This window comes from Sinohyriopsis cumingii, chromosome 9, assembly GCF_028554795.1.
Source record: "Sinohyriopsis cumingii isolate HCF-2022 chromosome 9, ASM2855479v2, whole genome shotgun sequence".
Taxonomy (NCBI): domain Eukaryota; kingdom Metazoa; phylum Mollusca; class Bivalvia; order Unionida; family Unionidae; genus Sinohyriopsis; species Sinohyriopsis cumingii.
This window is the reverse complement of record NC_142969.1, coordinates 59,017,598-59,305,955: the sequence shown is the minus strand read 5'-3', so window position 1 is coordinate 59,305,955 and position 288,358 is coordinate 59,017,598. Positions and strand designations below refer to the sequence as shown.

At 37.9% G+C, this 288,358-nt stretch overlaps 2 protein-coding genes and 1 long non-coding RNA gene across 6 annotated transcripts; 2 read left to right on the top strand and 1 right to left on the bottom strand.

Moving 5' to 3' along the window:
* Positions 1–62,608: 62,608 nt before the first annotated feature.
* Positions 62,609–93,759, bottom strand: LOC149791895 (myeloid differentiation primary response protein MyD88-like). The gene is made up of 6 exons (XM_089970408.1): positions 93,252–93,759; positions 89,096–89,167; positions 82,784–82,849; positions 79,684–79,873; positions 73,866–73,957; positions 62,609–70,262 (listed from the first exon to the last, which is right to left on the bottom strand). Exons 1-6 carry the CDS (start codon positions 93,607–93,609, stop codon positions 69,613–69,615), a joined length of 1,428 nt encoding a protein of 475 aa, XP_089826534.1. The 5' UTR covers positions 93,610–93,759; the 3' UTR covers positions 62,609–69,612.
* Positions 93,760–94,799: 1,040 nt separating this feature from the next.
* Positions 94,800–199,530, top strand: LOC149791894 (uridine phosphorylase 1-like). 4 transcript variants are annotated; one of them, XM_089970404.1, is made up of 8 exons: positions 94,819–94,996; positions 163,830–163,947; positions 165,589–165,753; positions 166,834–166,948; positions 167,321–167,391; positions 195,438–195,576; positions 196,544–196,690; positions 197,872–199,530. In XM_089970404.1, exons 1-8 carry the CDS (start codon positions 94,947–94,949, stop codon positions 198,021–198,023), a joined length of 957 nt encoding a protein of 318 aa, XP_089826530.1. In that variant the 5' UTR covers positions 94,819–94,946; the 3' UTR covers positions 198,024–199,530. The 4 variants fall into 4 exon arrangements, with proteins under 4 accessions (XP_089826532.1, XP_089826530.1, XP_089826533.1 ...); XM_089970405.1 differs by lacking the exon at positions 94,819–94,996 and adding an exon at positions 158,560–158,826; XM_089970406.1 differs by lacking the exon at positions 163,830–163,947 and having other exon boundaries at positions 94,800–94,996.
* A 36,793-nt stretch (positions 199,531–236,323) lies between these two features.
* On the top strand, positions 236,324–261,525 carry LOC149791893 (uncharacterized). The gene is made up of 3 exons (XR_016423433.1): positions 236,324–236,404; positions 259,870–260,057; positions 261,188–261,525. It is a non-coding gene; the product is annotated as an uncharacterized LOC149791893 (long non-coding RNA).
* Positions 261,526–288,358: the final 26,833 nt, after the last annotated feature.

Below are 288,358 nucleotides of genomic sequence, written 5' to 3'. Positions count from 1 at the left end.
AATTAGGTAAATCCTTTATAGAGATTAAAGTTGACTTGGATGTTGTTTATAGATCGATTGCAATAGTTAAATCTGGTATCAGTAGATGGATTAAACGTTTTAATGATAATATGGACAAGCCGAGCAATGCGATAATTATATTTGATAATAATAATATTTTAGTCAGTAATTTAGACCATCGGTTCAAACTTAGAAATGCAGCACAAGTAAAAAGAATGCGCGCCATGGTGTATAGAAGCTAAATGTGGTGTTCAACACGAATATACATACATACTGTCTTATAATCAGTGTATAACACTATAAAGATGATAATACATCTAAGTATATCATTCATCATTCGTTGAGATGTCGAAAATTGCATAAGACGAGAAACCAAATTGATTTACTAAGAAAGATTTCTTATAATTAATATATTACTATGTCTCGTGAGGGATGAAATCTTTCTATAGATGGATAGAGATATTAAAATTCATTAAAACAGTTCCTTTTTAAACAGTTATAAGCTGGACAAACACAAACAAAACTGACTTCATCTTCAAAATAGTGATAAAAATTGTTTTTCGTCTCCGACATCTAGATTTATCCAGACATACACAAAACCTACCTGTAATAATGTATTTAACTTTGGAACCCCAGGTGGCATGGCTGGTTTCAGCTAATATATTCAGCATTCAATAACATTGGTGTGGGTAGCGAGTGGAAGGCATTCTTACAATATTCAGCCAGTATTTAATACATGGTAAAAATACGAAGTACAAAGTGGGTATTTCCTGCACTCCTCTAACACACTCACATTATCGGTGGTTTTAGTAACTACCTAAATACTGTTGGGAAACGCTGTATTGCACAATTACAATATCTCTACTAAATTAATATACTCAAATTTCTGACCCATTGGCTTTATTGCAGAGTCAAAGATTTTAAAAGCATCCACTACACTACAACAACCAAATCGGTTTTAATAATTCAGATTCCTTGAAGTTGCTTTCTTTCCCTGAGCCGCGAGTATCTGCTTAGATTATGTTCATTCCAACTTTGGAGTGAAAAATAGACCCATATACACACAGAATATGTCTTTCCTTGAAAACAATAAACACCCTCTTGCTTGAGATATCCCCCATTTCTGAAAACAGTGATCAAATTATTAAGAAAAAGGGTAATTATGACAAGGCTCAAAACACAACCTTGCCTGATAATCCTATTTGATCCCAAAAATAGTTAAAGAGAAAAGCAAAAATAAAACCGATAAAAGAATACTTCCCACTGATTTAATATTTGATTCATGAATTCGGAATTATCAGAGTACTGTAAGCACTATTCTCAAATGGATTAGCTCCAGTTCGACAAGCCATTCTCAAAGCGTGTAGAAAAATATATAAGTTTTAAAGTACAAATAAAATATATATACAATACAATTTGCTTCTCTTGCGGGCTGATTTAGCTGAAACATCATTCACAGAATGTTAGATTAATAGGAATTGCAAATTTGGTACGTCTGGCTTTTGGTACGTTTGGCATTTTACGCGATGAAAATTATTTTCATTAGATGGTTATGAAAGTCCAAATATCCTTAGAGCAGTGGTTGTTTATATTTTTACATTTTGACAATAGACAATAGTCAATAGAGTTAAGCCTGGGATTTTCAGTGTTGCGTAGATTTGGTCTCTATGTTTATTATGTAATATATTGAATTATTGAATATATTATGCAAGAAGAAAAGAACAACTACATAATGCATCATTTTCTTTAGCGCAGGAATTATAGGTTACTAAATTTGTATGGAAAAATATGAACGATTATCTTTCGGATAGATACTGCACGGTACAGTATATCCATCCCACAAGTTTTCCCAAATAAATGCAGTAACTTTAATATTATGTACTCAATGTTCTATTCGACCTAAGGCTTAATTTTATAAACAAATACACTACAAGAGAGAAAGTAATTGAATTTATGCTGTATTTTAAAATAAATACTCAAGACAGATTCATCAGTACGCAACAACATTAATGCGCACATAACTCCGTCCATCAAACGTTGAACTGAAACGCACGCTCAACATCACTTTAAAAAAGAATTGTCCCTTTTTGTCTTGTCAAACTTGAAATGTAGAGTCATATTGTGAATGAATGCGCATTGCAACATCTTTTTCAGATGGTATGGATTGAAGGGACTTTGTTTTGCTTTTGTCGATTCACTCAATTTTGCTGGATTTATTAATTGTTTCAGTTCCACACAAAATACATGTTACTGTGATTTGAGCAGGGAGCCTGGGACAGGTTTCGACTCGGCTGCATGTGTGTGTACGTTCTGTCATAAAATGTTTGCAATCATAATGTGGAAAAATATGAACTGTTTTAATTGTAATTATCAAAAAGACTGGAATTTCACGTTCATTTCATTTCAAGTGCAGTAAGTAGAATTCACTTGGAACGTAGTCGAAATTATAGTACAACTTCGATAAATGATGAGCAAGCTTTAGAACCGTGACATTGCTCATATAAGTTGGATTCGCAGAACAAAGAAAGTACATTTTGAGGAAATTCAAGATGTAAAGATGTAAGTATATTTTTGCCAGTTAAATAAGATATGTTTATGCATGGTTACTTGTATGATGCCCCAGTTATGACCTGTACGCAGTATCATGATGTCTATCGCTAGCCTAAATCCGAAATATTATATCAACATAGTTAACGCCGAAAATTGCAAACCGTCTGGTGTATCACAATAATTCACCCATCGGAAATAAGAATTCTTCGTCGTCTTGGCTTATTGGCTTTGATGCTCTTACTTTTCTAACAAGACCTCCAATTCCTTTCTTCCGCACGAATTTAGTAATTTCAAGTAGAACATATGACAGATGTGCGATGGCCCTTTCCCTCAGTATGTTTTTCTATGCTATATTTTACATACACTTGCGATCACTGGTCATAGTCTTAACAATTCCATTAACGAAATGTTAGGAACATTTCTCGTAAATAACTGTTTAAATGATCAGAATGGTATTTTCAATACTGCGTCTCTCACGTTAAATGATGAGACTGGTATTTTCAATGCTGTGTCTCTCATGTTTGTTGTGGACATTGTAAATATCATATTCATTCGTTTGCTTGCCTTTAAATTTAATTTATGACTCAGTAAACTCGTCCACATCAGCTTATCATCTTTACTTTATAATACACGACACAGCTCTTTTAGTTCATCCACAAACAATTCTAAAAAAACTGAAACTTAGTCTACTACGTGGGTGTACATGGTTTGTTGACAAGTAGTTCCTTTAGGCACAAGTGTCGTGAACAATCGTGCAATATCGTAAAAATTTTCACGATTTTGACAATGTAAAGTTAACGGAGTACAAAAAGGAGTATACAATAATGTACCTGGATATCGTATTAGAGATTTCCATTCAAAGGACTGATGCGTATCACATTTCAATGTTACGATGATATGAGAGCTAGAAAGTCTCACGCTGCTAAAAAAAGAAGGAAAAATAGCATTAATGCAAAATCAAAACTATTCCATTTCATGCAAATATAGATGCAAACTATTATTAAACTGCTTTAGGCTTGAACTGTCAGTGTTTTATAAACAACACAGTGTCTTTGGTGCTAACATATTGCTAGCATAAAGATCAAAAGGGATAGTGTTCCAGGAGTCTATGTACTAATTCAGCTCTATAATTGTAAAATTTCATTAGCATTGCATTTCAAAATATTCATTATCAAGTCTATCATATGTTTTAGTATTTTATATTCAAGTGTCTCTCTAGGCATTACTGTTTATTCGATATGTAAATAAAACATATTTTATCCAAATGTATAATAGTTTCCGGCGTCGATCTCTCACCACGCTCTGACACGTCCTATATTCTTAACTTAATATTAGGTCAAAACATCCTTCCTGGCTCGTTATGTGATAGACACAAGAACCTGCTCGTCTATTAGTGTATTGTTCTTGCAACTTTGTGTTGTTATATTTCTTTTGTAAATTACCCCGAGTTATTCTAACACGTAGAAGTCCGGACCTTTTCGTAGAATCTGTGCTAAGTGTTCGTTATGTAAACTTGTTTGCATGATGAAGAGCTTGTTGAGCATGACAAATTGGGAAACCGACCCACAGGAAGATACTGGAAAGCTTTTTCACATACCCAGGCTAGCCGAGCCCATACTCAAAACCCACGCGGATAGAGGAGAGGTGTATGTGATATGTAAAAGCGAGTGCCTAATAACACTCGGCCACATGGGGCGCCTGTACATTTGAGTACCTAACGTAAATGCATATGTGTAACTATTTTAAAGATGTACTTCTCTGTTTGATGCATATTACTCAGTCAACTCCCTATGACACACACGTGGAAATACCATCAACATATGATGTCTAAATATTTACGACAAAACTTATATTTCTCAGTATAGACTCGTTCTTTATTCAAACTTCAGTGTTGAGAGGAACATATGGGCAGCGGAAGTTTGTTTCTACCTACATGTGCATGAAACATGTTTTAACTATAACTACCGGGAGCAAGTCTGTGCAAAACTACAATTTGGTTGAATACAACATTGGCCGTACATTTTTCAAGCACAATTAGGATTCTGTTTCAAAATACTTGCGTACTAAAATTTGACTTCTTATTCTCAGCCAATCACGACCCTCCTAACTTGTATATACTATCATGGTACATCACTTTTGTTTTAGACTGGTTCTCATTTCCTGTATAATTAGCACTGTTAGTCCTCCAGAGTTGCTCTTGTTTGGTTACTCAGTATACTTATTAAACAAGATCTTTTTCTCCATTTATCTTATTTGTTAGTCAAAATAATGACGATCCGTGAATCGGACGTATTCTCAGGGGCGGTTCTTGTAATAACTAAATGAATTCGCCTTAGAACTCGTTAAAGGACAAATCTTCTACCATTTGAAGGACGGATGCCAAAACCTCTCTCAAAAAGCATAATTAATGTTTTTTCAAAAGGTCGAACAATCAATAAATACACCGACTACTCATATGGGTATCCAATGGCGGTGAAAATAAGAAAATAGGACCACATTTTCCGCTAATGTATTGTGAGTGTAACAGCCTTTTGCAAGATCCGAGCTAACCGATAGTGCGGTTGTCACTGACCTGTTTTCTCCTCTTATGACGTAGACATTTGTGTTATGTATACCATCGACCATAACTAAGATAATGCTTCCAAGAAATTGTACACTGTTTAACTGATATGTCATATACATCGATATTTGTAATGTGCTCTGTCTTATAGTAGTTGAAATGTAACACAGAACATAAATCGAAGGAATATAAAAAGAAATTTGTCCTGACATTTGAAACAGACTCAAGCTCAAACAAATACTACTTTAGTATTGACACATCATTGATTCAGTTCTCTCTCTTTTAGGACCGCCATACGAAGCGCAGGTATTTGTTTTTAAACAGTATGTAAATAAAACATATGCTAACCACGATTAAGCTAAAAGCCAGATGCAACTTTCAATCTAACTTTTCCTAAGTCAGGTCTTAAAATGATATTACATCAATTGAATTATGTCTCTATTCTTCAGATACAAATTGGAGAAAGTCCAGACAGTTTTCTTACAGAAATGTAATTTTCGACTATGAATTTTAAAAAATCATAGACCTCCAAACCCGTCTACACTCTATTTAATGTTCAAGCATTTCAGACGTGGTTTCCATTATTCCTTTTAATTAGTGCATTCGGTCCCATACGATTTAACTAGAAAAACTTTGGATTGTAGTAGAATGCATCAACAAACAATTTTCATATGACTACTTGCATAGGATTGTTTACGTGTGTTTGAATTATGTAAACAATAAGTCGGAAATTAAATAGACATTCTTCCAGTGAATATGTAATTTATAACTTATGCACGTTAAGCATAAGCTAATGATCATTCCAAATATCAAGTTTCCCACATGTTCTACATGAAACTGGTGGGGCACAACAGCAATATATTCCATAAGGATCAAAGCTGAAGCTTAACGATTCAAAACATAAATATGAAGTATAAAATTAGTGATCATGTTTACTCTGTAGATGGTAAACAAAGTTAAATTAGACCGCCTAGTGGTTAGAGCGTCCCCGGCCGAGTCATACAAAGACTTCTGATACTAGCAGCTGAGTCGCTTGGCACTCAGCATTGAGGCTAATGTTAGGACTGGTCGGCCTGGCTTCACAATAATGTGACTGGGTAGGACATCATGCTCCATGTCTGCGGCATGATGCCCCAGGGCTAGACATCACTATAAACTGTCACACTACAAACAGCATAGCGATATGACTGAACGATTGGTAAGGCTAAGTTAAAAATTAAGAACACACACACAAAGTTAAATTCATATTTTTGATTGCATGTAAATTAACTAATCAGCAAGACTCTTAACATAACAGAGTAAAATGCACATAGATTCACACGTCCTACCCAAGTCTTTTTCATGGCAAAAGTTATGATGTACGAAAGAGTATTTAATTTCCCCCTGAAAATGCTTCGGAGGTAGAAAAACGACTTTCAGTTTTCTCGCTATGCCGACATAGAACTATACTATTCTTTGTTGTTGTCGTCGTGAGTTTAATGCCTTGTTTCAGTACATGATAGACTACACATGACGAGCAGTATATATGTGGAGAGATCTAACAATGCAAAACCCCGTGAAGAACAAACGACCCGCAGGTATCTACTAGAAGGCTTTGTTACATTCCCAAGCTGCTGCGCCCAGACTTAATCCGACCCGGACAGAGGTGAGATGTCTGTGAACTGTAAAAGCGAGTGCCTAAAACTACTAGGCCACATGAGGCCCTTGTACAGTTGATAAACTAATTGTAAATGCACATGTGGAACCACTGTAAGGATGTATTTACACCCAAAGGACTTATAGTATTAAATCAACTCCTTTATATTATACACCTAATGTCTAAAGTCTAAATAGGTTGTCAGATGTGAAGGGTAGTATTTTTTTGTGGTTTAAGGAATAGTCTATTTTGTGAAATCTCATCTTCTTCGTTTACATTCTAAGCTAACACATACCATTTGGAGTCTATGTGTGTGTTTGTGTGCGTTTGTAAGTGTGTGTGTCTGTGACACAGATTTGTAACGTACCTTTAACAGTTTTTTCATTCATATCGCTACGATGTTTGCATTGTGGCGTGGCAGTTCAAACTAGTTCAGCACTAGGACATTATGCCGCAGACATATAGTATCATTTACTACCTGAAACCAGGCCGGCCAGTCCAAACAGTAGCCTCTTAATGATGAACGCACAGTCAGGCAGCTGATAGTAACATTTTTATTAGTCTTCCAAAACCGAGGCGGACGTTCTAACCACTTATGCCACCACAAAGGTCGACACATGCATACATGCATACATACATACATAAATTGACATATCAAATATTGTCACTAATTGTCTTCAAACAATATTTGTATGGATAAATGTACGGTGTAGATAATACCATCAACTCACATATTTGTATGGATGTCCGTTTTTCTGGATTTGAATTTTGTTTTTGGTGTTTAAAGTGGTAGGTAGTGAAACATAATGTATGGTCATACTAGTTTTACATAAGGAATAATGTTTAGTAGGTATTTTATTTGTACTTAGAAACAAACAAGATAATCATTAAAATTTGCCTGCAACAAATTTTAATATATTGCATGTATGATATGTGGGGGTAGATAGAGAAACTTTACAACAAATGCAATATATTCTAACCAAGTCAAACCGATGTCATACAAATCTTAGCGCTAGTTTAGAGTTTGACGTTATTTTGAAATTGATAACGACACAGGGTAAGTGGAGTCGTATTTTTCTACGTCAGATATGTAGAGGCAGAGCCTAAAGGGCAGATGAGAGTTTTTAAATGATGAAAGATTCTGAAAGTGTATGCCAAATTATATAAATCCTTTACACAGATAAAAGTTGACTATGATGTTGTTTATAGACCCAATGCAATTATTAAATCTGGAATTAGCAGATGGATTAAAAGTTTTAATGATAGTAGGAATATTCGTAGTAATAGGGTAATCCTATTTGATCCCACATATTTAAATACGAATGCAGAACACAGTACAAACCTAAAATAAATACTTCCTACTGAGTGCATATTTTGTTAATGCATTAGGAATTATGATATTCACATAAGCAATATTATCTAATAGCTTAGCCTGAGTCTGGGAAATCATTCTCAAACTATGTATGAAAACATAACAGTTTTAAGACAGGATAAAATATATATAATATTTTTGTGTATCTTCTCATAACGGGCTGGAGCTACCCAAATCAAGATAATTCGATTTATCTCGACCGCAACAATTCCCAGGAGACTGAGTCGGGTTGATCTCAGCATTCCTGTATCATACTTACCTACTGACTGTGGTGTTAACACGGTCTGAACAAGGGTGTTTGCAGCATAACCGCTACCCTATGGATTAGGTGACACCTAATGTGATCAAGTCTAATTTGAAATCAACATGTTTCAGTTTATATAGTAGGTGAATGAGCATCCGAGTTGGGGGGTGGGGTATGCCAAATGTATTTAATATTTGAAAATGTAGCAAGTAAGTCCCTCACTCCACCGAAGCTTCTCACTAAGGGACAAACAAATATGAAAATGCCGTTTCGCGGCATGTAACGAAAAGTACTACAGAAACGAATGTAAAGTACAAATAATCGAACAATCATGGAAGGGCAATAAGCCACGGTGAGTATAAAAGGATTGTAATCATATGTGTAGTGAAGGTAACAAACAATATATACTCATGCACAATACTGTCTCAGCAATAGTAACGTTGCATTATCCAATAATGCATGAATAGAGATATTATCCGTCTTGGAACATATCCACTGTTGGAATCTCTACATTGTCCAGTTGTAGTCATTAGTGCAAATATACGATTGTGAATCTTCGATTGCAAAGGTTGCGCATGACTGCCAATGTGTACAATGAACTGAAAGGATGTCGATGAGACCAATATCCTCATAGCATTCCACAGGAAATTCCGTACAGAGGTAAAATGACGGAAAAAGTGCTGCATTTGTATTTAACTGTGAGATCCAAACAAAGGTAAAACAGCTCCGGAATCCAACGTATTGTATATATTGCTCACTATATTACATTCAGTGACAAGGGTTTATTAATGTATTTCCTTTGATTCACCGAAGAACGCCGCTGAAGAATGTTTGTAGCTTGCATTTTGTTACTGGATTTAAGTTAAATATAGCAAACCAGACTCCCAGACAAGTACAGCTTTGATGAGACCTATTGCAATCACAGTGAAACATGGCAGTTATGTAAAGAAATAGATGAATGCATCTGTATAAACAGAAGGCAATGCAGTATTCAGATGCCTGATGACACCCATATATAATAAGACAATTTAAAATACATATACTCTTGTTTGGTAGGCAGTCATGGTGACAGGGTACAATGATGGTGCCCACCGATAGTCGACATGTGTCCTTATAAAACAGTGCCAGGAGCGTAAACAATCAAGAAATTAGTCTCTCGAATATGTCGGGCTGTATAACAAATTTTAATGTAGCAGCACATCGATTCAGAACGCAAGCAAATTACCTGCTACCTGGAAATTTGCTAAGGAAAATTTTAAAGTATATGAATATCGTATTGTCATAGTTGATAATATTTATTTTAAACTTTGTCCATCTTGGCCCCACGCCACTGTGGTCCGTTTCACCAACGTGCGTAAGCTGTGCTTAACGTACTGCCTAACAAAAGTTATGTAAACGAATTTGTGAAAACGTAACGAAAACTACGCTTTAACGTAAATAATATTGCAACTGTAATGCAGACACCCACCTGGCGCATGTTTTTACTAAACAATGCAGATTTTGCTTTTTTCCACGCATTTTCAAAATACTAATTTGCCACAACGATGCATACAGATGTATCATAAGTAACAAGGTAATAAATAGCAACTTGAAAAGTACTGAAAGCTTATACCAAAGGAAACTGACGTTTTAATAATAAAACAAGACTCAGATTTGAAAGAGCTGGAAATAACCTTACATGTCCTATGCAAATAGTATGGATAAGGTTAATCCGTGTTGTCACATTTTACTGTAGATAAATATAATTGGTGCTGTCACAAAATGTAATCGTTGTTTATTGATACAACGTCAGACTCCTGGGGTAATACTAGATTATTAACCGACAACAAAGCGTCCATGTAATGCTTTCTGGTTTACCAGAATTTAAAAAATACTTAATAAAATGATTCAATATAAAACTTAATAAGTTCATTTTTACCTGTCTTTAACTCTATTATAGGCTCAGTTAGGGGAGAGTATAATCATGTGGCTCTCATATTTATTATCCTTTATACCATTTTAATTATATTATTTTAGCCATGTTTTTTCATTATGATTATCATATAAGTGGCTTCTGTGAACAACAACATTTAATGTTAATAATTTACACTATATGTTTTTTTTTGTTGCGATTTCCTGAACAATTTCAGTTCTTTTAAAATATAAATATTGTTGTGCCGTGTAGTGTGCAGCTTATTAGCTGTCATACAATCTTTTTCACAAAGCACTCAACACCAAAACATAAATCTTCTTCGAGCAAGTACTTTAAATAAAAAAGAATAAGTACAAATATGTGTATGCTGAAAAGGAAAAGGAAATATCTAAATAAATGTATATGTCATCAAGGAACTTAATTGACAGCATAAAAAATAACAAATACCGACATGAATACAGTCCGGTAGAAATACTGATAACCATATCAATTTCTTTTTGGAGAGTCCGGATGTGAGGATGGAATGGTGAGAGGGTGTCGTTCTTAAATAAGGTACAAGGTAGATAACTGCAAAAAACAGTAATATACGTAATAGAAAAAATAACCTCATTACTGTTCTTCAACATTTAATAAAATTAAGATACATATTAAATAACGATATATTTTTCAAACCTAAATCTAAAACAAGTTACATTTCTATTATACCCCAACTGTAATGTATACATAGAGGCGACTAAATATCACTCTCCCTTTCTATCGCTCGGTGTACATACATACATACATACACACACACGTACGTACGTACATACATACGTACGTACATACATACATACATACACACACACGTACGTACATAGATACATACATACATACATACATACGTACATACATACATACACTTAGGACTTGTCGCTTAATGTAGCTTCTTGATACAGTATTTAGGACATATTGTGTTTGATATCTGTTTTGCACGAATTATAATTTATGTTAAAGTGTGCGAACAGGAATGATATGGATCATTTAAAAAAATTAGATTTGAAGCACTTTGCATAGAAAAATTATTGTGTGTGTGTGTGTGTTGTCTTTGTTTGTCCTTATAAAATTCCCTTGTCCCAATAACATTCATTTCACCTGTCTACACGGATAGCGTAGTGGTGTGATGGTTAAAACTTACATACATGCATACAGACAGACATACATACATACCGACATAAGCAATACATTCATACATACTACATACAAAACAACATCTTTTAGCTATTCTAAAAACAATATAAATATGTGAAATGGCAAATAAATCAGACAAATAAGTAAAAGCGATGCAATATTGATTTCATTCATTTGCAATGTATTAATTATTAAAATACAATTAATATAAAGAAAATAAGGAATTGACCATTTAATTTACAAATTATCCTTATGTCTATCATATAATGTAAGATTAAGCTGCACTGACACAATTGTGTCCGTTTATTTAATATTGCCTTAGCTAAAAAATTAAGACCTATCAAGTCTGCAGTAGCAAGAAATAATTTGCTTCCTTACATATCTTCATAAAGATCGATGGTGATGTAAAAATGCATACTGTAAAATAAACACCACAGTCAATAATTTATAATTTTGCAGGACATAATTGAATCATTGAGGTTGCTGGCGTAGCTGCCCTGGTTGTGTTTTCGTATCACATATTGTTGGAATATGCGTTTTGTTTTACGCAACAATCCAATATTGCAATACATGAATAAAAATTGTACCTGAATATATTTTCAGTATAGTTATTGATACAATTATTCTTAGGAAATGGTGGTTGTACATTATAGCATTTCATCATTTAACCAAATTATATTCAGATAAAAGATTACATACTTTCAATTATTTATGCATCCTTTAGGGGCATGGTAATACTGAGATCAACAGTGTTTTTTTTTTTCTTCTTCAAGTTTTATTGTGTTAAGTACATATTTCGTATCCACATCACTAAGCCGGCTAAATGAAGTTTGTTTATATAATTTGCGCTTGAGTTCGTAGATGTGTATATTCACTTGGAGGAAAGACCTAAACCTTACTGCGGCAATGTGGATCTCATTCTTAAGGTTAGCATACGTGCAAAGCTGCCATGTTAAAGTTATCATATGTACAAAGCTACCGTGTTAAAGTTATCATACGTACAAAGCTACCATGTTAAAGTCATCATACGTACAAAGCTACCATGTTTAAGTCATCATACGTACAAAGCTACCATGTTTAAGTCATCATACGTACAAAGCTACCATGTTTAAGTCATCATACGTACAAAGCTACCATGTTAAAGTCATCATACGTACAAAGCTACCATGTTTAAGTTATCATACGTACAAAGCTACCATGTTTAAGTCATCATACGTACAAAGCTACCATGTTTAAGTCATCATACGTACAAAGCTACCATGTTTAAGTCATCATACGTACAAAGCTACCATGTTTAAGTCATCTTACGTAGAAAGCTACCATGTTTAAGTCATCATACGTACAAAGCTACCATGTTAAAGTCATCATACGTAGAAAGCTACCATGTTTAAGTCATCATACGTACAAAGCTACCATGTTTAAGTCATCATACGTACAAAGCTACCATGTTAAAGTCATCATACGTACAAAGCTACCATGTTAAAGTCATCATACGTACAAAGCTACCATGTTTAAGTCATCATACGTACAAAGCTACCATGTTTAAGTCATCATACGTACAAAGCTACCATGTTTAAGTCATCATACGTACAAAACGAAAAAGAAGACAATAACACAAAACATGCATATGTCTTTTTTTGAAATAACAATGTGCATAAGGGTAAGATAAAAACATACATTTCCTATAAAGGACAAAATTTCGTAGTGGTTTTTGAACTAGAACAAAATACTTTTAGAAAGAGTATGGGGGGATTTTGATGGGACATCTACATTTTCATTTTATGTTACTTTAATCACCATACATTGTTGCTCTTTAAGGTGCAAACAATGAAGAAGCTATATATAATATAAGCGAACATATATAGTATATTGACTTCAATAAGCAGGTACTTAATTAAGGACAATTAGATCAATTGATTCATATCCAGCTACCCCAGGGGTCATAAGCTTAGGTATCGTAATGAATTAGGTGCTGGATATGAATTAACATGTACAACCCTATCTGGATTCAACATATCTCTTCAAATTGGAACATATCCATCCGAGCAGTAATACAGCGGCATGCAGTTAGTTGGATTGAACTATTATGCCAGTGTGAATTTGCATCCTCTGTTATTAGATTTGTGGTTTCACATACGGGTATTTGATGTTTTAGTTCTTGAAACTAAGGAGTACTTCATACTGGATTCTTACTTCATACTGGATTCTTATTTCATACAAGAAAAGTTTATCATAATAGGAGAATGGTGTAACTGGTACCCTCAACTTAAATAGAATAATGTGTCTGAGGACACTCTGCGTAAGCTGATTAAGAGTAAAGTTAATGAGAAAGGTTTACCATGCATGCACAATAAAAAAGGACATTGCATCGAAGAAGCATATATCTGGAATCGATTATATCATGTTTCTTTTGTGGTTGCATTGATTTATAATTATGGAAGAGAGTACGGGTGTTGGCTTGTATAACATGGATAAGGACAAATGTTTTCAAAAGAGTAAATCTGAGATTATATTTGCTTTACCCTAATAAATAAATATAAATAATATATTCGACTATTCTTTTCATTATATTTACAATGCGTTCGACAGCTATGTACAAAAATTCATCCACCCAGCATTGTATTGTGCTGACACGAATGACTGAAACATAATACCGACTTATCGAGAACCCGTTAGCTCAGCACTACAAACCCATATATACATACATATATGACGTTTTTCCAGTGAACGATGAAAAGCATTTTAACTTAACAAATACAGTCCATGCATGTATTCAAAATGATATCTAAATATAAAGTTAGAAACTATCATCCAGGAACAGGAAAGTACGGAACGACTGCTAATAAAAAGGCAATTGAAACTTGGGATGCCCGAATTATATCCCACTTTTAATTCATAATTTGTAGGATATGATACACTTTATCATCAACACGCCTACGAAGAGGAAAAATTCATATTTAACAACGGTCATATATTGTTCGTTCACTAAGGGGTTCAAAGTTGATGTGTTTATATAGGATGGTAAGGAAATACATGTAAAAAGGATGGTAAGGAAATACTTGTAAAAAGGATGGTAATGTTTCTTGATAGCTATCACTTAATATAAAAGTTTGAAAATATTCAACTGATGAATTCTTGACAGAAACACTGAAATGTTTTGGTGACATGATGTTCTCGTGTGCTAACACACATGACAAGGCTTGAAACATAAGTGCATTGAGATCTTATTCCTGTAAAAATATGTCTACACGAACTAATATATCGAGAGAATATAATGCGACATATATAAAATCAACAAAAATATTATATTCATGTTTGAGTAATTCAAACATTTCCGATGATACTGAAAACCTATGCAGGATGTCATGGTCCTCAGTGAATGTCACGATTTGTATCATGAATTAATGTTGGAATTTATGAAGTCTGTATAAGAAATTGCCATTTTACTATTTCACGTCCATCAATCTTAGATTTCTAAAACTTTACACCGAAGCAAGAGAGGTGACCGTTGTAAATGGAAAGTGCCGACTGCATTTCAGATTAATTCAATGCATAACCTTGAAGGTCTGTTTCATGTTTTTATCGACTTTATTATACTTGATCGAGACGGTGCCTTTATGTATGCTTCCTTTCCTCGTGGAAATCTGGGGTATGGTTTGGGATGTAGATAATAAAATACAGTGAATGAAGGCTAAAATTACAATGGCTTTGAAACAAATATTGCCAAACATTTTAACTCAACAAATGCATTTCACGAATTTGTGCAAAATGATATTTGTATATAAAGATGGAAACTATGATTAAGTAGCCGGCAGGTTCAGTAGTACTGCTCATAACAAATGGAATTTGAATTTGGAATGCCAGAATCAGTTCCCTTTGTTAAGTCATTCTTTACAGTATGTGACACTCTTTAAAAAAATGTTATATACACGAATAGGTAAAATACATTTTTAACAACAATGATTTTGTTCCATTCAGCTATGAGTTGAGAGTTGGTGGCTTTCATAGAGGATGGATGCAGTAAGATTTCTTAAAGGCTATCAGATAATGAAGATTCCATGGAAAAAAGCTGGAAAAGACCTTGAACATTTGGAAGAATAACTGTATATATATATATATATATATATATATATATATATATATATATATATATATATAATTAAGATTACAAAATAATAAAGGCTAACATTAATCATAATGTACCTGGTATCAGCAATGTATATGAATGGGCCAGGAGTCAATATATGCTGGTAAATAACTTTTGGGGAAGGAAACAACTGATTAGATAATAGAAGAATCTCTGCTCGAATTACTTGTTACTAGTGATACTGGTTACATATTGCAAGTTGATGTGGAGCTATCAATTCATGTATGCGACATTTTCAAGAACCACCCATCTATGTATCTGGTTTCCATCTTTTGAAACGCTGTTGTGTGCAACAACTGTGTATTGAAAGGACAACGATGTATATTTTCGAAACATCTTTATTGGAATAAACTGTTCCCCAGGCTCCGAGCAGTAACCGATTCATCACGTCATTTTCGTTTCGTAGCTGCTTGCTTTTATCTTTTATTCATAAGACAACCATAATCTGTAAACTAGATATATGTTATTTTGGATGTCATATGGAAATAACTCTTCCTTGTGAAACATGCTAATAATATTAACTTTCTCTCCCTTGAAATCTTGAAGTGTGTGAAGTCTCGGATCACTAAAAGGTCCTCAACACAGTTCGGAATGTACCCCCTTTGCAAATATTGTTTTATATTTTAAAAAGCTGTTTAGCCAATTATTAATTATCAATATAATAATTTTAAATGTATCAGTTATCAAAAAAGTTAATATAGTTATTCACACAACTGGAATAATTTTCTCCAATTTGTGACCCCTGCTGTTATATCCATAAATTACCTATGATAAAACGTCAACATATTTTCTGGTTCCATTCTGAGTGACATACATCCATGTTCCAGTCTTCAAACGTCTGGTGAACCTTTCCACTTCAGATGGTTTTTATTTATTATTTTTTTTTAATTTTTTTTTTGTTGTTGTCTGTGTAAGCACAGTTTCATTTTTAAACACAATTTTAAATTTCCGGTTGTAAAGTGTTTCCCTCGTCAAAATGTATCTCTTCAGGTTTTCAATTTTAAATAGTGCTCTGAAAATAACGTATATGTCATCCCCATTTTTCACTTTTAATATCCTCAGTTGAGACATATTTAAAGAAAACATCCTCTTGCCTCTAGGTATTATTAACAAGGCAGCAGGACATCCATCTAAAACAGGAATTTCAGTTTTCCATTTCAACATATAAACGATTTCAGATTCATCTTCATTTTACCGTTGCTGGTTCAACAAACGCTTATTGATATAACGATTTATAATATATAGTTTACATGCAAGATTTATTTTCCCTAAATTATAACTGTTTTATGAACCATGGTAGATTGACATTGTAACGTCTACCAGATGTTGGACTTTTGCTGACAATTTAAATCGCATAAAGCATTTATGCCTCACCCGGTAAATGTGTTACTTTCTAAACGACACCCTACTTAAGCGCCCACTTTAAAAGTCAATGCCGGAATAAACCCAGAGTTCCTTATTTCTAAATTTAGATAAAGATGGAGGATAGAAAATGCAGCTTGATAAGCGAGGTATAATAGCAACTCATTTCTGGCGATCAGCCTCGAGCTATCAGCCTTAGGTCTCACTGGATAGTTTCGTATTTTGACACCCCCCTAATTTTTAAGGTAGAAGGCATGAGCCTAATTATCACTATCCTAGTATTTATAAATTCACACGGAAGCTAAATCTGCAATGTGGTTTAGATTTAGTTTGAGTTAGGCTTGAAAATGGGTTGGCTTATTGGTGACTGCCTGTCACATTATGCCGAGCATTGGAGATCAAATGCGTAACTTGGGCTGCAAATGAGCAGCCGACTTGGCTTACGTATTTACATGTGTCTGCTACAGAGGTAAATATCTAAAAATCTAGATGGTTGAGGGGTGATGAAAGTATGCTAATTTGTTATAGTACTAGTGAACTTTATTCATGTATAAGGCATATACTGATTCTTTTAGCTGCCTTGTCACAGTAAAATATTAAAAATAGCTATTTTCTGTCAAAATTGAAAGTAAAAAAAAGAGGGGTTGGTGGTAGTGTTGGTTCAGTATAAAAGCCACCAGTTGCATAAGGAATTAACCTTAATACCTCAATCAGAATCTTAGAAGCATACTTTTAACAAAAATCATTAGTTAGATTTTATTTGTATTTTTAATGTAATATTATTGTCATTTTTCTGCAATAGGTCATTGTCGGATGAAAATATGCCAAAAAAAACTGTCCAGTGAGACCATAAGAACCCATGTCATTTTTTCAGTCTTGTCAAATGTGATTGGTTGTGCCATAAATCATTTCCTTATTACCTCCATGTCTTGAAACTACCATAGTAAGGTATTCCAAACATACACTTCCTATAGATATGATAGTAGTAAATCATAGCAGAAAAAGGGAGCTAACTTAGCACTGTCAGAGTTAACAGGTATTGTTTCTCATCCATTCTTTTAATGAACAACAAAGACCTTATACATTTCATACAAGGTGGTTTAATTGAAGTATTTCACTTACTTATTCAGTTTATTAATATTTACAAGACATACTTTCCATATTTTTCTAATTTAATGCTAATTGCTTTAATCATATGCATTTGCATTCCTATATGCTCATGATATAATGTTTCAATACATAGATTTCATCTTTTTTACAGACATTTTCAGTTATAATGGCCTATATATACACTACCCATTTAACACCTGCTGAAAAGCAGGGATTCCATGAGATTATAAGTAAAAAAAACTGCAAAATTGGACACATGTACAATTTGGCTTGGACCAAAAACATCAGCTGGGTATGGAATGATCCGTACACATTTCAGAGGGAAGAGAATAAAACTTTTAGCACATCGTTTGCTGTTTTTCTTGCACCATCCTAATATGTCTATGCCAAAAAATCTACATGTGTCACATTTATGTCACAATAAAGCATGCATAGAAATTTCACATTTATCTTTGGAAACTGCATCAATTAATAATAAACGACAAATCTGTCGCAACATGGGTGAGTGCACAGGACATTATGGCTTTCCAAAGTGCATATTGTAAGGTAATAATTACAAATTATTTGCAGTTTTTCCATTTTACAGTTTGTTCTCTTCATGATATTGGATTTAAGCTGTACTCATGTTCATCAGCAATCTCCTGAAGTCCTTCAGCAAAAACAGAGTTTTTACATATTGGCTGATTGTTCTACTTCTTGCGAAGAAAGTACCTGTTTCTTTTGTAGTGAAAAGTCATTTGCCTCTTACTGTCATATTTTGCCTTCATGTCAATTTTTGTTAATTGCTTATAAAATTGATCATGTGGTTTAATTGTAATTCTTATGTATTTTGCCAAATCAATGGTAGACTGGCCAGACCCCAATGAAGATGAATGAGCAGCTGAATTACACAGACCAGAAAAATTTCGACTCCAAACAGTATTTTTTGGAGCATAAGTGAAAACACGGTGATGTAGGCTCTCAGCTTTGTTAGTGGTTGACAGTTTTGACATTTGCTTTAAATTTTCTTGGCTGCAAAGATTATCTATTTTAGCCTGTAACTTGTTCATATCTGACATACTGAGTTGAAGATGTTTCCCATAGGGAAGAAATTTAGTACTGTAAGATGCAGGGTGTGCAGAACAGACCATTGATCTAGATCGACACATTGTATGCTGACCCTGGAAGCAATATAATATATTGTCAATAGCAGTTTTGGAATATTGAACAAATGCATCATCAGTTGTACACCGAGATCGCTGTCGGACAAGCTCTAACCGAATCCTGGCCCGAATACATGAAGCTAATTTTTGACAATAAAACCTTTTATCATATGCTTTAGGGCAACTAGTTAATTTAATGTTTTTGATTTGCTTGTATATTGTTCGCAATCAAAACATCTGTAGTGTACAATAGGGTGATTTTGTGAAGTCGAATATTGGCGTAAGGCTTTTGCTATCTGAGAGCTTGTATCACTTGTGACTGACCGCACCCTTAATATTTTACGAGACTGGATGTTTTCTAAATTTCTCCTTAGAAATTTTGATTCAGTTGAGGCAATTGATTCTTCACTTTTCAGATTTTTTTTGCATTTGTTGTTCTTGTGATTACACTTAAGTTTTCTGCAGAGTTTGTTGCCAACTTGCAAGGAAATTACTAATTTCTTCCGGGTGTTTCTTCAATTAATGGTGCAAAACTCTGTGTGGAAGCCTCACACCCAGCCTGTGGTCTATTTGTATAGGATACATCATATTCTGTATCCACTGCATTATCATCAGTCCTCCCAGCAATGAGATTAATGCGGTGTACATACTGCTGTTTTTTTTTCCATTTGTCCTTCATTTAGATCCACCATTTTATCACATAGAATATTAAATTTTCTCTGTAATCCATGTGCATCTGGAATCTTAATGTTCATACATGAGAGAACTAAAAGTATATCTGCTATACCAACTTTAGATTTTAAAACTGGTAAAACCAGGGCTTCATTAAGTACACCAGCAGAAGGTCCACGTGACTTTTTAACAGTTTCATACAGTTCCACACCCTTAGATTTGAAACTGCAGTTTGTACAAGTGACTGCAGCTGTAATACATAATCCCATTCGTTTCTCAATGATAACTTTTGGTTTTGGAGCATCACACAAATGGGGTATAAAAGCTTCAAACAAACGTGTTAATGTTTTTAAATTAATAATTACATTTTCATCTGATTCTTCTGATGTCTGACAGCATTCTTCTTGAATTTCAGGGTTTTCTTGTCTTCTAGGCCTTAACGTGTATGGTAGCACAGTTGCTAAAGAGGAATTGCTAGCCTGGATGACATCAAAAGTTTCATCGGGAGTCAGCCGCATCAATTGTTGTGGGGCTTTTGCAGGAACAGGTGTATCGGCATCAACTTCGCTGGAGTTTTGGTGAGTTACAAGAAATGGATGTCCCTTTTTAAACTGTGTTTTTCTCCTCCCCTGATTTCTTTTGCATGATTTTCTATTAACTTTAGATTTTAGTGTAGGCATGTTACAATCACTAGGAAAATAAACTTGACTGAAAAGTAGCAGCTTCAGCAACAATATGAGCTGACCAGTGGGAAAGTGACCCAAAGGTGACCTTCTTAAGGGTGTTAAAATACATTTTCCATACATATCAGCAGATGTGCTGAGTCTGGGTATAGAATTGCAGTGTTGAAGTTCCCTTAATGAATTGGTTCTGTTTACACAAATTGGTCAGTAGATTTGGGGTTACCTGATTAGTTGCCTCCCTTATACTGTATCTCAGATTTCTCTGTTGTAACATAAATTTGACTTTCTTTATTAAGTCAGTGAGAGAAAACTGGTCATTTTATATATGCTGTGCATCGTTATTTTTCTTTCAAGTACTTAGCATGCACATTCTGCAGTTATTTTACAAGAGATTCAGCTTGGCTTCTTTTACAGCTTTTATTCAGTACAATTTCAGATTTCATGAAGAGTTGTATTATTTCTGCTGTCAGATATCTCTGATATCACCAGGCACTAACACTACATGGTGTATTAGCTATGAAAAATGATGAAACTGACATATTGTAAGCAAATTGTATGTTTCAGTGGGGGAAAGTAATCATGAGGTATGAAGCTGTCTCATAGCTGTTGGTCTGTTTGATGGCTTTTGGTCATTGATAAATGCAATCAATCATAGGAAACAAACAATTCTGAATTTCACACATCTTAAGGTTGCGTTTTATTTAGAATTGCCCAAAGTTTTGAAAATAAGAAAATTTTTCCTTAATCAGACTGCTATTTTAATTCTTAAGGTCTCACTGGATAGTTTCGTATTTTGACACCCCCCTAATTTTTAAGGTAGAAGGCATGAGCCTAATTATCACTATCCTAGTATTTATAAATTCACACAGAAGCTAAATCTGCAATGTGGTTTAGATTTAGTTTGAGTTAGGCTTGAAAATGGGTTGGCTTGTTGGTGACAGCCTGTCACATTATGCCGAGCATTGGAGATCAAATGCGTAACTTGGGCTGCAAATGAGCAGCCGACTTGGCTTACGTATTTACATGTGTCTGCTACAGAGGTAAATATCTAAAAATCTAGATGGTTGAGGGGTGATGAAAGTATGCTAATTTGTTATAGTACTAGTGAACTTTATTCATGTATAAGGCATATACTGATTCTTTTAGCTGCCTTGTCACAGTAAAATATTAAAAATAGCTATTTTCTGTCAAAATTGAAAGTAAAAAAAAGAGGGGTTGGTGGTAGTGTTGGTTCAGTATAAAAGCCACCAGTTGCATAAGGAATTAACCTTAATACCTCAATCAGAATCTTAGAAGCATACTTTTAACAAAAATCATTAGTTAGATTTTATTTGTATTTTTAATGTAATATTATTATCATTTTTCTGCAATAGGTCATTGTCGGATGAAAATATGCCAAAAAACTGTCCAGTGAGACCTTAGCTAGATTTGTCTCGCGAGTTCTCGTATTGGCTGAGGGACCGATCATTCTAGCTTAGTAATCTGCATAGATAAGAAGCTTTTTTTGAGGTAACTAATATGCATAATGCACCGGCGAACGTACTAAGGAAACGGAAGAATAAGAAGAAGAAGAATGCATTTGTAACAATGAGTAAACAATTATTTACAACTATCCAAACATGATACAACAAGAAACATATATTGAATTACCACTTAACATTACTTTTTTTTGTAACCTTACATCAGTATCAGTATGTATCATGATATCACTTTCTTTAAATTTAATTAGTAAACTAAAATAATTAAATGACATTAATAATTAATATGCTGACATATATCAAGAATGCTGACTTTAAATAAGCTATATTCAAAAATCAAATTTAAAATTATTTACAATGAACTTGAAATTAAATATTTACATTCATTTAGACATGCACAGTTTTAATAATTTTAAATTGTAGACTGAAATAAAATAAGTTGACTTACTGGTTTGCAATTTGTCTCACAAGATAACATTCAATGATAACAAAAGAGTAAGTATTAACACTGCATTACTCATTAACAAGTCCTTAAACAATATTTATCATTTTGTACATGATGAGGTAACTGTAATTGAAAGGTTGCATGAAGAAACAACATGGGAACTTCATAAGGTGCAAACATGTAACATGTCTAATTAAGGTGAGTGAAGACATTTGTATAATCTTTATTATCACATGTTTATAAATCAGATTATCATGCTTTAAACATGAAACAATTTTTCCTCTTTTTAATCCACTTTAATTGAATTTGTCTGCTTTGATGTCATGACAAGTAGGATCAATTAGGAAAGGAATAATTAAAATCACTTGTTATGATTAAATACCCTTAATATATCTGTAGTATAAATTACATATTTTTTAATGAAATTATGTTATTATTATTATTATTATTATTATTATTATTAATTAATTAATTAATTAATTAATTAATTAATTAATTAAAACATGAGATTAGTTAGGATTGGATTAATTAAATGTGGAATGAATTGCCCACTGAACTTAGACACAAAGGCACAGTGATCACATTCAAGAGGGCTCTCAAAACTCACTTATAATGTTTCCTACCTTAAATAATCTCAGCATGTTTTTTTAATGTTTCTTATTTCATGGTGTTTGTTTTTGTGATCATATCATTATATGTTTTTTATCTTATAGTTATTGTCTAATGTTGTAACATTGCTTAGAGCTTCTAAAGATTAGGCGCTATATAAAGTCCTCATTATTATTATTATTATTATTATTATTATTGAATATAATCACTTGGGATAATGGAGAAATTCTGCCAGTCATTAAATATTCATTTATGCAAATGGCTTTGGTTGAAGCTTTTGATTTCATTGGACATTGTGGTTTTTAAAAAATAACGTTGACATTGAGACTTGTGCTGCTAGAAATTTAGTATTATGTTATCAGACCGGTAGTGTATATACTTTAACCGTTACTAATAATTCCATTCTACTTTTCATTTCAGCGCTGGTAATTACATTTTATTTTGTTTACTGTTAGTGTTACAATTTTTAAAGTACTATTTGAATTAGACCGCCATTGGTGGCGTTATCAATTTTCGTGGATTGGTTGACTTGCAAGGTTATTTCGCTAGTAGTTTTATTATTATTATTATTATTATTATTATAACCGTATCTATGAATTCTTTGTATGTTCATATTTTTTTAATAGACACGTTTTTAAATTAGAATTGAAATTAAACGATACATTATACGCCTCATACCCATTTATGACCGTTATCAGTTTTCGTGGTTTAGTAATAAGATCTCATTATTTTATCTGCACGGCAGTACTCGTAGTAGTATCTATACTGACATCGTTACTAAGAAATAAGTTACATTTTATTTGGGTACTGGCAATTACATTTCTTTCCGATTAATCCACTTTAAGTTTATTAACGTTATTAGTTTTCGAGGACTGATAAAAATAAAATCATTGAAAAACCCGCAGGGGCTCGTATCATTACTTACATACATGTGCTATATAGTAGTTATTATATAGTACATTAGTCCGAGTTTCCTCTAACCATTGCCACCCTATTTTTGATATTTGGACAGTTATAATGTTATATTGGGGTGTAGGGTCCCTACACCACAACATAAATATCCAAATATCAAAAATGGGGTGACAAGGGTCAGAGGAAATTCTGACTAATAGTACATGTATGGTGTGGCCAAGCTTCCGACGATATTGATTCTATGGTATCTCGATATTTGAACTTTTCGGTAGGTATTTATTTCATGTATTGCACCACATATCGTGTACTTATATATACTACATGACTGTAGGTTACTAGTTCTGCATCACCAGTTTATTTTGGGAAAATGTCGGGATTGCTGACGAGTACACTATTTTATAAATAAAAATATGAATATTATTTTTTTCTAAATAATATCCTTAACCTATGTTTCTAAATAGAATCAAAATCTTCTTAAAATTGCTATCACTGTAACAAATTGTTTAGCCAGTTTGTTGTCTGATAATGTCCAATGATGTTATCCAAGATACTGTGATGGTCAAGGATGGTCAAGGTGGCTTTTGCAGTTAACAGGTGTTGGCTTGAAAGCTGCATTGTACACGATTTATTACTTTTCATTGGAACACCGGTTGTTGTTCAAACAGTCTTAGGTTGATATGTACTTTCATGCTCATGTTGATTGTTCGTTCTCAGCAACAATCCCAGAGCAACTCCAATCATCATGGTTATTTACAAATGCATTTCTTTAATTCTTTCTTAAAAGTTTATGTTGCTGTATGGAACAGGTGGCATAATGAGTGCCATAGAATTAGCATCCATTTTCAAGTTGATTACACTTTGTGTAACACATACATTAAATTTCCAACATTAAGACAAGTATATGCCATTATCAGATTATTTTTTGTTGATGGTCTTACTGCGATATCTTAGTAACTCTCCTTTCATAACTAGGACTGTATATAACATCTGTTTATTGTTTGTTTCCCACAGTCATCTGATTTATAGTGGAAAATAAATTCATTTTAATACAAACAACAACAAACAGACTTAAATTATATCTTGAGGGTCATTGTTTTTATTAACTTATTTGCTGATTGCAGACTTCATGACCTGAAATATCATAGCACTTATGTATAGTAGAGAACAGAAAATGAAAACAAAAGGAAAGAAATAATTCAAATTTTTAATCGTTTTAAATAAAAAACTGAATCGACTGATTCTCATAAATTCTGTCACATAACTACACCAGTTTTAAGACCCTTTTTGGTCTGCTTAAATGATAAATATACATTATACAACTACATCACTCATCTGTGTGATATCGAATTAGTTGTAAAGACTTTGCAGGGTCTATATACTGCTCCAAATCTGCCCATATCCTCTATGTACCAAAATCCATCCAAAAATTTTCTAAAACAAACATTTTACAACCTTGATGGTAATCGTATTGATATTTTACAGTCGGCTGATCATTAACATCAGAAGTCTGTTCAGCGGATGCATTAAGTTGAATGATAACTTTGTCAGTGCTCATCCATATCTGGTAACAGTAACAATCAATACTGTTCGAGTTTTACGAATAACATGTCCACATAAATGTACATTTGCCTGTATATTATAGTATGTGTTTTAGATTTTTAACATAGCTTTAAATTTTTTTAAGTCATATCGCTATTATGTCTGCAGTGGCAGTTTAAAGTGATGTCTAGCACTGGTGCATCATTCCCCAGACATGTAGCATCATCTCCCACCAAGTTACATTATCCTGACACCAGGCTGACCAGTCCTAACACTAACCTCTTGATGTTGAGCGCCAAGCGAGGCTGCTGTTAGTACCATTTTTTGGAGTCTTTGGTATGACTCAGTCGGGGTTTGAACCCACGACCTTCCACATCCGAGGCGGACGCTCTAACCACTAGGCCACCGGAGTGGTCACCTGTATATTATATTGTTGTTGTTGTTGTAGGGTTTAACGCCATTTTTCAGCACACGATAGGCTATACATGGCGGCCAGTATTAATGGTGGAGGAAGAACCTGGGAAAACCCCTGAAAGAACCACCGACCCATGTGAAGCTACTGGCAAGCTTTCTCACATACCCACTTTAGCCGAATCCGAGACTCGAACCCATGCAGACAGAGGTGAGATGGCAGTGATCCGTAACAGTGAGCGCTTTAGACCACATCAAGTACTAGCCTTGCTTGGTGGTGTTCACACCAGTTACACGTATGCAAAGTTTTAGTTTTATAAAATTTCAATTAATCTGCAGTTGATAATTCCTATTGAAAAATATGTAACATACAGTTAATGACCATTAAATGTTGTCTTCTGCTAAAATCTTCAACACTCCCAGGACTCAGGAATACGATGTTGTCAAGAAAATTACTGTATCAGTTACTTTCATGCGGCAAGAAAAGTGACCGGGGTTTATAAGACGGTGGGGGGGGGGGCGCAGTCGCCAATGAAGGGTACGAATACAGGTTGGATGATAGTCATTTTCTGAACGTACGTGCTTGCAGTGTTTGTCTATGCACCTTATCACTTGGAAGGCGTGAACTGGTGTTTACCTGGGTCATACGGATAAAGAAAAAAACAAAACCAATGTGCACATACACTAGAACTAACAGGACACATCATAGAGTACACAGACGCTAAAAATGTAGATAACAGAAGAGCAGAGAGAGACAGTGTGAGATACAGAGCGAGCGAGAGACCATATATGTGTGAGAGAGACGGCACGAGAGAGAGCGAGAGACAGAGCGAAAGAAAGCTTGAGACAGAGCAAGAGAGCGAGTGCAAGACAGCGCGCGTGAGACAGGTGCAGAGAACGAGCGAGCGAGACGCAGAGCACGAGAGACAGAAAGTGAGAAAACGAGAGCGTGAGAGCGAGCGAGACAGAACGAGAGAAAGGCAGAGAAAGCATGAGACAAATTGATACAGGGAGAAGACGGACAGAAAGAGCAAGTGGGACAGAGCAAGAGGGAGAGAGGGATTGAACAAGAGAGACAGAGCAAGAGATAATGAGCAAAATAGGCAGATATAGAGAGAGCACGAGACATACATATGGAGAGTGAGAAAAAGACATGTAGAATCTATGTTGGGGTTTGGACCGAGACAAGGAAATCTCAGTCAAGGGGTTACATTATTTGTCTCCCCAAGAGGCTTGCCGAAGGGGAGACAACATAATGTAACCCCTTGATTGGGATGTCCTTGTCTCGGTCCATAACCCAACGTAGATTCTTTTTCTCACCCAATAATTTCCTATAAAGTAAAGGTGAAATTCTCACTTTTGCAATATAGTTTACGCGCAAATATTTACATGCAGTGCATTAATACAAACATGTTTATGAGGACTGTGGCGTGACCGTGTCATCCGAAGTACACAGTAGTTATGCGTGAGCCCCCAAAAAATAATAACAACATAAAACGTTGCATAGTATTGAGGTATTATTACATTTAACATATGGATGCTATATGAAATTAACAAGAAATAGCTAATATTTATTACAAGAGAATGTTTCATTTTCATCAGATCCGATTTAGAAAATTACGTTGTAAATAATGGAACGATAATGGGCCCACACCTCTGTTGTAGAAGTAGAGGTTATTATTATAACGAAAAGTTACATGTAGCATGTGTTCATGCTTGGGTTATTGACGGGTAATTAGTGATCTCTGTCACTATGATGTATAACTCTTCTTTTCTTTGGAGGAGATGAAACTGTTTGTGACATACTTGTGTTGTCCTTAATATTGATTGTAAAATTACCCCCGTGTATAAAACACCCTCCAAATACGGACCCAAGCGGATAACCATATGCTAAACTTTCAAGTTCACTGATTCTTTGAAAATTTATTTTTCTGTCTTGGAAATATAGCAAGTGCTATAGTGAAATTTGCTTATGGATGTGTTGACGGATAAATGATTCCTTCTGACGGGTAAGTTCAATATTTGTCATTAAATATTGCAAATTTAGTTTTGATTCAACTGGGGCACAACGGATATGCTTAACAAAATGAGAATAAAGTATGTTTGACACAACACATTTCTGGCTGTTACTAAGTTTTCCGTAGTTGTTAAGAGAGTTGGGAGGCTATGAAGTGTATAGGTCTATAGTCTGTGTGCAAAGATCAATGTTTTCTGTCATAGTTCATTTCACACAGCATTGAGAATTTTGTCCTATCTGTAGCACAGTAAATTTTCAGGTCAGCGTCATTAATTGTTGCAAACAGTATATTGTTTCAGACGAAGTATCTAAAACTAGTTAGGTAGCTTTAGCTATATTCAATGACGCTGACCTGAAAATGTACCGAGCAATGCCTGCATATAGGATAAAATTTACTATGCCGTGTGGAACAGACGCATAATATCAAAAAGCTCGACATCATATGCATGTGTATCTCTGTCTCTCTCAAAATGTTTTTGTATGGTGTGTTCTCAAAGATGGATTGACATAAGTTACTATGTTTTTTGTTATATATTTGTTGTTGTTTGATTTTAAAACAACTACGTCAGGCACAGCAGAAGACAACAAGGGTTTCTTTTTTTTAAAGTAGTTCTGAGCACGTGGACACCTTGACTGAGACGACTGGTCTGAGATAAGAAAAGTAAGGTTAGCAAATCAGCTATATTTTTCTGTTGCATGGGTGAGAAAAACAAATAATAGCCATTTGAAACTTTTATTATGTATTCCCAACCACAAGAAAAACATAAAAGAATTTATAAAACATTAATAATTTTCAACAATGGTAACATCAATTGAGCGGTTCAAATACAGGTATTGAAAATAAAGTTTTACAAATGTTCATCTCATGAAGACGTTTGATGAGTTTCACTAAAAACCTATACAATAGACGACAGCTGATAACATGAAAAAGAAACAGTGGGTCAATATCTGAAGAGTAAATAGCTCTGATCAAATTCACATGGACATCATATAACAGAGCAAAATCAAGACCCATTTATTGATGGGATTGAAATGTACATGAAAGTTTGGGGTTAACAAAAGAATTACTATATACCATGATGAAAGGAGGGGAAAAAAAACCTAATACTGTGTAGACTACCTGCAGTTTAAGGAGCCGAGCAGTGAGACCAATAATAAAATAAAAGGAAAACAAACTGTCCAATATACGGAAATATTCTGAACTGGAACAGCTATCAAATCTATTACATCAAAGAAATGAAAAGATTTCCGGCTCTCTATTAAGTTTTTTGTTGATTAATACCACAACTGTTGTGTCAGTTAACAATCATGAAAATAAATGAAGAAAAGACATTAAGTGTATATGTTTTAGATTTTTAACGCATCATTAACAATTTTTCAGTCATATCGCTATAATATCTGCAGTGTGACATTTTATACTGATATCAAGCACTGGGGCATGATGTCGCAGATATGTAGCATCATGCCACACCCAGTCACATTATCCTGTCACCAGGCCGATCAGTCCTAACACTAACCTCTTGCTGCTAGTACCATTTTTATAAGTCTTTGATATGATTGGTCAAATGTCATTCATTCTTACCAGCATGTACAATACCAGTGCATTGTCTATTTACTGAAATGTATTGATTATGGCTGAAAGCAGCCACAGGTTTTGCAGATACAAACAATGGAAGCAGACAGTGTTGTTTTACACAAGAACAAATTTCACTGACTGGTCGATAGGCTTTCCCCCAAGAAATCTGCTGTTTTGAACCAGCCAATTGATTCCTTGAAACCATTTTATGTGCGACTATGATAACTTTTCCACAGAATGCATCTGGATGGATTGTTTTCTTATTAAGCCTGTGCAAGATGAAGAAAAGATGAATAAAATGTTATATAAAAAAGGTTTAAAACTAAACCTGACTATAACATGGAATATGATAAATAAAGAAATGGAACTTCAAAGATTCTTGGCTGCAGAAGTTTCTGTGGCACGATGCCAACAAAGATCAAACAACTGCAGCTTGTAATGCATGTAAGAGATGGCCCTGATACCAGCAAAAACCAGTGGATTGTTTGCAGGACCGGTTATCACAAGGAAAGATGCACTGTTTATAAATAAAAAAGTGTAAAGCACAATACATGTCAATTAAAATGTTTTAGTGAAAAAGTCAAATTTGATAAAGATGTTGTGGGTAATTTTTAGATTGAGTGATCAATAAATGCAGTGTGAGCCAAACTGAGTTTTACAAGAATCTGTTTAATTAATTAAAAAATTGCACAACTGAATTAGTAAAGTAGAGTTTACAGTAAAATTAGGAAAATAGTAAAGTACTACAAGTTTTCCTCATTCGAAACTGGTGATGACAGCCAAATATATAATACAATAAATTCTAATGCATTTATGGTGCCCAGAAGAAGCAAATTAATTGGGCTAATTTTGAACAGTTACAGACCTGTTTACCCATACATTTTCTTGTCAATATTTTAAGCAGTGCCTGTCAGTATTTTCATTGTGTTTCTAGCATCTTAGCACATATCACCTATGAAACAGGGCACAAACTGTAGACACTATAAATACACTATAATTACCATTATGTAATATTGCACGACATACTGATGATACACTTTGTTGTTGTTGTTGTTGTTGTAGGGTTTAACGCCATTTTTCATTACACGATAAGCCATACATGGCGGCCAGTATATATGGTGGAGGAAGAACTCGGGAAACCCAGGAAAGAACCACCGACCCACGAGAAGCTACTGGCAAGCTTTTTCACATACACACATTGGCTGAATCCGAGACTGAAATCCACGCAGACACAGGTGAGATGGCCACTCGGCGCCCCATACTATTCTGCAAATAACTCCTAGTTTGTAAAGACACTGATATTCAGGCAAAACTCCTAGTTTGTAAAGACACTGATATTCAGTCAACTCTGTGTTCTAATCAAAATCTGCAGATATTGACCACTGACTTAAACATGTTTATATTACAGTGATAAAAACCCATAAAGGAATACCTCCACACACCCAAATTCATGCTGTTATTTATCTCTGTTACTTTCTCTAGAAAATCTGTTTCTCAGCTTCATACATATCCGAAACATTTAAAATAAAGCCAAATCTCTACATTTTACATGGTTAAGGAAGACTTAATACAACATATTATGACATAAATTGTTACCACCACCCATCTCCTCAGAAAATAATAAGTTCATCTAGATAGGTGAAGGCAGACTTATTTATTTCATAAAATCTGATATTAGCTTTGTTAACATTTACAGTAATGGATTGCTTCTAAAAACCTTGTGCAATTTTGAATCTGGGAACATATTTGTCATTGCTTCTGTTAACTTGTCAGCTGTGTTCAATGACAAATTCATATTTATGATCAACTCACAGAGAATCGCCTCAGCCCGTGTTATTTGCTTTTGAAATATGTGTTGATCACTGACTTCCTTTCCCTTCATCATTGACAAAACATTTCTATTTCCCTTCACTAATGATTCCAATTTTGCAGGATTTTCCGATTCCACATGATATGAACAGTCATTCCATCCACCATGTGCAAAGTCTAAGTTCTCTTTCAGACGATGGTTTAAGGCATGACCACAGAGTATTATAGACTGGTAGAAAATGCTGCTTTCTATTTTTAGACTTTCCATTTTCATGCTAAAACTTTCTTATCATCGACAATTTTCTTTGTTTAAACAACCGGATGCTGAGAATGTTGAAATCAATGATGTGGCACAGACTGCAGACACGGACGCGGATTGAAGAGATGATACAACAAAACAAAACGGAATAAAAACCACTTACAAATTAATTTTAAAAAATTAATAAATAAATGCATCCTCAAATCGTATTTTCAGATCAATGACCATACCGAGGGACTTTATTCTGTACAAATACGGTAAAATATGGACGGGTAAACAGGTCTGCAGTTATTTCAGATTTTGCAATAAATGCTTCAAGAAACATACAAATCATCTCCATTTTCTTTCTATAAGGAACATGTCTTCACAATTAATGGTTCAAAATAAAGTCTTCGTTAGTGAATTTCACAGGACAACCAGTACAGCAGAATACCTACAATGAAAGAACAGTTTCAACAGTTATAATGTTACTGCAAAAGGAAAAGTATGTACATGTTACTCATGCTGCATTAAAAAAAATATAATAGCTTATTATTTATAATAATTCTAGAACAGTGATGGAAAAATTGATCAAATCTAAAAATATCAGATTTTACCTTCACTGGTCAACTCTTACTGTAAAAGCAGTAGTTACAAACATGGTTCCCATGCTTTTCAAAAGATAAATGTTCAGGTCATTTCCAGGATGAAATTACTTTGTTCAAGATTCACATATGACCATTACTGAATGGAATTAAAGAACATTTTGGATTATAAAACATGCATTTTCTAAATCTAAAGCTGTTTATCATTCAAGACTCTCCAAAATAGTCAGAAAAGATGAGCATGTGCAAAACCATGAAATGCATCGCACAAAACATGTTTGACTATACTCATATAAATTGGCATGTAAAGTCATTTCAACGTACATAATACAAATTCTAATTTTACCATGCTGACCTGCACTATGTTGTTATGTGGAAACAACATAATGAACATATGCATGTTATACAATGTAAACATTTCCTATCACAGTAGGAAAATAAAATAAAAGCTAAGTATTAGAATCTTTAAACTGTAAATTTACCTGTGCCAAAAACCCAAACAAAATTTTTTAAACTACCTAACCTCATTAAGATGATCTGGTTTAACATAAATCATTTAAAAACATTTACAAATGGGTTAAATTAAATTTGGACAAAAAAGCCTTCAAAATGATAACTGCTGCATAAACAACAACTGAATTTCTTTAAAATCAAATTGTCTTCTGGTAATTGATAAACCAGTCCCAAACCTGCACTGAAACAGGGGCTCGTTTTGTTTTTGAATATATAATAAAAGGGATGACAATTTCCCATTTCTCCTGTGTTCTATTTAAGATCTGAAACCAATGCTTTAAGCTACATGTCACTGTAATAGTTTCACACCAAAGTTCAGCTAAGCAATTCAACATTTTAGACAACAAAATGTGGCTTAAAATGAATAGCAGTCCGTTTTCTAATCCGGATTTCCTATGAATATACAAATCCTATTTTTTACATTTGGTTTTCTAGGTTCAGGTGTGAGGTCAGAACAATTGCATAAAAAAAATAGGAATTTGCTGCCACTGTGTGGTAGCGGCATATGGTAGTCACTTACCAGTAGGCCTAGCAAATTTAAACTATGTTATATAATCGATAGGAAAATGATTTATTTTCTCAAAAATGGCAAATATGGCAAGTATTATAATCATCATGTCTTTAATCCGCTGACAGACTAGACAAAACTACACCATAGATGAAACATGACCCGGTACTTGCCATTTGTGTTACTAGTCAGATGAATTCAGCCATTTGTGTTACTTGTCAGATGACTTCACAACTCCAACAACGATATCAGAAGTCCAATAATCATCTGATTCAACAACAAACTTCTTTTTAATGTTGTTGTACAAAAATTCAATATTATTAAATGAAAGACAGATACAGAAAGAACATATAATTCTCAACATATTTAATTCAAGAACAATGACAAGAAACCCGTCAGTTTCGCAGCAATCAGGCCAGTCTTAAAAGTGAAAATTTTCATGAATTGCGCAGACAAAATGTCTTACGTTAGTCTTTGCAGTTTCCACTTTAGGAGATGAGTTGTCACCAATGGTAATTTTAACAGCATGAGGAAGCTAAAAAAACATTCATGCATCGAGAGCATGGATCGTATTTGTACAGGAGAATGGTTGGGTTGATGAGAAGATGCTGCAGTGGATAAAAGTGTTTTATCTCAAGAACACACTTTATTACATTTTAAATTTGAGTGCGTTTGCTGACATGTACTTTTTAAATGATTTAAAAGTTGTCCCACAACCTAAAACTCATAAAAACATACAGTTCACCAAAACATTTAAAAATTAATTTAAGCTGTCCCAATGTATACTGTAAATATGGTATATTCAATGTTTTTAAAAAGAATAAGAAAAGGAAATAAAACATTCATTTTAATAAAGTGAGATCCATCAGCATTAAAATAAAATTGTTGTTGATAGGTTTTTCACTAACCTGCCATGATAGAACTTTAAATCCACTTGCAAATTCAGCACAATGGTGGACACTGTCAGCCCAGGAGATATTCTCCCAAAACAAACTGCCAGTGTTCAGCTAAATAAAAACAAATTGTAATACATGAACATCTTGATCATTAATGGAGACAAAAGATACATACATTGTCCATCTTATAGTTAAATCAATGTATGGCCACAATATTGAAGCCATGACTGATATCTTGATAGGTTGACAAAGGAATATAGAACTAATATTGTTATATTATATATATTTATATTTATTCACCAAGGCTATTCAATAGTTCCTTTTTAATTTAATTGGAAAAGACAATTCACGCCTGATTTAGAAAGTCTATTGAACTGGCCACCAAGTATATAATTTACGTAAAGCTATCTGTTTGGATACCACATACCTGAACTGCCAAATATACTAATTGTTGCAAATGATTACCTTTTAAAGCAACACTTTTCCTTATCTGAGAAATCCCTTTTAATAATCATGATATCCAATAGTTATGTTTCTATTTCTAAATGTTTGCACAAAGACATACAGTAATACTGCAGGACACACACTTTGAAGTTTAACAGGAAACATGATTATCCTATCTATAATTAACTTCTGTAAAAAAAAAAAAAAAAAGACATGCATTAAAATGGCCAACTGATTTGATAGAACAGAGACCCCTGGTAAGATAATGCTGTTACACCTTGCTAATGGTAAAAGGCAGGTTTAATAAGTAGTTTTTTTAGCATGATTATTTCAGTAATGTGATTATCCAAATACTAAATGCTCAATTCGGACCTATCTTAGCATTTGCCCACTACATCTGGATTATCATGAAACCGGCTTAATTGTTTAAGCATGTTAGTCTTTCAGGTTTCTGCAGGTCACTGTTGTTAAAACTTGCACAATGTTACAGTCCTTTATCTCCTCCAGAAACAGACATTTTAAAATAGATATTGAGTAAATATAATGGGTAACAAATCCAATCGATGATCTTTTTCTGTTCTTCACTCAAAACAAACAAATCTTTTTACGTTATGTTCAAACTAGTTGGCAAAAAAACTGTATTAGAAGTTTGAAAGTGGATTTCTTACATAATGTCACCTGTTTACTGTTTATTTCCTGCAGTGTTCTGTGTACATCTGCACAGTATCATCGACTGTCTTAACTTTGCAGAAATCCTTGATTTGTGACCCATGTCTCTCGCAACCTCACACATCTGTTTCAAAATCATTATGTCACCAACTGAATCAATACCTTTTTTTAATACTAATAATAAGTGCTGATTAAGAAATATTTGACAAAATAAAATGTAAATATGTACCATGATTACAATAATGGAAAACAAAACAGAAATGTCCAGTTTAACTTATGCCATATTTGCAACAAGTTTGTTGCTCTGGAGCGAGTGTTGGCTGTTTAAGTCAGGGCATATGGTTGTGTTGGTTTTCTTTATCATTTGAGGAAAGCCATGACGGATATTGTTTTGAAGGCAAAGGCAAAGCAAAACTTGGTTACTGTAACATAAACTTTTTATACCGTGTTATAGTATTCTTGCACCATCCCATTTGTTTCTACCACATTTTAATTTTAAAAACAGAAAACATCAAGAATATAAAAAATGCACAGAACGTAGTCATTTCATTCATTGATTTATAATTTTTAATCTGATTGTCACTAGGGGTTCCCAAACAGTCAGACACAGTTTTGGCTGAAATAGACTATTCTAGAAATAAGAAATGGACACCGAGCAGTCTGTTTGTTTACATCAGAAGCTCTTGTTTGCATTGAAATACCAATAATCGGACAGTGTTAGGGACCCCTTGGTGTCAATCAGGTTAGAAATGATAAAACATTGAATGAAATGACAAACTTTTGTGAATTTTTTTTTTATCCTTGATGCTTTTTGTTTTTGAGATTGGCAGAGGTTACAAACAAATGGGTAAAGATGCTAACAGGTACCCAGGTATTCACCCGTTGATAATAACCCAGGTAAAATAATGTACAACCGGGTACCCATTAAAAAAAATAACTTTTCCAAGTTCAAATCGAGACACAGAAAAATGATTTCAGTTTGAAGCTTGAGTGCTCATTTATATTCATCATCAAAGGGGCTCGTATGGTTCCTTACAATTTACTTCTCATACATGTACTATATAACAATACAAGGGAGGACACTTCTCTCCTTTCTCGTGCGACCTATTTAAGAATCAACGCTGATATTTCAGATTGTGTGCCATTTTTCTCACGACCTAAATCACCTGTTTTGAGTTCCAGATGACATCAACTCTTCAATACCTTTCGTCAACAGCAACAGTAAGTACTGATTAAGAAATATTTGATGAAATAAAATTAAAATACGTACTACAATTCAAATTGTTGTTGTTCTTGTGGGGTGTAACACCATTTTTCAGCACAGGACAGGCTATGCATGGCTGCCAGTATTAATGGTGGAGGAAGAACCCGGGAAAACCCTGGAAAGAACCACCGACACACGAGAAGCTACTGGCAAGCTTTCTCACATACCCACATTGGCTGAATCCGAGGCTCGAACCGGCGCAGACAGAGATGAGATGGCAGTGATCCGTAACGGAGAGCGCTTTAGACCACTCAGCCACTCGGGACCCCACAATTCAAATAAAAAGAAAGCACAATAGAAATGCCCAGTTTAACTAAATGCCATTATTGCCTCAAGTTTGTGGCCCTGGAGTGAGTGTTAGCTGTTCAAGTGAGGGACGCTGCTCATATGTTTACTGTACATTTTTTTGTATACCAGGAAACCTAAGTCAGATATTTTTTGTCACGGCAAATGTAACAGAAAAATGTGGTTACCATAACGCACTTCTTATATCATATTAGGAAAATTGAACAAACTATACAGCATGAAATTTTTCACTGAAATGTTTAAAATTAAGGGTCAAAAAATCTGTTATTTTATAACACTGAGAAAAATTTCAAATAAAAATTCACATGTGTAAATGTGTAATTGTTTCGTGATTTTTTTTGTATGAAACAGTTCCAAGAAAACAGACGGGTTTCTCGTATCGAAACAACTTCTCAGATTCATTCTATTTTTATACTGCATACATAGTGAACCAGTCTAAATTGAAAATAAATGGTGCCAGACATTAATAATAATAATAATAATAATAATAATAATAATGAGGACTTTGTATAGCGCCTAATCTTTAGAAGCTCTAAGCGCTTTACAACATTAGACAACACCTATAAGATAAAAAACATATAATAATATTATTACAAAAACAAACACCATGAAATTAGAAAAACATTAAAAAATAAAAAACATGCTGAGAATATTTCAGGTAGGAAACATTATTAGGTCTTTAAGTTTGTTCTTGCAGTCGAAATAAGCGAGTTTTGAGAGCCCTCTTGAATGTGATCACTGTGTCTTTGTGTCTAAGTTCAGTGGGCAATTCATTCCACGTTGCTGGGCCCTGGTATGCAAAAGAATGCTGTCCATATAACTTTGTTTTCATACTTGGAATAATGAGTATACGATTGTCAGAAGAGGAGCGTAAGTATCTTGCTGGTGTGTACACATGGGTGAGATCGGATAGGTTTGTTGAACTAGATTCCGACAGTGAAACGTAGCACAGAGAACAAATTTTGTGTTTGATTCTGGATCGATTGGATAGCCAATGTAGGGTACAGAGCAGCGGGGAGGTGTGCTCTGATCGTGGTACTCTAAGTATGACCCGAGCAGCTGTGTTTTTAACTTTTTGAAGTTTCTGGAGTAGATATTGGGATGAACCAGACAGAATTGAGTTACAATAGTCCAGTCTTGAAAGTACTAATGAACACACAAGTGTTTTAGTGGCAATAAAATAAACCCCCAAACTGGGATGAATAGATGTGACTGATGGATGTGAAACGACTGAAAAATGTTAGGAGAGGGATTTTGTTAAACTTAAAAACATGTTGCACTGGACTGCCGTTGAGGGACGAACCATGGCAGGTCGAGTATAATACGACAATCATCATTTGGACTTTACAAATATTCACGAAAGTTACTGTAGACATGTAGACTAGTCAAATTGAGTGTTACGCATAAATAATCTATCAATTTCTTTTGTCTCTACTATTGTACTACGGTATTTACAGTATGTTTTCAGACAGCAACAAATAATTACCTTTTTTGTCGTCCGAAGACATTAAGTTCTTTAATTAGGTGTCTGAAAACATACAGGGAAGATAAATTTGTGCCCCCCTCCCCATCCATAACGAAATTACCATTAGCTCACATGATGACATGCTGCCATAAAGAAAAATAAGTATTTTGTCCAATACCACAAAAAACAGCCGATTTTTAACGTAGCTTTAAAAAAAATCAGTCATATCGTTACGATGTCTGCAGTGCGACAGTTTATAGCGATGTCTAGCAAAGGGGCATCATGCCGCTGACAGGTAGCATGATGTCCCAACCAGTAACATTATCCTGACACCAGGCCGACCAGTCCTAACACTAACATCTTAATGCTGAGAGCCAAGCGAGGCAGCTGTTGGCATAAGTTGTAGAAAAAATTATAGTGGAGCAAGATCCGAAAATTACAAGGCATATAAATGTTATATTTGCCCTCCCCCCACCCCGAAAAACAAACTGTAAATACAGTGTAACTACTAATCCAAATTTAGATGATTTAAGACGAAACCTTTAACCACTGATCCAGGTAAGTAGCAGACCCGATTATAACATTGTGTCAATTGTAGAGTCCATTTTATTTTACTAGAAAGTACCAAAAATCTGACCCGTATTTGTTGAACATGAAGGAAATCGTGATCAAAGTTGGTAATTGAAACCTGTTGGAATTGTTATTGATCTCTCAATGGTTGGGCATCTTGAATATAAAGGTCATTTTTACATAAAAGCAAACAACTTAATTATTAAAAGCACTTTATTGACAGTTATTACCAACGAGATTTTAAAACGAGTATTCAGCCATTAAACAGGCCAGGTAGCCCTACCCCCCTTAGATCCTTTCAGTGTCAAGCAAGGATGGCATCATTTCATATAGTTATGGAGGTCCCTCGATAAATTACACCCTTGCCTATAGCGCAGTCTGTTTTTGGACCTGTGGTGCACGAGTTATCAAGGGAGTGGTGTATATTGCTCTTTTTATGCTCAGATCATGCTTTTTTGCTGCTTATATTAGTAATAATTATGCTTATACCTTTATAGGGGTTTAGCACATGTGAACCTACAACAAAACAAAACAGTTCAGGTTAACATTTAATACAATTTTCATTTGATCGGGTACCCAGGTAACCGATTGTTAGGACTGACAGGTACCTGGTAGAAATTTCCCAAAATTCTGACATCTCTACATTTGGGAGGATATGCAAATAGTTTAGGAATAATTAATCTAATTGAAAACCATACAGAATGAAATCTTTTATTTAAATATTTTAATCTAAGGAAAAAAATCTCTGTTGTAACATAAAAAAATCTTTAAAAAACTTCATTAAGTATTGTATTGTAAATTTTTCGGGATAATTTTTGTAATTATTACTTATAAGTGTATTATTGCAGATAATATGTGTTTGAAAGAAATAAAATATATTAAAGATGCAAATATTAATAATACAGGGACATAAAAAACAATCCATTTATATACCCTGGACTAAATGTCGCATCTTATGTCATGTGGCATGTATTTGGCAAATGGAGAACTCACCCATGGAGAACTCGCTGAGGGAAAACTAGCCATAGGTTGATTGGTGAATTCGCTCCAGGCTGACTGAAGAGAGAGAGAGTGAGGGAGAGAGAGATAGAGAGAGAGAGAGAGAGAGAGAGAGAGAGATAGAGTTAGAGCGCTTCTCTGGAGAAGTGAGAGAGCTTACTTGTATATTAAGACTGTCAAATATATACCTTAAGTGTTCGCAAAGAAATCAATCAGTTATCATTAATAATATCAATTCTCAAAGCAGATGAAATTGTCAATAAATACTGGCATAGTTATCGCCAATTTGCTTCATGTACCAGTTGCATAAGCTCCAGCAGGTGAAGCTTAAAACGTAGGTAACATTGCATGTAGAAATAAAAAAGCGCTGGATTTTACACCTCAAAAAGCATCTTACATAGTTGATTCATGGGGTTGGGGTGCTGATGCACATCTGTAAAGTTAGTGGACAAACAGATGGAGTGAAGCCTTCAGATACTCATATTTAAGTTATTCTAACCCAGGTTTGTTTCTATAAAAAAGGGTATTTGGTGATATAATTTCGTTATTACTAAAACATATGAGGCAAATATTAAATTCCAATGAAAATAATTGGGATCACGTAAAATAAATAGTTAAATAGACAGTTACAATGTTTGTTGGGATGGAGACAAAGCTTATGAGGTAAATTAGGAAACCTTAAAATAATCAGGTATATGCTGAAATAAATGAGGTTGCACTTAAGTTTTTACTATCTAAGATACCACAAAGATTATTTTATCATCTTGTTTTTGGTAAGTTTCAAACAAACAAGTCTGATATAATGATATAACACCTCACAATGGTGACATTACTATAGTACAAATCACATGGGTCATGTATGCGCATTTACTGACTTTTAATTAAATATAAATTGTTCTTTTAAAATTTAACACTAATTTTATTTAACCAAAGTCTATTCAGTCCTAATTACTGAATGCTCTGCACCTTAACTGTCTCCTTGAATCTTCCAGACAAATATATATCGCTATGGACTTTTACAATGGTGGCCATGTACTGAACTTGGGTCAAAATAAGAGCATGTCCAGTGTAATCATCACAATCGACGGTAGTACGAATTTGTTTATCAATATGTGTAGCTTTCATTGTGACATCACAGTGCGCACCATTCAATCCAGATTGTACTGAATCACACCTTTAGGTTCATTTTGTCAAAATATATACGTACTTTAATATTGATTTTGCCGCTGGGACCTCTCGGGGCATCGAAATAATGACCTTCCAAAGGAATATGGATGTACAAGAATCCAAATGAAGTGAATACTTACTACTCAAAGTTTAAAAAATGACACCCATTTCTGAAATAGTTGGTGCTGAATGCCTACATGTCCTGTGTGACTTGTACTATAAACAAAATCAACAACAGCAAAAAGTTATTCTGCAATGACCGGCAATAATAGTCCAACATACACAGGGCATAAGTAAACACTTGCTATAGAAATGAACAGGTGGGGGGGGTATATCTGAATTTAAGCGTGATTAAGTCCTAAATGATGTATGTATGTGTATGTGATATGTCTGCATGTGGCAGTTTATAGTGATGTCTAGCACTGGAGCATCTAGTTACGATGTCGTAGCCTCAACTTGACTTGTTGTGGTTCACGAGGTACGAGTAAGGGTACTAATATTAGTCCTATGGAGCATCATGCCTCAGACATGTAGCATGATGTATCTCGGTTATTCGGTAACTGAACAATTCAAGAGGCGATCATATAAAGCGGTATCAATCATTGGGCGATACCTCTAAATTAGTATCTATGATATTCAGGGCGACTTTTCCTGACACCTGGAATGATGATTTCTGCATTGGATAGGTTCTCCATGGAGCTAGTCCTACACGTAAGACCATGACGCTGATATTTTTGTTTTGGGCGTCAGGACTAGCACTAAAACAAAACCAACTTGTGCTATGTCTTACACTGTAGGACTATTCATGGGGCGAGTAATCCCAAGGCGAGTTCTCGACTATTCCAGTTTTTCCAGCGGTACGAACCATTTAAAGCTGAAACTCGGGTCAAAGCTAGGATTTGAACTCAGCCTATCAATTATTGCTTCAAAATACAATACGTTCATACAACATGCTCCTGAATATGCGCTCTATTTGGTTAAATTCGAATGTCTTCTCTTGTCGTTGTCTAAGCCCCAGGAGGTAACAATATTTATCTGGTAAGTTACTATCCATCTTATTCGGTAATACATTCAAATTCTACGATTGATGATAGCCGATAGACGCTTACAAAGCATGACATTACAATGACCGGCCCCTAGCTGGAGAACCTGATAATAAATTTGATAAATAGCTTTTACATTTAACTTTAAAAATTATTTTATCATTAATCCTTTTATGTGATTATTTACATCAATTTGTACATACTAGTTGTCGTATTCAATGGATTATTTGAATTTAATTAAGCAAGGCTGATAACCAAGGCTGATCGTCGTTTCCTGAATACTATTATACCTGGATAAGGAGAACACGCATACTACATCTTTTCAAGTAGAGACTGAATGGTATGAGTATCCATGATGATTGTCCCATGTCATTGCAGTGTTTATAAATGGGGGGTTGTTGTTTCCTTTTTAGTTGCTTTTTACTGACCGCTAGTGGTTTGGGTAGGAAGGTCATGACAGATTGTTGGACAGATATACAAAGAATAAATTAGAAATATATAGTGATATTTCTATAATTTTGTCTAAATTGCCCCAGGGCATAGAGTTGTTTTGTTTTGGTTTTTGGTTTTTGGTTTGGGGGGGGGGGGGTAAGGGTCGGGGTCGGGATGTACTGACCAGTAGCGGCTCGGGTGAGCAGGTCATGCCCTAGAGTGTATAGTAAGTATAATGACAGTTCTATAATTTTGCCTTCATTAAGCTGACTCGAGTATGATACATATGTTAATATCTTAACATACATATTTATTAATAATTAGGGGGTTTACCCGACAACCGTGTCCTTCCTCACCTGTTTAGTTGGGTAATATATCATTCATGTACAAACTTATACATAGCTGTACTTGGGAAACTTTGTTGTTGTTGTTGCTATAGGGTTTAATGCCATTTTTCAGAACAAGAACAACCCAACATGGCAGCCAGAATAACTGGTGGAGGAAGAACCCTGGAAAACCCCGGGATGAATCACCGACCCACGAGAAGCTACTGGCAAGCTTTCTCACGTACCAAGGTTAGCCGAGCCTGAGACTCGAACCCACGCAGACAGCGGTGAGATAGCAGTGATCCGGAACGGGGGGACACTTTGTTGTTGTTGTTGTAGGGTTCAAGCCATTTTTCAGCACAAGATAGGCTAAACATGGCGGCCAGTATAAATGGTGGAGGAAAAACCCGGGATAACCCCTGAAAAAAACTACAGACCCACGAGAAGCTACTGGCAAGCTTTCTCACATACCCACATTGGCCGAATACGAGACTCGAACCCACGCAGACAGAGGTGAGATGGATGTGATCCGTAACGGTGAGCGCTTTCGACCACTCGGGGCTCCGAGACACTTTGTGGTTTTGATCTTGTAAGTAATTACTGTGTTGTGCATGTTAAAAGTATCTTCGACGACTGGTCGATTAACTGATCAAAAAATTTATCGATTCATTTCATTCGTTTGTTCGTTCGTTCGTTCGTTCGATCGATCGATCGATCGCTTGCTTGCTTGCTTTCTTAATTCATTGATTGCTTGATTTTTCATTGATTACTGAATAGGTTGATTCATGGAAAGGGCATTTTGGAATGAGAACTCTACAGTGTTAGAAGAAAATGAATGAAAACAGGTAGACTGTAACGAAACTAATGAACGAACTTGCGTAAATTTGTTCCTTAACAAAACATTTATGGACTTTACATGACGAGCAACTGCCTTGGTCCCCCACTACTGCAGACATCCTCCAGGCTCAATGGCAGGAAGGCTTACTTGAGTTTGGATGGTAGTGGCTCAAAATGAATGACACCTTGCGAATGGTTTGTAGTTTGCACTCATTAAAACATTTTTTTATTTCTTCAAAAATGTATACAGCTGTGTCCTGTAACTTGATGTTTTTCTTCCTTTTTTATATTTCTGTGTTTGATAAATACCAGCTTCACTTGAATAAATCTAAGATTCTTGGATCAATATAATTAGTCACGGAACGTAACTGGTGTGATTGAATCAAGTAATCGTGTTTTTAATTTGACATGCATAACGACTTTGTCTTGGAAAACTATACGTCCTGAATTCAAGCTATACATTTCAGAATAGCTCTTACTAACGTTAGAACAGACTCTCACTTTGTAAGAAGTAACCCAGGGCTTTTGCCCTGGAAAAAAAGAATTTTTATTTCAAAATAATTTTAAAAGAAATTAGTCTAAATATAAATATTAATACTTTTCAATTATGCAGACATAAGAGAAATATATCCCTCGCTATTTGTGCGGCAATCAGTCAGTGATGAAGTTTGTGATACATCTACTCCAGACCCAGTTACATAATTAAAACGTATGCAGGGTTAAAAACAACGGACACAATTTATATCTGCCTGCAACGTATGGATTTATAATTGATGCTCGAGATTTAAAAAAATACAAAAGAATGAATTAATTGCTTGATGACATGTTTTACCTATCAGGGTTATAGATCCATGCGCCAGAGGAGAATCCTAAACCTGTATTAATAATAATAATAATAATAATAATAATAATAATAGCTTCCTGTTTATGCAATAGAACATTGGCCTTTGAAACTTCAAAATTCGTTTGTACATATAACACCTCCTTGGCTTCCAAAACAAACGAAATATTTTTTATTCTGCATTATAGAGAAATATCCGACGGCAAGTCATTAATTTTGTATAAGAATTTTTAAGGAACTTTTCTCCACATTTAAGAACAACACAAGGATGTATGCTGATGGCTTCATTAGTGAAAGTCACAATACCGAACTTTGGTTGCCAGATGTTGCTTCAGTATTTTCCACAGAAATAAGTACACTCAACCTTGTCCTGAGATATAGAAAAACTGAAACTAGTTTAAATTCTGACGTCTTCTCCGACTCACCGTCATTCCTTCAGTAACTCCACAATAGGAAGTGGGAAAACCAATTATTGATCAATATTCTCATTAAACAAATGACATTCACTGACTTTAAACGTGGCATCCAAAAATGTCTTATTTAAGCAAAATGGAATGCAGATGAGAATAACAAGCTTCATGTGATCAAACCATGCTTGCACGAATGGCTTACTTCCTACCGAATCATCCGTAAGGATGAGGAAGCCATTGCATGAATCTGAATTGGTCTTACCCACATATCCTACTCCTATATCTTAAATGGTGAGGACAGTGTAACTGCGTTTTTCTTGCAAAGATTCCGTTATTCTGAAACACTTTCTAACAGATTGTGTCTATCGCCAACCTAAACGTGACCGTTACAATAATATTCATCACATGAAATAACTTTTTTATATATCAAATATGTCCATATTTTAAATTCCTTGAAAGAAGTTGAGATTTACTTGAAAACACAGCTGGTACAAAACCTATTTTATTTGAAAATTATGTTTACTGTCAACCATCCTAAATAGTTTTTATTATCTAACTACCTTTTATGCACACCACTTACGTTCACCGTTGATTGGAGACCTTCATATGTTCTCTTCACTATCCCATGGTTTTGTGTTTCATCGCTGGTGGATATTGACTCATTCTTGTCCATACGTCATTTATCTGCAACCATTTCTTGCAGTGCTGTTTAGCTTTACAGTTTTGTTTCTCCGTAAAACTACAATCAATCAAACGCTTAAACGTCCTTAAGCTTTCATGTGAAGACAATGAAAAAAAATATCTTATTTATTTTGTAGGGAAGAGACCTTTCTTTTGATTCTATACCAAACTTGCTCCAGAATCAAAGTTTACAAGATTAAACTCATTCTCGGCCTCAACACATTCACCACTTTTCGTAAATTTACCGTACTTTTAAAAGCTGATCAAAAAATGTATCTATTCTAAGAAAGCGGTACTGAACTATTTGACTCGTAAAGAAACATCCTACTAAAAGCCTAATGATTGATAGACTGAGGTCTTACTAAGAGCATTTCAAAAAGACAATACTAGATAAAATGATCTTTAGAAGAGTATTTCAAACTAGGAAATACTAAATCGATAGACACATCAATAAGAGCATTTCAAACGCCAAATGCTCGATAAAAAGACATCGTATTAAGAGCGCTACAAACACCCAACACAAGATAGAAGAAGCACCTTACTAAAAGCATTTCAAACGCAAAATGCTTGAAAGAAAGACATCTTACTAAGCGCATTTTAAAAACACAATGCTAGATAAAATGACATCTTTAGAAGAGCATTTCAAGCAGGGAATACTAAATCGATAGACATTTTACTAGGAGCATTAAACACATCGAATAATAAATAGAATGTCTTCGTACTACCAGTTTTTCAAACAGACAATAATAGAACGAAATACATCTTACTAAGAGCATTTCAAACACCCAGTACTAAAATGAAGAAGCATGTTACTAAAAGCATTTCAAACGCCAAATGATTGATAGAAAGACATCTTATAGAATGACATTTTTAGAAGGGCATTTCATACAGAGAATACTAAATCAAACGCCAAAATGCCCGATAGAATGAAATCTTACTAAGAGCATTTCAAACACAGAATACTAGATAGAAGACGCACCTTACTAAAACGCATTCCATTCGCACAATTCTTGATAGAAAGTCGTCTTACCAAGAGCATTTCAAACAACCAATACTATACAGAATGACAGCTTAAAAAGAGCATTTTGAACAAGGAAAACTAAATCAATAGAGATATTACTAAAAGCATTTCAAACGCCAAATGCTTGATAGAAAGACATCTTACTAAGAGCATTTCAAAATCCAAATAATAGATAGAAGAAGCATCTTAATAAAAGCATTTCAAACTCAAAATGCTTGATAAAAAGACATCTTACTAAGAGCATTTGAAACACCCAATACTAGATAGAATGACATTTTTAGCATTCTAAATCAATGGACATTTTACTAAGGATATGTAAACTGAAAATGCTTCATAGAAAGACACCTTACTAAGAACATTCCAAACACCCAGTACTAGATATAATGACATATTTAGAAGAGCATTTCACATTGTGAATACTAAGTCGGTAGACAACACACTAAGAGCATTTCAAAAGCCAGGTGCTCGAGAAAAAGACATCTTTCTTAAGAGCAGTTCAAATACACAATACTAAAGAGAAGACGCACCTTACTAAAAGCATTTCAAACGCCAAATGCTGGATAGAAAGACATCTTACTAAGAGCATTTCAAACAACAAATACTAGAAAGAAGAAGCATTTTACTAAAAGCATTTCAAACGCCAAATGCTTGATAGAAAGATGTCTTACTAACAGCATTTCAGACACACAATACAAGAAAGAAGAAGCATCTTGCTAAAAGCATTTCAAACGCCAAATGTCTGATAGAAAGACATCTTACTAAGAGTATTTCGAACAGACAATACTAGATAGAATGACATGTTTAAAAGAGCGTTTCAAACAGGGAATACTAAATCGATCCAGATCTTACTAAGAGCATTTCAAACGCCAAGTTCTGGATAGAAAGACATCTTACTAAGAGCATTTCAAACAACAAATACTAGAGAGAAGAAGCATCTTACTAAAAGCATTTCAAACGCCAAATGCTTGATAGAAAGACATCTTACTAAGATCATTTCAAATACGCAATGATATATGAAAGAAACATCTTACTGAAGCATTTTAAACGCCATATGCTTAATAGAAAGACATCTTATAAAGAGCATTTCAAAAAGCCAATACTAGAGAGAACGCCATAATTAGATGCGTATTTCAAACAGGGAATACTAAATCGATATTCATCTTACTAAAAGAATTTCAAACACCTAATAATTGATAGAAAGACATCTTACTAAGCGCATTTCATGCAACCAATACTAGATAGAATGACATATTTAAAAGAGCATTTTAAGCGGGAAATACTAAATCGATAGACACCTCACTAAGAGCATTTCAAAAGAAAGACATCTTATTAAGAGCATTTCAAACACCAACTTTCTAGATAGAAGAAGCACCTTACTAAAAGAATTTCAAACGAAAAATGACTGCTTGAAAGACATCTTACTTAGAGCATTTCAAACAGTCAATGCTACATAGAATGATCCTTAGAAGAGCATTTCAAAAATGGAATACTAAATCGATAGACACCTTACTATGATCATTTGAAACAACTAATAATAGAAGGTGTAGTACTACGAGTACTTCAAACAGACTGTATTAGAACGAAAGACATCTTCCTAAGAGAATTTCAAACAACCAATACTAGATAGAAGAAGCATCATACTAAAACCATTTCAAACGCCAAATGCTTGATAGAATGACATCTTCCTAAGAGACTTTCAAACAACCAATACTAGATAGAAGAAGCATCATACTAAAACCATTTCAAACGCCAAATGCTTGATAGAATGACATCTTCCTAAGAGAATTTCAAACAACCAATACTAGATAGAAGAAGCATCATACTAAAACCATTTCAAACGCCAAATGCTTGATAGAATGACATCTTCCTAAGAGACTTTCAAACAACCAATACTAGATAGAAGAAGCACCTTATTAAAACCATTTCAAACGCCAAATGCTTGATAGAATGACATCTTACCAAGAGCATTTCAAACACCGAATACTAGATATAAGAAGCACCTTACTAAAAGCATTTCAAACGCCAAATGCTTGACAGAAAGACATCTTACTAAGATCATCTCAAAAAGTCAATGCTAGATAGAATGACATCTTTAGAAGAGCATCTTAAACTGGGAATACTAAATCGATAGTCATATTACTAAAAGTATTTCGAACGCCAAATACTTGATAGAACAACATCTGACTAAGAATATTTCAAAAACGGAATACTAACTAGAAGACGTATCTCACTAAAAGCATTTCAGATGCCAGATGCATGATATAAAAACATATTATTAATAGCTTTTCAAACACCCAATACAAGATAGAGGAAGCACCTTACTAAAGCATTTCAGACGCCAGATGCTTGATAGAAAGCGGTTTTACTGAAAGCATTTCAAACAGCCGATGTTTGATAGAATGATCTTTAGAAGAGCATTTCATACAGGAATACTAAATCGATGGGCATCTTACTAAAAGCATTTCAAACGCCAAATACTGGATATAAAGGAGTCTAGCAAAGAGTATTTCAAACCCAAAATACTAGATAAACAAACATCTTAAACGCATTTCGAACGCCAAATGCTTGAGAAAAAGAAATCTTACTCACAGCACTTTAAACAGCCAATACTAGATAGAATGACATCTTTAGAAGAGCACTTCAGATTGTGAATTCTAAATCGAAATACATCTTACTAAGAAAATTTCAAATACGCAATACTAGATAGAATAAATATCTTACTAAAAGCATTACTAACTATCAATACTAGATAGAATGACATCTATAGAACGGCATTTCAAACAGACATACTAAATCGATAGATAATTGACTAAGAGCATTTCAGACAGCAAATAGTAGACAGAAAGTTTTCTTGCTAAGAACATCTCATACAGTCCCAATAATAGATAGAAGAAGCATTGCATTTCAAACAACCAATACAAGAGAGAATCACATTTAGATGAGCAATTCAACAGGGAATGCTAAGTTGTTAGATACCTCCCTAAGAACATTTCAAACGCCAAACGCTCGATAGAAAGACATGTTATTAAGAGCATTTCAAACACCCAATACTAGATAGAACAAGCACCTAACTAAAAGAATTTCAAACGTCAAATGCATGATAGAAACATATCTTACTAAGTGCATTTCAAACAGCCAATCCTAGATAGCATGACATCATTAGAAGACCATTTAAAACAGGGAATACTAAATCGATGGACATCTTACTAAAAGCATTTGAAACGGCAAATACTTAATAGTAAGATATCTTACTAAGAGCATTTCAAACAGCAATACTATATAGAAGGACTAAGTTAGAAGAGCATTTCAAACAGAGAATAATAAATCGATAAACATCTTACTAAGAGCATTACATACAACCAATACTAGACAGAATGACATATTTGAAAGAGCAATTTAAGCGGGAAATACTAAATCGATAGACACCTCACTAACAACATATCAAACGCCAAAGCTCGAAACAAAGACATCTTATTAAGAGCATTTCAAACACCAACTTTCTAGATAGAAGAAGCACCTTGCTAAGAGCATTTCAAACGACAAATGACTGCTAGAAAGACAACTTACTTAGAGCATTTCAAAGAGCCAATACTATATAGAATGATCTTTAGAAGAGCATTTCAAAATTGGAATACTAAATCGGTAGACACCTTACTAGGAGCATTTAAAACAACTAATAATAGAAAGTTTCGTACTACGAGTACTTCAAACAGACTGTATTAGAACGAAAGACATCTTCCTAAGAGAATTTCAAACAACCAATACTAGATAGAAGAAGCATCATACTAAAACCATTTCAAACGCCAAATGCTTGATAGAATGACATCTTACCAAGAGCATTTCAAATACCGAATACTAGATAGAAGAAGCACCTTACTAAAAGCATTTCAAACGCCAAATGCTTGACAGAAAGACATCTTACTAAGATCATCTCAAAAGGCCAATGCTAGCTAGAATGCCAATTTTAGAAGAGCATCTTAAGCTGGGAATACTAAATCGATAGTCATATTATTAAAAGTATTTCGAACGCCAAATATTTGATAGAAAGACATCTGATTTAGAATATTTCAATGACATCTTACCAAGAGCATTTCAAACGCCAAATTCTCGATATAAAGACATATTATTAAGAGCTTGTCAAATACCCAATACAAGATAGAGGAAACACCTTACTAAAGCATTTCAGATGCCAGATGCTTGATATAAAGACATATTATTAATAGCTTTTCAAACACCCAATACAAGATAGAGGAAGCACCTTACTAAAGCATTTCAGATGCCAGATGCTTGATAGAAAGCGGTTTTACTGAAAGCATTTCAAACAGCCGATGTTTGATAGAATGATCTTTAGAAGAGCATTTCATACAGGAATACTAAATCGATGGGCATCTTACTAAAAGCATTTCAAACGCCAAATACTGGATATAAAGGAGTCTAGCAAAGAGTATTTCAAACCCCAAATACTAGATAAAGAAGCATCTTAATAAAAGCATTTCGAACGCAAAAATGTTTGAGAAAAAGAAATCTTACTCACAGCACTTCAAACAGCCAATACTGGATATAATGACATCTTTAGAAGAGCATTTCAGATTGTGAATTCTAAATCGAAATACATCTTACTAAGAGCTTGATAGAAAGACATCTTACTAAGAAAATTTCAAACACACAATAATAGATATGAGAAATATCTACTAAAAGCATTTCTAACTATCAATACTTGATAGAATGACATCTACAGAAGGGCATTTCAAACAGGGAATACTAAATCGATAGATAATTGACTAAGAGCATTTCAGACAGCAAATAGAAGACAGAAAGCGTTCGTACTAAGAACATTTTATACAGACCCAATAATAGATAGAAGAAGCCTTGCATTTCAAACAAACAATACAAGAGAGAATCACATTTAGATGAGCAATTCAACAGCGAATACTAAGTAGCATTTCAAACGCCAAATTCTTGATAGAAGGACATGTTACAAACAGCTTTTCAAACAGCCAATTCTAGATAGAACGACATCTTTAAGGCGCATTTTAAATAGGGACATCTTACTAAAACAATTCTAACTCCAAATAGTATATATAAAGTCTTCTTACTACGAGCATTTGAAACAGAACATACTGGAAAAGGTCATATTATAAAGAGCATTTAAAACACCCAATACTAGATAAAAGCAGCATTTTAGTAAGAGTATGTCAACGGCAAAATGGTTGATAGAAAGTTATTTTACAAAGAGCATTTCAAACGCAAAATGCTTGATAGAATGGCATCTTGATAGAAAGGCATCTTACTAAGAGCATTTCAAACAGCCAATACTAGTTATAAGGACATCTTTAGAAGAGCGTTTCAAACAGCCAATACTAGATATAAGGACATCTTTAGGAGAGAATTTCAAACAGGGAATACTATATCGATAGACATCTTACTAAGAGCATTTCCAAATGCTTCATAGAAAGACATGTGAATGAGAGCTTTTCAAACATAAAATACTACATAGAAGAAGGATCTTACTAAAAGCATTTCAAATGCGAAATGATTGATAAAAATAGATCTTACTAAGAGCGTTTCAAACAGCCAATACTAGATCGAATGAACTTTAGAAGAGCATATACAAATCGATATACATCTTACTAAAAGCATTTCAAACGCCAAATACCTGATAGTAAGATATCTTACTAAGAGCATTTAGAAACACGTAAAACTAGATAGAAGAAGTACATTCCTAAAAGCATTCTAAACGCCAAATGCTTGAGAGAACGGCATCATACTAAGATCATTTCAAACAAGCAAGACTAGATGGAATGACATCTTTAGAGGAGCATTTCAAACATTTCAAACAAATCGATAGAAATCTTATGAGGAGCATTATAACAGCGAATAATAGATAGCACGTCATCGTACTACGACTATTTCAAGGAGACAATACTAGATCGTTAGAAAAAGCATCTTACTAAAAGCATTTCAAACGCCAAACGCTTGATATAAATACATATTACTAAGTGCATTTCAAACAGCCAATACTAGATATATGGACTTCTTTAGAAGAATATTTTAAACAGGGAGTATTGAATCGATAGAATCTTACTAAAAACACTTCAAACTGCAAATGCTTGATAGAAACACATCTTCCTAAGAGATTTTCAAAAACCCAATAATAAATAGAAGAAGCATTTTAAACAAACATTTCAAAAACGCCAAATGCTTGATAGAAAGACATATAAAGGCATATATAGATATAATGACATATTCCAAAGAGCATTTCAAACAAGGAATTCTAAATCGATAGACATCTACTAAAAGCATTTCAAACGCCAAATGCGTGATAGAAAGAAGTCTTACTAAGAGCAATTACAACACAATATTCTAGATGAAAGAACCATCTCACTAAAAGCATTTCAAACACCAAATGCTTGATAGAAAGATATCTTACTAAGAGCATTTCGAACATCCTATATTTGATTTAAGGATATCTTTAGAGGAGCATTTGAAAAAGGGAATACTTAATCGATACACATCTTACTAAGAGCATCTCAAACAGCGAATAATTGATAGAAAGTCATCTTACTACGAGCATTTCTAACAGACAATACTAGATCGAAAGACATTACTAAGAGCATTTCTTACATCACAACTTGAATGGACGACGCGTCTTAATAAATTCATTACAAGTGCCAAGTGCTTGACAGAAAGACATCTTACTATGAGCATTTCAAACACCCAATACAAAATAGAAGAAACATGTTACTAAAAGCATTTCTAACACCATATACTTGATAGAAAAAGATCTTACTAAGAGCACTTCAAACGGCCAATACCAGTTCGAATAAACTTTAGAAGATCATTTCCAACAGGGAATACTAAATCGATAAACATCTTACCAACAGAAATAAAAGCGCCACATGCTTGACAGAAAGATATCTTACTAAAAGCATTTTAAACACGCAATACTAGATAGAAGAAGTGTCTTACTGAAAGCATTCTAAACTCAAAATACTTCATTGAAAGACATATTACTGAGAGAATTTCAAACACCCAATACTAAAAAGAAAAACATGTTCAGAAGAGCATTTAAGCAGGGAATACTAAAACGATAGAAACCTCACTAAGAGCATTTCAAACGCCAAATGTTCGATAGAAAGACATCTTATTCAGGGTATTTCAAATCACATTACAAGATAGAATAAGCACCTTACTAAAAGCATTTCAAACGACAAATGCTTCCGAGAAAGACATCTTACTAAGATTCTTTCAATCACGCAATACTACAGAGAAGAAACATCTTACTAAAAGCATTTCAAACGCCTAATGCATGATATAAATAGGTCTTACTAAGAGCATTTCAAACAGCCAATACTATATAGAATGACCTTTAGAGGAGCATTTCTAACTTTGAATACTAAACCAATATACATCTTCCTGAAAGCATTTCAAACGCAAAATGCTTGATTGAAAGACATCTTCCTAAGATCATTTCAAACGCCAATTTCTTGGTAGAAAAACGTCTTACTAAGAACATTTCAAACACACAATACTAGACAGAATGACATATTTTGAAAATCATTTCGGTTTGTGAATAAGAAATCGATATAACTCTTATTAGGAGCATTTCAAACAGACAATACTAGGTAAAATGATCTTTAGAAGATCATTTCAAACAGGGAATACTAAATCGATAGACATCTTCCTAAAATCATTTCAAAAGTCAAATGCTTGATATAAAGACGTCTTACTAAGAGCAATTAAAACACCCAATACTAGATACAAGAAGCATCTTACTAAAAGCATTTCAAACGCCAAATGCTTGATAGAAAGACATCGTATTAAGAGTCTTACAAACATTCAATGATAGATAAAAGAAGTACCATACTAAAAGCATTTCAAACGCCAAATACTTGACAGTAAGTGGTCTTTCTAAGAGCAGTTCAAACAGTCCATACTAGTTCGAATGATCTTTAAAAGAGCATTTCAAACAGGGATTAATAAAGCGATAGACATCTGAACAGGAGCATTTGAACTGCCCAATGCTTGATACAAAAATATCTTACTAAAAGCATTTCAAACACCCAATAATAGATAGAAGACGCACCTTACTAAAAACATTTTGAATGCGAAATTCTTTACAGAAAGACATTTTACTAAAAGCATTTCAGAAAACAAATACTATACAGAATGACAGCTTTATAAGAGCATTTTAAACAGGGAATACTAATCGATAGACGTCTTACTAAAATCTTTTCAAATGCTTGATAGAAGACATCCTACTAAGAGCATTTTAAACACCCAATACTAGACATAATGGCATATTTAGAAGAGCATTTCAAACAAGGAATACTAAATAGATAGACATCTTACTAAAAGCATTTCAAACACCCAATGCTAGATAGAAGAAGCACTTTACTAACAGCATTTCAACTGCCGAATGCTTGATAAATGGAGGTATTAAAGAGCATTTCAAACCGCCAATACTAGGTAGAATGATCTTTAGAGGAGCGTTTCTAACAGGGAACAGTAAATCGATAGACATCTTACTAAAAGCGTTTGGAACGCCAAAATGGTTAATAGAAAGACGTAATACAAAGAGCGTTTCAAACACCCAATACCATATAGAAGAAACATCTTACTAAAAGCATATCAAACACCAAATGCTTGTTAGAAAGACATCTTACTAAGAGCATTTTAAACACACAATACCAAAGAGAATGATATATTTAGAAATGCATTTCAGATTGCGAATACTAAATCGATAGACACCACACTAAGAGCATTCCAAACGCTAAATGCTCGAAGGAAAGACATCTTATTAAGAGCATTTCAAACACCCAATAATAGAAAGAAGAGGCAACTACTAAAAGCATTTCAAATCTCAAATGCTTGAAAGCAAGCGATCTTACTAAGAGCATTTCAAGCAGCCAAAGCTATATAGAATGATCTTTAGAAGACCATTTCAAACTGGGAATACTAAAGCGATAGACAACTTGCTAAAAGCATTTCATACGCCAAATTCTTGATAGAAAGAAGTCTTACTAAGCGTATTTCAAACACCCAATGCTAGATAGAAGAAGCATCGTACTAAAAGCATTTCGAACGCAAAATGTTTGATAGAAAGACATCTTACTAAGATCATTCCAATCACGCAACAATAGATAGAAGAAACATCTTAGTAAACGTATTCCATACGTCAAATGCTCGATAGACAGAGAATTTCAAACAACCACTACTAGCTAGTATGATCTTTAGAAGATCATTTCAAACAGGGACAAACAAACAGATAATCTTCTTACTAAAACAATTTCAAATATCAATTGCTTGATAGAAAGACGTCTTAATAAGAGCATTTCAAACACCCAATAGTCGACACAAGAATTATCTTACTAAAAGCATTTCCAACGCCAAACGCTTGATAGAAAGACATCTTACTAAGAGCATTTCAAACACCCAATTCTAGATAGAAGAAGCATCTTACTAAAAGCATTCCAAACGCCAAATGAATAATAGAAAGACATCTTACTTGGAGCATTTCAAACATCCGATATTAGATAGAATGACATCTTTAGAAGAGCTTTTCATAAAGGGAATACTAAATCGATAGACATCATACTAAGAGCATTTCAAACATCGAATAGTAGGTAGAAAGTCGTCTTACTACGAGCATTTCATACAGACATTACTAGATAAAAGACATCTTACTAAGAGCATTTCAAACTCCCAATTCTAGATAGAAGAAGCATCTTGCTAACAGCATTCAAAACGCCAAATGAATAATAGAAAGACATCTTACTTGGAGCATTTCAAACATCCGATATTAGATAGAATGACATCTTTAGAAGAGCATTTCATAAAGGGAATACTAAATCGACAGACCTCTTACTAACAGCATTTTAAACAGACATTACTAGAAAAAAGTCATCTTACTAGGAGCATCTCAAACACCCAATACTAGATACAAGAAGCATCTTACTAAACATTTGAAACGCCAAAATGCGTCATAAAATGATTTCTTACTAATAGCATTTAAAACAGCAAGTACTAGATACAAGGACATCATTAGACGAGCATTTCAAACAGAGTATACTAAATCGATAGACATCTTACTAGGAGCATTTCAGACGCCAAATGCTTGATAGCAAAACATCTTAGTAAGTGCATTACAAACAGAAAATACTAGATAGGAGAAGCATCTTACTAAACACATTTCAAACGCCAAATGCTTGATATAAAGACATATCACCGACAGCATTTCAAACAGCCAATACTAGATAGAATGATCTTAATAATAGCATTTCAAACACGGAATACTAAATCGATAAACATCTTACTAAAACCATTTCTAAAAGCAACTGATACGCCAAATGCTTGATAGAATGATCTCTTACTAAGAGCATTTCAAACACCCAATACTAGATAAAAGAAGCATCTCACTAAAAGTATTCCAAATACAAAATGCTTGATAGAAAGACATCGTACTTTGAGCATTTCAGACATCCAATACTAGATAGAATGACATCTTTAGAAGATGATTTCAAACGGGGAAAACTAAACCGATAGAGATGTTACTAAGACCATTTCAAACAGCGAACAGTAGATAGATAGTCTTCTTACTACGAGTGTTTCAAACAGACAATACTAGAAAAATGTCATCCTACTAAGAGCATTTCAAACACCCATTACTAAATAGAAGAAGCATCTTACTAAACACATGGCAAAATGCTTGATAGAAAGTCATCATAAAAAGAGTATTTAAACCATCCAATACTAGAGAGAAGAAGCATCTTATTAAAAGCACTCCAAACGAGAAATGCTTGATAGAAAGACATCCTACTACGATAATTTCAAACAGAGAATACTGGATAAAACGACATCTTTAGAAGAGCATTTCAAACAGGGAATACTACATCGATATACATCTTACTATGTGCATTTAAAACAGCGAATGCTAGATAGAAAGTCTTCGTGCAACGAGTATTTCAAACAGACAGTACTATAACGAGAGACATCTTACTAAGAGAATTTCTAACAGCCAATAATTTGTAAAAGAAGCTTCTTACTAAAACTCATTTCTAACGCCGAATTCATGGTAGAAAGACATCTTATTAAGAGCATTTCATACAGCAAATGCTAGATAGAAGGTCTTCTTACTGCCAGCATTTGAAGAAGACAATACTAGGTCGAAACACATCTTAATAAGTGCATTGAAACAGGCAATAACAGATAGAAGAAACATCTTACTAAAATCATTTCAAACCCTAAATGTTAGATAGAAAGACATCGTACTAAGAGTATTTCAAACAGCCAATGCTAGATATAATGACTTATTTCTACGAGCATTTCAAACATCCATTACTAAATAGAAAGTCTTCTTACTAAGACCATTTCAAACAAGTAATACAAGATCGAAATCCGTCTTAATAAGCGCCAATACTAGACAGAAGAATCATCTTACTAAAGACATTTCACACGCCAAATTTTTGAAAGAAAGACATTTTACTAAGATCATTTCAAACAGCCAATACTAGATAGAATGGTCTCTGTCTAATAGCATTTCAAACAGTGAATACTAAATCGAAAGACATCTTACTAAAAGCATTTCAAACAGCCAATATTAGATAGTAGAATTATCTTACTAAAAGCATTTCAAACACCAAATGCTTGATAGAAATACATCTTTCTGAGAGCATTTCAAAAAGTCAATGCTAGAAAGAATGGTCTCTTTCTAAGCGCGTTTCAAAATCTAAATCGAAAGACATCTTATTAAGAGCATTTCAAACCGCCAATATTAGATAGAAAGTTTTCTTACTACGAGCATTTGAAAAAGACAATACTAGATCGAAAGACATCTTACTAAGAGAATTTCACAGTCAATACTTGAATGAAGAATCTTCTTACTAAAGGCATTTCACATGCCAAATGCCTGATTTAAAGATATCTTTCTGAGCGCATTTCAAACAACCAATTACTAGATAGAATGACATCTTTATAATAGCATTTCAAACAGGGAATACTATATCGAAAGACATCTTACTAAAAGCATTTCAAACAGCCAATATTAGATAGTAAAAGTATCTTACTAAAAGCATTTCAAACGCCAAATGCTTGATAGAAATACATACATGTTTCTGAGAGGATTGCAAAAAGTCAATACCAGATAGAATGGTCTCTTTCTAAGCGCGTTTCAAACAGGGACTTCTAAATCGAAAGGCATCTTATTAAGAGCATTTCAAACCGCCAATATATAATAGAAAGTTTTCTTACTTCGAGCATTTGAAAAGACAATACTAGATCGAAAGACATCATACTAAGAGAATTTCACACAATACTTGAATGAAGAATCTTCTTATTAAAGGCATTTCACATGCCAAATGCCTGATCTAAAGATACCTTTCAGAGCGCATTTCAAACAACCAATACTAGTTAGAATGACATCTTTCTAAGAGTATTTCAAACAGGGAATACTAAATAGAAAGACATCTTACAAAGAGCATTACATACAGACAATACTGGACAGGAAGTCGTATTACCACGAGCATCTCAAAGAAGTAATTCTAAATCGGAAGACATTTTACTAACATCATTTCAAACAACCAATACTAGATAGAAGAATCATGTTATTAAAATCATTTCAATCGGCAAATGCTTTATAGAATCATATCTTTTGGAGAGCATTTCAGACAGACAAATACAAAACAGAATGACATCTTCATAAGAGCATTTCAAACGGAATTCTAAATCGAAAGACATCTTATTAAGAGCATATCAAACAGCCATTACTAGATAAAAGTCTTCTATCTATGAGTATTTCAAAAAGGCAATACTTTATCGACACACATCTTACTAACATTTAAAATACCTAATACTAGATAGAATAAGCATCTTAAAACATTTCAAACGCAAAATTCTTGATAGAAAGACATCTTGCTAAAACCATTTCAAACAGCCTATAATAGATAGACAGCCTTCTTATTACGAGCATTTTTAAGAGACAATACTATATCGAAAAACAGCTTACTAAGAGCGTTTCAAAAAGCCAGTACTAGACAGAAGAAGCATCTTACTAAACACGTTTCAAACGTCAAATGCATGATAGAAAGACATTGTAATAAGAGCATTTCAAACAGCCAAAACTAGATAGAAGAAGCATCTTACTAAAAGCATTTCAAACGTAATACGCGTGATAGACCGACATCTTACTAAGAGCATTACAAACAGCCATTACTAGATAGAAAGACATCTTACTAAGAACATTTCAAACAGGCAATATTAAATCAAAGACATCTTACTAAAAGCATTTCAAACAGCCATTACTAGACAGAAGGTCTTTTTCCTACGAGTTGTACTAATAGACAATACAAGATCGAAAGACGTATTCCTAAGAACGTTTCAATTAGTCAATAATAGATAGAAGAAGCATCTTACTAAAAGTATTTCAAGCGTCAAATGCCTGATAGAAAGACATCTTACTAAGAGCATTTCAAACAGCCAATACTAGATAGAACAAGCATCTTACTAAAAGCATTTCAAATTCCAAAATGCTTGATAGAAAGACATCTTACTAAGTGCATTAGAAACAGCCAATACTGGAGAGAATGACATCTGGATAAGGGCACTTCAAACAGGGAATGCTAAATCGAAAGACATCTTACTACGAGCATTTCAAACAGCCAATACTAGATAGAATGTCTTTTTACTATGATCATTTCAAACAGACAATACTAGATCGAAGGACATCTTACTCAGAGCATTTCAAACCGCCAATACTAGATAGAAGAAGCATCTTAATAAACGTATTTCAAACGTCAAATGCTTGATAGATATACATCTTACAACGAGCATTTCAAACCGCCAATACTATATAGAAGGTCGTCCTACTACGAGCATTTCCAATAAACAATACTAGATCGAAATATATCTTCCAAAGGTCATTTCAAACAGCCAACACTAGATAGAAGAAGCATCTTACTAAAAGCATTTAAAACCCAAAATGCTTGATAGAATGACATCTTTCTGAGAGCATTTCAATGAGCCAATACTAGATAGAATGGCATCTTTCTAAGAGGATTTGAAACAGGGAATACTAATTAGAAAAAGATCTTACTAAGAGCATTACATACAGACAACACTTGATAGAAAGTCTTCCTACTAAATCAGACAATTCTAGATCGGAAGACATCTTACTAAATAACAGCCAAATCCCCTAGCAGCAACAGCCCTCGTTTTGAAACTCCTTTGTCCTCGAGTGATTCCTCGTAAAGCAGAACCCTCGTATTATGAACCAATTTACTGAACTTTACCCAGTGATAGTTCAATGGATTTTTTTAACAATACTTTGTGTTGTTTGAAGGCCAAATTCCTTTAGACCATCCACGAAGCGTATTGGGAAGTTGCTTTGTCAGAAATCATTGATCCTATGCAAATACAAAAATATCACCAAAAATCAAAATAATTTCGTGGTTTACATCCTGAACGAACAAGTACAAGAACCCTGGGGCAAAAATGATCATCTGGTGTATGAATTCAAAAAGCCATCATCCACTAATCGTAGATTGAACATCTATACCATCAGAATTTCTGTGGAGTATTATTTTAAGACACTGCATGTGGTGGAAACGATGGCTGCAATGTTCGACGAACAGTTTAGCAATGCCCTGGCTAAATATAACAAAAGTGTCAAGACAGAGTACTATAGACTTTCTCCCCGTTTAGACATGTGTTGTTGGATACCAAGACTCTAGCCATTAGTTTTTGTCCTGAATTGTATGTTATTTTGGGTGGAGTCACCGTTAAGGGTACCAAGAAAGCCATCAAAAGTAATGAGGAATTTATCAAGTATTTTAAATACCCTGAAACAAGGAATGAGGATTTGATGTTTTTGTATTCCGATGTTGTGGAGTACAACGTGGTGGGAAACACAACCGCGTTTTTACTGCAAGTCATTCTTTTTAAAGTGGGTTCTGCTATTGCTGTTTACCACGATGGTGGAAACACATATCACGTTCACCATGAATGTGTGCATCCTAATTATTTGCCTGTCAGTAAGTCGTATTTTGAAGGTGTAAGAGGAGAATGTTTCATTCTCGAAAGGAAAAGTCACAGTGAAACCACGTTTTCGAAAACGATTATCTAACAACATGTAAGTTATTTGTCCTGTGTACCGAAGAGTATACGGTAAACTTGAACTTGTACGTAGAATCTGATAACACTCTGGAAATCCACAGCTTGAGAGAAGTGATTCTAGACTATTAGATGCAATGGAAGAATATGAGCCCCCTTTGAAACATGGAGCCTCTTTGAGAATGGGAGATGAGGTTGACTTTGAGGCAGAACAAAAAAAGGAAAGAAAAAGAAATAGATATACAAACACACACTCAAGAAGGGATGGAGGTTTTTGTTTGGGAAAACACACACCAAACATACAAATAAACAACATTTCATCAAGTGATTAATCTCGCTTCTAGAGATCTGGATAGCCCTGAATATGGCTGTTTTTAGTTTGACGATTCTTCATGGAAGTCTCAAATTTCTGCGAGGACGAACTCGTCTCACTGCATGCTTCACCACAAGATAAGACTGCTTCTGTGGAAGAAGGAGAACTCTTCAGCGTACACGCTGCATTCATTCGCTCCATACTGTCTCTTTGCTCTTTCTGTTGTTGCCTCTGATGTTTCTCCAGCCTATATCTTTCCGTCCAATTTTCTTCTTCCTTCTTGAATTCTTCACAGAATTCTTCTTTTCGATATCTTGACGTTATTTATTTATTCGGGCTTCGGAATGAGGTTTTGCCTGATAGGGTGCAAATGCACGTAGGCTTAGTTCAGCTTGACTATCTTGGAAGGCATTTTATATGCTGACAGCTCAACGATGGGTACCAGACTGGCTAGCGCAGCGCTTTATATTCCTCAAGCGCGGTTACGATGGTAATATCTCTGTGGTTTCGGTAACGCGACTGATAAAATAACTCGGAGTGATAGAAAAGGGAAAAAGCATATATACATACAGTGCCAATCAATCAAAAAACAACATACGCCATTTTCAAAATTCAGCATGTTTATTCACAAGAAGAAACTTCTTTAACATAAACATACCAATCATACAAATACAAATCAACAATTCAAATTTTTTCGACAGAAACATGTTTACAAGGTTGACAACGTTGTGGAGTCAAACTCTACTTCCACTGACCGTTACAACAGGTCCTAAGTTATCGCTAACAATCACATAAGCAATGTAATAAAACAGTTTGAACCATTCGTAAAACGAGGCGACCACCAAAAAAAGCAATGTAAACAATAAAAGGTCAGAAGATAATTAGTAATATAGTAAGTAGGAGCAATGTAATATAATAACAAGACCATATTTTATGAAGGTGAGCATTGGTAACAGGGAATGTATATAATAACATGGTCAAAATAATTAGTTGAAATGAAAGTAGTCGGCAATAATTCCTTCTCGTCTGCTGTATTGTCATTCTTGAACTAGAAATGGTTAAAAATAAAAATAAAACTTAAGACAACTGGCCCAACTAGACTCAGCCACGCAAGGTGTCAATAATTGAGATCACATACAATCAAGTAACAAAGTAATGGACACAATTAATTACCCAATAAGTCGGTCAAAGCCCACAACCGTTATGCCCGGCTCTGCAAGGTAGCAATTTTAAATAGAACTGATAGATTGCATATGACCCCAAATTAAGAATTATGAGGTGGTTAAACACCAACCATCAGCACACACACACACACCTCCAGCACAAAGCGGACTAAATAAAAAAGGATAAGAATTATGAAGAATTATACAAGGCATTGATTGGTGAGATTCTAAATAAAATCCTGTCCCAAAAATTATATAATATTATATAATATTAGATAATTATAAGTCCAAAACCATCAGGCCCAGCCGCACATTGTGGCACAAATTGGTAAAAGTAAATCTAAAAATCTAATTTAATAGCCTTGCCAACAGTAAAAAAAAAAATAGGTTAGCTTACCCATTTTCAGATCTCTCTCCTGTTAGCCTATCGTTCTGTAGCATTTACTGCACAGAGAGTCTATGTTCCGAAATTCTACCAAGACAACAACTTCACAAGCCAAGGTTCCGATGTGTTAAACCTATCTGCAAATAGGATCGCTAAAAGCTTTGTCCTAGCGACATCTATTGGATTGCACGAGTTGTATCCGTTATTATATAATAATAGTTAATCAACAGCGTGTAATAGCGGTGTTTTGTACGTCGGCCCAAAATGATGAAGGCAATTGATTTCAAAATGATACTTTGTAAGTTCAGTATTGACAGTATGATTATATGCCAGAGAAAAACCATAACATGTGTATTTGATTAGATGCGAAGATGGCAAAACGACAACATTTTGTCTTTTGGAAAATAGATCATAAAAACCTACCCAAAGATAAGGCGCGACCCCTTTTCATCCCCTTCTCGGCCGGACATGATAACTAAGTAACGAGAGGTTCTCACATCAAAGCGCACGAGAGTGAGGGTCCATTTATCTCTCGTGCGATGAACTAAGGAAATCACGGTGGGGGAAGTCAATCGTAAATCGTCGCACATCCCAACATGGGCGCTAGCGACGTAAATCCAAAGAAGGCGGAAGTCGTACCATTCATCGTCAATCCGACAAGAAGAATCTCCGCTCAACGATGTAAAGTAGAATATAATCGACTAGAGGGATCCAATAGAACGGGACGTGGTCAAGAATTTAAGCTGGAACAGACATAATTTTGGAAGAGAACAGACGCGTGAGTCTGATTAAGATCACTGTGTCCTAAGAAATGAAATGGTGTGGTGAATGAAATTCTAAAGGAAGGCCAATCCGAGTTTTGTGGTGACCTATCTCGTAAAAGGGAATTTGAATTGGAATTAAAAGCTTCGAACGATGCTTCCATGGTGCACGAATGAGGTGGGACAATCGTAGGTGGAAGGGGGAAAGGAAGGAGAAAGTAATTAGAGAGCAAAAAGAAGTGGAAGGCACGAGCGAGAAGACTAACTAGGTCAATTACTATGTCTATTATATAGAGCAGACATTGAAGCCTTTATGTTAAATATATTTACTGATTTTGTGCTTTACATTATTTTAAATAAATCTCGTACCGATTCAATCTTGAGTTGGTATAGGGTGTCAGCTTTGCTGACTGGGATCTCGAAATTGGTCAATGCACATCTGCGACGTATTATCTATAATACCGTATGTGGACTGTGACTCGGCACATTAGTGTTTTCAGTACAGAGTTCTCCATATAATTCTCTATAATATTATTAGATTGCTTCAAATGAAAACATATGAAACATCCTTATGTACTTTTTAAATGAAGCTGAAGTGACTCTGCCTCGTTTATTTTCGAGATGTCATTTTGTGAAATAGTTTAAATTAGTTCTCAGAGATAAAATAACACATTGAGTTAAGAAAAGGTACGATATTATTTGGAATTAGAAACTCAAACGAAGGAGATCATTAATGTATACATAATAAAGATAAAAATGTACATATATACTAGTAGAATTCAAAATTGCATTCCGTATATTCCCGTTTATAATAATATTCTACATGTTTGGTATCCTCGGAAAGGGGAGAAAAAATAAGAGGACGATGGAAAAAGATTGTTGTCCCTCAAGTTAAAAAATATTCACGACGTCGCTTATTGGTTTTGTTTCTGTAAGTATATTAGAGGATGATCAGGTCAATTTGTGTTCAGAATTTAATCCCGCTTAGGCGATTCTCATCATATCGTTTTCTCTCCGTCAGTTCGACATAGACGATCTTCTGTAGTAGTCAATCTTCTGACATCCTGGTTTGGATGCTTGAGATGCCTACCAATATGAGAGATTCAGTGTCTTGCCATCATATTCTCATCAGCTTCTTCAAGCAGCCCGTTTGAAAATGGTTCATATTTATTATTTTTTTTGGCATGGCATATGTACACGTTCACGTCTCTCATACATGCATAAAGTAGGGTTGACCATACGATGGCTTTGAAGCCTTTCAGTTTTGTTTGTAGACTGACGCCTCAGCGTTTCCACACATTTGCGCTTAGTCTGCGAAAAGCAACACTTGCTTTAGCATTTTGGCGCTGGTTCCATCATCTATGAGGGCTATAAGACAAAGTGAGCTGCGTCCACTGCCAGTTAGGTTTGGCCCTTTATTGTGATGGTAGGCCCTAATTAAGGCTTTCCTGGTGCAGGCTGGTACATCACCTCTATCTTCTTGATACTGATTGTGAGACCAAACTTTTCACAAGCTGAAGTAAAATGGTTCATACTCTTTTGCATGTCAGGCTATGATTTGGCATGCAGGATAACAGTCTGCATCATATAAGGGATCACGAAAGGTCAAATTCTGTAACTTCGTCTTTGCATCCAGCATCTTCCGATTGAAGAGCTTGCCATTAGTCCAGTATATGATGTCGATCCCGGTGACATCTTCACAGAAGACATCAAAAAGCATGTTTGGGAACATCATTGTGAAGAGCGATGGGGCTATCACATAGCCCTGCTTGACTCCAATGGTAATAAGAATTTTTCAGATGACTCGCCGTCGTCCTTGACACGAGGAAACATGCCATCGTGGAATTGCCGAGCCATTAAGATGAATTTCTCAGGGTAACCAAAATTGTCCATGATCTTCATAGGTACCCCATTGCTGACTATGTCAAAGACTACTGACAAGTGGATGAATCTTGTTTAGAGGTTGGAGTTCTGTTCATGACGTTTCTCCTGGGGTTGATGAGAAGCAAACACACTGCTTGTGGTCCTTCTACTTTTCCTGAAGCCACACTTACTTCAGGTAGGAGGCCTTCATTGGTAATATGCACAAGGCGATTCAGAAGAATTCTGACAAGCATTTTGTCTGCAACTGACATTAATGAGATGATCATATGTTTGTCGCAATATGATCTGTCGCTTTTCCGCTGGTAAAAGTGGACAGTGGGTGCATCCTTGCATTACTGGGGTCTCTAAGACCTCATTGACTGGAAGATTTTGGACAGTTTAAATGCAATGTGTGAGACTTCTGCTGATAGAGTAGCTTCTCCAGGTGCTTTATCATTTAACAGCAGATCAAATGATTTCTTAATTTCAATCAATATTCAATGATCAGTAAATGATATGTTGATTTTATTTGGGGCAGTCAAGCAGAGTCATGGAAGGATACCCAGTTTCCCCCGACATTATCGAAGTTCAAATCGATTTCTTCACAGTTCTTCAACAAAAACCTGTTTTACATTATCTTGTTTCAATTTAAAGTCATTAAGCATTTTGGGCACATTTTGGCTGTGGATTTCCGCTAGCTGAATCTTGATACTGAGCTTGGTGAATAGGAGCCTGTGGTCAGTCCAGCATTCTGAACTTCTCACAATCATTGTCATTCTCAATGACATCCTAAACATTTTTACTCCTGACAATGATGTAGTCAATATGATGCCGCTGCTTGTACATGGGTGTATCCAAAATGTTTGGGAGGTGAAAGATTGTGTTAGTTATTAGAAGGTCGCGTTCAGCGCTTTTCCTTAGCAGGACAACTCTAGTGTTGTATTTGCCAAAGCCAATTTTGCCAGTGTCATCTAGTCATGTCTATTGATCTATGAATTTGGTACTTCTGTGACAAGAGACTCCAGTTCTTCATGAAATTTACCCTTGATTTCACCTGGGTTGGTCTTAGTGGGTGCATATGCACTGATGATAGTAGCATGTCTTTATCCAGACTGTGGGAGTCTCACTTGCAACAATGTGGGTATGTGAGAAAGCTTGCCAGTACAATCTCGTGGATCTGTGGTTCTTTCTGCGGTTTTCCAGTGTTCCTTCTCCACAATTTATACTGGCCATCATGTATAACCTATCTTGTGCTGAAAAATGCTGTTAAACCCTACAACAACTCAATTGCAATAATATTTCATTCACGTCCTTTGCAAGATTTGTGAGGTTGGTGTGAGGAAGCTGTGATTTGATGACAAACCCAACACGATCTTCACGTTGCTCTTTTTATTCCAGAAGGATGTGTAGCTGCCTCCGACTTCGGTGACTTGTCCACTCTGGGTCAACAGACGTAGTTAGTACTGTCTACTGTTACTTAGGGTAGCAGATGTTACAAGCCTGACATGACACATCGGAAGAAATGAAAGTGGCACTGGTCTGTCTAACCAGAGGTGCAATAATTAGATATATGACAAACAAATATCTGTGTATGCAGGTATATAGGTATATATGTTTGCAACGTGTTAGGGTTAACAATATATATATATATATATATATATATATATATATATATATATATATATATATATATATATATATATATAACTTGACCATATAAAAATATATTTTCCTTACCGTCTTTCATTTTGCACATCATGTTTTTCTTTTCATCCACTGCATTTGGCAGTCATTGCAAGTATAAAAAAATAAACGTATTTTGTTTTTAAACCTCTTTTGAATGAAGAAAACCAGTGTGATTCAAAAATGCAGATATTCATTTGTGTGTTCTTAAATAATAATAATAATAATAATAATAGAGTAATAAACATTTTGCTTCCCTCTTCCTACATTATGTAGTCTAAGTAAAAAATAAGAAAAAGCCATGTTAAGAAAAAAGCAACAATACCAGATAAGACAAAATAAATTAGGCACCAAATAAAGACCACCACTACAAAACATCATGATTAAGTAAAGTAATCATGCAAAATTCAAACAAAGTTTATATATGAAAGTGTTGTCTACTAAAACAATTTGAAAAGGTTATAGCATTTCTTTGGTAAAGGGCTTTATTAAAGGAAATGTCAAAGGTTTCGAACAAATTTCTAAAAACTGAAATTCTAAAAACTTGAGATTTAACAAAGTGTAACAAAAGAAAACAAAAAATGCACACACACACACACATGTACATTAAAATATTCTGGCATATGGGAGTCGTGAATTTTCCTAACATAACAGTAAATTACAGCAATTATGCTCACAACTGATTTTAATAATTGCATGAAAAGATCCCTTGAGATACCAATTGCATCCATGAGAATGATACAGATATGTGTCCCTTTTCATTTTTGTTCCATTGATTGGGCAGCATTTAATAGGATCACGAACACAGTTAATACCTCATTGATTCATAATGTAACTATGGCAACAATTTAATTATCCTCGAAAACAATCATAAAACTGATAGCAGACAAAATGTTTCACATTATAATGAACTCACAAAAAGACACTCAATTATTTTAATTGCGGATGTGTTTACCTATGCATAGAAAATCGAACATGCTCAATCCCAAAGGTTATTTGTTTAGATTTTCAAACCGCATTCAATTTCTTCAAACTTGTTGCATGATTTAGAACCAAACAATTCCAACTGAACCTTTTTATAGACTTGCGGGTAATTAGTGTTGTACATTCAAAAATATTTCATTTTCTCAGTCTTTATGAAGAACAAATAACATGACGGGTTCAAGTATGTCCTTGTTCACCTGCTTAATGTCATTCAAAGCTTCCAACATCTTTTAAGGCAATGCTTCTAAACTTGACTTAGAGTGCTTCCTAGGTCATTAATATATGGACAGCGTTCTTTTGCATACCAGGGCCCAGCAACGTGGAATGAATTGCCCACTGAACTTAGACACACACACAGTCATCACATTCAAGAAGGCTCTCAAAACGCACTTATTTCAACTGCAAGAACAAAGTTAAAGACCTAATAATGTTTCCTACCTGAAAGATTCTCAGCATGTTTTTTATTTTTTAATGTTTTTCTAATTTCATGATATTTGTTTTTGTAATAATATTATTATGTTTCTTATCTTATAGGTGTTGTCTAATGTTGTAAAGCGCTTAGAGCTTCTAAAGATTAGGCGCAATACAAAGTCCTCATTATTATTATTATTATTATTATTATTATTATTAACCCTGTTAACTCCTCTGCGATTAACTGAGTTTTAGTGGAACAACAGAAGGAGTGACGGATAGATTTAACTGAGAAAAGCATGTTGAGAATGCTGCCTTGACAGAGAGTTCTTGTTTACTTCATCCAAACTGTTCAGTCAAACAAAATGGACTTCCTCTGAAGAAGAAATGCTTTCATCAAGGACACTTTGAAAAGCTGTTTCCATGGAAAGACTGGCATATTCCCGACTTATAGATGATGGCTCCGAGTTTTCAATCGCTTGATAATGTGGTTTCTCTAAAGCTCCTGACTGGGTGATGGAATATGCGCAGCCAGTGGGGGCAGAAACAGTAGGAGAAAAAGACTGCGTTGTTGATTGTGTAACAGAATTTGAATTTCGCCTTCGTTGAAGAGAGTCGTAATCCTTGGAAATTCCGAGTTGCATTGCCTGGGATGGACTTTCAGGTTCCATTTCTCTGGAGGTGGGAGGAGACCATGACTGTGTTGATAATTGCCTCACATGGTGGGAATCCTGGTTATGTCGAAATGAGCTATAGATCCCAGATAACTCCAGACTAATGTTTCCAAGGGACTGAATATCAGATTGATCTAATTGACTTTCAGATTCATTTCTCATGGATGCAGAAGTGGGCTGAGGAAGAGGTGCCTTAACTGCAAGGGAAAGTCGCTCCCACACCCAGTCCTCCATGTCTTTCTTGGTGAAGTCACACACTGTTAAGAATTTTAGGATTCGAGGTATCGGACTCTTTTCAATCAAAACAGGAATCAGCCTTTTGCTTCTAGCACCTGTAGATAATAAAACAGTGTAGAAATCACCCTATTATTTGAACCACCTGCAGCAGCGTAAACAGTAATTCAAATATGCCATATTGGTAGTCTCATTCAACCAGACTCTTGCTGGTTCCATGAAATCAGGTTAAACGAAACTACCATGTGCTTTCACTATTGGCCGAGTGCCTTAGATGGGTTGGAAGAAACAGTACAGTGCTGAAACCGAAGGTCATATATCAGAACCCAAACTGCAGAGGAGTGACAATTTTAATCTCGACTGACTTAAATATCAAATTGCAAGAACAACAATACTAATGACAACAACAACTACCCTGAACCTAACCAAGACTATATTCAGTTTAAAGAGTGTTCACTTATGGATCTAACCAAGTCTATACACATTTTTAAAAAGTGTTCACTTATAGATCCAACCAAGACTATATACATTTGTAAAGAGTATTCACTTATGGACCTACAAGACTATATACATTTTTAAAGAGTGCCTACTAACAGATCTAACCAAGACTATATACATTTTATTTAAAGGGTGTTAACTTATGGATCTAACCAAGACTATATACATTTTTAAAGAGTGTTCACTTATGGATCTAATCAAGTCTATATACAGTTTTAAAGAGTGTTCACTTATGGATCTAACCAATACTATATACATTTTTAAAGAGTGTTCACTTATGGATGTAACCAACGCTATAAAAAAATTTAAAGAGTGTTCACTTGTGGATGTAACCAATACTATATACATTTCATTTAAAGAGTGTTGACTTATGGATATAACCAAGACTATATACATTTTTAAAAAGTGTTGACTTATGGATCTAACCAAGTCTATATACATTTGTAAAGAGTATTCACTTATGGATCTAACCAAGTCTATATACATTTCATTTAAAGAGTGTTGACTTATGGATATAACCAATACTATATACATTTTAAAGAGTGTTGACTTATGGATCTAACCAAGTATATACACATTTTTAATGGGTGTTCAATCATGGACCTAACCAAGACTACATACATTTTTAACGAGTGTTCACTCATGGACCTAACCAAGACTACATACAATTTTAAGGAATGTTCACTCATCGATCTAACCAAGACTATATACATTTTTAAAGAGTGTTTACTTATTGACCTTACCAAGACAATATACATTTCATCTAAAGAGTGTTCAGTTATGGATCTAACCAATACTATATACATTTGTAAAGAGTATTCACTTATGGATGTAACCAATACTATACACATTTGTAAAGAGTATTCACATATGGATCTAACCAAGACTATACACATTTTTAAAGAGTGTTCACTTATGGATCTAACCAATACTATATACATTTTTAAAGAGTGTTCACTTTTTGATCTAACCAAGTCTATATACATTTTTAACGAGTGTTCACTTATGGATCTAGCCAATACTATATACATTTCTAAAGAAAGTTCACTAATGGATGTTATATCCATTGTACTATATACATTTTTAAAGAGTGTTGACTTATGGATCTAACCAATGCTATATCATAACATTTCTAAAGAATGTTCACTAATGGATCTAACCAATACTATATACATTTTTTTTAAAGAGTGTTCACTTTTGGACCTAATCAAGACTATATTCATTTTTAAAGACTGTTCACTCATGGATCTAACCAAGAATATATATATTTTACTTAACGAGTCTTCACTTATGGATCTAACCAAGACTATATTCATTTTAGTTAAAGAGTGTTCACTTAAATATAAGTATCCTCTAGTTTAAATCTTTAGGATGCAACCATCAATGAGATTACTCCAGTTGCCATCAATCGAATGGGTAATCCCAAGGTGTTTGTGGCTTTGGACTAATGCGATCGTTGCACCATGATATATCAAATCTGGGACACTAACATTGTTAGGACTAGTATTATGGAATAGTATGCTTTCAACTTAATACCCTACCTGAGGTACTAACATTGTTAGGAGTAGTATTATGGAATAGTATGCTTTCAACTTAATACCATACCTGGGGTACTAACATTGTAGGAGTAGTATTATGGAATAGTATGCTTTTAACTTAATACCATACCTGGGGTACTAATATTGTTAGGAGTAGTATTATGGAATAGTATGCTTTCAACTTAATACCATACCTGGGGTACTAACATTGTAGGAGTAGTATTATGGAATAGTATGCTTTCAACTTAATACCCTACCTGGGGTACTAACATTGTTAGGACTAGTATTATGGAATAGTATGCTTTCAACTTAATACCCTACCTGGGGTACTAACATTGTTAGGACTAGTATTATGGAATAGTATGCTTTCAACTTAATACCCTACCTGAGGTACTAAGATTGTTAGGACTAGTATTATGGAATATTATGCTTTCAACTTAATACCATACCTGGGGTACTAATATTGTTAAGACTAGTATTATGGAATAGTATGCTTTCAAATTAATACCCTACCTGGGGCAAAAACATTGTTAGGAGTAGTATTGTGGAATAGTATGCTTTCAACTTAATACTCTACCTGGGGTACTAACATTGTCAGGAGCAGTATTATGGAATAGTATGCTTTCAACTTAATACCCTACCTGGGGCAAAAACATTGTTAGGAGTAGTATTGTGGAATAGTATGCTTTCAACTTAATACCATACCTGGGGTACTAACATTGTTAGGACTAGTATTATGGAATAGTATGCTTTCAACTTAATACCATACCTGGGGTACTAACACTGTTAGGACTAGTATTATGGAATAGTATGCTTTCAACTTAATACCCTACCTGGTGTACTAACATTGTTAGGAGTAGTATTATGGAATAGTATGCTTTCAACTTAATACCCTACCTGGGGCAAAAACATTGTTAGGAGTAGTATTGTGGAATAGTATGCTTTCAACTTAATACCCTACATGGGGCAAAAACATTGTTAGGAGTAGTATTGTGGAATAGTATGCTTTCAACTTAATACCCTACCTGGGGTACTAACATTGTTAGGACTAGTATTATGGAATAGTATGCTTTCAACTTAATACCCTACCTGGGGTACTAACATTGTTAGGACTAGTATTATGGAATAGTATGCTTTCAACTTAATACTCTACCTGGGGTACTAACATTGTTAGGACTAGTATTATGGAATAGTATGCTTTCAACTTAGTACCATACCTGGGGTACTAACATTGTTAGGACTAGTATTATGGAATAGTATGCTTTCAACTTAATACCCTACATGGGGCAAAAACATTGTTAGGAGTAGTATTGTGGAATAGTATGCTTTCAACTTAATACCATACCTGGGGTACTAATATTGTTAGGAGTAGTATTGTGGAACAATATGCTTTCAACTTAATACTCTACCTGGGGTACTAACATTGTTAGGACTAGTATTATGGAATAGTATGCTTTCAACTTAATACCCTACCTGGGGCAAAAACATTGTTAGGAGTAGTATTGTGGAATAGTATGCTTTCAACTTAATACCCTATCTGGGGTACTAACATTGTTAGGAATAGTATTGTGGAATAGTATGCTTTCAACTTAATACCCTACCTGGGGCACTAACATTGTTAGGAGTAGCATTGTGGAATAGTATGCTTTCAACTTAATACCCTACCTGGGGCAAGAGCCTGTGCAAACTTGACCTGAAAGTCACACATGACACTTTTTCCAAAATTCTCTGAAATGACGATTATAACCCGTCTGCATCTGTAAGGAAATGAAAATAACATTTTAGTGTATGATATAATTTAAATTATTCTCAACATTTCAATTAAATCTTTTACACTATTAGCCATGAAGACCATCAATGAACTATTTTTCTATATGTCTGTTAATCCACTTGTCCGACTGAATGTGCATGTATATTTGTGTATGCATGCTTTTATACCCATCTTCTGTTTTGTTTAAATATCAGTCTTTTTATTGCATACTATATTTCAATATTTTTTTAATGACCTGAACACATATAATTTTACTTTTGGGAGTGACACTTTATCTTTCATCTGGATAACAAGGCATACTTTTATTTGTTTGTCTGGATTTTTACATTACAGCCTTACAATTTTTAGTCATATCACTATGATGTCTGCAGTGTGGCAGTTTATAGTGATGTCTAGCACTGGGGCATCACGCCACAGACACGTAGCATGATATCCCACAAAGTTACATTATCCTGATGCCAGGCCGACCAGTCCTAACACTAACATCTTAATGTTGAGTGCCAAGAGAGGCAGCTGTTAGTACCATTTTTATAAGTCTTTGGTAAGACTCAGCCTAGGATTGAACACGTGACCTCCCACACCCGAGTAGGATGCTGTCCGACTTATCATAATATTACTCAAGACCAGATGCCATTAAGCTTGGTGATATTTGTTGCTGTTGCTTGTTGTTTTTGTTTCTTATCTCTTGCAGAATCGAAACAAAAAGTACACTAGACATAATAATGCTGAGGAATTTTTTCACTAATAGTTTTATGATTATGTCCTGAAAACAGAGGAATGTCATTTAAAAGTCAAAATACGGGTATTTCAACCCTACATTATACGTCTGTGCATAATTTTTTTATTTTTCTTGCCTCATTACATGTGGGGATTCTGGGTCACTTTTGCAGGGGAGGGAGGTCACTCCATTGCAGAAAAAATAGCGTTTTCCATGGATGTATCCAAATGCAGCAAAAAATCAGGGCTTCTGGACCACTTTTAATCCTGGTGTGTCCAAGTGCAGTAAAAAACGGATGGATTGTTCTGGGTCATGTGATGAAAGGTAGGTGGAAAAACATTTTTAGTCAGAAGTGTTTAATGCTTGATGTTTTTATGTCCAAAGGATAATATGGAGATACCATTAGTGCAGTATCTTTTATCATCAAAGTTTCATAATCCTTTTTTATTGATAAGCAATGTGAATATGTGATGTTGATCCGACTTTAATTTTCTCATGGTGCAATAATGGGCAATTCCATCCATGGCCTCTTTGTAATGGTGAGTATCAGCCATACGATAGACGGTGTGTTCGGTGACCTTTTTTGTCTTTTTTCTTGACCATGCCTGTGTTTGCTTCGAAACAGCACAATTTTGATCCTAGTACAATGATTTAAACTATGGGATCGCCATGGGTTTCTTTCTTAAACTTTCCAAGAACTCGTTTTATTATCTGCACAGTAAAATGGACTATCCCAAGGATAATCACTGAGGTCAAAATGTTCCCGGTGATCATACATATCCTGGTAAGTATCCTCTGTCTGAACCTCATAGATGAGTGAATCGGTATACATCATGAGACGATTAGCGCGATCTCCATATATCTCATGATAAATCCATAATGGAAAATAAGCATAAGCATTTTAGAAAGATAGGGTATGGCTGCTCCAATGTAAATGGGTTTATCTAACATAAGCTAGTTTTTGTGGACTCGAGAGTGTCTAACTCCTCGTCAAAGATTTTCATGTGCATGTCATCTTACATTGTTAATGATTTCAATATTTCTGCACCAATGGTCTTTCCAAAAACATTACTGTTCATGAGTTTGAAGAAATACTTGTCAAATTTCGTGTTAGCTTAGGTTCGTTGTAAAGTACTGAAGTCAATATAACTTTTTATCCATGGAGCTTTATTAAACATAAGTGAATGATGAACTTTATCAAGCACCAGTCCGTGTATCAATGCCGGATCTAGTAAAGGGTAGTGCATGATGTACTTAGTCTTGTTCATGGGTGTAAGTTTTTTCACCTTAGTATCACCAAGGCCATACTTGTCTTTTTGTGTCCTCCGTTCTGGAGAGAGCATCTCACTGGAGACCAATAGTTGTTCAGCGCAGAGGGGATAAATGTTGTGGAGATCATGTAAGTGTTGTGGGTAGGTCAAGTCAACTTCACCAAATAGCCTACGTCATTCATCGACATAGCCATCCGAGGGTTCCTGCACAAACTGGTCACCAGATATCCAGTGAAATCCTCATGTGGGAAGTGATCGTGATATAGCCTAACTATAGAAATTGTTTGGTTGAGATAAAAGATATATGTGGCAGGTTTATTGGGATCATAGTGGTGCATGTATTTGTTATTGGCAGTGGCATGTTTTTTGATGCCAATGGAGATTTCCCCACGCACTATGTGCTCTGTAAACATAAACATGTCTGGGTCGGTGAAAAGCTTGAGTTGCATCTGACTTGTTTAAAGAAGAACATCCCATGATAAACCAGATGATGAAAAGTACCATAGATGATCAAGATGATAATGTTGTTAGCAGGTATCTCTGAAATTTTGAAACACATCTGCAAATAACAGCAGTTCAGTTTTCAGGTATACATTGTTGTAATCACCAAGTGTCTGACAGCCAAAGGTTTTCCAGACAACGAGTGCTCTGTTGTATTTGTTGTCAGTGATGTTTTCTAGGTAGAGTAAGGAATAAAATGCACTTTGGGAAGGATGAGAAGTTTCTTCAAACCACGACCAGCTATCGATGTACTCGTAAAGATAGATTCCTTTTTGTTTGAGTATATGTATTTTTTCTAGATCGGTTTTGTCAAGATGAACAAAGATTGGAGAGTTTTTAGTGAGTTCATCTAGCGATGCTCACATAAACTAAAACAAATCAATAAATCAAAAAAGGATCCGACTTGAGAATGAAATGTACTTTGCAAAGTTATGAGAGATTTATGTGATTTTGTTTCCCACCGATTTTAGAAGTTCTTTGATCCACAGATCGTTTAATGCAGCAATGATAAAGTGTCCGTCATATCCTGGTAAATTATGAGCAATGACTTGAATGAAATGGAGGTTGCATTGGAAGTGAGCAGCACCACAATAACGTCCTGTGATGTAGCATTGGTCTCTGTCTTTTTTATCATATGGTTTGAAATAATCATCACAGGCATGACAGCGATCTGTCAACCTGTATTTTTTAAGTTGTTCTGTTGTGAGTGGAATCAGCGGTTGGTAAAAACCTATTTTGTACACAGGCTAAATGTAAAAACTCAACCTAAGCCAGTAAAATGTGAAATGCAGGCCACAGTGAGACTGTTTTGCGTTAAGAGTGTATGTGTTTTGAGTACATATCTTTGATATCAGTTTTAGATTCTTTTCTTGTTCTTGGGCAGAAGCCTGCAAAGCAAACCGTGTACGATCCCTATGAGGTGATCAAGGCAAATGCTTTGTTTGGTTGAGCAATTTCTACTGGGTTAGAAAATCAAAATGTTTGTTCAACATATTTTTGTCTTCCTATTTAGCTCACCTTTACACTGTAGAGGTAAGCTACTGTACTACCCCAAGTTTTGACATTGGCATACACACAGATAAAATCACATGCGTATATAAACCATTACTGAATGTCAACCAGTTTTTTTTCCCTTGTTAAAGGCAATACTTTGGAGCAGGTTTCAATAACTACAACCAGGGGAGGCAGCTGAATTGGTACAAACATGTAATTATTAGTTGTACAGTATTGGTACAAACATGTATATTAGTTGTACAGTCTTGGTACAAATATGTATATTAGTTGTACAGTCTTGGTACAAAACATGTATATTACTTGTACAGTCTAGGTACAAACATGTATATTGTACAGTCTTGGTACAAACATATCTTAGTTTTACAGCCTTGGTACAAACATGTATATTAGTTGTACATTCTTGGTACAAATATATATATTAGTTGTACATTCTTGGTACAAACATATATATTAGTTGTACAGTCTTGGTACAAACATGTATATTAGTTGTACAGTCTTGGTACAAACATGTATATTGTACAGTCTTGGTACAAACATGTATATTAGTTGTACAGTCTTGGTACAAACATGTAGTTAGTTGCACAGTCTTGGTACAAACATGTATATTAGTTGTACAGTCTTGGTACAAAACATGTATATTAGTTGTACAGTCTTGGTACAAAACATGTATATTAGTTGTACAGTCTTGGTACAAACATATATATTAGTTCTACATTCTTGGTACAGACATGTATATTAGCTGTACAGTTTTGGTACAAACATGTATATTAGTTGTACATTCTTGGTACAAACATGTAATTATTAGTTGTACAGTATTGGTACAAACATGTATATTAGTTGTACAGTCTTGGTACAAACATGTATATTAGTTGTACAGCCTTGGTATAAACATGTATATTAGTTGTACAGTCTTGGTACAAAACATGTATATTAGTTGTACAGTCTTGGTACAAACATGTATATTGTACAGTCTTGGTACAAACATATATCTTAGTTGTACATTCTTGGTACAAACATGTATATTAGCTGTACAGTCTTGGAACAAACATGTATATTAGTTGTACCGTCTTGGTACAAAACATGTATATTAGTTGTACAGTCTTGGTACAAACATGTATATTAGTTGTCCATTCTTGGTACAAACATATATATTAGTTGTACATTCTTGGTACAGACATATATATTAGTTGTACATTCTTGGTACAAATATATATATATTAGTTGTACATTCTTGGTACAAACATGTATATTAGTTGTACAGTCTTGGTACAAAACATGTATATTAGTTGTACAGTCTTGGTACAAACATGTATATTGTACAGTCTTGGTACAAACATGTATATTAGTTGTACAGTCTTGGTACAAAACATGTATATTAGTTGTACAGTCTTGGTACAAACATGTAGTTAGTTGCACAGTCTTGGTACAAACATGTATATTAGTTGTACAGTCTTGGTACAAAACATATATATTAGTTGTACAGTCTTGGTACAAAACATATATATTAGTTGTACAGTCTTGGTACAAAACATGTATATTAGTTGTACAGTCTTGGTACAAACATGTATATTAGTTGTACAGTCTTGGTACAAACATGTATATTAGTTGTTCAGTCTTGGTTATGATTTTGCATTTAGCTCACAACCTTGCACACTGTAATTAAATACTGTTATACTGGGAAGCGTAAAACAGTAAGGGATGCATCTTGATGAGTACTACATCATAATCACATATGTAGGTCACTGTTACTTAACTTTCTTTCATTAAATTTTGTCGTTTATTTCTCAGGCTCTGTTCATGACAGAATCATCAAACAACATAACTGTATGTATGTGATGAATGCTGGTAGGCACACACAGGTCAGAGTTCATGGACCAGCGACTTTCTATGCTGAGTGGAAGAGAAATTCACAGAATCTATCGATTGAAACTGTAATGTGATAATGTATAAATAGCATTAACTTTCTGACTAAGTTTATGTCATACATGTAGGATGTGTTGACCTTTACATTTCCATGTGGTCTTGTAAATTTCAATTACTTGCTCTGTTCCATGGAACAATCACTGCCCTTGCAATGCATTAAGATCTCTTGACAGGTTTGACACATGCAAATGCTGAATGTTATTGATGGCTCACTATGTATATATATATATATGTCATGAGGTGTCATTGAGACACTAATTGTGCCATGGTATAATATGACTTTACCTCTTCTCAATCATGGCAGCTGTGACTACGTATTTAGCTGCACCAGGGATATCATCTCTGCCAGGAATAAACAGTTTCAAGTTTTGGTTGCCTTCCAATTCTCGTATCATTTTCCTCACAAACTCCAAGTCCTTAGGTTCCTCGTTGTAACTGACAAAAGCGTCGTATATAGTCTTCGTACCATAACGAACTGAAAATAATTTTCACTGTAGATGTAACAGAAAAATAATATGAAAGCATATACTTTTGTTCATAATCAATATTTGTGCATGTAGCAAAAATGAAATTGTCTTTGAAACTTAGATTTATCAATATGATTAGAAATTACATGTGTGATACTTAGATTTATCAATAAGAATTAGAAATTACATGTGTGATACTTAGATTTATCAATAAGAATTAGAAATTACATGTGTGATACTTAGATTTATCAATATGATTAGAAATTACATGTGTGATACTTAGATTTATCAATAAGAATTAGAAATTACATGTGTGATACTTAGATTTATCAATATGATTAGAAATTACATGTGTGATACTTAGATTTATCAATAAGAATTAGAAATTACATGTGTGATACTTAGATTTATCAATATGATTAGAAATTACATGTGTGATACTTAGATTTATGAATAAGAATTAGAAATTACATGTGTGATACTTAGATTTATCAATAAGAATTAGAAATTACATGTGTGATACTTAGATTTATCAATAAGAATTAGAAATTACATGTGTGATACTTAGATTTATCAATAAGAATTAGAAATTACATGTGTGATACTTAGATTTATCAATATGATTAGAAATTACATGTGTGATACTTAGATTTATCAATAAGAATTAGAAATTACATGTGTAATACTTAGATTTATCAATATGATTAGAAATTACATGTGTGATACTTAGATTTATCAATAAGAATTAGAAATTACATGTGTAATACTTAGATTTATCAATAAGAATTAGAAATTACATGTGTGATACTTAGATTTATCAATATGATTAGAAATTACATGTGTGATACTTAGATTTATCAATAAGAATTAGAAATTACATGTGTGATACTTAGATTTATCAATAAGAATTAGAAATTACATGTGTGATACTTAGATTTATCAATAAGAATTAGAAATTACATGTGTGATACTTAGATTTATCAATAAGAATTAGAAATTACATGTGTGATACTTAGATTTATCAATATGATTAGAAATTACATGTGTGATACTTAGATTTATCAATAAGAATTAGAAATTACATGTGTGATACTTAGATTTATCAATATGATTAGAAATTACATGTGTGATACTTAGATTTATCAATAAGAATTAGAAATTACATGTGTGATACTTAGATTTATCAATAAGAATTAGAAATTACATGTGTGATACTTAGATTTATCAATAAGAATTAGAAATTACATGTGTGATACTTAGATTTATCAATATGATTAGAAATTACATGTGTAATACTTAGATTTATCAATAAGAATTAGAAATTACATGTGTGATACTTAGATTTATCAATAAGAATTAGAAATTACATGTGTGATACTTAGATTTATCAATAAGAATTAGAAATTACATGTGTGATACTTAGATTTATCAATAAGAATTAGAAATTACATATGTGATACTTAGATTTATCAATAAGAATTAGAAATTACATGTGTGATACTTAGATTTATCAATAAGAATTAGAAATTACATGTGTGATACTTAGATTTATCATTAAGAATTAGAAAATACATGTGTGATACTTAGATTTATCAATAAGAATTAGAAATTACATGTGTGATACTTAGATTTATCAATATGATTAGAAATTACATGTGTGATACTTAGATTTATCAATAAGAATTAGAAATTACATGTGTGATACTTAGATTTATCAATAAGAATTAGAAATTACATGTGTGATACTTAGATTTATCAATATGATAAGAAATTACATGTGTGATACTTAGATTTATCAATATAATTAGAAATTACATGTGTGATACTTAGATTTATCAATAAGAATTAGAAATTACATGTGTGATACTTAGATTTATCAATAAGAATTAGAAATTACATGTGTGATACTTAGATTTATCAATAAGAATTAGAAATTACATGTGTGATACTTAGATTTATCAATAAGAATTAGAAATTACATGTGTGATACTTAGATTTATCAATAAGAATTAGAAATAATGTGTGACCTTTAGTATTTAAATTTCCTGAATAGCAACAGCTAAAAGATCCTTAAAAAGTGTAACTGCATTCAAATATTTGAAAGAATAGTATTTGGTTTCATTTTTGCAAGCATTACAGCTGTGAGGCTGCAATAATTGCTAACGATTATTGTTAACAAGAGAATGTATATGTTACACTCATATCACATTTATAAATCCTTGCATTGAATGAAGAAGAAAATAAAAATTTTAAGTAAGTTCAATATGTTATATATTACACATACATACTATCTAGAATTCTTCCTTTGGTCACAGGACCGCTCCAGTGGCCTAAGTGGTTAGAACATCCACTTCAGATAAAGGAGATCACAGGTAGGAACCCTGACTAAGTCATACCAAAGACTTTTAAAAATGGTAGGAGCAGCTGCCTCATTTGGCGCTCAGCATTAAGAGGTCAGTGTTAGGATTGGTTGGCCTGGTGTCAAGATAATGTGATTGGGTGGGACATGATCATGTCTGTGGCATGATACCTCAGTGCTAGACATCACCATAAACTGCCACATTGTAGACATCGTAGCGATATGACTCAAATTGTTAAAGTTATGTTAAAAATCCAAATCACACACACAAAACTCCTTTGATTATATACACTTATCACAGTTTGGCTAATACCAGGCTAAATGAGTGGTGATCAAGTTTTTTCATGACTTCAAACTAGTCATTTCCTTAGTCAATTGAAACAGCAGTTTATTATAGCGCAGAATAATGTGCTTTGAGTCATAAACATTTAGCATAACTAAATATATCCACTTCTGCACCTGCAAAGAATGATAAGAGACACACCATAAGATGATGCTATTGTATTCACAGGCAAATGCATGTGTGTCTCTAAAAGACTGAGGAGAAAGAAAAACTTACTGTCTTCCACGACAGCACCCTCAAGATCGTCTATTTCCATTTCTCTGTCAACTTGAGAATTGGATACTAAAAAGTATAAACAAAAACAAAAATTCATTGTTGAATCGTCACACAATTTTTCTGTATACCTGACCATGTCTAGGAGCAAAAAAGTGAGAAAAAAAATGCAGTGAATAGGAATGAACATTGTGAACATTCATTTAATAAAAGTATCTTTTTGAACCAATTGATATAAGAAGTATGAATGACATGATTAATGGTAACTACACATGTGTCACTGAGTGTCTTAAGATTCTGAGAAAACCAAAATACTAAGAGAAAACTGTGTAAAATCATTGGGGATGGAACATTTTGAGGCTGGCATTTTAACACAAAAATCAAGCCCTGGATTTCAGTCTAGCATCACTCCACTTACCATTTTGGTGTACATCTCAGAAATGCATTGAGTAATTGCTTTGTATGTGCTGACAGAAAGAGGTACTGACTCTGAATGGGAATATCTAGGCAAAAGTTACACAATGTTGAGGACAATGTCATAGCTTTAAAAGCTATACTAAGAATAGTCCTATATTACAATCATATTAGCTTTCAAAGCCATTTAAACCTGTTTCTAATAATGCATCAGAATTAAAATGGTACTAACAGCTGCCTCACTTGGCACTAAGCATTAAGAGGTTAGTGTTAAGACTGGTCAGCCTGGTGACAGGATAATGTGACTGGGTGGGACATCATGCTACATATCTGAGGAATGATGCCCCAGAGCTAGACATCACTACAAACTGCCACACTTCAGACATCGTAGCAATATGACTGAAAAATTGTTAAAACTATATTAATAATTAAAATCACACACACACACACACACTTTCTTGTATTTGGTGAATATCATGGAACCATGTACCATGGACATTTGTTCTGGCGATGCTAGAGCAAAAAGAAATACAGTTTGAGGTTGTAAATTAATAGCAAATGGTGATGTATCAAGGAGGGAACTGTATTATCAATTCTAAGGAATATGAAATTTAGCAATGCATACAAGGACATACATGTTTACACAAATATTCTATACAATCCATGCAAACTAAGGACGCACACTATTTGACAAAATCATGGAGACCAAGGACATTGGTACATTATGACCAACAAGGCCATGTTTGCATATCTAGTCCAGTCTTAACAATCATAGTGACTGCTCAGGTGGCCTAGTGGTTAGAGCATCTACCTCAGATGTGGGAGGTTGTGGGTTCGAACCAAGGCCGAGTCATTGTGAGATTACTTGTTTGATTCTTTGAACTCTGTGCAATGAAATATTCCTTAGCCTTAAACAATTAGCCAATTAGTAGGAGCAAACATCACGGAGTGAAGTGTTAGTGAGTTTTCATAATGCCATGGTTGACTTCTAGTGAATTCAGGTCAAAACCGCACGAGAGTGTCCCTGGAGTAATTAAAACCTAATGGTGTACATTGGTGGTGTGACTGCAGTGGCAGTATTTACAGCAGGAGACCGGTAAATTACGCAAAGGAATAAACAAGAAGGGACTCGACAGATACTGTTTATGTAACCATGGTGGCAAATGTGATGCAGTTGTACTAGCAAAATGTGCCTTGAATCCATGAACTGACTGGCCTAAGGTGGTGCAGTAAAAGTAGTTCCCAGGTCAATGTATTAGGGGATAGTTGTATAGTTTCTACAGCGTGAATGGCTCATGGTATGGAACGTTGATGAAGTGAAACCATGCAGATGTACGGTTGATAGATATCTGGCTAATTTTGAGATCTGTGGTCTTGCACTGATTAGCGAAAAATGTATGTACAGAATGGACATGTCAGGCTTTCTAATTTACAACTGAAGTTGTATAGAAGTCTTTGGAAATTTGGGGTAAACTTATGACTTCTAGCGGAATCGTACCAGGGTTAAATACCGCTCAGCCAAGCAAATACCCCTGGTTTGTAACAATACTATTTGGCTGGATTTGAGCATTTATGGCAGGAAACTCGTCTTATCCGCAATGACTACCGGTATTCACTTTTTGCCAAAAATTAGTAATATCTTCATTGCATAGTGCATGTACAAATCTTCTCTCTCTCTCACACACTCTCTCTCTCCCCCTCTCTCTCAGGCATGTGTAGATGTAATGTTGAAAATAAGAATGAATGTTTGTGTTACCCATATTGGGCATTTCATGGAGACTTCGTATTTTTCAAGTCACTTTGACTGAATAAATCGATGATGCAAACAACATTATTTCTGTTGTAATCTGTATAGTGTTCTATCTCAACCTCAACACAAAGAATAATGATAGACTAAAACATCGATAACAACAACTACAACAACAACAACAACAACAACTTATCTATGTTAACTGAATTGAAACCTCCTAAATAGCTTTACAGTTCAGTAATTGCAGAAGTGAAGAACAGAGTTCTATTAGAGTACATGTATCAGTCAGTGGATGGGGATAAATTTCTAATACCTTTTCACAAACAGTTTATCCTGTTTTATTGTTTTGGAGCCATGAATGAACAAGAACATCCTTTAATGGTACAACACTTTCTTGGTTGACTGTCCAAATCACTTAGCTTATACATTTGCTAAGTCAAGGTTACAAGTAAAGGCATTTTGTATCGCTGATTGGAAGTTTTAAACTTATTTTTTCTTCCGCATTGCCTACTGTATAAAACATACTGGAAAATGACTAAATGAGTAAGAATATTACAGCTTAATGCAGCTCTAAATAAATGTTCCTTTAAGTTATAAATACAAGTTGGTCCAGTAAAACATCCTGAGCAGTTTGGCTATTGTTAAAAACCTCTTTAAATTTGGGAAAGCAATATAGATTGACACTTTGTTTTTACATTTTGTGTGTTGTTTTAATAAGACTTTGTTTACAAGAGAACTATCGATACAAGTATAATTCATGATGTGTTAATCAAAGTCATCAAATTACCAACTAAAGCAAGTATATACATTTAAACAGACACTGAATGCATTCAACAGTTTATGACTGGTTGCATGTGTAGTCGCAGGTCTTAAGAGCGCGACAATAAAAAACATATTGCTGTAATTAAATGTTTCATTTTGGAACTGATCATCTTGATGATAAATGTTTGACCTCTGTATAATATATTTATCTTTCTACATATTTACTGAAGTTCTGTGTATGTAACTTCCAAATTTGGTTAGTGATAATTCGATCTCACCTTAACCGGATTTTTTACTTGATTCACATCTGTTCTCTCCTATTTGAATAATAAGTAGGCAAATGATGAAATGGGGGAGGATATAGCTCATTTAATAACCATAAAATAAATTTTGCATATCAAGGATGTCTTTTCAATATCTTTACGTGTATAATCTCAGATAATTAGGCAATTTCAGTACAACTCTACAATGAATTCATGCATATTTCCAATAGCATTTTGATGTACCTCATTCGTACATGTCATATATTTATTTGCCTGTACTGAACATGTACGGTATGAATGTGTCGTGAGTTTCCCAACACTATTGTCTCACATGCATGAAATATTAATACAAAATACCAGGGACTGATATATACACCAGCTTATCTTCTTATAGTTTAGCTAAGTAGCTGGTATTTGATGCTTGGATCTAAACTTGTAAAGGGAGATAATACGTTTTTGCAATGTGTAATTTGATAGCAGAGATCTCTACGAGTTTTCCACCAGGCAATCAAGGACATGGTTTCAGGCATGTGTATCACCAGGTTTGGAAGAAAGATACACTACAAAACTGTGAACAAGTACCAAGCATTTAAATGGGGACCTTCCTACAAATCATGATTTTACGTTATTCCTGGCTGAAATATTTGGGAGAAGCAAGATTTTACCATTTTTCCAACCAAAGACATCTTCGGTTGGAGGTGTGTCCTCAGTTCATTGGTGTGTAATCTCATGAATGTCCTCGGCTTATACCAAATACACACACACACACACACACACACACACACACACACACACAAAGTCCTTCTTTAAGGGGAAGTCCATATCGGCTGATGGTTACAATTTAATCCAGACCCCTCTGACAGCCTGCTCATCAAAACAAACTCCCAATACTGTACATGTTGTAAAAGGGCCTTTCACAAAATGAAAACAAAAATGGAATAACATGAGTAAGCATGGATGCAAGAAAAAAGTTAAAAACTTGCATTTTTTAGATGAACTTGGAGTATCAGTTTATGTTTATATCAAACAAGTCAGGCTGGTGAGGCTAATAAAGACTGAGTAAGAAAAACATGAAGATATGTTAATAATGTTTTGTCTAGACAGTGATATGTTTTGTCTAGACAGTGATATGTAAAAAACACACTTCTCATTCAGATGCTAAGAGAACTATCAGGAAGAACAGTATGCTTCACCATTGCCATCAGGCAAAAAATTAATTTGCCACAAACAAATCAAAATCAATGGTGACAGCTAACAAAATACAACAAAAAGGCTATGTAAAACAATAGAGCAAAAAGGAAAACGTCATTAGGCAGATGAGTTGTATTCATTTAACCATGTCCTTTTTCTTCACAAAATTTTAGACAATTAATAAACAGTTGGCCATTAGTCATTTGTGTACTGTAAATTGTATGTAGCATAGACTGGGGTAGTTTCCAGAACACCAGGGTGGTAAGTTTGTGTTAGTAACAGTGAAGTGCAAAAACTAACCAAAAGTATAGTATGATGTGTCAGAACGCTCAAACTCTATACTACTGCACATGACCATATCAAATAAGGACCATACATGACCATATCAATTAAGGACTAATCCATTTAATGAAAATAGCTTAATGAACAAAGATGGTAGAGCAATTTATACTGTGACCCATTTAGCAAGAGTTTACTATCAGTAATCAAATTAAATCTGAGAGAGATTTCTGCCAGTGTGTTACTTGGAGAGTTAAAAGCTGCATTGTTTTATTATATATTAACATATCGAATTTTAGCAAACATATAAATACACATAATTAATTATTACCAAAGTGAAGTAGATCTTTTTTTTATAAAACAATCACATTAAAATGTAAATGAAATAATAAGCACATTTTCACCCCAAGTTGTTAAAACAAAACATGTCATCGTTATCATCTGATGTAGTAATTGAGAGTGCTTGAGAAAATGTACTTCATTTTAAGGTTTAATAAATTTATTCAAAGATTACAGTCCAGATTTCATTACTCATTGTGAAGTTGAAAAGGCTAAAATTAAAATTACATAAATTTCGTATTTACTTGTAACTATTACCTGAAAGAAGATCTACACATCTGGCCATATTTGGATGCATCAAATAATATCTGTATCTAACACTAACATTTTTTTTAAAGTTACAATCCGAAGCATTTATACATGTATGTTTTTGTACGTAAGCAAACCCAGTATTTTATGAAACTGTACTTTCAATTTGAAATGTATTGGTCATAACTTAACTTTGAATAAAATGTGTATAACTTTCGGATGGAGTATCAGTTACAATGTCGTGTGATATAAAGCATAATTACGAGAAAGGTGGGCAATCAACATAACTGTCGTGTTATATATAGCATAATTACAAGGGCGGTGGCAATCAACATACCTGTCGTGTGATATATATATAGCATAATTACGAGGACGGTGGCAATCAACATACCTGTCGTGTGATATATATAGCATAATTATGATGACGGTGGCAATCAACATACCTGTCGTGTGATATATATATAGCATACTTACGAGGACGGTGGCAATCAACATACCTGTCGTGTGATATATATATATATATATATATATATATATATATATATATATATATATATATATATAGCATACTTACGAGGACAGTGGCAATCAACATACCTGTCGTGTGATATATATAGCATAATTACGAGGACAGGGGCAAGCAACATACCTGTCGTGTGATATATATAGTATAATTACGAGGACGGTGGCAATCAACATGCCTGTCGTGTGATATATATATAGCATACTTACGAGGACGGTGGCAATCAACATACCTGTCGTGTGATATATATATAGCATAATTACGAGGACGGTGGCAAGCAACAAGACCGCTTTAATGATATGAAACTCTTCAAGCACATGACTAAACACAATTTTAAATTAAGAACTAAAATCATTAACAAAATCATGGAGATTGTCATGAAAATCGTAATTCCAAGTCAGCTGTGCATATTATAAAAATATCAGATAACAGTATGTGCTTATTTTGTCATCTTAGGGCAGAACCTTTTCTTGCTTCGTTGTGAAATATGTTTACACCAATTGAAATAAAAGAATTTGTCTTTTGCGTGAATGAGTTAATCGTACCTTCCGGATCCTGGATGGGAAAGTCATATTGCTCCAATTCTTGTTGTTCAAAATAGGCCTCGGCGTCTCTCACTGGAAGAAAAAAGGGAAAAATAAGTACTCTTTTAGCTATTTACCAATAAACCAAACCGCCTACCCACCAACCTACCTATCTACCAAACCAACCAACTTAAATACGTACCTATGTAGTCTGGTTTAAACAGAATCATCGCGTGACACTAACATCTTCGCCATAGGAGGTTCAGCTAAAGGTAAATATACAAAGACAACGCTCGAGACGAGGCTATTGACACATCTGGTCCAGTTGCTAAGGTTAGTCCGCTTTCTTCGTAAAAACCTAAGTTACATAAACTGCACAATTTCATATTTTTGGGAATGTTTTGGACCAACGTAAAAAGACGCATAGACAATAGTTTTTTTCTTCTACAAGCGAATCTTCAAAATCGTCAGTCTGTTACTGTATTATATCAGTACCTATAATGAACTCAATTTGCCTACTTTATTATATTCTTTCAACTTTAAACCATACTACAAATATATCGTCTTTCGTGACTATCTGAAGACGTGCCGATATACTTATCTACTACATACCTATCTACAACCTGGCAACCTGTTTACGTATTAATTGGTATTTTCTATGTATTAGCTTGATTCTAAAGAAAGACCAAAATGAAATTATAACTCATCTAGCTGTTCATCTTCTCGACCAATGGCCAACCAAATAATCCACCAATTACCTACTTACCTACCTACCTTACACTTGCTTAGTTGTTGTTGTTGTTCTAGGGTTTAACGCCATTTATCAGCACAAGATAGGCCATATATGGCGGCCAGTATAACTGGTGGAGGAAGAACCCTGAAAAACCCAGGAAAGAACCACCGACCCACGAGAAGCTACTGGCAGGCCTTCCCACGTACCCACGCTATCCGAGCCTTGGACTCGAACATACGCAGACAGAGGTGAGACGGCAGTGATCCGGAACGGTGAGCGCTTTAGACCACTCGGGGCCCCCACACTTGCTTAGTGGTAGTATCTTAGACAGAATGGTAAGTAAATTTTAGTTTACATCGGCTAGTTTACTGAACAAAATGTCAGATTGATGACTTAGATGTCTGTTATTATATACACCGGTACAATTGATGGTTTCTTCTCATCGTAGGAATAACTTAACAGCATGTATAGAATAAGACAAGAGTTACCAGTAATGTCGTGTTTCGTTATTGGACCAAAATACCAAACAGTTCGTCCAAAATGGGTTTCGCCTCCTCCGATATTTCACGATACATTTGTTTTTATTTTCAAACGCCCTCATACATCTGGATCAAAAAGGGGCCAGATGTATGAGGATCAAAAAGGGGCTACTTGTATGAGGATCAAAAAGGGGCCAGATGTATGTAGATGTGAAATGTGTTCTTCATTCAATAGTGCAAGTAATACTATTACACCCTGTCAGTGTTTATGACCACCGAGAGACAACTTTCATTAAAACTAATATTTTTCCAATGACCGTGACTAAGGGTACGATAGGACAGTATTTACTGACTATACACTTCATGTAAGATGACTATCCGTTGTACTCATGAATATACAACAAACAGTTAACTAAATTACTACTCATTAATGCCGCCGCTTGCGTCAAAATTATTGACATCAATATCTCGATTATGCTTAAAGTGTATAACAGAAAAAGGAATGTAGATAACATAAAAAGAAATGTAGATAACAGAAAAAGGAATGTAGATAACAGAAAAAGAAATGTTATTTACTCGTTGCGATATAAGTGTTCAAGTAAAAAATACAGGCAGTTATATTCTGTGACCTGTTTTTACCTAAAGATACTGTTTTGTGTGATACATTTTGATAGTTAATGAAGGAAGGTATTGTATATGGAAAACCGAGTACAATAATCAAAGAGTAGGAAATGAAAAGGTCAGTGTGTGTGTACAATAAGAGAGAGAGAGAGAGAGAGAGAGATTGGTCCGCATATTCGAGGACCAGGATATTTGTATAATTAGAGTCTAAGGGCACACCGGGACAATTCTAGTGATACAATGACGAGAAAGTAAAGGCATTACAATAATGGCGTACAAATCAACGAAGACAATGGCAAAAAGAATAACATACAATGTCGGTAACTCTTCTGAAAATATCCCGGACCTTCTCACTGTAGACATCATTACGAGATGCGTCACATGGCAACACAGTTGCCTCCATTAGTCGCCACGACATGTACGATTAGCAGCTACGACACGCATCATTTGTCGAACAACACGATAGAGGTCACATCATGCCTATTCTACATCCCCACAGCCCAGTGGAGAATTGAGGAGAACGCCCTCTTAAACGTTAGCGTGAAGGTACGCTGACAGTGCCGTCTTAAGGCATGGGCACACTGGGCAGTTGCCCATGGCCTCACGCTTCTAGGGGCATCATGCTGCCCATATTGTTAATGAATATTGGCCGGTAGGGGGCACAAGTGCATTGCTTTGCCCAGAGCCTACAATGTTGTTAAGACGGTCCTGGGTATGCATCTCGTTAGCCTATTGCTGCAAAGTTCTAGCTTCAGATTCTGAGAAAGTTGCTTATAAATGAGGTTGAATCTGTAAAATGGTGTGATTTCTCGCCTATAAAATAGGCCATTTAACTCGTCAATGATTGTGCATGATTTGTTACAGCTTTTTCATAACTAGGTATCAATATTACCACGTCAGCAGCAGCTGTAGTCTACTGGTAAGTCATACTACGCCAGATGTAAGTACTTATAGTCAATGTCACTGATACTATATTTTCATATACTTTACTTAAAATCAGTGATTCTTAATCTTACTACCGACTAAGAGGACTTAGTAAGCAAATACCGACGAAGTTGTGTTAATAATTGGGACCACGTTTTCGAATAAATAAAGGTGGTTGAGAGGTGTGCTATATTATTCGCTATACCCACCCTTTCGACTTTAAATTTAATCTTCATCTCATATGCTTCAGGTAAACTCGGATAATGACACTTAAGCTCTGAAAATTACACTCAAACTCAGAAACTGACACTTAAGCTCTGAAACTGACACTTAAGCTCTGAAACTGACAACTTACTGTTAATGACTTTTACATTCAGAAATTGACAATTAATCTGACTATATTAGGTCACATACTACGAGGGATTGGTAAGCACATACCGACGAAGTTTGAGGCATAAAGGTGGTTGAGGCTTGGACAAGTATGATCAACTGAAATATGAACGCCAATTCTTGTACTTTGGAAAGGTTGAGACAAACAGACATCATGTATGTGTTTATGTATTATATCTAAATTTTTAACGGCACATCGGCACAGTCTCAGCTACATCAGCAATCTTCAATGTCCCAAAAATATACAAAGCAAAGCTAAAAGCAAACAGAGTAAAATCCTTAAAATACAAATTAAGTCAATTATATATAAAAAAATCATCATGTAACGTATCTCAAGGCATCAATATTTCTCCTACTTTTAATTATTCATTTGGGGGCCCCGAGTGGTCGAGTGGTCTAAAGCGCTCTTCGTTACGGATCACTGCCATCTCACCTCTGTCTGCGGCGGTTCGAGTCTAAGATTCAGCCAATGTGGGTATGTGAGAAAGCTTGCCAGTAGCTTCTCGTGGGTCGGTGGTTCTTTCCGGGGTTTTCCGGGTTCTTCCTCCACCATTAATACTGGCCGCCATGTATAGCCTATCGTGTGCTGAAAAATGGCGTTAAATCCCACAACAACAACATAATTATTCATTCTCCCTCCCTCTCCGCTGGGCCTTTACGCTAAATATAGTCATATCACTACTTACAGTGCACGTAAAACAAATGGTACGAGACACAGGCCTACAGGAATTGTTTCCACATTTTATACTATAAGAAAGATGACGATAAAACTGGTGACGAGATAACAATAAAACAAACACTGACAATAATGATAACAACATTAAAATAATATTTTTTAAAAATGGCATCACAGTGCATCTTTTTCGTTTACACACACGCACATACACTCATATCCCCTTCCTACCTCGACCCCGAAACACCAACCGTAATTCACATCACCACTCCCAATTAATGACACGTACATATAACCCTAATACTTGCCTCCCTCGCCACCCCACCCACCCCTCCATTGGGCAACATGTACGCTCACCCACAGTCCTGCGGCAGTCGACGAGCACGTCCAATCGTTCCATCAGATACAAGTAATCCCATAGTTTCCCAAGGGTGGCATTCCGTGGGTCCTTACATGTCCATGCATCAAGTAGCTCTGTCGTAGGACTCGACCTTCGCATAAAGTTCCGTATCTCCATGTAGCTAAACCCTATCAACTCTGCCAAACCATTGTAGTTGTTCACGATATCCAGGTTATCACTGACAAGAGTGAGAACCCCATCCGGGTCCAAATATTGGGCTAGTTTGGACCTAGCGGTGATTCTTAAAGCTCGCAGTGGAAATTCCCTATATTTTTCAGGTAGGGCAAAACCTGTGTCTGTTAAGCCTGTCGCCATGTCTAGAAACCTACATTAAAATTTCAGCAAGCCGCGTGTTTTATCTGGCTAGGTGACAAACAATTGAACTCTGTCGTAGATTAATTTCTTTTGCCTGTCACACCGAAACCTTAGAACTTCCTGATCGAACTTTTGTTTACACAGTGGGCAAGACGGTACACGGCAATATGTTAAATTAAGTGTTATCTCGTGTATGATCTGGTCCGATCTGAAAGAAAAAATGTGTATAAAAGCCTCTATTTGTCGATGAAACGGACAATGGATTATTTTACTGCCAAAATTCGATCTAATCTTTCAAACTTGTTTACGTTTTCCTTTATAAATTATAGTTTGACGTATGAGGATATGCTGTTTCATTAAAAATGAAGTGATTAAGATTTATACATATGACCATTACAATATTACAACTTTAATATACAACATTTAGGGTTATTTCATTCTTCGTATAATTGCTTGTGTTATTTGATTAAAGTTATCGACTTTCATCAAACAAAGACGTAAATGGGTAAATGGTAAAAAGCGAAACAATGGTGTACTATGTCACAAACTGGTTGGGAATCAGCTGATAATATACAGTTAGTAGTAGTAATATGATGCTAATGAAAACAACTCTAATGAATCGTCTGTGGTCGATACGATCTTTTGTGAGACCCTGACTTCTAATCATGTCCTTTGTCAATTTTGCTGATTTTTTTTTCGTTACAGAATTGTGGTTGCTTTATCACCACTGTGCGAATTAATTCTGTAAGCAGAATACGCGAAATTTTATCAGCAATATAAACCACCGCCATCCCTGCGTATTGTATTCTTTATTCATGTGGAGAAAACCAAAGAGCGTTAACATGTTTAATACTTTTACTAAAAACTGAGACGGATGCTCAAAGAAGACACGACTTTTTTCACAGAATTATAGATTAACTTCTCGTTAAATAATAGCAAGTATTAACTTTTAAAAGCACGTTTAAAGGTCGAATAATGTTTGGTGTCTTGCTGACTGTACATAAATCATACGTATATACAAAGGCATTCTCTCATCACTCTGTTAGAAGCCAGTAAGCTATATTTTTCTTTGGGTAACCTTACCAACAGTGGTAGATGTACTGTGTCCTTCACCTTGCCTTTGAGGAAGTTTTGAGAACGCCAAAGTGGGTATAGTTAGCACGAATTAGTCACGACCTTGTAAGCTCTTTTTCGCAGGTGTCTTTACTGAGAAGAATGTAACGATAAAGGTATAACATTGTAAGTATCATGGATAAATTTATGCCTAAAGCAGTTTATATTCCAACTCCCCTCCTCCGCTGACGTTTAAGAGATGAAAAATAATTTTAAAAATCGGAATGAAGAAACAAGGAAGAAGAAGAAAACATTCAGTTTTACTTCCATCAAGGTAAACAACCACCATCTGCCACTTGCATGTTTACTATGACAATAACAACTACCCTGCCTAAAACTGCTGATACTGCTTTTGTTAATGCTGTCTCAACACTAACTACTGCTGATGTTACTGAAGCTATTACTAATATTATTATCTTATCATCGTGATCATATAATAATAATAATAATAATAATAATAATAATGTTGCTACTTGGGGGTTTAACGCCATTTCTATATGCTAGATATACATGACGGCAAGTATAACTTGCGGAGAAATAAAAGGGAAAACCCCCAAAATAACCACCGACCTATTGGAAGCTACTGGCAAGTTATAGCACATACCCACACTGGCCGAGTCCGAGACTCGAATCCACGCGGACAACGGTGAGATGGCAGTGATCGGTATAGACGGGCGCTTCAGACCACTCGGCCACTCAGGACTCCCATGTAATAATAATAACAATAATAATTAAAACAACAACAACAGCAATTTCAGTAATACTGTTCTTTTATTTATCATCTTCTGTCCCTTGTAGGTCTATCGTGCGCATTCAACTTAGGACACTTGTCCTAGGGTACATAAACTTACTATATTCGGACAATACAAACACGTTTGTTTGTAAAACCCCCCCCCCCCAACCGATTTAAATAATGGAAATCTTTCAAGTGATAAAAAGTGCAAGGAACTTAGTCAATTAATTCATTGGTTTATAGTTTCTAACTGACTTGAGTAGAGTGGCCCTAACACCGTCATCTTATGCGCGTTGCATGTTTAACGGAAGTTTTCATTGTAATAGACGGACATGCTCGGATCTATTTCCAGTTTCTGGACAAATCCATTTTCAGCAATGGGGTATGTCATGACCAAAGATGTACATACTTAAGTCGTCTGCTTCCTATATTTACAATGTCGAATCAAGCAACAGAAAATAATGACAACAACAAATTTGCTTTTCATGTGGATTTAACAAGCGATTTAATTTCTATGTTCATATATGCAAAGGGATATAATTCCAAACTCTCATCGTAATGGTTGCCGAGCAGGATGAACTAGACGTCGAACTAGCTCATTATGTTGTCTGATGGAAATAAACTTGTCTATAGTATACACAATATGGCGCCGTGTTAGTATGGAAAGTCTGTTAAGCATGAAAGGGTGCAAGGGGTGCCAGCATTAGTGCCATTCTGGTCACAGTCAGGTTAGAAAATAGAAATTAATGATTTAATTGACTTGGTTATGTGTACTATTTGTCACATTAAATGTTTTCGTTATTGAAATCGGTATGGGGATACAAACAAACGGGGATGTATAGTCAGACTATAACAGAGGAAAATGTAGGAATTCAGGTACTGATAGAATTTTCTCATCTAGTGACTTTTCCATCGTACATTTATTTTTAAAAAAATCACTTTAGAAAAGGGACGTTGCCCACTCGCTGGTCTGAATCTACCGCGTATTCCCACTGATTCTGCAAAGAGAATCGATGATGTTAGTGTCAAGGCATTTGGAGTAATGTGCCTTGCCCAAAGACACATCATGAAGGCTGACCCAGATGGGCCGGTGGTTGGATCATATCATGTAATTTTATCAGTTATTAAAGTATTGTCTAAATTAAATTTCTTATATCGTTTAATTCAATTAATTATTAAACTGACCCTTAAATTTCTAATGTCATGCAATTTAATTAGTTATTAAACTGACCCTTAAATTGCATGTATTATGTAATTCAGTTAGTTATTAAACTGACCCTTAGAATTGCTTGTATCATTGATTCAGATATTAAACTAATCTTTTAAATTGCGTGTATCATGTAATTCAATTAATTATTAAACTGACCCTTAAATTGCTTCTATCATGTAACTCAATTAGTTATTAAACTGACCCTTAAACTGATTGTATCATGTAATTTAGTTATTAAACTGACCCTTTAAATTGCTTGTAAGTAGTGAATAGGGTCACCCTAGCCTCAATTGAAATTAGCATTACAGGACCCCTTGGGTCACTCTAGCCTCAATGGAAATTTAACATGGGGAAAAATCATGGGTCACTCTAGCCTCAAGGGGAATTTAACATGGGGAAAAATCATGGGTCACTCTAGCCTCAAGGGGAATTTAACATGGGGAAAAAGTCTTGGGTCACTCTAGCCTCAGTGGAAATTTAACATGGGGGAAAAAGTCTTGGGTCACTCTAGCCTCAAGGGAAATTGAAAATGGAACAGGGTCGGGACCCTATTTTAATAGGGTCCCGACTTGATGGGTCTATGGAAAGGGAACAGGCGAAAATTGAAACAGGGAGGGGTCTCTATTGTTTTTTTAAAATAAAAAAATAAAAAAGGGTAGGCAATTGAAAGTCAGTCTCTTTTCGAGACCTATGAGTGGCCCTGAAAAGGGCCTTTGGATTTATGTTAATATGCCCTTAACATAAAGGGCATCTGCGGCATCTTCTTGTCCTCAAGCTGCGTCTTACTGCAGGGCCATAAATCAGAGTCCTCTTGAGGCATCCTTGTCTTTCCACATATAGTCTTCGTATCCACAGACTGGTGTCTGACTTGTGGACAACTGTCCACTTGGATCGGACATACATTAGCATGTCCGTCCTAAACATCATTGAAGAAACAAGGGTGGATGATTCGACTGTGGTCCACATCTTGAGGCAACGAGAAGAGGTGAATCAAAGCAGTGAACTGCGCTTATTTATAGGTAGAGGAAGGATTGAAACGGATTGAGTTCATTGACCAATCCAAACACGCGTTACAAAATTCAGTCAGTCCGCATCCAATCCGAAGAGAACAGTCTGTGACGTCACGTGGTCTATATAGATTCGCTAGCGCCTGTGCGCTGTCAATCCATGCGACAGTTATTCAACATGACGGAAACTCAGAAAACGATCCATTGGGGTGCACCAGCAGTGGAGACCACCCAAGGGAACCCGGACTTACTTTCAGAAGAGGTAAATTGGGATTTTGTGGATTTTCTTACCTCGCAAGAATTTGTTCCGGAACCTTCGTCACCGTCTTCATTACCGCACGTGGAGAATTTTAGACAGAGACAGAAAGAAGGATTGGAGAAATTTATACAGCGGCAAAAGGAAGCAGAACAAGCTTTTCTCCTACAGCAACAGCAACAAGAAGAAGAGGTAAGACAAAAACAAGAAGAAGAATCAGCAAAGAAACAAGTGGGTGAAAATCAAACGGTCACGGTACTGTTGGACATTTTAGCGGAGTTAAGAAGTCTGAAACAAATGTATCAGACTTCTTTATCACGACCGAAGAGAATACGACCTTCCCGAGCTAAACACGCCAACCCTGTGACTAAGCCTACCGTACCACCCTTAGTGATTTCAACCAAATCATCCTCAACAGTACGCAGTCCAGAAGTAGGCCTTGGCCGTGGCAAAGGCTTAAGGCAGTTAAAGTTGATTGCTTAAACTCACCTCTACACCAAAAAAGGCCCTTTTCAGGGCCACCCACATTCCTCGAAAAGAGATAAACTTTCAATTGCCAATAACTCAAAAAAAAAAAACATTTTACCCCTATAGTACGTGTCTGTGTATGAGTGCGTGAGTGTACGTTCTTATTTTAAAATCAAAACCCAAAGACACTTACCTTTTTATACCTAATTTATTCTTTTATCAATATTTACAATTCAATTCACAATTCACAACCTAACACTCTAAAAAGTTCATACACTTCTTCTGTTTCTTTGTTTAGTCTCTCTGTTTTTTAAATTTCTTCACCGTCACAGTTTTTTCCTCCTCTTCCTCCTCACTTTCTTCCCTTCTTCTTTTCTTCTCTTGTTTCTTTTTCTTTACCTGGCTGCTTTCTTCCTCTGAAGAATCCCTCTCTTCTTCTGAAGAATCCCTCTTTTCTTCTGACTCCTCTTGTTTCTTTTTTGGGCAATCTGGAGACCAATGTCCTTTTTCTTTACAATAATAACAGGTATCTTGACTTTTGTCTCTTTTAACCCCTGTTTTTCTTTTTTGACGGTCTGGACACGCTGAAGACCAATGCCCATTCTTCTGACAGATATAGCAAGTATCTTCACTTTTATCTCGAAAGGAAGGAGAGTAGTCCGTCGGCTGGTCTAAAGAAAATTTTCTAATGACCCCTCGCAGAGCTCTGATGAAACGTTCGATTTGGCTAGTCTCTTCCATCGTTGTGCTCGGTTAGAGAGTGATATGAATAGTGAAAGGACAAGACACACACCCTTTTATATACGCTGGTCTGCCATGACTATAAATTAGTCTATGGTGTTTAAACTTGAGTCATTTGACATTTTGCACTCAAGATGAAACGATCCAATTCATTCAAGAAGAAAGAAGAAGAAGAAAGTAAGAGGCAGAAACGTGATCTATCGCCTCGTACCAGGGCTGAAGTCTTGGCACAAATTCATGCCAGTGATTTTGAAGAGGACATGAGTGAACCAGAATCCAAACCCTCTAAACAAAGTTCACCACCCTTAGTCAACCCTGAAAAGTACTATTCCATTCAAGAGACGGAAAAGCGCTCCTCTAGAAAATTTAGAACCACGGCTTACAAATACACGGTGAAGTTTAAAGATTTCAAGTCCGAAGTACCGTTAGAGAAAGCAGAAGGGTTCATCACCGGGGTGTGGGATTCTTTGCTCACCACACTCAAGCGACAACGTCAACCCAAAGAAGACAATCGCTTGAGACTTTCCATACAACACGATGGTTTGAAATCCCCTGTTTGGATCGAGTTTAGCACCCCTGCAGAATTGACCGCTTCCAAAGTCATGGACAAGATTCAACACGTACAAGAATCCAATGACCAGTTTGACATCACCGATGGAAAAGCCACACTGGACATGACCCACGTCTCTCCTCAAGGGACTGGACGCAAAAAGATGTTATTGGTGGACGAGCTTCGCAGCACCAAAACAAGTCTCGTCCGAATTCACAACTCTCAAGACCAGATGTGTTTAGCCAGGGCCATCGTGGTGGGACGAACCTATGTCAACAAGAACGACACGGTAGAATGGAAAAGAGCCTGGAAAACTATTCGACATTGGACCGAGCCAAACAACGAAACGAAGCAGAATTCCTATTACGACAAGCTGGCGTGCTCAAAGACAAACCCTGTGGCATTCCTGAAATGCAAAAATTGCAAGATGCCCTAGCTCCACGCTACACCTTGAAAGTGCATCCTCAAGAAATGCGTGGGCCTCTGTTGTTTCGAGGGAAAGACTTTAAGGATGGAAAATACATTCACCTCTATCATCACGATGACCATTTCGATACCATTACCACTATCACTGGATTCCTGGGATATGTTTATTACTGTGAGAAATGTGACTATGGCTATAACAATCGAGAACAACACAAGCATTGTGGATCGAAATGCTCAGGATGTTTGGCCTCTCCACCCAGTCAGAGCGAAGGACAAAAACCAGTGCATTGTTTCACTTGTCTGCGCACGTTTGTCAGCCCTGCCTGTTACCAACAGCATTTGAAGACGCAAGGTTCACAGAAGAAATGGGCTTGTCAACTGCTGAGATTGTGCCCCACGTGTGGACAAGGCCTATGTACCAATAGTGCCAAGGGACACGTATTTTCAGGAAAGAAAAAATGTCACATTTGTCACCACATCGTGGACTTGGAACACGAATGCTACGTGCAAAAATACCAACCCCCACCAGAGAAAGAGGATGGACACAAGAAGAAAGGCAGTTTCATCTTTTTCGATTTCGAATGCATGCAAGAGACCGGCATTCACATTCCTAATTTCTGCGTGGCTCATCGAGCGTGCGATAAGTGCATTCAAGAACCTATCTTCAGTTATTGCCCTCAATGCAGCAAGATTCCTGGAGGACGTGAAAAAATCTTTCGGGGACCGAGCACGCTAGCCGATTTCGCCCGATGGGTCTTAGACCCCATCGACAAGACGTGGAGCCAAGAGGACATCGAACGTTACCGAGATTGTCATCGTCATGCCACGGTGATGGCTCACAATTTCTCCGGATACGATGGACAGTTTCTTCTCAGGTACTATACAGAACATGGCACCGAACGTCCTAAAGTCACTTTGAACGGAGCCAAAATCATTTTCATGCAAGTGGGACAAGTACAATTTAAAGATTCGATGAGCTATTTGGCCATGCCTTTGAGTCGAATGCCTAAAACGTTTGGAATGACAGAAATGGATAAAGGGTACTTTCCACACTTTTTCAGTACGGAAGCCAATCAACACGCCGTTCTACCCCATTTGCCTGAGACTCACTATTAAGACCCCGACAACATGCGTACCGAACAACGAGAAGCTTTCTACGCTTGGTACCAGGCTCACGCCTCCGACCCTTTCGACTTTCATGAAAAAATGCTAAAGTATTGTCGTTCCGACGTGGACATTTTACGGCGATGCTGTGGAAAATTTCGAGAACTGTTCTTGGAACACGGAGGGGTCGATCCTTTGAAAGAAGCTTGCACCATTGGCAAAGCACGTTCCTTAGTGTCCCGGCAACGATTCATGCCTGAAAACGCCGTGGCTGTCATCAGTCCTCAAACGACCAACTATGTCAAACGTCAATACTCGGTCAAAGCCCTACGCTGGTTACATTACTTGTGCGACAAGGAAGACAAATGGATTCAGCATGCCCGCAACGGAGGGGGCGAAAAGACCATCGGAACGCATTCGGTCGATGGCTGGGACTTAGAAAACCCCAAGATCGTGTACGAGTTTAACGGTTGCTTATTTCACGGATGTCCCGTCTGTTACCCTGACCGTGGCACTAAAAATCAGTTTTTACAACGAACCATGGAAGACTTGTACCAGGCCACTTGTCAGCGACGCCTAAAGTTAGAACAGGAAGGATACCAAGTGGTGGAAATGTGGGAACACGAATACGATCACCGTTTGAAAACTGATCCCGAATTTAAACGCCTCTTGGAAAGTTACCAGTTCAGGGACCCCCTGAACCCGAGGGATAATTTGTACGGAGGAAGGACCAATGCCACCTGTTTGCTGTACCAAGCCGACGAAGACAAAGGAGAAGAAATGAAATACTTGGACGTGTGTTCGCTGTATCCGTACTTGTGCAAATATTGTCGCTTTCCTGCAGGGCACCCACAATTGTTGACGGAACACATCGACCTGAAAAACATTCGACAATACGAAGGCTTGATCAAGTACAAAATTTTGCCTCCCAAGGACTTGTACCATCCCGTCTTACCTCACCATTGCCAAAGCAAACTGATGTTTCCTTTGTGTCGTACTTGTGCCGAAACGTGCAACCGAGACCAACCTTGTCAGCACACCCATGAAGAACGGGCTTTGACGGGAACCTGGGTCAGCGTAGAATTGTTCAAAGCTCTGGACATGGGATACCAACTCTTAGAAGTGTACCAAATTTGTCACTTTCCCAAGACACAACAATATCACAAGGGTGACCCCACTCAGAAAGGCATTTTCGCAGACTACGTGGATGCCTTTTTGAAACTGAAGCAAGAAGCCAGCTGCTAACTTTCCTGGTGTCACACTCCCGAAGACCAAATAAAATTCAAAGAGAAATACTGGGCACAAGAAGGCATTACTTTAGATCGCATCGAGAAAAACGAAGGCAGGCGATCGTTTGCCAAAGTGATGTTAAATTGCTTGTGGGGTAAAATGGCACAACGACCGTGTTTACCCAAGACGGAATATTTGACAGAACCTTCCCGCTACTTTCAGATGATTTTCGCGACAAAACCAAATACATGAAACACGTGGACGTCGTTCGTGAGGATTTGATCTTGGTCAATTACGAAGAAGATCAGGACTTTGTACAAGACGACCCTTTTGGAAATGTCATCATTGCGGCTTACGTGACAGCCCATGCTCGCTTAAAATTGTACGAAGCTTTAGAACTGTTAGGGGAACGCGTCCTGTACTTTGACACAGACAGTTGCATTTACATCCATCACCCGAGTCAACAGCACCCTGACATCGAAGGAGACCGTTTAGGAGCCTGGACAGACGAGCATCCCGACGACAAGATTCTAAGTTTCGTCAGTGGCGGTCCAACAAATTACGGCTACGAATACCGGGACAAACAAAGAGAAGTGCACACGAAGTGTAAAGTGAAAGGATTGACTCTGAATTATCGTACCAGTCGAGTGGTGAACTTTGGGGTATTGAAAGAAGCCTTGCAATCTGGAGAGAATGAACACTTTAAAGTGACCACCTATCAACCCAACAAGATTGTACGTTTACCCACTCACCACATCGTCAGTCGACCCTTGGAAAAAGTCTATCTGATCGTGTACCAGAAGCGAGTGCGACTTCCCAATCATTTCACCTTACCGTATGGACACGTCGGTATTGGTCTGTATATAAAAAGGAACCCTAGGCAAGATCGATAGTTCATTGTGACTACCAAGACCAAGCGAACAAGATGAATACTTTCAGAGAAACACAAAACAAGTTTAGAAAGGCACAATTCAAGTTTGGGGCTTCTGAAGTGGCATGCGATTGTGAGCCTTGCGATGGGAACGATGCTGTACGCTGTGACCTTAGTGATGCCGTAAAGCATCATGGGAACTTTGTTCTCACTACCCCTATCATGGAAAGTGATGCTGTGCGTGTCAAACCTGAGGGATGCGAAAGCGATGCGACTCGTCCTCTTGGACATTTTACTGGGTTTCGTTTTAAAGGTGGATGTTCACCTTCACGTCTACCTCCCTTCGGATGTCATCCAGCCCTGAGCAAACTCCTGTCCATGTCACCCAACCCTCATCGAAACGAACCTGTGAAAGACGAATATTCGTTTCCTGTGCGTTTGTAGGAATACTGCGACTTTGAAAATCGTCTTCAATCGTTCAAAGGAAAATGGCCTAAGTATCTGGGAGGACCGACCCCCGAAGAATTAGCCAGAGCCGGATTGTTCTACTTGGGCGAAGGAGATAAAGTCAAGTGCTTCAGTTGCGGTGTGTCACTTCACCACTGGGAACCACATGATTCGGCCTACGTAGAACATGCTCGATGGTCACCGAATTGTCATTACTTACCCTTAATGGGACCGAGACATTGAAGTAACTTACCATAATCTGTTTATGGATACTTTACAAGAGAACATTCGCACTTTGCCTGTGGAGTTGAGAGAAAGGATTTACCGAGAGCTGGTCAAAATACAAGTCAAACGTAAAGAACAATTGCATCCGTTACGTCACCGGTGTTTGAACCACTGGTACCTGAATGCTATACAAGGACTGATTCAGTTGAAAGTGTTCCATTGGACAGACATTGATCAACGATCCCCTAGTTTTAAAAAGGATTGGTTTGCTATTGATGATTCTATCTACTACATTGTAAACGTACTGCATCGAATTCCAGAGGAAGAGTTAACGAATTACCAACATCTTGTACACAATGTCAGCTTAGTGAAAGAGGAAACTTCTGAACGAATTGTAATGTGTAAATTAGTAACTAAACGATTTAAATTCGACACTGAAGTAAAACCATGTCTGTGCAAACGGTACATTTCTTGTGTCAGACAAAAGAGGATTTAGTATGACCTATTCATGGATACTTTGCTAGAGAACATTCGTGCTTTGCCTGTGGAGTTGAGAGAACGCATTTACCGAGAACTGATCAAAATACAAGTGAAACGCAAACGCAAAGTTATTCATCCGTTTTTAAATTATGCTCTATTCCAAAGTATAAGAAGACTGATTATGAGTGGATATTACATCAGGCACAAAGGTAAACTAGGCTATTGGCCACCACCCAAGGATTCCAAAAACAGTGTATATACTTATGGATACTTTACAAGAGAACATTTTGGGCTTGCCTGTGGAGTTGAGAGAACGCATTTACCGAGAGATGGTCAAAATACAAGTCAAACGTAAAGAACAGTTGCATCCGTTACGACACCAGATCTTTAACTACTGGTACCTGAATGGTATTAGAGGACTGATTCGTCAGAAATTGTTCAATGGTCAGACCTTGTTGAACACTTTCAGTTAGTGAATGAACTAAACGTTCGTAATTTTGGTTACTTCGAGATTCACCTAGTGCAACGTATTGAGGAAGACGAGTTAAAGGATTACCAACATATTTTACGTGGAATCTGCTTAGCGGAAGACGAAACATCTAGACAAACTCTGACGTTTCGGTTACAGTATGCAAGATTTAGATTCCCTACTGGAGAACGAAGATGTCTAGTTAGAAATTACCTTTATTGCTTCCGAAACAAAGAGACTATAAAATCAGGCTGCCATGCCACGGCTTATGTCACATGTAATTGAACAGATTCCGTGGAAGGAACTCAATGACCATATTCAAACCGTGGATCATTACCATCGATTATTACAAGAACTGTATCCATTCAATTTGGGTCGACAAGTGGTGTGTGTCTTAGTGACTTGTTTTCTGGGATTTCGTTTACCAGCCGATTCCTTGTGGACTCTTTACGAACAGTACTTACCACCCAAATGGCCTTAAATGGTCACGAAAGACTCCTTTTGCTCAAAGCCTTGCGTTTTCATCTGGATACTTCTCGACCTCTACGGGAAAAAAAGATTCGTCAACTTTTAGCTACCGAAGACGTGTATGACGATGTGTGTGTAGCTTGTGACTTACACCCCCATTGGACAGATGTCCGTGACTGGGAAAAAGGGGGTTTTGAGCCTTGGACCCAAGAAGTGGCCCAGTATGCACGAGAGTTGTTCAAGGAAAAAAGTTACTTTTCAACCTGTGTTAGTGAAAGTGCCAGAAGAACCCATCACCCAGGACAGGACTGTCTTGGACATGCCTGAAAGACCCTTTCGGGAGGACACTTGTGTGACCTTACCCCCAATAGAACTGGTCAGAACATTACCCAAAACATGTTGTACAGACACTTGTGTTTATTTCACGTTGATGGTTATCATGTGCCTTTTATCGTTGTACTTAAGCTTTTGGCTTTTATGTATTTTTGTCTTTCGTATTCATGTTTAAAACATTCAATAAACGTGTCCTGAAAAAAGTATATAAACTCTTGTCTTGTCTGTTTTCGTGTCACAAGTGACATTCCTAACACTATGGCTACCTCTGCTGTCTCTGCTCCCTCTTCCTCTACTGTCAAAGTCATCGACGAACACTTAGATCGTGCCAGTTGGGAGGCTTTGTATCTTCGCCATCCCTTTAACATGCTCATTGCTGGACCTAGCGGTTCAGGCAAAACCGAATTCGTCAAACGTTTGATCGAACATAAACATCATTTGATCGATCGACCACCTCAGCGCATCATGTGGTGTTACAAAGAGTGGCAATTGGCGTACAGCCTCTTGCGAGAAAGTCAAGGAGATTCCTTCGTGTTTGTGGAAGGTATTCCTAAAGAAGACGACGGCATCGTCTCTGACTCCCGTCAAACCCATTTGGTCATTTTCGACGACATGTTAGGAGAAGACGAAGAAGAAATTAAACTGTGGTTCACGCGCAAAGGGCATCATCGTAATGCCAGTGTCGTTTACATCACTCAAAATTTGTTTCAACAAAGTAAAGCCCATCGCACCATCAGTCTCAATGAGCATTACGTGGTCTTGTTTAAAAGCCCTCGAGATAAATCACAAGTGCAAGTCTTAACCAAACAGTTAGGGACGCCTTGGCTGACTCGGGCGTACGACGATGCCACTCGAACTCCACACGCCTATTTACTCGTCGATTTGAAACCTACGACCCCCGATAATTTGCGATTTCGTACCCACTTGTTTTACCACTGGTGCCAAGACGGAGGGCCTGTCCTGTACACGTCTCCGTCCTCGACTTAACTTCATTCCACAAAAAATCTATAAAAACCTCAGACCGTTTTCGTCTGTCTCACACAACGTCAACATGACGTCCCTTCAGTCGCATCTTCCCGTCAAATTGATTCATGCCTTGTATGGCATCAGTCGAGAAAAAAATCCACAAACACGAGCTCGTGTCGAAGTTAGTCTCAAAGAAGTCTTACGATGGTTCACGGTGACGGCACGTCAATTACTCCAAGGGATCATTCAGATTCCTCATCAAAGCAAACGCTTTTTTGATCGAAACAAAGTCGCTTTGACCCAACTGGCCGATCCCCGCATCGACACTCAAACCAAAAAACAAATCATTTTGAAACCTGGAGGGAGCGGTACTCTAGGAGGGGTCATCATTCGCTCTCTCTTAAGATGGGATCCTAATGCTCCCAAACTTCTCCCCAAGAAAAAAGTCAAACGAAGCTCCAAGAAGAAGAAAAAGACCAGGTCCCCAAGGAGACCCGTGTCTCCAAGAACTTCTCCAGTGGCGGGACCCTCCTCTTACCAGACACCACCCCGGAAAAAGAAAAGAAGCCCCCAGAAAAAGAAACAGAGAAAAAGTCCCCAGAAAAAGAAAAGCCCACAGAAGAAAACTAGTCGCAAGAGAGGCACTTCGGCCAGGACGCAACCTTACACTCGCAAACCACGACCTGCAAAGGCGGTTACTGCGTCTCCGGTAGCCTCAGGTTCATTCACTTCTCCGATGATGACACCAAGAACTGAAGAGTACTTGGAGACGTTGATCACACCAAGAACTTCTCCGTTGATGACCCCAAGAACCTCCCCAGTGGCAGGACCCTCCAATTTAGTGGCAGTGGCCGCTGCTCACAAAGTACTTGCTCCCAAAATCAAAGTTCAAGAAAGATCGGGCATGTTACAAAGTTTACTGGATTTGTCCCAGCAAGAACTGGCTCGATTTAGTTCGTTGCGTACCCCTGCACGACGTGTCATGCCTGTCCTCAAATTGATACGCCGTAAAGACAATACGTGGCGACGCGTTCCAATATAAAAAAGCTCTGTGACCAAGTAGGATATCAGTGTTTTGGTGCTGAAGACTCAAAGATGTCACCCTCCAGAAAACATCCCTCTTCTAAACAACCCCAAGGAAAGAAAAGGAAAGGACTGCCTCCTCGTTTAGTCAAACATGGGGACATGTTATCTGTCCTGTCCAAAGCTTCTCCATCCCTACGAAAAAACTCATTCAATCAGCCTCCAAAGAGATCATCGATACCGTGTGCGAATGTTGTTTGAACGTCTTGAAAGGCACGATCCCTTTGTCCAAACACCAGAAACAATGCTTAGGCAAACATCGTCACGTTCTTCGCCAAATGGTTCAAAAGAAAATTCCCATTCGTCAAAAGAAGAAGATGTTGGTCCAACGTGGATGCATTTTACCCCTCTTGTTAGGCCCCTTACTGAAAGGAGTCTTGGGAACCATGTTGGGAGGACTGGTGGGAGCAAGATAAAAAGACCCACTGAAGTCCCAAGATCTCAGAATCGACCCCTGACAACCCCATGGAAGGACGAAAACTAGCTTTAGTGCCTTACAAACGATGGATGGAATACCATCGTTGGCAAGAACAACACACCCCGCATTTACCTCCCAATCCCAATTTGAGCGAGATGTCCCAATTACAACACGAATTGCAGTCCTTGACGGATCGCCAAGATTTGTCCGAAACAGAAAAATCGCAAAAGTACGGTCAACTCTTGCAACGACTGCAGCTCTTTCACCAGAAAGCCTCAGACGAAACAGCTCTTCCCACTCTGAAAGATTTTAAGACCTTGATGAAAAGTCCAGCACCATCACCAGTACCACTACCACCACTACCAGTGACCAAGACAGAAAAAGGAGAAGAAGAAGAAGAAGGGTTTCAAACTCCTCCAGAAAAAGTACGCAAGTTAACAACACCACCTACCTGCAGAATTGGATGGATTAAAAAGATGATGGCCACTCCTTCTTCGTCAGAAGAGAAAAAGAAGGTGAAGACAGAAGTGAAGACAGAAGTGAAACAAGAACCGATATCCCCTGTTCAGACATCCTCCTCCTCGACACCTATTGCCTGTCGCACACGCAAAGCATTGCAGTCCAAGAAAATACCCAAAGAGAAAAAGAGTAGCATCCTCCAAGAGTGGGTGCCTTATTAACACAAAAAAATGGAAAACGTGTTAACCAGCATTTACTACGATCCCTCCCATCCTGCAGGTTACGGAGGAGTTCAAAAATTGTATCGTACTGCCAAAACTCGACTGAAAAGTCTCCGTTTGCCTCAAGTGCAACGATGGTTACAAGAACAAGCTACCTACACTTTACACAAACCCATTCGACGCAAGTTTTCCAGAAGTCGCACCCGAGTGGAAGGCATCGATCATCAATGGCAAGCCGATTTAGCCGATGTCTCTCATTTGGCCAGCTACAATCGCGGCTACAAATATTTGTTTTGTGTCATCGACGTCTTTTCCAAATTTGCCTGGGTCGTGCCCTTGACTTCCAAATCGAGCAGGGAGTTAGTGCGAGCCCTGCAACGGGTGTTGAAACAAAGCGGTCGCCACCCTCTTCGATGGCAAACGGACAAAGGTACCGAATTTCTGAACCAAGCTTTCCAAAAAGAATTAAAGAAACGTGACATTCATTTTTTTTACCACCGAGAATCCCGAAACCAAAGCCAGCATCGTGGAACGTTTTCAACGCACTTTGAAAGAACGCTTGCGGAAATATTTTACGCATCACCACACTCTGAAGTACATCGACATCTTACCGCACCTGGTACAAGGGTACAACCAATCTTACCATCGAAGCATTGGACGTGCCCCGCAAGAAGTGACTCTCGACAACGAAGAGCTGGTGTTTGAGCGCCTGTTTGGTACGTCCCCGACGAGGGATGTCCCCAAGAAAAGTGGAGTGTTGGCCGTAGGAGATTGGGTGCGCATTGGCAAAACCAAACGCATTTTCGACAAAGGTTACTTAACTAACTGGACGACCGAATTGTTTCGTGTCACTGGACGAGTGCATGGCCGTCATCCTGCCGTCTATAAATTGGAAGACATGAACGTAGAAGTGCTCAAAGGAACGTTTTTGCCCGAGTTACAACGTGTCACCAAAAAAGAAGACGACGTGTACGACATCGAAAGCATTCTCGAACGCAGAACCCGTAAAGTGGGCAAACGACGTGTCAAAGAAGTCAAAGTACGTTGGAAAGGACTTTAGTGACGAAAAGATGAATTACTTGAGATCGTACTTGTCCCTGTACGAAGCCACCGGCAGGAGGCTATGCTTTGTGGGCTTTCGATTTCACTCCAGACCAAGGCAGCGACGAGGGACTTTTCCACCCTATAAAATCTGGCCAGATTCGTGTGGAACTTCAGTTTGCAAAAGAGCTGACAGAGACAGTCAACGTTATCCTGTATGCAGAATTCGATAATACCATAGAAATCAACAGTTTGAGAGAAGTCATTCTAGATTATTAGAAGCTATGGAAGACTGTTATCCCTCTTTACCTAGTGGAGAGACTTTAGACATGGAATGTGAGGAGACCGTGGAAGAAGAATCTCAAGACAAAGACGAAGTTATCATGATGAAGTCAAGATGGCCAGAACAAGAAGCCCATTTAGTCTCCTGTTTTGCGACATTCCTGACAGATGTAATGAAAGAATTGATCAAGGAAGAGTGCTATGGATGTCACAACGATCATCGCAGTCAAATTCAACACGACAAATGTCTGATGTTGAGCCAAGAAGAAAAATTGGACGAATATCTGGACAAAGCTTGGGGTGTCATCGAGATAGAATTCGTGTTGAACGAGTGGTATAAAGGCTTGGATAAACATTCTTCTCCTCCATTAACGTCTCTGGAGCGCCGTCGCATCGAATCTCTCTTTGACCAGAATAAGAAGTCGGAGCCAAACGCCTTTTACTTGTCAGACATTTTCAAGCAAAAAGTCAGGATCGAATTGATGACTTATCATTACCTGTGAAGAAAAAAACAACACAAATCAATGGATACCTGGGAACTTTATTATCTTTTGAACCACAGTTCGTACACGTCTTCTTGGAATCCTGTCGACTGTGCTAAAGATGAACTCCCTCATCGCAAACCTCAAGACCATCAAGCTTACGTGATCAACACGGACGACAGTCATCTCCCAGGAACCCACTGGGTAGCCGTCTACTTTCCTCAAGAAGGATGTGTGGAATACTTCGATTTGTACGGATTGCCTCCTTTGGAAGACGATATCAGTGACTTTATGCGAAGAAATGCTCAGACCACCCGATTCAATAATGTGAAATTACAAGGCACAGATTCCTTAGTGTGTGGACAATATTGTGTGTATTTTCTGCATCATCGCAGCCTGGGCTATTCCTTAGAACATTTAGTGACTCATTTTGATCCTTGTTCTTCTTCAAGAAACGATGTGAAAGTAGATCGATGGTTTTGTGACCATTATGCTTATCTTTTGTCTCAAGCTAGGAAACGTAGTGTCCATCAATGGCCTAATGACTTCCAACAGTGGAAATCACAATTTCATTCACAAAGTTGCCAACCTTGTCCAAAATAATGTGTAAATTGAAAAAAAATGTTTGTCATTTGAAAAAAATGTTTGATGTTATATTGTTGGATTATTGTTAAAAATGTTAGAGTTGTTGGTTAGTGTCAAGTGATTTTTGAATAAAAAATGTTGTGTTTTGAAAAAAATGCCTTTGTCCTTTGTTTGGCAATAAGAATTTGATTCATGCTCTTTGACTTCTCTTTATCTCTCGCATGACACTCATTGATCGTTCCGGCTCGAAAACCGTAGAGGGATGTTTTCCTTCACGTCCGCGCTTTGACTTTAAGAACCGGGGTAGTTTCCAGTCTAACCATCCATTGTCGACTCATCCTCCTACGAAGATGTGCTCCAAACTAGCTAAGCTAAACGAAGCCTACGTGAATTTGCATAGGGTCAGACACAGTCTGATACCGAAGCCTGAAGAGATAGAGAATGTGAGAATGCTAAAAGTCACTGAAGACCTGATAGAAGAGCTCTTCAGAGAAGAAGTGAACAGGGAGAAAGAAGAATGGACAGAGAAGTACAGACTTCAGAAACAGCAGCAACAGCAATAACAACAGCAGCAGCAGCAGCAACCTGAATCTGACAGAGGCTTTGTCGATTGTCATATCGACACCAAAGAGTTCTTCTTCTCTTTCCGAAGAAGCAGACCTATCGTCAGAAAGTCTATCCTCAGAGGACGTCGCATTCTTAGAAACTAAAAGATTGCCATAGCAAACAAAAAAAACAGCCCTTTTCAGGGCTACCCTATACTCTAGAAAAGAATTAACAATCGATTTGCCAATGTGTGTATGTAGAGTAGTGTGAATATAAACACTGACTCTTTTGTGGTGTGAGTGTATGTGTTTTTGTGGATAGTAGATAATGATCATGTTTTTTTTTTTGCTGTTTGACGTGCGTGGAGAGTAGATTTGGGGTTAGATTTGATTGCTTTGCGTATGTGAATAGTATATTGAAGTGATTAATGAAAATTTTTAAATTAGTCATGGGTAGTATAAAAAAGTGAGTGAGTGTTTCTTTTAGGTCCGCGCGTTGTTTGGTCATGATCTAGGTAATATCAATTTTGTTTTAGGGGGATGTTTTCCTTCACGTCCGCGCTTTTAGTATATATTGAAACTCGCTGGGCAGTCTAACTACCCTGTTCATTCGTTAACAAGACAATGAATACCAGAATTGTAAAGCTTCTAGAACTCCAGATGCACCTGGAATATGCCAGGCGCATACTAAATGAACTGGCCGCGGAGGCCATTGTCGAAGAGGGAAGGATGAAAGAGGAGGAGGAAAGAAGAAAAAAAGAAGAGGAGGAAAAGGAGAGAGGAAATTTCAGAATCACAGAGACAGAAAATTGGGATTCTGAAGCCACTTATCCCGCTTCTGCTCTCCCCCAAAAAAGAGTGAAAAGAGACTGGGGAAGAAGATGTGTGTGTGGTGCCAGGCCTGGAAGGTGCCATCATTAACCAGGTGCCATGGAGTTCAAAAACAAACAGCCCTTTTCAGGGCTACCCCAATTTCTAGAAAAGAAATAGTAATCGATTTGCCAGTGTGTGTATGTAGAGTAGTATGAATATAAACACTGATTCTTATGTGATGTGAATGTATGTGCTTGTAGGAGCAGACGTACGTTAGTGTGGATAGTAGATTATTGGGCTTTGTAAGTGATCACGTATGTTTGTGTGGATAGTAAATTTGGGGTTTGATTTTAATGCTTTGCGTGTGTGGATATTAGATTTTGGGTTTGTTTATTGTTGCTTCAGGTATGTGGATAGTAGATCATATGAAATGAGAAAAGTAGGGGGATGTTTTCCTTCACGTCCGCGCGTTGTTTGGTCATATCTAGGTAATATTAATTTTGTTTTAGGGGATGTTTTCCATCACGTCCGCGCTTTTCGTATAAGCACCCACATTGTTCGTCGTTCGCACCATTCTAAGGAATAAAGACAAGGAAGATCGTGCCTGTAACAGAATCGTTTAACCAGTTGAAGGATATCTGGTATTGGATGGTGGATGGAGCCTATGTAGTGGAAAGGATTGAACGTGAATGGAAGCATGAAGTTACCAGGGATTTTGTCAGAAGGCAAGTGACAAACCTGAAATTAGCTATGGATCTGGTGAAAGAGATGATAGAAGAAGAAGTAAAAAGACTAAGAGGCTTTATAAATCCAGAGTATGTAAAGATTGGTCACTTGAAAGAAGCCATGGATAATGTGCTAGAAGTAAAGTGTTTTTTGGAGGACATAATGGAATGGACAGAGTGGTCATTTGTGAACAAAGGCCTGGACCAGCTTAAGAAATCGGAAGAACTAATGAGAAAAGTAATGGAGGAAGAAGTAAAGAAAATAAAGGAGAGATGAAGTAAAGAAAGAAAGAATAAGGAAAATTTAAAGGAAAAGGAAGAGTTTGAGAGGCTCAGTCAGAATTGGATTAAAGTCCAGGAAAAGTTTGGAGCATTGGGCCATCCATACTGGATGCCAGAGGAGAAAAAGAAGAAGAAAGGAATGATGGAAAAAGTGAGAACTTGGTGGAAGAAGTGGAGGAAATAAAAGAAGAAGATGATGATGAACCAAAGGCCCTTTTCAGGGCCGCCCACATTTCTCGAAAAGAGATAGACTTTCAATTGCCTACCCCATTTTTTTATTTTTTTGTTTAAAAAAAATAGAGACCCCTCCCTGTTTCAATTTTCGCCTGTTCCCTTTCCATAGACCCATGAGGTCGGGACCATATTAAAATAGGGTCCCGACCCTGTTCCATTTTCAATTTCCCTTGAGGCTAGAGTGACCCAAGACTTTTTCCCCATGTTAAATTTCCATTGAGGCTAGAGTGACCCAAGACTTTTTCCCCATGTTAAATTCCCCTTGAGGCTAGAGTGACCCATGATTTTTCCCCATGTTTAATTCCCCTTGAGGCTAGAGTGACCCATGATTTTTCCCCATGTTAAATTTCCATTGAGGCTAGAGTGACCCAAGGGGTCCTGTAATGCTAATTTCCACTGAGGCTAGGGTGACCCTATTCACTACTCTTGTATCATGTAATTCAGTTATTAAACTGACCCTTTAAACTGCTTGTATCATGTAATTGATTTAGTTATTAAACTGACCCTTTAAATTGCTTGTATCATGTAATTTAATTAGTCATTAAACTGACCCTTTAAATTGCTTGTAACATGTAATTCAATTAGTTATTAAATGGACCCTTTAAATTGCTTGTATCATGTAATTCAGTTAGTTTATTAAACTTACCCTCTAAATTGCTTGTATCATGTAATTCAGTTAGTTATTAAACGGACCCTTTAAATTGCTTGTATCATGTAATTCAGTTAGTTATTAAACTGACCCTTAAATTGCTTGTATCATGTAATTTAATTAGTCATTAAACTGACCCTTTAAATTGATTGTATCATGTAATTCAATTAGCTATTAAACTGACCCTTTAAATTGATTGTATCATGTAATTCAATTAGTTATTAAACTGACCCTTTAAATTTCTTATATCATGTAATTCCATTAGTTAGTAAACTGACCCTTTAGATTTCTTATATCATGTAATTCAATTAGCTACTAAACTGACCCTTTAAATTGATTGTATCATGTAATTCAATTAGTTATTAAACTGACCCTTTAATTTGCTTGTATCATGTAATTCAGTCAGTTATTAAACTGACCCTTTAATTTCTTATATGATGTAATACAATTTGCTATTAAACTGACCCTTTAATTTGCTTGTATCATGTAATTCAGTCAGTTATTAAACTGACCTTTTAAATTGCTTGTATCACGTAATTCATAGAGGATCTCAAATGTGTAATGATTTAATACTGAATTTATGAAACGAGTTGAATAATGTCCAGCTTTTGCGAGCCTCGGCGGGCAAAAGCAGGACAGTATTTAACGAGTTTCATAAATTTTGATATTTAATTAATACCCATATGAGGTTCTTTTTATCACATAGTTTCTTTTGCAGTAGAAATTATTTAGATAGAAGGAATAATTTCGTTCATTCTGACAGAAGCTGTACCTTTCGTTGTTGTGCATAAAAAAGTCCCAAAAATAGTAAACATATATTTTACATTTTTGATAACTATAAATCAAAGAATACGCGTCCATCCAAATAAACAGAAAATGTTAATGAAGACAAAACATTTGTCAACACAAAATGTCCAATGCGTGTGATGTCACATTGTTTTATACGGTACGCAGTACCGGTTTGAGTTGGCCTACTCAACACAGTGTCAGTGTTTATGTTGAAATTTCACATTACAACTAAACATTACATTGTTGTGATATTTTTGTTAAAAGAAGATTACAAAATGCAGAAATACACATCTTTACTGTAATATATTTGTAACCGGATATTTGCAATATTTGATTTGGAACATTAGATCGTACAGAACACGCAAACAAATCTCTTTTTGAGTCAGGCTTGGATTACATATATATCACGTAAATATGATGTGGTTGGATAAAGTTCTGTCATTTCGGGAGACTGGTTTATTTATGTCTACAGTCTTCTGTGAAAAAAGTGAGTTTATTTTATTTAAGTTCACATTTAAACCAAGCTTGTATATGGGTGGATTCCATGCTACAGATATACCGCCCATCCATCCCCACCTTACCCTTGTTATCATCTAAGCAATACCGGTAGTTTTACTTGTTATTATTGGTCTTGTCTTGGGCTTTTGATATTTTTCATGTTATGGTATGTTATACATGAAATCACAAACCCCTGTGGGGGTAAAGTGGCAATATTGAATAGACGAGACCATTTTTTTTCCTAATTCCCTTTTGCGAGTCGAATAAAAAGCTGGCGGTCAAAAATATTCAATGAAAACAAACAATTCCAGAAGGCGGGGTTCAAAAAATTTTCCCACGATCGAAGCCAATCTTTAAAGAGAATACTGCGCAATAATTTCATGGGCTTATCTTCGACCAATCAGAATCACATAAAGTGATATTTTCACATGTATAATATCAAAAATATTAAACTGCACACTTTATAGGCAAAGTGTACCGACTATGTGATAAAATTTGTAATTAACTGACCCATTGGAAATAATGTCTAATTTTTCCAATGGTATTTTTAAATCAGTGTAAATATTATTACCCTTTATATACAAATATAATATGTTAACTACAGTCAGTAGTGACTGTTTATTATGTAATGGTAAATACATATAGGCATACTAGTCTAGTTATTTTTGGCATTATTTCAGTGCATGCTTATTCTGTCATTTTCAACAGTTCATATATGAAATCCCCTACAATAATGACATGAAGTTAAGACAGTCAGTAACGTTTTAATTTAAAAAACTTACTTAGTCCTTGCACAAATGTCTTAATTATTTTGTAAAGTAGTTGATCTTGTTTCTCGTATAGAGATACTCTATTGTAAAGTGTACTTAATTCTTAATTTCTAATTTACAAAATTTACAACTCCCTTGATTCGCATCAATTTAAAAATAAAAAAGTCCTTTGCAAGATGGTGCCATTACAATATGTATTTTTGATCCGAATTATACAGAATAATGTTCCTTGTTGAATCAGAAAGAATTGCTTCAATAATAACTTTCACTTCCTTTTATCTTCGACGTACTCTGCTTTTACAATATATCATCCAATATTGCTGGAAGAATTTGGAGACTGTTAGTTGTTTACTACAAATTACCTAGTTGATTCTAAAAGTTGCAAGCGGACACTGATGGCCAGAAGGGAGAGAGAGAGAGAGAGAGACAGAGAGAGAGAGAGAGAGAGAGAGTATGTTACAATACACTTGTTACATTGATACACCATGCTATCACATATAGACTTGTAGTTTAAAGAATACATGTTAAGTGTGGCTATTTTGCACTGGGGTACCAATGGTTTTAGATTTCGTGGTTGCAACAAGCCACGAATTAAGAACGCAGCAGACAAACATTTTGTACAAGTAAAATAACCCTTTCCCAAAACATACATTTAGGAACCAGCGAAAAATATTATCTGTAGCAAAGCCACGTGAATAATCATGCTAACAGTTTGGGGGTTGGAGGGATTGAAGTTAAATAGGTAGAGCGAAGACAGATCATTGAAAGCTAGAATCAAACTAAGGTTTTTAGTCATATCAAATGCTTTCCAAACAAGGGGTGGTCATCTAAATGGCAGGATATACAAATTTATTGTTGCATTTAAACTGAAATGTTGAATGCCCTTTCATTTCAGTTCAGACAGCCAGCTGGGTTCTTCACCGGGAAAAGAATTAAAAGTGACGGAGAGTTTAAGTTATGTTCGTTTAATACAATTTTGCATACCGATATAGACTTACATAAAGTTTTCTGGCCCTTCAAAAACTATAATCATTTAAATAAAATTATAATGTCATTTTGATGATTGTCTTTTTTGGGGTGACGTGGGGGGGGGGATGGTTTTGTTGTTTTAATTTTATAATATACAATGAAGGTATTTCATGGCACATTTGTTAGACAAGGGAGGTAAGAGAAACGAACCTGTACTTTCAGTTCTCTAGTTATTCCTCTTAACCTGTGCCTGATGTTTGGTTTGTTTCGGTTGTTTTGGAGCACATTGACGGTCGATAAGTGCCCCGACCAGGAACACATGACGGTATCATACGCAGGCTGATTCACCCTGAGGATCTGGACCTGTATTATTCAGGTCCCGAGTCCAGCACTCTATTTACTGAGACATTGGTCTAGCAGACAAATGATATACAAAATCCAACCTTAGTTTGTTCATTTAAATCAAATCGAAGCTCATGTTTTATTGTTGTTTTAGTGTTTTACGCCATGTTTCAGCACACGATAGGCTATACATGGCGACCAGTATTAATGGTTAAGGAAGAAACCGAGAAAGCCCCCGGAAAGAACCACCGGCCCACGAGAAGCTACTGGCAAGCTTTCTCACATACCCACAACGGCCGAATCAGAGACTCGAACCCACGCAGACAGAGGTGAGATGGCAGTGATCCGTAACGGAGAGCGCTGCAGACCACTCGGCCACTCGGGGCCCCCAAGCTCATGTTTTAACCAAATAACACACACACACACACACACACACACACACACACACACATATATATATATATATATATATATATATATATATATATATATATATATATATATATATATATATATATATATATATATATATATATATATATATATATGTGTGTGTGTGTGTGTGTGTGTGTGTGTGTGTGTGTGTGAACTAATCCAATTTTTGTGGTCCTGTATGTATTTACCACATAGCACCAGTTGTCGACTTTTTTACTACGTTTAGTGAAAGGAAATCCAGAATAACTGAAAAGTTTGGAAATTACCCACATCTTTTATTTACAAAAAAATTAAATTAAGATAATATATTAACTTATAAATAATGTCATTGTAAATGGACTGAATCAGTCAAATAAGTTTTATTGCTAAAGTTATCATCATCAGTCATTAAAATCAAGATTTATATATTTGACCCTATATAACAAAAGATAAATTTGAAACCCTTAGAATTTGTTTGTTTAACCACTAGCTTCGAACTAGGAAGATCACGTGGGACGTCATATTTTGACTGAATTCCTTAAGAGCTGACATGGCAATTCATAGCAAATTTTCCCTCACATTCTAAATTTATCTGACATATTTTGTGTTTTAACTCTTTCTAGACACTTCTTTCAAGCCTGTAAATTTGATTCACAACGAACTTAAACCTCGATACAGTAACTGATTTTCGTCTCGAATCAACAGTAACATTGCTCACAACATAGTTCACAATATAGCTCACAATATTGCTCAAAATATTGTATTTAGAGGATTGAAAGCATGCGATAACTGGAGCAACTCTGATTATAAACATTAAATACAAGCGCTAGGGCTACAATGGAGAAAGTGGTATACTTGACAATTAAACAACGGATGGTGCTCGATAAAGAATGTAGGAAGTAAGGTAACAGTATGATAGGTAGAAGAGTGATAAAGGAAAGGTAAAAAGAGTGTCAATCGATGTTTTAGTCCCTTCATACTCAGACCGACCTGACTACCATGGCAACGAAAAGAGAGGTACATGTACCACAGCTGGAATAACCCTGACTATCTCCAGATCTTACATGTAGCTGACGAATGCATTGGAAAGTGATGATGGGATAGAAATGTGGCTTCTGCAACTGAAGCGTATTTCACAATCAAAAGGGCGCTTATCTTATCGTGAGTTATTCATGTCTTTACTATTATTATTATTACTATTATTATTATTATTATTAGTAGTAGTAGTAGTAGCAGCAGTAGTAGTATTAGTAGTAGTAGTAGTAGTATTGCTGCTGTTGTTGTAAATTATGAAATCTGCAAAAGGAGAAGCAGTGGACTTAAAAACTATTTTAACGTTTCATACATTGTACATCGGTTACAACGACAATTCACGTTTGACAGATAATCCTTTCAAACGTACAACTCATCTGGGTATGAATGCACACGCAACGTAGAGCAGTGGGACCAGAAAACAAAATCCTACTTCACAGACACCTCAAAAATGTAAAAGGGGTGGGGGTGAACGAGTGGGGATTTTGTTTGAGCTGGGATATTATGTTTCCTTTACTTATTTATTTCAACTAATATAATAGACATACCATTTTTTCCTTTTTATTTCTATATATCAATCTAGAAGTTGAGAAAATATAAGGACGTGAATTTGTCTTTCCATGGAAAGCTTAACGCAAATTTTCTATGCCTGTCACCATGACTATAGGGTCAAAGGAGCAAGTGTGCAATTCAACAAATAAAATTTAAAAACTCGACGAATGAAGAGGAATTTTCAGCCACACCTGTATAACTCAACAAATAAAATTTAAAAAGTCGATGAATGAAAGGGAATTTTCAAAACAAGCAGTTTGATCTAACATATTAACTTAGATTTCTTGACATGTGAAGTTAAAATTTCTGCTGCTTCTTTCTCATTATACCAACTTTTGTCTGCTATGTTGCTTTATAAAATACTTCTAATTACATCACGTGAAGTACATTAAAAATGAAATACTGATATTTACACCACCGTCAAATACATTACACATTAAATACTGCTTTTAGTAGAAGAAAATATGGGGGTTCTGGTTCACCTATGCCTTTTTTTCCCCATAGGAAGTAGTTTTGGCTTACTTGTCGTGGATCACCGAAGGGAATTCCGGCTCACCGGTCGTGGAGACTGATGGCTGGTTTTGGCGCAGTTGTCATGGTGGTTCTGGCTCGCTGTGTGACCACTGTCACTGTGGTTTTCCTATTAGGGGTGCGTTTGTAGTATAGTAAAGATGTCACTTCCGTGTTATCCCTGGTACGTAGAAAAGTTAGGGAGAGCTCTGAACCAAACTGGAAATTACGTGAGGAGGAGTCAAAGATGTGGTTGAAGCGTGCAAATGAGTTGATAGCGTATGAGAATAAAGATCTGAGCTTTGTATCAGAGATGATTTATTGTGAGGAGAGTCAGAATGAGGAGGAGGAGTGGGTGCAGCGTAGTCATAGTCATCAGCGTCCAGTGCATCCGAAATAAGCTCAAGCGTTTTCATTTGACAGCCCCAGAGAAATGAGTTCAATTACTAATTGAATAAAGTGACTGGAGTACAAAATTTATCAATTGAATACATGTTTAAACGTATGTTTGAGAAGATGGATTTGGACGAGCATGCAGCAAAATGTAATGCTGTGTCTGGAAACAGCTTGGTGGAACAGTGCGAAAAGATTATTTCGTAGGCGTTGTCAAGCTAGTCGGAGAAGCGATGGGATTCCACAAATTGAATTGTTCAGGATAGTCCAACCATTTGACAAGTGATTTTTTTTACCTCGGGTATAGATGACTTTTTCAACTCGGAACACGTCCTGGTCTGTCTTTTGGAGTTCCTGTTCGTAAAACGACACTTGGATGGATTCTCCTGAAGAATCTTTAAGGGTATACGTAATGGGAATACTTTGTTTTGAATGGCATCGACGAGGAAGACTTATTCGTTCCGGTTAGAAATGTATCCTTTTTCGAACGTGGATTTTTGTCGACTGATTCTGACCCGATCCCCTGTTTAAATTTGGTCCTAAAAAATAAGGCTTCTGAGACTTGATGCTTTCCAATTCGAGCATGTATGCGATGAATAGTTTGATTCTGAGCATCAACACGTCATGTTAAATTGACCATCTGCTGCTCATGCTGTTCTGTGCATGTATTGAGCTGGTGGGGTCTTTGTTGTTGTTGTTGTTGTTGTAGTCATCACTGTACATGAACAAGTTTTGGGTGGTGCTAGTATGAGGTAAGTATCCACTGATTTCTTTGACGGTTTGATTGTTCAGTTTGTATTGTGCTGACTTGAATAACGACCGTCCGTTTTTTTGGAGCGTGATTTGTGCATTGGCTGGACGGTTTGCACCTGCGGAAATGTGTATATTTTCCGCTGACCTCCAGAAAGGCCTTATGAGAAGCAGGTACACATCTTCGTCGCGTGTCTCGATTTTTTAATTATACTCGCGTTGAGATTGATGATGTTGGTGTCCCGATACTCCACGTACTCGTACTCTGCAGTGGAGTCATCAAAGGGAATATCGTCGTTGAGACGAAGGTAATCGGGAGTTAATCTCGAATACATGATGCTATGTTATGTGTGTGATATAAAATTACTATAAGCCATATCCAGACATGATCGCTCTAAGAGAGGGTTTATGTGGCTGACCTTTTTTACAAGTCCGGATCGCATACTGAGGATTCTGGAGGTTTTATGAACAGCCTTCTTTACCTCCCTGGACACCGGCATCTCTCTATGAGAGAGGATGCATCATCGGTTATCGACGACTGTGGTGTGATTTTGCTGGCTATTTTTTGTTCTCCTGCTGTTCCTGCCGCAGAGGATGCTGCGGTAGCTCCTGCTTTAGCCGCCATGAAAGCAATGAGGAAACTTTGGAGGCAATTCCTGGAATGGACCGCACGTACAGAAGAAAACAGCATTGATAAGAATCCACCCACGATTTTGTGTCTCTGAACACGTGATGGTCTCGTCGTTGCTTTTATTTTAACCACGAACATTTTTAAATGCGTCTACGACGACTTGAATATGCATCAGACGTTTACGTCATACGACCATGTGCATGTAATAGATGATTATTTCGTTGTTGTTACCAACAGTATTGCCAGATTGATTGGTAAACCACATTTCGATTACCGAGAACGCGTACGTGGTCGTGATGATAGTAAATTAACGGATTGGGACGAAGTTGCATGAGGAAGCCTGGTGGAACGTTAATCGATGTGAAATAAATCATCATCTGATGAGGAGGCTGTTAGTGTCGGTGATGTTGATTGGAAAATCTCCTTCGTAGACTCCATTTTATGTCAGGGTTGTCCCCGTGCTAACCTCAGGATGGATCCGATGGAGTTGGCGAGGCTGAATACCACGCGATACCCTCCATGGAGAGTGATGCGAGTCCGCAGCATGGAGTAATTGGGTTCGATTTTAATGTCGCCTTTGGTATCTCCGTTGGCAGTGATCAGTCTGGAGATTTCCTTGGCAGTTTGGTGATGTTGTATCCGCCGAGAGAGATCGTGATAGTTTTGGGTTAAACGGATACCTCATACGAAAACAGATTGTTGTTCGTGGTGAATTTGAGAAAGATGTTCCAGATTTCGGCGATGATGACGAACGTAGGACGATTGCCGGTCGAGTTACAACGGTCGATTATACCTCACCGTGGACGTGACCATCATCGAGTCAAACAACAGCGTGGTATCGGTGAGTGCCATTCGGAAAACACATCTATATCAAATCCTCGTACAAAATTCGATACTGATCTCACATCACCTACTGTTGATCCAAAACATGATTAAGAATTCCACCATCTCGTTGTCGATCTCCACACCGACATTTTCAGCTTGTTTAGAAGCGATCAGCAACTTGAGTCGAGACAGAATCTTGGCAGGGGTATGAAAGTAGTGGATGCCACTTCCTTTTTTTAAACCCTTAACCTCCTGCGGTCCTGAAACCCATGGTTTAAGCCTGCCAGTTATTCCTGACTGATGCGTTTGCTGTTCAGACATCTCTTTCGCTCTTTTTAAAATCTCTGTACATTTTTCTTCTTCTATCAGCCTCACCTTTAAGCTCCTTGTTGAATAATTTTAATCTCTGTTATTTCACTAATTTCAGTAATATCTCCTCCATCACTGGAAATATTAAATACTTTTGGTTTGCTTTACTAAGCAAAGAACTTGAAGCTGCAAAGTCAAAATAAGTTACCTCCAAAGTTTTTCTTTTCTATTTATATATATTTGCATGGCTGGCAATTTTACTTCTTTAACATCAACTATCCATTTCAAGCTCGAGTCGGATTCTGAATATTTCATCTCATTGATCAATTTATTTTTTTCACTTATTAAGTTTATATGCTTCATAATCGCTCTTTTCAGTAACTTCTTTCTTCCTCTTCATACAACTGCTTTTCTTTATCAATGAACTCTTCGGATTTTTCAAATTCGTTTCTTTACTTTTCAAGCCTGTCCATTTCCAGTCTTGCTTCTTCTGTTTCCTTCTCAAGTCTTTCTTTTTCAAGTCTGGCTTCTTGTTTATGTCTTTCTTCTTTATTCAGTCTTTCTATTTCCAGTTTAGTTTCTTCTTTTATATTTTTCAGTTTGTCTTGTTGTTCTTTTTTAAGTCTTCCTTTTTCCAGTTTAGCTTCTTCTTGTTTTAATTTTTTTAATTTGTCTTCTTCTTTTGTTAAATTTTCAAGTTTAACCATCTCTTCTTTTGTAATCGTTTCACGCCTTGCTTATTCTATCATTCTTTCTTATCCTATCTTTTCTTTAACAGCGTGAACTTTTCCTTTCTTACTAAGTGTCTGCTTTTTTGTACCTAGTCGCTCCTGGTTTTCTCCAGGTGGAATGTTCTTCCTCAACGGGCATTGCAAAACTCCTCCAACACCTGTTGATGCTGACGCTGAGTTGTTTTGAGCGTATCCAGCATCTTATCCTGATAGTCATCGTACTTCGTCTTGCCCTCTTCGTTGGTAGCGATCATTGGCTTTTACAATCTCGAACCACATCGCGCTGAAAGGACTGCTGCGTATTGTGTCTTCGAGCACGCGTTGACGTAATTCTGCCCTCTGTTCGATAAACTTTTTGAGGAAATCCTCGCTCTGACGATGTATGGTGACTTTTTTGAACGGCATGGACGATGTTTTTTTCCGACCACATATACTAACCAAAAAGGTATAATTCGTTAAAGCCTTTGCAATAACGTTCCGGAATAGTTTCTGCATCACGATGAAACGTCATTAAACCGTGCTTTAACGACGTAGCTTCATTATAGCAGACCTTGAACCGTTTGGCGGTGATGCCCCTGCAGTAGTCTCTCGCAATTGCCTCCATGTCTCGGTGATCCAACCGCGGAAACAAAACAAAGCATCCCCTGTTTCGTCGAATGTATTTAGGGACGTCCTAGAACGACTAAGATCAATACTGTTGCAACGTTTGTGTCTCGACGACGAAAAGTACTCTGAGATTTTACTAATGTTCTCGCGGTCGATTTTGATGTTGATAAAGACGATGATATTGTGCAGGTTTGAATCCATGTCTTCCACCGGCTGAATCTCATCTGGATCCACGATTGTGAAAACGTCTCTGGCAACAGGCAACACTCGCGTGGACGTCAGCCATCGAATCTCCAACAACATCGTTGATGACTGCATCACCAAAAGTGGTCAGAGCGTGCTGTTTGTCCTGATGAGGATTATGCGTGTACAGAATGACTCGATCGTACTCGAGCGTGTCGTTCATAAGCGTGTTCATGAGCAGGTTGATCTTGCCACTACCGGTCGGAACCACGTTCATGTAATGACAGTCCGGCATAAAAAAAAAATGATGTGGATGCTCTGGACATTTTTCCTTCATGTCGAAGTTAATGATGTTCATGGTTTATATCAAATTCACTACGTGAATCAGAATGTCGTACACACCTTTGGAACTTTGATTGGCTCTGGAAGCAATTCCTCGTTGGGCGACTATGCTGCCGAACTACCCAAAAAGGTCAACCGCTTTGGGGATTCCATGACGGGACATCTCAACATGAGCTTTCACAGTCTGAACAATCTCGAAGATGTGAGTTATCCCCCCTGGACGCCAATGCCGCACGATGGTTTCACGTAACTAGGCTCGCACAGACAAAATTATCGCTGACGGCGAGCGCGATGACAGGCGATATCAACAATGGAGGTATGAGTAGAAATGGACTTATTCTTCCAACAGGATCTTTTCAACTTGTGAATGCTGCCGATCTGGAGGTATCGTTGGCAGGTAAGTGCGATAAAACTGGAGGCATAAACAGTGACAATGCGACAGTGACGAGAGCATTGTCAATGAGAGATCCGGTCACGAGCGATCTCACCATGTCATCACCAACTTCTGGAACAACTTCTCAGAATTCAAAACGTGTGGGATTCGTAACTGGACTTAATACCAGAGCAATGATGATTTACCATTTTCGAACGATGGACTGCTCCATCTGGATCGATATAGATGCGAATCGAAATTATACACCCATTACTGTTCAAACCGGGAAGGATTTCGCATCAACAACTCAAGTTACAGCTACGTTTGGATTTCAGAAATGCCCAAACGAATCTGTATCGAACGACTACATTGCGAAACCGAAAATTGTATGGTCTTCCTACCACATGGCTCATCACCGATACAACCCAAGCAATCTCGTATGGTCAACTCAACTTGTTTGGAGGAACTAAGTTATCAACAACTGGTGTCACCATGACTGGAAATCTGGCCATATTAGGATTTAAGGTGACTAGTCTTCCTACTACGACACCCTCGAGCGATAATACAGCAGTCAATTATGGCAACGTAAAACGTTATGTCGTCAGCAAAAGCGGAGATACGGTGACGCGCAACATGTTTTTGGCGATGGGAGCGCAATTAATGATCAAGGACTATACATCCGTCCTCAGTACCGAAGCCATCTCCAAATTGTGCGTGGATAAAGGTCGTGTTAAAAATAATAATGATCACATTGCCGTGTTACCCGCTTCGGCAGGAAATCGATGTAGATTTTCAGTCTCGGCATCGTCTGAATACGATGATTCTTACACGGCTTATCTCATACACTCAGAATTTAGTCGCAAGTAATTCTGCCAACGCGTGGGCAACAGCTGGAGTGACTTCTAATGTTTGGAAAGAGTTCAGGTGCAAGTGTCTACGACTATCTTCATCTGGAAATAGCAGCTGCCTGGACGTTTTTCAGGAACAGAGCGCGTGCTGATCTGGAGAATCGACGGCATCCGATCCGATGCTACCAATTACGTTTTGTATAACGGATCGACAGCAATTGGAAATAATCTGCTACAGCTCACAAAGTTGATCACTGATACTAAATACATGGGTTTTAGGTTTATAGGACTGACGGCAAAGCCTACTAATCCTGGCTTGAGTTATTTTCAGATTTTACTCTCGATGAATTCATATAGAGCATGTCGGAAATTGTGCGTATCTCAGCGGAGGTGTATCAGTTGTTGTTTGATGTTGAGTACAAACAGGAGTCCTCCTATGCATCCAATGACCAGCATGTTCTGAAGCAGACCATTGGAGTACATGCATAGTTAAACGAGGGTAGAAGCGCTTTGCAAATACTATTCTAAAGAGACCCATGAAAAAAGGACGGAGAATGACGTCGAACGATCTCCTTTGTTAGTAGTACACATACGAAAGGAGCAGTTACGAGAGTCCATCGATCGATAATGGGCAGTTTTTACATTTTGTAACGACCGCGAGTCAGCGAGATTAGTCAAAGCCATCGAGACGATCGTTCATAATATTATTAACGAATTAGATCCAAGTCACGTAGACACCATCATGAAAACGTGGTATGTCAAACGACGACGATTTGGTGGTCGAAAGGAAGACGACGAAACTAACATGGATAAAAAATTTTCGTGGCAAACCAAAATTAAAAGACACCATAAGGAATCTTAAACGTTTCAGCAGTGAGGTGTGGAATACGAGGACGAGGATAGGACCATGGGAGTGATGGCGCTTGACGACAGGCATTGTGGAACTGGCAGCGATGAAGAAATTGCTAAAGATGAGGCACCTATATTTGAAAACAACAAGGTGATGAAGGCAATTTTTAACGCGATGATGTTTAGTGTGTACGGAAAGATCGAACCAATTGTGGCTGTGTGTTCCTACGCGTATCTAGAACAATTTCAGCTGGATGACATCGAACAAAAGCTGAGTGTTGTTTTTAAGAAAGGAAGTGCTCTTCCATGAGGACATTTCGAACCATTTCCCAAAGCCTCTCAGGAACCTTTAGATAAAATAAATTATCTAGAAAAATATAGAACTAAATACGGGACTCAATGGGTTCACAGAGACAGAGATTCCATCTTTTTCAGCCATCAAAGTTTTGAGAAAGTCCATCTCAACATAGAACAAATCACTCTCGTGCGTTGAGAGCTAGAAGCGAACTATCGCTATTATCATCGACGACCCTACGTCTACATACATGCCTATCGACGTTACAAACGCATTCTGAGAGTCATTTCATTGATTCCATTGGTGGTGACAGCAACGGGTGTAATTTCCACGGAAAACTTGGGCAATCCGCTGATTTTATCTGGAGTGGGACGGGCGTTACAGACGGTGATGGAAAAATTCGAGCCGCGTTTGAAGGCCAAAACAAATTGTACCAAACAAACCATGTTGGCCTATTAAAAAACGCTGAATAAACTACGGTTATATCTTCGCGGGGCTCCCTTCGACATGCGTTGTTGATAAGCGAAATGAGAACCATGGATGACCTCATCGTGGGCATGGTTGGCAATCATTGTACGACTCTGAGTTGATTCAAAAAAATATAGGATCAGAAATATAAAGAGAAAGTCTGACGAAAAAGTCTTTGTAACCAACGTGGTCTTGTTCCACCCTGTAGCGCTATACGAAGCCATCGCCACTGTATTACGATATAACGTTCCCGTGCACTGATGTTGACCAAAGCGCAAGGAGCATCACGTGAACAAGCCTTACTGAGGCGAGATCAGCGAATGGACCTGGCTCAGGATGGCATCGTCTTGATCTACTACGACGAGACTTTGATCAGACAACACGCAATGTCTGAGCGAAGAAACGTTGAAAAAGATTTTGAAATTATCTTAATATAGCATCATGGAAGTGGATGAAGGTTTCTAGGTGGACGTAGACGATACGAGATACATGACATATGTAATCGTAGAAAACAAGGAAGATCTCGAGGATTTTCATCAACGCGTATCATCTCATCATCGATATCCGACCAAAGTCGTATGGATAGGAAGTGAGTTTATCTTGCTTATGGCGGCGCAGCAGAAAACGCTCTACGACACAGGCACGCTCAACATGTCAAACGATAATGAACTCCTGTTCAGGCATGACATCTCCTGCATGCATAGAGATGACCTCCTCAAGTTGCTGTAACGATCGTCCTAAATTTAAAAAAAAGGGATTTAAAACATGGTTTTGGACATTGTTTTGCTACCCGTTTGGTCTTTTGTCCAAATTACACAAGGGATTATCCAATGTATCTATGTTAAAGTCAAAGGCATATCCGACGGTGACCACTACACGATGAGCTTCTAATACAAAATGATGACGGTACATTGTCGCCGGTACTCCGTTGACAAATACGTACACGATGGAAAATCTCGTCGTTCTAAACCTAACCACGTATCTGATTTTATTGCGTATGCACCTTATCTCGCCTCCTTAGTTCGCTTCGTAACGACTAAACACGGGATGGACCTTCCACTGTTGAGCCATGGTCTCCTGCTCCATACTTGATCTTCGCCAAAACCTCATAGAAAATCTCTGAATGCTTTTTTTTGAGTTGCAGAGTCATTCTGGTTTTTGCGTAGTAATATTTAATCGCTTGGATATTTTTGCCACCACATCGTAGACACGTTTGGAGTTGACCTCGAACACCTTCCTGACTTCACAAGCAGGTTTTCGTTCCTGGACTTACACGCTTGATCAACGGATAATGCTAGGCGCAGTACTCTCGCGTCTGTTACACTTCTCCGTACTACCCTGAGGCAGCCACACACACTTCTGTGTAACACGTATAAGCATTATGTTGTATAATACTCAGGATTAATATACAGCATCCACATTGGTGCAAGAAGAGACCAAAATCTTGCCTTGAGTTAAAATTAACAAGCAATTAGAGAAACAAATGCAGGACTAGTATATACCATCTCCACTGGTGTAAGGATATAACACAATCTTGTTTTTAGTTAAAATTAACAAACAATTAGAGAAACAAATACAGGACTTTTATGTAGCATCTCCACTGGTGCAAGGATAAATCAAAATCTTGTCCTAAGTAACAGTGAGAAGCAGAATTCTGAATCGAGTTATTGCCGATCCGGGAAGAGATTTTATCCTTCGTCATGATCTCGCTCGATGACTTAAAAGCATCGCTCAATCGATGACAGGGTCTCTGATACCCTATCCAAGGTCGAATGCAACTCATTATGAACTCATCGAGAGCGTTTCAAGAGATCTCATCGCGATGTCGAAACATAATCCTGCACGTCGTAAGCTCCTCGCCGAGTACAAGGAGATCCAAGGATAAAATATTCTCACTGCTCATCAGTACATGAAGCAACTGCTCGATCAATACAAAACGCTCACGGGAAGAGCCACTAAGCCTTCCAAGCTCCTTCGACTTCAGCATGAGATCCTTAGTCGATCACGACGAGATATTATCGAAAAGAAACTACAAAAAAATCGATCCAAAAGCGCTTCAAGGACAACGTGATCAGGTCACACGTTTTCCACCCCACAGACACGTTGAAGAAGCATATGGAGGTGCTAACAAAAGATTTGTTTACGATCATTCCCACGTGCTTTAGCTTGGGGTCGACAATCCACTCCTGCAGTGGATTCTGCATCCCACCGTCCAAGAACTGCGTACACACACCACCATCAAACTCGGAGTCACCTTCAACATTCATCTTTTCAAGAAACTCAAAAGCATCTATGTGTGGATCAGATCCAAGTCGCCCATCGTGTATCGCAGTGATAATTTTAGCCACATCGTCGACATCGTCTGATCGTTTATCCAGCGTCGTATAGAAGATTATCAAGAGTCAGGATCGGCTTGGACCTTCGCCGAAGTTAATTCTATCTCGTTTGAAACTTCCAAATTCACACCGTTGTGTGGAAGTAAGTACGTGTCTCTTCCAAACTCCGTCTTGGCCTCCAAAGCCTGCATCAGCGTAAAAAACAACGACTACTGTCTCGTGTGGGCTACACTTTCTTTGCTGCATCCCGCTGAGGACAATGCCGATCGCATCTCCAAATATTTTGATACCATTAAAACCACTGAAATCACCTTTAAGCAGCGGTCGACGACGTTCCTAAACTAGAATCACGCAACGAAGAACTTTCCATCAATGTCTTAGGGCTCGATGACAGAAAGGCAGGCGATAAGCAGTTTGTGGCCTATCCGCTGTTGAGCTCCAAAATAGGCTAAATCTACTACATCACCAGAATCATTTCGTGTACACCAACTCCAACGTACGCTTCAAAGATCCAGACATCCTGCCGGTCATTGCTCATAATCTACGGGGATACGACGGTCATTTCACCGTGGCCGCTCTCAATCATCCACGAGTCAAACCGATTCTCGACGAGGTGGAAACTAAGATCAGATGCATCGCCAACAATTTCGAAAAGTACATGTCGATCACCATTGGAATCGTTTCAGGCCATGTCCACGTCACTGAAAGAACTCGCTAAACACTGTTCCAGGTGTACCCACCTCGACAAGAAATTCGGTCCCAAGGCTGATCTTCTCAAACAAAAAGGAGTGTGTCCCAACGTGCATATCGATGCCTCCTCACGATTCAACGAAACGTAGCTACCTCCTCAAAAAGATTTTTATTCTCATCTAAGTCTGACTCTGGTCACCGATGAGGAATACCAATACGCGAACAAAATATGGAACGAATTCAACTGCCACACTCTCGGAGACGATCACGATATTTATCTCAAAACGGACTCTTCCTCGCGGATATCTGTGAAAATTTCAGACGCACATGCCTCTTTCATTATCACCTCGATCCACTCTAGTATTTCTCCTCACCTGGACTCTCCTGGGATGCCATCCTCAAGCATACCGGAGTGACCTTAGAACTCTTCACCGATCCAGACATTTTCATGTTCACCGAACAAATGATCCGTCATCCACAAAAAACACGCTATGGCCAACAACAAATACATAAACAATTACGATCCCACCAAAACACCCATGTACATCCTATAACTTTACGAAAACAATCAATATGAATGGGATATGTCACAACCGCTTCCCATGGCAGATTTTCGCTGGATCACTGGAGAATAGTTCCTGAAAGAAAGACAAGCAGTATATCAAGAGGAATATGACTATTTCATAGAGGTCGATTGTACCTATCCAGAACACCTCCACGACGCTCACAACGAGTATCCCTTCTGTGCTGAATCCATTGTCCTGGACAACTTGATGCTGTCTCAAAAACAACCAGGACAAAAGAAACAATTCGGACTCGGAGACGCTAAGGTAAAAAATCTCATACCCAATCTCAGTCATAAAAAGCACTACAAAATATATCATCAACTTCTGGAACAAGCTCTTCAGCACGGACTCGTTCTCGACCAAGTGTATCACTTCCTCAAGTTCAAACAATCCCCGTGTATGAAAACTTACATCGATCTCGACACGACACAACGTGCCAAAGCCACCACCAACTCCGGCAAAGACTTGTTTAAACTCATAAACAATAGCGTGTTCTGAAAAAAAAAACATGGAAAACATCCGACGTTAAAAGCACATTGAAATCATTAACAACCAGCAACGACGAGATAAGCTCGTAGCCAATGATGCCTTTGTCAGCATGAAAGTACTTGACGAAGACCTCGTCGCCATCGAATCCATAAAAACCAATCTCTTGCTGGGCCGTCCTCGATCTCTCGAAATGTTCATGCTGGAGTTTCACTACGACTTCGACAAACAACAGTATGGAGACAAAGCCACGCTATCCATGACCGATACTGACTCACTCGTATATGAAATTCACACCGATGACGTCTACTCGGACCTGTATCATCGTCGAGAACTCTGACCTCAGCCATTATCCACGAGACCATCCCATCCACTGCGATGGCAAAAAAAAGGTGATAAGAAAGTTTATAGAAGAAACGTGTGGAGTACCCATCAGGGAATTCATAGGACTTTGATCCAAAGTGTACTGCTTCACACGCGATGACGACAAACCTCTTGATAAATTCAAAGGAATAAAAAAAACAGTCACCGCCATAGTCACCCCACAACATTATATACAATCACTTCATGATTTACTACTCCATGAGAACATTTCGAACATAACGACACCAAATATCATCCACCATTGTTAACTAAAAAGGATATTGCCCCTTTGGCGACAAATGATACTCCACCAACGGCAATCATACACTCGCTCATGGACATAAAGACACAAGAAAACCAAAGTGACAGCGATCACACAGTGTGCCAGGAAAACCACGCAACTGCGCCAGAACCGGCCATTGATCCCCACGACCGGTGAGCCAGAACCCTTTTCCATCATCACGGTGATCCACGAAAAGTGAGCCAAAAAACTTTTCCTATGGGAAAGAAGCATGGGTGAGCCACAAACTCACTTTTCCTTCTACTGCTATTTACACCACCGTCAAATACATTAGAAATAAAATACTGCATTTAGACCACCGTGAAACACATTACACATCAAATACTGCGTCTACACCACCGTCAAGTACATTAGAAATAAAATACTGCATTTAGACCACCGTGAAACACATTACACATCAAATACTGCGTCTACACCACCGTCAAATACATTAGAAATAAAATACTGCATTTAGACCACCGTGAAACACATTACACATCAAATACTGCGTCTACACCACCGTCAAATACATTAGAAATAAAATACTGCATTTAGACCACCGTGAAACACATTACACATCAAATACTGCGTCTACACCAGCGTCAAATACATTAGAAATAAAATACTGCATTTAGACCACCGTGAAACACATTACACATCAAATACTGCGTCTACACCACCGTCAGATACATTAGAAATAAAAATACTGCATTTAGACCACCGTGAAACACATTACACATCAAATACTGCGTCTACACCACCGTCAAATACTATATACAGTATTTAGCTAAAATCAGAATGAGCTGCATACAAGTTTAAAACTAAGACAGAAAAGGGGTTCGGGTTTTGCTTGTTTTGAAAATTTACATTACTAAATGTTCTAACGGTCTTTTATTCTACTGCATTTTCTGCATGCATTAGGTTTAAAGAAACATATCCATAATACTTAACTCCAGAGAGCTTCGAAAAAATAGAATAGCGTGTGTCCATCAATAAGCATTATTTCATTCAAATCAGACTCTTTAAATGTAAAGTCTGTGCTATTTGCAATATTGAAATCCCCATTTGCATTCCTTGTGCTACTTGAAATCGAAGATGGAGAATTATCATCTCGAATGTTTTAATTAAAAATTGCCTCACGTACTTGCACTTTCATTTAATTTTTTTAAAATATATATATCATCTGAACGTCATTGAAAATGTAGGTTGCAAGATGAAAATGTACAGAAGCTCAATAATGCCAAGCGTAATCATGGACATTTTCGTTTCGCGAATATTCGATATACATTTGGAAAATATTTGAAATACTTTCATAATATACTCATAACATTGCGAATGTTCCAGTACTGTTCATTGCATTGCGTCTGTTTCGAATATTATTGGAAATATTTTCAATACATTTATGAATGAATGCATTTGTTCCTAATTATCTCAATATTTGTATTAATATTCGTATTACTTTTTGGAGAATATTCTCAATATTAAAAGCAATGATATCGGGATATTCGGACAAAATAATACGATGAATGATATGTATTGTGACTGTTTTGTTTAGGTGGCCTTGATCATATAGATGACTGATGTGCGTTGTTTCCAAATAGCTTTTACTGTGATAGAAACACTGTATTGATAACCAGAGTATGTAGTTTTCATGGCATTTTATTGTAGCAAAATATTGATCGTCATGTGAAATTAAGTTGCATTTGTGAAAAATGTCTTTGTTGTTCGCTTTACTGACGATTACGAATTGGTTTGATTTTTGTGGGGTTAAACGCCAATTTATAGCACAATATAGGCTGGTATAATTGGTGGAGGACGAACCCGGAATTACCCCATAATGGCCTATCGATCTACGGAAAGCTACTGGCAAGCTTACTCACATACCCATGCTGGTCTAACCGAGAATGAAACGCACGCGGGCAGATGTGAGATTTGTCTTGAGATCCAAAAAGGCGACCGTTGCCAACACCACCAGCCCCCCGCCCGCAGGCTTTGTCTTGAAGAAGGCGAGCAAATGAGGAGGAAATTGTGGAGGTGCACTATGGCATTTATGGAAATGTATTATTACGTTTACGGCACTACCGCTGTCTTAGACATTCATATTACAAAATGCCACCATCGGGACCCTTGTGAATTTTACTTTATGGGAAAATACGTGTTCTTATGTTATTATGGTGGTCTATGGAGCTACAACATTACGGTTTAAGTCACTGTAGGTCTTGGGAAATATATTGTTAGCCTTTGGGGTCAATATGGGGTCTAGGGGAATTAGCCTTTGGGGTCAGTGCGCGGTCATATAGCATTAGCCTTTGGGGTGAGAATGTGGTCTATGGGAATATAAGATTAGCCTTTTGGGGTCATTATGGTTTTTTTGATGTATCGTGGCATATCTTGAATATCAACGAGCTTTCTCCTTTTAACAATCACAAACGTTATAATTTTACGCTAACGATTTCACTGTTTTAATTGCAAATAATTATAATGTCGCCTTGCTCGACATTTTCTGTTTCTTTTTATTTTTTAACATTCTTCATTGGTTTGGATATGAGAAGAGAAAAGTTTGTTTGATTTAACGCGAAAGAACACATTTTGTTTCTGTTAAAAACTGTTACATATCGAGTAGAAAAACATGGTTTCCAACTTCTAATCGAAGGTTTGTTAAAGTACATTAATATTGTTTTTTTTTAAAATAAAACCGTCTTCCTTGAAAAATACTAGGAATCACAAAAATGATTTCATTTTAGAAATATTTTTCATTTTCTCAAGTTCCTTTCCTATTTCTAACGTGACAATTAAATGTAAGTAGAACAGACATAATTGTAACGTGTGTTAAACTGTACTATTGAGGGAATTCGATATCAGCACATGTTGTCAAATCAAAGTTAGAAGTTGTACATTAACCGTAACGTATATATTCTTGTCTTATTGATACAGAGTTACATTTCTTTATAAAAAAATGTAATAGACCAAAACCTTTTAAAAATAACAAACAAAAAAAACAGCAAGAATAAAACAGTAGGTTAGGAGTGATTGTAAAGAAAATAATAGTTTTATTTGTAGGTAGTTAGAAAAGGAAAGAGCTCATAAAAACATTGAAAAATAAGAGAAGGAATGAATGAAAATTGAATGAATTAGTAAACAAAGGAAAAATATCGTGTCATTGAAACTACTCAAAGATAGAAAATTATGATGTTATCTATCTGCACAGCCTTTAAGAGATTGCAGTGGAGGAGATAGTAAAGTGCCGATAGACAAATCTGCGTTATACGCAAGGTCGTTTCAATTAGATACGCTCGCGAGTATGTATAGGAAGCTCCATGGCATTGGGACACAACAAGTGCAAAGTTGTTTAGCTCAAAAAGTACGAACTATGTGGCAGAATATGCCATTATGAGTACTGTAAAACACACACGAACAAAAGTACGTGATGGCACAGGGCACGACCCTGTCTTAAATGTGCATTGCAGTCAAATCACGTAATTTTTCAGCCCTGTCGATCTGTTTGTGAGTTCTATAATGCGCGCAGAAATGAATCAAAACCACAAACACCTGTGACTGCCCAAGCAAACACAGATACCAGGATAAGAAAACAATAAGACAGAAACAGATGAAAGAATCACCAAGACTGAAGCAATCGCAGTTTCTGATCATGACGAGATACCAAAACTAAGACAGGCATTAGACAAAAAAATTTCAATTTGAAAGACACTTCACCCTCCTCTTACTAACTGAATGTCCACTGTGCCACAGCTAAAAAAGACTCGCACGGCAGAAAGGAATATACACGTTAAGTCGTATGAGACAATCAGACATACGTGAATTATTGAGACCCACGTATCATATCGGGTCATTGGCAAGACGTTGTTGTCAACCTTCTAACTATCCAGGTGCAGAGCGGTTATAACGGTGCTGGTTGTGAAATCAATTTCTGAATAACAGTGACTGTCTTCTGTCGAATCTCACTGGCTGGTTTGAATCGAGTCGTATGCGTGACCATTGTGCAATGCTGCTATGACGAATGGAACTCGTGCTACCCATTCCTGAGACTTCTCTGGCCTTATCAACTATTCCCGTGCATACCGATGACAGAACAACTGTCATGCAAGAGTACGATTAAATCGTTAAACAATAACTTGGTCAGAATGTATACCGAAACGCCCGACACGTACTCGCACACGGTATTTGGTCAGCATGACAGCCACTTTTGATATCAAAGGCTCTGTTTCTTTTTATCTGCTAGCCATATCGACAATGGTTAGCGCGTATTTATAGGCGCGCAATCAGCCTTGTCGACCACGGACACGATCTTATGGAAGAAATAACAAAACAGCCTGATATACCTCATTAGGTGTTTGAGCATCGAACTAACCCTGTGAAATCTATCTGATACTAGTAAATAAATTTACCACAGCGCTTTTTTTGGCCAACCATGCTCGAACAATCCCAAGATTGTTGCACTGGATAACTTCACCTGTAATCTATAATGCGCGCAGAAATAAATCAAAACCACAAACACCTGTGACTTTCCAAGCAAACAGATACCAGGATAGGAAAACAATAAGACAGAAAGAGATGAAGAATCACCAAGACTGAAGCGATCGCCATTTCTGATTATGACGAGATACCAAAACTTGGCTGCATTGGGTAACTTCACCTCTCATGTTCATTCGGGGACTGCAGTATATTTTCGATAATGTCTGGGTTTTTGGGTCCATTGTTTGTTTATATTGGTATGTCTTTTTACTTTTAATGAGTGGTTTTGGCGAATGGACTTTGTCCACCAACAAGTTCAATCCTGGCTTTCACATCTCCTTTGACGAACAATCATGCGATTAGTTTTCCCAGTGCTGGATTAATCGCATTTAAGTTTTGAATCAGATCTACGTCGTCACGCAGACGTCAACGGATATATTTTTGGATGCTTTATAAGCAAGGTATTATATGTAACGCGCAGCATCAACGCGATTATTAGGCGCTTCACCACGCCTTGATTAGTTGTTATTATAATCGAGTCGTAGATAAACCAGGTCCACAGTAATTATAGCCAGGAAGATGTTTTTCTCCGGGATATTACTCGCGATATCAGCACCGCCGACCTTTTCAGACTGGTCACAGCGCATTTGCATACACCGATGTAACTAGAAGTACTGATGAACTTGAATTTCTTGTTCCACATCGAACACAAGTTTCAGCAAATGCTGCTCGTCCATATACGTGTTTGAACACGAGTTCGACTTGCGATACGTATTTTGGCACGACATCGCACACAATTTGAAGACATGATTGTGGTATATAACAATTGTATTATTTAATTTATCACAAAGAAGAAAATTCGCAGATTTTCCCTTGTTGATTTTCATTGCACAAGCAACACCTAAACCGTCCAGCCATGGTGACGGACCGCATTTGCAAACTCAGTGCCGCTAGTTAGTACGGTTAACCTAGGATCTGTTGTATGTGATTGCCCCTTCGGTTGATGATCAGCCGTATCATTATGTTGTAAAAGATGTTGAGAAGTAGTAGCAACAACAAGACGATTGTGTCTTCCACATGAAGCGGAGCTTTCACCAATTTTATATCCATCATTGACGAAGCTCCTATCTTTGATGATTTGGATGCAAATAAAAATAATGTTGTAGTGTACGACGAAGTGACGTTTGGGAATCAAGTCAATCCAGCACAAATATTTTCACGAGACCGACACAAAAACAGTTCGTGATTTATCTGACTCATCGATACGTCTACGGGAAACAAAGTGGTTCGTGACAGCTGTAACATAAATATTTCGTAGCATGTTGATGATATTATGTGGCACTGACGCGCATGGTCTTGGAAATATTAGTTGGACTTCGTGTTTTCTTGATTGATTTTACCGGAACTCGCAGAAGTAAACATCGAGCTGGTTCGGATGTGGATGCAGCAATTTAACAATCAAAACTAAATCATCTTAAAAAGGCTGCAGTGATGACACAAAAAATTATGAGAAAGTAACGCCGAAAAGCCACTCAAGAAAAAGCAAGAATTGATTAAAAATGTGATAGAAGTCCGGAAAAAGTCAATGATATATTAAAGTCGCTAAAACTGCACGAGTTGGTCTCACAAAGGGGTTTGAACAACAATTGTGCTGATAATTAAACCCACAAAAAAGCCGAACCTGCCGATGATATTAAAGTAGCAACAAAGACCACAGCGGAAAAATTGGCAGAGATTACAGGAACCAAAGCAGAACTGGGTCAACTCATTAGATAGTCAAACGTACCAAAAGCCACAAGAGCAACTGCAGAAACGATTACACGTTTCCCAAAGAAGTCTGAGGAAGCAAAGATGTTGAAGAAATTGGAGACGCCCATGTAAATCGTAAATCCATAATCACCTAACTGGCCTAATATTCTATTCCAACCGGTTGGTGGTCTACCTGCAAATAAGACACTTCCGTTTTCATCAGATTATGGTGCAACCTGGCATACTATTGAACTTCCTTCTGGTGCGTACGATATTATTTCAATCAATGATATGGTTTGACAAAAAATTTCGGTGTCGACTGGCAAGAACTCCAAAATTTATATCCATGAACACGGGCTCACACTCATCTCTATTATTGCCATCGAATCTACACAATATTAAGTTAACATGTGACAGACGTCGCTAAGAAAGGAGTTGTCTCAAAGATCTTCCCGAATGTGCATATTTTAAATGCAGGACGCAAAGGGACTGAATATCATATTGAGCCTGAAATTGTGAGAATTACCTCAACGACGCATGTTAACTTGTGACTCCATTAATGGTAGTTACGAAGACAAGTACGAAAGGATGGGCTTAGTTGTTGTTGTTGAGTTTAATTATAGTAGCGTTCGCACAGTTGTGCATGTGCCACTTTTTTTCTGACTGCACTGCAGCCTGCTAGTTGTTTCTGGGGAAGGGGATGGTGCCACCTCCCCCAGGCTTTTATGGATTCAAGGAACCCTGATAATTTGGCCTCAGTCTGTGGGTCCATAAAGGTCCCTACAGTTGAATGGTTGGTTGTCATTAGTGGGAAGGAGAGCTCGGGAACGGTCCTGCTTGCTTTACATCGCTGGTTTCTTGTTGCATTTGCCTGGTCTTTTTTTTTTTTTTTTGTTCTTCAAAATGTTCTAAAAGGAGGGGGGATGTTCTATGCTGTTTATAGAGGTTCTTAGTAGATATCGTGTATGAAGAGAGATTTTCAAGGTTATTATGGGATTACTAGTCGAGGGGTTTAGGGTGTGTTTCCTACGTTATGTTATTTATAAGTTTTTAGATATTACCTCTTGAAGTTATTTATTAATTGATGTTTTTAGAGATTGAATGTTATTTATACTTTATTTAGCAAGAGACCGGAGTCCTAGCCGATTACACGGTTCGTTAAGGACATCTAGGACAGGAATCCTAGCTGATTACTCGGTTCGTTAAGGACATCTAGGACATCCGATTTTGCGGTTTCCTTAGTTTTTTTATAGGTGCTTCGTAAGCTTAGTTGTTTTGAGTTACAAGCTGTTTGGGTTTTCACCAAAGGTGGAACCAGCTGATATGATATCGATTACGCACGCAGCACCTGTATATCTGCCACGTCATAATAATAGGTAGCCGCATTTTTGTTCAACACTAGCGCATGGTTGAATATTGATAATACAGATGTACATTACAGATCAACCTCGCATTCAATAATAATAATAATAATAATAATAATAATAATAATAATGACAGTCGTAGGTCAACGTGTGAAACTTCTTAGAGTAGTTAATGCGAGAATACCTGTGTACATGACTTACTACGGAACTGGGCTCGGTAATATTGTTCGTGGATTCTTTACGAGTGTACTAAAAGCATCACAGCCTTATAATCACGCACTGTACCCATTGCTAAGCAATTACAATGCGAATTGTGGACTGTTGAAAGTGATGAAAACAACTGGGCTTGCAGGCAGCGCAGACGCTTCGATATCGAACACGACGATTGCAACACAAGCACCATCATCAAAGACGATTACATTTACATTACCATCGACAGAATCACAGCCGCCTGCAGTTAGTAAAATCATCAGCGAGGCTGCTCATATGAGATTGATAGATTCAGCAAGAGCATGTTTCTTAATTTGGAGTGGATCTGCAAGGTATTAAAGAAAATTAATTATGTATAATGGCTAGTTATTGTTATTGTTGTTGATGTCGATACAGGTGAGCTTGTGATTTTTAAAGATCAACCTGGTAAACTGAAAACGCCAAACGTAGACATTCAAGGTATTATTGTCATGCTCAAAGGCGACTTTGTGGTAAACAAAAAACGTCTGATGTGTTCACTGACAACGGTGGAATCAGAGACAGAGGTGTGTCGATTGTATTTATCAAAAATTTTGTTGATCCAGCTAAGTAAGACAATACATGCAAAAAAAATTCACTCACATGCCCGCACCATTGCGTGTAGTAACTTCATGGACCTTGATTATGGGAATAATAACTAAAGAGGGAGAGGAAAAATCTGACGCCTCTATCTTAGTAAATGATCGACATTTTCTAGATTTTGTATATAACAGCTTTGATAAACCTAAAAGTCACATCTTCAAGGTGCAATATTCTGGGTCATACCTATTCATCATATATGGAAATAAAGGGCCGTAGAGTCTAATGGCGAATTTAATAAATGATAAGCGACGTCATGGTTTTAGTTTTGTACCAATGCATTCGGCTGCAACTAAAGATAAAATAATTAGTGCGGCTGAGTTCGAAACGGTTCTGGCAGAAATCGAAAATCACAATTACGAGCACAAATAAGAAACTATGCAAATTTACAGACAGATAAACAAAATAATCTTCGCGCAGACAAATGCTTATCATTTGAAAACATTAGGTCGCGGTATGTTTATAGATCGCTACAGCATGCTTGCCTGAATAAGTAGTACAATCTGCGGGATTTATTTCCTCTCTACAATCACAGCAGAGGAGAGTGGAAGGCCTGTGTTTTGGCCCTACTGGAGTTCTTGGGACACTGACATCCGGACGAAGTTCTACCCCACGTGACTCGATCGCGTGATGTCACGTGAGTGGGTATGCAAACACCCTGCGGTCAAAATAAAAAGTGGTCAACATGCAGCTGTTGTTTATAGGCTGAATATGTCAATGGGGTAGAGGCGATGACGGGTCGAAGTAGACCCAAAAAGGCTACAGGAGCAAACGTACTAATTCACGATAATTAAGCTGTCTGATGCGTGAAGCATGGTATTTAGATGAATTTTCTCATACAAAGTTAATCACAAATAGACAAATACAAACAAAGAATACAGCAACAACGATAGAAACAATGTTTTTCTAGAATACGGAAGGGGGATCTCTCAAAGGCCATTGGTTGGGTTGTGTGTATACAAGGCTACTTTAAAAAGACGAAACCTCTTGATCCTATACTTCTTCTGACTGGGGATCTATACTCGAACATTCACTTTAAACAATCTTTTCTCAATGAAATTACGCCTCATAAATATAGCCATCTCTATTCAGTCTCTACCGATCCATTTCATCTTCAAGTAGGGTAGGAGTTGTGTCTTGGACAAAGTACATTATCTGGAGGTGCACTCCACCACAACTGCACCGTGCCAATTGCTTACTTTGATGCTTTTATTTTCTCTTCTCCTGTATAGTCTCAGCATTTAACATTTGGATCAGGTGTACATCTGCTTTACGCCATTGAACAATGACAACGGATAATGAATACAAGTTTGATTTTAATCTATTAGAATTATTACATAAAAGATGATAATTAGTACACACAAAAAATGATCTCCAAACCAGTTATTTTATGGCGGGAGTCATTAATTCATTTGCATGTGCATTTGCTGTTTGATTTAAAGGTAAGATTTTCCAATTTTACGTCAAGGACAAGTTTACGTGATTAGGCATTTATTATCAAATATTACCACATCATATCCTCTCTGACCTATTTGTTCAACATACTTCGACGGATTTCAGACTGTAACCAAATCCCTGGGCAAACCATTTTGACCTCATTTGGATTCAGTAGATGTTTGTAACGGGAAAATGGAGACCTAAATAAGAAAATATACAAGCTATATTTAGTTGAACATCTTTCCATTATTCTGTCGCCAAACCTAAATAACAATTTTATGACATTCTACGTTGCAGCTTTTTAAGTATTTTAGTGTATTTCAAGGGAGTGCTAATGAACACTGGAAAGATTCTAAGGTTTTGGTGATATTTTGTACATTAGCGACATAAAAATAGAGTCAACTACATTAGCGACATAAAACTAACAAGAAATACACGCCTATCTTTCCTCTCACAATTTTCTTCAGCGTAATTTATAGATATTTAAAGCAATTGTAGTAAAATCGTTTCACATTTTCTTACACTAACATTGAGGGCAGTAGTGAAATATCGTACAAATACATCTAATAGGCATACAATGTCGTGAAAATGTTTGATGGCATGAAAAAAAAAAAACATGAGGCTTTTAAATGCATCAAATACCAAACCGTTTTTAAACTGTGTTTATTTTCAATGACATAAACGTAAGTTCCATAGAATGGATGAATGTACAGTTGATGATAAGGCAAATGCCAATAGAATGGCGTATAGACGAAACATAAGATTCATGTATGGATTTGGATTTAAGTTCTGATTGGCGTACAGATATAACACTATCTAGTGTGTGTGTGTGTGTGTGTGTGTGTGTACGAAGACAACACCATAGCAGCCTGAGTGACCAAGCAGCCTGCGCACTCCGAACGCATTGAGAGGGGCCTGGAAAAGGTGGCCTAAACCAAGCTTGTCTCCTAACTCACCCCCCGCCCCCACAGTTGGCCTGACGCAGTCAACTGGCGTCTTCCAACGCGGTCGAAACATGACAGAAAAAAAGGCATGCCCCACCTGCCTTACATCGTGGGAAAAGACTAAAACTGGCTTGTTGGAACATCAGAACAATGCTAGACCCAACTGACAGCAACAGACTATAACGATGCTCTGCTTCAATCGCACACGACTATCTGGTCTTGGTCTTGGCACTGCTGCACTTAGCGAAGTCTGCCCTTCAGAGGAAAGAAGTCTTAGAGGCCTCGGCGCTGAATACACCCTATACTAGTCAGGAAATCCAAAGACTGAAAAACGAGTTTTAGGAGTCGGTTTCATGGTCAAGGACTCAATCGACACTAAGCTAACAAACCTTCCCACTGGCCACTCCGACTGCATCATGTCCATGCGTCTCCCGTTAGGAAACCAACAACACGCCACACTCTTTAGTGGATATGTTCCAACACTCCAACCAGATGCATCTGAGAAGGATTAATTCTACGCTGACCTCCGCAGACTTCTCAAGAGTGTCCCAGAGAGCAACAAAATAATCATCTTCGGAGATTTCAATGCCAGAGTGTCCGAGACTTAGAAACCTGGAAAGCCATTATTGGGAAACATGGTGTGGGAGACTGCAACGACAATGAGCGCTTGCGTCTTGAATGTTGCTCAGAACTACATCCCACCATCATCTTGATCTTGGCATCCGTCCGTCTACGGGAGACGATGGCATAGCTCCAAAGTAAGATTTTGTTTATCCTTCTTTCTAGCTCTCTTTTCAGCTTGTTTTATTTTTCTTTCTTCCTCTGCGTTTTGAACTCCCTGCCTGACAGCTAGACGCCAGCTGGAATGGTTGTTTGCACAGCTCTCCCAATCGTTGACATTGATGTTCAACGTCTTCATATCCTTCTTCCAAACATCTTTGTAGCGCAGATGTGGTCGTCCAGTTGGTCGTGCACCTTCTGCTAACTCCCCATATAACAGGTCCTTGGGAATGCGGCCTGGGTCCATTCTCTTGACATGGCCAAGCCAGCGAAGGCGCCTCTCGCTGAGAATGCAGAACATGCTGTTCATGTTGGCGCGTTCTAGAACCTCTGTGTTGGGTACTTTGTCCTGCCACTGGATGTGCAGAATGTGCCACAGACATCTCAGGTGAAAGCTGCTGAGTTTCCTCTCGTGTCTTGCATAGGTGGTCCAAGTTTCGCTGCTGTAGAGAAGTGAGCTGAGCACGCAGGCTTGGTATAGACGCAGTTTGGTCTTCTCGGTGAGGTTGGGGTTGTTCCAGACTCTCTGATTAAGTCTGGCCATCACTGCTGCTGCCTTGGCAATCCTGCCATTCACCTCAGAATCAATGGAGAGTGAGCTGGAGATGTTAGACCCGAGGTATGTGAAGTTCTTGGCAGCTTCCAAGTTGTACCCATCGATGGTGACAGAGGGAGTGGAGTCTGCGTCCTGCGCCATGACGTTCGTTTTCTCCAAACTGATGGTCAGTCCAAATTCCTTACAAGCATGGGAGAGGCAGCATACCAACTGCTGAAGTCCATCTTCCGTGTGTGATGTCAAGGCTGCATCGTCGGCGAAGAGCAATTCACGGATGAGTACCTCTGTGACTTTAGTCTTAGCACGGAGACGGGCAATGTTGAACAGCTTGCGTCAGCCCTGGCATGGATGTACACTCCCTCGCTGCAGTCCTTGAATGCGTACTGGAGAAGCATGGAGAAGAAAATGGCAAAGAGCGTCGGCGCAAGGACACAACCTTACTTGACTCCGCTGATGACTGGGAAGGCTTCAGATGTTGCGTCATTGAAGCACACTGTGCTGTGCATGTTGTCCTGGAACGACCTAATGACAGCAAGCAGACGTGGGGGTGTGGGCAGCGGATCTTCTTCAGCAGTCTGAAGAGTCCACTCCGACTAACCAGGTCAAACGCCTTCGTCAGGTCTATGAAGGCAATGTAGAGGTGCATCTGCTGCTCGCGACACTTCTCCTGCAGCTGACGTAGTGAGAAGATCATGTCTACAGTTGACCTGCCGGCTCGAAATCCACACTGGGACTCTGAGTAGACTAGGAAGGTAAGATCTGCAAGAGCGCCAAGGCAACACGGGCGAAAGCCTTTCCGATGATGCTGAGGAGGGAGATGCCCCGGTAGTTGCTGCAGTCGCTACGGTCTCCTTTGTTTTTGTACAAAGTGACGATGTTGGCGTCACGCATGTCCTGTGGGATGTATCCCTGTTCCCAGCAAAGGCTGAGGAGAGTGTGTAGGGGCTGGAGCATTGCTGGTTTTCCGCTCTTGAGGACTTCAGGCGGAATGCCGTCGCTTCCAGGAGCCTTCCCACAGGAAGGCAATCGATGGCTTTTCCGAGCTCTTCCAGGGTGGGCTATGTGTCTAGCTCCTCCATGACAGGCAGGTCTGGAATGGCTTCCAGGGTAGTTCCAGTGACATTGTTTTGGGTTGCATATAGCTCGAGATAGTGTTCAACCCATCGCTGCAGTTGTTTCCCCTGGTCTGTAATGACTTCGCCCGTCTTGGTCTTGAGGGGAGCAGTCTTGTAGCTAGGGGTGGGAGCCTGTCGCCTTCTTGATACCCTCATACATTCCTCTTGCATCCCCGGTGTCGGCAGCTGTCTGTATACTGTTGCAAAGATTTAGCCAAAAGGTGTTGGCACAGCGGCGTGCAGTCTTCTGGGAGTTGTTCCTTGCAATACTGAGGGCTTGTAGTGTTCTGAGGCTAAATGCAGCCTTGTATGCCAGGAGGGCTTTCCTCTTTGCATCCGTCACGGGCTCCATCTCCTTCCAGTTTACCTCATACCAGTCGACATTCTTTCGCTACCTCTTCCCGTAAGCTGTGATGGCTGAATTGTACACAGAGTCACGGATATGGGACCACTTGGAGTCAATGGAGTCATCAGGTGTCACTTTGTTGAGGGCTTCCTTCAGTTCGCTGAATAACTGCTGTGTTTTCTCAGGATTGCTTGCGCAGCAGGTGTTGATGTGTGGGTGATCCTTCTTCTTGGCGTGGTGCAGCTTTTTGGGTAATATTCGCACCTTGCTGGCCACGAGGGAATGGTCCGTGTCGCAATCGGCACTGTGGTAGCTGCGTGTGAGGAGGACACTGCCCAGTTCTGCACGCCCGGTGATGACGAGGTCTAGCTGGTGCCAGTGGCGTGAACGTGGCTGTCTCCACGACACCTGGTGGATCTCCTTGCATTTGAAGAAAGTGTTGGTCACACATAGGCTGTGGGAGCAGCACATCCCCAGCAGTCGCTGACCATTCTCGTTGATCTTGCCCCTTCCGTAAAAGCCGAGACAGGTGGACCAGACCTCATGGTCAGCTCCCACTCTAGCATTGAAGTCTCCTAGTAAGTAAAGGCCTTCATTGTTGGGGATACTGGATATTGCCTGATCCAGAGCCTCATAAAACCTGTCTTTCTCCTCGTGGGTGGAGCAGAGGGTTGGGGCGTACACGCTTCAGATGTTGACCGGGCCTGAGGATGTTGACAGCCGGAGGGCAAGGATTCTCTCAGCACCTAATGATGTAGGTTCAATGAAGGCGATTAGAGTGTTCTTTATTGTAAGCCGACACCATGCTGCCTAGGTTCATCCGAGGGCTTCCCCTGCCAAAAGAACGTATAATTGGCTTCCCTTATGGTACCGGTGTCAGCCAGTCGGGTCTCCTGGAGGCAGGCAATGTCGATGTTCAATCGGGAGAGTTTTCTGTCAATGACGGCAGTCTTCCGTGCATCGTCTATCTGATGTAGGTCAGCGGTCAATCCAGGACACATGGCCCTGATGTTCCAGGTTGAAAAACGAAGAGTTGGAGTATTTGTTTTCTTCTTTTAGTCTTTCCTGGTGCAGAATTTTGTGGCCCACTTGTCGAGATGGTTCTCTAAGCTCCACGCACCCAGTGAAACAGGCAGGCCATGGCGGGAAGCACCTTACTGACTGGGGGCTGCCCAGCTTGAGGCGGGCGGTTGCTGTCCAGTGAGACCTGGTGATCTCTCCCACCGTCAGAAGTAACCCCTGGCGCCAAGCTCTACACCAATCGAGCTTTGACTTAGAACCGGTAAACTGCTACTTCTCGTGTTGTGCCGACTCCGTACTACGACGCTGGAGTGTCCTCTCCAGTGGAGCTATGAAGCCTGGGCAGGGTGGTATGGAGAATCAGCTGTTGTCCATGCAGCAGATCCCCCCTCTCCACGCAGCTGGTGGGCCCAAGGAAACGACGAATGCCGATACAGCTTGGCACCAACGGCGTCTCAGGTGTTGCCGGAGTGACGTTAAAGTCAATGTGAGACCGCCTTAGGGACTCCGTCTCTGGATTTTCTGTCGGGGTTTACTCCCTTAGCCTTTCCCATGAGTGGGTATAGGCGCAAGGCAGCAGAGGCTTGGAATCGGAGTTTTCTTTCTCCTAGATGAGCTACCATCCAAGGTTTACGAGTCCCATCTACCCGAAGCAACTGGTTTTAAGGCACCAGTGACCCGCCTTCACCCCTTCTCCTGTTAGTGGAAAACGTGGTCTGCCGGACTTCAAATCTAAGCCACTCGCGAAGGCCAGGAGCTGGATTTTAGTTGACACAGGCAATCAGAGACGCAAGCCGTATGGGACATTTTTGGAGGATTGGGTCGCTTGTCTCCTACTCTCACCCCGAGTAATGTCAACCTTAGACCACAGCCCACCATCACAAATACCGAATACAGCTGAAAGACAGTATGAAAACAAACTGGATATATCCTAGATCAAAACACTGGCACCTAATCGATTACATCATAGTACGCCAGAGGGACTTAAAAGATGTCCTTCATACCAGAGTGATTCTCAGTGGAAAGTGCCACACAGAGCATCGTCTTATCCGATGCAAGCTCGACTTCCACTTTAAGCCTAGGCCGAGACAACAAGGAGGCACCCCGAGGAGGAAGCTTCAGGTCAAAAACCTGTTGTCTGCAAACATCAAGACAGATTTTCAAGAGAGCCTGCAGGCTAGACTTGAAGAACATCATTGTCCGCCAGATCTACCTCCGGAAGAGATGTGGAACCACATCAAGGCTGCCATTCTGCAAATCTCCGAAGAAATCCTTGGATTCACCACTAAGAAAAACACAGTCAGCTTTGATGAACACAGCCAAGGAATCCAAGAACTGCTTGCCAACAAGAGATCAGCGTACCAAGCCCACCTCACTCAGCCATCCTGTCCACAGAAGAAAGCAGCCTTCCGCCTTATATACAGCTCCCTCCAGTGCAGGCTCCGAGACAGACAAAATGAATGGTGGACAAAGCTTGCAGAACGAACCCAGCTGTACTCTGACATTGGTGACTACAAGGGGTTTTATGAAGCGTTGAAAGCAGTGTATGGTCCTTCCTTCCGAATAGAGGACCCCTACGGAGTGCAGATGGCCAGGAGCTACTCACTGACAAGGAAACTATCCCGAACCGCTGGTCAGAGCACTTCCACATCCTCTTCTGCACTAGCCGCATAGTCCGGGAGATAGCTATTGACCCCATCCCACAACAGCCATTAAAGATGGAACTCGATGAGGCACTCACGCTGCAAGAGCCTGTAAAATCCATATAACAGTTGAAGACTGGAAAGGCCACAGAAAAAGATGGTATCCCACCAGAGTTATGGAAGAGGGGAGGCCCAGCATAGCACACCGAAATCCACGAGTTCATCGTTTGCTGCTGAAGCGGGAAAAACTTCCACAAGACCTCCAAGATGCAGTCATCATCACCTTGTACAAAAAAGGGGGTAAAGTCTGTCTGCTCAAAATAGACTGCAGAGACTGTAAAATCCATAGAACAACTGAAGACAGGAAAGGCTGCAGGAAAAGATGGTATCCCACCAGAGATATGGAAGAGAGGAGGCCTAGCATTGCACACCAAACTCCACGAGTTCTTCGTTTGCTGCTGGGAGCGAGGGAGACTTCCACAAGACCTCCGAGATGCAGTCATCATCACCTTGTACAAAAACAAGGGGGAAAAGTCTGACTGCTCAAACTACCGTGCAATAACTCTGCTCACCATTGCAGGCAAAATCTTCCTAGAGTGTTGCTGAACAGACTGGTACCCACCATTGCAGAAGAACATCCTCCAGAAAGTCGATGCGGCTTCAGAGCCAATAGGGGTACAATTGACATGGTGTTCGTTCTGAGCCAAATCCAGGAGAAATGCTGAGAACAAAACAAAGGAGTGTACATCACATTTGTGGACCTGACGAAGGAATTTGACAAGTTGAGCAGAAATGAACTGTGGGAAATCATTAAGAAGCTCAGCTGTCCTCAGAAGTTCCTTACCATGGTCATCCCGCTACATGAAGACCAGCTATGGTCACGTCATTTGGACTCAGGAGCCACATGCGCGTCCACCGTTGAATGAGATCGCACAACTTGTCTTCCTCGACTCCAGAGACTACCATTATGTTACACTGTGGAAGATGGATAATTAGATGGTACACTGTGGAATATGGATAAGTTGATGTCGTACTGTGAAAGATGGATACTTAGATGGCACACTGTGGAAAATGGACAATTAGATCGCACACTGTGGAAGATGGATAATTAGATGGCACACTGTGGAAGATGGATAATTAGATGGCACACTGTGGAAGATGGATAATTAGGTGACACACTGTCGAAGATGGATAATTAGATGGAACAATATCAACAAAAAATAATTACTGTTGTGTGAAATGTTGATATGTATATGGCACAGTGTGAAAGATTTTACAGCGGCACACTGTGGAATATGGTTAATTACATGACACATACTAACTTAAGTACTAGTCCCAAAAGTGAATTGTTAACTCTGTTAATTGCCTTGCTGAAACGTGATTTGCAGTAAAGAGGTATCAACGTTAATAAGTACACAAGCAAGCATTTGGTTCAGGTATAATTTTGCACATGGCGTGCAGGTGTAAATTAAAACATTTTTATATGGCGTACAGGTATTAAAACCTGTGCATATGTCGTTCAGGTATTAGAACGTTTGTATATGGCTTTCATTTGTCGGCAACTTGGGTTGTTTTTGTCAGTCAGTTATTGAAGTAATAATGTATATTGTAAATTGGACGTTCATCATATATTCCTGTCATTTTTGAACGTAAGTATCAAAAGTGCGATCATTAAATTTTAACAAATCTTGAAATATAATAAGACGAAAGACGATAGCGATTAAACAAGTCTATTCTTTGATATACAGTGTAACTGTATTTTTTCATGAGCATCCAAAGTTGAGGATATTAATTTAAGAGGATAATTAATGAAAAACAAGCAAGCAAACAAACTAATATACAGCATTAAAATACTGCGCATTTAAATCGTTTGTTCCTCTGGTGATCTCCACTAAAGATCAATACACGCCTTCTTTGTAAAGGACTATAAATTGGCATCATAAATTAGTATGTGTCTGCCGTGTTTATTGACTCTACCTTCAAAAGACCCGAGATAATCTGGCAACCGACCATTCCTATCAGTCAGACCATTTTCTAGATAGCCAAATGGCGATTGAAAAACCAATATCAAAAGCGGGCAAAGTGCCACGTTGTCATTCATGAGCAGTACTTTATGCAACCACGCGAAAGTGAACAATATATGCTACAGTACATTCATCAGTTGTCAATGTATGTATGTCTAGGCAATATTATTCAGTACAAGCAATTCACCTTAACCTGGACAATTTTCTTGTAGGTGTATTTCATTTCTTTATTAAGCTTGAATAGGTATATGTATTTTGTTTTGTTGAACGATTACAGGAAGAGCGACATATACATGATCCATCAACAAGTCTAGAAGGCTTGTAAAATACAGCTGTATATTACCTTCAAAGGATACACACACACGCACACAAATAGTTAGATAGACAGATGCAAGCAGACATACATACATACATACATACATACATTGAATTATGAAGCCAATACCTATATATTTTTAGCCATTCAAAGGGTAGGTAGGGATACGACCTAATGGTTCCATTTAATTCATTAAAATTTCTCTAGTTAAACATGTAGTTAACCTCATGATGAGTCTCCATCATATTTTACAAGCCTTCCAGATCTATCATGTATCTGTCGCTCTTCATGTAATCGTTCACCATTGAACACAGCAGCAGCTGCCTGTGGCCAACTTGAATTTACAAGTCCGGAGACCCTAGTCATACACCTGCTGAGTAATGTGTGTTAGAGAGAGAGAGAGAGAGAGAGAGAGAGAGAGAGAGAGAGAGAGAGAGAGAGAGAGAGAGAGATGCGGCATTGTCCTAAATTATAATCACTCATAGTAATAAGTGACATGTATTTGTGTTTCAAATTAACTTTAAGTATCGACATGTATTTACATTTTTTTGTTGTTGCTGAACAACCACTACACGGATACACACATAAGCGATACAGTCCTTCCGAATGCGTAAAGCTACAGAGTGTACGCTAAATCCCATGTAAGTGCAAACTTCTATCACATGTTAACCCCACCCACCCTATCAAAAAACAGAAGCTATTTCCCTTGTACAGCTGGATTGCAAATTTGCCTTACAGAACTACAATCTTTTGCAAACGCTAAATTTTTAACTCCTGACTCTCGAAGTGTTGGATGCCAAACAGCTTTGTCAAAAAGTCCAATGCTCTTCCATATTAACCAGAAAAGAAAAATCATTAAGGCATGAATTTAATTTCCAACAAAGCTCTAAAGGTGGAGATGGTGTCTATCACATTCAACCAGTAAATGACAATTTTCATAATCACAACTTTTATAACAGTGTATCCCTTATATCGGGGTAAAGTTTGTTCACATGACTTTGTTTGTAAACAAAAACTTCACCAATAGACAATTTGATATGTGTGTGTGTGTGTGTGTGTGTGTGTGTGTTAACGTTGCTTTAACAATTTTTCATTCATATCGCTACGATGTCTGCGGTGTGGCAGTTTATATTACTGTCTAGCTGTGGGGCATAATGCCGCAGACATATAGATTGATGTCCCCCACAGTCACATTATCCTGACACCAGGCCGACCAGTCCTAACACTATTCTCTTAATGCTGAGCGCCTTGCGAGGCAGCTGTAAATACCATTTTTATAAGTCTTTGGTATGACTCGGCCGGGGTTCGAACTCGCGACTTTCTTCATCCGATGCGGACACTCTAACCACTAGTCTATCGGAGCTGTCGACAATTTGATCTGTTAATATACGAGTATGAAAGAGTAAAAAGAAGGACACCAGTAAAATATTTGACTTAAAGGCCTCTCCAGAATTAATGATGATGCAATATAGAAACTATCGTATTATTGGATTAAGGCGATGGACAATTTCAGCATTCGATAGACAACACTGTAGTATCGTTCTCAATCGCTGTGGCATCATCATTGAAGGACATTAGTTAATAATTTATGATAGATGGTTTGTACCGTTGATTTTTGGTTCCTTTACCTGACAAACACCATAGTACAACATGTTATCGATAACTCTGTAAATGGATCTTCCACATTTACTTGTATATGGAATACAGGCATGCCGTTGAATAAAACGTTATTAGATTACAACATTGACCTCTAAAAGTTGATATTGTTCTTTACAAGCGAGTACATGTACCATGTGTCTTTGCATATATCAATCTAGATTCAAACAACTTCATTTTGCATCCAAGTTACCCGTTCCAGGTTAGTTCGATAAGAAGGAAAAGTGACAGTAACGGCTGTCAATTTCTCTACCCCTATACCCTGATTTCTTCGTTGCGACAAGAGAAAAAGATAAATCAACCAAAGAGAATGGACTGCTTTCATGTCGTAGGTTTAAACATGGATATACCTAGTAGGTATGTGAGAACCTTGACAGAGTTAAAACGGTCACTACCGAGTCAAAGCAGGTACAATTTCAGTATAACCGTAAGACTATGCAGATGAGGACTAATGTAAACACGCGGCCCCGAGTGGCCGAGTGGTCTAAAGCGCTCTCCGTTACGGATCACTGCCATCTCACCTCTGTCTGCGTGGGTTCGAGTCTCGGATTCAGCCAATGTGGGTATGTGAGAAAGCTTGCCAGTAGCTTCTCGTCGGTCGGTGGTTCTTTCCGGGGTTTTCCCGGGTTCTTCCTCCACCATTAATACTGGCCGCCATGTAAAGTCTATCGCGTGCTGAAAAATGGCGTTAAACTCTACAACAGCAACAACAACTAAAGTAAACACAACGATGCAGTGCTGACGTGGACAGAGAAAGGACAATAACCTTGAAAATTTGTCATCAATAAAAAATAACCCATCTGCTATCTACTATGTGCAGGGAAAATGTTCAATTACGGGAATCCCTCCTCTGGGTTTCTTCATTAAGTATACAGTATCACAATATACTACAATAACACAGCTCAAGAACTGTGTCGAACTGAAGGTCAAAAGATTTTTTTTATATAGTATGAATTCAGTTCTGACAATATTTGAACATTATATATAGTATGAATTCAGTTCTGGCAATATTTGAATATTATACATATAATATGAATACAGTTCTGACAATTTTTGAATTTTATACGTTCTTTAAATTTGATGATTACTCACAGTTGATTTTTAATATATAAAATAAAACAGAAGAAAACTTAGAAGACAACACGCCTCAGATTTGTACGATTACAGAATGAAAAGTAAACTTTGCCTTTAAACTATTTGTATTAGAGAAATTTTGTACTTAAAATGTACTTAATTTTAAAGCTGTACGTGTCTGGATCAAGTCTACTACTAATATTAGTACTCCTACCTTGCTTCGTAAGCCGAGAACTAATCCGGTCCTATATGGACAGATCACAATTATTACCCATGAATGTAGCCCCAGTCTAAATTTAGAGGAGCTTTGCTCCTCTCATTTTTGGTGGCGGGGCATGAGTTCGATTTAGACAATCTTTATGTTTGTTTAAAAGAATTTATTTATTCCTTAGAATATGAGCATTATGGTGTAGCTGTCGGTGTGTATCCTGACGACAGTACACGGCGAGTGATGAGGCATCTTGCTGGTCTGGAACCTGGAAGTGAAATATGTGACTCACAGCAAATTCATTTATCTGCAGTCCACCTTTTCAAAAAAGTCTGATAACCTATAACAATAACTTCAGCGTGAGTTCATCTATGACGATGTTTAACTTAACATAATGATTTATTAGCAATTGGGCACACTGGAAAGTTCAGTATTGGCCAACAAATGTAGAGACTACATAGGAAGAATAGTTATGACCCGAGTCCTGTCTTGTCCTAAAGTCCCATGTAGAATATTGAAAGCAGGCACATGAAATTGTGACATTTTGTGTATATGGACTTTAAAATATAAGTCAAATTACAAATATGGTACTGTTGTTTTCTGCTTACAATGATTTGACGAAATATATATGGCACTGTCGTGTTCTGATGTCACTTAAGTTTCATTATCATTAACATGTGGAGACTGCCATGTTCATGGGTGAGAAATTATTTCGACAATTTCACTTCAAGATATAGTCCCGCGTGTGATAAATTCGACTATTTAAATTTCTTTGTTCGGAACAAACTTTGAGCAAACGTTGTATGTGTCTCTTTTTTAAGGTCTTTATTCGGCTGTGTTTGTTTACATTCGTGTAGATCAGTTTAGAGAACATACCCGAATGATCTTGCAAAAAAGATCTACGTCGACTGAGAGTCTGGTTTGGTCTGCTTGTTGAAAGGAATTTACATGCATTTTGCCAACACGTTCGGTCTCTCAGTTGGAAAGAGTTTGCATGCATTTTGCCAACACGTTTGGCCTGCCTCTTGGTAACACATCTGGTGTGCCTGTTAGAAAGAGTTTACATGCATTTTGCCAACATGTTTGGCCTACCTGTTTGAAAGAGTTTACATGCAGTTTGCTAAAACGTTTGGTCTGCCTGTTGGAAATACATTTGGTCTGCCTGTTGGAAATACATTTGGTCTGCCTGTTGGAAATACATTTGGTCTGCCTGTTGGAAAAAGTGTACATGTAATTTGCCAACACGTTTAGTCTGCCTGTTGGAAACATAGTTGGTCTGCCTGTTGGAAACATAGTTGGTCTGCCTGTTGAAAACACATTTGATCTGTCTGTTAAAAAGAGTTTACATGCAATTTGCTAACACTTTTTGCCTGCCTGTTGGAAACACATTTGGTCTGCCTGTTGGAAAGAGTTTACATGCAATTTGCTAACACTTTTGGTTTGCCTGTTGGAAACACACTTTGGTCTGCCTGTTTGAAACACATTTGGTCTGCCTGTTGGAAAGGGTTTACATGCAATTTGCTAACACATTTGGTCTGCCTGTTGGAAGAATTTAATACGTAGTCCTTCAACTACCATCACATTTCAGCTTCTCTTACTTTTGGCTGCATTTATTTTGACAAAGTCCCCCAAATTAACTCGATAGCATTTAAATCACATTTATATGAGTAATCCGACAAAGTAAGACACCGACCACGATACTCAAGATTGCGGAGTGGTGGGGCGGACGCGGGGTCGACGTCTTATTGACCAATCACTCGATGCCTTCTAACTTTGTTCCGTCCACTTCGCCAGGAGAACTGGAAGTCACTTTTCAAGAATAGTTCACATAGTTGGCATCCCAAATGGACATAGTTGGGATATAACTGCTTTTGCTCCAAAACTATTTGCCTGATCATAATATATATCAGCACAATCAATTGATCGTATTTCCGTTATATGTTTACATCCATTTCAGCTAGTTGATGAGATGAAGAGCAATATTAGTTGAGGGATGCCGCAGTCAGTTGCTCTAGGAGTAGTTTTCGTTAACGAAACATTTATGTCTAATCTCATTTGGCCTAAGCTCAGCAACAGAATCGTTTATGTCAGCATCGACGGCCAACAACGCGAGTTAGTGTTAGAAACTGGCCTCTGGTTTCGCCAACAAAGCGGACGGAATAGACTTACAGGGCGTCGGGTATTACGGCAGTAAGACGTCAGCATCACATTATAACTAATAGAATCGACATCTTACAGTGTAGCACTACTATGTGAGGATGTACTAATACCCAAGGCCCTTTCAGTTTCAACAGTACACCCACCTTACATTTTGGGATAGTTTCTTTATTTAGTTTGATTATCTCGTAGTTTTGGTGATAAATCTTGCAGTAGCCTCCTCTGGGTCAGTGGTTTTTTCCGAATTCTTTTCAGATTATTACTACACCAAAATACACTGGCCGCCATGTATAGTTTCTAATGTGTTGAACAACGGTGATCAACCCTACAAAACTACACTAATAACTCTTATGTTGTAAGAAAAAAGTATACATTTTATTTTGATTAGTTTATCTTTCTGAATATCTTAGAAATTTTAAACTAGATATTTGGAACTTTTGAAGAACTTTGTCTTTTATCTTCAAGAATTACATTATTTACTTTAATAAAAAGTATTTTTTATTCGAAAGATTTTTACAGTGTCTCCAATCATAATGTTGGACTTAAGCCATAATTGTCCCTACGTGCCATTAGAAGGTGTGTGTATATATATATATATATATATATATATATATATATATATATATATATATATATATATATATACTGTGAAAATCTGCAGCACACGCTTGAAACTAAAACTGTCTATACTTGACTTTTTGTCAGTTTGACTTACATCCAGTTTTCAGCCCAGTTAATAACGATCACAAATACCGCATTTTTTAAATTTCAAATTTCAAATGGTACAATTTTCTAATTTACATCCTAGGCTAGCGTTTCCCTTGAGTCACTTTAAGAATGCACCGCGCCATGCTGTTTTGCACAGTACAGTGCCTGGCCTTTTTCCACAGCAACTTGCCCTTTTGTGTGGTTGCAAATGCCCATGTTTTTTGTTTTCCTCAAACTAGAGCAGTCACATATGTGATTGAATTAAATATGATGTAGCAGGTCTGCTGATTAATAGCACAGCAGTGATGCATAAAGAAGATCTGATCAACTGTTAGCTACAGTGGGTACTCTGTGCATACTTGGCCTGATTATTGTCAACTTATTCTAGAAATTCATTCCGAGAATATCAGACGGACTGAATTTTTCACAAATAATTATTACTGGTTTGCATAGTTGTCAGCTACTAATTCAACATTAATGTCGTTCATGACTCCAAAATTTAAGCTGACTGGTTATATCAGTTTTTTTTTTTAAAGATACATTTTTAATCAGTACATTCACATATCCTGCCTTGAATTAATAAAATCATCGTTCATCCAAAGAATTTAAAGGAAGGTCAATGAAGAAGAACCATAAAGCCGTATAAATTAAACGTTTTCCTAGATGTTGCATATTTTCACCGATGCAATGATCATTGTTAGTACAGGTGAAATTTTGTTACCAACTATGCATTCCTTTGTTTTTAAAGCATTACTGCCACGTGCATCTTTAGCAAAGGAAGGATTTATAAAGAAGAATAACAATACTGAGGAAGACTGTATTTTACTCATGCAACTTTTTGAATGGAACCTATCCAAAATAAATGATTTTAACAATTTTACAAGTCAACTTCTACCATAATTTCCTCATTTTGAATGAATAGTAATAACAGTTTAAAAAAATAACAAGAGTAACAACAATTCATGCCTTTTGGCTATGAGAAAAACTTTTTTTTTTAGTTTACGGTGCCCTTCTTAGAGTTTAGAGTCCAGTTTATTGAATTCAGAGTGCTTATTTTGAAAAATAGAATAATGTTCCGAATTTTTCGTGTAATCATGTTAGGTATTTTGCCATCCTCTCAGATCCCGAGAGCACCAGTAGACTCTCATTACGACTGAAATGACATAAACTTAATGAAAGGAAATAATCTTACTGCCAGCGCTTTAAGGAGTTGATATTTTAGGAATGTACACTTCTCTCTACGTGCAATCGAGCAGCTGGACCAAGACATGGGGTATGCAATTTACAGTAGTCCCATTGGAGATGTTGTTAGGTGTAATAATCTAACGGCGTCTAGGGCGCCTTTCACCTCAAGGACATTATTATAAGCATGTACGTATAGTATTACCATATATATTGCCATGCATAACCCATGATTAGTCTTCGGCAGGCTTTGTAGGTAACCCAGAGTTGAACTCAAGGTATTGATCGATTCTAACGTCATTGCAATGTGATTATAAAATACCTGCTCAAGTCTATTTTGCCCTACATTGTTAAGAAAGGAGTTCCAAGTAACGTGACGTTGTATCGTGTTTTGATGCACTTAATACCGGTTGTGAGTTATATACCTTGTGGTGTACAAGCGAAAGAAAATAAACAAAAGGACCAGTGAAACACTGACAACTGAAGATGGACACCACAACTGAAGATAATGATATTAAACAGTAAGTATTTTTGACAACAGCTTTAAAGTGTGTGTGTGTGTGTGTGTGTGTGAGAGAGAGAGAGAGAGAGAGAGAGAGAGAGAGAGAGAGTCGTTGTTGTTTTAATTATAGGGTTTAACGCCATTGTTCAGCACAGAATAGCTATTACGTGGCGGCCAGTGTTAATGGTGGAGGAAGAACCCGAGAAAACCCCGGAAAGAACCACCGACCCACGAGAAGCTACCAACAAGCTTTCTCACATACACACATTGGCTGAGCCCGAGACTAGAACCCACGCAGACAGAGGTGAGATAGCAGTGATCCGTAACGATGAGCGCTTTATTCCACGCGGCCACTCGGGTCCCCTGAGAGAGAGAGAGAGATCTTGTAAGAGCTTTACGCTTTTAAGTCTGATATCTTGGTCAGATTTACCATACGTGTACTTGAAACTTGAAATCTAAAAATGTTGGCATTACATTTGTTTTTCAAACAGATCTACTGATGGCTTGAAGGTAAACAACCATTGGTGATAGACTAAGTTTATAGATGTGCAAAAACAATGACATTTCATTAATAATAAATACATGCACGTCCTACATTAACTGAATGCCATTATAAAGGCGTGATCTTGTGGCCTAAATGATTATATAGTGGAATATAATCTCGTTTGATTTCAATAATTGACATTTCTATTTATTCGGGTAAACATGCATTTGTCATCTGTTGGAACGTTTATTCCTAAATATATTCTGATTTTATTTATTCGCGAACTTGGAATTAAAATATATCATGTATACGTACCCCATGGTGATCAAGGGAGTTAATACAATACTGTACTCCCTGTGCACTTTTGACAGGATAGGGGAAAGCACCCAGTGGCGTCCAAAATCTCTCTCTCTCTCTCTCTCTCTCTCTCTCTCTCTCTCTCTCTATATATATATATATATATATATATATATATATATATATATATATAATCGCACAGTTATCGTCATAGAAATGAAAACATATCACTGAAATATTAAAAGGCTATATATTTATAGCGTTTTCTTTATTTCTCTATCTTACATCACGTTTTAATGTCACAACTTATCAGTCATTTCAAACAAGAGATGCATTATTTTCTTCACTTCCCCATATCTTTTCACAGCCACATTAAAATCAAAGTCGTAACAGCACTGCTGTTCTTATGGTTAACGAGACCCTCATTATTTCAAGGTTACTGAGACACAAGGTTTTCGATACTTTTGGGGTGGGTGGGCTGATATATGATCTAGATGGTCGACCATGGTGTTATTGCCCTGACTGAGCAAACAATGCAATTTTAAAAAATAAAATTAATGGATGTAGTAACAGGGATCTGAGCAAAGATATGGAATAGAACATCACGAACCTCCGTATGTAATATATAACAATTTAAAAAAATAAAAAATACAATGAAATTGAACATGACGTTTGAATGGTACACTTTCTCTTAGAAATAGAATTTAAAGAATGATGCGAAATGCAATTAGCTGTTCTGTTATACCGATAAAACAAATTTCATCATATAATCGAGTGACTGGGGAAATTCCGCTGTTAGACTCTAAATCAGCCACTTTTGCAAATGATATTCGTTGCCAGAATCAGAGATTTTTCATGTTTGGTTTTCTTTTAATTAATTTATTGTCAGTCGTGCGCCTTGCTGAACTTAAAAGTAATTTATATGTATACATCGGGCATGAACGTTCCATGATACAACTGAATTGCAATAAGAACATAGGCGAATCAGATTGAAATTTTGAAGAATCGTCAAGAACAAGAAAGAAACAATTTGCTAAAGTAAGCGCATTATGCAATACAAATTGTTATTTTACATGCATGTAGTTAGATTACTTGCAAAGATTAAAGGGACTGTTTCTTCGAAATTGCTGCCTCTGCTGTTTTCTTACCAAAACAGACTCGTTTCTTAGAACGTCATGCTTAAGCTATCATACCTGATGTGTTATGTTGACAACACCGTTAGGACCAAGGTTTATAAACACCACCAAGTTCATATCAACATGAATAGAGGATATACGCTGGTTCAAGTAAATATGTTGCAATTCAAGTGAAAAAGGACATAGACCGTGTCAGCGTTATTCTTATTTCCAGTGGACTGGTCTAAATTTCAGTTTCCCATATATGACAAAATATCGTTGTTTGCTATCTTCAGACGTATACATATCAATAACACTTCTAGTCTGTTTGCTGTGCCTTGAACGGCCATAAATTAAAATTTTCTCCAAACGTTTTAGTGTCCAGCCAATTTGACCTTACAGCATATTTGAATTATTCTGGAATATACTCCTGCCTAACATATTAAAGAATTTGTTGAAATGTATACCCTTTCATTTCACTAGTTCACAAAAGAAAAACAGTGTTACTCAGTGCATTTAACAAAACAAGATGTTATTGACTGCCACCAGAAATCAACTGGACAAGGCATGCTTGAGACTGCAGTACTGTTTCCAACCATTACCGAAGTTCACCCACGGAACGCACATACTTGTTATTATTAATAGACTTGTGATCGACGGAGCGCAAATGGTTGTTAATAATAATAATAATAGTATTTTAATTATTATTATTATTATTATTATTATTATTATTATTATTATAATACTTGTTATCTGCGGAACGCACATAGTTCTTAGTATTATAGGACTTGTAATCCACAGAGCAAATGGTTGTTATTATTATTATTATTATTATTATTAAACTTGTTATCCACGAAACGCACATAGTTCTTATTATTTTTAGACTCGTAATATATAGTGCGCAAATGGTTGTTAATAATAATAATAACAAGAAGAAGAAGGAGAAGGAGAAGAAGAATGTGCGTTCCGTGAATAATAATAATATAAATAACAATATTATTATTATTATTATTATTATTATTATTATTATTATCATCCACGGAATTCACATAGTTCTTATTATTATTAGACTTGTTATCCACAGGGCGCAAATGTTTGTTGTTGTTGTTGTTGTTGTTATTATTATTATTATTATTATTATTATTATACTTGTAATCCACAGAGCGTACCTTGTTATTATTATTTTTAGACTTTTAATCCACGGAACGCACATTGTTGTTGTTATTATTAGACTTGGAATCTTTGGTTATTAACAGTTCCCTCCGTAAGGACAACCAGTTGTCGTAATTATATAGCAGTAACAAACGAACACGTTTTATCTTCCATTAAATCTGTAGAGTGCACATACCTAATTACGTACTTAATATTCAATACAAGGAAGCTGTTAATTTGTGCATTGTCATGTACGTCTGATAACATTGTAATGGTATGCCATATTTGCATTATCACAGGTATCTCTGCGTTCTATATCAATTGGGAAGATCCGCTTTCAAGATTATAAATAAAAACATGATTATGATATACACGTATGTGTTTATATATATATATGACCTTCGGTTCTCATTGCGTTTATGTCCAAGTCAATTATAAATCAAAGACAAGCAAATTAAAAATAAGCACAAAAGGTAATGTTGAATCTAAAAATACAAACACAATGTACATAATCATGGATTAGAGGGAAGTATTATTTAAACAGTTGTGGACCTATAAGTTTTAACTCCTTCAGTAATACGCGATATCCACAACTGTCATTAGAAATTTCCTGTTTAATTTTCAGCAATACATTCCATTCATTGTATTAACTTATTAATATTAACTTATTAACTGATTACTGTTGAAAACTGTCGGAACTATTTGTTACAATCAGTCTTTCTGATGGATTCGTATTCAGTGTATTGTTTCCACGTGTTAATTATTGTAAGTTCTCGGATAAAGGGATAATAATGGGCATGTAGAATAAAGGGATAATAATGGGCATGTAGAATAAACTAAGTGTTTTAACCATATCTGTTCAAATGCGTGTCAAAAAGAACAGAAGCGAACATAACCTTTATTTGGTATTGAAATATTGACTAACGTAATGCTTACACGTTGGGTTGCATTGTGTGGAAAGAGTATTTAATAAACGTTTTAGTGTACAAACAAGTATAGGACAAAATAAATCGGGTATGCATTTCAATCGTATGATGTAAAACACAACGTAAACAATACATGATGAAGAACAATGTAACATATTAAGAATGCAAATACCTATCCATAAAGAGACATATGTATACGTACATACAATCACATATATTCATTTACACTTGCACATCAAATCAGCGATGTAATTTGTATGCTACTGGCAGTGACATCAATTTTTTTTTCTTCATAATTGTGTCAGCAAATTTAGAAAGAGTTGAGTATTACCTGGATCAAAAGGTTTTGCCAAACTTAATTTCATTAGGATTAGAATAATAATAAGATGATGAGAATTCTCAAATTTCTAACGAGAAAAAAAGGACAGACGAACTCAGTGAAATTCATCCCCTATCGCAATCAGTGCATTCTCTATCTAGTCTCAGTCTGTTTGCCAACGCCCCGACTCTACTGGAAGTTTGTGGTTGCTAGTTCTAAATTTTAATTAAGGCAGATAAACATTACTTTCTAAATATATAAAATACTTCTCAAAGTTTAAGTGTTGTTTGAATAATTGGTAAATTGTACCTTTCGACGTAACTACTAAAGTTGTCTAGTGAGTTCACACACAGCCGCGAGCAGTTGATGTCCAATAAACGACGAGCAACTTTATAACATCACTACGCAGTGTTAATCAGAATTGACCTTCTAAACAATGAATAAGCCTAGCTTTAATTACAGGCATATTACCGTCGATAATAAAGATGCAGTAAATGGACTATAAACATGCACATTTAATGATATGCGGGGACAGATCAGGTCAAGTGTTGCGGGTGGGGCATTTTCAAAAAGTGTACTGACTTTCCTCGAAAGGACCTAAAGCAAATACTTATTTATCTAATTACCGCAACTGTGCATAATATCCAATAAACGTGGGGAGAAAGTCCGGATATTCCCTACCACCTATCCGGCTCTGACATGCTCAATTAAATGTGCCTATATCTTCAGAAATAGGACCGTAAAAGTCAAGAACCCACATTTGTTGAAGAACACAACGGACCACTTGTACCACATTTGCTTGAGCAACACCAGCGATGATCTGGAGAAACGCTTTGGCGATGTCAAGGTAATGAATCCGTAAAGAAAATTTGGTCAGAAATGGGGAAACTGTCTATTCATACCAAAGGTGACACAAGATTACCAAGATGATGATGTCGTACAATTGTACACATAGTCTCGTTCAAGCAGACCTTTACTTACTCGACTCTGTGAGATCTCGTCAAACGTTTAGCGGAGATCTCACTTAGTCGCGGGTGACTCAAGTTGAACGAGACTATGGTACTCGCAAAAATGCTGCTGTTCCAAAAGTTGGCGCCTGTCGACTGAAATAATTCAGGAAATCTGGACACATTTTATGATAGGATAAAGCTCGCCTCAGTTGTTTTTAACAATTCAATACATAGTAATTTAGCATCTTAAAGGATGATACAAAAACATTCCAAGACATTTGTGCAGAGTACCATGATCCATGGTCTTCATAGAAATGCATGTAACAGAGGGAATTGCAACTTCTCGGATTCTATTAGATCAAACAATGTGACTTTCACTATGTGCTTTGGGCCACAATACGTACGTCGACACAGTAAAATTGTGGAGGAATAAGTTAAACCTGAAACTTCGAAAATATAAATCCGCTTGACCTTTCGTGTTTTCTGAGCATACGTTAGTGCGAAAGTGAAACACAGCAATCACTTTTCAGCGCTGCTAAGGCAATAACGGCCGTATCGTCAACATTTTTTAACAGTGTTTCGGTTTAACGTTTTCATTTAAATACAGTCGTGCTTGACCATTTGTTCTTCTGGAGAATGTCACTTGGGCGTTAATGTGTTGCTTAAAAATTAATTCGTTACATTTACTTAAACTTTGATTAATTTTGTTAGACTTGTAATGAATCATTTTGTTAAATTTACTTATATTTCCCTGACGGATTTTGTTATACTTGTAATGAATCATTTTCAAGCTAAGTTAATTCATTCTGCGAATGATTCCTAAAAGTTTTGACCTTGAGATGAAGGTCGCAGTCATAAAGAAATATTTGTTAATGGTTTTGATTGGTGTTTATTTTTACCAAACCTCTTCATAGATTTTCTTTACATTTGTAATGAATCATCATGAAGATCAATCTGCGATATGCTTGCTCGTTTTATGATACTTGCGCCAAGATCAGTCATATAAAGTTGCTGTTAGGGACCTTGCTATTTTTTATAATTTGCCTATTGTTGGTAAACCCCTTGATGGCTTTTCTTCATGCTTATGATGAGTCATTGTAAAACTAAATTCGACCCGGTGGTTAGAGCGTCCGCCTCGGATGCAGAGGTTGCGGGTTCGAACCGCAGCCGCATCATACCAAAGACTTTACAAAATGGCACTAGCATTTGCCTCGCTAGGCGCTCAGCATTAAGAGATTAGTGTTTGGACTGGTCGGCCTGGTGTTAGGATAACGTGACTGGGTGGGACTTGATGCTACATGTCTACGGCACGATGCCCCAATGCTAGACATCACTATAAACTGTCACACTGCAGACATCGTATCGATATGACTGAAATGTTTTCAAAGTTACGCTAAAAATCTAAATCACATACACATTGAGCTGAAGTATTTCATTCTGCCTCATAGTCGCTCTTCCATTGCAAAGAATGCTTCAACTGTGGGCTCGACGTTCATGCTTTTTCCCCCTTGTTTTTTAATTTATATTATTTCTGACAGTTCGTATGCTTCGGAGGAACGCCATCACGGATGTCCAAGTTCACACAATTCATATCGTCTGAACTAGGAGTGAAGTATTATGGGGACGTTGGTTCTCCTACAAATATTACCGGAAGTACAGATCGGTACGCCATGTTTAAAGCTGGACCTGTCCTGGCAGTCAGCGTAAGTTCAGCAAAGTTTATTTCTTAACTGGTTTGTTTGCGGCTCGCTTTTATTTCAAGCTGGTATGTGTCTACCAGGATTTGATTGACAGGCATAGTTAAAGCAGCGCTATCTATTTTATCAAATGTTACCTATGACTAGCAATATTGCTAGTCACCACTATTTGAATTGTTCCAACATTAATGTGCATGCCGGAAACATTTTTACAAGCTGAAATTCAATGATAGTTAAATTCCACGCGTACGCTAGGAGTTGGACATACAAGATCAACAGTCGCCTGACAGACTGATGATCGATTTAAAGAAAGGTTACTAATAAACAGTGAAATTAATGAAAGATTCGATGCAAAAAAAATAAGAGACAAGGGGTCCGACTTTATGGAATTTGTTATTGCAAACCGCAAGCAAATAAATTTTCACCGAGAGGAAGGTACATCATTCGAGCTTGCCTCTGTACATTTGTCTTCCGTCAAGGTCTACTGATCTCTGATGGTACATATAAAAGGGTTCGTTGTTATAGATCACAGCATAAAAGCGAGTTGTTCATTACAGAAAGTAAGAAAATATATTTTCGTGAATACTACAAGACTGTTACGGTATAATATTGTCAAGTTGAATTTTTTTTGCGGTTCTAAAGGCCCTGTGTGAAAATCAGTAATATTAATTTATGTCTAGCTGTCACCGCTCCGGTGGACTTGTGGTTAGAGGGTCTTCCTCGGATGCGGGAGGTCGTGGGTTCAATCCTCGGCCGAGTCATACCAAAAGACTTACCAAAAGTGATACTAATAGCTGCCTCGCTGGGCGTTCAGCATTAAGAGGTTAGTGTTAGGACTGGTCGGTCTGGTGTCAGGATAATGTGACTGGGTGGGACATCATGCTACATGTCTGCGGCATGATGCCCCAGTGTTAGACATCACTATAAACTGCCACAAGGCAGACATCGTAGCGATATGACTTAAGAATTGGTAAAGCTACGTTTAAAATCCAAATCACATCACATACATGTCTAGCTGTCCGTATGCATGCATACATGCATGTGGGTAGGTAGGTAGATATATTTGTATGTTTTTATTTATTCCAGCACGGCATCGGAATTCCTTCCCTCTCCATAGTTTTACAGGAAGTTGTCAAACTTGTCCATTATGCCAAGTGCCAGGATGTTGAATTTTTCAGAATTGGCACGAGTGGTGGCTTAGGTATGAAAATCTCTCTCTCTCTCTCTCTCTCTCTCTCCTGTTATACGCGAAGGAGTTTTCTCGCCAATTACACTGCATTTCGTATCACATCAAAACATAATGAATAATTATATGAATTAATCAGTGATTTCCAGTTATTGTTTGTCATAATTATTTAATATTTTAAGCATGCTGAATCTCTTAATATTTTCCTCTTTTATTCACAAAGTCAGCGAGTGTGACTGTGATCTGATGCACTCTTTATATATATTGTATGCATAAGGGATTGTAATTTTGCTGAACCTCACAGTATGTCTCGATTTCAAATTCACTTGAAAATGCCATGATGGTTTCAATATTCTTCATTTTTGTTGTAAAATCGTTATTTATTAGGAGTGGAACCTGGGACAGTGGTGGTTACGGAAAAAGTCGTCAACGGAGCTCTAGAGCCATTCCACCAGTCGGTGGGTATTAGTAAAGGAGAGAAACAATTGGATTTTCTTTGATTAATTTTTTAGTCAATAATGTAAAAAAAATAGTGCTTTGAATTTTCAAACAATTTATACTATTAACTCAAAATTCACTATTTTTGCGATACGTATAATGAACTAACTACGATTGTGGAGTCATAAAACATTTCACCAATGTCTCTTGAAGTAAATGGGAGAAATTATGTTTGCATTAGCATTCATTTTCAGTAGAGAAAATTTTGATCATAATATTACATTCTGTATTTTGAATTAATGGTGTAAAACTTTCCAACTATAATTCACTAGTAAATTTAAAACCTGTTTATTATTTCCTCATGGCGAAGATGGTGGCACTGAGTTTGATATGGCGTAGGGATAAGTCGAGGCCGTCAGGTCGAGAATTATTAATTTGCTATAGCAAACGAGTTCCTTCTCCCGACTCTAAACAAAATACGAATGCGGCTTCTAGTATTTACTGTACACCTCATTTTTAGTTTCCCTATATGAATGAAATTACAGACAAACTGGAATTTAGGTCAAACAAGGCACACAAATAGTTCAAATCTGTGTGTGATACGGAAATATGGGTTGAACAGCAGTATTTGCATCTCACGAGTACCGGAAGATCATGCATGTAAGACTAAATGGGTATGTAGTGAAATGTATGTACCATGCCAGTGAGAGGCCTAATTATATATTTGTACTTGCATAATTCATCATCAAAAAAGTACATATACATAACTTGGGTCTCAATTAAATTAGGTTTGTGATAGCTAAAATACTCATCCTCAGATTCAATAGTTTCGTTCATGCAAAGAAACGATTTATCTAGGCCCATAATTGACAGCTCGTAAAAAAAATTTAATATTTATTATTCAAGTACGATACCCGATCATAAAAAGTTTAAGATTATATCCGCTACGTCACAAATACAGTCCTCCCAAGTTAAAAATGACCTTTGCCAGGTTCTTCCGCTTGTTATAGCAAGAACAGTGCTACAGGCTCTTCTGCCTGGCAAAGAAGTTCTTGCTAAATCCCGTCAATCTTTCATACCTTAGGTAAGTATACTTAAGATAATTGTTGGTGTGGTTCTCGCTGTCTTCTCTGTAGACTGCACGTATGTAACTGGATCATTCGATACGTTTATTGGTTCTATCTTAATTACATGGTTAGTAGTACGTTCAATGCAGGTTAGTACTCCAACTTTGTGAGACTTGTGTAAATAAATGTGTTTTTTTTTTCTTATTACATGTAAGGTTATTCATGTGATTACCTTTGGGACATTTCTTTATTCGGTGTGCCCCCTCCACAGTACGTTCAGCACAATGCTTTACTGATTTCACCCCGTTTATCTTATTTTTCTGCTTACCCTATTTACAGGTGTTACACGAAAACTAGCATACTACTTATTAGTGAAATATTCAATCTTTATACTTTGTTCCTGTGAAGCATAGCGCCAATCAGACTGTTTCCCTGCTTCGTATGCTACCTGCTACAAACTCCAATAACGAATAAGTAATACGGAGACCCATTTTACTAGGCACCGTCCTTTGAAATTGGCGTGCCAAGTTAAACCGGGTGCCTGAAAAATGATATATGCGTGGTATGCAACGATTCTACCTCTATTTTAATGCATGAACGCGCACTGTTCCAAATATTGCCCAGGACGATACAACAAGTCATTTACCATAAGATAATGATTGCATCAGTAATTGCAACTTTGAACGAGCGTCAAAAGGTCAAGGGCATGTCAGTGAAAGTGTTTACATGTATATACTTTGAGATTTTTGCAAAATCACAAATGTACGAATGTTTAATTTAAGGTAAACGCTTAAAGTATGTTATTAGTAGTCCGCCTTTATTTTCTACAATTAGATTATGCATCGTAGGAGAACCGAATATTTTTATTGTATACTTTACTGTCGCTAGCTTCTTTATATATATATATATATATATATATATATATATATATATATATATATATATATATATATATATATTCCAGAAGAAGAAAAAAGATTATGGAAACAAAAATGTCACGTGGTTATGGCAAACACTATAAGACAAGGAATGAAATCTGTTCTTATATTAAATATATACCGCCATTTATGTTCTTATTGCTCCCGTGCTCCTAGATGATGAAGAAGTGCTGGGATTTATGCAAAGCAATATTTCTGAAAGATTTCATTTGCAGATATGTCTTATGTTTCAAACAGTCAACACATAATGAAAATGTAGACAGTAAATTGGGTACCATTCATATTAGAATACTTTCACTTTTTTCAATTATTAAATACTTATTATGACATGCAAATTCTATCAACAGTGTGTGTGTGTGTGTGTGTGTGTGTGATTTGGATTTTTAACGTAGCTTTAACAATTTTCTCTCAGCAGGAAATATGCAATACGTGCGTATGAACATTAATATGTAGAATTGATAGTAAACCCTAATACAGTTTTAGCGGTATATAGAAGGAAAACACTTGTAAACACACCTGGTTTCTGTGATGTCAACAAGGTGTAAGTAATATTGATATAATCCTACGAGTAGAAAGACAGTTTTGTTCAAAATTGGAATTCTGGGCTCGACTTGTTTAGGTGATGTGCTATAAATGCGTCTTGATAATAGCTTTGCATATGAAATAAAATTTCTTATATTAGTATTAAAACTTGTATAATAGGACTGACCTAAGGTCGCATAGTTTCATAGGCTCCATATTGAAACAGGTTGGTGGACTACGCCTCAAGCAGTATCATACGAAAATAGAAGATAAAGTGTCTGTAATAAGATAAAGTAGTAGTGAAGGGGGGCGCTTTACGGACAATGGGAATTAGCATTAAAAACACCCCTGGGTCACTTTACGGACAATGGAAATTTAACATGGAGAAAAATCGTGGGTCACTTTACGGACAAGGGAATTTAACATGGCAATAAATCGTGGGTCACTTTACGGACAAGGGGAATTGAACATGGCAATAAATCGTGGGTCACTTTACGGACAAGGGGAATTTAACATGGAATTTTTTTTTTTTTAAAAGTTTTTTTAAAATTTAAATTTAAATTTAAATTTAAAAAAGGGGTAGGCAATTCAAAAGACTATCTCTTTTCGAGAAATATGGCTGGCCCTGAAAAGGGCCTTTGGGTTTTATGTTAATGTATTCATTAACATAAATGGCACCGCATTGGTCTTCTTCTTGTCCTTAGGCTGCGTCTTACTGTTGGTCCGTACATCAGCACTCTTTTCAGGCATCCTTGTCTTTCGACGTAGATCCTACGTATCCACAGGCTGGTGTTTGTCCTGTGGACAACGGTCCACTTCGATCGGACATACATGAGCAAGTCTGTCCGAAACATCATGGAAGACACAAGGGTGGATGACTCAACTGTAGTCCACATCTTGAAGCGACGAGAACAGGTGAATCAATGCAGTGAACGGCGCTTATTTATAGGCGGAGGAAGGATTGAAACGGATTGAGTTCATTTACCAATCCGAACACGCGTTACAGAATTCAGTCAGCTCGCATCCAATCCGAAGAGAGCAGTCTGTGACGTCACGTAGTCAATATAGATTCGCTAGCGCTTGTGTGCAGTCAATCTATGCGACAGTGATTCAACATGACGGAAACTCAGAAAACGATCCAGTGGGGTGCACCAGCAGGGGAGACTGCCCAAGGGAACCCGGACTTACTTTCAGAAGAGGTGAATTGGGATTTTGTGGATTTTCTCTCCTCGCAAGAATTTGTTCCGGAACCTTCGTTACTTTCTTCATTACCGCAAGTGGAGAATTTTAGACAAAGACAGAAAGAAGAATTGGAGAAATTTATACAACGACAAAAGGAAGCGGAACAGGCTTTTCTCCTACAGCAACAGCAACAAGAAGAAGAGGTAAGAAAAAAACAACAGCAACAACAGCAAGAAGAAGAAGTAGCAGCAAAGAAACAAGAGGGTGAAAATCAAACGGTCACGGTACTGTTGGACATTTTAGCGGAGTTAAGAAGTCTGAAACAAATGTATCAGACTTCTTTATCACGACCGAAGAGAATACGACCTTCCCGAGCCAAACACGTCAACCCTGTGACTAAGCCTACCGTACCACCCTTAGTGATTTCAACATTACGCAGTCCAGAAGTAGGCCTTGGCCGTGGCAAAGGCTTAAGGCAGTTAAAATTGATTGCTTAAACTCACCCCTACACCATGAAGAAAAAAGGCCCTTTTCAGGGCCACCCACATTTCTCGAAAAGAAATACAATTTCAATTTGCCAATAACTCAAAAAAAAACTCACCCATGTTACCCTTTTAGTACGTGTCTGTGTATGAGTGCGTGAGTGTAGCTTCTTATTTTAAAATCAAAACTCAAAGACTCTTACCTTATATCATTCATTTATTCTTTTCTCCATTTTTTACAATCCAATTCACAATTTATAACACAACACTTTAATAAATAAAAGTTCATTAATTTCTTCTTTTCTCCTTGTTTAGTCTCTCTGTTTTTTGAATTTCTTCACCGTCACACTCTTTTCCTCTTCTTCTTCCTCCTCGCTTTCTTCCCTTCTTCTTTTTTTCTCCTGTTTCTTTTTCTTCACCTGTCTTCTTTCTTCCTCAGAAGAATCCCTCTCTTCCTCTGAAGAATCCCTCTCTTCTTCTGAAGAATTCCTCTTTTCTTCTGACTCCTCTTGTTTCTTTTTTGGGCAATCTGGAGACCAATGTCCTTTTTCTTTACAATAATAACAGGTATCTTGACTTTTGTCTTTTTTATCCCCTGTTTTTTTTCTTTTTTGACGGTCTGGACACTCTGAAGACCAATGTCCTTTCTTCTGACAGATATAGCAAGTATCTTGACTTTTATCTCTAAAGGAAGGAGAGTAGTCCGTAGGCTGGTCTGAAGAGAATTTTCTAATGACCCCTCGCAAAGCTCTGACGAAACGTTCCATCTGGTCAGTCTCTTCCATCGTTGTGCTCGGCTTGAGAGTGAAATGAATAGTGAAAGGACAAGACACACACCCTTTTATATACGCTGGTCTGCTATGACTATAAAGTAGTTTATGGTGTTTGAACTTGAGTCATTTGACTTTTTGCTTTCAAGATGAAACGATCCCATTCATTCGAGAAGAAAAAAGAAGAAGAAAGTAAGAGGCAGAAACGTGATCTCTCGCCTCGTACCAGGGCTGAAATCTTGGCACAAATTCATGCCAGTGATTTTGAAGAGGACATGAGTGAACCAGAATCCGAACCCTCTAAACCAAGTTCATCACCCTTTGTCAACCCTGAAAAGTACTATTCCATTCGAGAGACGGAAAAGCGCTCCTCTAGAAAATTTAGAACCACGGCTTACAAATACACGGTGAAGTTTAAAGATTTCAAGGCTGAAGTACCGTTAGAGAAAGCAGAAGTGTTCATCACCGAGGTGTGGGATTCTTTGCTCACTGCACTCAAGCGACAATGTCAAGCCAAAGAAGACGATCGCTTGAGACTTTCCATACAACACGACGGTTTGAAATCCCCTGTTTGGATCGAGTTTAGCACCCCTGCAGAATTGACTGCTTCCAAAGTCATGGACAAGATTCAACACGTACAACAATCTAATGATCAGTTTGACATCACCGATGGTAAAGCCACACTGGACATGACCCACGTCTCTCCTCCTCAAGGGACAGGACGCAAAAAGATGTTATTGGTGGACGACCTTCGCAACACCAAAAAGAGTCTCGTCCGAATTAACAACCCTCATGACCAGATGTGTTTAGCCCGTGCCATCGTGGTGGGACGAACCTATGCCAACAAGAACGACACGGTAGAATGGAAAAGAACCTGGGACACTATTCAACGTTCCGATCGAGCCAAACAACGAAACGAAGCAGAACTCCTGTTACAACAAGCCGGACTGTCCAAAGACACACCCTGTGGCATTCCTGAGATGCAAAAATTGCAAGATGCCCTAGCTCCACGATACACCTTGAAAGTGCACCCTCAAGAAGTGCGCGGACCTCTGTTGTTTCGAGGCCAAAATTTTAAGGACGGAAAATACATTCACCTTTATCATCACGATGACCATTTCGATACCATTACCAGTATCACTGGATTCCTGAGATACTGTTATTATTGTGAGAAATGTGACCATGGTTATAACAATCGAGAGCAACACAAGCACTGTGGATCGAAATGCACAGGATGTTTGGCCTCTTCACCCTGTCTGAGCGAAGAACCAGTGCCTTGTTCCACTTGTCTGCGCACGTTTGTCAGCCCTACCTGTTACCAACAACATCTGAAAACGCAAGGTTCACAGAAGAAATGCGCTTGTCAACTGCTGAGATTGTGCTCTACGTGTGAACAAGTCATACGTACCAATAATACCAAGGCACACGTATGTTCAGGAAAGAAAAAATGTCACATTTGTCACCACATCGTGGACTTGGAACACCAATGTTACGTGCAAAAATACCAACCCCCACCAGAGAAAGAGGACGGTCACAAGAAGAAAGGCAATTTCATCTTTTTCGATTTCGAATGCATGCAAGAAACTGGCATTCACATTCCTAATTTCTGCGTGGCTCATCGAGCGTGCGAGAAGTGCATTCAAGAACCTATCTTCAGTCATTGCCCTCACTGCAGCAAGATACCCGGAGGGCGTGAAAAAATCTTTCGGGGACCGAACACGTTAGCCGATTTTGCCCAATGGGCCTTAGACCCCGTCGACAAGACGTGGAGCCAAGAGGACATCGAACGTTACGGAGATTGTCATCGTCATGCCACGGTGATGGCTCACAATTTCTCCGGATACGATGGACAGTTTCTTCTCAGATATTATACGGAACAAGGCACCGAACGTCCTAAAGTGACTTTGAACGGAGCCAAAATCATTTTCATGCAAGTGGGACAAGTGCAGTTTAAAGATTCGATGAGCTATTTGGCCATGCCTTTGAGTCGAATGCCTAAAACGTTTGGAATGACAGAAATGGCTAAAGGGTACTTTCCACACTTTTTCAATACGGAAGCCAATCAACACGCCGTTCTACCCCATTTGCCTGAGGCTCACTATTACGACCCCGACAACATGCGTACCGAACAACGAGAAGCTTTCTACGCTTGGTACCAGATTCACGCCTCGGACCCCTTCGACTTTCAGGAAGAAATGCTAAAGTATTGTCGTTCCGACGTGGACATTTTACGGCGTTGCTGTGGAAAATTTCGAGAACTGTTCATGGAACACGGAGGGGTCGATCCTTTGAAAGAAGCTTGCACCATTGCCAAAGCGTGTTCCTTAGTGTATCGACAACGATTCATGCCTGAAAAGACCGTGGCTGTCATCAGTCCTCAAACGACCCACTTTGTCAAACGTCAATACTCGGTCAAAGCCCTACGTTGGTTACATTACTTGTGCGACAAGGAAGACAAGTGGATTCAGCATGCCCGCAACGGAGGGGGCGAAAAGACCATCGGAACGTATTCGGTCGATGGCTGGGACTTAGAAAACCCCAAGATCGTGTACGAGTTTAACGGTTGCTTATTTCACGGATGTCCCGTCTGTTACCCTGACCGTGGCACTAAAAATCAGTTTTTGCAACGAACCATGGAAGACTTGTACCAGGACACTTGTCAGCGGCGCCTAAAGTTGGAACAGCAAGGATACCAAGTGGTGGAAATGTGGGAACACGAATACGATCACCGTATGAAAACCGATCCCGAGTTTAAACGCCTCGTGGAAAGTTACCAGTTCGTGGACCCGCTGAACCCGAGGGATAGTTTGTACGGAGGAAGGACCAATGCCACCTGTTTGCTGTACCAAGCCGACGAAGAGAAAGGAGAAGAAATCAAATACTTGGACGTGTGTTCGCTGTATCCCTACGTGTGCAAATATTGTCGTTTTCCCGTAGGGCACCCACAATTGCTGACGGAACACATCGACCTGAAAAACATTCGACAATACGAAGGCTTGATCAAGTGCAAAGTTTTGCCTCCCACGAACCTATACCATCCCGTCTTACCTCACCATTGTCAAGGCAAATTGATGTTTCCCTTGTGCCGTACTTGTGCCGAAACGTGCAACCAAGATCAGCTTTGTCAGCACACCCAGCAAGAACGGGCCTTGACGGGAACCTGGGTCAGCGTAGAATTGTTCAAAGCTATGGACATGGGATACCAACTGTTAGAAGTGTACGAAATTTGCCACTTTCCCAAGACACAACAATACCGCAAGGGTGACCCCACGCAGAAAGGCATTTTCGCCGACTACGTGGATGCCTTTTTGAAACTGAAGCAAGAAGCCAGCGGCTATCCTTCCTGGTGTCACACTCCCGAAGACCAAATACAATTCAAAGAGAAATACTACGAACAAGAAGGCATCACTTTAGACCACATCGAGAAAAACGAAGGCAGGCGATCGTTTGCCAAAGTGATGTTAAATTGCTTGTGGGGCAAAATGGCACAACGACCGTGTTTACCCAAGACGGAATATTTGACAGAACCTTCCCGCTACTTCCAGATGATTCACGACAAAACCAAATACATGAAACACGTGGACGTCGTTCGAGAGAATTTGATCTTGGTCAATTACGAAGAAGATCTGGACTTTGTGCAAGACGACCCTTTTGGAAATGTCATCATTGCGGCTTACGTGACAGCCCATGCTCGCTTAAAATTGTACGAAGCTTTAGAACTGTTAGAAGAACGCGTCCTGTACTTTGACACGGACAGTTGCATTTACATCCATCACCCGATTCAACATCACCCTAACATCGAAGGAGACCGTTTAGGAGCCTGGACAGACGAACATCCCGACGACAAGATTCTAAGTTTCGTCAGTGGCGGTCCCAAAAATTACGGCTACGAATACCGGGACAAACAAGGAGAAGTGCACACGACGTGCAAAGTGAAAGGACTGACTCTGAATTATCGTACCAGTCGAGTGGTCAACTTTGGGGTATTGAAAGAAGCCTTGCAATCGGGAGAGGATGGAAACTTTAAAGTGACCACTCACCAACCGAACAAGATTGTACGTTTACCCACTCACCACATCGTCAGTCGACCTTTGGAAAAAGTTTATCAAATCGTGTACCAGAAGCGAGTTCGACTTCCCAATCATTTCACCTTACCGTATGGACACGTTGGTATAAAACATTGGTTGTAAGAGGATAGTTACCCCACCAGAAAGATGACTTCGCCACAGCAAGAATCGAGTGAGAAACCCGATGAGAACTCCAAGTTCAAACCCTACCATTTTCCAGTCTTCTTACCTGACTATTGTGATTGTGCCCGTCGACTGGACACGTTTCAGAAATGGCCTACGGATAGGGAAGGATTACCTTCTTCGCATGTTTTAGCTAGAACAGGATTTGTCTACTTGGGACCTGAGTCAGGATTGGGATACGAGGTGCAGTGTTTCGCTTGCGGACTGAAGTTACGAATGGATCTATGTATCTATAAAGATTCAGCTATTCTGGAACATACTCGATGGTCTCCGCACTGCCCTTACCTTTCTATGGCCTTTCCACCCATCACACTACGGTACAATGTTGACGGTACCTTAGAGACGGTACCTTCCGAAACAAGACATAAAAAACGTAAAAAAGGAAAGATGTACAAGCTGGAGACTGCATTGCGACTAGTATAAAAAGGGGGCTATGGTCAAGATCGATAGTTCATTGTGACTACCAAGACCGAGCGAACAAGATGAATACTTTGAAAGAGACATCGTTCCAGTTTGGGGATTGTAAAAAAGCTGTATCTTTCTCTAGTGTGACTAATACTGGATGGATAAGACCCAGGCATTGCGACGGAAAATGTCCGGAAGGAAACTGCGATTGTCCATGTGGTTACCATTGTAATTGCGTAACGGAGTTTGCAGACGAGTGCGATTGTGAGCCTTGCGATGGGACCGATGCTGTACGTTGTGACCTGAGCGATGCCGTAAAGCATCATGGGAACTTTAGTGCCCCTACCCCTATCATGGAAAGTGATGCTGTGCGTGTCAAACCTGTGGGGTGCGAAAGCGATGCTGCTCGTCCTCTTGGACATTTTACTGGGTTTCGTTTTAAAGGGGAATGTTCACCTTCACGTCTACCCCCCTACGGATGTCATCCAGCCCTGAGCAAACTCCTGTTCATGTCACCCAACCCTCATCGAAACGAACCTGTGAAAGACGAATATTCGTTTCCTGTGCGTTTGTCGGAATACTGCGACTTTGAAAATCGTCTTCAATCGTTCAAAGGAAAATGGCCAAAGTATCTGGGAGGACCGACCCCCGAAGAATTAGCCAGAGCCGGATTTTTCTACTTGGGCGAAGGAGATAAAGTCAAGTGCTTCAGTTGCGGTGTGTCACTTCACCACTGGGAACCGCAAGATTCGGCCTACGTTGAACATGCTCGATGGTCACCGAATTGTCATTACTTACCTTTAGTGGGACCGAGACATTGAAGTAACTTCTTACCATAATCATCTGTTCATGGATACTTTACAAGAGAACATTCGTGCTTTGCCTGTGGAGTTGAGAGAACGCATTTACCGAGAGCTGGTCAAAATACAAGTGAAACGTAAAGAACAATTGCATCCGATACGTCACCGGTGTTTGAACCACTGGTACCTGAAGGCTATACAAGGACTGATTCAATTGAAAGTGTTCCATTGGACAGACATTGATCAACGACCTTCTGGTTATAAAAAGGAATGGTTTGGTATGGACGATTGTAGTTACTACATTGTAAACGTACTGCATCGAATTCCAGAGGAAGAGTTAACGAATTACAAACTTTTTGAACACAATGTCAACTTGGTGAAAGAGGAAACTTCTGAACGAATTGTAATGTGTAGATTAGTGACTCAACGATTTAAATTCGACACTGAAGTGAAACCATGTTTGTGCAAAGAGTACATTTCTTGTGTCAGACCAAAGAGGATTTAGTATGACCTATTCATGGATACTTTGCTAGAGAACATTCGTGCTTTGCCTGTGGAGTTGAGAGAACGCATTTACCGAGAACTGATCAAAATACAAGTGAAACGCAAACTCAAAGTGATTCATCCGTTTTTAAATTATGCTCTGTTCCAAAGTACAAGAAGACTGATTATGAGTGGATATTACATTAGGCACAAAGTTAAACGAGGCTATTGGCTACCACCCAGCGATTCCAAAAACAGTGTATATACTTATGGATACTTTACAAGAGTACATTTTGGGCTTGCCTGAGGAGTTGAGAGAAAGGATTTATCGAGAGTTGGTGAAAATACAAGTGAAACGTAAAGAACAATTGCATCCGTTACGTCACCAGATCTTTAACCACTGGTACCTGAATGGTATAAGAGGACTGATTCGTCAGAAATTTTTTCACTGGTCAGACCTTGTTGAATACTTTCAGTATATGAATGATGATGGGCTAGACGTTCGTAATTTTGGTTACTTGGAGATTCACTTACTGCAACGTATTGAGGAAGACGAGTTAAAGGATTACCAACATTTGTTACATGGAATCTGCTTAGAAAAAGACGAAACATCTAGACAAACTCTGGCGTTTCAGTTACAGTATGTAACATTTAAATTCCCTACTGGAGAACGAACGTGTTTGGTTAGAAATTACCTTTATTGCTTCCGAAACAAAGACACTATAAAATCAAGTTGCCATGCCACGGATTATGTCACATATCATTCAACAGATTCCGTGGAAGGAACTCAATGACCATATTCAAACCGTGGATCATTACCATCAATTATTACAAGAACTATATCCATTCAATTTGGGACGACAAGTGGTGTGTGTCTTAGTGACTTGTTTTCTGGGATTTCGTTTACCAGCCGATTCCTTGTGGACTCTTTACGATCAGTACTTACCACCTCCATGGCCTTAAATGGTCACGAAAAACTCCTTTTGCTCAAAGCCTTGCGTTTTCATCTGGATACTTCTCGACCTCAACAGGAAAAAAAGATTCGTCAACTTTTAGCGACCCAAGACGTGTATGACGATGTGTGTGTAGCTTGTGACTTACACCCTCATTGGACAGATGTTCGTGATTGGAAAAAGGGGGGTTTTGAGGCTTGGACCCAAGAAGTGGCCCAGTATGCACAAGAGTTGTTCAAGGAAAAAAGTTACTTTTCAACCTGTGTTAGTGACGGTGCCAGAAGAACCCGTCACCGAGAACAACCACTCGCTTCAGGACAGGACTGTCATGGACATGCCTGAAAGGTCATTCCGGGAGGACACTTGTGTGACAATACCTCATGTAGAGACTGTAAGAACATTACACACTGTCCCTAGGACATCTTGGTTACCCAAAACATGTTGTACAGACACTTGTTTATATTTCACTTTGATCGCTTTGCTGTGTTTTATATTCCTGTACATCACTATTTGGGTTGTATGTATTTTTGTCTTTCGTGTTCATATTTGAAAAAAAACATTCAATAAACGTGTTCTGAAAAAGTATATAAACTCTTGTCTTGTTTGTTTTTTCGTGTCACAAGTGACATTTCTCATACCATGGCTACCTCTGCTGTCTCTGCTCCCTCTTCCTCTACTGTCAAAGTCATCGACGAACACTTAGATCGTGCCAGTTGGGAGGCTTTGTATCTTCGCCATCCCTTTAACATGCTCATTGCTGGACCTAGCGGTTCAGGCAAAACCGAATTCGTCAAACGTTTGATCGAACATAAACATCATTTGATTGATCGACCCCCTCAACGGATCGTGTGGTGTTACAAAGAGTGGCAATCGGCGTACAGCCTCTTGCGAGAAAGTCAAGGCGATTCCATCGTGTTTGTGGAAGGCATTCCTAAAGAAGACGACGGCATCGTCTCTGACTCCCGTCAAACCCATTTGGTCATTTTCGACGACATGTTAGGAGAAGACGAAGAAGAAATTAAATTGTGGTTCACGCGCAAAGGGCATCACCGTAATGCCAGTGTCGTTTACATCACCCAAAATTTGTTTCAACAAAGTAAAGCCCATCGCACCATCAGTCTCAATGCGCATTACGTGGTCTTGTTTAAAAGCCCTCGAGATAAATCGCAAGTGCAAGTCTTAGCCAAACAGTTAGGAACGCCTTGGCTGACTCAGGCGTACGACGATGCCACTCAAACTCCACACGCCTATTTACTCGTCGATTTGAAACCTACGACCCCCGAGGATTTGCGATTTCGTACCCACTTGTTTCACCACTGGTGCCAAGACGGAGGGCCTGTCCTGTACACGTCTCCGTCCTCGACTTCATTTCACTCCCCATGAAAAAATCTATAAAAACCTCAGACCCTTTTTCGTCTGTCTCACACAGTGTGAACATGACGTCCCTTCAGTCTCATCTTCCCGTCAAATTGATTCGTGCCTTGTATGGCATCAGCCGAGAAAAAGATCCACAAACACGAGCCCGTGTCTTAGAAGCTAGTCTCAAAGAAGTCTTACGATGGTTCACGGTGACGGCACGTCAATTACTCCAAGGAATCATTCAGATTCCTCATCAAACCCAACGCTTTTTCGATCGAAACAAAGTCGCTTTGGTCCAACTGGCCGATCCCCGCATCGACACTCAAACCAAAAAACAAATCATTTTGAAACCTGGAGGGAGCGGTACTCTAGGAGGGGTCATCATTCGCTCACTCTTAAGATGGGATCCTAATGCCCCCAAAGTTATCCCCAAGACAAAAGTTCAACGAAGCCCCAAGAAGAAAAAGAAAAAGACCAAGTCCCCAAGAAGAATAACTTCTCCAGTGGCAGGACCCTCCTCTTACCAGACACCACCACCATCACCCCGGAAAAAGAAAAGAAGCCCCAAGAAAAAGAAACAGAGAAAAAGTCCTCAAAAAAAGAAAAGTCCACAGAAGAAAACTAGTCGCAAGAGAGGCACTTCAGCCAGGACGCAACCTTACACTCGCAAGCCACGACCTGCCACAACGTCTCCGGCAGCCTCACGTTTGTCCACTTCTCCGTTGATGTCACCAGGAACTGAAGAGTACTTGGAGACGTTGATCACACCAAGAACTTCTCCGTTGATGACCCCCAAAAGAGCTTCCCCAGTGGCAGGACCTTCCAATTTAGCAGCAGTGGCTGCTGCTCACAAAGTACCTTCTCCCAAAATCAAAGTTCAAGAAAGATCGGGCATGTTACAAAGTTTACTGGATTTGTCCAAGCAAGAACTGGCTCGATTTAGTCCGTTACGTACCCCTGCACGACGTGTCATGCCTGTCCTCAAACTGATAAAACGTAAAGACAATCAGTGGCGACGCGTTCCAGTATAAAAAAGGCCTGTGACCGAGTAGGGTATCAGTGTTTTTAGGTGCTCCTAAAGACTCAAAGATGTCACCCTCCAGAAAACCCCAAGGAAAGAAAAGGAAAGGACTACCACCACGTTTAGCCAAACATGGGGACCTGTTATCTGTCCTGTCCAAAGCTTCTCCACCCCTACGAAAAAAACTCATTCAAACGGCCTCCAAAGAGGTCATCGATACCGTGTGCGAATGTTGTTTGAACGTTTTGAAAGGCACTATCCCTTTGTCCAAACACCAGAAACAATGCTTAGGCAAACATCGTCACGTTCTTCGGAAAATGGTTCAAAAGAAAGTTCCCATTCGTCAGAAAAAGAAGATGTTGGTCCAACGTGGAGGTATTTTACCTCTCTTGTTAGGCCCCATACTGAAAGGAGTCTTGGGAACCATGTTGGGAGGACTGATGGGAGCAAGATAAAAAGGCCTTCGGAAGTCCCAAGATCTCAGAATTCACCCCTGACAACCCCATGGAAGGACGAAAACTAGCTTTAGTGCCTTACAAACGATGGATGGAATACCATCGGTGGCAAGAACAACGCACCCCGCATTTACCTCCCAATCCCAATTTGAGCGAGATGTCCCAGTTACAACACGAATTGCAATCCTTGCTGGATCGCCAAGATTTGTCCGAAACAGAAAAATCGCAAAAGTACGGTCAACTCTTACAAAGACTGCAACTCTTTCACCAGAAAGCTTTAGACGAAACAGCTCTACCCACTTTGAAAGATTTTAAGACCTTGATGAAAAGTCCAGCACCATCACCAGTACCAGTACCAGTACCAGTACCAGTACCAGTGGTCAAGACAGAAAAAGGAAAAGAAGAAGAAGAAGAAGGGTTTCAAACTCCACCAGAAAAAGTACGCAAGTTAACAACACCACCTACCTCCAGAATTGGATGGATTAAAAAGATGATGGCCACCCCTTCTTCCTCACAAGAGAAAAAGAAAGTGAAGACAGAAGTGAAAACAGAAGTGAAACAAGAACCGATATCCCCCGCTCAGACATCCTCCTCCTCCTCTTCGACACCTATTGCTGGCCGCACACGCAAAGCCTTGCAATCCAAGAAAATACCCCAAGAGAAAAAGAGTAGCCTCTTCCAAGAGTGGGTACCTTATTAAGACACCAATCCACACAAAAAAAAATGGAAAAAGTCTTAGCTAGCATTTACTACGATCCCTCGCATCCTGCAGGTTACGCAGGAGTTCAAAAATTGTATCGTGCTGCCAAAACGCGACTGAAAAGTCTCCGTTTACCTCAAGTGCAACGATGGTTACAAGAACAAACTACCTACACTTTACACAAACCCATTCGACGCAAGTTTGCCAGAAGTCGCACCCGAGTGGAAGGCATAGATCATCAATGGCAAGCCGATTTAGCCGATGTCTCTCATTTGGCCAGCTACAATCGTGGTTACAAATATTTGTTTTGTGTCATCGACGTCTTTTCAAAATTTGCCTGGGTCGTACCCTTGACTTCCAAATCCAGCAGCGAGTTAGTGCGAGCCCTGCAACGAGTGTTGAAACAAAGCGGTCGTCACCCTCTTCGATGGCAAACGGACAAAGGCACCGAATTTCTGAACCAAGCTTTCCAAAAAGAATTAAAGAAACGTGACATTCATTTTTTTACCACCGAGAATCCCGAAACCAAAGCCAGCATCGTGGAACGTTTTCAACGCACTTTGAAAGAACGCATGTGGAAATATTTTACGCATCACCACACTCTGAAGTACATCGACATCTTGCCACACCTGGTGCAAGCGTACAACCAATCTTACCATCGAAGCATTGGACGTGCCCCGCAAGACGTGACTCCCGACAACGAAGTGCTGGTGTTCGAGCGCCTGTTTGGTACGTCCCCGACGAGGGCTGTCCCCAAGAAAAGTGGAGAGTTGGCCGTAGGAGATTGGGTGCGCATTGGCAAAACCAAACGCACTTTCGACAAAGGTTACTTACCTAACTGGACGACCGAATTGTTTCGCGTCACTGGACGAGTGCATGGCCGTCATCCTGCCGTCTATAAATTGGAAGACATGAACGGAGAAGTACTCAAAGGAACGTTTTATTTGCCCGAGTTACAACGTGTCACCAAAAAAGAAGACGACGTGTACGACATCGAAAGCATTCTCGAACGCAGAACCCGTAAAGTGGGCAAACGACGTGTCAAAGAAGTCAAAGTACGTTGGAAAGGATATCCACCCAGTTTCGATTCTTGGATCGACGCTTCGCAAGTCATCAACTATAAAAAGAAGAAGTGACCATCATGCCCTTTCACACATCAGACGCAGCTACGTCGACCAGTCCTTCTTCCCCTAGTTCTTCTGTGCAAGATTTACAAAAACAACCCTTGTGGGTGTGGTGTGGAGAACGTGTGCCTAAAACGCAAATCGTCTTTTTCTGCCAAATCTTCGTGGTGTATTGTGTCATCGGGGCAGCCATCGCCAATTTGAGTTTGCAACAAGGAGACAAACAATTGTGGACCATTTTATTGAGCAGTTGCATCGGTTACCTGCTTCCCAATCCCTCCCTGAAATTCTCCTCGAACGGGAACGTTGTGTCCAGTGCCAGTGTCAGTCACCACTCCAATAACAACCACAACCAGAACCCCATTTTGGGCGGAGACACGCCTCTGACATCCACTAACCCCTCGGACAGTCACAGAACTCTGGAATTATGAGTCACCAAAACCAATTTTACTTAACCTTACCCAGTGACAGTTCCATGGAGGTGTTTCCCAACAACACGTTGTGCTGTTACACGGCCAAATTACCTCAAGCCATCCCCTTAGATCACGAAGCCCATTGGGAAGTGGCTTTAGTAGAAATGATTCACCCGACCCAAGTTCACAATGTCATTCCCAATCAAAATAAATTCGATGTGGAAGTTCATGACGAGCCATTGCAAGAGTACTTGGATAAGAATGTCAAATATGACAATAAAACCTATAATGAGAAAACTAAAACGTGGACCTACCACTTTGTGATTCTCCCAGGCTATTATTTCAGTGGTCATCATTTGGTCAGCGCCATAGCCTCCAGGTTTAATGGCGTGTTTGGGAAAGCTTTTGACATTGTCAAGAACAAAAGTGTCACCCTGGAGTACCACAAAGTAGCTCGTCGCTTCTTGATGAAATTTGAGCGAAGTAAAATCGTGTCCATTGAATTTTGTCCTGAATTGTTTGACATGTTGGGCGGTAACATGGAGCTGAGGAAGAAATTAGAACAAAAAACACCACCCGAATTACCCATCATTTACGACAACGTGACTTTTGGCCAGTATTTTAATAGCCCGGTAGAACTGAACCAAGGACTGAATTTGATCTTTGTGTATTCCGATGTGGTGGAATACAACGTGGTGGGACACACCTCCGTGCCGTTACTGCGTGTCATTCCTTTCAAAGTGGATTCTGCCACGAACGCTGACGAGGAAGGTGGAAACACTTACCACGTCCACCGCGAATTTGTCCATCCTCACTATTTGCCTGTCAGCAAGTCGTATTTGGACACGGTCAACATTACTATAAAAGGAGATTTGGGACAAAATATTCCATTCACCAAAGGAAAAGTCACGGTGAAACTCCATTTTCGAAAACGGTTCTCTCACGACTCGTAAGTAAGTAAGTCATGTATCCAGTGTACCAAGGGGTGGCTCGACAGCGAGGACACGGTTTAGGAGACATGTTAAAATCGGCCTTTCGTTCGGTGGCCCCAGTGTTGAAACCGATGGTGACACGCGGATTGCACGCCTTGAAAGATGCGGCACTGACACAAGGCAAAGAATTTCTCCAAAATGTCATCATCGACAAACAAAACCCTAAAGAAGCCTTCATGAGGGCTGGCAAAAATGTCTTGCTGCAAACGGGCAAAGACATTTTGGGCCGACGAGAGACACCTATAAATGCCCTGCACGCTACCGAGTCAAGCATTCAGCAAGGACAAGGCAGAAAGAGACGAAGAAGAAGAAGAAAACACCCTTTCACCAGACTTCAAGCGAGAAAGGCCAAGAAAAGAAGAACCGTTCGAGACTTAGACGTTTTCGATTATTGAAACACAGCAACAACAAAAAATGATGCACCGAGAGTCTTGTGCTTGTTCCAAGACGGAACTGGATCTGTTTGCCATGCCCCCCACCATGATGACCATGCAAGAATCCCAATGGGTGGAATTTCATCCCGTCTCCTCACTGACCGATTCCGCTCCCATCGAGTTTGAAATCAAAGGACAGCCCGAAGATTACATCGATCTGAATAGCAGTTACTTGTACTTGAAAGTCCAAGTTCTAGAAAAAGATGGTAATGGAGTAGATGACGCTGACGAAATAGCTCCCGTCAACAATTTCATGCATTCCTTGTTCAGCTCAGTGGATTTGTACTTGAATAACAAACTGGTCAGCAGCAGCATGGATACTTACCCTTACCGTGCCTACCTGGAAAATCTCTTGACGTACGGAATAGATGCCAAGGATAGTCATCTCAATGCCTGCGTGCTGTGGGTAGCTGACGAAGCGGGCAAGTTCGAAAAATTGGATGGAAGCAATTCCGGCTTTGAGACAAGAGAAAGCAAAATCTTAGACAAGAGGAGTTTAGAACTGATGGATCGTTTGCATTTGGACATGTGGTTGCAAGAGAAATATTTGCTGAACGGGGTGAATGTCCGCTTGAGACTGAATCGCAGCAGTGCCGCTTTCCATTTGCAGGCTGATCCTGCTAAGGCTCCTAAAAGCATAATCCAGGAGGCCAAACTGTACGTACGACGCGTAGAAGTGTTACCTAAAGTGGGTAACGACATCAGTCAAACGTTGAGCAGAACAACCGCCAAGTATCCCATCCGACGTGTGGAAGTGAAAACGTTCACCATTCCTGCTGGACAGCATTCCATGATCGAAGATCATCTGTTTCAAGGACAGTTACCCAAGCGTTTAATCCTTGGTATGGTCACGAATTCAGCCTTCAACGGAGCCTTCGATCAAAATCCTTTCAACTTTCAACACTTTTTAGTGAAGAAAGTCGAAGTCAGTCGTGATGGCAAGACCTTGTGTACCCGACCTTTCGAACCTGACTTTGATCCCAAAAAACTGAATTACTTGAGATCGTACTTGTCCCTGTACGAAGCCACCGGTCAGTTAGGAACCAACACCAGTCACGGCATTGAGTATGAGGATTATGCAGGAGGCTATGCTTTGTGGGCTTTCGATTTTACTCCAGACCAAGGCAGCGACGAGGGACATTTCCACCCTATAAAATCTGGCCAGATTCGTGTGGAACTTCAGTTTGCAAAAGAACTGGACAAGACAGTGAACGTCATCCTGTATGCAGAATTCGATAATACCATAGAAATCAACAGTTTGAGAGAAGTCATTCTAGACTATTAGAAAGCCATGGAAGACTGTTATCCCTCTTTACCTAGTGGAGAAACTTTGGAGATGGAATGTAAGGAGACCGTGGAAGGAGAAGAATCTCAAGACAAAGACGAAGAAGTTTTGATGAAGTCGAGATGGCCAGAACAAGAAGCCCATTTAGTCTCCTGTTTTGCCAAACACTTGGTCGACAAAATGACGGAATTGATCAAGAAAAATTGTTATGGATGTCAAAACGATCATCCCAGTCAAATTCAACACGATAAATGCCTGATGTTGAGTCAAGAAGAAAAATTGGACGAGTATCTGGACGAAGCTTGGAGTCTCATCTCGAACAAAAACGTGTTGCACCAGTGGTATAAAGACTTGCGTGAACATTCTTGTCCACCATTAACCACTCAAGAGATCCATCGTATCGAAGCTCTCCTGAATCAGAGTGAGGAAACAGAACGAATAACCGTTTATTCGTCAGACATTTTCAAGCAAAAAGTCAGGATCGAATTGACAACTTATTATTACCTGTGAAGAAGAAGAAAAAAACACAAAACAATGGATACCTGGGAACTTTATTACCTTTTGAACCACAGTTCGTATACGTCTTCTTGGAATCCCGTCGTCTGTGCTAAAGATGAACTCCCTCATCGCAAACCTAAAGACCATCAAGCTTACGTGATCAACACGGACGAAAGTCATCTCCCAGGAACCCACTGGGTAGCCGTCTACTTTCCTCAAGAAGGATGTGTGGAATATTTCGATTCGTACGGATTGCCCCCTTTGGAAGACGATATCATCGACTTTATGAGAAGAAATGCTCAAACCACCCGATTCAATAACGTGAAATTACAAGGCACAGATTCTTTGGTGTGTGGACAGTACTGTGTGTATTTTCTGCATCATCGCAGCCTGGGCTATTCCTTAGAACATTTAGTGACTCATTTCGATCCTCGTTCTTCTGCTAGAAACGATGTGAAAGTAGATCGATGGTTTTGTGACCATTATGCTTATCTTTTGTCTCAAGCTAGGAAACGTAGTGTCCATCAATGGTCTAATGATTTCCAACAGTGGAAATCACAATTTCATTCACAACGTTGTCAGCCCTGTTTAAAGTAGATTGTGAATTGAGAAAAAATGTTTGTGATTTGAAAAAATTGTTTGATGTTATAGTGTTGGATTATTGTTAAAAATGTTAGAGTTGTTGTTTAGTGTTAAGTGATTTTTGAATAAAAAATGTTGTGTTTTGAAAAAATGCTTTTGTCTTTTGTTTAGCTATAAGAATGTTGAATTGATGCTCTTTCATTTCTTACTATCCCTCTCATGACAATCACTGAACGTTGCGAATCGAAAACCGTGTGGGGGATGTTTTCCTTCACGTCCGCGCTTTCACTTTAAGAACCGGGTTGTTTCCAGTCTAACCATCCATTGTCGACTCATCCTCCTACGAAGATGTGCTCCAAACTAGCTAAGCTCAACGAAGCCTACGTGAATTTGCATAGGGTCAGACACAGTCTGATACCGAAGCCAGAAGAAATAGAGAACGTGAGAATGTTAAAAATCACTGAAGACCTGATAGAAGAGCTCTTCAGAGAAGAAGTGAACAGGGAGAAAGAAGAATGGACAGAGAAGTACAGACTTCAAAAACAGCAACAACAACAACAACAACAACAACAACAACAGCAGCAGCAACCTGAACCTGACAGAGGCTTTGTCGATTGCCGTATCGACACCAAAGAGTTCTTCTTCTCTTTCCGAAGAAGCAGACCTATTGCCAGAAAGTCTATAATCAGAGGACATCGCATTCTTAGAAACTAAAAAAGAATGCCATAGCAAACAAAAAAAACAGCCCTTTTCAGGGCTACCCAATACTCTAGAAAAGAAATAACTATTAATTTGCCAATGTGTGAAGGTGGAGTAGTGTGAAAATAAACACTAAGTCTTTTTCAAAAAAAAGTGAGGGTATGTGTTTGTGTGTTTGTGTAATTGTGTTTGTAAGTGATAAAGTAGGTTGGTGTGGATAGTAGATTAAAATGATGTTTGTTTTTTAGGCTGTTTGAGGTGTATATTTTGGGTTAGATTGGATTGCTTTGCGTATGTGGATAGTCTATTGAAGTGATTTATAAAAAATTTTAAAATAGTAATGGGTAGCATAAAAAAGTGAGTGAGTGTTTCTTTTAGGTCCGCGCGTTGTTGTTGTTTTTTTGGTCATGATCTAGGTAAGATGAATTTTATGTTTTTAGGGGGATGTTTTCCTTCACGTTCGCGCTTTCAGTATAAATTGAAACTCGTTCGGCAGTCCAGCTACCCTTGTTGATTGATCAACACAGCCAGAAGAATGACTAGCAGAATAGTGAAACTGTTAGAACTCCAGATGCACCTGGAATATGCCAGGCGGATAGTAAACGAACTATCAGCGGAGGCTATAGTAGAAGAAGCAAGAATAAAGAAGGAAGAAGAGGAGAGAAGACAGAGGGAAGAGGAGGAAAAGAAAAGAGAAGAGATGATGTCGTTTAATATTCCTGAAACAGAGGATTGGGGTGCTGAAGCGAATCATCCTCCCTCTGCGCTCCCTAGAAGAAAGGTGAAAGAAGACTGGGGAAGAAGATGCGTGTGCGGCGCCAGGCCAGGAAGGTGCAACCATTAGATAGGTGCATCTGGAGTTTAAAAAAACAGCCCTTTTCAGGGCTACCCAATACTCTAGAAAAGAAATAACGATCGATTTGCCAATGTGTGTAGGTAGAGTAGTGTGTATATAAACACTAACTCTTTTTTAAGATAGTGTGAGGGTATGAGTTTGTGTGTTTGTGTTTGTAAGAGCTCAGGTATGTTTGTGGGAATAGTAGATTATGGGTTTCTTAGCAAATGTGGAGAGTATAGTTAGGGTTATATTATATGAAATGAGAAAGTAGGGGGATGTTTTCCTTCACGTACGCGCGATGTTGGGTCATGATCTAGGTAAGATCCATTTTATGTTTTTAGGGGATGTTTTCCTTCACGTTCGCGCTTTGAGTATAAGAACCCACAGTATTCGTCGTTCAAACCATTCTGCACAGAATAAAAAAGAAGATGGCTTCGAACCACCTTGACAAAATGGAAAAATTGCAAAACGTCCTCGACAATTTAGGAATGATGGAGCAAATGTTGGTTAACCTAAACGAGGATCACTATTCATATAGTCCCCATCGAGTGAAGATGGAGATAAACAATTTACGAAAAATGAAGGTAATCATCAGTGATCTGTTGAAAGAAATAAAGGAGGAGAAGGAGGATGAAGAGGAAAAGATAAGAATAAGAACATGGAACGAAAAAATTGAAAAAGAAGAGGAAAATGAGAAGAGGAAGAAAGAAGAAGAGGAGGAAGAGAAGAAAGAAGAGAAGGAGAAAAAAAAGAAGAGAAAGAGTGTTGGAGATAAAATAAGAAGTTGGTGGAGGAAAAGAAGAAATTAGAAGCAGAAGAAGAAGAAGAAAACCCAAAGGCCCTTTTCAGGGCCAGCCATATTTCTCGAAAAGAGATAGTCTTTTGAATTGCCTACCCCTTTTTTAAATTTAAATTTAAATTTAAATTTTAAAAAAACTTTTTAAAAAAAAAAAATTCCATGTTAAATTCCCCTTGTCCGTAAAGTGACCCACGATTTATTGCCATGTTCAATTCCCCTTGTCCGTAAAGTGACCCACGATTTATTGCCATGTTAAATTCCCTTGTCCGTAAAGTGACCCACGATTTTTCTCCATGTTAAATTTCCATTGTCCGTAAAGTGACCCAGGGGTGTTTTTAATGCTAATTCCCATTGTCCGTAAAGCGCCCCCCTTCACTACTTAAAGTACTAATTTCATTTGGTATTAGAATATTAGTTTTACATGGAATATGGACGCGAGTATGTACATAACTATTAATGGAAACATCCAAATTTAGCAAAATGTATTGATCTACTTTCAAGAAATGACCAGAAGAGTATACAACAATTTAAGCCATTTTAGTTTTTGAACTTTTAAACTTGATAGTGAACGATTGAAGTATGCACTTTACTCTTTCAAAGCATTTCATCAGCATTTAGTAAAAAGCATACTATCTCAACCATTCCACTACTTTATAAGATGCAAATTATGTTTTAACATTTCTTTATTTAACATTTTATTTTGCTCAGTTTTTCGTTTCTTTTAATGTGACTGTTTCTTTCTTTCTTTCTTTCTTTCTTTCTTTCTTTCTTTCTTTCTTTCTTTCTTTGCAACTAAGTAAGTTTGTAGCATGTGACATCGATTAAAAATCACAATGATTCATATTTTGACGCATACGTCCTAAGTTTTAATTATGAATCATACTATTCCATTTTATCTTAGCCCAGATGATTCTTCTTTCTGTATAAATTGTAGTGATTGCAGTTCAGGTCATGCATGAGACTGAGTTCCAGTTGGACTGAGGATGTATTGGTGTCACTGACTAGCTAATTATACCTAAATCAGAGCCTGTAAGCTAGGAAGCGCATGGTCAATACTGCATGCGCCATAACATTGCCGCCAATACCACCTCCGCCATTTTCCTTTTCATTGAAACTCCTGCAGGTAGAAAGCTCATCCATTAAGAAAAATTGGCAATCCCGGCCGTCGTAAACTTGTCACAAATATTCAGCCCCGTTGTCGGCATTGTCAACGCAATATATACAGATCACCACATGACCTATTTGGCTAGCCCTAACATGGTATGGTGGCCAGACTGGAGAAGCAGTGAATACACCGGCAGAACCATCACACCCCTATAGTGGCTAGCAGTACGGACGTAGGTACCAGACTCCAACCACTTACCGACCGTAGCAACTCTGGCATCTTGCGCCTTTAGTGATCTATTCTCGCTGTATAGCCAGTGTATACTCTAAGATACAGATAGCGCCTAACATCTGGCCATGCCCTTTCGATCTCTGGCGAGAAAAAAAATCAGAAAGCTTAAACGGCGCAGGACTGATGAATCTCCGCACGCTATTTACTACCATACTCATAAGAGTATGCCCACACCCTCCGGCACCGCACGGGCATATTATCTGTCCGGTTCCATTGCGGAATGGTACGGATTACAGCGAAGCTCCATCTCGATACATCCAACTTTAGTTCTGGACCATGGCATAACTTATGTCCCAACATGGGCGGACCACCAACGATGTTCACCGTCCCACACAGCATGCACTCACAGCTCAGTCGTCTAACGCATCTCGGCAGATTTCTTTGTCAGCCACACTTTCCTGTTTGAAGGTTAACTTTCGCGATTCGATAATGTCCAGAGCTGATCCTGCTATTTGCGCATCTATAAAAGATGTTTACTGGCTTCTGCCATCTATATCTCATGTCAGTGAAATCTTACAATGCTCAAACATCCTTTGATCTGTTTGTGGAGAATGTGTGTGTGTGTGTGTGTGTGTGTGTGTGTGTGTGTGTGTGTGTGTGTGTGATTTGGATTTTTGACGTAGCTTTAAAAATTTTTAAGTCATATCGCTACGATGTCTGAAGTGTGGCAGTTTATAGTGATGCCTATCACTGGGGCATCATGCAGCAGACATGTAGCATGATGTCCCACCCAGTCACATTGTCCTGACACCAGGCCAAACAGTCCTAACACTAACTCGTAATGCTGAGCGCCAAGCGAGGCAGCTGTTAGTACCATTTTTGTAAGTCTCTGGTATGACTCGGCCGGGGATCGAACCCACGACCTCCCGTTTCCGAGGCGGACGCTCTAACCACTAGGCCACCGGAGCGATAGGTTTGTGGAGAAAGACCATCCGTTATTCAAAACCTATCCCAGTCAAGTTAATTCACTACCACACTACCTTATTTTAAAAGGCAGTATCAACATCCAAGTCTCAACAGGCCTTTCTTTCCGGACTGAATAATCCAGTGTAATTTCAAGCCAGATTTCTACATTACTCGCACACCGGTTTTCAAAACAGACTAAAGTCCCAGTTCGCGATGGAGACGGTGCGCATCTGGAAATGTCACAATCTTCCTCTGAATGTATGGAACGAAAGACCGTCATCGACACTTAACAATTACTTCGGCATGTCGTAACGATAAGATCCTCACTCGACTCGGTTTCAATGGCTATGCTGAGAACTCCGTTTAAAGCCATATGTTCAGAATCCCGCTCACTGTCATTAATGGGAATCTGTCTCACGTATGGATCGTGTGCTTAACAGAATAGATTTATGCCCACTTTCTGTGGACTTAGTTGCATCCATTACAATAAGAAAAGAGACGATTTTCGCCCGCGTTCAGCCTCATGAAAGATAAATACAAAGCTATTCTGCTCGCAAATCCATTGATATGGTTGAAGATAACGCCCTTCGAGCCACTGCCCAAGGCCCATGTGACTCACCTCTTGCAGAAAACCTACTTCTTTGTCACAGTAGCAGGAACAGGCAGGATGAGTGACATACACGCTTGGTTGGTCGACCTGAATTGCTTGCAGTTCCACTTCGATGGATCGATTTTTCTCACGAGACCCCAACTTTCATTGCCAAGAACAGGCTCCTGCTCATGGTTAATCAGTCCTTATATCTTGAAACCGTTGACTTCTTTTATGTTCTTACTCTTCGAGCGTCTGCTGAAACCTGTCAGAGCTCTAAAGTGGTATCAAATTCGAACTTAGCAAGTCAGAAGAGGGATATATGGCCTGTTATTTTCACACCCATAAGAATGTTTGATATTTCCAATTGGGCTCGGCCGACGCGGATTCGAGGAATTGTCTGCAAAAACATACAAACAACTAACACCAGACCAAATAGATTTATTATGCATACTGAGTCACGAAGTTAGGGCGTTCGCCACTAGCATAGCATTTGAGTGAAACTGTTCCTTATCTGATATCTTTCATGCCGTTGGATGAAGGTCAGAGACGACTTTAGTGGAATAGGCTGTATTACCAGATCATCCAGCACCTTCGTTAACTACTTTGTACTCTACTCTTGCTGGATATGCCGAAGTGGAATTATTTCTCTAAATCGAGTCCACTCGTAAAAGATGTGCTTGTATTAGCCCGTATCTCACTAGACTCGAAGCTGCTTTACTTACATTAGAAGAACGGATACAGTGTTTAGTCCTGGTTAAGGGCATATAATTCCGTCTTTCTCTTCGTCTTCTTCTACCGTATTCTAAACGGGCAACATATCAAGTTTTAGAGTAAATCATGTTGCATAGATAACACTTACCCATCCATAATACGAACTCTTTAAAGCTCTTCCGAAAGCATCGTCCCTAGCATAGTGCGCACTGCCGTCCAAGTAGCAACAGACAGTTTAATGGATTTGGTGCCAATCTTTTTATCCAAAGCAAGACCACTCTACTGTGATTTCCACCTTTGCAAGCAGATAACATTTAAGCGCTTTTGTTGCTAAAACAAACCAAAATGCACGGTGACATCTCTTTCTAGTTCAGTATGATTGGATTTGCACAAAGTAGTGGATGTATTCCTAATGTATTATGATCGATTGATTATTATCGACGAAAGTCATAATTTACCCTCAACAAATCCTTCTTTACAAAAGCAACACAATACTCGAATATGAAGACTGAAACGTATGCGTTTCACAAGTTACTCTTTCTCTGTCTGTTTGTCCTACTGTCACTGCCTTCTCACCTTTATCCACATGAGTTCGAGTCTCAGGACCAGCCAAAGTGGATATGTTAGAAGGCTTGCCACTAGTTTCCAGTGGGTCACTGGTTCTTACCGGGGATTTCCGCATAAAACCACACAGCTGTCTTACTGTCTGCTTCTGTCTGCCTGCCCCTCTCTCTCTCTCTCTCTATGTATGTATATATATATATATATATATATATATATATATATATATATATATATATATATATATATATATATATATATATATATATATATATATATATATATATATAAGATGGGTACGGTTTACCTACGGAGCTGGGTTTGAATCTCCGTAAAGTACGAATTAAAAATTCTCTAACCTGTATGAGTGTTATTTGTATTAAAATATTAATTCTGCCTATTATTATCAAGCATTCTTCTATAAAATCTAGGGATAGCACTTTCCGTTCTGTCTGGTGCATATTTATAATTCTCAATAATTAATTATATATACTTTGATTTCTTTCATAGGAATCGGAATGACTGTGTAAATAGATGAGAATGAATTAATAGGTCGTCATGCGAGTGTATCTCCTACTTACGAGTGCAAATAACACCGACTGATTAGAATAATTTTTGTGATGTGTACTTAGTCGTGAGGAAAGATGTGGTCATGTGTGCAGGCAAGGCGATGGCTGTCGTTTATCCGCGTTCCTGGGTTCGAATCTCCTTAGAGTATGAATTAAAAATTATCTAACCTGTATGATAGTATTATTTGTATTAAAATGTTAATTCTGCCTACATCTAGAAGCCATTTTAGAGTTTTCTTCTTTTCATATTGCAAACTAATTTTTCACATTCCTGCACCAGATTGTTCTTGGAAAGTTGGTTGCGCGCCCTGCTGTGGTAGACAAGGAGTTTGCAAAGGAGATCTATCAGTTCGCTGACATCTCTGATAAGTTTCAGACAGTTTTGGGAACTACTTTGTGTGCAGATGACTTTTATGAAGGTATACTTCTGTAATGTAATTCATACTATACTTCATTTATACATTATTGTGAGGGGCCCCGAGTGGCCGAGTGGTCTAAAGCGCTCACCGTTACGGATCACTGCCATCTCACCTCTGTCTGCGTGAGTTCGAGTCTCAGCCTCGGCTAACGTTGGTACGTGAGAAAGCCTGCCAGTAGCTTCTCGTGGGTCGGTGGTTCTTCCCGGGGTTTTCCAGGGTTCTTCCTCCACCAATTATACTGGCCGCCATGTATAGCCTATCTTGTGCTGAAAAATGGCGTTAAACCCTACAACAACAACAACAACAACATTATTGTGAGCTGTTACTCCAGTATTGACAAAAATTTCCTTTGGCAGTGTTATCACTAGAGTATCTTACTGCAGTGCAGGTATCCAAACGAAACCTGACCTAGATGAACAACAGGCGTTAGCGGCAGTATTTAAAACTACAGTTAAACTTAACCACACCCTAAAATACAATAAGGAAGACCACTAGACTTTACAATGTTATAGGCATATTTATTTATTTCCATACGTGAATGGCATGATCTTTACTATAACACTATTTAATTAATATTACTTAGGGACCTTCGGGTATTTCAGACACAGAATTAGTTTTCATTGTATCAGCTAGGAAGCAGCAATTGTCTTTTGTATAATGAACAAGCGAAATCTTCTTGTCGGAGTGAATATGGACTCTGTTTCTAGACTGTACACCATCTACAATTTTTTTTTATATAATTCATTTTTTTTAGTTGACCTATTAGTTGATATTATTATCCGTCTTTTAGTCCATCCATCTGAACCAGTTTGAAATAAAGTTTCTGTATTGCTGATTTTATACGCATAAAATAATGTGCATGTCTTATCCATAAAGGTTTTTATTGTAATTGTTCACGGTAGAAATATGACATGTTTCCATTATTACCGTGAGAAATGAAGTGTATATTAGCTATTCCTTTTTGTAGGTCAAGGTCGAATAGATGGCGCCTTTTGTGACCATGATCACGATGACAAGCTGAACTGGTTGAAACACGTCCATTCGCAAGGTGTTTGCAACATAGAAATGGAATCTCTAGGTTTTGTCACCATGTGTCACAGGGCAAATGTGAAAGGTTTGTGTTTCCTGCTGATTTTAAGTTTGCTCAGTACGGGACACTGCAAATAAATTATAACCACGTGTCTCTCCATATCAATTTTTAATTTGAATGACTAGGTCATTGCAACTTTGACCTTATATATGACACTTAAAGGGAAGTTACTCACAAATATTAGAATATGCTCTGGCTGTTCATTTCATCTCTAGTTTCGTTGTACACATTTGCATTTGGTTGGAGGGATTCGCTTTCTTTGATATTTTGGCAGATTGTTTCCTTTTCCAATTTTCTTGCTAGCTTTTACTCGGCACTAAAGTTCCAGGATGGTGCAACAGTGCCGTCAAGCTCTATGCACACATACATACATACATACATACATACATACATACACATACAAGACAGACAGACATACAAGCATACATACGTACGCCTGATTTGGTCATTCCTATTTGGGGATTCTGTTCTATTTAGAAGTTTTACAAGCTGGATCTGTTCCGTACACTTTAGAACTGCCATGGATGAAATGACATGAATCTGTCATTAACCACTATTTTTTATGAGTGTGTTCCTTCTAACATAAGCTCTCCTTTGTGTTTATCTATTTGGGTCATCTGATCTTGATGACGAGTAAAATGTTCAGAGCTTCTTCAGTCCCTCGGATTCGGCCAATGTGGGTATGTGAGAAAGCTTGCCAGTAGCTTCTCGTGGGTCGGTGGTTCTTTCCGGGGTTTTCCCGGGTTCTTCCTCCACCATTAATACTGGCCGCCATGTATAGCCTATCGTGTGCTGAAAAATGGCGTTAAACCCCACAACAACAACAACAACAACCCACCTGAAAAAGAAGCAGGCAATTAAAAAGGAGGTAGTTCGATAGTTCTCTGAATTATGGTAGATAGGAGTTACATGCTTACATGGTGCCGTTTGTTACGAGTTTTAGTTTCATTCATGTACAGAAAAGCTTCAAAGACTTTTTATCACTCTGTTTCCTTGGGTAGTGGAAGTCGATACCAACATTATATAAAGAACGGTTAAATATTTACAATAAAATTTAGCATTTGACACAAACATACATTTTTCTTTCAGGGGTTGTAATCTGTTTCATTCTATTAGACCGTTTTAAGGGAGATCGTTTTTCGTTCAGGGGCTGTAATCTGTGTCACACTTTTAGACCGTTTCAAGGGAGATCATTTTTATTTCAGGGGCTGTAATCTGTGTCACCCTATTAGACCGTTTCCAGGGAGATATGGTGACTATGGACCACGAATTTTTGACAACAATTCAAAAATATCCTCAAATAATTGTAGCAAGATATATCAAACATGCTTACCATCTACTTCTAAAGAAAGGATAACATTTCTTTTGATGCTGCTGACGTATCATTGACAATGTTCAATTAGGAAATTCGAAAAACCACTTAATTATTTAGACTTGTAAATGGCCATACTAATTTAGAGACCAGAAAAGACACACACACACACACACACACACACAGACGCACGCGCACACATAATTGATATAATATCTATATAAATATGACAATCCTCATGATATATATTTTTCTTGTTCTAATTCATTTTTATAATAGTATAATACAAACATTTATCAGAATTGTTGACATCGTTGTGCCAGTTTAGGAAATTCCAGTCCCCAATCCTTTTCATTTTTCATCTCCAACATCTTGATTTAGCCAGGCATACACCAATAACTGAAGCAAAATAACACGTCTTTAACTTTGGTAGCCGAGTTGACATGGTTGGTTTCCTCGAATGGTTTCAACATCAAATAATATTGGAGTGGGTAGCATGTTTTTCAGGCATTCTTACAATCCTCAGCCCATATTTAACACATCGTAAAATATGAGGTACAACGTGGGTATATTCGCATTATCCATTCGTTCTAATAACGCGCTTTGAATGCGCTTTTCTATATTTCATCACTTTGACTACAAAGTTTGTCTTTTCACTGAATCTTAGACACATCAGTTATTTTATCACATTAAAGACGAGACAAAGCTGTTACAATATCCGTCCAGCTGGCGTTATCTTGCGGTTGAGGTTTCTTAAAAGCAACATTTTTTATTTTAGCAAGGAATCATTATCAAAATAATCAAAGGTTTTGGACCTGGCAGTGATATTTATTACCACCATGTTTGGAATGACTTAAGACAAAGTAAAGATATGTAATCAAATATCTCCACTTATGTGGAGGACAAAATGTCACAGTGGTCAGTCTCTTATGTTATTTGGATTTGTGAAAAAAAAATTATATGGAGCGTTTATCAATTCATATCATTATATGTGGCTCATACATTGCAACAGTGGATCCAGGCGTACACGGTAAAGGTCACACGATACATTATTGTTAAGGTTTTCTTATTTTCGAAATGTGTTAAGAACAGTATATCGTTTGTTCCCAGAAACATGGTGTCATCTGACTTACCTGATATTATCAGGGGAAATAGGTTGATTAAAAGCTCGGATGTCAAAGTCACATGGAATGTTTAGTCATGTATTAATTGGTCCGAAGCAGCATTGTCGCATTCAAGATGATTAAGTCAGCGATCTTTATCGTATAATAAGCGCTTTCATATCAGTTTATGATTTCATCAGAAAAATGCATCTCTTGCTGTGTCCATCGCAAGGTACACGGCAGCTCATTGTTTCCTCATATGCATTGAGAAAATTCTTTTTTTTCTGTTGCTTTAAGTGAGCTTTCATCTTTTCAATATTTAGTTTTTAAAGTTTTATTGTTTGTTTCTACAGATTTTGAAATATAATTGAAATTTTCTTTAATAATACATTTATGAATATACTAAACTGTAACAAAATGAATAAATCAGTTATAATTTCTACAATAAACTGACTTCATGTTACTCTTGCAGTAGTTGGTATTTATGTTATGGTCTTAGACATCCATCTGTCAGTATGTTATGGCCAATCATCCAACCATCAGTATCTTATCACCAAAGTCATCCATCTGTCAGTATTTTATGACCCTAGTCATCCATCAGTCAGTATTTTATGACCATAGTCATCCATCTGTCAGTATGTTATGACCATAGTCATCCATCTGTCACTATGTTATGATCCTAGTCATCCATCTGTCAGTATGTTATGACCCTAGTCATAAATCAGTCAGTATGTTATGACTATAGTCATCCATCTGTCAGTATGTTATGGCCATTCATCAAACCATCAGTAAGTTATGACCATAATTATCCATCTGTCAGTATGTTTTGGTCATATTTATCCATCTGTCAGTATGTTATGACCACAGTCATCCATCTGTCAGTATGTTATGACCACAGTCATCCATCTGTCAGTATGTTATGACCATAATTATCCATCTGTCAGTATGTTTTGGTCATATTTATCCATCTGTCAGTATGTTATGACCACAGTCATCCATCTGTCAGTATGTTATGACCATAGTCATCCATCAGTCAGTTATGTTATGACCATAGTCATCCATTCATAAATATGTTATGGTCTTGGTCATCCACCCATCAGTATGTTATGGCTCAGTCCTCCATCCATCAGTACGTTATGGTCTTGGACATCCATCCATCAGTATGTGATGGCCATAGTCATCCATCGATCAGTATGTTATGACCATAGTCATCCATACATTTGTATGTTATGGCTATTGTCATCCATCGGTCAGTATTTTATAACAATAGTCATCCATCCATTAGTATGTTATGACTATAGTCATCCATACATTAGTATGTTATGGTCTTGGTCATCCACGATCAGTATGTTATGACTATAGTTATCCATCCATCAGTATGTTATGGTCTTGGTCATCCATCCATCAGTATGTTATGGTCTTGGTCATCCATCCATCAGTATGTTATGACCATAGTCATCCATCCATCAGTATGTTATGACCATAGTCATTCATCTGTCAGTATAGTGTGGTCTTGGTCATCCACCCATCAGTATGTTATGACCATATTCATCCATCCATCTTTATGCTATGGTCTTGGTCATCCATCCATCAGTATATTATGACAATAGTCATCCGTCAGTTATGTTCTGCATGGTTGCCGAATTCTCTTTTACCTTCAGGACACTATGCCAATTGAATGCCTCATAGGATAAAAAATAATGTGCGTGCGTTGTACAGTTATGGAAGATTATATTATGAGGATTCATCAATCACAGAAACTAGTGTTGCTTCATTATCCATCAGACTTTTATTTGTACATAGAATGGTTTGCAACTTACCAAGTTTTGTAAGGTATTTACTCCACAAGTCAAAATACACTTTATTTTTTATTTTTTTTTGGGGGGGGGGGTTTAAATAATTTTTACTGAACGAAATTTAGATTTATATTACAGAAATTGAATCCATGCAGCAATTTTTCTCTCCGCAATAATTTGCGGCGGAATTTCTACTTGGCACTTTATATATTTTTCGACCTTTTATTGGGAAAGAGGAGCTTTCCGCGGACGTTTTACCACATGACTGTAACTGTATGTGGAGACGTTGATGGTTTTCCATTTCATCCGTAATGATTTTTGTTTCCGGTGCCGATATTCACACCGGCTAATATCGACATGGCTCTGAGAACAATTCATAAACAGTTGCCATTATAGAAATTTGAGAAACATCCAAGTCAACTGCTCTTGCCCCGGCACGTCCAGAAGTATCATCCTCGATATCATACACACATATTCAGCGAGTGAAACTGTTTTCTTGGTGATTTAGTCTCGCATATGTTGTACTGCTTCAACTTTTATCGTGTCGGTAGCTTTGAGGGTCCATCACAATTTTCCTATTATTATTGTCACCGTGGAGAGGCTGACTCTGTTCAGGTGCAACACGTACTTCTAGCCAAGGACTTATTATATTCACTAGTACAACTGCCATGCTATTATATAAAATATCTTCCTTGGAAATATACGTGTTTCCGGTGATTGTGCATTCCACCAATTTCATCTTTAACTTTATGGATTATGCCAGTGTTTTGGGTTGTCAACAATTTTGTGCCATAATTGATGCGCAGACGAGGGCAATTTAGGTAAGTATCAGTCGATGACTTTTTTTTCTGGCCGAGTCATTATTGATTCTATTTAATTAACGTGGAATGTAAAAATGGCGTTGGCTTGTATTTTAATTCCACAGTAAAATAATCATTAGGTGTTTTCACACTTGGCGGTGTAGGCTTCGACTGCAGTGATTGCAAGATGTCCTCTAATTGGCATTTACATATCAGGGTTTTTCCATCCGTCGATTTTTTATTTTGGCCTTGCCAGATCATATTTGAGCGTGTATGACGGCTCGTGAGGCAATTCTCATGCATATATTGGTCAACAAGCGGCACATAATCGCCAATGATGTTGTCATCGCGTGTCAGCCGACAAAACACCTCATCTGTAAATTCAGCAGCATCGTCATCGTGTTGCTGTTTAGAACCCACTACGTATATGTAATAAAACATTTAATCGTAAACACAGACGCCTAAAACGGTTAAGTACTTTTCTGGATAGATGTTGAGACCTTCAAACTAAATTTCATTTCCGGCTACCAGAACCTCGTCATTGCATATATGAATAATACTAAATGATGGTCGTTGATAATACGCGATATTGTGATACCATTAATCAGGTCACGATTTCTCAATCGTGCTATCTTAACCACACAGCCATTTGCTACGCCCTAATTTTTTGTTTCTTCTTTTGTGTTTAATATTCCTTTAACTTCATTCCGTGCAGTTACTGAGCGAATTGGTGAGGTTAGGGCTGAGAGTATCTTAAAGGCTTTTACATCTACATATTGTTTAGTCATAGTATTAGCATCGTCTACATACAATTTGATAAAATCCACAGACATGACGCCGTCTCTGATTCCCTTGTTGTCAGTGATTTCGGCCAGGATCTTCGCGATGGCGGCTCGCGGCGTCCAAACAACGTTATCAATGTCCATGTTTGATGTGTGCAGTTTTCCAATTTGATTTTGGAAAGTCAGACCTGCCATGGTCAACACCAACAACAACACGGCTGGAGCAGCAGAGAGGGTGAACAGACCATAGAATTCCGACAAAACAAATAAAACAAACAAATAAAATCATCTCGTAGAAAGGTCAAGATTTTACAAATGAACTTTTCCTTGAGATGTTTTATTTCTGTAATGGACGATTGTACTAATAAAACCTCAGTTCGAAATAGTATCTGAAAAAATAAAGTACTCTACGTGTTTATTTATTTCTTGTTTATTTTTTTGACGACCAACGTTGGTAGGTACCCTCTCTGCTGCTCCTCTTCTGCTGATATTAATTAAATTATTATGTTATAATAAAATGATACATCCAGAATCTCATACTGCAAGAACAGCACGAGAACGATTAGAATCAATTAAAAAATTTCTTCCTGTCAGAGACTCATTTAGAAAAAATCTGCAAGCGCAGCAAGAAGCAAAAGTTGAGTATGAAGAGGACACTAAAAAACTGTTTAAGCCCGTCACTGCAGCTACTGAGAAAGTTGCAACTGTCATCAAAGAAGATCTTCTTCCGGTATCAGAAAAAATAGCAAGAAGAACTAAACAGGCAAAGAAGATTTTACGAGACCTTCCAACTGACATAGCTGCAGCTCAACCTCCACCTGTTGGTGAGGAAATACTTGAAGGTATTGGAGAACTTCGTACTGAAGTCGCCGATGTGAGAAAAAAAACTTGCATCTAAATCCAAATCAGCAGGAGAGAGCTTAAAATTAATTGCAAGATTTAAAGAAGGAGTTGTTGAGGAAATTAGAAATATTGAAGGAGAGAAATTACCTGAGATGATATCAAAAAATATATCTAATAAATCTAATTTTTTAAACCCCCTTTATGGAAAAACAAATGATGATGATTTCATTAAATGGATATATCGCGTATATTACAATAAAAAACAAGCTAGAGGTCAAGAATTTAAAAGATTTAATGAAGAAGTAAATAGACTTAGAGGGAGACGGGAACAACCAAAACAAGGAGAGTCCTCCCAGTATCAGCTTCCTCCACCTCTGCAACAAATAGAACAACAGCAATCTTCTTCGCCGCAGCAAAGGTTGAAGTCGGAAATTAAAAAGGCTAAAGAGTCACTTAAATCATACTCCTCGAAGAAAATTCCTTCACCTTTACGTAAAATTTCTGCACCGAAAATGACATTTACACCGACAGATTCACCACCTGGATCACCCCCGGCCACCACTGAAGTACTTACTCCGGTAATGCAACCACCAGTATTTAAAACACCTCAAGATGAACCTAAAACAGGACATGGTTTATGTCCTGATAATATCATCAATGACGTATCACGGTTAGAAGTTCTCATAGGAGGAAAACGTGCCGGAAATAATTCACCAGAAATAACCAATGAAGCAGATGATATTTGTCGGCGACTATTTCAAGGTGGTATCATGGATATTGGCGTTTACCGAGAACTTATTGATGAGCTCGTTGATGACTAGTTGTTAGATAAATGGTAAATAAAATAAGATGATTGTGCATGATAATCATCGTAAACCCACACAGGTTAGAGCGGTAAACTCACGATTACCAATCCATAGTGTTATTTACGGAAATGGACTTGGTGATGTCATTCGGGGATTATTCACGAGGATAGCTCCAAAAGTAGCACCTGTTGCAAAACAATTATCGATGAAGGCTATTGATATTGTTCGTGATAAAGCTCCTGGTGCAATTGTCAATGTTGCTGGTAAGGCGTTCTCGGCGATCAAGGAAAGACTAGCACGATTATTGCGACGAAAACAACAATCACCGGTGAAACTGGCAAGTACTGAGGTGATGCCCGCAGACGTAAGTAAAATAATAAATCAGGCTGCAAATCAAAAACTAGAGGCGATATCTGAAGAAGCAGAAAAAAATATAACAGCAAATTTAATAGCAGGAAGTGGTCTTCGTCGACGATGATCATCATTTGAAAAATGGTAACTATAATAAAAATGTTCAGGCGCGAATCAGACCCAGCATTTGATATGGAGGCACCTGTCCTTAAGTACGAGTCGGTACGTGATTATCAATTTTATTCTTATGACGCAAGACTACCAAATCAGCGGGGGAGAATCGAATTACAGGTTCATGATACAAGTAGATATTTCTTGCCCGCTGAAGCGTTTATTGAAGTAGAAGGTAGACTTGTAACGAATGTTGTAGCTAATACGCCATATGCTGCTAATTTGCGTGTTGGTTTTGTCAACAACGGGATCATGGCATTATTTAGTGGCGCCACATATATGATTGATGGAAAAAATATTGAATCAGTTCAGAATGATGTCGACGTTGCTACAACAATAATTGGTCTGGCGAGATATTCTGACGACTTTACAAGATCAGCTGGTCCTACAATGATGTTTGCTAAGGATATTACTGACAACGCTGATCATGTTCAGTATACCAAAGTACGGACACCACAAGATACTGCATCTGATCCACAGCCAGTTGACTTTGAACACGCAGCCAGACCAGCTGCTGCTTTTGATATTATAGGAACCGTTAATGCGACTTACAACCTAGGATTTGCAACACGCCGATCAGCGCTGTTAGGAAATGATAGAAATTTTTCGTGTGCAATTCCATTATCTCACATCTTTGGATTCTGCAGAAATGTTAGAAAGGTCATCTTTGGAGCTAAACACACAATTGTGCTCGTAAGAAAAGGTGATGATAATGATGCAATCTGGCGAGGTGCTGGTGTTGCTGATGGTAAAGTAAATATATCAAAACTTTCACTATGGATGCCAGTAATGACTCCATCTATTACTGAGGAACAAAAATTACTATCTTTTATGGATCAAGGCGGTAAATCATTGCTATCATGGTTAACAGTAACCACAGATGCTGCTCAAAGCAATATTAATGGTTTATTTACATGGCATATAGCATCACAACAGGGTGTTTCTGCACCACGACATATTTTTATTGCATTGCAAAATATTAACCGGATAAATGATCAAGAACGTTCACATATGATATTTGATAACCTTGGAGTTAATGAAGTTTCCTTACGGATAAATGGACATCAAGAACCAGCCGAGGATATACAACTAAATTTTGATCAAAATCATGTAGCGCGCGCATATCATCGTTTAATGTCATTCATGGGACGTGATCAAAATATAGATACTGGTTTGCAAATATCACAATTAGATTTTACAAGTCTATATCCGATTTATTATTTTTCACTAGAACATCTTGATTTATCCAAACAATCTGTCGTTGATATACACTTTAGAGCTCATGTTACTAACCCTCCTCCTGATATACCCGGTCCACCAATTGTTCTCGGCTTCTACAGAGCGATCGCTGTCGTACTTAGCGACAAAGCCATGTTACTTGAAGGTGGTAGTGGTCGAATGAGAGTTGTTGATGCACCAGTGGAAAATATTTAATCGTGTTATTTAGAAAAATATTATTTATATAAAAATGTCGTATAGTCATGTTAATGTTACTCTGACCCCGGGTCAGGTAAAAAAGCTTCAATCAAAAACCGCCAACAAATGCGGAACTAAAATATCACTAAAACGAGATCATATTAGTGGTGGTCCAAACAAATTATCGTTGACAAATAATCAGATTAAACATTTCAATAAAGCCCTAGAATCAAAAACTGGAGTTCAATTCCATCTCTCCCCGAGCGCCATCAAAGACATGGTTAAAACGGGTGGTATATTCCCACTACTTGCGGCCATTCCGGCATTAATAGCTGCGGCTGCTCCAGCCGTAGCAAAAGCGGCCGCGTTAGGTGCTGTTGGAACAGCCGCTGGAATGGCACTAAAGAAAGCAACAGAGCAAGGATACAAAAAAAAAGGGACGCGGCTTAAGATTGCCAGGATCTCGTTGGGGGAGAGGCCTAAGGCTTCCAGGGTCATTTCGTTAGACGTTCCAGCATCAAATTTTGATTTACTTAATGCCGCTAAAAAATTAAAAATATCCGCCTTTAGAGGTGTTTTTATGCGAGATCAATTACCGAAACAACCAAACAAACTAGAAACAGGTATTATTAATCTTGACAAACGTTCCGGACCCGGTACTCATTGGGTATCATACGCGGTTGATCCACGTGGAATTGTTTATTTTGATTCGTACGGGTTAGCTCCACCTGTTGAATTTATCAAGTATGTCGCACCACTCCACGCAACAACCAGAGGTTCCAAAGTTTGGTATTCAACGCTACCCACACAAACAATGACAGATCCGCCAATATGCGGCCGTGAAGTAATTAATGTACTCGACGCTATATCAAAATCATCCAGGCCGCCACATAAAGTCGTGCACGATTATACAAGCAACCGATATGTTGCGCGTAAGGCGTTTTAAACAGATCTTAGATCCGAAGGATCTTATATAATGGTTGACATTTACGGAAGATCTTCTTCACGCGTTAAGAAAAAGCTCGGCGACGTTGATCTGTCGAAGTATGTGACTAAGGATGACCTCGCTGATATCATGAACCTGGCTGGAGTTGACCCAGATGAAGTTGTTATTTTTCAGGATCGATATGGTAAACTAAAAACCAGCAATATCAAATGGAATGATATAGTCCGGCGAGTACTCGGTGCAGTTACGGATAATATTCCCGTGTTTACTGACGGTGGTAGAATCAGAGATTCAAGTATGTCACTTAAAACCATCAGAGATGAAATTGCAAAAAGTGTTGCTAATCGCGTGAGAAACACCGGTGACACAATGATGGGTGAACTCAACATGAACGGGAACAAAATAGTAGTTTTAAGAGATCCAACATCTGACGAAGACGCAGCAACAAAAAAATACGTCGATGTCAACTATGGCACCGTAGACGGTAAATTATCCACGTTACGGGCTGAGTATGACGTTCACGCAGGAGCTTTTGGAAGATTTCGAAGAAATTTTCAAAAAATCGATGATGCCATAGATAAATTCTTCGGTACTCCACGCGCCATTGACATGAAACTTTCTGATATCAAAACTGACCTAGACACGATCAAACGAACACAGCAAGACGTCGTAGCGGGAATTCCTGAGATTGTCAGCAAAACCAATTTGATTAAAATTCCAGCTGGAATAACTCCCGGGCATATCACAAACATCGTATGCACGGTATCATCGGGATTTGCAACATGGTCGCAGCAAAATAATACTATCAAATATACCGCAACAGTCACTGGCGTGTACAGGCTGTCCGTGTTCAGTGCTGCAAAATTTGAAATATTTACAACGTTTCCATGGCGTCATTCCACAGACAGGTTTTCCGGGGTTGTATCTGTTGTATTAAATAGCGGAACCGAAGAAATATTTATTCTGGAAGCAGATGATAAGAAATTAACCGCAACATCCTTCTGGTGGTGTTTGGAATTTGTAGCTGAAACACCTCAATTGGTTACTGCATAAAAATATATATGGATGGTGCACAATACAGGTACAATCAAGCACGTGAATGGCACGCGGCGCTAAAAGATCAAGTCGATCAATATACAGTAAAAGTAAAAAAATATCGACGACGATTGGTTATCGTTGATGTGATTGTTTATTCAGTATCCGCTGTTGTTGCTGGAACCGGTGTAATATTATCAGCGTTGACAACGATGGCACCAGTAGCTGTAACTATTTGTATTTCAGCAGCAACAACTATTGCAGGTGTGCTTAATATCATCACAAAAAAAATATGTACTTGTACGAACGAAAAGTTATCCGATTACAAAATAAAATTACATACAACGACGGTAGCATACTCGAAATTATCCTCGTTGTTATCAGCGAGTCTCAGTGATGGAATTATATCTGATTTCGAATTTTCAATGATAACTAAAATATACGACGAAGGTATTAAAGATACAAGTATCAATAATGACAGAATTACTCCAGCAGATCGTGACCAACACAACTCCGCCAAAGATAACGATGATCTCGGTAAGTTCAATTAATCCTGAATTTAGTGTTAATTTTCCCACTGCAATTCCAGTAAAAGAAATAGCACTAGCACAATTACGAGTATATTACAGCTGGCCAAATATCAGATCAAAATCATTTAACGGTACACCAGCAAATAATTCGCTCGTATTTGCTAACAACAACAAACCCGATGGAACACCTGACTGGGTTGTTGTTGGAATACCAACTGGCAGTTACGAGATTGAAGAGATCAGTGAGGAATTTGCGCGTAGAATAAAATCAATAACGGGAAAAGAATCAAAAATATCAATTAACGTTCATGAACCCACCCTGTCCTCGACGATTGAAATAAACTCGCCTGATTATGCCGTTGATATTTATCAATCCACGATAAGATCCGTACTAGGTTGGCCTGAAATATCACCACCGATAACACCGATACCACCAGAACCGAAAAGGTCTGATTATGTCACGGATAGACAATCATATCATGAAATTAATCCATCATACGGGGAAGAACTACGTATTTTAAAAAATAAATCGATGCTCAGCAGGTTTTTCGTTTTCAGTTATGATGAGTTATGGGCTCTTAACAATTCCGGGGGAAAAGCAAATAGTTTTAGTCTTCATCGGAGTGATATTATTAAATATTTTCAGGAAATCAATCAAGAATGTAAAAAACAACTAAATCAATATTTTAACGAACATATTTTTGACATATCAGCGTCATCGCGTGAAAAAATCATCACGCGTGTGGAAATATTAAATCAGCTTATATCAGATATGGAATATTTTAATAACCGAATAGTTCAAGCGATGGTTAGTTTAGAATCATTTGAAGGATATGATGCAAAAAGATGGTTAGAAAAATATAAATTAACAGAAGCCGATGTACCAAATTTTAAATTTCCCGGGTATAGTGTAACCGAGTTAAGAAAATCTGTCAGTGATGTCATTGATGAGTTTTTTCCTAAAATACTCCATGCATGGAGAAAATTAATTCCACCAGCAGCTGTTCTTAGACATGATAATGATCCACACGGCGGTGGAAGACACGTATCTCCGGGGATCGTTAATATAACACCGACGGTCGCGGTCAATCTGGTTTGTGACGTAATCGATGGCAGCTATCAAATAGATCTCGGAAGATCAAATCAAGCTCAACAAGGATACATCCTGTACACGTTCACACCACAAGTTCCCCCTGGAAGTTTAATCGTGCAAGAACCAACTAATCCTGTGTATTTACGGTGTCACAATAATATGTTAACACGAATCAATTTTAAACTCACAGACCACCTTAATCGCTTAATTGACATACGTGAAGAAGAGCTTGTAATAAATCTGTATGTAAAGTCGTAAGACTTTTGTCGTAGATCTTTATGTAATGGAGGGTTTACCAACTCACCCATCAGAGTTATAAATAAATAAATAATAATTCAGAAATAAAATAATAATTCAGAAATAAATAATTTGTAAAATTAAGAAATTTGTACAATTTTATGTTTTTGATGGGGTAAATGGTAGTCAAAATTAAGAAATTTGTACAATTTTGTAAATTTGATGGGGTAAATGGTAGTCAAATTAAGAAATTTGTACAATTTTATGTTTTTGATGGGGTAAATGGTAGTCAAAATTAAGAAATTTGTACAATTTTGTTAAATTTCAGTAAAAATAAATAAATTAATTCAGAAATAAATAAATAATAATTCAGAAATAAAATAATAATTCAGAAATAAATAATTTGTAAAATTAAGAAATTTGTACAATTTTATGTTTTTGATGGGGTAAATGGTAGTCAAAATTAAGAAATTTGTACAATTTTATGTTTTTGATGGGGTAAATGGTAGTCAAAATCAAGAAATTTGTACAATTTTATGTTTTTGATGGGGTAAATGGTAGTCAAAATTAAGAAATTTGTGCAATTTTGTTAAATTTCAGTAAAAAAAAAAAAATTAATTCAGTAAATAAATAAAATTAATTTATAATAAATAAAATTTATTAGGAACAATTTGACAAAGTTAGAACTTTCTTGATTTTGACTACCAATACACGTGGTCAGCGTTGACATGGACCCCAGTTACCAAAACTTTCATTTTCATTATCACCAGTAACGAAGTTACTCTGGATCGTTTCACCAGTAACGAGGTTACTCTGGACCGTTTCACCAGTAACGAAGTTACTTTGGATCGTTTCACCAGTAACGAAGTTACTTTGGATCGTTTCACCAGTAACGAAGTTACTTTCTGACATAATTTTTCTTAATAGTCTTATGCGAGTACTAATCGTTTTCTTTGCCTCATACTCGTGGGATAATAACGATTTAATTCTTTCTACGGCGGCAGAGAGGGGAACGAACTCCTTCACATGATCATCTTCTACGGTAGCTAGCGACTGAAACATTGCCACCTGAATCCGTTTCATGAGCCTGTATTCAGATGATAGTGTGTGTGTTCCCTGGGTTTTACGTTCTTGTAAAATCTCAAAGTCAGAAACTATTTTTTCAGGATTAAGTTCATCAGATATATTAATTCCATCTTTTTTCAATTTTTTAATAGCAACAATTACATCATTGATATTTTCATGGTTCATTTTATAATATATGAATCTTTAAAATAAAAAAAAAATATCCCTAGAACACCTATCGAGTGTTTAGCGAGTTCGTCGGGATGTTTCAAGGACAGCACAAACATATAACTTAACTAAGGACAGTACAAACATGTACGCTCAGCAAAATCCCACCCACAATAATTAATCCAGTGGGTGATACGAAAATATGTATCAACCACAAGTCAATATTGTGGTTGGGAATTTTGCTGAGCGGGGGGGTTTTTGCGGTTCCCCCCACTATTATAAAAATCGCAATTATGCGTACACCACCGACAAATTGTCAGCCATGGGGGTTTGATCCTGGACCGCAAGCGTCACAGTCCAATACCATACTGATTGAGCTATCAAACCTTGTTACGAACATATGTTTTGGAAGTTAATATATAGTTAGCTATATAGCTAAGGAACCAATATTTACACTAAACAGCGGTTTCTGAATAATAACAGTTTCTGTATTTATAACAGTTTCTGAATAATAACAGTTTCTGAATAATAACAGTTTCTGAATAACAACAGTTTCTGAATAACAACGGTTTCTGTATTTATAACAGTTTCTGTATTTATAACAGTTTCTGAATAATAACAGTTTCTGAATAATAACAGTTTCTGTATTTATAACAGCGGTTTCTGAATAATAACAGTTTCTGTATTTATAACAGCGGTTTCTGAATAATAACAGTTTCTGAATAATAACAGTTTCTGAATAATAACAGTTTCTGTATTTATAACAGCGTTTTTCCTAAGCAGACTGAGAATCAATAACAACAGTTTCTGTGTTTATAACAGCGGTTTTCCTAAGCAGACTGCGAATCAATAATAACAGTGGCATGAACACACCTGCAGGTCGATTACCAGGACAACAGTTTCTGTTCTACACACAGCTTCCTGCGGTTCAATAACATTGTCATGATCTCTCGTAATGTTGTATGATGGGGAAATATTTAAAAAACATAAATAATACTTCTACGAGTAATTAATTACGATGTAATTAATTACGATGTAATTAGTTAAACTGACTAATTACGATCATAAAAAATCAAAAATCTACGAAGAAAACTATATATTACAAAGTAATCTCCCTTTTATATAATCAAAAATTCAGTAGTGTATGGAGGACCTACTGTGACATAAATTAAAAAAATTAATTCAATGTGGTGATGATAGTTAATAATGTGGTGATGATAGTTATTGATACTGAAATGTAATTTTCTGCTTATATTTTTTCGAGAAAGTAGATCTGGTTATATTTTCTGCGACGTATTTTACCACACGCGAGTTAATATCAAAATATGTCGCAGCCGCGTTCATAGACTGAAACATAATTTCTTTGCCGGTTTCTATGTTTGTGGAAATTACCGCCCTCTTTCCGATTGTCTTATATCTTCCTGTATTTCCACGTGTATTATTCTCGCTGTGAGAGATAGCTTGTAAATTGGATAAATTATTGTTTTGAGTATCCCCGTCAATATGATCAATAACAAGACCGTCTTTGATCAAACCCTTGTGACACTCGTATGTAAATCTATGACATAGATAATGTTTCTTTCCCCCCTCGCATGTGAACCTTAGATAACCATGATTATTAATACAACCAACTTGTCTCTTCAACTTGCAGTGTCTGATGATACCATTAATATTTGATTCATAGTTTGTTATGACAGGATGTGGGACAAATATATTTTGCTCCATTATAATAATATTATACGTTTAAATCATTGTTTGTCTGAAATCTTGATATATAATCCCTCACGGATTTTATAGCGTTTTCACCGCTATTATTTTTTTTGTCATAATATCTTTTAAGTTCTCTGAACCGTTTTTCGCCGCACTTTCCACATAATTCTGTTTTTCCTCGCACTCCAATACCACACCGTAGACATGGCATTGGTCCTAGACTTCCTCGTCGTATGTTTTGTGAGTGCATCCAACAAAATTCCTTTCTACAGGATTTGTTGCATCGATTTACCGAGCCGATCATCAACCATCTGCATTGGGACATTGTATATATATATATAATTTTCTTTATTTAAATATTTGTTTTAATTATATGAACGAGTTTGAGAGATTATCCCAAACTAGGCCTGTTAAATATAAATTCAACCTTGACAGATTATCTTCTGACTTGCCAGTACGAGATCTGGTTGATCCGAAAAATAAAAGTTTGATCTCGAAAATTCACGACGCCAAGAAAGAATTTTACACGGATGGTGCATCTCATACATGGTCAACGTTCAAGATCATACGCACTGACGGAGTCAAGGACGCTGTCACGGACGCCACAATGAACGACAAGCGAGCGGCAACTATCATTAACTACATCGCTGAATACGAGGGCAATCAAAAATATTTCTTCAGAGTAAAATTTATTGTATTAACAGAAACAGATAGTTGGATTATCCGTGACAAATATGATCCTGTCCTTGGTAATAATAAAACTATCATATTAAGTAAAAATTCCAGACCGGGTCTACTGACGGGTATTGACAAACCGTATTATGAGCGAGCATATCCTGTAACGGCGGTTATTTATGGAATCTATGAGATAAATGAAAAACCCAACGTTGATAAACTAGCGCCGATGAAATTTTCAAGGTTAAATTGTGTGGCTGAACGAGTAATAGAACACTTTACAAACGCGATGCGTGGAAATGGATTAACTGATTTAAGGCGTGAAAAAATAAACTCGTGGGCTGATTCGGTTAAGGATACCGGTGCTACAATAAAAGATGTTGCTGAGTTAGGAAAAATATTAAAATTTCCAATAACTGTGGCGACAATAACGGGAGAAGTACTGTACCAGTCGAAATATAAATCGAAAGGAGCTCCAATAAATATTATCGATCATAACGCGCGCGCATGGACTAACGCAGTAACAATATTTCCACGTGATCGAACTGTTAGATTTTACTCCCCAGATAATTCTGGGGCAGATATGTTTGATTTTATCAACGAAATAAGTAAAACCGATCCTGTATCGGTATGGTTATTTAAAAGTAATGAGGAGGGTGAATTTGATCAGTTTGTCAAACCAAACGGTGAAATATATCGCACAGAATCCCTCCATGACGAGATGAAAAATCTTGCGACGTTTTTACAGTGCAAGCACGCGGAAAATACTGACAAATTACTAACTAATTGTTTTACCGTTCCATCTGTTGCGGCTCATTTCGCCAGAGTGAGAAATTCATGGAAACCAACACGATTTGATTTACTCGAGGACGTACGCGCAAGTTGCGTCGAATATGGACATGGCGGATTATGGAATACCAAATACAATTACAATGATGTTATTTCGGTTGATATGGTTGCATGTTATCCAGGAAGTTTTCTGGGATACGGAGATTGTTCTGTGTACTTTGAAAGATTTGGTCACCCTACAAACGAGATGACGCGAGTGGCAATTAATGGACCATTACCTGATTTTGATCTGACTGGATTCGCCTGTATTGAATCATTCGAGTTTAACGAAAATCTTCACAAGATTTGTTATGTTTGGTTTGGTAGACATTTTTGTGAAAAACGTTGGACACCTATAGTTTTGTTGCGATATATGCTAGATTGTATGATACTGACATCGTTGGTGGTCAGTGAGGCAATTATATCATATCATGCACAGACCAAAGTTTGGTTGCCCATGTCAGATTCTGAAGTTATCAGCGAGTTTAAGGATGTTTCCGAAGATGATATTCCTAATAAACTCAAAACCGCAAAAGATCTCGGTAGAAAAATTATAGGAAAATTTACTCAAGGTGGTGCATATGATTATAAAAGACATCACGCACGATTAATTTTAGATGATGCCGAGTACGATTTTATAATCGCTGATACAACGGCGAAAAATATATTTGGAAATCGAGAAAGTGTTTATTTATCCGACGGAACAAAATTAGGTACGATCGTTAGTTACGTAAATGACGTATCCCCGCAATATACTCATCTAAGATCTTCCATGTTGGCTTATGTTTCTATAAATTTATTATCGATGATTAATAGATTTCCTGAGACCGCAGTCAGAGTCGCAACAGATTCGTTTTATATTTCAAGTAAATATTTAGAACCTGTTATGAAATTTACAAGTAATGATGAACGATGGGGTTCGTGGAGAATAAAAAAGGAACTATTACACAATTATGTAGAATCAGCAGATGTTCCAATGAGAGATTTTTATCGTAGGGGTAATAAAATATCAGAAATGTCGAAAGCACCATCGTTGAGTGATCCAATAACCAGATATAAGACAGTATATCTCAATGGACCTGGTGGATGCGGCAAAACAACTCGAACGATTAATGTTTTTAGAAATTCAGATATAATCGTGCTGACACCCACACATAGACTTGCACGTGAGATGAAACAGCGGCAAGTACAATCGTGCACGTATCATAGTTTCTTTCGGTGGCGCGGAGATACATGGACTCCTGAACGGATGGGAGAAAAATATATACCTAAAATAATTATTTGGGATGAGATATGCACGGTGTCATTGGATACATTAAAAATGTTTCTTGATTGGTTGTTGACGAAAAATACCGCCATAATAATGTGTGGCGATCATGGTCAACCGCCGCCTTTTGTTGGACCATCTCCACATGATTGGTTAAAAAATTTCGTTGATTATTACGAAGAAATAGATGATGATCATAGAGCTCTTGATGCAAGTTTGAGGGAGTTTAAAAAATTAATCAGATTACAATCAAACAAAATTCAGTGTGAAATAATACGTGGAGTGATCTCAGAGACATCAATGAGTGATTTTTTGAAATTATGGAGACCCACCGATTTGATCGTAGCAAGTAGAAAAATAATCAGAGACGCTTTACAACAACAGTTATTTCAACTACATAAAGAAAAATATTCAGAACTACCCGTACCGTTGTGTTATAGACCATCAGATACACGAAAACAGAATATTAATGTCGATATTCCAGGACAGACTGAGAATCAAAATCTCGTATTAAATGATATTGTCGCCGTTGATATCAGTGTGGTCGAAGATGCAATACACGCTGACAAATCTCCATGGGTGTTGGGATACGCTATGACGATCCACTCGTCTCAGGGATTAACTATTTCTGATACACGAGTCTGGATTGTAGACGATCGCATCGAGTGGTCAAATTTAGTTTATTTAGCGGTATCGAGGGTCAGAAAAATATCTCAATTACGTAGAATTATAATTCCTGAAATCGTTGATAAATTTAACATCATCGATGATGATATAATAAGAAAAAAATTAATCGGATACAAACAATCTGATAAAAAAAATAAACGTGACTTTGATCTTGATGTTGAATTTATTATTGAGTTAAAACAGCAGCAGAATAATCATTGCACCAGTTGTAATTGTATAATGTTATGGCGGTATTCGAGTAATGATTCAAGACAATTTACCGTAGATAGAAAAGATAATAGTCGCGGTCATACACGAGAAAATACCATGTTAACCTGTCTTGAGTGTAATCGACGTCGGGGTGCAGGCACCCTTAGCGCTGGCACTAGTGCTAGTTAAGTGATCGAAATCACCGGAGTGATTTTGGTGGTAGTTGTGTATCCGCGGGAATTATTTGTAGTTGTTCACGTGTAAATCCACGTTGAGGAGCGGCCGAATCTAATCTGTAGATTGCAGGTCTGGAAACGCCTACGTTTCTTCCAGTGGATCTTGTCACGGTAGATATTTTGTGTGTGGTAACACTCCAAATAGGATCAGTTGCTCTCGCTTTACCACCTTCAAGTTCACCAGGCTCATATAAATATCTGACTGTGACATCACCTAATATTTTTTGTTTTCCAACATCTTTTCGTTGTGTTGGTATATTTATTTTTGTGACCGCGCTAATGGGTTTCATGTTGGTTGTTCGTGTGATCTCATTATTTAATGCAGCTATCACGCCTGGTAATCTTGCAACCCATTCGCGAGATCTTTTATCCTGAATAAATTCCCTCGCGTATTGATATCCAAATAACCGTTCAGCAAGTGTTCGATTAAATCGCTCAACAATTGCTTGATCACGGTGAATTGCAGTATGACCTCGTCGTATTTTGGTATTATGTTGTTTCATCAGCGATGATACTGGACCAAGAAATTCCTTACCAGGATCAACCTGTAGTAGCTGTGGCCATCGCAGACCACCTTGTGGTCCGAGTCCTCGTTGATAAATTCGTTCAAACGCATCGGCTACTTCAGATGATGTTTTCGCTGATAGCGGCTCTGCTTCTTTATATCTACTTGCAACATCAACTACGGTTAGCGTGTATTTGTACGTTTTTCCACGCACAGTATCATGCGGTAAAAACAGAATATCTGCTTGATGAACTTCATTAGGAACACTGACATCGAAATACGCGTACTGAATTTGTTTAGGACGTGGTAGATAAATTTGCCATATTGCCTGCCTGGACAACCACGTTTTAGCAGTAGAATGTTTAACCGCCGCTGCATCAGCGAGTTTACCAATTGCTGCTTTGCCTCTCCAGTATCCTCTCGGTGAATAATAAATTGATTCCATTATTAATTACCAGCCCCAATCGCTAATTTACCTTTCATCGAGGATCTTACTAACCAATTAGCTAATGATTCTCTAATATTTTTATTTTTTATAGAATTTAATGAATGAATTAATTTTACATCTGCAATATGCCTATCTTGTAGATTTTGACTTTTATAAGCTACATCATGAGCATGACAAGCTCGATCAATAGCGTTTATTGGTTCCTCGCCTGGTTTTGGTTGATCCTGATTATCGAGCCTGATATCGAGTCGAGTACCAGGACCGCAATAATTATATCCTGGTAGATGTTTTTCTCCACTGTATTTAGCCCATGGAGCACCTGGAAACTTTGACATCAAATTAGCAATATCACCACCGCGCTTATTAGGTAAAAACGAAAATTTCCTTCTACCGCATACAGAACATTTTCCACCGTACGCTATTTTTTTATTTTTTGTTATAACTGTAGCTAAATCAGTAGTTGGAGTTTTAACTTTACAGCGTAAACAATATAGATTCATGTTATAATATATATGGATATAATTGATTTCTCAGCAACTCGGCAGCGAGAGCCAGTTAAGCATCATCCTGCGCTACCGAACTCCATCAGAATGATTATCATAGGACCATCTGGATCGGGTAAGACGCAATTATTACTTAATCTGATAATGAGATGGTTGAAATGGGATAAATTATATTTAGTAGCACCATCCGTTGATGATCAGCGATGTTATGATGTACTTAAAGATTTCAATGAAAACGCACGATTACTGGATGAAGATAATGATGTTATAGAGTTTATAACCGATATTGATGAAGCACCATCCGTAGATTCCATAGACGGATTTATTAATAATTTAGTTGTATACGACGATGTGATGCTAGATAAACAATCAAATCCAGCCAGAATATTTTCCCGAGGTAGACACAAAAATACAGACGTGATCTATGTTACTCAACGATATACACAAATTCTGAAGGTGATCAGAGACAACTGCAACATTTTAGTTGTGTTTCATGGCGTAGACACACACACGTTGCGAAATATTCATCAAACTTGGTGTGGTGGTGACATGGATATAATTAAATTCAAAAATTTCTTCTCACGAGCGCAAGCTACTCCGCTTGGATTTATAACAATAAATTTACATGATCCAAGAACAAGATATCGTGTGGGTATTAATAAAATATTTGGGTAACAGGGGTGATGATAAAATTAAATTTAATTAAACAGATATCATTAATATAATGAACAAGTGTGCGTGGCTACGTCAAGGAACAACAGATAAATGCAACAAAAGGTGCCGTGGAGAATATTGCAAGAAACATAATTATCTTATAAAGAAAAATCCTCATGCTGGTCCACGAAGTTGTGTTGGTTGTAACAACGGTGTTAGAGGATTATATCAGATTTGCAAAAATTGCGGTGGAGATCGATACAGAAGTTTGATGAACTATTACAGAAAAAGAAAGAACATAAATCCAAAAATAGAAAAACCACCATCAGAACTTGAATATTACTTGAAACATAGAACAAATAAAGATGAAACAGATGAAGATGAAACAGATGAGGAAAAACGACAGCGAGAACGCGTTGAAAAATATTCATCAAACTTGGTATGGTGGTAAATTAATAGCAGCAGAGAGGGTACCTACCAACGTTGGTCGTCAAAAAAATAAACAAGAAATAAATAAACACGTAGAGTACTTTATTTTTTCAGATACTATTTCGAACTGAGGTTTTATTAGTACAATCGTCCATTACAGAAATAAAACATCTCAAGGAAAAGTTCATTTGTAAAATCTTGACCTTTCTACGAGATGATTTTATTTGTTTGTTTTATTTGTTTTGTCGGAATTCTATGGTCTGTTCACCCTCTCTGCTGCTGCTGGTAATCTGAGATAAATCGGCGTTGGTGGAAAACTTGCTCAGATCCACATCAGTGACGCATCGTTTTGTTGCGCGTCCGCAAATATCAACAGGCATATTAAACATGTCTCAAGTGCAGCTTCAACGCATCAATGTAAAATCAATAAGTGCTCCAGGCGTCTGACATTCTGAGAGTGAGTGCAGTGTTTAACGACAATATGTCCAAATATTAGGCCGTCCATCCCAGTTGTCAGCGGTAGTTATGAATACAATAGCGTTGTGCGCGGACACCCTAGAAGAGTCTATGTGAATATCCAAAATCTTCAAGTAGCGGTGCAAAATACAAAATAGAGGTGTCGACACATTACCGCGTAGGTCATCAAATGAGACCCGTGTCATGTTGTCAAGTTCAGGTTAACGATGCCAGCTTCCTACGTGCAGGGGTCATGGACGCAAGTTCATACCGTCGTATTTTATATGTTCAGGGTATTCGCTTGTGTCTTTGAGGAACATCATAGACGGATATGTTGACCTTGCCTATTCGTCACTATAAATAGCAAGTCCAAGAATTGTTTTGGAAGCATTAACTTTGTCGATAATTGCTTTGATTTCCTTTTCATCGATACAATATTTCGCATTGCTATACAACGTCGTGACACCGTTGTTGATAGATCCGTTTTCTGTCGTTGGTACCATATGCTTATCTAGGACTTTCAGGTATGACTTGCGCGCATGAAAATATCGAGACGTGTCAGGGACTAGGAATTATATTCGAGCCTTGCTTGTTTTTGGATCCCTGGCCTAGTACGTGTATTATTGGTAATTTTATATGCTCCTGTCGTAACGCAGGAGCGTCTATATTGTTGCGAGTCTAATGCTATTAAAATAAGTAACAGAAAAAAGCGAAAGGCAAAAATCTTTGTAAAATTAAGCAATTTTTTCCCTAGAATACAAAGTGAAAGTGAAAAAAATAACTTACGATATTGCGAATAAAACCCAAAAAAATCCTAAAATTACAGGCACAAGTCGTAATAATTTAAAATTCTGACTTTAGTAGAAATCCAAATTAAGTGTTGATGTGCCTATGATAACATGTATAATGCTTAAGTGCCAACATTAGGTTGAAACATAGTTGAATTCACTATAAATTCTAGTGAATGTCTCTGTCCAAGAATATTGTTTTTAGAAGCTCTCTGTATTTCCATAAAAAATAATCACATTAATAGAATAATTGAAAGAAAAAACTTCACCGTACATAAACTACTGACCATAACAAATACAAACTGATTCTGCTAAATCTTAAGCACGAATGAATATTGTTTCCAGTAACAAGATTATATTTTCTGCTACTTGACCTCAGGTCACAATTAACATTTTCTTTTTAAAAAAATAACCTAATGGAAAATAACCTTTTAGAAACTTCTTAATGTTTATAGAAAATAAAGTTAGCTATATTTAGCAGTATATTACTAAAATTATAATATATAACCTGGACTATGTCAGGTACACCAGGTAAATTGTAGGTAAATCCCAAAAACCTATATCCAGAACCAGCCGCAAATAAAAAATATTTACTTCTGTTAGTAATGACCTTGATAATAAACCCATACACATAGAGACTATTTTAACTCTTTATTAATTGTTTATAGAATATTGTTTTTTAAATTTAAAGAATCATAAGTTCAGGTCAAGTAGAAGAAAAAAAAACTTGAGTTCGGAAAAGGTTAAGACCAACATGCAATGTTATGTAACATCGGCATAAATTTAAAACAAATTAAAGCATAACTAACAAACAATGCAAATTAAATATAAATAATAATATCCAATACGGGGGCGGGGGCATCTTTGAATTAAGTCACTGTTTAAACATGATTGATTCGTCTAATACCTTTCTAGAAAGCCCCACAATCCGAATCCGCAATCATCGTATCGGTATAGGCCTGTTCGATAAGGGTTGTTACCGCCCCTGACAATAGGCTCCCTTGAAGAACTCTCTGGTACATTGAAATCAGAAACCTCGTGCGTGAATGTACAATAACCTATTTCAGGCGAGCAATACTCCCATTGCGGATACATCAACTAGCTAGTCACTAACCCTAAGTGATACAGAGTAAAAAAAAAACAAAAAAAAAACATTTTTATCTTGCAGTTTTACACATTTCTATTGGCATATACTGATCTAGAGTGATGAGGAACATATAAATTGATATCAAATTTGTCATAATCAGTTTTCGTATACGATTGGTATGATTTATTTGCCTACTGTATATGGAAAACGTTTGTACAGGAAGGAAGTAGGTGCACGGGCGGACAAATTAAGACGTATTTAATAAGATACATACACACATTATATACTGTTGAATAGCTTGAAATTTGTTGTATTAGCATCGAAATATCTGGTGCCATCGCCAAACGGCATGGGTAGAGGCACATTGCACGGAAATGTTGATCGGTAAAGTCGTTAACCCTAAGCGATATTCAGTATTTACAAAAATAACAATCGTTTTATTTTGCACTTTCACACATTTGCATTGGTATATATCGATTTAGGCTGATGAGAAACATATAAATTTATATCAGATTTGTCAAAGTTGGTGGCTGTTTACGATTGGTATGGCCTATTTGCCTATATGGAAAACATTTGCATAGGAAGGCATTAGGCTCACGGACAGACAAATGAAGACGTATTTAATAAGATAGATACACGTTTTATATACTGTTGGAAAGCTTGAATTCTATTCTTGAAATCTATTATTAGTATCGAAATATGTGGCACCATGGCTACAAGGTAAGAGTGGAGGCGCATAGCATGGATATTTAGATCGGTAAAGTCGCTAACCCTAAGCGAAACTGAGTAAACATACCAACTATTTTTGCCTGCATTTTTGCTCATTTTTATTGGCATAGATCGATACAGAGTGATGAGAACTATATCAACTTAAACCAAATTTGTCATAATCGGCAGTTGTTTTGTATACGATTGGTATGACTTATTTGCCTATACGGAATGCCTTAGTCGCACGAATGGACAAATGAAGACGTACTTAATAATATACATACACATATTATATACTGTTGTATAGCTTGAATTATATGCTTCACATCAATAGTATTAGCATCGAGATATGTGGCACCATCCCAAAACGGCATGGGTAGACGCATGTATCAAGGATATGAAGATTGGTAGCGTTAGCATGGGAAAGTGCTATGCGCACAGACAGACATATAAAGACGTACTTAATAAGATACTTACACATCTTATAGACTGTTGTATAGCTTGAATTATATGCTTCAATCTGTAGCATTAGCATCGAAATATGTTGTGCCATCACAAAATGGCATGGCTAGATGCACGTAGCCTGGATATGAAAATCGGTAAATTCGCAAGCGCTACTGAATAAAACAAAATTTGTAAAAAAAATTATTTTGCATTTTTACAAATTTATATTGGCACAGTTGGCTTTAGAGTGACGAGAAACCTAACAATTGATATGAAGTTTGTCCAAATCGGTGGTTGTTTACGATTGGTAAGGCTTTTTTGCCTAGACAAATAACGTTCGTTTTCTGCTATAATGGATCATCTAAAAATAAATTAGTCGCACAGACAGACAAATGATGACGTGCTTAATAAGATACATGCACATGTTATATACGGTTATATAGCTTAGACTCTGTGCTTCAAATCTATAGCATTAGCATCGAAATATGTGGCACCATCGCAAAACGGCATGGGTAGAGGCATGTAGCAAGGATATGAAGATAACATTCGTATGGGAAAGCATTAGGCGAAAGGACAGACAAATGATGAAGTAATTAAAAACATATCTGCACATATTATATAATGTTGTATAGCTTGAATTTTATGCCTCACGTATATTGTATTAGCATCGAAATATATGATACCATCGTAAAACGGCACGGATAGAGGCACGTTGCAAGGGTATTAAAATCGGTAAATTTGCATGCGATACTGACTTTAAAAAAATGCAAAAATATTTTGCATTTTAACACATTTTTATTGCCTAAGATCGAATTAGACTGATGAGAACCCTATAAATTGATAAAAGTGAAGATGTGATTAATAAGATACATACACACATTATATACTGTTCGATAGCTTTAATTATATGTATGTTTGCCACAATCACAGTATATGGACATATAACACAATTAATTTTACTATATCTTCTCTACATTTGTTTCTCAATACTGACCTTTCCGCTGTGTGACAATCAATGCAAATCATATGTTAATCTAAAATACCTCCAAAGATGACTTAACGGTGAAGTTCTTTTCAAGGGTTGACCTGCATTTTTTTTTTTTTTTTTTTTTTTGAGAAGCTTTACTGTCATCAGAGCAGCATGTAAACAGAACACAGATTTCTCTTCCGGATCATCACCAAGGCCTTATTACTCACTGTGCACTGTCGCCGAAATACACATGGAACACCACACCCTGAGCTCATATTCTCAAGAATAAACAATTACCTTTACATCCTACAAACAACGCATAAATATAACTCTTCTATCACCACCAAAATGAGAGAGCAAAAAATGTTCTAAAAATTGACTAGGGTACTGAACTGGGAGTACTAATTGTGACCTGATTCCTTATAGATTTGCTCGCCAGAAGAGCGTTGCATCATGGGTAAATTAGGGGAATTAATAAGTCAAGGGACGTAACAACCGTTATCGAACAGGCCTATAATGCTTGAACCAGACGTTGTTGATTGGCTTCATTGGTAATTTAACTAGCCACAGTTAGTAGTGTTGTTGTCGATGGCAGAGTAATCACGTTAGATTTGTCGTAGTCGAGACTCCTTCGATCGTATATAATTCTGCCGATCCACAGCAGCGCTTTTGACTCGACTCGCAATAATGGCTATCAGATCACATTTTGGGCTCATTGATATAATAAATACAGCCCTTGAAGTGTCCACACTATAAAGTCCAAGTGGTTAAAGTTACACATGGAGTCGCCATACCGTGGCTTGCCAAATAAGCGTTGTGGTTGATTTATGGACCATTGCCAAGGAAAATAACCCGGATCTTTTGTTTCTTCTACATGGTTGGCAAAGTGAACGCACGTACAAATATGCACTAACCGTCTTACATGTTGCCAGCAGACACAAGAAAGGAGAGCCGTTAACAACCAAAGATTCAGCATGTATCGGAGACGGGTTACAAACTTCAGCACTCGTGGATCGCTAAAATGGTTACAGCTTCTGCAGATTGATCAAGATAAATAACTTTTCAGAGCTATTGCTGCGTTGTTGACGAAACATCGTGTGCGGGTCCGTCATGGACATGTCAGCATATATCGCCATTAAATAATTTTGGAACGATACAACCTTACACTTGCAGAACGATTATTTGGGTATCAGTACGTGCACTAATTGTTTGATGAATAGTGAAGCGGTGTCTGGGACCTTTGAGCGGTGTCGCATATGAATTACACTACTTCGGTTAGATATAAAATATATGAATAACGAAAGCACGCATATAATTCCCTTAAACTCTCTGACGTTATTCGGTAGAAAATTACAACTATTACCTTCAAAAGTCCTTTGCAGCCACCAGCGTTAGACCCACTCTGAAACAATTTGGTTCGGTACCTATATGCATCGGTAAAGTCAGAAGACGGACAACGTCGTCCTACTGACCCTTATGATCCGATATATTTAGGACTGCAGTCCCCTAAATTCCACAATGGAATCGCCAGTACACCCGTCCTTGAATTTTCCCACAACTTTCTTGCTTGCGTTGCTAAACACCGGATAATATTTCGGTCACTCGCTGAAATCACACACGTTTGCAAACAATGACTCTCCTATGTTCACGAAGAAGGCATCGGGAACAGACGTGTATGAGCAAAACAAAATCGTGTCTGTGTATAGCATATCGATGTAAACTCTGTACCACAGTTTTATCTATCACACACACACACACACACGTTGGTTTTTTATTTTTAAAAATGCAAGGTGCGCCAAATCAAACATTTTTATAATGATCCATATTCTCTCATTCCTGTATGTATGTATGCATGTATGTATGTATGTATGTATGTATGTATGTATGTATGTATGTATCGACCTCTCCGGTGGCGTCAGTGGTTAGAGCGTCCGCCTCCGTATCGGAAGATCTCGGGTTCGAACCCCGTCCGAGTCATACCAAAGATTTATATAAAATGCTGCCTGACTTGGAGTTCAACATTAAGAGGTTACTTCTAGGACGTGTTTGACTGGTTTCAGGTGGTACCTGATGCTACATGTCTAAGGCATAAATTCCCAGTGCTGGACATTAATATGAACTGCCACAACTGCAGACATCCTGGCGATATGAGTGAAAAATGGTTAAAGCAACGTTTCAAATCTAAATCATAAACAGACACACACACACGCACGCACGCACGCACACACTTCTTTAAAAGAGACCATATGAGATATCTATTTTTGTGCTCGAATACAAAGCATAAATCTATTACGGAATTTAAATATAAGGTTAATAAAGCCATAGAAAATGTATGTAGATATTTAATTTGAAGACGGCACACTGACGCAGATGAAAATGTTGCAACATGATTTGAAACAATATGTTTTTGATTCAGTTGTTAGGCTAATAAATGTAGTTAGTGTGGATGGCGTCTTTAAGTATTCTTTTTCTCGTCGGGCATTGGAAAAATCGTCTATATAAAACATGTCGGCCATGCGTAAACATGATACAGGGTGCGTACACATGTATGTATGTATGTATGTATGTATGTATGTACAGATCATATGACGAATAACAATCCTTTCAAGTGCACTGGGTCCAGCAAGGGATCACGTGTGTCAGGGATTGATTAAGATAAATGCAAAGTAATGTTTGCGAAACTATACATGGGTGTTTCTACAGGAATTAAACCTTTTAACTTTATTATGTTTCAACTAGATTATTTCAGTTTGTTGCTGATACCGGAAAATATTTGTATAATAAAGTTAAAGGTTTAATTCATTTAGAAACATCTATGTAAAGTTTCGCAAACATAACCGTTTTCTGTTTTATTTGTTTGTCTTGTCTATGTTTTGTATTTGCCTTTTGAAGAAGATTCATTAAAAAGTCGAAAGCGCTCAGGCTAGTTAGATACTAGTTTCGCACTGTTCGTTGTCAGTTTATTGCAACAGTTGTGGCATAATTAGCGTTCTAAACGGATTCGCTCGTTCTTACTGCACTTGTGCACTCATTATATACACGGAAATCAGTTTTTGTATTACATACATATCAGCGGCAAGAAAGATCAGATTAACAAGTCCAGATGATGAGTATTATATTGATAGGATCTTACAAAAAATGATCATTGCAATTAACATTTATCAAAGAGGTTGAAAAAAATCACTTTCTTTTTCGAGTCTTGGCAAAGAAAAAGTGGAAATTATTTAACGACTTCATACATTTCATGTGAAATAGCACGCATGTAAGGTTCTGTTTATTACATGACGAAAGTATTCATTTATTCAAAAAATACCGCAAACCGTTTGTAATTAAATGAATTTCAGTTTATATCCTGATGCATCAGACCTTGACGTCAGTGTTATATTAAGGTAGCTCTTTGACTTTATTTTGACGTATGTGTTATATTAAGGTAGCTCTTTGACTTTATTTGACGTATGTGTTATATTAAGGTAGCTCTTTGACTTTATATATTCACAGTAAAAAGCTCACTTGGTGGTGCTTTCTCGTGTTTCCAAATGTAACTGCTGTCACAAGTTAATTTATACAATACTCTGTTAGAAACGTAAAGTTTTACTCTACCCCCATTTTGCATAAAAGACGGAAAATATCACCACATTATGTTTTTTAATTTGGAAACTTTTATTGCATAAAAGATGGAAATATGACCACATTAGTTTGTATTTGTAAACTTTTATTGTGAAAATTCAAGTAAAATTAGTTCAATAAAAAGCGAAAATTGAGATTCACACCGAGCTCAAAGAGTCTATACCTGTAGAACAGTGTAATAATCACAAGTGACTATTTGGAACGTTCTCATCTCTATCCAAAGGGAGACGAGTAATCCTTTTCCTAGCGACAGACGAAGTCATAGATGAATAAATAGTTAACAATGTTGCTTTATTATACTGCTACATTTTATGTTACACTGGATAACATTAACAGGACCACCAGCACAAACTAAGCAGAATGCTAAAATTGATATGAAACATTTTACTGACGACAAGATCGGCTGGTTCACATAAAGGTCAATCTTCGTGAGTAAACAACATTTTGAGTGACAGTTATCGTCATGGTAGTCATTTCCAGTCATTGGCAAACGATAAAAACAAAATACAACCTGATTTTTCATCAGGGTCAACAACATAATATATCACAGAAATTCACAGTTAATAGATAAACATATTTATGTGTCAAACTCTCTGATGAGGTCACATATTCCATGCATCATGTTGGTCAACTGACGCCTAGGTTTGTTTATATCCTGAAGGTTTTATGTCCATATATGATCTGTCTGGATTAGAAACAGTGCACAAATCGTTACTTCTCCAGTCCAAATCTTATTTTGTTACAACCTATGCAATTTGTTTTAATTCTTACACAGAATGCTGAAATTTTGTACATTCACCACCATTTTGGCCTACACGCAGGCCATTCGATGCCCTCGGATTGTTTGTCTCATTGTTACCTGCCCAGATGTTTCCGCCTGCAATGGTGTCCTTAAGAAGGGATTATGTGGATGCTGTGACATTTGCACTGTCTTGAAAGGTAAAAATTTGGAAGGTAACTTCAGCGAGCGAAGCCTATTCGTACCGAATAACATTTGGTGAATAAATGCTAAAGGATAAAAAAAGTCTGATTGAAGTGAAAACATTTTCAAAATTTTGTTTCAAACTTTATCTTGCTTAGTCACTTAAAATATGTACCAGGTTTCATCTGTGCCTTTGCTGCTTTGTGAAGAAATTCTAGCATTGTTCTTCAGTAAAAGTTAATTTATGTTGTCTCCCACTTTTCCTATTTCACAATTCCAGGGCTGAATCTATTTGATTCTAAAACCTTTTTATTTTAATTGTTTAAATGATTTATGGGGAGAGGGGGCAAATACAGGAAGATATGATGATTTACGGCATGAATTTTATTAGTTAAAAGAAGGGTTTTTTCCGCAATTGAAAGTAGTTATGAAGCATTATAAAATCACATTCCAGATAACACCAATTAGCTGATACGTCTTCTTTCAAGGGAGCAAAAACTCAGAATATTGTTTTCTATTTTGTGAATTTTATGTCATATCAGGAATTTCAGACTCTATTTTCACTGGAATGATAATTCATTGATCCAAGAATGGTCCCGTTTTCTAGTTTTGTCATGGAAGAATATTTCATTTTCATATGTCCAAATATCAATATTTAACACATAATGAAGAAAAACAGGCATGAAAATGAGAATGAATGATTTGACGAGAGTGAGACTAATATACTATTGAAGGTTTTAACTTTCGTTTCTTGACATCAAGCTAGTGATACTGGTGCAGACATGGAAGAAAAATACCTTGAAACCAACTGGCTCAATTACTAGTAAGGAAAAATAATATCTTCTGGCCGCGACAGAGGGTGTCATACGCTTATGTGTTATTTATGTTATTTTAACCTTGATTGCAAACCTTATCACTAAAATATGCTGAAAAACTGAAATAACATTAATAACAAACTGAACGTTAGATCCCCTTTCGAATCTAGCTTCAAAATATCCTTTTGTGCTTGGTATTAATGAACGATTTAGAAAATGAAATATAGTTACTCTTTTATTATAAATACATAAATAATTTGCCTAACTTACTCAGAAATTTTTAAATTTCTGAAAAGACCGACAGTTATAAAAGCAGGACCTGAGTTGTTCTATTTTAATGATTCTGGTTCATTTTCTTCATCATGGGTAAATGTAGATAGTGAGTAAAAATATATGTACGTTAATGGCTGGCTGTTTCAGCAGTACCTCCTTCTGTCATGACGGACGAAATCTGATTATTGCGATTAAATCTAGGCTCTCAGAATCGAAAAGTGTTTGCTGTCATTGCCTGGCCAGCTGGCACTCTTGTGGCTTTGGTGGCCTTCCTGGTATACATATTAATGGTTTCCTTCTCCATTGGAAAATTGCTCTACGATTATGTACCCATTCATTTCATTATTATTATTATTATTATTATTATAGGCCCTTGTGCTAAAGAGATGGATGACTTGAAAGCCCGATTTCAGCATGATGCGGACAATGGCATGCCACCCGTTGGTCCGTCGTTACCTGTGTGTACCCCAGATGGATATTATGCCCCAAAACAGTGTCGCGGCTCTCGGTCAGTATTTATGGATTTTAGTGTTTGTGCGGCTGGATATGGTGGGTGAAATCGAAATAACATTTTTAATTATTTGTGGTGTGGGTGGGGGTTTATGACATTTTTTCAGCACGTGTATGCCTTCAAATGATTTACGCACTGTTGCGTCATGATAGATCTACTTTGATGTCTTGTTACGCAGCAAAGAACATATGTGGTCCAATGTGTGCATGAGAACTAAATGGAAATTTACTGGATCATCGCTCGCAATGCACATGCATAAAAAAACCGCTAAGTATAATAATTATAGTTTAGAGTGATTGCACTCTTTGATGCAGTGGGCATCAAGCACCCACGCAGATACACATTAGGCAACATTGAATAGTACAAGGGCCTGGGCCGGGCTGTGTGGGATTGGGATTCATTTATGCGAGGGGAGCTTAATTGGTACATGGGCCGACGGTAATTCGGGCGCTTCGTTCACGCAAGTCGCAAAAGTGCCACGTAACACGTCGAAAACATATACATGTCGCTCATCGGAGACCTAAACGAGTCCAAAGGACATAATGGAGAAGACATGGGATTGTTAGGTCAAACTTAACACCCACCCACCGTTCCGCCATCACCGAGGCAGGTGCAAAATGTGGGCCTGCATTTGGATTAAACGGTTGCTCGAATTTATTATCCTTGTTTTCATACACTTCACAATAATTTTGTGTTCATTTAAGACACAATCGAATTTTCTTTTGGAGATGTACTGTTAACTAGCTCATCATAAAGAAAATTAAAGTCATCAGATTTATTATTTGTTTTTCAAAGAGCTTGTCAGAGTCAATTCGGCGTCTGATTGCATGCCCACTTTTATGTTTGTCTCCGATTTAGTACTGCATTGCTTTTATAAATGAATATCTCTTACGATGATCATGGTTCAAAAATGAGAGAATTATATTCAAACGCGAGGGAAAGAGCCTGGTTGTTCGGCCGACTAAAAATGGGACGTTTTCAGGCTTTATTTGTTGCTTCCTCATACAAGCACATACATATTTGTGTGGATCCAGTTTTGTTGCTCTCTTAAACAGGCCCATAAATATAAGTGTGAATCCATTTAATTTATCTGCAATCTCGACTTATATAAGCTCGCTGTTAACTATTGCCTTTGAATTAGTAACGAGGACCCCAAACTAAGCTTTATCATGATTCACTTTTTTAAACAACCATGTCAATGTCAGCTTTAAAGTTGACCAGCTTGTGCTTGTGTTATAGTGCCCCGTTGTTAGTATTGGTCTATTCACCGTGGTAGATGAGTAGATCTTCATTTTGTATTGTTCACCGTGGTAGATGAGTAGATCTTCATTTTGTATTGTTGTTTCCTTAAAGTCATGCTTAATAATCTCTTTGTTTATTTTTTTTTATAATACTCATTGGCATTTTCGTATTTACATGCATAGCACATTAAATACAGTGAGACTTGTGTTTGATAGTTGCGGGATTTTGTGCATGTTATTTTGGTTGAGGTGGAGTGGGGTGTTTTTGTTTTAGATGGACATTTACATTATAAATATGGATCTGCTATCGGTTCATTTAAGCTTCAAAAGAATTTCGATTGATGTACCTATGGCAGTTGCCATGGTCACAATTCCACCAACACCCATGGCTACATGGTCATCTCTCACTTGTTTTTCCACATCGACTATTTTCTCACGTCGGTTACATTGAGGGTCTATCATAGTTTTTCAGTGAACAATGCAGTCGCATAGTATAATTGCTTTAAATAATTTCTTGTTCACCTGCAACACGCACTTCTATCCAATTATTCTTTTGTTTTCGTACAACTTGCATGCACTTACCAAAAAAAAAAACAAAAAAAAACAACAAAAAACACAACAGTTTCCGCTTGAGGAATACTTCAATCTCCGACGATTACGCGTTCTTAGGGCCTTGCAATATCTCGACTGTAGAACTATATGTAGTACACCGTTTGAATCGTGTCTGAAAGGATCGTTCTCTTCTTTGCCCAAAACTATTACTAGATCAAGTGCGTCTTAGTGCACAGTAGGTAGTCTTCTCTGCTTGGTTGAATCAATGTTGGTGTAATACATAATCATCTGGATTACAACCTGGGTGGATTCGTCGGTGAATTTTACTTCGTAGTTGTTAAAACAATCCCTGAGTGTTTTCATTCCCGGCTTTGCAGTCAACGACCGAGCTTTTTCATGTGTTAATGTCATAACACAAAGATGGCCTCGAGTAGATATTTAGTAAATTAAGGTGGCCCCAAATATCGAATTTTATTTGACCCTTGATATGATTGTATTTCAATATATACGAGAGTTTATTAACACCACTCTGATGCAGATATTCGACAACAAGTAGAACAAAATCACAGTTGATGGTAGCATCGTTGGCAACTAGCTACTCCAACACCCAATCGACAAATTTCTCAGCCTTACCACGGCTGTCAGAATACATTACTTATACGTAATGCTAAATCTGATCAATGTGAAAAATTCTCGATTCTCCTTTTCTAAATAAAATGTGTGCGTGATGAAGCAATACGCAGTTTATCACTTATATATCATCATCATCATCATCATCATCATCGTCATCATCATTGTACCCAACCCACCTTAACAACTGCATGAGATGAACAAATATGATCCAGATTCACCCACCTTAAGATGCGAGATTTATGTTTATCAAAGTAATCCCTGTCCATAGTATCAACAGTAAATCTATCACTTCTTATGAATTCATCTTTGTTCTCTCCTTCATTGGTTAATATTCAGCTATATATTCCCATGATGTTACTACACCTATTGATGAGGGAAGGGCTGATAGCACATGTGCGGTCTTTTCAACCACGTGTTATTTCATCATAGTATATGATTACCCCAACGGACTTACTAGTGTTTTTGATTTTTACGATTTCGCGGATTTTAGTTAGGTTCTTTGCAGCAGCACCTCGCAGCTTTTTTAAAACATTTGAATGTCTACGTCGAATGCTCGCTGTTTTTCACTTTGATCTTTAAAAATCAAAAACTCTATCAAGTCAACATCAATAACATCCCAACTGGTAAACTCAATCAATCAAATCCACTTTCTGTCAAACCTGCTCAGATCAGCGCCATGTCTGGCAGAGTAACGAACATAAATGTTAACGCAAGATTGGTTTCCTGCGTGCCTTTTGTAGTTACACCAAAAATCGTCAATTTCTCCGATGTATTCCTTGGTTTCATCTGGTTGTTCTTGGAAGTTGTCCGTCTGCTCCATATTCTCTGCAGTTGCTCAGGTGGGCTTTCTTATTTCCTTTGTGCGTTTGACTATCTAAGCAATCGGACCCGGTTCTTTTTCTCTTCCCATCCTCCCGGTGGTGGTTTTCACAACTCTCCGTACTATTCTGTGGTTTTGCGCGTGGGTTTGGTGCAGTGATACAAACGTTTGTTCAGTGTTCTCTGTGAGGTATTACCGCGACGTTTTTGACTGTAACAAATCTTTGACTCTTATTTTTGCGTCCACATATTCGTATACACGTTCCAGTTGATTGCGTGCGGCCTTGCCACATCGGTCAGCATCCCCTGAGTACATCATAACACGTTTGATAGTCCGATGATCGTGCAATTATGAAAAATTAATTCCACGTTAACCATCTCAGAATCAAATTAAAAAGCTGAGGCAGCAGAGCCAATAATCATACTTACAAACTGAGTGTGGAAACCAGTCGATGCGCATGAGTAGTTTAGGCTATGACAGAGCAGAGAAGTCAATGAAATAAAAATGAGACTTTTCTTGACGCTATGTTGACTAATATCTTTATAACACAACTCTTGTATAAAACGGTATGATGTCGCCATATTGTGTGCGATGCCACCTGAAACACGTATTACAAAATCAACGATGGTTTTAAGACGTAATAACAGAACTGCTATACAGGAAACTTGTGTTTGATGTGGAACAAATAAGATCACGTACATTAAAACAGTTCTCAGCAGTGATGTCACTACTGCATTAATAAAGCTACTGGGAACACCATGGACCAAATAGCCAGGTGAAAGCGTATCCCTGAGAACAATTACTGTAAATCTGGTACATAGCTGGATATACGACTCGATTGCAACAACCAGACGAAGGCGTGGCGAAGCACGTATAAACCGTGCTGATGTTGCATGTTACCGACCTTGCTTATAAAGCATTAAACGATATCCGTGTACGCTAACGTCCTGATATATATCTCATACACGGCTTGAATGCAATTAATCTTTCAATCGGAGAACGAATTGCTTGTTAGATCATCAAAGGATGCATGAAGACTAAGATTGCTCCTGGTGGCCATTAGGTGGACAAAGTCAACTCATTGAAGGTAATATATATTATCTACATTAACAAACAAACAAACAAACACGAATAAAAAGAGTAGTTTCTGAAGACCTTATCGAAAATATATTACAGTCCACGCGGTTGTTGCAAAGATGAAGCTTTTAAAGTCACTCATGCGATTGCTCGAGCACGACTGGCTAATCTAAACTTGTGGCAAATTTACCTACCAGCACAAAAGAAGACTTCACCTGGTTAGTTTGATATGAAACCACCTTATTAAGTTCATCAATCTCATCTTGTGTTTCTTCCACATATAGTGTACATGGACGTACATACAAGTATGCATTAACCACTGTAACTGTTCCCAACAGACACAAATAAGCTGAGCCATTGACGTCTAAGGATTCAGCAAGTGTCGTTGATGATCTGAAACGTATCCACGCACGTTCGCCACTAACATGGATACGGTGCACTGCTTAGTCTAAACTCTGACAAGGCTTTGCAAAAGCGCTTGGCTCTTTTCATATAAACACCTCACGCAAAGTTTTGGAAAAGGTTAGACCCATTAAGCATAGGTCCTCTCACTACACTATTTTCCGTCAATAAACGTATCCTCAATCCGTATGTCGTAGGTTTGTCTTACAAGAAGCTACTCGAAAGCAGTTAATATCTTACCATTTTGTACAATACTTGGTGCCTGACCGTGGCTTAAATTTGTTTTCTTTGAGGCGGTACCACGTTAACAGAAACGTCAAGGTCATAATCCTGCCATGGAACCGTCCTTTGTTCTGACAAGGTTTCAACCCTTCGTCCAGACGCATATGAGAACTGGTCGCAGGGTTGTAACACGAGGCTCAACCTGTTGTTGGGACTGACCAGGACCCGGAGCAGGATCTGGCTGACGAGCCCACATGTCAATAGTGGGTACAAGCGCGTCGTCATAATCACTTTGTTCTATATACCCTCGATGTAGCAGCTCATTCAAGTATGTAAGGATATACTACATTTTCGAAAGTGGGTGTTTGTCTCAAAATGGGCGTTATCTTCTGTAAAAGTTCATTGAGCTAATAAGACCTTTTTGCTTATATACACTATATATGCCATTTTGTTTTACATGTGTCACGTTGTTCTTCTTCGACGCTTGAAGACTAGGTTCCGTGAACCAGGAGTTCCCGCTGACCCATGTCTTATTCTAGATCAAGCGCAAGAAAGAATCTCAGTTCTCTCCAGGTGACCCATGTCCTGTCCTTACCGTGACCCCTCTCTCCCAAAAATGGATTCCATGCCCGTGGACGACGATGCCGTGACAAGATTTTACTTACGGTTGCGTCCTGATGAATCTACCGTGACTTCGTGTTACACAGAACCAGAATATTTAAGAATCCAATAGATGCAACTAAGTGAAAATTTAAAGGGGTGGGGGTGGTTAGTAAAGAACTGTCTTTCGTAAGCAAGAGAAAGATAAACAAAAATGTCGTTTGGTCGAATGTACGTTCTTTTTTTCTTCTTTTAATTAGCTTTTTATGTCGGTATTTTTAGATTATGATATTAAAAAACCACAGAGTATTCCCAGTTTAAATAATAGACGATTCGAAATTGGACAACATACATGACATTTAGAAATAGTAAAAACTATAATAATTGTATTAACACATACCCAAATCTTATTGACGCAATGCCATAACGGAAGCATTTTTTTTAGTGATCCATCTTTCATGGTTATAAGTTGTTGTTTTTTTTAAATAAACGGACACATGTTTTTGACGACTAGAGTAAGTCCCATGTACACAGGTTTTAGTATGTGTATGTTTATGTGATTTTGATTTTTAACGTAGCTTTAACAATTTTTCAGTCATATCGCTACAACGTCTGCATTGTGGCAGTTTATATTGATGTCTAGCACTGGGGCATCATGCCGCAGACATGTAGCATGATGTCCCACCCAGTCACATTATCCTGACACCAGGCCGACCAGTCCTAACACTAACTTTTAATGCTGAGCGCCAAGCGAGGCAGCTGTTAGTACCATTTTTATAAGTCTTTGGTATGACACGGCCTGGAATCGAACCTACGACGTCCCGCATCCGAGGCGGACTCTCTAACCACTAGGCCACCGGAGCGGTCACATGTTTTAGTGTGTCCGGTTACTTACAAATAATAGATAATAAACTTTATTTTTCAGCTGTTTATGTGTGACCAGAAATGGTGCCAGTATTGGGAGTTACATAGTAAACCGATCGGAAGATGACAACGTAAATTGCCGTAAGTTCCTTGACCTTTTAGGAAAATGATCAACACACTCGTTAGCGCAGTTAATAATATTCAAATCATTTTTCTTTTAATTTTTGTAAGAACAGTATTTCAATTGATTGACAGAATGAATTAAAATTTGTTATGAGAATGTCATGAAAACAGGAGTAACAAGTTCGGAGTTACACAGATTTTAAAATGTATTTGTTATATGGCCTAACATTATGCCTCCTAGTGGACCAGACAAACACAAACTCTTCACCGACCACCAAGCATATGCATGCCAAAACTGATTAGGTAAACATTCGTTCTTTCCGCTGACTCGGAACAAAACACGTAAGTAGTTTTGTGTATTTTCACATTGCTACATTAAAATATCTCATAGGTGGTGCACGTATGTTGCATAGGGTCATAAAGAAAAATGATTTCCCAGGATTTCCTTGCTAGTTATCCCGGCTATTAATAAACGACCTTGAATATTTTAGGCATTGTTAAACGATTGTTTATATACGTTAATTTTGGTGTATGACTGATGGGTGTAATTTGGGTGACAAAACACTGCAAGCTTTCCCTTGGTCATTTTCTCTTCCTGGATTTCAAAGACAAATTCTACACAAAATAAGTCCATAACTCTTTTCTACGTTTTGTGTGCTTTCTAATTCATTCATTGCACTTTCAGACGCTGATATTGTTTAGTCTGCTAACATTCGTTTTGATTAACCACTAAAGATAGTGTACTTTAGACTAGTCCAGGCTGACTTTTCGAGTACATGGGGGCAGCCATTTTTATAAGCTGTATGCTTAGATCATGCACAGTTTTCACAACAACGATATCTAAAGAAATTTCAGCCACAGTACACGAAAGTAAAATAGAGGTATGCCAACATTCTCGCAGTTTTGCATGTTACAAAAATGAAAACGACTTCACCTTACGCCTTTAAGTCTCTTGGACATGCGTAATATATGTAGAGCGTCCCGAACCCCATGGAGACACATGGGAATATACCCACGAAAAGTACTGTATTTAATGCGTTTGCACGTCATAATTTTAACCATTTAAGTTTAAGACACCCTCCCTACCCATCCCGACCCCTGCCCCCCCCCCCAGCGGCCTCAGTAGTGAAGTGGGATACCCTAGCGACAAAGGGACTTTAATGTTAAAATAGGGGGTTGTACCCTGGCGACAATGGAAAATTTAACATAGGAGAAAAAGTTTGTACCCTGGCGACAGTGGGAATTTAACATGGGGAATAAATCGTGGGACTGTTGAGCGACAATGGGAATTTAACATGGGGGAATGTATTTTGGGACTGTTGAGCGACAAGGGGAAATGGAACAGGGTCGGGACCCTATTTTAATATGGTCCCGACCTGATGGGTCTATGGAAATGGAACAGGCGAAAATTGAAACAGGGAGGGGTCTCTATTTTTTTTTAAAAAAATAAAAAAAATAAAAAGGGGTAGGCAATTGAAAGTCAAGGTCTTTTCGAGATATTGGAGTGGCCCTGAAAAGGGCCTTTGTGTTTATGTTAATATACCCTTAACATAAAGGGCATCTGTGACTTCTTCTTGTCCTTTAGCTTCGCCTAACTGTAGGACCATAGACTAAAACTCTTTTGAGGCATCCTTGCCTCTCCACATAGACTCTTCGTATCCATTGGCTGGTGTCGGTCCTATGGACAACTGCCCACTTGGATCGGACAACATTGGTATGTCCGTCCGGAACATCATGGATGATACAAGCGTGGAAGATTGTACGTCGGTCCACATGTTGAGGCGCCGAGAACAGGTGAAGGAATGCAGCAAACGGTACTTATTTATAGGGAGAGGAAGGATTGAAACGGATTGAGTTCGTTGACCAATCCAAACACGCGTTACAAAATTCAGTCAGCCCACATCCAATCCGAAGAGAGCAGTCTGTGACGTCACGTGGTCTATATAGATTCACTATCGCCTGTGCTCAGTCAATTCATGCGACAGTTTTTTCAACATGACGGAAACTCAGAAAACGATAAATTGGGGTGCACCAACCGTGGGGACCACTCAAGGGAACCCGGACTTACTTTCAGAAGAGGTGAATTGGGATTTTGTGGATTTTCTTACCTCGCAAGAATTTGTTCCGGAACCTTCGTCACCTTCTCCTTCATTACCGCACGTGGAGAATTTTAGACAGAGACAGAAAGAAGAATTGGAGAAATTTATACAACAGCAAAAGGAAGTGGAACAAGCTTTTCTCCTACAGCAACAGCAGCAAGAAGAAGAGGTAAGAAAAAAACAAGAAGAAGAAGAAGCAGCAGCAAAGAAACAAGGGTGTGAAAATCAAACGGTCACGTTGCTGTTAGTAATTTTAGCGGAGTTAAGAAGTCTGAAACAAATGTATCAGACTTCTGTATTACGACCGAAGAGAATACGACCTTCCCGAGCTAAACACTACAACCCTGTGACTAAGCCTACCGTACCACCCTTAGTGATTTCAACCAAATCATCATCATCAACAGTACGCAGTCCAGAAGTAGGCCTTGGCCGTGGCAAAGGCTTAAGGCAGTTAAAGTTGATTACTTGAACTCACCCCTACACCAAAAAAGGCCCTTTTCAGGGCCACCCACGTCTATCGAAAAGAGATAGACTTTCAATTGCGAACATCCATTGAAAACTATAAAAAAAAAAAACATTTTACCCCTATAGTACGTGTGTATGAGTGTGTGAGTGTAGGTTCTTATTTTAAAATCAAAACCCGAAGACACTTACCTTTTTATACCTAATTTATTCTTTTATCAATATTTATAATCCAATTCACAATTCACAACAGAGCACTTTAAAAAGTTCATACACTTCTTCTGTCTCATTTTTTTCACTCTCTCTGTTTTTTGAATTTTTTCACCGTCACAGTCTTTTCCTCCTCTTCCTCCTCCTCACTTTCTTCCCTTCTTCTTTTCCTGTTTCTTTTTCTTCACCTGTCTGTTTTCTTCCTCTTCTTCCTCTTCCTCTGAAGAATCCCTCTCTTCTTCTGACTCCTCTTGCTTCCTTTATGGGCAATCTGGAGACCAATGTCCTTTTTCTTGACAATAATAACAGGTATCTTGACTTTTGTCTTTTCTAACCACTTTTTTTCTTTTTTGACGGTCTGGACAATCTGAAGACCAATGCCCTTTCTTCTGACAGATATAGCAAGTATCTTGACTTTTATCTCGAAAGGAAGGAGAGTAGTCCCTCGGCTGGTCTGAAGAGAATTTTCTAATGACCCCTCGCAAAGCTCTGATGAAACGTTCGATCTGGGTAGTCTCTTCCATCGTTGTGCTCGGTTTGAGAGTGAAATGAATAGTGAAAGGACAAGACACATACCCTTTATATACTCTGGTCTGCTATGACTATAAATTAGTCCATGGTGTTTAAACTTTAGTCATTTGACGTTTTGCTATCAAGATGAAACGATCCAATTCATTTGAGAAGAAAGAAGAAGAAAGTAAGAGGCAGAAACGTGATCTATCGCCTCGTACCAGGGCTGAAGTCTTGGCACAAATTCGTGCCAGTGATTTTGAAGAGGACATGAGTGAACCAGAATCTAAACCCTCTAAACAAAGTTCACCACCCTTAGTCAACCCTGAAAAGTACTATGACATTCGAGAGACGGAAAAGCGCTCCTCTAGAAAATTTAGAACCACGGCTTACACGTACAGAGTGAAGTTTAAAAATTTCAAGTCCGACGTACCGTTAGAGAAAGCAGAAGGGTTCATCACCAAGATGTGAGATTCTTTGCTCACCACACTCAAGCGACAATGTCAAGCCAAAGAAGACGATCGCTTGAGACTTTCCATACAACACGACGGCTTGAAATCCCCTGTTTGGATCGAGTTTAGTAGCCCTGCAGAATTGACCCCTTCCAAAGTCATGGACAAAATTCAACACGTACAACAATCCAACGACCAGTTTGACATCACCGACGGAAAAGCCACACCGTTTATGACCCACGTCTCTCCTCCTCAAGGGACCGGACGCAAAAACGTCCTATTGATGAACGACCTTCGCAGCATTAAGCGTAGCCTCGTCCAAATTCACAACCCTCTGGACCAGATGTGTTTAGCCAGGGCTATTGTGGTGGGACGAACCTATGCCAACAAGAACGACACGGCAGAATGGAAAAGAGCCTGGAAAACTATTCAACAATCCGAACGAGCCAAACAACGAAGTGAAGCAGAACTCCTGTTACAACAAGCTGGCCTGTCCAAAGACACACCCTGTGGCATTCCTGAAATGCAAACATTGCAAGATGTCTTAGCTCCACGCTACACCTTGAAAGTGCACCCTCAAGAAGTGCGTGGGCCTCTGTTGTTTCGAGGCCAAGACTTTAAAGATGGAAAATACATTCACCTCTATCATCACGATGACCATTTCGATACCATTACCAGTATCACCGCATTCCTGGGATACGGTTATTACTGTTAAATGTGACTGGTTATAATAATCGAGAGCAACACAAACATTGTGGATTGAAATGCTCAGCATGTTTGGCCTCTCCACCCTGTCTAAGCGAAGGACAAGAACGAGTGCATTGCTCTACTTGTCTGCGCACTTTTGTCAGTCCAGCATGTTACCAACAACATTTGAAGACGCAAGGTTCACAGAAGAAATGTGCTTGTCAACTGCTGAGATTGTGCCCTACGTGTGGACAAGGCATACTTACCAATAATGCCAAGGCACACGTATGTCGAGGAAAGAAAAGATGTCACATTTGTCACCGAATCGTGGATTTGGAACACCAATGCTGCATGCAAAAATACCAACCCCAACAAGAGAAAGATGATGGTCACAAGAAGAAGAAGAAAGGCAATTTCATCGTTTTCGATTTCGAATGCATAAAAGAGATCGGTATTCACATTCCTAATTTCTGCGTGGCTCATCGAGCGTGCGAGAAGTGCATTCAAGAACCTATCTTCAGTCATTGCCCTCACTGCAGCAAGATTCCTGGAGGGCGTGAAAAAATCTTTCGGGGACCGAACACGCTAGCCGATTTCGCACAATGGGTCTTAGACCCCATCGACAAGACGTGGAGTAAAGAGGACATCGAACGTTACGGAGATTGTCATTGCCATGCCACGGTGATGGCTCACAATTTCTCCGGATACGATGGACAGTTTCTTTTGAGATACTATACGGAACATGGTACCGAGCGTCCTAAAGTCACTTTGAACGGAGCCAAAATCATTTTCATGCAAGTGGGACAAGTACAGTTTAAAGATTCGATGAGTTACTTGGGCATGCCTTTGAGTCGAATGCCTAAAACGTTTGGAATGACAGAAATGGCTAAAGGGTATTTTCCACACTTTTTCAATACGGAAGCCAATCAAACTGCCGTTCTACACCATTTGCCTGAGACTCACTATTAAGACCCCGACAACATGCGTACCGAACAACGAGAAGCTTTCTACGCTTGGTACCAGTCTCACACCTCAAACCCCTTCCACTTTCAGGAAGAAATGCTAAAGTATTGTCGTTCCGACGTGGACATTTTACGGCGTTGCTGTGGAAAATTTCGAGAACTGTTCATGGAACACGGAGGGGTCGATCCTTTGAAAGAAGCTTGCACCATTGCCAAAGCGTGTTCCTTAGTGTACCGGCAACGACTCATGCCTGAAAATACCGTCGCTGTCATCATTCCTCAAACGACCAACTATGTAAAACGTCAATACTCGGTCAAAGCCCTACGCTGGTTACATTACTTGTGTAACAAGGAAGACAAATGGATTCAACATGCGCGCAACGGAGGAGGTGAAAAGACCATCGGAACGCATTCGGTCGACGGCTGGGACTTAGAAAACCCCAAGATCGTGTACGAGTTTAACGGTTGCTTATTTCACGGATGTCCCGTCTGTTACCCTGGCCGCGACACTAAAAATCAGTTTTTACAACGAACCATGGAAGACTTGTACCAGGACACTTGTCAGCGACGCCTAAAGTTAGAACAGCAAGGATACCAAGTGGTTGAAATGTGGGAACACGAATACGATCACCGTTTGAAAACCGATCCCGAATTTAAACGTGTCGTGGAAAGTTACCAGTTCAGGGACCCCCTGAACCCGAGGGATAGTTTGTACGGAGAAAGGACCAATGCCACCTGTTTGCTGTACCAAGCCGACTAAGAGAAAGGAGAAGAAATCAAATACTTGGACGTGTGTTCGCTGTATCCCTACGTGTGCAAATATTGTCGCTTTCCTGCAGGGCACCCACAATTGTTCACCGAACACATCGACCTGAAAAACATTCGACAATACGAAGGCTTGATCAAGTGCAAAGTTTTGCCTCCCACGGACTTGTACCATCCCGTGTTACCTCACCATTGCCAAGGCAAACTGATGTTTCCTTTGTGCCGTACTTGTGCCGAAACGTGCAACCAAGATCAACCTTGTCATCACACCGAGGAAGAACGGGCCTTGACGGGGACGTGGGTCAGCGTAGAATTGTTCAAAGCTCTGGACATGGGATATCAGCTGTTAGAAGTGTAGGAAATTTGTCACTTTCCCAAGACACAACAATACCACAAGGGTGACCCCACTCAGAAAGGCATTTTCGCAGACTACGTGGATGCCTTTTTGAAACTGAAGCAAGAAGCCAGCGGCCTTCCTTCCTGGTGTCACACTGCCGAAGACCAAATACAATTCAAAGAGAAATACCGGGCACAAGAAGGTATCTCTTTAGATCACATCGAGAAAAACGAAGGCAGGCGATCGTTTGCCAAAGTGATGTTAAATTGCTTGTGGGGCAAAATGGCACAACGACCGTGTTTACCCAAGACGGAATATTTGACCGAGCCTTCCCGCTATTTCCAGATGATTCACGACAAAACCAAATTCATGAAACACGTGGACGTCGTTCGCGAGAATTTTATCTTGGTCAATTACGAAGAAGATCTGGACTTTGTACAAGACGACCCCTTTGGAAATGTCATCATTGCGGCTTACGTGACAGCTCATGCTCGCTTAAAATTGTACGAAGCTTTAGAACTGTTAGGAGAACGTGTCCTGTACTTTGACACGGACAGTTGCATTTACATCCATCACCCGAGTCAACAGCACCCTGACATCGAAGGAGACCGTTTAGGAGCCTGGACAGACGAGCACCCCGACGACAAGATTCTAAGTTTCGCCAGTGGCGGTCCTAAAACTTACGGCTACGAATACCGGGACAAACAAGGAGAAGTGCACACGAAGTGTAAAGTGAAAGGACTGACTCTGAATTATCGTACCAGTCGAGTGGTGAACTTTGGCGTGCTGAAAGAAGCTTTGCAGTCTAGAGAAGATGAACACTTTAAAGTGACCACTCACCAACCGAACAAGATTGTACGTTTACTCACTCAACAAATCGTCAGTCGATCCCTGGAAAACGTCTACCAAATCGTGTACCAGAAGCGAGTGCGACTTCCCAATCATTTCACCTTACCGTATGGACACGTCGGTATTGGTCTGTATATAAAAAGGAACCCTAGGCAAGATCGATAGTTCATTGTGACTACCAAGACCAAGCGAACAAGATAAATACTTTCAGAGAAACGCAAAACAAGTTCAGACAGGCACAATTCAAGTTTGGGGCTTCTGAAGTGGAATGTGATTGTGAGCCTTGCGATGGGAACGATGCTGTACGCTGTGACCTTAGCGATGCCGTAAAGCATCATGGGAACTTTGTTCTCACTACCCCTATCATGGAAAGTGATGCTGTGCGTGTCAAACCTGAGGGATGCGAAAGCGATGCCGCTTGTCCTCTTGGACACTTTACTGCGTTTCGTTTTAAAGGTGGATGTCCACCTTCACGTTTACCTCCCTACGGATGTCATCCAGCCCTGAGCAAACTCCTGTCCATGTCACCCAACCCTCATCGAAACGAACCTGTGAAAGACGAATATTCGTTTCCTGTGCATTTGTCGGAATACTGCGACTTTGAAAATCGTCTTCAATCGTTCAAAGGAAAATGACCTAAGTATCTGGGAGGACCGACCCCCGAAGAACTAGCCAGAGCCGGATTTTTCTACTTGGGAGAAGGGGATAAAGTCAAGTGCTTCAGTTGCGGTATGTCACTTCACCACTGGGAACCACAAGATTCGGCCTACCTAGAACATGCTCGATGGTCACCGAATTGTCATTACTTACCCTTAATGGGACCGAGACATTGAAGTAACTTACCATGTCGCTGAAGAAGAAACCAGACTGGTTAGGAGTCAAATGTTGGACATCCCCGAGACCAGTATTTAAACTCCATTTCAAAAACGATATTGAATCATTACCTAAAGAACTGCAAGAGAAGATTTACAAGGAAGTTTGGCAGGGACTTGCCAGAGTGAAATCTCAATGGGTAACTGTAGAACTTTTGTGCCGAGAAATTCACAAGAGGAAAGTGAGAAGAGTCAACCAGTGCGTTAGATTTCTCTGGGTCAAGTGTGCATTCAACCTATTATATCACTCTAGACCGTTTACATCAAAAGAGTTCAATGAGATTCTTGGACGTTACCCTGAGTGGCAGTGGTCAGAAATTACTCACTATGTGGATTACTTTTACTCTAGGAGAAGATCGTGAATTGTACTGACTGACCTATTCATGGATGCTTTGCTAGAGAACATTTGTGGCTTGCCAGTGGAGTTGAGAGAAAGGATTTACCGAGAACTGGTCAAAATTCAAGTGAAACGCAAACGCAAAGTCATTCAACCGTTTTTAAATTATGCTCTTTTCCAAAGTATAAGAAGACTGATTATGAGTGGATATTACATTAGTCACAAAGGCAAACGAGGCTATTGGCCACCACCCAGTGATTCCAAAAACAGTGTATATACTTATGGATACTTTACAAGAGAACATTTTGGGTTTGCCTGTGGAGTTGAGAGAACTCATTTACCGAGAGCTGGTCGAAATACAAGTGAAACGTAAAGAACAGTTGCATCCGTTACATCACCGGTGTTTGAACCACTGGTACCTGAATGCTATACAAGGACTGATTCAGTTGAAAGTGTTCCATTGGACAGACATTGATCAACGACCCCCTGGTTTTAAAAAGGATTGGTTTACTATTGATGATTCTATCTACTACATTGTAAACGTACTGCATCGAATTCCAGAGGAAGAGTTAACGAATTACCAACATCTTTTACACAATGTCAACTTAGTGAAAGAGGAAACTTCTGAACGAATTGTAATGTGTAAATTAGTGATTAAACGATTTAAATTCGACACTGAAGTAAAACCATGTCTGTGCAAACGGTACATTTCTTGTGTCAGACAAAAGAGGATTTAGTATGACCTATTCATGGATACTTTACAAGAGAACATTCGTGCTTTGCCTGTGGAGTTGAGAGAACGCATTTACCGAGAGCTGGTCAAAATACAAGTCAAACGTAAAGAACAGTTGCATCTGTTACGTCACCGGTGTTTGAACCACTGGTACCTGAATGGTATAAGAGAACTGATTCGTCAGAAATTGTTTCAGTGGTCAGACCTTGTTAATGAGTTAGTGAATGAACGAAATGTTCATCATTTTTGTTACTTCGAGATTCACCTAGAGCAACGCATTGAGGAAGACGAATTAAAGGATTACCAAGGTCTATTACGTGGAATCTGCTTAGCGGAAGAGGAAACTTCTAATCGAAGTTTGAACTGTAGGTTACAGTATTCTAGATTTCCTACTGGAGAACGAAGATGTCTGGGTAGAATGTACGTGTATTGCTTCCGAAAAAAGAGAGTATAAAAACAGGAATCCATGCCACGGCTTATGTCACATGTGACTGAACAGATTCCGTGGAAGGAACTCAATGACCATATTCAAACCGTGGATCATTACCATCAATTATTACAAGAACTGTATCCATTCAATTTGGGTCGACGCATAGTGTGTGTCTTAGTGACTTGTTTTCTGGGATTTCGTTTACCAGCGAATTCCTTGTGGACTCTTTATGAACAATACTTACCATCCGAATGACGTTAAATGGTCAAGAAAGACTCATTTTGCTCAAAGCCTTGCGTTTTCATCTGGATACTTCTCGACCTCTACGGGAAAAAAAGATTCGTCAACTTTTAGCTACCGAAGACGTGTATGACGATGTGTGTGTAGCTTGTGACTTACACCCCCATTGGGCAGATGTCCGTGACTGGAAAAAAAGGGGTTTTGAGGCTTGGACCCAAGAAGTGGCCCAGTATGCACGAGAGTTGTTCAAGGAAAAAAGTTACTTTTCAACCTGTGTTAGTGACAGTGCCAGAAGAAGAACCCGTCACCCAGAACAGGACTATCGTGGACATGCCTGAAAGACTCTTTCGGGAGGACACATGTGTGACCTTATCCCCTGTTGAACTGGTCAGAACATTACCCAAAACATGTTGTACAGAAACTTGTTTCTATTCCACGTTGATGGTTTTCATGTGCCTTTTATCGTTGTACTTAAGCCTTTGGCTTTTATGTATTTTTGTCTTTCGTGTTCATGTTTAAAACATTCAATAAACGTGTCCTGAAAAAATTATATAAACTCTTGTCTTGTTTGTTTTCGTGTCACAAGTGACATTCCTAACACTATGGCTGCCTCTGCTGTCTCTGCTCCCTCTTCCTCTACTGTCAAAGTCATCGACGAACACTTAGATCGTGCCAGTTGGGAGACTTTGTATCTTCGTCATCCCTTTAACATGCTCATTGCTGGACCTAGCGGTTCAGGCAAAACCGAATTCGTCAAACGTTTGATCGAACATAAACATCATTTGATCGATCGACCACCTCAGCGCATCGTGTGGTGTTACAAAGAGTGGCAATCGGCGTACAGCCTCTTGCGAGAAAGTCAAGGCGATTCCATCGTGTTTGTGGAAGGCATTCCTAAAGAAGACGGCGGCATCGTCTCTGACTCCCGTCAAACCCATTTGGTCATTTTCGACGACATGTTAGGAGAAGACGAAGAAGAAATTAAACTTTGGTTCACGCGCAAAGGGCATCACCGTAATGCCAGTGTCGTTTACATCACCCAAAATTTGTTTCAACAAAGTAAAGCCCATCGCACCATCAGCCTCAATGCGCATTACGTGGTCTTGTTTAAAAGCCCTCGAGATAAATCGCAAGTGCAAGTCTTAGCCAAACAGTTAGGAACGCCTTGGCTGACTCAGGCGTACGACGATGCCACTCAAACTCCACACCCCTATTTACTCGTTGATTTGAAACCTACGACCCCCGATGATTTGCGATTTCGTACCCAATTGTTTCACCACTGGTGCCAAGACGGAGGGCTTGTCCTGTACACGTCTCCGTCCTCGACTTAATTTCACCAACAAAAAAATCTATAAAAACCTCAGACACTTTTCGTCTGTCTCACACAGTTTGAACATGACGTACCTTCAGTCGCATCTTCCCGTCAAATTGATTCGCGCCTTGTATGGCATCAGTCGAGAAAAAAATCCACAAATACGAGCTCGTGTCTTAGAAGCTAGTCTCAAAGAAGTCTTACGATGGTTCACGGTGACAGCACGTCAATTACTGCAAGGAATCATTCAGATTCCTCATCAAAGCAAACGCTTTTTTGATCGAAACAAAGTCGCTTTGACCCAACTGGCCGATCCCCGCATCGACACTCAAACCAAAAAACAAATCATTTTGAAACCTGGAGGGAGCGGTACTCTAGGAGGGGTCATCATTCGCTCTCTCTTAAGATGGGATCCTAATGCTCCCAAAGTCCTCCCCAAGGAAAAAGTCAAACGAAGCTCCAAGAAGAAGAAAAAGAGCCACGGTGTCAAGGCCAAGTCCCCAAGGAGACCCGTGTCTCCAAGAACGTCTCCAGTGGCGGGACCCTCCTCTTACCAGTCACCACCCCGGAAAAAGAAAAGCCCCCAGAAAAAGAAACAGAGAAAAAGTCCCCAGAAGAAAACTAGTCGCAAGAGAGGCACTTCGGCCAGGACGCAACCTTACACTCGCAAACCACGACCTGTAACGGCGGTGACCGCGTCTCCGGTAGCCTCAGGTTCATTCACTTCTCCGTTGATGACACCAAGAACTGAAAAGTACTTGGAGACGTTGATCACACCAAGAACTTCTCCGTTGATAACCCCAAGAACTTCCCCAGTGGCAGGGCCCTCCAATTTAGCGGCAGTGGCCGCTGCTCACAAAGTACCTTCTCCCAAAATCAAAGTCCAAGAGGGATCGGGCATGTTACAAAATTTACTGGATTTGTCCAAGCAAGAACTGGCTCGATTTAGTCCGTTGCGTACCCCTGCACGACGTGTCATGCCTGTCCTCAAGTTGATACGACGTAAAGACAATCAGTGGTGACGCGTTCCAGTATAAAAAAGGCCTGTGACCAAGTAGGGGTATCAGTGTTTTTGATGCTGAAGACTCAAAGATGTCACCCTCCAGAAAACATCCCTCTTCTAAAACCCAAGGAAAGAAAAGGAAAGGACTGCCTCCTCGTTTAGTCAAACATGGGGACATGTTATCTGTCCTGTCCAAAGCTTCTCCACCCTTACGAGAAAAACTCATTCAAACAGCCTCCAAAGAGGTCATCGATACCGTGTGCGAATGTTGTTTGAACGTCTTGAAAGGCACGATCCCTTTGTCCAAACACCAGAAACAATGCTTAGGCAAACATCGTCACGTTCTTCGCTAAATGGTTCAAAAGAAAATTCCCATTCGTCAAAAGAAGAAGATGTTGGTCCAACGTGGAGGAATTTTACCCCTCTTGTTAGGCCCATTGCTGAAAGGAGTCTTGGGAAATATGTTGGGAGGACTGGTGGGAGCAAGATAAAAGGGACCTCTGAAGTCCCAAGATCTCAGAATCGACCCCTGACATCTCATGGAAGGACGAAAACTAGCTTTAGTGCCTTACAAACGATGGATGGAATACCATCGTTGGCAAGAACAACGCACCCCGCATTTACCTCCCAATCCCAATTTGAGCGAGATGTCCCAGTTACAACACTAATTGCAGTCCTTGATGGATCGCCAAGATTTGTCCGAAACAGAAAAATCGCAAAAGTACGGTCACCTCTTGCAACGACTGCAACTCTTTCACCAAAAAGCTTTAGACGAAACAGCTCTACCCACTCTGAAAGATTTTAAGACCTTGATGAAAAGTCCAGCACCATCATCACTACCACCACCACCACTATTACCATCCCCAGGGGTCACCAGAGATGCTACCCCACGAAGACCTGAGGAAGAAGAGATACGAGAAGTGTTTCAAACACCGTCAGCAGCTCCCATTTCAAGTAAGATTGCAGCATGCTTGTTGACCCCGTCCCCCACACCCCAACGAGAAGAAATGAAAGCTTGAGTTAAAAAGATGATGTCCACTCCTCCTTCGACAGAAGTGAAAAAGAAAGAAGGGAAACCAGAAGTGAAAAAAGAAAAGAAGACCAAGACCATTCCATTGCCACATCCACCACCACTACCTTCGACTTCTACTCCCGTAGCCCATCGGACACATAAGTCCGTTTCCAAACCACCCTTTCGTCCCACCCAAAGTAGCATCCTCGAAGAGTGGGTGCCTTATTAAGAAACAAAAAAAATGGAGAAGGTGTTAGCCAGCATTTACTACGATCCCTCCCATCCTGCAGGTTACGCAGGAGTTCAAAAATTGAAATCGTGCTGCCAAAACTCGACTGAAAAGTCTCCGTTTACCTCAAGTGCAACAATGGTTACAAGAACAAGCTACCTACACTTTACACAAACCCATTCGACGCAAGTTTTCCAGAAGTCGCACCCGAGTGGAAGGCATAGATCATCAATGGCAAGCCGATTTAGCCGATGTCTCTCATTTGGCCAGCTACAATTGCGGTTACAAATATTCGTTTTGTGTCATTGACGTCTTTTCCAAATTTGCCTGGGTCGTACCCTTGACTTCCAAATCGAGCAGGGAGTTAGTGCGAGCCCTGCAACGAGTGTTGAAACAAAGCGGTTGTCACCCTCTTCGATGGCAAACGGACAAAGGCACCGAATTTCTGAACCAAGCTTTCCAAAAAGAATTAAAGAAACGTGACATACATTTTTTTTACCACCGAGAATCCCGAAACCAAAGCCAGCATCGTGGAACGTTTTCAATGCACTTTGAAAGAACGCATGTGGAAATATTTTACGCATCACCACACTCTGAAGTACATAGACATCTTAACGCAACTGGTGCAAGCGTACAACCAATCTTACCATCGAAGCATTGGACGTGCCCCGCAAGAGGTGACTCCCGAGAACGAAGTGCTGGTGTTTGAGCGCCTGTTTGGTACGTCCCCGACGAGGGCTGTCCCCAAGAAAAGTGGAGTGTTGGCCGTAGGAGATTGGGTACGCATTGGCAAAACCTAACGCACTTTCGACAAAGGTTACTTACCTAACTGGACTACCGAATTGTTTCGTGTCACTGGACGAGTGCATGGCCGTCATCCTGCCGTCTATAAATGGGAAGACATGAACGGAGAAGTGCTCAAAGGAATGTTTTATTTGCCCGAGTTACAACGTGTCACCAAAAAAGAAGACGACGTGTACGACATCGAAAACATTCTCGAACGCAGAACCCGTAAAGTGGGCAAACGACGTGTCAAAGAAGTCAAAGTACGTTGGAAAGGATATCCACCCAGTTTTGATTCTTGGATCGACGCTTCGTAAGTCATCGACTATAAAAAGAAGTGACCATCATGCCCTTTCACACAGACGCAGCTACGCCGACCACTCCTTCACCCAGTTCTTCTCTGCAAGATTTACAGAAACAACCCTTGTGGGTGTGGTGTGGAGAACGTGTGCCTAAAACGCAAATCGTCTTTTTCTGCCAAATCTTTGTGGTGTATTGTGTCATCGGGGCAGCCATTGCCAATCTGAGTTTGCAACAAGGAGACAAACAATTGTGGACCATTTTATTAAGCAGTTGCATCGGTTACCTGCTTCCCAATCTTTCCCTGAAATTCTCTTCCAGCGGGAACCACGGGAACCTTGTGTCCATTGCCAGTGTTAGTCACCACTCCAACAACAACAACAACCCCATTTTGGGCGGAGACACTCCTCTGACGTCCAGTAACCCCTCGGACAGCCACAGAACTCTGGAATTATGAGTCACCAAAACCAATTTTACTTAACCTTACCCAGTGACAGTTCCATGGAGGTGTTTCCCAAGAACACGTTGTGCTGTTACACGGCCAAATTACCTCAGGCCATCCAATTAGATCACGAAGCCCATTGGGAACTGGCTTTAGTAGAAATGATTCACCCTACACAATTTCAAAACATCACTGAAAAGCAAAACACTTTTGAGGTCGAAATCATGAACGAACAATTGCAACAAGCCATGAATGAAATCGGGTTTTCAGGGGACACAAGACCATCCAACAATCCACTCTTCAGTACCTACACCTTGAAAATTCCGTCAGGGTTTTATTTTAGTGGCCAACATTTGGTGGATACCATTGCTTACAGGTTCGAGTTAGCCTTTGGCAAAGCCCTGGGCAGAATAAAAAAAAGTGTCACCCTGGAGTACCATAAAGTGGCTTGTCGGTTACTGATGAAATTTCAGGATACCCAAACGATGTCCATCAGTTTTAATCGCTACTTGTTTGATATTTTAGATGGAGACACAAAAGTGGCTCCAAATTTTAAACCGAATCAACAGCAATACGGAATTTTACAAGCTTTTTCGATTCCCTGTAGAACTGAACCAAGGACTGAATTTGATCTTTGTGTACTCCGATGTGGTGGAGTACAACGTGGTGGGACACACCTCCGTACCGTTACTGCGTGTCATTCCTTTCAAAGTGGATAGCGCCACAACCAATGACCAGGAAGGTGGAAACACCTATCACGTACACCGCGAATTTGTACATCCTCACTATTTGCCGGTCAGCAAGTTGCATTTGGGCACGGTCAACATTGCTATAAAAGGAGATTTGGGACAAAATATTCCATTCACCAAAGGAAAAGTCACGGTGAAACTCCATTTTCGAAAACGGTTCTCTCACGATTCGTAAGTCATGTATCCAGTTTACCGAGGCGTTGCTCGACAACGAGGACACGGTTTAGGAGATATACTGAAATCAGCCTTTCGTTCGGTGGCCCCAGTCTTGAAACCGATGGTGACACGCGGATTGCACGCCTTGAAAGATGCGGCATTGACGCAAGGCAAAGAATTTCTCCAAAATGTCATCATCGACAAACAAAACCCCAAAGAAGCCTTCTTGAGGGCAGGTAAAAATGTATTGCTGCAAACGGGCAAAGACCTTTTGGGCCGACGAGAAACACCTATAAATGCTCTGCACGCTACCGAGTCAGGCATTTAGCAGGGACAAGGCAGAAAGAGACGACGAAGAAAACACCCTTTCACCAGACTTTACACTTCTAAAGCTAGAAAGACAAAGAAATGAAGAACCGTTCGAGACCTAGACGTTTTCGATTATTGAGAAATAGAAAAAAATGTGCACGGAGAGTCTTACGCTTGTTCCAAGTCGGAACTGGATCTGTTTGCCATGCCCCCCACCATGATGACCATGGAAGAATCCTAGTGGGTGGAATTTCACCCCGTCTTCTCTTTGACAGCCTCAGCTCCCATCGAGTTTGAAATCAAAGGACAGCCCGAAGATTACATCGATCTGAATAGCAGTTACTTGTACCTGAAAGTCAAAGTTGTAGATCACGACAATACGGAATTAGATAGCGATGAGGTACTAGCTCCCGTCAACAATTTCATGCATTTCTTGTTCAGCTCAGTGGACTTGTACTTGAATAACAAACTAGTCAGTAGCAGCATGGATACTTACCCTTACCGAGCGTACCTGGAAAATCTCTTGACGTACGGAAAAGAAGCCAAGAACACCCATTTAGATGTTGTGTGATATGGAAACCTGACACACGAAACAAGTTTACAATTCTAGATGAAAACAATGTGAGGTTTAAAGAGCGAAAAGAGAAAATTGCTGGAAGCCGTAGTGTAGAACTGATGGATCGCTTGCATTTGGACATGTGGTTGCAAGAGAAGTATTTGCTGAACGTATTGGATGTCCGCCTGAGACTCAATCGCAGCAGTGCCACTTTCCATTTGTTGACTAATGCTGCTGCTGCCAATTGCAAAACTGTCATCGAGGAAGCCAGGCTCTACGTACGACGCGTGGAAGTGTTGCCTAAAGTGGGAAACGACATCAGTCACACGTTGAGCAGAACGACCGCCAAGTATCCGATACGTCGTGTGGAAGTGAAAACCTTCACCATTCCTGCTGGACAGCGATCCATGATCGAAGATCATCTGTTCCAAGGACACTTACCCAAGCGTTTAATCCTTGGTATGGTTGAGAATTCAGCCTTCAATGGAGCCTCCGAAGAAAACCCTTTTGAGTTTCAACACGTCAACGTGAAGAAAATCGAAGTCATTCGCGATGGCAAGACCTTGTGTACCCGACCTTTCGAACCCGACTTTGACAAGAAGAATTACTTGAGGACGTACTTGTCCTTGTACGAAGCCACCGGACAGTTAGGAACCAACACCAGTCACGGTATTACGTAAGAAGATTATGCAGGAGGCTATGCTTTGTGGGTTTTTGATTTCACTCCAGACCAAGGCAGCGACTAGGGTCATTTCCACCCTATAAAATCAGGCCAGATTCGAGTGGAAATTCAGTTTGCACACCCAGCCCCTACCGTAACGGTGAACGTCATCCTGTATGCAGAATTTGATAATACCATAGAAATCAACAGTTTGAGAGAAGTCATTCTAGATTACTAGAAGCCATGGAAGACTGTTATCTCTCTTTACCTAGTGGAGAAACTTTGAAGATGGAATGTGAGGAGACCGTGGAAGAAGAAGAAGAAGACGAAGAAGAAGAAGAAGAATAAGAATTCCAAGACGAAGAAGTTATCATGATGAAGTCAAGATGGCCAGAACAAGAAGCCCATTTAGTCTCCTGTTTTGCTACAGTCCTGGCAGATATAATGAAAGAATTTATCAAGGAAGAGTGCTATGGATGTCACAACGATCATCGCAGTCAAATTCAACACGACAAAGGTCTGATGTTGAGTCAAGAAGAAAAATTGGACGAATATCTGGACAAAGCTTGGGGTCACATCGAGATAGAATTTGTGTTGAATGAGTGGTATAAAGGCTTGGATAAACATTCTTCTCCTCCATTAACGTCTCTGGAGTGCCGTCGCATCGAATCTCTCTTTGACCAGAGTAAGAAGTCGGATCTAAACGCCTTTTACTTGTCAGACATTTTCAAGCAAAAAGTCAGGATCGAATTGATCACTTATCATTACCTGTGAAGAAGAAAACCACACAAATAAATGGATACCTGGGAACTTTATTACCTTTTGAACCATTTTGAACCACAGTTCTTACACTGCTTCTTGGAATCCTGTCGTCTGTGCTAAAGATGAACTCCCTCATCGCAAACCTCAAGACCATCAAGCTTATGTGATCAACACGGAAGACAGTCATCTCCCAGGAACCCACTGGGTAGCCGTCTACTTTCCTCAAGAAGGATGTGTGGAATATTTCGATTCGTATGGATTGCCCCCTTTGGAAGACGATATCATTGACTTTATGAGAAGAAATGCTCAGACCACCCGATTCAATAATGTGAAATTGCAAGGCACAGATTCCTTGGTGTGTGGACAATATTGTGTGTATTTTCTGTATCATCGCAGCCTGGGCTATTCCTTAGAACATTTAGTGACTCATTTTGATCCTCGTTCTTCTTCTAGAAACGATGTGAAAGTAGATAAATGGTTTTGTCACCATTATGCTTATCTTTTGTCTCAAGCTAGGAAACGTAGTGTCCATCAATGGCCTAATGACTTCCAACAGTGGAAATCACAATTTCATTCACAACGTTGTCAGCCCTGTCCAAAATAATGTGTTAGTTGAAAAAAATGTTTGTCATTTGAAAAAAAAATGTTTGATGTTATATTGTTGGATTATTGTTAAAAATGTTAGAGTTGTTTGTTAGTGTTAAGTGATATTTAATACAAAATGTTGTTTTGAAGAACAAATGCCTTTGTCTTTTGTTTTGCTATAGGAATGTTGATTCATGTTCTTTGACTTCTTACTATCCCTCTCATGACACTCATTGAACGTTCCAGCTCGAAAACCGTGTAGGGATGTTTTCCTTCACGTCCGCGCTTTGACTTTAAAGCCGGGGTAGCCTCCAGTCTAACCATCCATTGTCGACTCATCCTCCTACGAAGATGTGCTCCAGACTAGCTAAGCTAAACGAAGCCTACGTGAATTTGCATAGGGTCAGACACAGTCTGATATCGAAGCCAGAAGAGATAGAGAATGTAAGAATGTTAAAAGTCACTGAAGACCTGATAGAAGAGCTCTTCAGAGAAGAAATGAACAGGGAGAAAGAAGAATGGACAGAGAAGTACAGACTTCAGAAACAACAGAGAGAGCAGCAACAGTAACAACAACAACAGCAGCAGCAACCTGAAGCTGACAGAGGCTTTGTCGATTGTCGTATCGACACCAAAGAGTTCTTCTTCTCTTTCCGAACAAGCAGACCTATCGTCAGAAAGTCTATCGTCAGAGGATGTCGCATTCTTAGAATATAAAAGATCACCCTAGCTTCAACTTCGTACACAAAAAAACAGCCCTTTTCAGGGCTACCCCAATCTCTAGAAAAGAAATAACAATCGATTGCCTATAATAAGTTAAAAAATAGAAGTGCGTGTATAAGCACATGAATTGTTTTTCTTAGTTAAAAAATGTGTGTGTGTGTGTGTGTGATTGCAAGCGCTTACGTACGCTTGTGTGGATAGTAGATGATGATAATGTTTTTTTTTTTGTTGTTTGAAGTGTGGGGATAGTAGATTTGGGTTTGATTTGGCTGCTTTACGTATGTGGATAGTATATTATTTTTTCAAAATGAAAAGTTTTAAATTAGTAATGGGTAGTAAAAAGTGAGTGTTTCTTTTACGTCCGCGCGTTGTTTGGTCATGATCTAGGTAATATAAGTTTTGTTTTGGAGGATGTTTTCCTTCACGTCCGCGCTTTTAGTATAAATTGAAAACTAATCGTCAGTTGGGCTACCCATCGTCGACCTGTTAACAGCAAGACAATGAACACAAGGATTGTGAAACTTCTAGAACTCCAGATGCACCTGGAATATGCCAGGCGCATACTAAATGAACTGGCCGCGGAGGCCATCGTCGAAGAGGGGAGGATGAAAGAGGAGGAAAGAAGAAAAAAAGAAGAGGAGGAAAAGGAGAGAGGAAATTTCAGAATCCCAGAGACAGAAGATTGGGATTCTGAAGCCACTTATTCCGCCTCTGCACTCCCAACAAAAAAAGTAAAAGGAGACTGGAGTAGAACATGTGTGTGTGGTGCCAGGCCTGGAAGGTGCCATCATTAACCAGGTGCCCTGGAGTTCAAAACAAACAGCCCTTTTCAGGGCTACCCAAACCTTTAGAAAAGAAATAGTAATCGATTTGCCAATGTGTGTATGTAGAGTAGTGTGAATATAAACACTAACTCTTTTTTTTTCCTAGTGTGAGTGTATGTGTTAGTGTTCGTAAGCATTCACGTATGTTTGTGTGGATAGTAGATTATTGGGTTTTGTAAGCGCTTAAGTTGGTTTGTGTGGAAAGTCGATTTGGGTTTCATTTTAATGCTTTGCGTGTGTGGATAGTAGATTTTGGGGTTTGTTTATTGCTGCTTCGCGTGTGTGGATAGTAGATAATATGAAATGAGAAAAGTAGGGGATGTTTTCCTTCACGTCCGCGCGTTGTTTGGTCATGATCTAGGTAATATAAGTTTTGGGTCTTAGGGGGATGTTTCCTTCACGTCCGCGCTTTAACTATAAGAACCCACAGTATTCGTCGTTCAGACCAAGATATAACCCAATGAGTTGAGAGCATTAATTGCTAGCTGAAAAACACACTCAAGGTAAAAAAATATAAACAGGATAACACAAAATACAGGCTACCAAACACACATCAATAACGAGAACAGGCACCTTTGAGAAGTCCCCAGGACCTGATTATTCAGCAAAGGTGCCTCCATACTCGATATATAAAAAAGAAGTATAACTAACTTTAAAAACAATACAAATCTTTACCAAAAAAAAATTATTAAATAAAATAAAATAGCAATTTTAAAAATAAAAACTAAAAATAAAGTAAAATAAACTAACGAAAAGGGAAAGGGAAAAAAAAAACTATCTTTAAGAAAATGGGGAGACAGGCACCTTTGATAAGTCCACCCGGACCTGAGTATTCAGCAAAGGTGCCTGCACCCATAAAATTATTAAAATACATGCATGTACCAATCTTCCCTTCTCTACCTTCCAACTTTGCATGTCTATATTCTAACTATAACATCTAAGGTCTGACAACAAGAACAGAATACATTAACTCCCTAAATTTAGATATATAAGGTGACATAAGCCCAGTCATCAGGACCCTCCGCACAAGGCGGAACTAAACTAAAGTCACAACAAAACTTATCATTAATAACACACTACACAGGGAGCACAGGACTTTTTCAGACCAAGTGCTGACAATTTTAACTATTAAAAAAAAAAAATATTATTATTATATTAGAGTTTGAGGCACAATGATAATTAAGATAATGGTGTGTGGCAGTTGAGCAGAAGGGGACTCCAACAAGAAAAGATCAGCAACCCACAACAACGATGACAGAAAGAAGACACAGACATCGGTCAATTGCCTCAAAAGAAGCTCTCACATTGGCTATTAGAGGGCTCTTCAAACATAACAAATTTTTTTTGGCCCTAATTCAATATGATCATTTTTGGACACCGCCATCAAAATTCAAAACTTAAAAATTACAATACAAGAACTGAAAGTAACGGGTGACAAACACCTAATTGATTGGCATCATTTATTTTTTTATATACATACACAAAAGTACACTCTGTACATAAACAAAAGAAAAGAAAACTGCTATAGGTTAACATAAACAAATCTAACAACTATCAAGATCAGGATAATTACAGTGGCTAACACGACATTGATATATTTAACGTCCATTAGTACAACTGGACTCGATTTGAACAATAGGCTTTGGCGTTTCTAACTACATGGACCTGTGACGTCGGGCTCCTCCTGGACTCATGCCTTCCCTCCCTTGCCACGGACAGACATTGTAATTAAGTAATGCGGTCATCGCATATAAACACGGCGATGTAGTGGCACCATTCCTACAAACCCGATCAAATAAATAGCCTGGTCATCAGGCATTAACAAGACGCAAAAGTACTAGTACGTAAGCGTCTATAATTCAATATTCATTCGTTCAGACCATTCCACGGAATAAACAAAGAAGATGGAGGTGACAAAATTATTCAATCTATTAAGAGATATCTATTTCTGGATAATGGATGTTGAATATGTTGTAGGAAGAATGAATAGGAATGGAGTGATGGAAATAGGCAAGACTTGTTAACTATTCAAGTCAAAGGACTAAAGGTAGCCAGAGATCTCATCGCAGGGATGATAGAAGAAGAAGTCAGCAAGTCAAGAGGATTTACTAACCCACCTTATGTCAGAGTGGGAAGTTTGAAGGAAGCACTGAACCATGTCATCCAAGTCAGGTGCTTCCTAGAAAAAGTATTGTATTGGATGGAGTGGCGATACGTAAAATGGGGGTTCGACCAGTTGACAAAAACGGAAGAAGTAATGAGGAAAGTGCTGACGGAAGAGGTAAAGAACATTAAAGAAAAGTGGTCTAAGGAAAGAAAAGAAGAAGAAAATAGAAAGAGAAAAGAAAGCTTTGAGAAACTCAACAATAACTGGATAAGAATACAGGAGAAATTCCGAGCGATAGGTCATCCTGACTAGATGCCTGAGTCAGAAATAAAGAAGAAGAAGACAGGAATAGTGGCAAATGTTAGAAGATGGTTGAAGAAGTGGAAGAGTTAGAAGAAGAAGAAACCTAAGGCCCTTTTCAGGGCCACTCCAATATCTCGAAAAGACCTTGACTTTCAATTGCCTACCCCTTTTTATTTTTTTTATTTAAAAAAAAAAAAATAGAGACCCCTCCCTGTTTCAATTTTCGCCTGTTCCATTTCCATAGACCCATCAGGTCGGGACCGTATTAAAATAGGGTCCCGACCCTGTTCCATTTCCCTTTGTCGCTCAACAGTCCCAAAATATATTCCCCCATGTTAAATTACCATGGTCGCTCAACAGTCCCACGATTTATTCCCCATGTTAAATTCCCATTGTCGCCAGGGTACAAACTTTTTTCTCCTATGTTAAATTTTCCATTGTCGCCAGGGTACAACCCCCTATTTTAACATTAAAGTCCCCTTGTCACTAGGGTATCCCACTTCACTACTGGCCTCCGATTCCACCCCTGCAACGTATAAGCTGAATATATGCTTAGCTGTTCGGTCTTTGATTATTACCCATATTCCAAAATCCTTTCCGTAGCATATTGCCTGCACGACTCGGGACTCGAGGTATTTGTTCTTGCTTGTCTACTTACATATCATTTCTTTCTTTCTTTCATTTCTTTCTTTCTTTAATAATTTTAGTTATTTATTTTCAAGAGTGTGCCAGAGATGAGTATGAACACAAGAAAACCGGTTTGCTTGGAAAGAGTTTCCGCTGTGCTCCAAACGGAAACTACGCACCAGTCCAATGCACGGGCTCTATGTGCTATTGCGTTGATCAGAACGGAAATCAGGTTGGCACAAAGACCGTTAATATTGGTAGAATAGACAGACTGACCTGTTAGGTGAGAACGCTCTCTCTCTCTCTCTCTCTCTCTCTCAATCCGAAGCTTTCTTTTCGTGAACGCAGGAATTGGGACATGCTAAATTCTTTTATCTCCATAAAGTTTGATTGTATCCTTACATCTGCCATTAGCTACTTATCTTAAACTTGCCATCAGCTACTGACCCTAAATCAACCTCATATGCGTGCGAAAATAGAATATATATTGAATCTGCTTGTAAGTATGAGAACTATTGCAATTATGGAAAAGTCATTTCCGGCAAAACAAATGTGTGGTTCAAATTAAGAAAAAGACAAATTGAAACAAATTTACAAAATGATTAGGTAATTTATGTGAACAGTTGCATACGTATGAAAAACGTACTTAGTTCATTTATGTTTGATGTTACGATTGTCATTAATAGCCCAACTTAGTATAGCACACCATGCTTAGTGTCGTGACTATGACATGTTATAATGTATATATTAATGTGCTTTTCTACAGTGGAACATATGGTATGTCGAACAAGCCACGTACATGGAAAGTTAACTTTTATTTGTACAATTAGTTATGCACAAGTTCGAGGTGATTTAGTGACTTTTTTCTGAATTTGTGATAACTAGTTACTTACGTTATGGTTGTTTGTGTGGCATTTGAGCACTGGGTGAATTCCTTTATACCATTGTAATGTGTAGCTTTTATAAAGATATGGAGTTCTAACTCAGGATACATTGAGGCAGCGTAATGTGGCTGAATTTAAATAATGGGGAAATATTAGACCAAATTCTTAAATTTGCTTGGAACCCATTACAAGTATCACAGGAACGTAGTTAGCTATGAAATAGATTAATTAATAAAGTATAGATTTAATGACTTTTATTAAAACTGTTCAATATACACCGATTTTGCCTTGTCTATTTATAATTTTAATTTTGATTATTAGTGATATTATACGCTTCACACGGGATGATGTGTTTAGATTTTTGTTGTTGAATCATAACAATAGGCTACATGTCAATCATTTATCATTGAATTAACGGTTATTCAACACATAAATCGGGCATAGTCTCCTATCAATTGTGGGCAATCAATGCTATTTAATCTGTATTACTAAGTGGTCCAGAACTTGCATACCATTTTTTTACTTTCAGACTTTGATCCTGGCTATCATGTTAGATTGATCCTGGCTATGATTTAGAATTGATCCTGGCTATGATTTAGAATTGATCCTGGCTATGAAGTTATAATTGATGTCGCCAGCTCAGTTTAGTGACAGTTGTGTTATCTGAATGACAGATTTCAGTAAAGCCCATTCAAATGGGGGAATTTATTAGTTATACTCCATTTGGAGGGAAAACCAGAAATGTGTAAACAAGGCAGTTGCACACATAGCGTTTATTGTATTGAATACAAACCATAAACAATACAAATACTATGACTTGATTAAATATTCTAAGGATATTATTTGAAATAAATGTGATGTAACAAGCGCTGATGGTAATAATGGAATTTACTAAACATTCTCTCTCTCTCTCTCTCTCACACACACACAGAACCATTGTGGGATGTACGGTCCTCGCCATAGCATCCCCTTTTTCAGTACAACAAATTCTAAATTCATCTGATACTACTACTAATACTGCAACTTCTACTACTACTACTACTACTACTACTACTAATAATAATAATAATAATAATAATAACAATGATAATAATAATAATAACTACAACAATAAGTCGTAATTGAATCAGTCAACTTTTAACTTATTCAGGTTATAGTTTTTGGAGCAGCAGCAAGTGGTCACTAAAAATAAAAATATTTAAAGAAAGACTTTTGTCGAAGATGACAACAATCGAAAATGGTAGTCAGCTTTACACTTTAATAGGGGTTTGCTAATGTGGTTATAAGACGTCACACAGAGGGCCCGATGATGCTCAAAATCTAGTGTATGAGTTAGTTCTGAGGGAGCGTACATGTGCATATTGTGAGCATTTGTTAAAAGAGTGGTCCATTTGTATGGTGACTGCATACTATATAAACTCCGGTGTCACCAATTGCAATATTACCACTAATTCGGGTAATCTATGCATCATGGCTGATGGACTGGTTGTACATGAATTTAAAAAAAAAAAAAGATTTGTGAAGGAAATAGATGACATTCGGTGTGAACAATGCATGGAAGTAAGTCTGGGATGTATACAGAGGTGTCAGCTTAAGGGCATACAAAGCGTGCGACTTATATGACTTGAGTCAGTGGTTCAAACGTTTTAACCGTTTTTTAGGCGGAGACCTCCAGAACCCTTGTTTTACGTCATAGACTTGATGTACTTCTGAAAAGGATAGAAAGTTTGTGCGTCATTTACCTTTAACTGCTCCAATCCCATGTTTAAATTTAGCTGGTATCTTCCTCGACCTTGACTGATTTTTAGTGACTAAGAGTAAATTACTGTCCTTTCACCTTCAGCAGAAATATTATACAGCACGACTACATATCCGTGTCGTCTCCGCTGGTTATAGGCTAATTGTATATTCTTTGTGAGGACAGCCGGTCTGATTACACAAAATCATGCGTACACAATTGTGGCCCTATCTTTGTAATACAGCAGCCACTAATATATGACATGTTTTTGTTCTCTCTCTCTCTCTCTCTCTCTCTCTCTCTCTCTCTCTCTCATTATTTGGAGTGGTTTGATCTGCCTCCCATCCCCCACAATGTAAGTATAAGTGTAAGTATAAGGATATGGCCGTATGTTTTATCACTAGGGATCCAAGTGTTATGGTGTTAGCCTTTGGACTCCATCCATCCTGAATCCGTATATCCATTTACCTATCGTTTTAATTTCATGTTAACGAGCCCCAGTGGAAGTGTTTTAGTCCCAGTCTTTTCTTGGTAGATTTTCAGTTTCACAGCTCTGAGATAGGAGTCTACATAAAAGATATTACGCTACATTTAAATTATTTATGTTACTGGTCACCTTTCCCCTTTGAGAGATTTAGATCGTTTCAGTTTGTGATATCCTGCTTTCAGCTGGTAATGACTAACGTTAACTGTTCATTTGAAATGCTTGATAACCCAGTTCGTCCACTCAGTTGGCAAATCAGATATTGATGGGTCATTACATTCAGTGTCTCCATGTAGGAGATTTATCTAACTGCAAATTTAGAGATGAAAATTTCAGTTTCGGATACAACAGTTGCATGGAGAATACATGCAAGACAACTGACCTTGACCTAGCGTACGTGCAACATTTTTAAACAGGGTAATATCAAATATGGCGTGGAAAGGATGATTTTCTCAGGAAAATATTTTACAAAGATTTGGTATTTGGTTCTCTCAAAATCAAGTTATTCTATTGTCAGAAAAAATAATATTCTTATTTCGTATTGAAGGCATGAAGTGTGCTGCCTTTTCTTTCATTGTTTGCATCAGTTACTTTGCAGGTAACTCTATTAATAGATGTAGATAAACGCAGTTCAGTCTGCTCACGTGATTACGTTCTGACCATTAGAAATCTTCGTTAGATTTACCAACAAATGCAGTTACAATTGTTGTCAGAGAAACAGTATTCTGTTAATATTTTTATAATGTTAAAATGTTTGGGATTTTTTAAAGACTGAATATACTTCAAGTACTTAAGATTATTGTCTACTTTAATAGAGTTGGAACTTTTTTTCGATGCGTTTCATTCTTTCTGCTTATATCAATGATGCTGAGATAAACTTTGTCAGCATTCATGGCATCTTCCCGTTGGAGAAAAACAGTGTATGGCTGCGGAGAACAATTGTCAAATGTTACCAAACAACGATTCTTCCGATCCCGAATTTTAGGAATATGCTAACTTATTTATCCTTTATCCTTTTTTGTGAGGGGGTGGGGTCCAAGCTGTGGAGTAAAAATTCAGTTTTTTCATTACTATTTTATAACATGTTCACGTATACTGCCCAACTCTGTGTGATACCTCTAGATGATGTAGCAGAAGAAACCACAAACAAACTAGCATTCATACAGGCAGATAGATGAAAAGACAGACAGACATATGTAAAGACGGACAGACATAGGTAAAGAAAGACAGACCTATATAAAGGCGGACAGGCATATATAAAGACAAACAGACATGTAGAAACAAGCATACATATGTAAAGACACACATACTTAGACAGGTGGTAGGATTAACAGGTTTTTAAATAGACAGGTGGTAGGATTAACAGGTTTTTAAATAGACAGGTGGTAGGATTAACAGGTTTTTAAAATTCTCATATAGCTTCCTCGTGATGTAATCAGATGTAATGACAGAGCACATAATGATTATTCCAAACGTTCATACAAGTATTAAAAATATCAAATTCTCAGACAACTTGCCTATTTTCATCAAACCTTATTAGTTTTGTGACTGCGCAATATAGCTGTCTTGACTAGAGAAGGGTACTAGGACGTAAGCCTACATGAAAAGGAAATGTATAATGCATAATAATTGCAGTTGCATCAGTTGATAAATGAATGTCAGATTTCAATTGGCTGAACATAATCATGTGATCAGACCCAATTGCGTTTATTTCTGTATAAAATGTACGGAGAACTACTTTTTACTAACTTCTATAAATACAGTCACGTGCAAAGTAACTAACGTAAACTCTGAACTGGGAGGTATACACACTGTTAGCCTTTAAAATGAAATAAAAGCGCTAGGTTTATATTTTATTTAAAAAATTGAATAAAATGATTTGACAGAATCAAATAGCACATCTTTGCTGTTTTTCTGAATATAAATAATTCTTTCTTTGACTCTATTTGAAAAGGAAAAGCTGGGAAACTCAAATTCTGCCAAGAACGTTGGGGCTTCGGCACTTTCACTGCAGCTCGTTACAAAGGAATTTAAAACGATGGGTAAATGGATATAGAGATGGGGGGGGGGTGCAAAGAGAAACATTATAGCAAACGGATTCACAGTCCTACAAAGTAAAACGCCGACCCTGATAGTTACGATGTGGGGGTGGGTGGAAGATCCTTTACACCCCCTCCTAACTGTCAGTGTCGATGTCTTGCACTGTTTCCCTCTTGGACCCCCACCACTCTAACCATTTACCTATAATCTTAATTTCTTTTATAAGAAACCACTGTAGGTGGACTAAAGTGTTGATCAACACGGAAATAAATTTAAAGACGCAACAATTGTTTACTCTCGTATCTGGACAATAACGATTTGGCCAAGTCACAATGAACTCATGATGGCATCATATTCAAGAGTCATTCTTATGTCAAACAAAACAACACGTCCTTTGGTTTGAATATTCAACTTATATTCAGATTATTTATGCCAATTTAGATAAAAGATTAAGACCATACTGTGGAATGTTCAAAACCTTAGACCGCCTACCATTGGTAGAACATTTTGTTTGATATTGACGCAGATATTATGTTAAAGATGAAGAATCCCATGTTATATAAATAGCTTCGTGGCAGACGCTTCAGCAAGAATTGATACGTTTAAACAGGCTCTAAAACTGATAGAAAATATCTTTCAGAAAAACCTAAATAACAATAACATTAAAAAAAATTGTAACGAATTGCAATTATAAGAGTTTAACGTTGTTTTTTCTAAGTTTATCGTGGTATAAACTCTCAGTTGCCTACTCACACAGCTTGCATAACTCCCTTCGGGCGTTAGTTGCTGTGCTATTCGGCAAGTGACAGTTTATACCACGATAAACTTAGAAAAAACAACGTTGAACTCTTAAATGGCTGTCTTACACGTATTTGGGGTAAAAATAACTTAAAGAGAAATGTTGTAAACAAACACAAAGACGTCCTAGAAAACAATGAAATCGAAACCACAAAACTTGACAATGTTGAGAGAATAAACCGAAAATAATAACTCATTTTTTACTTGTTTTATTACTACACGAAGAAGACTAATGGATATATTTTCGGTACGGACTGAACGTCGATGTTAAAGAGTACGCGTCTATCAACAGTATACTGATATATAATTTATTTCCTGCTCTAGCTAGCTAAACTGCACGGAGAATCACTTGCTAGCATAGGGGGACCCGAATTTTGCTTCTGCTCGGTTCATTCATGGAGTGAACGCGTAAGCAGCAGAGAGGGTGAACAGACCTTTTGCTAGAACGTCATTTTTGAAAAATAAAGCTTCCTACGAAAACGAAAAAAAAACAACAAAAATAAGGTCAATAACGCCAAAACAAAGCCTCTAACTTACCTAGAGTTTCTCCAATTGGGTTAGTTTATTTTGTTACTTTATTTTTGTCGTTAGTGTTTCTTAAAATGTATGCACGTTTTCGTTTACCCGCTGGACGTTTTATTGAGGTTGTACCCTCTCTGCTGCTATAAATGTGTGAGTTATTAAATCAGTCTTTCATGCAAATATTTTATAAGGTCTTACACGATATCGTGATCGAGGATCATGTAAATATATTGTTATAAATCAGTGTGGACTAATTAAATCATTACTGATATAATAATGACACCGGGTAAGGAGTCTTGCACAGCTAGACTGGCTAGAGAAATATTAGAAGCAATCAAAAAATTTCTTCCTGCACGTGATCCTGTCAAAAAAAATTGCAAGAACGAAAAGAAGTTGAATTTGCGGAAAGTGCAGAACAGTTGTTTAATCCTATTACAGAGGTTACTGAAATAGCTGCTTCTGCAACTGAAAAAGAACAGCAAAAAGAAATAAAAAAACCCAAAAGGTGTTTTTCTAACTGATCTTCCAGTGAAATAGCTGCTGCTCAACCACAACCCCAGCAACCTCCTCAACCACAACCACAGCGAACTCCTCAACCACAACCTGAAGTTCAAACACAACCTGAAGTTCAACCATAATCTTCGCCAAAAATTAGAATTAACATCATGGATAAATTTAAGCCTGAAGGTATTGCCGCCATCAAAGACCCAAAACAAATACTTTATATTGCCGCGTTTGGATATCGTAAAAGAGAAAAATATGTAGAACCCGAATATGTTATAACGTTTAAAAAATATTGATTGGAGAAGAGATATTTATCGCATTTATAATGATACTCCTCAAATCAGATCTGCGAAAGATGTTAATAATTTTAACATTTTTGACCAGACAGTAGATGAGTATATTAAACAAAAGCTACTAAAAAGGGAACTAAAAGAAAAGAAAATCAAGTAGCAACTCGAAGAAGCTAAACGAGAAAGGAAGGACAGAGAAGAAGAATTGAAATTTGAAGAGGCTAGACGACGGGAGGAATTGCGTTTTTCACCAAGTAGAGAGGGGGCGGAAGAAACAGTAAGTGAGGAAAAAGATTTTGGCGATGCGTCTTTCGGCGCTAGTGCAAGTGGTTTTTCTTCACTGACTACACCAGGAAGAAGCGGTTTTATTGCTTGTCCTAACAATATTCTTGCAGATGTAGACAGACTATAAATTATAATTGGAGGAAAACGTGCTGGAAATAATTCTTCAGAAATAATTAATGAGATTTCTGATATTTGTTGACGATTGTTTACAGGCGGTATCCAGGACATAAATGTTCATAGACCTCTCATCGATGAAATTATTGATGATTATCACAGTGGGTAGATAAATGAATGACAAATAAGATGATTATACACAATGCTCAACACAGACCGATACGGTCAGAGTGATAAATTTACGATTACCAGGCTATAGAGCGATTTACGGTGATGGACTTGGTGATGTTGTTCAAGGTTTATTTAGAAGGATAGCCCCAAAAGCAATACCGATTTCAAAACAACTAGGAATGAAAGCTGTTGATTTTGTTCGTGAAAAATTCCCGACGCAATTACTAATGTTGGCGGTAAAGCGTTTTCGGCAATCAAGGATATACTATCACTGTTAGTACAACGAAAACCCCAGCTACCGGTGAAACTGGACAGTACTGAGGTTATGCCTGCAAAGACCAGTAAAATAATGAATCAGGCCGCAAATAAAAAACTAGCAAAGTTGACTGATGATGTTTGAATATCCACACCAAAGAAAACAATGAATACAAGTTTTATTTAAGGATGTCTTCTTCGTTTTAGACGATGATAAATATAATAAAAATACTTAAACGTATATCCGATCCAGCGTTTGATATGGACGCACCAGTCCTTAAAGATGAAACAGTGCGTGATTATCAGTTTTATTCGTATGACGCACGACAACCAGATCAGCGTGGAAGGATTGAATTGCAATTTCAAGATACAAGCAGATACTCTCTACCCGTTGAGGCTTTTATCTAAGTAGAGGGTGAAGTTATAAAAACAGATGATACTGTATACGAAGATAATATAAATCGGTTTTGTTAATAATGGTATTATATCGTTGTTTGACAGTGATACGTATATGATTGATGGGAGTACAACAATAATAGGTTTAGCAAGATATTCTGATGATTATACAAGATCAGCTGGTCCGTCAACGATGTTCGCCAAAGATGATCCTAACGACCCTGAGTATAATCAATTTATAATAGCATGACCAAAAAACTTTGCTGAAACCGCAAATGCTGATGTAGAAACTATGATTATTTCTCCTAATCCAGATTTTAATAAAGGATTTGCAAAACTTCGATTTCCGTTTAAGGGTGAACGTAGAAGATTTTCATGCGCAATTCTGCTATCACACGTCTTTGGATTTTGCAGAAATGTTAGAAACGTTATTTTTGGAGCTAAACAAACAGTTGTGCTTGTTACAAAGGGTGATGATAATGATGCTGTCTGGCGAGCTCCAGGAGTCAATGCTGGTAAAGTAATATTGACAAAAGTTTCATTAAGGATTCATTAAGAATAAACGAACATCAAGAACCATCTGAAGATATATTATTGAATTTTGAAAATTATAATCGAGCGCCTCTGATGTCATTTATGTGACTTGATCAAAATATAGATACTGGTTTGCAAATATCACATAGATTTTATAAATCGGTATCCGATCTATTACTTCTCCTTGGAACATCTTGATTTAAGTCTGTTGTTGATGTCCATTTTCGAGCTCGTGTAAACCAGGGCGGTGGTGTTACAGATTAAGAGCAATCGCTGTTGTACTCAGCGACAGATCACTGTTGCTTGAGGGTGCTGGTGGACGAATGAAAACATGTAATTAAATCGTTCATGATGTTTCTAATGTCATAATATCAAGTTAGTGGTAGTCTGACTCCCGGTCAGATTAAAAGGCTTCAATCAAGTTCAGCAAAGAACTGCGGAATAACAATATCACTAAAGAAAGATCAGATCACAGGTGGTCAAAATAAATTATTGCCAACTGAACGTCAACTTAAACATTTCAATAGCGCCAAACAATCAAAAACAAGCGTTAAACTCAGTATTTCTGCTGGTGCGATTAAAGACTCAATTAAAACAGGTGGTATATTTCCACTACTTTCAGCTTTACCAGCGATAATAGTCGCTGCAGCTCCAGCTGTATAAAAGCAGCTGCACTTGGTACTGTTGGAATTGCTGCTCCGATGGCATTAAATAAAGCGATAGGACAAGGGTTTAAGAAAAGGGGAAAGGGTCTGCCACGAACTCCTTATCGATACGTAAAAGGTCTGACACTTCCAGGAACAGTTCGTTAATCCGTCCAATGTCAAATTTTGATTTACTTGATGCTGCTAAAAAAATTAATATAAAACATTTTCGAAGTGTCTTTTTTTGCGTGATCAATTACCAAAACAACCAAACAATATTGAAACAGGCATCATTAATCTTGATAATAGTTCTGGTCGTGGTACTCGTTGGGTTGCATACGCAACTGATCCACGTGGAATTGTTTATTTTGATTCGTATTGGATGGCTCCACCAAAAGAATTTTTAAATTACGTGAAATCAATAAAAATTCCATTCTAGTATTCAACATTACCAACACAAACATTACCGATCCGCCAATATGCGGGTGTGAAGCAATTGCTGTACTCGACGCTGTATCAAATCAATATTACCACCTCATAAAGTCATGCACGATTATACAAGTAGCCGTTAATCGTTTCAAACAGATCTTAAAGTATAATGATAGATATTTACGAAATATCTTCTATCAAAGAAAAGAAGAAAAAAAAGATGATATCGATTTGTCAAATTACGCGACTAAAGATGAACTTGCCGATAATATGAACCTGTTAACCATCTGTGTAATAATTAATATCACTGAAGTAACATAATTGTATAACAAACAAGCAGATATTAATTATTACACAGATGGTTAATTAATTAATTACGATGACAAAAGAAATGACAAAAATAATTAAGCTCAATGGAGAAATATATGCTACAGAGTTAAATCATTTCTTTGAGGTCATTCGCAGGAACAAGCGAGGTAACTACTGAATTACTCTGCGGGAGAGAGAGAGACTGAGTTATCTTCCTTAGTAATAGTAGCTTCAGAATGATCAGATAGTTATTATATCATGACACTTTACTCAGCATAAAACGAATATATATATATATATATATATATATATATATATATATATATATATATCGTCAGAAACAAATATTTTGTATTAAATGATATTGTTCTAGTTCATGTCAGTGTTGTTAAGAGCGCGTTAACTCCTGACGGAGTCAGGGACAAAACTCCATGGACGCTAGGCTACGCAATGACAATTCACTCATCACAAGGATTAACCATCTCTGATATAAATGTTTGGATCGTCTATAATCATGTCGAATGGACAAACTAAGTTTAGCTCGCAGTGTCTCGAGTAAGAAGACTATCTCAGTTGTAGAGAATTGTCATAGACTTCACAGAAAATAATAATCAAATTCAGGAAACCATTACTGGCAATACCGATGATATAGAAAGAAACAAATAGATATAATCAATATGACAACAAAAATAAGTGCGACTTTGATCTCGATGATGAATGTATCATGACATTGAAAGAACGACAGAATAATGATTGTGCGAGCTGTAATACAGTAATTTTGTGGCAATATTCAAACAATAATCCAAGACAATTTACAATAGACAGAATTAATAGTAATTGGTAATGCTGACCTGTCTTGAATGTAATCGACGTCGAGGTGCAAGTTTACAAAAGTGAATGCGGTGGTAATTGTGTCTTCAGAAATTACATGTAATTGGTAACGTACAAATCCACGTTGAGGAGCAGTTGAATCTAACCTGTAGATTGCAGGTCTACCCGTGGATCTTACCACGCTAGAAATTTTATATGTTGTAATACTCCAGATAGGATCAGTTGCTCTTTTTTTTACCACCTTCAAGTTCATCGGGTTCATATAAATACCTGACAGTAACATTACCTACTGCTGGATGTTTTGTAAAGTCATGTCGTTTTATTGGTATATGTTTTTTTTTTTTTTTGTTTTTTTTTTATTTTGTAATCGCATTAACGGGTTTCATGGCAGTTGTTCGAGTAATTTCATTATCTAATGCAGTTATCAAACTTGGTAATCTTGCAATCCATTCGCGAAATCTCATATCTTTCTGAATTATTTCCTTCGCATATTGATATCTAAACAATCTCTCAGCAAGTGTTCGATCAAATCGTTCAACAATTGCCTGATCACAATGAATTGCAGCAGTATGTCCTCGTTTAAGTTTCACGTTATGTTTTTTCATCAGAGATGATACTGCACCAAGAAATTCCTTGCCAGGATCAGCCTGTAATAGTTGTGGCCATCGCAAGGGTCGTCGTTGATAAATTCGTTCAACTTCAGTTGCTGTTTTAGTTGATAACGGCTCTGCTTCCTTATATCTACTTGCAACGTCAGCGACAGTTAACGCGTATTTGTCTGTTAATTGGCGTCTTTCAATTTTAATAGTATCATGTGGTAAAAATAAAATATATGCTTCATGAACTTCATTAGGAGTGCTGACATCAAAATATGCATGCGGAATTTGTTTAGGTGGTGGTAGGTAAATTTGCCATATTGCCTGTCGTGCTAACCATTTTGCAGCAACAGAACGTGTAACATTTGCTGCATCAACGGGTTTACTAATAGCTGCTCTACTTTTCCAATATCCTCTTGGGCTATAATAAATCGACTCCATTATTTAAATAATCCGTTGATTAATTAACGGCTCCAAATAATAATTTACTTTTCATCGCAGATATTACCAACCAATTAGCTAATGATTCTCTGAAAGATTTTTTATAGAATTTAATGCATTAATCAACTCCCCATCTGCTGTATGTCGTTGCTGCAGATCTTTAATTTTATAAGCTACATCATGAATATGACATGCTTTATCAATCGCGTTTATTGGATACTCTCCAGGTCTTGGTTGATCTCGCTCGTCAAGCCGGATATCAAGTCGGGTTCCAGGACCACACTAATTATATCCTGGAAGATGTTTTTCTTCTGGGTATTTAGCCCATGGAGTTCCCATTAATTTACCTACTGAAGTAGCCATATCACCACCAATTTTCCTTGACCTGTCAAGGGAGATAAATTTATATTTTTGTACCACATTTCACACACTTGCCTGTAAGTGCACGCGTGTTTTTTTCTTTTGTTGCTATTATTGTTGTCCACTTGTGAATGTGGACGCTCTGCATAGAACACAATATAGATCGATATTATTTATTATATTTGTACAGGTAGGATGTTATTGATTTCTCAGCAACAAGAAAGCAAGAAAAAGTCAAATATATTTCATCATTACCGAATTCCATCAGAATGATAATAATATTTCCATCCGGATCGGGTAAAACACAATTATTGCTTAATCTAATAATGAGATGGCTACAATTGGATACGTTATATTTAGTAGCTCCGTCAGTTGATGATCAGCGATGCTACGAAATGCTTAAAGATTTTAATGAAAACGCAAAATTGTTTAACGAAGATAGTGATGATACTACTAATTTTATAACCGATATTGATGAAGCCCCATCTGTAGATGACCTCGAGGGATTTATTAATAATCTAGTAGTATATGACGACGTAATGCTGGACAAACAATCAAATCCAGCAAGAATATTTTTTCCAGGCAGACAAAAACAGACGTGATTTATGTTACTAAGCGATAAACACAAATACCTAACTTGATCAAAGATAACTGTTATATTTTAGTTGTGTTTAATGGAGTCGATACACATACTCTGAGAAACATTCATCAGACTTGATGTAGTGGAGACAGGGACATGATGAAGTTCAAAAATGTCTTTTTAAAACCACAATCTGCTCCACACGGATTTATAACAATAAATTTGCATGGTCCTCAATCGCGATATCGTGTAGGACTTGATAAAATATTTAGATGAACGACCGATTTAATTACTCACACATTTGAAACAGCAGGGAGGTGCGACCTCAATAAAACGTCCGGCGGGTAAACGAAAACGCGCATACTTTTTAAGAAACACTAACGACAAAATTAAAGTAACAAAAAAAACTAACCGAATTTTACAAACTCTCAGTAAGTTAGAGGCTTTGGTTTGGCGTTATTGGCCTTATTTTGTTTTTCTTCTTCGTTTTTGTAGGAAGCTTTATTTTTTCAAAAATGACGTTCTAGTAAAAAGACTTTTCACCCTCTCTGCTGCTGCTTAGCAACAACGGCAAAAAAAAACAGATGCATATACATTCTTCTCTTTGTAAAACATACCACACGGTCCGAACAGATGCATTTTCAGAGATTAGCCAAATTCAGATTTGACATATGCAGCTCCTGCAAGATATGACGAAACAGTATAACTTGGCATGCATATATACCTATATAGCATCCATGTACTGGCTTTTGACCCAATATACACAAAAAAACACAGAACGGCTAAATAAACTACTTACTGGTATACAATTGCATCTGAATGAATTAAAGATGGATGGGTGGATGCAAAGTTATGTCTCGAACATCCTTTATTCTTTATGTCATTTTTCGTTTCAAAGAGGCCTCGCGCAACAAATCAGAGGAGGTATTAGTCTGTACTATATAGGTAAGGCATGTAACTATATTTTAACGTAAGCCAGATACTACTACAGTGACAAGATAGCGCAATCTCCCAAATATTTTTGAAAAGAAGCGTGAGAATAAAAACCAATAATTAGAAACACAGAAAACCAAATTTTCACAGAAACTCGCCAAAGAACACAGTAAAACTTCTCAGAGGTTACGACAGGCGATACTTTTGACGACTTGTTGATAAAAATCAGCCACTTTGATAAACAGGTGCAACCCAATGATTTAACACATAGTAACTCTTCTAGTACACTGGTACCTTGATTAAAAAGTATTTGTACGATGTTTTCTACTTGTTAAAGTTAATGCATTTGATTTGTATTTTTAGTTTGTGTATGTTCTTTTTCTTCTTTTTTGTATGGCAGAGGTTAATATCATACTAACTAAATATAACATATTAACAATGAATGAAAACAGGTGTATATAAATCGCAACAAAAATTGGCCATATTCATAAGGTAGGACTGTTTTGATACTTGCATAATCTTCCAAAGTATTGAGTTTCAACACATCTTCTATGATGCCATAGTTTTGATTTTGACATTTTCAGTGGTGTCTTAGAAACTAACACAAAATAAATTGTTTGTTCAATATACTTGTAGCTCTTAGCGTTTAACATAGTGAAATCTATTTGCACGTATCTGTTAGAATTACTTACAATGTACGATGGGTGTTTTCAAAGTTCGGACTGATAGTTCTTTAGTGGTGAAGAGTACGCCAGTGCATCCCATCAAGGTACTCGCTAACGTGGTACGGTTATCTAATTACGAGGATGTTGCTAGATTTGCTCTGAAATAGATTGTTAATAAAGAAATTTGACGTCAATAAATCCACCTTACACTGTTGTGTGATCATTTATGTCAACCAGGAAATTTTTAAACGTGTCCATTGTAAAGATCGAATGCCGATTACGTGTATTGCAAGGAAAAATGGCGATTATGTGCATTGTAAGGAAGAATTCCGGGTATGCACATTGCAAAGAAGAATGCCGATATGTGCATTGCAAGGAACATTGCAGATATGTGCATTGTAAGGAAGAATGTTGATAACTGCATTGCAAGGAAGAATGCCGATATGTGCATTGCAAGGAAGAATGCAAATAGGTGCACTGCAATGAAGAATGTCGATATGTACATTGCAAGGAAGAATGCAGATATGTGCATTGTAAGGAAGAATATAGATATGTACATTGCAAGGAAGAATGCCGAAAAGTGCAGTGCAAGGAAGAATGCCGATTATGTGCATTGCAAGAAAGAATGCCGATATGTGCATTGTAAGGAAGAATGTCGATAAGTACATTGCAAGGAAGAATACAGATATATACATTGTAAGGAAAAATGCCGATAAGTGCATTGTAAGGGAAAATGTCAATATGTACATTGCAATGAAGAAAGTTGATATGTGAATTGCAAGGAAGAATGCCGATATGCATTGCAAGGTATATTGCCGATATGTGCATTGCAAGGAAGAACAGATGGACAACTAGAGTACCGACGCGCGAACCGTTAGTTTGGTTAGTGTTCTACTACTGCTGACAACACTTTGAGGCATATAACTGTCCAGTGATAATAGCTGTGTCATGCACAGGTGAATGGATGACTGGGCCTTTTTCATTGAAACTTAATGCGTAACAAGCTCTCTTGACAATCCTACTGCGTCGAGGGATTTGGTTTCCCGCATCAAAACTATATTATTTTCCTCTTCGGTTTAAAAAATGTAGACCCATGTTCTATCGCGTGTGACAACCACATTCTAAGGTCTCTGGACACACTTTTCAAATTTGACGAGTAGGCAGTTTCAACCCGAGTTTGTTTTTGGTCAGCGGTCAACAAATACGGAACCCATCTTGCACAAACCTTTCCAGGCTTAAGATGATTCTTCAATATAACAAAAACAGCTGAGGAAATAGTGTCCGTTTTAATAAAAATCTCATCCATGTTGTATCGAGCATCTAAATCGACTGACCCATTCACGGCAGATACTTTCAGCTCACCAAGTGCAGACAAATTCTTCCAGATCGTGGGTCCTCTTCCATGGATTGGCGACCATATTTAAAACAGTGAAACGGCATCAAATTGGATAATATATGAGAGAATTACATTAGCAGACTTCATCCAAGTCGTCCTTGATATCACTAGAAAGAGTAACCAGACAGGGCCCAGATTTTACAGTATTGTCTTTGTTCAGTAGCTGGTTGTTATCCTTCTCCAACAGTTTTACATCACTGCCTTTTACCTCTCTTGTGTAATACTCATATATGCCGGTATCCGACGTGCTGCAAGTGCAGTTCTAGATTTTCGACTTAAAGAAAATTATGGTGTCTATCTGTCAGTTTTAGATTTTATCGACAGGTTCAAATAAACAAAAACAAGTAACAAAACATTCAGAACTTGTCAAATACCTTTCGTATAGTACCTGTTGTGTGGATCTGACGTGGTATCACCCGAATACATGGTGTAATGACCATACTTGGCACATAAACCTTAAACATCTTTAACTCTTCTCGGATTGAGAGATGGATGGCTGGATGAAACAGCGCAGAAGAATGACTGATATAAATTTGATATAAAATGAATATGCAAGAAGAAAATTCGAAGAAAATATTGTTTGAAAATGATTCCAATCATATTGTTGTCAGATGTGTAAGCAGATTTTCAGCCTCTACCTCGGAGTTTAGTTTCATGAACACCCGGGCACTAGATTGAACACCTCGGCTACTGGTGTACCGCTTCCACGAGTTCTGTCGTTTAAACGAATTTTGCCCTATATTTCAGACAGAAACCTTTACTTCTCTACCTATCCCACTACTATATATTCACTAGTCTTGTGTATGTTTTGTATCAGTGAGAAGAACTTGAAGAACGCACAATTTGTTATCAAACATTTTATAAATCTGTTGCTTTTTTATCATAGCTTAGACAGATGAAAAGTCATTATGATACCACAAAGCAATAACCACAATACAGGAGCATGAAGAATGTATTGAAAATAATTATTTTAAGACAGGGTGGACATTTTTAGAGGGTGATTAGTAAAGTTACCATAGAAAAATTACTCCATTGGAAAATCAGCGAAGCATTCAAATTACCGATTACTTTTAAGTACTTTATTTTCAAACACACAGTGCAGGGTTATATAGAAGAGGGGTGAACGTTTGGTTTGCATTTTGCTTGAAAAATAAGAGCTAAGAAAAATCGTCCAAGCATTCAAATAACATACCATTAATATGCAATTTTGTTTTAGCACATATTAACAACTTGGGTCATATTACGTTTCGCAACTATGAGTTAGGGAAAATTATAGAAAAGGTGATTTTGCAGCTATTGCATATTCGAGGTTTATAGTTTGTTTGATTTTTTCTTTCTTAGAAACCTTTATATTCTGGACCATTTCCAACAGAGACACTTGATCATAGAGGACACCTGTTTAGAGTGAACACCTTTTGATAATGGAAATCTGTTTAGAGTGACCACACTTGTAAAATAATTAAATATATAACGATGTATATTCAGTTAAACAAATTAAAATGAACACTTCAGATTCTGATATCCACGTACAAAAATGAAAAAAAATGGTCAACTTCATTTTGTAGTCTGCGAACTCGAAAAGAACTACATTTTATGAACAGACTGAATTTAAAATGTATTATGACTAAAATACTTACATTTGAATTTCGTACATTTTTCAAGACTATAGTTTTTACGGCTGAAATATTCAACATTTGTTATGAATTCCTCAATGATACTGAGTCATATTTAAAGATGCTTATTAAAAAGTTCGACTATTGTTTCTCTAAAAGATCAGATAGATTTTACGATTAAACTTATTGCGACACCAACACCGGAAAAAGATGAGGAATGCGTCAGGAGAGTATTTGCCACGGAACAAGACCTCTAACTATATTGAAGAGAAGCGAAACAGAAAATGTCATAGAGCATTTATTCAACATGGTATATATCTTATCTGGATAGGTAGTACGAGAAAGTACAAGACGGCTGTCTTATTGGATCGAATATTTATCATTCATAGGAAGTTCTGAAATAGATTTTCCTAAATAGGTTAAGAATAGAATAACTTGCGTAAATGAGAAAAATAAAGGCAAAAGCTGCTTTCTTCATGCAGAAGTCTATTCTAAACTCACTAAGTGATATGATCTTGTAGAGAGTCGTTATTTGAATAGATGTCCCTTAAAATAAAAGATGTTATACAATTTGAAATGAATTTAATATAGCTGTTTATATGTATGAAATAGCTGCTGATATGCTAATAAATAGATCTTAAGTACTGATCTATATGACGTCATTAGAAGGAAAAATATATAGGCACTGTTAAGGGTGAAATGAGGTCAATAATTTAAAAACTGAGCAAATCGTCACAAAGTTTTACCGATTTGTCAAATCAAATTGTTTAAGCATTATTTCAATCAGATTTTCGTTTGTATAAATTCCCTTAATTTTTAAAAGATTCAGGATGAGTAACTCTTGCCTACATTGAGTCAATGTTATCCTGCCACCACAGACTAGGATAAAAAAAAAACGTGCCAATTGAATGTGACATAGTTTGGGAAAGAGCTGATATTTAAACATGATGGATCTAATGATTTCAAAGATGGAATATATTACTACAAAGGGATTTAAATATATTTCAAGATATTTATCAGGACAAAAAAACAGACAGGAAAAGAGAAAATTACTGAATATTAAATATTTCAGCTGTTGTTACTTGTTTATTTGATTTGGCGTTTAGTTCGGGTTGTGGTTGTTGTTTTTAAGAAAACTAAAAACAAAACCACAAGCAGACAACAGCAACAACATAAATAAAACAAACATTGCAATAATTATCTGAAAATAATAATGTTACAATATGAATAGCCTGAAGAAGGATTAGTTGTAAAATCGATAAAGTATCAACTTCAATTTCAGATTGTTATTTTATTTTGTTTGATATTGAATAACAGTATCGTGACTGAAATGAGAAACAGCACACAACAGCAGGGACTCGGCGAAGCAGAACTTGCACTATTACAATGGATAGCAAAAAACAGCTAAACAAACTCTATCAGTTGTCTTATTTACCTCAAATCAAGCTATAAGAGATCTAAACCAATAGTTTGAGAGGTACAGGTTGCTCTGATGTACGCTACGACGCGTAGGATAAGATATGAATACTACTACATGAAGAATTCACACAGAAACATGCAAAATCACAAAGAAGATGAAAAGTATTTTATTTGAACAAATATTTGCCAGGTCTGTGCTAAAAACATTTAAAGATAAAGTAAATGATGGCAATGGATACACGCAAAAGGCTTTTGATAGAGGTGTTCTCTTTCACAAAGTTCACGGTCTTATTAACTTACCAGGCAAGCATAGAGTTCCAGCGAATGTTGTTTAAATTACAAATATATAGAATATATTCCATTCTTTAGACAGAACACCTCTGATTATGACCTTCATTTATTTGTGTAGATACTGTTAAAATATTACAGGTGAAAAGTTTCAGATTAAACAGAACAACGAAGAAAAACATATTTCATTTGTTAGCAAATATTTGATAGTGGATACGTTTATGAAAAGCACAAAAGTTAACAGCTGAACGGGTAATCAAAACATAACAGCTCAATACAATTCTGAAAAAAGAAACAAATAATATTGGGAACAACCTTTGAAAATTGAGAACAACGCTGTATTTGGTAAAAAGGTTCAGAACCGAACATACTAGCAATAGTTCAATTTTGTAAAGAATATTATTTCTCCAAATTTCAAAAAAGTTATATTTATAAGGAGAACAGTAATTCACGACAACTTCGACTCAGCAAAATTAACAAACGATCAAAGTATCGATACTAGTTTATAGTGTTAGTGTTATCGAATTGGTTCATGTATGAATTTTCCTACAAGCTGAAAAGCAAATAATTTTATACAATCAGACTGTTTACTTTTTCTAATAACTTATTCATTGGTGACAAGAGAGAAACTCTTCACAACGACTTGAAGAATAACAAAAATCACATTTTTGGATATTCGTGATTTAAAAAAGGACAACGTATCCGGTACCCGATAAATAAATAGTAAAGTTGATGAATTATCTAAAGACGAAACCAACAGTGTGCTTATGATAGGCTAAGGTCAAAATTCTCCTGACTGAGAACCGTGAATCCGTGATGAATGGCACGTGTGCCCAAGTTGCAGGCAGTGCAAATCATAAATAAAGATGCAAGAAAACTATGAAAGGGTATTTTTTAAAACAAAAAACGAAAAACCTTTGAATACAAAGAATCTAAAATTTGAGATCTCCAAATATTGTATTTGTAATACAATGATAATTACTAGGATCATATAATCAAAAAATATACAGTATAGAAATGTAAAAATTTCCTTTGTCAATCTGCCAGTATTTGTTTTGGCTTGCAATCTAATTGCATTACTATACGTTCTGAATGCATCATATATCATGAGATTGTTCTCGATGAAGTTTCCTTTGCCTTTCGTCTTCATTGCTAAACACTACCAAAACGTGCTCTTTATGATTGATATATTTCACTCACTGCTGTATCTTTTCCTGCTTGCTAGGAATTATGTATTAATCGTACGTTACCATGATTGCCATATGGATCCTAAACAACATGTAAGCAACAAGAACCATAACAAACATTGCAAGAGTAATTAGTATATACATGTATTTAACTTCAGAAGGCTGATAGACATCATTAAACCTTGGTTGTCTATGTTTATGCAAAGTAACATCAGGCTGAATAGATGTGAATACAGTACAATTATCATCCAGCGTTTCCAAATACTCAGTGGCCAAATAGATGTGAATACAGTACAATTATCATCCAGCGTTTCCAAATACTCAGTGGCCAAATAGATGTGAATACGGTATAATTATCATCCAGCGTTTCCAAATACTCAGTAGCCAAATATATGTGAATGCAGTACAATTACCACCCAGCGTTTCCAAATACTCAGTGGCCAAACCTTGTTCTCTCAATGTTTCATCCAAGTATGCTGTTTCTGTACCCTGTACTTATTGACCTCTTCGGTTTCTGGATGCAACGTTGCGCTATCAGAACCAGTTAAATTCATCAGATAACCAGGACTCATCAGACATTCAGGACTCACCAGACAATCTGGACCAATCAGACACTCAGGACCCATCAGACAATCAGAACTCATCAGACAATCAGGAGTCATCAGACATTCAGGACTCATCAGACAATCGGGAGGAATCAGACTTTCAGGACCCATCAAACAATCAGAACTCATCAGACAATCAGGACTCATCAGACATTCAGGACTCATTAGACAATCAGAACTCATCAGACAGTAAGGACTCATCATACATTTAGGACTCATTAGACAATCAGGACTCATCAGACATTCAAGACTCATTAGACACTCCGGACTCATCAGACAGTCAGGACTCATTAGACAATCAGGATTTATCAGATTATCAGGACTCATCAGATATTCAGGATCAATCAAATTCATCAGTTAGTTGCATACTGTAAATGACAGAAAGATAATTAATTATTGCTACTCTAAGCAATAATGCTACGGATCCCATCTTATTGTATTTCTGAATTTAAAAAAATTTTGTTATATTAATTTCTGGTAGAAACAAATGATCTCAGTTCAGGTATGAACAAAGGTTGTTAATCTCATCAAGATATAACTCACCAAGAAATGAATTTTATCAAATCATGCCATCGTGAGACATAAAATATCACTATGAATACATTTGCTCTTTCACCAAATGATGATAAACGTATTTTATTTGATGTCGCTATTACTTTCCCCATGGCTATAAGATAAACTGGTTTACATCTTGAAACTCTAATCTCTTCTACAATCGAGCAGTCACACACCCACACCCACACACACACACACACACACACACACACACATATATATATATATATATATATATATATATATATATATATATATATATATATATATATATATATATATATATATATATATATATATATATATATATTACAGCATCATCAAAGTCATTCGTCTTCTTTTAATTTTTTATCTATTTCGTTTTTAATACCGCTTGTTGATGCACAATTTTCAGTTATATATTTAAGATCGTTGCTTTCTTTTTAACATATGTTTACTTTGCACAATCGTCTAAGAAACAAAGTAAGCTCTCTTTGGTATTAGACACTAATAAATAATTAAAACCATTCTTCTAATTCATCGCCAGGATTTATTAGAACATTTTTGTCTATAAAAGCCCCTTCCTATTGTAAGTCCCACTCTACATAAGAATGGGCAGACAATACAATATAATAAAAATGCCTTTATATATTGTTTTGATCAAACCAAGCTCAAACTTTGTCTTTCAGCAATTTGTAGAACGACATATAATCATATCATGTGATTCGTTTGGGTACATTTGGTAATTAGTAATTTGGCTTCTCAGTCGCCTAGAACTTAATAGATTTGATACATTTGGTAGTTAGTTATTAGGCTTCACAGTCGCCTAGAACAGGGGTCGGCAACCTAATTTACATAGGGTGCCACTTTAATTCGAATTAATTACAAAATCAACGAGCGCGTGTCACCAGAAAGAGAATAGCACTGTTAAAATTGAGATTTTTGGCTTCCAAACAAAACCTCTTGACGTACCACCTTATGGCACGTGTGCGGTAGGTTTCCGACCCCTGGCCCAGAACATAATAGAATGGCACATCTGGTAGTTTGTTTTTAGGTTTCGCAGTCGCCTAGAACATAATAGAATTGGTTCATTCAGCAGTTAGTAATTAGGTTTCGTAGTGGCTAGAGCATAATAGAATTAATCATTAGTAACTTCCCATACTCGGATCATAAATATCTTCAGAGTTCGAAAATTTCGGCAATATCACACTGCTTTCATCAGCGACTAATGTTGATCACGTGTCCTATAATGGTCATGTGATACGAGGAGACTGATGTAGATGGGTGGTAATTCAAGCCTCTCGTTCCTATTAAGTGTTGGATTCCACTGTCGTATTTCTTCACCTTCCTTTTCTGATCACCTCGATTCGGTTGGAGATGATGGAATGGCCCATGTTCATTATTGACCGATGACTCCATACTGATGTATTCCTGGTTTCTAACACTGCCTGTTTCCCAGTGTAATCATTTTCACAGTCATTACATTTGATATAATAAACCACCCCACATGTTTTCGAATTTTCAGCTTTGTCCTTCACATGTAAAAATTGTTACCTTAAAGATTTGTGTGGTTTGTGATACACGTTGATCCCATGCTGTCTGAATAGACTGGCAATGACTTCTGATGTATCACAGATATATGGCATGCCAACGTTGGTTCTATTTAGGATAATCCTGGTTGGGGGGGGGGGGCGCTTTTTCTGGACGTTTACCTTTAGTGCAGATTTGATTTTACATGCTCTACTTCCTTCAGTTGATCTGCCTCATCAGTTACTAGGAATTAGCTCTGTGTATGAAAGATCTTACTACTGACCTATTGTGTATCAGATGGCAAAGAGTTCAGTTATTGGTCAGTGTGGGTTAGCTTTCCATACACAGTAACTTGGTTGATCTATCATCATCTACACGTGTCCAAGAATGGTAGCTTGGCATTTTCCTCTTGTTCTGAAGTGAACTCGATATGTGGGTCAATTGAGTTGAGATGATCAGAGAACTCATGAAAATGGTACTCGTGTAGTTTAGTCATGGTATCATCCAAAGAATAAGACTCTAACAGTGAACGCTAAATAGAAAGAAGAGTTATAAAGGTAGAAATTATACAAGCGAAAGTATTTGGATATCTAGCACAGTCTGGGAGATATTTTAGAAACAAATATTGAAAACTATCAGGTCAAATGTTGGTATATACTTACCATTAGAAGCAGCATTGAAAACAAAGGAGTAACAATAGCTGCTGTAAAAATCGCTATAGCAGTAGAAATATAAACAGTCTGTTTGAAAAGTGTTTCGTATTCGTATTATTGCTCTTATTCCAATTCATCCATGAAATCCAAGTGAATCATTTTTTCAAACAAGTCTAAAATTACTTAATATATATTTCCAACTATTTGTTCAAGTTATCCAGCAACAAAAAGCGAAGAAGAAAAACTCAAAGGCGGTTTATCCATGTGTTATTAGTAGTTTGGTAAGTTGGTTGTTTTCCTTCTTTAAAAAGACCTCATTTTGTATTTCAGATGCGTAAAGGGGAATGCCGATGACAATACAAATGGTCTAATGGTCATTGGAGTCTTTCGTGTGCGTTATATATGTTTTCACCAAAATTATATATATATTTATGTAGTTTTTGTTTCTTTTTACTTCGGTGGACTTGTTTCTATTCATGTCATTTTAACAAAAGATGAATATATGAGAAGACATTATCAATTGCTTTCTTTCTCATTTTGTTTTGGTTCTGTTGTTCTAATACCACCATGTTATGGTATACAAAATTATCAAAGTTGTACACATAATTATCCCGTGTAGGGCTTATTTTAGAAGGATGAACAAGACGATTACAAATCAGAGGCAACTCGCAGCGAGTAACATATACCTGCCATGCAGTATGTTCTTCAGAAGACTCTCCTCCTATTAATATCAGCAAATGTTCCCTAAATAAAGCTGTAAAGTACATATGTTTTAAATCAAAAAGTTTTAAATAAATTATGTCTCTTTATCGAGACATTCTAGACTGACCTTGCAAACTTCACGAACTCTTTAGTCATGCTGCAAATTTAGCAAAATACAAGTTTGTTTAGTTGACAGCATCAAATACATACCAAACTGATTACTTCCTTATAATGTTTTGTTTTAAGCAGCTGTTAGGAGATTGATGATGCCTATCATCATAAAAGAAAAATGTAATTATGCCTCTTTCAGAAACCTTGGAATCTATATTTGAATGTTTGCAGTTAGCAAATTAACACTTGCGTTCTCTTATTCTCTGGAATATTTTGTTTCGTCAGCAAACTTTGATCACAGTTCCATACTGTCAAATTTGTACACAGATTTGAAGTATCTGCGCGTATCAGTATTATCTGCACGTATCAGTGTTAATCTCATGGAACTGTTGAAATCAATTCAAATTTTCGATTTGTCATTAATTATAATTTTAAAAAGTAAATTCCTATTGTTCCTTTTAGCTCCACAAGTATGTATTGCAGTGTGACTGGTTCTATATTTCTGTAAAATTCTGATCTGAATGACGATAAACAAAACAATGAGCAGGTCTAGTAACATTTTTACAATGTTCAAACATGTGCAGGTTTTGCTGGCCTAGTACATACTTATCAAATAAATGTGAATGTTTAGTCTTCTCACACTGGATATGATAGCATTATCGTGTTCTTGCGCTTATTCTGGTCATCAAATACCTTTATCTTTCATTTTTATATTATAGTATGATTTGTCTACATTTACTTGTTATGGTTTATATTCCTAAAACTTTTGTGCACAATGTCACTTTTACATATTTAGTAGCATCGTAATGGGCATACCAGATCATACTTACCTATCATGTCTCCAAACTAGGAGCCGCGCACAGTGCATGTAATTTAACCTTCAGTTGCATACTCATCCACGTAAAATACGAATTCCAGTTGTGTTTCATAACTTGCGTGGATATGATCCACCTATTCATGCAGGGAACTGGAGCAGCATCTAACTTTAAAAAAAACGTCATTCCAAATGATACGGAAAAATGCATGATGTTTCGTCTGGGCCAGCTGTAGTTTATTGATTTGCTACTGGTTCCGAATTTCTGCTTGGATAAACTCGTCAACAACCTTGCGGCAGGACGTAGCTACGCTCGTTTTGTGATTACGAGTTGGTATGGTAGCGTAAACCTGATAGATGCAGCCTTCTCTTTCATACCGGAGTTTACCCGTTCGAGTGTATGTCTTCGGGTCACGGTTGCCGAAGCTTAGATGCCGCCAGTTGGGGCCAATAATTCGTCTCTGCTTCGCAGGGATTACGCTCACGCAAACAACGTCTGATCGTTTTCGGTTGCAAAAACCTCGCCAACTATCATGACCTTTATCTGCCAACGGACGTTTTGTTGCTCGCGGACGTATTTGCAAGGTTTAGTGATACATTTAGCTATAATGATGGATAAATATACATTGCGTACTATTTTCATCCCCGGGAACCTCTCACTGATATTGATCAATATCTGTTTATTGAACATTGTATCCGCGGTTGTATTTCCATAGCAGATCATCGCTACGCTAACGCAAACAATCAAAAGTAGACAAAGCGGCCCTTATGAGCAGTTACATCAAACATCTAGATCCAAAGAAACTCATTGAGTAGGTAATGATGCCGACAATCACGTTATTGAGTTTATGTGTACCAATCTTAGACTAAAAGCCTATAGAAAGGCATAATAAGGTACAATACAAACAGTGACAATGGATGCTTATTAGATGTTGATAAGGAGTAATCACTAGGGCTGCACAACACCTACAACAATTATCCGCTGACTCCAGAAGCGCTGTCGATGACCCACGAGTGGGTGTCTCCTACCGTTGCAGGTTTACGGAATGTACTAAGACTGTGCCAAATCGACAACAGAAAGTTAGCTATGTAATTCCTGTGAGCGATTTAGAGATGCATCTACGGTTGGGAATGGTGTAAGTAAATTTCATCGGGTACTCCAGTTTCGCCAGAACACATGGATGTCTCCTTACAACAGATGACTACGGTTCTCTGAACAACCGCTGTAAATGAGTTTGAAAAATATTCCTTCACCAAGACGAATAATGCATTCTTCGGAAAGACTACGGATAACCGACGGAACTAATAGGTGTAGATCTTGTAGGGGATAGTGAATAACAAATACTCTAAGGCTTATTGTGGACCCGGAATTCAAGTCATGCAAAATCTTCGAAGGTGGAATTCAAAATTTATGGACTTTCATGTTAAAAAAGGCATGTCGTTACCTATTTTCTTAAATAGTGAAGTACTTTCCCCGAATAAGTTGGAAAATAAATATATAGTTGACGCTTCTGAAACGGAATTTAAGTATGTCTCCATGCTTTATGTGTGATGTGTGTGTTATCACTGTAATGTCTCCATGCTTAATGTGTATTGTGTATGTTATCACTGTAGTGACTTCATGCTTTATATCTGATGTGCGTGTTATCACTGCAATCTCTCCATTCTTTATGTGTGACGTGTATGTTATTACTGTAATATCTTGATGATTTTTTGTGTAATGTGTATATTATCACTGTAATATCTTCATGCTTTATGTGTGATGTGTATGTTATCACTGCAACGTCTTAATGCCTTCTGTGTTAATTGCATGTAATCACTGTTATTCATTATTCTTTAAGTGTGATATGTATACTGTCTCTTTAATGTCTCCCTGCTTTATGTGTGATGTGTATGTTATCACTGTAATGTTTACCACGCTTGTTGTGATGTGTATGTTATCACGGTAATGTCTTCAAGCTATACGTGTGAAGTGTACGTTATCACTGTAATGTCTCCATGCTTTATGTGTGATGTGTGTGTGTTATCACTGTAATATCTCCATGCTTTATGTGTGATGTGTATGTCATCACTGTAATGTCTCCATGCTTTATGTGTGATGTGTGTGTTATCACTGTAATATCTCCATGCTTTATGTGTGATGTGTATGTCATCACTGTAATGTCTCCATGCTTTATGTGTGATGTGTGTGTTATCACTGTAATATCTCCATGCTTTATGTGTGATGTGTATGTCATCACTGTAATGTCTCCATGCTTTATGTGTGATGTGTGTGTTATCACTGTAATATCTCCATGCTTTATGTGTGATGTGTATGTCATTACTGTAATGTCTTCATGCTTTATGTGTGATGCGTATATTATCACTGTAATGTTTTCCTGATTTATGTGTGATGTGTATGTTATCACTGTAATGTCTTCATGCTTTACATGTGATGTCAATATTGTCACTATAATGTCTCCATGCATTATGTGTGATGTGTGTATGTTTTCATTGTAAAATCTCCACGCTTGATGTGATGTGTATGTTATCACTGTATTGTCTTCAAGCTTCACGTGTGATGTGTATGTTATCACTTTAATGTCTTCATGCTTTGCGTATGATGTGTATGTTATTAATGCAATGTGTCCATACTTTATATGTGTTGCGTATGTCATCACTGCAATGTCTTCATGCTTTACGTGTAATGTGTATGTTATCACTGTAATATCTTCAAGCGTTACGTGTGATATGTATGTTGTCAATGTAATGTGTCCATGCTTATATATGATGTGTATGTTATCACTGTAATATCTTCATGCTTTACATGTGATGTGTATGTTATCACTGTAATATCTTCAAGCTTTACATGTGATGTGTATGTTATCACTGTAATATCTTCAAGCTTTACATGTGATATGTATGTTGTCAATGTAATGTGTCCATACTT

What these genes read in the sequence shown, in the direction of transcription:
- LOC149791895 (XM_089970408.1), bottom strand. Translation starts at nt 93,609, where the DNA reads ATGGCGACAGGCTTAACAGACACAGGTTTTGCCCTACCTGAAAAATAT. An exon ending in GCTGCCATGATTGAGAAGAG is followed by an intron (nt 73,958 to 79,683) that starts GTAAAGTCATAT and finishes ATTTCCTTACAG; the next exon opens with ATGCAGACGGGTTATAATCG. An exon ending in TGCACAGGCTCTTGCCCCAG is followed by an intron (nt 70,263 to 73,865) that starts GTAGGGTATTAA and finishes TATTATCTACAG; the next exon opens with GTGCTAGAAGCAAAAGGCTG.
- LOC149791894 (XM_089970404.1), top strand. Translation starts at nt 94,947, where the DNA reads ATGAAGAAACAAGGAAGAAGAAGAAAACATTCAGTTTTACTTCCATCA. An exon ending in GACCTGTCCTGGCAGTCAGC is followed by an intron (nt 165,754 to 166,833) that starts GTAAGTTCAGCA and finishes TATTTATTCCAG; the next exon opens with CACGGCATCGGAATTCCTTC. An exon ending in TCACAGGGCAAATGTGAAAG is followed by an intron (nt 196,691 to 197,871) that starts GTTTGTGTTTCC and finishes TTTTTATTTCAG; the next exon opens with GGGCTGTAATCTGTGTCACC.